Below are 272,054 nucleotides of genomic sequence, written 5' to 3' on the forward strand. Positions count from 1 at the left end.
TTTATTTCAGCTTTATACAAGTACATAGTGAAACAGGACAACATTCCTCCAGGACTAACAACAAAAAACACAAGTGCAAACAAGAAATAAATAAAGACCCAGAATAAACTCAGATGGAAATGTAATATATGACATATATACCCCTATATCAATAGTGCTTTTTCCAAATGTTACCTGTAAGGTGACCATACCATATATGAAATACCCATAATAAAATGTGTGTGTACATACGTATATTAAATATATCTATTGGATTAATTGTTATATGGTATTATATGTTGTATCCATATATGTTAGCATAAATATTTAATTTATATATGCAAATTTATTAACATAACATATACAGTGTATCACAAAAGTGAGTACACCCCTCACATTTCTGCAGATATTTAAGTATATCTTTTCATGGGACAACACTGACAAAATGACACTTTGACACAATGAAAAGTAGTCTGTGTGCAGCTTATATAACAGTGTAAATTTATTCTTCCCTCAAAATAACTCAATATACAGCCATTAATGTCTAAACCACCGGCAACAAAAGTGAGTACACCCCTAAGAGACTACACCCCTAAATGTCCAAATTGAGCACTGCTTGTCATTTTCCCTCCAAAATGTCATGTGATTTGTTAGTGTTACTAGGTCTCAGGTGTGCATAGGGAGCAGGTGTGTTCAATTTAGTAGTACAGCTCTCACACTCTCTCATACTGGTCACTGAAAGCTCCAACATGGCACCTCATGGCAAAGAACTCTCTGAGGATCTTAAAAGACGAATTGTTGCGCTACATGAAGATGGCCAAGGCTACAAGAAGATTGCCAACACCCTGAAACTGAGCTGCAGCACAGTGGCCAAGATCATCCAGCGTTTTAAAAGAGCAGGGTCCACTCAGAACAGACCTCGCGTTGGTCGTCCAAAGAAGCTGAGTGCACGTGCTCAGCGTCACATCCAACTGCTGTCTTTGAAAGATAGGCGCAGGAGTGCTGTCAGCATTGCTGCAGAGATTGAAAAGGCGGGGGGTCAGCCTGTCAGTGCTCAGACCATACGCCGCACACTACATCAAATTGGTCTGCATGGCTGTCACCCCAGAAGGAAGCCTCTTCTGAAGTCTCTACACAAGAAAGCCCGCAAACAGTTTGCTGAAGACATGTCAACAAAGGACATGGATTACTGGAACCATGTCCTATGGTCTGATGAGACCAAGATTAATTTGTTTGGTTCAGATGGTCTCAAGCATGTGTGGCGGCAATCAGGTGAGGAGTACAAAGATAAGTGTGTCATGCCTACAGTCAAGCATGGTGGTGGGAATGCCATGGTCTGGGGCTGCATGAGTGCAGCAGGTGTTGGGGAGTTACATTTCATTGAGGGACACATGAACTCCAATATGTACTGTGAAATACTGAAGCAGAGCATGATCCCCTCCCTCCGGAAACTGGGTCGCAGGGCAGTGTTCCAGCATGATAATGACCCCAAACACACCTCTAAGACGACCACTGCTTTATTGAAGAGGCTGAGGGTAAAGGTGATGGACTGGCCAAGCATGTCTCCAGACCTAAACCCAATAGAACATCTTTGGGGCATCCTCAAGCGGAAGGTGGAGGAGCGCAAAGTCTCGAATATCCGCCAGCTCCGTGATGTCGTCATGGAGGAGTGGAAAAGCATTCCAGTGGCAACCTGTGAAGCTCTGGTAAACTCCATGCCCAGGAGAGTTAAGGCAGTTCTGGGAAATAATGGTGGCCACACAAAATATTGACACTTCAGGAACTTTCACTAAGGGGTGTACTCACTTTTGTTGCCGGTGGTTTAGACATTAATGGCTGTATATTGAGTTATTTTGAGGGAAGAATAAATTTACACTGTTATATAAGCTGCACACAGACTACTTTTCATTGTGTCAAAGTGTCATTTTGTCAGTGTTGTCCCATGAAAAGATATACTTAAATATCTGCAGAAATGTGAGGGGTGTACTCACTTTTGTGATACACTGTACATATAAAAGGCTGAGTGCCAACATATGATTTTTCTTATTTTCAGGCATTCATGAAATTTGTACTTGTACAGGACCAAAACACTAGTATGGTGTTGGCCTGTACATGGTACTGAGTAAACGTAAGGTAAAGAACAAAAAAAATATATAAGCAACATTTTAGGATTGGTACAGCAGCAAATACTTTAAAGTGATGCAAGTGATAATTAGCAGTGGTAGCCTAGTGGTTAAGGTACTGGTCCAGTAATCAGAAGGTTGCCAGTTCAAGCCTCACCACTGTCAGGTTGCCACTGTTGGGCCCTTGAGCAAGACCCTTAACCCTCAATTGCTTAGATTGTATACTGTCACAGTACTATAAGTCGCTTTGGATAAAAGCATCTGCTAAATGCTGAAAATATAATGTAAATGTAAATAATTAGTCACTGAGGTAATTAATTTAAAGAGTAATTATTATTATTATTATTATTATTATTATTATATTTAGCACGATCAACAGCATTTTACACATGATATTAACCAAACTGTACAGTAGCTGAATCCTGTAAAAAATAGACAGTCAGGACACAGAGGAAAGGTGGAATCAAAAAGTAAAAGCAATAAACAGATGAGGTCAAACATATATACAACCCCAAATCAGAATAAGTAAAAAAAAATTGCAGTGTTACTTGCATTTACATTGACTTTTATTTCGATTTATGTTTTGTCTGTTCAACTGTTCAATTTTATTTGTTCATAAACATCCATTCCTGCAATTCAGGTCTGCAACACATTCCAAAAATAGGGATGTGGGCCATTTAAGGCTAGTATTGATTTTAAACATGTAATTGTAATCATGTTTTGTTTTATTTGCATTTTCCATACTGTTCCAACTTCTTTTCTAATTTGGGGTTGTACAATCATAAGGCTAAAGGACGTGTTCAAGGGAGCAGTTATGCTAGAACAAGAAAAGATTCTTCCTCAAAATGTTGCCATAAAGTTAAAAGCGTATTATTTTATTTCTAAACTTTCTTAGGAATGGGTGTGGTTGAAATGCCTGAACTTATTAATTAAGATACTTTTGGCCAAAAATTGTGTTATATATAATTTTTGGATGTTAAGGACTTTTGAAGCTTTTTGAACCTTTTGTTTGCTGTGAGCTTTGTAAAATTTGACAATTTTCAAAAAAAGATTTTTGTCCTACTAACAAATTAAAGTCAATTCTTCATATTAACCTTGCTCTTTCTTTAAGAAACAATCACTATAGCAGTGTAGAGCCAAGTGCCTATTTTTAAAATGTATTAAAACGTTCCCATCAAAACATCATAAAATGTAAACAATTTCTGTAACTTATAGCAGCCACAATTCTGAAAACACCTTCAAAGCTATTTTTGGTACATTTAAATAAGGTTTTGTGAAATTCAACCGTTTATTTTCCTCTGAATTCTCCAGTATTATTACTTTCATGGCAGTTTTCCTTACTGCATTTCTTTTGTGCAAACCCTCAATACTACTAACAATTAAACTCAAAACTGAAAGTGACCCCCCACTGACCAGATATTTGTGTGGCTGACCATTCTCAGCATTACAATGGCAACAATATTGTTTGTTATAAAAGAAATCAAAAAGTGTCCACTAATAGGAAAAGCTGTAATAACCTGTAAAAAATAAAATAGCTCTAGGACTCTAATGGTTCACCTAAAATATTTGCTAACAGGGCATGTGTTCCTAATTAGGACAATATTAAGTTTAAACAGTATCTAAAATCCCAAAAACACTACTATACCTGTGAGAAAATACTGTAAAAATAAAAGGTGTACAACACAAGTACTATTAAAAAGGTACAAAAATGGTCCGGATTTACTAAAATGACTAAATATTAATTCTTAATTTTTTTTAAAGGTGCATTTCTGATTCCTTACTTCACAACACTGGTGTTTGCCGGGATTCCTCTGTTCCTGCTGGAGACTGCTCTGGGACAGTACACATCAGTGGGAGGACTGGGAGTGTGGAAACTTGTGCCTATGATGAAAGGTACAGAACACACACACACACACACACACACACACACACACACACACATACACACATTATATACTGCTTTAATATGATCCAGCTAAAGGCCAAAAATCAAAAGTTAAAAGTTATTAACTGTGGCTTAGAAACTGAGACCATCATTGTTTTAATATGTGAAATAATATTAATAATAAAAATAAATGTACAAAACTCACACAATAGACATTCAACAGAAAGAATTACACTACGTATAAATCAGCATTTCAGTTTATTTAACATTGTGAGGCTCACAATATACAAGTACATATGTTCTAAATACCCAAATTACCTAAACAACTAACATATTTGGTCTCAGTTAAGGTTACTGTTTATGACACAACAATGTGAAAAACACTAGACAATAACAAACAAATAAATAAATATATTAATGTCATGGTAGCAATAAGAAAAGCACTGGTAACCAGTATAACTCCATCTCTGTGTTTGCTGTGTAAGGTGTGGGCTTGGCTGCTGCAGTTTTGTCCTTTTGGCTGAACATTTATTACATTGTCATCATCGCCTGGGCACTGTACTACCTCTTCAACTCCTTCAGATCAGTAAGTGTCACATCTGCATTCTATTAAATACACTCAGACACACTACATCGTATCGAATCTCAGCTCTGCCATACAGCTGGGCTGAGCGGCCACATGAACAACATTTGGCCTGTTGTTTATATAGGGGTGGGGTAGTAGTAAGCCGGATAGGGTCTCCTCATAACTGATGCAACTACGACCTCTGCTGGCTGATTGATGGCGTCTGCACAGGAAGGAGTACATTGATCAGTGTGTGTCTCTCCGTACACAGGACTGATAAGAATTAGCACTGGCCTAGTGCAGGTGAAAAGATGCTGCTGCCCACATCGGAGGGGGTTAACTTTGTTCTCCTTAATTCAGAGCGGGGATCGGCATTGGTGGAGAGGATTCGTGATGCAATTGGGCAATTGGACGTGCTAAAAGTCAGGAGGCTCGGTCTGCTAACCAGGGTCCTTGCACAGCATTTGCAGTCCCCACCCACTTAGTCCGGGCAATTCCCCAACCAGCAGACAAGGTAGCCAATTTGTGTCTGATGGTTGGGGAATTTGTGCCCTCTAGATGGCGCCCAGCCGAACGGTAGCAGAGCCAAACGGTGTGCTAGAGACTTGCTAGCAGCTTGCAAAAACAGATATCGATGTTGAATTAGGTCATAAATTGACATTTTATTGTTCACAGTTTATGATTAATATGAAAATATCACTGAAAATTATCATTTCACAAGGTTTTGTAGCTACATGCTTAAAGTGTGGTGGACAGTATTATAATCACCTTAATTTAATTCTGAATGCAACAGTGGAAGAATTAAAAAAACTGATGAACATTTGCTAAAGTTATGAGTAATGAGGTTTTTTTGACGGTGTATAACACATGAAACCATTAAGAAAAACATCTCTCTTCTGCTACCATGTTCTGTCCTATGAGACGTTTCTCTCTTTATGAAGCTCGATGTCCTGCTGCTGCTATTCTGTACTGAATCATTTCCACAGTTCCAGCTTCCATTGTTAAATTCATAAAGTCCTCTCCCTCTGAGTTTCTCACATTCTCTCTCCTGAGCTCATCGTCCCGGCTTTTTGATCTCGTCTCTGCACCAGAGCGCTGGAGAAATGATCGCCGCCTGGTCTTTTTTTCTTCTTTTTTTGTGTGGAGTGGAGCGCTTTGTGAGGGTTTCCTGTGTCATGGGAATTAAACTTGTTTTTATGCAGGGTAAAACAGAGGCAGATAAAAAACGTGTCTACATTAATTTGACTCAAGTGTGTTTGGTGGTGTCATTTTTTGTCTTTTGGGTTTTGTAAGGGAGGGAAGGGGGCATTTGCGTTTTTTCTCAAACGTATCTAAAAAGTTCACATAGACTTTAAGGCCAAAAGTATTTGGACATCTTTCCAGAAGATCTCAAAGTTTTTTTTCTCCAGAAGTCTTCTGTTTAGTAAAATTAAAAAGGCTCCAGTTTGGTTATCTGGGCTTTTGGTTGTCATTTGCTGTTAATAATTTATCTAAGCAGGCCAAAACTGCACAACTTTGACATCGTCTTCATCAGTGGTAAAATGTGTGGTGTGCAGCGGTAAAACACACTAGTACACCAGAGCTGACATCTCGAACTCATCAGTTAGAAACTCAGCTCTGCCATCCGGCTGGGCTGGGCGGCTACATGAACAACGATTGGCTGTTGTTCATACAGGGTGGGAAAAAGCCAGATAGGGACTCTCTCATGGCCGATGCAAGTACGACCTCTGCTGGCTGAATGATGGCGCCTGCACAGAGACGGGGAAAGACTGCATTGATCAGGGTGTGGCTTTCCGTACACAAAGCTGATCCACTTATGTACTCGCCTAGATGGGTGAAAAGATGCAGTCGGCTGCTGCACACGTGTTGGAGGGAGGGCGTATGTTAGTTTCATTCTCCTCAATCAGAGCGGGGATCGGCATCAGTGGATAAAGGAAGCATAATACAATCTGGCAAATGAACCCTAAAGTCGGGAGAAAAAGAAAGGAAAAAAATAATAATAATGTTCCCTAATAATTAGGGATTCCTCAGTGTTGTTGTAATTGTAACCTCTGCTGGCGGGTCGATGGTTCCTGCACAGAGATTGTAAATTTATTTTATTAATTTATTTTATTAAGTCAATATTAGGTTTGTTAATTAATTCAGCAATATCCTACACTCTATAACAAATATATACAGTATTTTAAAGATTTGAATTCCTTTCTATAAACATACGGTCTATACTTACTGCCCAGTATACACATTATGTTTAACAGGAGCAGCCCAGTATATCAGTATAAGTCAGCAGGACTGGGATTAGAAACCAGTGAGTGTAGTCACCAGTCACTATTAATCTGTCCTTTTTTAACAACTCCACCCTCCTCTTCTTCTCTGAAGGATTTGCCCTGGCAGAGTTGTGATAACGACTGGAACACTGAGAGCTGTTTCTCCAACTACAGCCTGACTGACACCACCAACCTGACCAGCGCTGTCAGTGAATTCTGGGAGTAAGTAACATCTTCTCAGTTCTAGTGTAGAAGCACTACTATATTATTATTATTTTTCTGGCTCCTGTATATATATAAGGGTTGCCTATAAAAATAATAAGTATAATAATAAGTATACTAATAAGTTTAATAATAAGTAATAATAATAATAAGTATAATAATAATGTAATATGTGTGCTGGGGTTCAAATCTCAGCTGTGTTATCGGCTGGTCGGATGCCCGCATAGACATGATTGTCTGTCTGAGGGGGGAATGGCCTAAACAGCCTAGCCATTGAGATGTACACTTGTCAGTGTGCTCTCAGTGCCAGTCTCAAGCCCTGAATGAAATAGGAGTGTTGCATCAGGAAGGGGATCCAGCGTAAGTCAAGTCAAGTCAATTTTATTTATATAGCGCTTTTTACAATAGCCATTGTCTCAAAGCAACTTTACAAAATCCAGGACCAACAGATACAAAAACCCCTGTTGAGCAAGCCGAGGGCGACTGTGGCAAGGAAAAACTCCCTGAAAATCACAGGAAGAAACCTTGAGAGGAACCAGACTCAGCAGGGCCCATCCTTCTTGGGTGGTCTGGAGGATACTTTAAATAAGTTGGATTTACACAAATCATACAAACACAGAATAAAATGAACTAAAAGTTATAACTGGCAATAAATAAAGAAATAAATAATAATAGAGTTATTATTCGGTCTAGTCTTTAATAAAGTCTGTAGTTAGTTCTTGTCATTCTTGGTGCAATTACTCCAGACCCGTCACATCTGGCAGGAGCAGCAATATTGGCACTGCAGTCTCGACTTTAATCCTTAACCTCGGCGGGTAAACAGGTTTCCATCAGAATGCCCTTGGGGTAAAACAATAGAGAATGTAGTTAATAATGTACAATGCTAGTTGAGTAAAACAGTTTTACAGAGAGTTTTAGACTCCGGCAGCCCTAATTATTACAGCATAACTAAAAGGGAGAGCGAGCAGGTAACAAGATCATGAAGGCTTTCACAGGACATCAGCGCCCACGTCCCCTACCCAAACCAGAGTGATCGGACAGGAGAGGCAGAACGACAGCAACCCAACATCCCTGATCACCACAAGTTTCTATGACCAAGAACCCCCAAGCTCTGCGCCTTTGTCTATACTAATCAAAAGCCTGAGAAAATAAATATGTTTTCAGTCTAGACTTAAACATTGAGACTGTGTCCAAATCCCTAACAAAGGCAGGAAGATTATTCCAGAGTTGTACCGTAACAACTGGGCCAAGTCTGGTATGTGGACCAGATCCACTGTGTCGAGCTCTAAAGAAGCAGCCATTTAGACTGAGTCACATGCATTGCTATAGGAATGAAGAGTCTCTATACAAATCTCAGAAAGTGAATCAACATTTTTGAGACGTTCAGCATGTTATTTGGAGCGTTTCTCCACAACATGGCTGAAAGTATTTGGACATCTGACCAAGAGCTTGTTGGACGACATATTTCAAAAAAACAAATAGTATTAAAATACTGTTATGTGATCTTCTGAAAGGTGTTCTCTAAAGACGTCTGTGGGAATTTTTGTATATTTAGTCAAAAGAACAATCAAATGGTTGGTCACCAATATTGGTCAAAAATAAACTTAATCGATGTTCCAGTTCATTCCAAACCAAGATTTTCTTCATGTCTTTATAGAGCTTGTTTTATAAAAACAGAATGTCCTTTATATATTTGATTTGTTACACCTGTTAGCAAATGTTGTGTCTAAAACACGTCAATACTTTTGTATTGAAGACAACCGTGTAGAAGTGAACAGTCTAAATTACTGTATGTATATTTTTGAAAATAATAATTCAGAAAATAACAATTGCAAATCTTAGGAGTCATGGCATGTAGTACATGTGCTTTAGCTACAAAGATCACACTTTTCCCTCTATTTATTACCTGTGATGAGAAGAACAGGCTTTTCTGGGATCAGTGAGTCGATACCTGTGTGTGTTTATTTTTTTAGAAGGAACATGCACCAGTTAAGCAGCGGGTTGGACGAGCCTGGTGAGCTGCGCTGGCCTCTCGCTGGGACTCTCGCTCTGGCATGGGTCCTCGTCTACTTTTCCATTTGGAAGGGGGTGGAGTGGACTGGAAAGGTGTGGATTACAAATGTCCTTGTTCTGTCTTCCAGAAAATCTAGTGTTCTATCTACATAGGTGCATTTTATGTCATCCCGAGAAGAAGGCTGTCTGAATTCTTAGATCCTTTAAAATGCTGCTTACTAAGGTGCCTTAATTCTAAGTGATAATCTGACTGAATAACGAGGGAGCGTCCGATGCTTCCCTAGTGGTGAAGGCAATCCCAGCATTCAGTGCTGCCTCAACTTATTGGTTTGAATGGCCTGAGGCTAACTGTGCTAGCTTAGTAAGCTAAAACTACAGTGGTGTAATCGCTGTCTAAGTAGTGCGTCTAAATAACCTGCCTGATAAGTTTGATGTTTTATTAGAATCCTCTCTACTGAGGCAGCTGCCCAGGTTGGCAGTAGGCAGCAAGGCAGCTCAGTTTCTCATCAGTTTCTTGTTTTCTTCTCTCATGCTTTTTTATTTACAGATTGTAATGCTGCTTATAAATAATATAATTAATCTAGGGACGATGCAGCACCCTGATATGAGAGAAATCATTCTCTTACCTCCCTGCTGTTTCAGGATAATTACATCCTGATACAACACGTGGATGAAATGATTTGTCCACTGACCCACTATAGTGATGAGCGCTGGCAATTAATCTCAAATCTCATTAACCTACAAGATACAAACCTTGTTTCTTCAGTAATCACAAATCTCTCTCATCCGAGCTTCTGATTCACTCTGATTATCTCCCCATCTCTTCCTCAGGTGGTGTATTTTTCAGCCACGTACCCATACTTCATGCTCTTCATCCTGTTTTTCCGAGGCATCAGTCTCCCAGGAGCTAAAGATGGCATCCTCTTCTACATCACTCCTGACTTTAACAAGCTCGTGAAGTCTGAGGTAGTGTTTGTGAGCTGGATGGTTCATTTGTTCACTAGATTAATGTGGGACTCGATGGTGAGGGATGTGAAATGTACCTGCAGGCATTCTGTCAAAATGAAATGCAACAACAACAGAGCTAATGAGGACGTACATGCCACGTGGCATGCTGATGATAGGATTTAATCAAATTAAGATTAGCGGTAGGTAGTGTCACCCCACAGCAAGAAGGCCATGGGTTTGATTCCCAGGTGGAGCGATCTGGGCACTCTTTGTGTGGAGTTTGCATGTTCTCCCTGAGTCTGTGAGGGTTTTCTCTGGTGCTCCTTTCCTTCCACAGTCTGAAGACATGCAGTCAGGTTAATTGGAGCTACTTAAATGACTAAAGTGTTTGTGTGTGTCCTGAAATGGACTGGCCTGTCCAGGGTGACCCTGAATCGGATGAAGAGGTGGTGAAACAGAAAAACAGATAATGAATCAATTAATCAATTAATCAATGAATGATAGGGCTGCCACTAACGACTATTTTTCTATCAATTAATCTATAGACTATTTTACCAATTAATCGATTAATCTAAACGATAAATTTTTCTCCAAGAAATGTAATTCAGAATCTCATTTAAGCTTCTTTTATTTTAACAACAAACTGTATGGCATAATAATCTGGCACAAAACTAAATGTAAACAGGGTTTATGTCCATATTATCAAATTCTCAAGTGCTAAGCAAAGAGCTTAAACTTATAGCAGAAATAAAATAGTTAGATGTAGCCATGTCTCATTAAGTCCAACATACAGTAACAACAGAATAAGCCCAGATTCTAACCTACACATTCACTCAAAACTTACTTCACATTCTAAGCGATGCAAACAAAGTGGTAAGCATTACGGTGCATTCACATGAGAAACTTTTTGCGCTTTAAACGCTGTGGCAACCGCAAAAAGAAATACAGTATTCCAAGATCTCCACGATTAAGAAGCTTAATGAAACAATATAGACGTGCAACATGGCGCTAGTGCTGCTGTGGTACCATTAAAGCTTTGCACAGTGTACAAACCACATTTTTGTTTTGTGCCAGTTTTAAGTATTCCCAAACTTTTGATGATTTGGGTCTTGGAAAACTTTGAGCTTTTCTTTGAAAGCTCTCTACAATCGGCCTCTGACTGCTGCAGGCAGCATTTTTTAAAACTGCGCTTAATGCCGCCAACCAGTGACTGGACCAAATACGACTTAGGTCATGTACGCAGCAAGTAGTGCTGAGGGAAATCATATGAATGGTTATATGAATGGAAACATTGTAGAAATTATGAGGATCATTTCTAAACAGTTTTAAAAACAATGCATCGACTTAAAATATTGACGTCGACGCATTTTTAGTGTTCATGTCATCGACTAGGTCGACCAATTGCGGCAGCCCTAATGAATGACTCAGTTGAGTGAGTTGAATTAAATAACCAAACATTTGTTGAGAAGCTTATTTAAAGCCATCTAAGCTGAATTTTGTTCATTTGAGCTACAATCAGGGGCCAAAAGTCTGAGATCACTAATGAAAATGCTTTTTTATTTCATTTCATTTATCAACTGCTTTATCCTGGTCAGGGTCTCCACTCGGAAACAAGGGTGAGGGAGGGATAACCTCCACAGGGTGTCAATTCATTGCAGGGCTTTGGTCAACCATCTTCCCCACCCCTCCCAGAGACACAGCCAAACATTTCTGTGTAAATGCCCAGCCGGCCGAGAGTACCGCTAAATTACAAATCTGGACTGTACACAAAACGGCTTTGTCACCTGACCGCCTGCTTATAATTATAACAAATTATACAGTTTTTTAAATTAAAACTAAAAATGTTTTATTAAAAATCAATATAATCAGCAAAACAATGTGACTACAGGTGCTGGTCATAAAATTAGAGTATCACGAAAAAGTTGATTTATTTCAGTAATTCCATTCAAAAAGTGAAACTTGTATATTATATTCATTCATTACACACAGACTGATATATTTCAAATGTTTATTTCTTTTAATGTTGATGATTCCTGGCCAATTAAGAACAGGGATGCCATGGTCCTTAAACCAGGTACTGGTAGCTTTGGCACTGTGTGCAGGTGCCAAGTCCTGTTGGAAAATGAAATCTGCATCTCCATAAAGTTGATCAGGAGCAGGAAGCATGAAGTGCTCTAAAACTTCCTGGTAGACGGCTGCGTTGACCTTGGACCTCAGAAAACACAGTGGACCAACACCAGCAGATGACATGGCACTCCAAACCATCACTGACTGTGGAAACTTTACACTGGACCTCAAACAACGTGGATTCATCAGAGAACATAACTTTGGACCACTCAGCAGCCTTTTTGTCTTTAGCCCAGGCGAGACGCTTCTGACGCTGTCTCTTGTTCAAGAGTGGCTTGACACAAGGAATGCGACAGCTGAAACCCATGTCTTGCATACGTCTGTGCGTGGTGGCTCTTGATGCACTGACTCCAGCTGCAGTCCACTCTTTGTGAATCTCCCCCACATTTTTGAATGGATTTTGTTTCACAATCCTCTCCAGGGTGCGGTTATCCCTATTGCTTGTACACTTTTTTCTACCACATCTTTTCCTTCCCTTCGCCTCTCTATTAATGTGCTTGGACACAGAGCTCTGTGAACAGCCAGCCTCTTTAGCAATGACCTTTTGTGTCTTGCCCTCCTTGTGCAAGGTGTCGATGGTCGTCTTTTGGACAACTGTCAAGTCAGCAGTCTTCCCCATGATTGTGTAGCCTACAGAACTAGACTGAGAGACCATTTAAAGGCCTTTGCAGGTGTTTTGAGTTAATTAGCTGATTAGAGTGTGGCACCAGGTGTCTTCAATATTGTACCTTGTCACAATATTCTAATTTTCTGAGATACTGAATTTGGGGTTTTCATTAGTTGTCAGTTATAATCATCAACATTAAAAGAGATAAACATTTGAAATATATCAGTCTGTGTGTTATGAATGAATATAATATACAAGTTTCACTTTTTGAATGGAATTACTGAAATAAATCAACTTTTTCATGATATTCTAATTTTATGACCAGCACCTGTAAAGTTGAAATTCGTGTATTATATAAAGATTAAACCTTTCATTTTTAAACTGTTACGCTGATTTTATACACTGCACTATATGGCCAAAAGTATTTGGACACCTGATGGTTTGACTAGGTAGTTTGGTATAGCGGTACCGGTCTGTGGGTCATTTATTGCCGGGCCGCACAGAAAGAATAAATAATTAGAGATCGCTACAAGAGCAATTCAATATCCAATACTCCTCTGGTGTTATTGTCTTCAATCACCACTAGGTGGGAGCAGCGTCTCGTTGCATCGAAAAAAGCTCAGTGATCCCACTGATTTTCAATTCTATAGTTATTCTATTTTAAATCATTTCGCCCCTTTAAAACCGGTCGGTGCTGCAAAAAAAGTTGGGGACCGCTGCTATAAAACACCTTTTAATCTAATTAATCTGAACATCAATTGTAAACCAGAACCTGACATCACAATGTTTTGACTAAACAGGCACAAATTTGACTAAACAGGCTGTTACAGTTCCCATGGTTTTGACATAGGATGCTCACAGGCTCATGGTCAGGTGTCCATATATAATACAGGTGTATAATACATTATTAATAGTAACTTCCTCACTGTGTTTAGGTGTGGCTGGATGCTGCCACTCAGATCTTCTTTTCGTATGGACTGGGTTTGGGTTCTCTGATTGCTCTGGGCAGCTACAATCCCTTCAACAACAACGTCTACAGGTAGTTTAAATATCTCAGAAAAGTAGAATCATGAATGTTGGAATATGGACACCACATTCTGAGATCGGCTGAACAAAACATCAGCTAAATCTAATTTTATTGCGTGAAGATCAGGTCTGATCAGGGAATGAAGCTTTATTTTTTCTCATGTTGTAGAGATGCTATTATTGTGTGCTGCATTAACTCCTTCACCAGCATGTTCGCTGGCTTCGTCATCTTCTCCATCGTTGGTTTTATGTCCTACATCACCAAGAAACCCATCCAGGAGCTGGCGGCCTCAGGTACCACGATCATCATTCTGTCTTTAATTTTCTCTTACAGAAATGAGTCCATCAGCATTTTTTATTGATGGGTGTCTGTCAAGTTAAAATATTTAAACATTGTGTAATGAAGACATGACCATGATTCTGGCAGGTTATGCCAAGTTCACACTACACGACTGATCGGCGATAGGGGGTTTCACACTACACCATCTATCACCAACTGGAATCGCAGGCGAGCTTCTCTGGTCTCCCAAACTACGTTTTGTCATAAAAACAAACGCGAGAAGTGACGAAAGGTTTAACGATACCACGTCCAAAAATGCACGTCAACAAGTAGCGAGTGATCAAAGTTTGTGCGCTGATGTGCAGCGTAAAATCAAAGAGGAAAAATAAATGAATCTGAGTGGATTTGGCTATGTGACCAGCATGGATTGTTTTTTCTGTAGTGAGTTGGAGGTTAATAGATATTTTTTGCAATGCACTGTTGGTGTTATGTTTTGTAGAGAACGATAAGGTCAGAAATACTGTAAAACTTTATTGTGTGTCGATGTATTCTGAAATAAACTATATTATGCCCCTGTCCCACCTTTTAACAACTTCTCCCCCTGGCTTTTCGACATAGCACTCATTGCCAGTCGGGCAACTCAGATATTTGACAAGCTGAATATCTCTCTTCGGTTGCCGAGCGCTCACACATAGCAATTGAGAGCCGAGTTTCGATCGCCAAGCGAACGGCGAGTTGCTCCCGAGCCGGCAAATCTAGCGGCGACCAGTCGGCGAGTGAAAATCAGGGCAAAAATCGTGTAGTGTGAACTAGGCATAAGTTAAGGATCAAAAGAGAAGTAAAGCCATCTAGTAGTCATTAATAATAAAAATTGAAATTAATAATTGGGACTAGTGTGTAGAGCTTTGGGCTATCCACTGAAAGGTTGAGAGTTCGAATCCCAGCTCTGCCATGCAGTCACTGTTGGGCCCTTGAGCAAGGCCCTTAACCCTGTCTGCTCCAGGGGAACCGTACAATGACTGACCCTGCGTTCTGACCCCAGCTTTCACATAAGCTCGGATATGTGAAGAAAGAATGTCGTTGTACTGTACATGTGTATATGTATAAATGACAAATAAAGGCATTCTATTGTGCAGTAGGCAGCACTGTTGCCTAACAGCAAAGGCCTTGGGTTCTATTCCCCAGCCCAGAGTCCAGGATGGAATTTGCATGTTCTTTTTGTGTGGAGTTTGCACGTTCTCCCTGTGTCCATGAGGGTTTCCTCTGAGTGCTCTAGTTTCCTCTAGAAATCTAAAGACATGCAGTCAGGTCAACTGGAGCCACTACAAACTAGTGTGTGTGTGTGTGTGTGTGTGTGTGTGTGTCTGCATTGTGATGGCCTGGTGACCTGTCTGGGGTGTTTCTTGCCTTTAGCCCAATGAATCAGACCCACTGGAACCCTGACCAGGATACAGCTGTGGTAAAACATACAATAAATAAATGAATGAATGAAGGAATCTGCTGGGTCAAACCACACATACGGCAACTTAATATATTAATGTAACTCTGAGGTATGACTTAATTCCTAGTGATTACTGACTATAGCTGGTTGCTTCTCTGTGCCCACAGAAATGGTGCCAGTTTAACTGTATTCATTAAAAAGTACATGGAACAGAGGTCGCTCAGGTGGCGCAGCGGTAAAAACACATGCTGGAACACCAGAGCTGGGATCTCAAAAACATCTTATCGAATCTCAGCTCTGCCTGCCGGCTGGGCTGAGCAGCCACACGAACACTGATTGGCCTGTTGTTCAGACAGGGGTGGGATTAAGCCGGATAGGGACTCTCTTATAACTAATGCAATTACGACCTCTGCTGGCTGATTGATGGCGCCTGCACAGAGATGAGGAAAGAGTGCTGTCAGGGTGTGTCTCTCCGTACACAGTGCTGAGTTGCACTGCACTCGTCAAAGTGTAGGTGACAAGATGCATATGGCATGCTGCCCACGTGTCGGAGGGGGCGTGGGTTAGCTTCGTTCTCCTCAATTAGAGCGGGGATCGACATTGGAGGAGAGGAAGCATGATGCAATCGGGCAATTGGACGCCCTAAAAAGGGAGAAAAAGGGGAGAAATTGCATTTAAAAATGCATTTAAAAAAGTACATGGAACAGTGGTCTCTTGGAAAAAAATTTAAACTGTCACCTTAAGCTGCGAGAGCCAGTAACCACAGCTGCTGGAACATAAAGGACACTGTTTAGAGTCAAGAGGGTTTACACTGACATGTATACAGACCGTGATGCTCCAGCAGCTTATAATTCACAGCAGAATTTAACATTAACAGATCAATTGTGGACACATTTTGCTGACAGCGTAAGGTGACATTTTTATTATGTTACACACATCATAAGCTTAAAAGAAAAAAAATGAAGTCAGACTTTATCGAGCTTTTATTCACCGTACCCTTTATGTGATTTGACTGTGGATGTGATATTTATTATGCAGGTCCAGGTCTGGCATTTCTGGCTTATCCTCAGGCTGTCACTCAGCTACCCATGTCATCCCTGTGGGCAGTTCTCTTCTTCTCCATGCTGCTGATGCTCGGACTGGACAGTCAGGTACAGACACACACTGAAACACACCGATACACAAATGTTTGTTGACTGTCGTAGACAGTGGAAGTATTCAAACCCCTTGGATTTTTATGCTCTTGCTTTGGCTATAATTAGTAGGGCTGGCACCGATCCAATACTCTTGGCTCAAATTACTGGATCAGAAGGAAAAAAACATGTAATCCAATCCGATACTGTTGCTTAATGTAAATAACACAATGTAAATAACACAATGTAAATAACACAATGTAAATAAGGCCATTATTTGTGTGTAAAGCAAATAACACACGAAGATACAGTACGTTCCAACAGCTGTAACAAGGTGCATCTTGATGACATCAATAACATGTGCCACTGATCTACAACTCATCTGCAACAGCCATTCAGAGATTAAAACACACTGATCTACTTGACTTTTAGCATTTTAAAAAATCATCTACTACTGCCACATCTAAATACACAGTTTAAACACAATAAAAATCGCTTTATAAATGATAAATCACTCACCTGAGATAAAGGAAACCTATCTTGTCCCGGCTTGGAGATCTCTCACATCCTCAACGATTAATGCATTAGTGTTATGAAATAAAACAAACTACACCATTTCCCGTTTAGTCACAGACGTCCTCTTCAAAATCCAACAGGGTTTAATCATCTAAAAACGTGACAGAACTTTATTGGAAAATCTCAACTCTGTGTCAATTCTAATTGGTCCATCACGTTTGATTGACATCCACATCTTCCAGTTATAATGAACTACTGTATATGTTTACTAAAATACACACACACACATAACATCACAAACCGTGAAAAACACATTGAAGATTATTATTGATTAATATTCTAATAAAATAAAATGTTGTTGAAAAAATGTATTGAAATTTGTTGAAAATATGCATTTTGCCTGTGTGTCCAGACTTTACGGACACCCTATAGAGCATTCACGGCTGCTACATAAGATAAACAAAGCAGCACAAGGGAGTCTGGGATATGTAGTCAGTAATAGATTGTAGTACTGTAGTAAATGTAGCATGTCACTACCCACCTCAAAATTGTATTCACTAGTTTTTTACATGTTATAAATCTCTTATGACATATTTCTATGTGTTTTATTATTATTATTATGATTCTTTCTACAGTTCTGTACGGTGGAAGGATTCATCACAGCTCTGACAGACGAGTACCCCACCATATTAAGGAAGAGAAAGAAAGTTTTCATCCTTGTGGTCTGCATCGTGTCTTTTATTATCGGCTTGTCCAACATTACACAGGTAAAGTACAAGTGGATATTATTTACACCTTTGATCTTGGGTTCAGTCCTGTTAGACGTTATAATTCTAAGTGTAATTATGTTTCTTTAGGGAGGTTTGTACGTGTTTAAGCTGTTCGATTATTACTCAGCCAGTGGGATGTGCCTCCTCTTCCTCGTCTTCTTTGAGACCGTTGCTATCTCCTGGATTTATGGTGGATATATACTAACACATTATTACATTTACATTTTCGACATTTAGCAGACACTTTTATCCAAAGCGACCTACAGTTCTGTGACAGTATATTGTTTAAGCAATTGAGGGTTAAGGGCCTTGCTCAAGAGCCCAACAGTGACAACCTGACAGTAGTGGGGCTTGAACCAGTGACCTTTTGATTACTAGTCCAGTATCTTAACCGCTAGGCTACAACTGCCCTTACAGTATGCATTCTAAGCAATTGAGGGTTAAGGGCCTTCCTCAAGGGCCCAGCAGTGGCAACCTGGCAGAGGTGGGGTTTGAACCAGCAATCCTCTGATTACTAGTCCAGTACCTTAACCGCTAGGCTACAACTCTTCTTATTATTGTTGTTGTTGTTCTTCTTCTTCTTATTATTATTATTATTGGTAATAGTAGTAGTATTAGTAGTAGCATTAATATTAGTAGTAGTAGCATTAGTAGTAGTAATAGTATTGATAGTAGTAGTAGTAGTAGTAGTAATAGACGTATTGATAGTATTAATATAATTAATAGTAGTAGTATTAGTGATATTAAAAATAGTAGTAGCAGTAGTATTAGTATTGATAGTAGTGGTACTACTAGTAGTAGTAATAGTATTAGTAGTAGTAGTAGTAGTAGTAATAATATTAGTAGTCTTGAATTAGTCAATGAATAAAATAAGTTTTACCTTCAGATTTCATGTTACCAGTGATAATGGTAAAATTAACCGACTGGCTAACACAGCATACATCATGTGCTCACGTGGTGCAGTGGTAAAGTATGCTAGGCTACTACTGCTGAGATGTGGGATTTGGGGTTCAAATCTCTGTTGGCCTGTCGGGCGTCTGCATGAACATGAGAGGGGTTTGATGGCCAAAACAGCCTAGCCATTGGGAGGCGCACTTGGCAGTGCACTCTTGGAGCTGGTACCAAGTCCAGATAGAAATAGGAGGGTTGTGTCGGGAGAGGCATTCGAGGTAAAAACTGTGCCAAGTCTGGTATGTAGACCAGATCCTCTGTATTGACTCCTATACCCCTAAAATACAGAAGCAGTGTAAAGAAAAAGAAAATTATGGTTGGGGTGTTTATGGGTGAGCCTCTACCATTTATGTTGGCTAATAGCTTGTTTGAATAACCAATAAAAAACATGCAGAGATTATTTACTGCATTTTAAATTTTAGTGTGATATAAAACATCAATTTGCATCAACTCTTGTATTTAGTGATCACAAATGTGTCAAGGTTAAGATAATTTATGATGAATAAAAACTTTAATTTAAGAGAACTTGTCTGTCGAATGTTTGTAAACATTCTGATCGCTCTGTTTACCCTGCAGGTGCAGAGAAGTTTTATAAAAACATTGAGGAGATGATCGGATACCAACCGTGTGGCTGGTGGAAACTCTGCTGGCTTTACTTCACCCCCTCAATCTGTCTGGTATGAAAACTCAGCATCAGTGCATAAAATACATTTACGGCATTTAGCAGACGCTTTTATCCAAGGCAACTTACAGTACTGTGACAGTATATTATCTAAGCAATTGAGGGTTAAGGGCCTTGCTCAAGGGCCCAACATTAGCAACCTGAGAGTGGTGGGGCTTGAACCAGTGACCTTTTGATTACTAGTCCAGTACCTTAACCGCTAAGCTACAACTGCCCAATCAGACATGTACTGGAGGCTACAGCTGTGCAAACTAAGAAACAGTATGTGGCTCAAGTATGTGGACATTCTTTTTAACTCATAGATTTAACGCATTTAAGAAACACCAATCGCTTGCAGGTGCAATAAACCAAATATGCATCCATTCAATCTGTACATGAATGATACTGAGAGCACAGTGACGTTCAGTGTGGTGTTGTTATAGGATGCCACCTTTTAAATGAGAATTTACACAGATCAGCCATAACATTAAAACCACCTTGTTTCTACACTCACTGTCCATTTTATCAGCTCCACTTACCATATAGGAGCACTTTGTAGTTCTACAGTAATCGCAAGGTCACTGGTTCAAGACCCACTACTGCCAGGTTGTTACTGTTTTGGCCCTTACTACTCCTCCCACCCTCACCGTTTCCAACCAAAATATAAAAGTGCAGAAACTTTTTGAAGATCCCTGGTAGTATATTTAGTAAAGGAAATAAACATGTGTAAATGACACAAGCTAACACTGGGTGTTCTGTATGTAGGGCGTTTTTACCTTCAGCGCTATTGAGATGACCCCTCTGACCCTGGGTAAGTATGTGTTCCCAGTATGGGGTCAGGGCATCGGCTGGCTCATGGCTTTCTCCTCCATGGTTCTTATTCCTGGATACATTATCTACATGTTCTTCAGTCTGAAGGGGGGCTTTTACCAGGTAAGAATTTAATATCTGATCCGTTGATAATCATACAGGAACTCATACAGGAACTCAGACCTTCCATCTGTCCCCTACAGCGCTGGCACAAAATGACAAAACCCGCGGAGGACCAAGGGGAGGACCAGCACTCCACACAGAATCACTTCCACCACACAGGAATGATGAATGAAGCTTCTGTTTGATGCCACTTCTGAGAGCACACTACAAAAATGCATCCTGGCCAGCAGTCTGGATAACATCTACACTACATTACCAAACATATGTGGACATCCCTTCAATTTCAGCTATTTCAGTCAAGATTTCGTGACTGCAGTGTGGCTCTATTGAAGAATGCCACTTTTTCAACAAGTCAGTTTGTTAGATTTCTGTAAAAGTGATGTTACTGTGACATGGAAACGTTCAGAAGCATCAAGTTATTCACAAGACCTTATAACTCAAAGAATGGAGCATCTGAAATCTAAAAAAGGTCTGTTCTTTACCGCCAACTACCTCTGGATGAAGTGTCAGCACGATAAATGTTTAAGAACTGCTGCATACAGGCTGAAGATCATAACATGAAAAGGCAACTGTCATCAAAACCACACCACCATTGGACTTTGGAGAAGCTGGAATATTTTTTTATTTTTTTATTTAGTTAGTTAGTTAATTTAATTTATTTAATTGTGCTTATATATTTAATTTTATTTATTTAATTGTGTTTATACATTTAATTTTATTTATTTAATTGTGTTTATATATTTAATTTTATTTATTTATTTCTTTGGAGATGGATTCATCCTCATCACTTCTGACAGAAATCTGGGCGTGGCTCTCAGAGAACATTACATTTATGTTTTCAGCATTTAGCAGACGCCTTTATCCAAAGCGACTTACAGTATACAATCTGAGCAATTGAGGGTTAAGGGCCTTCCTCAAGGGCCCAACAGCAGCAACCTGGCAGTGGTGAGGCTTGAACCAGCAACCTTTTGATTACTAGTCCAGTACCCTAACCACCTGGCTACAGCTTGCCCAACATTACATAGATGTAGCTTTAAAAAAAAAATGAAAAAAGAAATGTACCTTTTTGCCATTTAATTACATGTTTGTCAATAATATGTTAATTAATACTAATAAATCTAACTTTTATTTTAATTGTTAAGCAGTATGTCAATGTAAATAAAATGTTTTACAGTTTTGTACAGGCTAATGATTTTAGCACAAACCCGGAGTCAAAACTGATGCAGTGCAAAATCTAAAACACGATCCACATATCAGATCCCGAGTCCTGATTATAGTATCACATTAGTACTTTTTTTTTTTTTAATCATTTAAACCTAGAACTGTCACATAAATGCAGTTAAGCAGAATACTAATGGCATTCACATTCATAACTAATATTAGCATCTTAGCATTTAATGGAACATGAGACTCAGCTAAATAACCTCGTCCCTGTAAACATATACAAACAATAATTTAGCCATGTAAAACGGAACATGGAACACCTGTAAACCTGTTCGAACTCAGGTCTTCAGTTTTCATGAAATTTCATAGTTATTTTTTGAGTAAATTGTTCTTAATTACAGTTATAATTATTTTATTTCTTAAACTGAGTATGCAGTCATGCTTAAAATAGGAATCAGAGCAATGTATATATCTGACCACCTCCTGTAGTCCATCTGTTTCTCTGCATGCTTTGTTAGTCCCCTTTCACCTTGTTCTTCAATGGTCAGGACTCTCCCAGGACCACCACAGAGCAGGTATTATTTGGGTGGAGGATTATTCTCAGCACTGCAGTGACACTGACATGGTGGTGGTGTGTTAGTGTGTGTTGTGCTGGTATGAGTGGATGCTGATGGAGTTTTTAAACACCTCACTGTCGCTGCTGGACTGAGAATAGTCCACCAACCAAAAACATCCAGCCAACAGCACCCCGTGGGCAGCGTCCTGTGACCACTAATGAAGGTCTAAAAGATGACCGACTCAAACAGCAGCAATAGATGAGCGATCTTCTCTGACTTTACATCTACAAGGTGGACCAACTACGTAGGAGTGTCTACGGTATTTAGGAATTCCAGCAGCGCTGCTGTGTCTGATCCACTCATACCAGCTCAACACACACTAACACACCACCACCATGTCAGTGTCACTGCAGTGCTGAGAATAATCCACCACCCGAATAATACCTGCTCTGTAGTGGTCCTGTGGGGGTCCTGACCATTGAAGAACAGCATGAAAGGGGGCTAACAAAGCATGTAGAGAAACAGATGGACTAGTCAGTAATTATACAGTAGAACTACAAAGTGCTTCTATATGGTAAGTGGAGCTGATAAAATGGACAGTGAGTGTAGAAACAAGGACCCCCTTAGCATTTACTATTTTACAAGGACATGTACTTTACTTGAGACCACAAATCAAATGAAGAATGAAATATCCCCTTCATGAAGGACAGAGGTCCATTAGGTAGCTTATCTCATTTATTTCAGTGAAGCAGATTGTGAGGTGATGGGTAGGGTGGATGGGAAAAAAGGGGGTTCGCTGCATTTTGCTTTCCAATCAACAATCCAAGGCTCGGTAAATCAACCCCGACATCAAAGAGATTCAGTCACCCATGATTCCTCTACCATACATAGAAATGAACCATGGGAGCACGAGACTGGTAAAGAGTTTCAAACACCAGCAGTCTAATTATAAACCCATCAGTCATTATTCTGATAAGAAAATGTGAAGCTTGGACAGACGCCTGTGTGTGACGTGCTGATGGTGCCCGTGATTAAAACGCTTCCAGAGAGGGTCGACGATGACCTGCTGAAGATAAGGACAAATCACTGAGTGTTAACATTTACCAGATTCTCACAGCATTAACACCTCATCCAGACTCAGAATATCACACTTACATACAGAGCAAAGCAAAATGTCATCTCTAATTTTTACCTCCAATTTTATCCCTCAAACAAATCAGACAAACATTCAAGTGTTTGGTGCCAACAATGAATAATGTATGGTTTGTTAAGTTTGTTAAGTCTAACATCATCATTTAAGCTGCAGTCAGCCTAGAATCTGGTAGATTAACAATATATAGGCAATATTTCAACATTGCGGATTGCTTTAGCCATTTACATTTTCAGCACTCTGAAGACGCTTTTATCCAAAGCGACTTACAATTATGACTGAACACAATTTTTTTTGAGCAATTGAGGGTTAAGTACCTTGCTCAGGGGCCCAACAGCAACCTTCTGATTACTAGTCCAGTACGTTAATCACTGAGCTACCACTGCCATTGACTGTTAGAAAGCTTGCTAAACTATTTTTCTTCCTAATTACTAAGTTTAGGCACACACCGATTGGTAACAGGTGTATAAAACCAACAGTATAAAATGATATGCTTTTATCTTGATGACAGCACTTTGGGAAGGGGAGAGTGGCACTTTTTTGTTCCAGCATGAGGTCCATAAAAATTACAGTAAATTGCTGGAAGCCCTGAACTTGACCCCACTAAAAACCTTTGGGATTTATTGTATATCGGACCTCGCAAATGCACTTCTGATTAAATGGAACAATTTTTCGTTATAGTCATACCCATAGCTACCCATAGCTTTTAACCAATAAAGCATCAGGTCCAACTTTCTGTATTAAATCTCAGCTCTGCTACTGGTCAGCTGGTGTCTCCTAGCAGGCACAATTGCCAGTGCCTGCAGAAGACAAAACTGGCCACTAGTCCTTTGGGTGGAAAAAGACGGGACTATAAAGGGGATGGGGTCTTTGACATTGTGTAAGGACTTTGATTAGTAGCCTGAGGAGCCTGTACAGAAATGGAGGAAGATCAGTGTCTGACTCTCCATGCGCAAGACTGGCCTCACACATGAATCTAACAAAGTACGGGTAAATAAAAAGGGTCGGTGAACTGTGCATGTGTGGGAGGGAGCGTTTGTCAGGCAAATATACCCTCCTCAGATGCAATTAAAGGATAGCAGCACTCACTCACTGTCTTAACCGCTTATTCAGTTATGGTCGAGGTGGGGTGCTGGAGCCTATCCCAGCTTTTCAATGGGCGCAAGGCACACAGTAACACCCTGGACGGGGCGCCAGTCCATCGCAGGGCAGACACACACATACACACACCCATTCACCTACGGGGCAATTCAGTGTCTCCAATTAACTTGACTGCATGTTTTTGGACTGTGGGAGGAAACCGGAGCTCCCGGAGGAAACCCACGCAGGCACAGGGAGAGCACGGGGAGCAAACTCCGCACAGAAATGACCCGGACCGCCCTGCCTGGGGAACGAATACAGGACATTCTTGCTGTGAGGCGACAGTGCTACCCACCAAGCCACCATACCGCCCTCCCCAGCAGCAGAAAGACAAAATTATTGTAATTATTATTTTTGAATTTAGGTAATAGGTGCCTTAACATATCCCAAAGTAAGCACATGGTAGCCTGGGCTGATGTGCATTAGGTGAGAGTAGCTAGTGGGTTACAGCTGACCATTCACTTTAAAAGAAAGTGGGAAAAAATATCTGCACAGGTCTTAAATTGGGGCTTTAATACTTTTAAATCTAAAAAAATGAAAATCTAACCACTGACCCTTCAGAGGTCAGTGCTGCAAAGCATGTCTGATATGGTTTCATAAAGCCAATTCATAGTTCAGGGTTTTATTGGCAAAGTTGATTCAAATAAAGTCTATTCAGTTCAGATTCGGATGGCACAGTATGCTAGTATGACTGCAGCTTTACACTAAAGAAATCCATCAATCTAACAATGAAACAATAGTATACATGTCCATTAGGTGACTGTTTAATAGAATTAGTGACCACTTAATAAAATGCACTGATGAGAGTCTGTATTTCTGTATTTCCGTTACATAAACAAAGTTCTGCTGTTTCATTTGGATCACAGAGTGCCAGGCAGATCTTCGGGTCTCCAAAACTGGAAGCTGGCGTTAAAAAAGTCATCTTTTAAACTTCCCAGGATGCTACATAAACTTATAATTAAAGAGTCTGAAGACGGTTCGTATGCATTTCAGAGTTCCTGAGCAAGAGAGCGAAAGCTAAAGCAAATGGTTCTGTGTTCTGTATTAGTTTGTCGCTGGTGACTGGATGGTCACGATGTGTCATTTGAAACTGTTTGTGCTGGTTAGATGACAACAAATAACTAAACACAGGGAACATGGCATTTCTAAAAATGTTGAGCGGTTACAAGGTCATGTGTTTGTATGAACACAAGGTCACCCACACACACAGGCAAGAACTGAAGAAAATTACTGCAGGTTAAAAGGTTTGATTTTTTTTGGCACATCATTTTTTCTTTTCTTGTTTTTTACATCATTCATCAGTTCAGTGCTTGTACATACACACAAAACATACAAGAAGGTCATAAAGGACTAAAATATACATACTGTATGAGAACAAACTCAAGAGACTAAAATGTTTTTTGATTATATTCTTCATTTCTTTTTCCGTCTGGCTTGAAAAATACCAGAAATCCGTTCAAGTTATGATCAATAAATGATTAATAGAAATGGTCACAGTTCAAAGTGACCAGAAAATTTGTTAAAACTACATTATTTTTCAAAATATGCAGGACTCAAGTAAATCTTATAACTAGCTGTAAAGTTGATAAAGTAAATACTTCATTTTTTCCCCTTATCTTAAATATATGCATTTGGATATATTTGCCTTCTTATTTAATTTTTAAATACATTGTCAGGTATGTTTACATATATACACAGGTCAGCGGTAAGCATGTGGAAATAAATGATTTATATGTATTTATATATGCTCTATATATGTTCCTTTAATTCTACACTATACTGCGAGATCCACTGTGGGTTCTGTGGAGGGTTAAACGAGGATCAGGTGGGATGTACTGATGAGGATGGTTGTAGGGTGGAGGAGGTGGAGGCAGCGGGGGCTGTGACCCGTCCTTTTCCTGCTGGGATGCGTCCCCGTCAGGCGAAGCGACACGGTGGGTGGGACCAAGAAGGGCCTCGACACGCCCGTGACCGCCTTTGTCCAACACGATGACCTTGACGATCTGCTGGCACTGGATGAGCGTGTCGGGCCGCTGGTGGTGGTATGAGGCGGCGGGGCTGGCACACGGCGACTGGCAGAGCTCCACTCGCTGGTTGAGAAGGGCGGCTCTCTCAGGGGTTGACACTGCACTGAGCTGGTACGTCTGAAGCCTGTTGTGAATTGACACCTAGTTTAGAAAACAGCCAGAGACAGCGTCAAATGTTATAAGACTGCCCTTCTTCTACAGCCGGTAGCCCTCTGGTGAAAAACACATCACAACAGGCATGCGTGAGGGGCAGGACTCCTTAAAGAGGAACAGGGAGTGCAGGTCGGACGTAGGGGTGTGGGGGTGTTTTGGTCTACTTGTGGCAAAAGGGTGGTGGTTAAGAGGACACCGAGGGCCCACGTGTCACCCTTGTCAACCAATTTAACAACAGAGGCGTGTGCAACAGAGGTTTATCTACATGGTGGGGTGAGGGATGGGTAAAAAAAGGAGGTCAAACATCAGGAAGGGACAAGTGAAGGGAACATCTAAACACTTCAGAAAAACGACCGCCCTTCCCACTCCCAGCTAAACTCTGATTGGTCTTCTGCTTATTCTTCTGTGTTCACCCTACCAATTAACAAAGCGACAGGCATCCGTTACTCTCCTGTCTGGAATCAGGTGCTACACACAACCATGATTCAATCGTGAACAGGAAGCAACACAAACAGAATGACTCAATTTTATGCAATTTAGGCAAGACGCAAAATTCCACTGATTGGCTACGGCAGCTAAAATAGATCAATTATTTAACCTGTGTTTCTAATGCACCCCCCAACTCAAGCCTCTTGTTAAGTTTTGCTTCACATTTCGTTTTGATATAGTGTGCATGGAAATGTAAAACATACACCGATCAGCCATAACATTAAAACCACCTCCTTGTTTCTACACTCACTGTCCATTTTATCAGCTCCACTTACCATATAGAAGCACTTTGTAGTTCTACAATTACTGACTGTAGTCCATCTGTTTTTCTGCCTGCTTTGTTAGCCAAGTTTCATGCTGTTCTTCAATGGTCAGGACCCCCACAGGACCACTACGGAGCAGGTATTATTTAGGTGGTGGATGAATCTAAGCTCTGCAGTGACACTGACATGGTGGTGGTGTGTTAGTGTGTGTTGTGCTGGTATGAGTGGATAAGACACAGCAGCGCTGCTGGAGTTTTTAAACACCTCACTGTCACTGCTGGACTGAGAATAGTCCACCAACCAAAAATATCCAGCCCCGTGGGCAGCGCCCTGTGACCACTGATGAAGGTCTAGAAGATGAACTCAAACAGCATAGATGATGATAGATGAGCGATCGTCTCTGACTTTACATCTACAAGGTGGACCAACTAGGTAGGAGTGTCTAATAAAGTGGACAGTGAGTGGACACGGTATTTAAAAACTCCAGCAGCGATGCTGTGTCTGATCCACTCACACCAGCACAACACACACTAACACACCACCACCATGTCAGTGTCACAGCAGTGCTGAGAATGATCCACCATCTACATAATACCTGCTCTGTAGTGGTTTTGTGGGGGTCCTGATCATTGAAGAACAGCATGTTATGGCTGATATAATAATAATTATATAATTGTATAATTGCCCCCAATTTTCCTCCCAATCTAGTCAAATCCAATTACCTGATTTGTATATTTGCATCTAATATGGCAGACCTTCACTTCTCATCTAGGAGAGCCGCAACTGTCCCACGCCCCCTTTTTCACCCACATGAGGCGGGTTCGTATGGGGATTTGTATTGGCCACGAACAATCCTCTATCTAAATGTGCAGGCGTCATCGATTAGCCAGCAGGGGCCGTAATTGCAGCAGTTATGAGGAAACCCTACACTCCTCCCCTTTCTTCGTACAAGCCAATCATTGTCTGTGTAGCCGCCTGGCTGGCCTTTAGCAGAGCTGAGATATGACCTTGTGATCTGAAGATATCAGCACTGGTGGGCAGCACATCATCAGTAGACTATTAATTTTGGCCACAAGCCTTTCCTGGTTAGTATACATCCCCAAATAAAAATAACAAAGACTTTTCCATGTCCAACACAGAAAAACTTCAGCATATTAGTGACTCGCTGCCTGCTGTCGTGAGCATATGGAGGGACTCTGTAATATTGAGTAGGTTGGTTTGCCTCCCAGCAAAGTAATTAAAACCTACGCAGGAGACTTGGGCAGGAGAACTTTTGCAGTGAATTGTTTAAGTTATAAATTTAAGCTGAAACTTGCTTTAGGTAATGTACAACAATGGATACAATCTAGCACTGGAAATGTTTTATATTATGACATGGTGTCCCACATGGCTCAGCTCTGGGTCTTTGGCCATTCATTTCCTAATCTAGCACTAGAAACTTTTTACATTATGATCTAATGTCCAACAAGGCTCAGCTCTGGGTTCACTGCCATTTATTCCCTAATCTAGCTCTAGAAACTTTTTTACATTATGATCTGGTGTCCCACAGGGCTCAACTCTGGGTTCACTGCCATTAATTTCCTATTTCCTAATCTAGCACTATAAACTTTTTACATTATGACATGATGTCCCACAGGGCTTAACTCTGGGTCCACTGCCATTAATTCCTTAATCTAGCATTGGAAACTTTGTACATTATGCTATGGTGTCCCACACGGCTCAACTATGTGTCCACTGCCCTTCATTCCTTAATCTAGCACTATAAACTTTTTACATTATGACATGGTGTCGCACAAGGCTCAACTCTGGGTCCATGGTCATTAATTCTCTAGTCTAGCACTGGAAACTTTTACATCATAACATGGTGTCCCACTAGGCTCAACTATGTGTCCACTGCCATGCATTCCTTAATCTAGCACTAGAAACTTTTTACATTATGACATAGTGTCCCATAAGGCTCAACTGTGGGTCCACAGCTATTTATTCCTTAATCTAGCACTAGAAAAGTTTTACATTATATGGTGTGCCACAAGGTTCAATTCTGGGTCCACTGCCATTCATTTGCTAATCTAGCACTATAAACTTTTTACATTATGACATGATGTCCCACAGGGCTTAACCCTGGGTCCACTGCCAATAATTCCTTAATCTAGCACTAGAAACTTTTTACATGACCTGATCTCCCATAAGGCTAAATTCTTTATCCACTGCCATTTATTTTGAATCTAGCACTAGAAACATTTTACAATATGACATGGTGTCCCACAAGGCTCAGTTCTGGGTCCACTGCCATTCATTCCCTAATCTAGCACTAGAAACTTAAATTATGTTCTAATTTCCAACAAGGCTCAACTCTTGGTTCACTGCTACTCATTTCCTAATTTAGCACTAGAAACTTCTTACATTATTACATGGTGTCCCACAAGGCTCAACTCTGGGTCCACTGCCATTAACTTTTTTACATTATGACATGGTGTCCCACAAAACTCAACTCTGGGTCCACTGCTATTCATTAATTAATATAGTACTAGAAAAGCTTTACATTAAATGGTGTATTACAAGGCTCAATTCTGGGTCCACTGTCATGCATTCCTTACTGTAGCACCAGAAAAGTTTTACATTATATGATGTGCCACAAGGCCAACTCTGGGTCCACTGCCATTCATTCCCTAATCTAGCACTAGAAACTTTTTACATTATGATATGGTGTCCCACAAGGCTCAAGTCTGTGTCCACTGCTATTCATTCCTTAATCTAGCACTAGAAAAGTTTTACATTATGGTGTCCCACAGGGCTCAACTCTGGGTCCACTGTCATTCATTCTCTAATCTAGCACTAGAAACTTTTTACATTATATGGTGTGCCACAAGGCTCAACCCTGGGTCCACTGCAATTCATTCCATAATCGATTATCATTACTATTATAAGAAATAAATAATACAATTAAAAAATGTTGTCTATACCATTCCATCATAAAATTCATCAACTCATGATGGTTGGTTACTGTTCAAATAATCTGGACAGCTTAAATTGCATAGCTACTATCTGTCCAATAACAGCACTATGTTTTGCTACAGTTTGCCTTAAAATAATTTCACTGCCATCCGACCAAATGGGATTTTTAAATTTTTTACTCAGGTCACACAGCAGGCTACAAACTCAATTATTTCACGAGCAGCTATCTATCCCTCCTCTCTCCCGCTGTTTTGGCAGCAATCATAAGAAGGGATGAATCCTATTTTACTGACAATATATAGTTAGCTCACAGAACAGAGCCCGAATATAACATATCACCTTCAAATAAAAGTCAAGCCCAGACTTGTTTTATTAAGAATAGAAAAAAACATTGAATTTAAAAACATTAAATTCATAAAATCTTCATCACCTGACTCACTGTATGGAACTCTGGTAGTGCTAATGTTATAGCTCGTCATTACTTTTTATCTAACAGGGCGGGTCACTCTGTGGGGCTGGTTGTGCCTCTTAACTCAATGCATAACTCAAATCATGACATGCATGATTGGTTAAGACAGACAGACAGCAGAGTGACTGACCATGTACCATTTTGTCCAGAGGGCAGAAAGGATGAGGACGCGGGTGCAGAGTATATTCGTGATTAAACTGTGAGAATTTGTTCCCATTCAGTCAGTCAAAGAGTCTTTGTGAGGTCACACATTGATGTTAAATATTTTGTTTTGTTTTTATTAGGATTTTAACGTTATGTTTTTACACTTTTGGTTACATTCATGACAGGAAACAGTAGTTTATCTTCACACAAGGTTCTTCAGTTCACAAGGTTATGTCGAACACAGTCATGGACAATTTTGTATCTCCAATTCACCTCACTTGCATGTCTTTGGACTGTGGGAGGAAACCGGAGCACCCGGAGTAAACCCACGCAGGCACGGGGAGAACATGCAAACTCCACACAGAAAGGACCCAGACCGCCCCACCTGGGGATCGAACCCAGGACCTTCTTGCTGTGAGGCGACAGTGCTACCCACTTAGCCACCGTGCCGCCCGATGTTAAATATAAAGGACTGACTCACAAAGTTCCAATTCATCCCAAAAGTGTTCAGATGGATTAATGTCACGACTCTGTGCAGGCCACTAAAGTTTCTCAATACCAAACTTGTCAAACCATATCTTTATAGACAGTAATCATTAAAGAGGGATGTCCATATGCTTTTGACCATATAGTGTACATTCTCTGGACTGCCTTTACTTAAATAAATAATGCACCATGCTGTTACACTGAAGTTGACAGACACAATGATGTTGTTGGTCCAGTTTTTTTGTACCACCCCCCACCACCTGAAGCCAGCTGCTTCTCTTCACCTACACCAGGTGAGTTCATATGGGGATCCGTATTGCGCATGGAGAGTCACGCACCAATCTCCAACATCCTACTCTCTGTGCAGGCCCAATTGATCAGCCAGCGAAGGTCATAATTGCAGTAGTTATGAGGAAACCTTCTTGTCCTCCCTCCCTCGGACCAGCCAATCACTGTCTGTGTCCACAAACACTTGGTCAAAGATGGATGGAATGTCTTTATTTTTCATACTTCCATAGACATGCGTACAGTACGATGCAACTATTAAATGTTTTTGTACAGTACTCCTGGAGCTGAGAGGGTTAAGGGCCTTGTTCAAGGGCAAATTAGTGGCTGCATGGCAGGGTCAGGATTCAAACCCACAACCTTCCAATTGGTTTCCCAAATAATTAATTACACTAATTAATATATAAAATCTGACAGAAAAACAAAAATATCCAAATTCATTAGACACACACCACTCTCTCGGATTTTCTTTTTCTGGTTTACAGAGCATGGTTTTTAGGGCATTTACTCATTGAGGTTATGAAAAAAATATATATAACTAACATTATATTGTATAACATTATATTTTAATTGCTTGTGGTGCTTTCTTAATGTTATTGTAATTCCATGATAATGTTAATGTGTTCCAGCTATTCACAATCACCACAGCTTATAAAGATTTATTTTTTCAAGAACAATAAACTTGAGCATATAATTTAAAGTTGGATTAAAGAGATCAAGCTTGTTTTGGGGAAGCTCTCTGTCCATGATCATCTTCTGTGAGAAGATCTGAAATATATTTCAGACATTAGAAAACAGAATCTGCCATCAGGCCTGAATTAGTGTTACATTATCAATGTCAGGTTCTATTAATTCTGTATTTATAAGACACTAAAGTAAGAAACAGAATGACAGGGAGCAGGGTTATAGGGAAAAAAAAATCCACAACAGGTGGTGTAGTGAAATGCTTTCTTGTACAATCATGCACCAAAATGCTTTATTGTGCTTATACCATAACTTGCTAACAAGAAAACTCTGCTTGTCTTATTGTACAGTTTGTCTTATTTACTATTTGCAATACAACAGTAGTACTTAAAGTAGTTTTAATTATATGGCAGCAGCGGATCCAATACCAAAAGGTCTAGTTTATGGCTTACTTTTTACATTAAAACACATATTAATAATAATAATAATAAATTCAGTAACGCAGCAGTGTGGGTGACACACATAGTTGTTCCTCACCTTCAGTTACAGTCAGTATAAATTTGTTCATATCTTTATGCACAACAAGGTTTTCTTTTGCAAATTATGTATAACGTCAATGATAATTCCCATAGTTGAGTAAATTTTGAAGTTCTAGCATGTTGCCCTGCCTGGCATTTCCAGTTTGTGCCAGATCCACCACAAGCCTGAACAGGATAAAGTGGTTATTAAAAATGAATTGTACAATAATGAGTCACCTGTAACAGGGTCCAGGTAACAACATGTAGCTACATTTAACTACCACTTAACTCATTTATCCCTGGACAGTTTCAATCGCCAAACAAGGTCTAATTTGACTAGGTTAGCATACAGATTAAAAGTTCTGACCCAAGGCATTAATATATTTATTTTATTTTCTTAATTTGAATTTTAATGTCGTCTTGCATTAAGATATACCCAGACTTAAATAACTCGATACATAAATGAAAGTGAACACACCTGGGAGGGCATTGGTCATTTTAGTGACTGTGAGCGTCTTATTGCAGTACATAAATTACTTATCTAATATAAGAGGACATTGTTTAATTGAGGTCAGGTAATTTGAGGTCAGGTAATCTGAATATTAGTGGATTTTACTCCATTATTTGTATAAATGTTGTGTTTAGTGTAAGGATAGAGGGGTTTGAATAATCACCACCAAGCTGATTCTGTACCAAAAATCTTTACGGCAGCTCGGAAAAGAAAACAAAGGAGCTAAAGGGTTAAAGACAAAAAAACGAAAGTGATTAAATCGAATCGGTTCATCAACCGAGTCTGCCGGCGAAGTCAAACACTAATTAAATAAAGGGAAACGATAGCTCTAAGTTGATTCCACAACCGAACCCTACAAACCAGAATTTAGGTTCACCAGAATATTGTAATTGATCGCAGATCGATAGTTATCCATCTGTTGAAGGGTTTTAGGAAACGATCCATTGAATCATTAGCGCTAGATTCAGTTTACAGATCCGATAGTGCGTCCAAGCAAAAGTAAAACAAGCTTTCCTAAAGTAGAGAATTCTTTTTTTTTTAAATTAACTTCTAATTAGGGAGGTACACAACACCGACCATTAACCTTACCGTCTGAGTCTTACAAGAGCAAAAACTCAGCACCACTCGACCCTGCCCACACCTTTTTATAACACTGAGATGATTGAGATCAGGTGAGGCTTATTAGTTCTAATGAGTGCTGCAGCAACTGGGAAATGTGGGTTTCTTTATGCTTACTGGTGGAAGCAGAAATAAGTGGAAAAAAATATATAAAAAAATAATAAAATAAATAAAAATAAGGAAAATGTGCATAATCGATAATCGATATTATTATTATTATTATTATTATTAGTAGTAGTAGCAGTATTATGTTGTAAATTTGCTTTTTTGCTGTCTAAATGCTGGAAATGTAAACGTAAATGCTTTTTGTCCATATAAAAAGTTAAATTTTTGCTAAATTATAATGTAATAATTCTAGAACAAACCCCATTGGCAAAAAGTTGGGACACTAGGTAGAATGCAAATCAAAATAGAGATCAGGTACTGCATTAAAATCTGACATACTTCTGTAAAACAAACTATGCTGTCAACTAGACATTTTTTTTACAGACATCTCTATTTTTCAAGCTAGACAGTACCAATCCTGCCCAACAGTGTGAGTACAGGTGCTAGACTGGCCTGCCTGTACTTTAGACTTGTTTCCTTAAAAAGGAATGTTAATACAGCACAACAGAAGACAAAAATGACCCTGAACTACTAAGCAGCTGGCGAGCTTAACCAAGCCAAAAAAAATACTTTCACAACTGCAACACTTGGCGTTCTAATAATTACAGAATGTAGTTAGAGAGAAGGTGATCTAACACAAAGGTAAACATGTGCCTGTCCCAGCTTTTTCTGTCACAGTCATAAATATTAAATCTGAATTATTACACTATAAATCAGCAATAATGCAACTTATTTATATAGACAAAAAGCAAATGTACAACATAATAATAAAATAATCATCATCATCATCATCATCATCATTTATTGGCCAAGTATGTGGATACACACAAGGAATTTGGTTCCAGCTGATGGTATCTCTCTGGTATGAATCCAGTATACAAGCAATGTACAAGTTGCAAACAATGCACAAGAACATTAAACATTAAACACAAAAACATACAAACTATAAGACTATATACAGGCAATATATAGAAAATGTATGGACCTGTGCATGTGTTGTCTTTGTACTTTGTAAATTGCTAATTATTGATGTTTGTTTTTCTCAATTGTCCTATTTTATTATTATGTTTTTATTGTGGTGTTTTTACTATAACATTACTCTGTGTGAATCATCCAGCCTGCTTTTCACTGACCCTGGCTCCTGGTTACACCGTGTTCTGACATTGTTCTGACACCGTGTCCCTCTGGGGAAGTTTGGCATTTACGAATCATACAGTTCACACCGTCACTTTGATCATTTCAGAGAAGAAGTGCAGGGCTAAAGATAAGTAAATACCAGCACACACCTGCAGTGACCCATGATCATTTTACATAAGCAGTTTTATAATGTAATGCTAAATACACTGATCAGCCATAACATTAAAACCACCTCCTTGTTTCTACACTCACTGTCCATTTGATCAGCTCCACTTACCATATAGATGCACTTTGTAGTTCTACAATTACTGACTGTAATCCATCTGTTACTATACATACTGTTTTAACCTGGTCAGGACCCCCACAGGACCACCACAGAGCAGGTATTATTTAGGTGGTGGATGATTCTCAGCACTGCAGTGACACTGACATGGTGGTGGTGTGTTAGTGTGTGTTGTGCTGGTATGAGTGAATCAGATGCAGCAGCACTGCTGGAGTTTTTAAATACCATGTCCACTCACTGTCCACTCTATTAGACACTCCTACCTAGTTGGTCCACCTTGTAGATGTAAAGTCAGAGATGATCACTCATCTATTGCTGCTGTTTGAGTCGATCATCTTCTAGACCTTCATCAGTGGTAACAGGACGCTGCCCACGGGGCGCTGTTGGCTGGATATTTTTGGTTGGTGGACTATTCTCATTCCAGCAGTGACAGTGAGGTGTTTAAAAACTCCATTAGCATTGCTGTGTCTTATCTGCTCATACCAGCACAACACACACTAACACACCACCACCATGTCAGCGTCACTGCAGTGCTGAGAATGATCCACCACCTAAATAGTACTTGCTCTGTGGTGGTCCTGACCAGGTTAAAACAGTATGTAGAGTAATTGATGGACTACAGTCAGTAATTGTAGAACTACAAAGTCTACCATGTCAGTGTCACTGCAGTGCTGAGAATGATCCACCACCTAAATAATACCTGCTCTATAGTGGTCCTGTGGGGGTCCTGACCATTGAAGAACAGCATGAAAGGGGGCTAACAAAGCATGCAGAGAAACAGATGGACTACAGTCAGTAATTTTAGAACTACAAAGTGCTTCTATATGGTAAGTGGAGCTTATAAAATGAACAGTAAGTGCAGAAACAAGGAGGTGGTTTTAATGTTAAGGCAGATCGGTGTATACAGAGAAATCAGAAGTTAGACCCAGAAGACAACTTTCTGCACATTTGATTGTGTTGTGGGTTTGATTTAGAATAGATATAACTGCCATTTTAACATCTCCAAACACTCACTCTACTTAATCAAAAGAATTAAAAAGTGCCATGTCTTATTTGCAAAAAGTATTTAGACCCTTTCTTTGTAGAACTCTTATATCCAGGTCTAATATAAACTGTTATGTTTACTGTAATGATTGTGATGACCTGAAATGAATCCAGATCGAAAGCTTATGGGTCAGATATCTGCATACTTTTGCAAAAAAATCTGATAATATTTCTGAAAAGCTGGGTTAAGTCTTTTTTAACCCAGTGTGTGAGTATGTGTGTGATCCACATGAACAGTTTATCTCATGCTAATTCCTTTTATCACTGGACCCTACCCGAAGAGCAGCCCTATTAATCAAAGCCACTGTGCCAGTATATTTACATTCACACAGTGTTGCAGTGACACACGCACACACACAGTCTGAGCTAAGGTCATGCGCTAAATGCACAGCCCTCTGGGTAATGTCATTTGAATGGATGAGGGATGTTTAATATCACACAGACGCTGCAGAGGGGATTGTGACTGCTCATATTAGTGTTAGTGCTAGCATGAATGCTATTATAATGCAAGAGAGAGAGTATCAAACCTGAACAGATACGCCATCTATCCTTTTCTCTTTTACTGTTTTCCTTTCTAATTTGCAATCCTGTCTACAACAGTGGCATTCATAACCAGTAATCCTATTTGCATTTATTGTCTGGTGTAAAATGTGAGAACAGAAACAGTAATCTAACTTATATATATACAAACCACACTTATATAAATATTTACCTTTTTTATAGTGATAACAGGACACAGACTCAGATTGCACCATAAGCCTAAATACACTAAATACATACACCGATCAGGCATAACATTATGACCACCTTCCTAATATTGTGTTGGTCTCCCTTTTGCAGCCTCATACGTGACAATCTGTGCTGCACTGTGTATTCTGACATCTTTCTATCTGAACCAGCATTAACAGTAGCTCGTCTTTTGGATCGGACCACACGGGCCAGCCTTTGCTCCCCACGTGCATCAATGAGCCTTGGTCGCCCATGACCCTGTCGCCGGTTTACCACTATTCCTTCCTGGGACCACTTTTGATAGATACTGACCACTACAGACCGGGAACACCCCACAAGAGCTGCAGTTTTGGCGATTCTTTGACCCGTCGTGTAGCCATCACAATTTGGCCCTTGTCAAACTCGCTCAAATCTCTAAGTTTTATAGAGAGTTAATTTTTATTTCTAACACATAAACATTAAGGGACAGTGGTAGCCTAGTGGGTAGAGCTTTGGGCTATCAAACGGAAGATTAGTGGTTCAAATCCAGGCTCTGCTATGCAGCCACTGTTGGGTCCTTGAGCAAGGCCCTTACCCCTTTCTGCTCCAGGAGCGCCGTACGATGGCTGACCCTTCCAAAAAACAAGCTGGGCTATGCAAAGAAAGAATTTAATTGTACTGTACACCTGTATATGACAAATGAAGTACATCTTCTTTAATCTTCATCTTAAACTTTGAGGATAAAATGTTTACTTGCTGCCGGCTTGGTTTAACAGCACATAGAGGGAACAAGAACATTCTAAGTACCCAGATAAACCATTTTTGAAGTGGGACACCATATGGCTTTGCAGATTACACTAATGTGTTTAAAAGAAGTCCACACAATAGGGTGTTTCCGAAACCCAGGCCCTCTACCCACTGCGCCTAACGCTATCCACACTTTCCTATCAGAACCCATTCTGAAAACAACGTGCTAACCTGCTAAACCATTTTACACACAGCCTCCGTACTCTCAATTGGATTGTAGCACTGAGTTTGTATGAGTTTGACCTCCGTTGGACCGCTGTTGACTTTGGCCCGGGACAGTGGATGGTCTGATGGCTTCCACTTTTACAACACCAGCTGACGCTGAGTGCATGGCTGCTGTGCTCTAGCTAGTAAACACAATATACTATTTACTAAGTGTGTACGCTGTCCTGTATGCTAGGAGACGCACAGTGCAGGGACTTACCTGCGAGGACAACCGTTACTTACCTCCACAGCATTTCCACCCGGCGTCGCCTCCACTTCAGCCTTGCCTGAGAAGAAAAAAAAATTATTATGAAGACGAGTGTGACGAGGCATCACGTTTCAGCAATGCTGAGGATGAGCGGTGGTTACAGGTCACTGATGCATATTATAGAACTTTGAGGGTTCTTCAAAAAGTTTCCGCACTTTTTTTTAACTGTATTTACTCCAGCATTGTAACAACGTTTTAATGCCACCAGCAAAAATGTTTTTGGTTAAGCGTGTAGCCACAGATGCAGCACTGCTTTCACATCATAGTCACATGAAAATCTTAAAGCTTCTTTAAGCGTCCAAAAAGATGGAAATCAGATGGAGCTAAATCCGGACAATAAGCGTCTCTCAGTATCTCAGACACGACGATTACTACTCCTCCCACCCTCACCGTTTCCAACCAAAATATAAAAATGCGTAAACCTTTTAAAGATCCCTCATAATAATGATAGTAAATATACAATGATCAGGCATAACATTAAAACCACCTTCTTGTTTCTACACTTACTGTCCTTTTTATCAGCTCCACTTACCATATAGAAGCACTTTGTAGTTCTACAATGACTGACTGTAGTCCATCTGTTTCTCTACATACTTTTTTAGCCTGCTTTCACCCTGTTTTTCAATGATTAGGACGCCCACAGGACCACCACAGAGCAGGTATTATTTAGATGTTGGATCATTCTCAGCACTGCAGTGACACTGACATGGTGGTGGTGTGTTAGTGTGTGTTGTGCTGGTATGAGTGGATCAGACACAGCAGCACTGCTGGAGTTTTTAAATACCGTGTCCACTCACTGTCCCCTCTATTACTCACTCCTACCTAGTTGGTCCACCTTATAGATGTAAAGTCAGAGACGATCGCTCATCTATTGCTGCTGTTTGAGTTGGTCATCTTGTAGACCTTCATCAGTGGTCATAGGACGCTGCCCACAGGGCGCTGTTGGCTGGATATTTTTGGTTGGTGGACTATTCTCAGTCCAGCAGTGACAGTGAGGTGTTTAAAAACTCTATCAACATTGCTGTGTCTGATCCACTCATACCAGCACAACACACACTAACACACCACCACCATGTAAGTGTCACTGCAGTGCTGAGAATGATCCACCACCCAAATAATACCTGCTCTGTGGTGGTCCTGGGAGGGTCCTGACCATTGAAGAACAACAGGAAATGGGGCTAACAAAGCATGCAGAGAAACAGATGGACTACAGTCAGTAATTGTAGGTGTTTTTAATGTTATGGCTGATCGGTGTATAGACCTGTTTTCTGCCAGGTTTACAGGACAGTAGTGAAACCTGCTATGTTATATGGCTCGGGCAAATTTGTACTTTTTGTATCACCTATATATTTGGTCATATCCGATTAAATCTCCTGTACTGCTGCAGACCCTGACTGAGGAGGCCCCTACCTAACACGCGCCCCCTTTGACACTTGTGTAGTACCCAACCTCTTCTTTTTATCAGCACAAAGCAGGTTCACACAGGGATCAGTATTGCATACAGAGAGTCATGCACTGCTCTCCATTATTCACCGTCTGTGTGCAGATGCCATCGACCACCCAGCAGGGGTCATAATTGCAGCAGCAGTGAGGAATCCCTTTGGCCTGCCCTCCCTTAGACACAGGCAATCTTGTCTGTGTAGGCACCCTGCTAGCCGATAGCAGAGCTGAGATTCAAACTCGAGAGCTCAGATCTCAGCAGTAGTGGGCCTGCATGTTTCACCACTGTGCCACCCGAGCGCTTGTAGCTCTCTAAAAGCATTTTGACACAGAACTCTACCTGTACCTGTTCAGGGCTTGACAGTTGAAGGGCCTTCTTCTTTTAGTTTTCAGCTTAAATGATGCTTTCACAAATATTTATCATTTTGTGACGTTGAGTTGCATCAGGTTTGACGTGAAAAGACGTGGGTTTATTTTCATCTGTTTGAATCTGACAATCTTAAATTCATGTGTTCACCCTCATTTTGTGTGTGTGTGTGTGTGTGTTGATGTGTGCGTGTGTGGGTGGTACTGGGTACCCGATGGTGAACTTTGTCTTCCCCGGAGTTCCAACTGGGTGCCATTGTTCTTAGATGAGTGAGCTTTGGCTCCCTGCTGCTTCTCCAACTCCCCTGCATACAAAAATGAGAAAAAAAAAAAACTTTTAAATGTATTCCTAACCACTTCAAACTCAATGCTCAACTCTACTATTTTATTTATTGTACTGTATATTCCTAACCAGTTTGCACTGCAGACATCAAAATCCTGATTTCTTCTCTCTTTAGTATCTATAGTATCTAAAGCTTTTACTTTCCAAACTTAGTTCCAAACTCCCATCCAGGTAAAACTCTTTTTTTCTCCTAAAACCCAAGATTAAGTCTGTATCTGAATAGATCCCAGGGAACAAAACCAAAGTTTTGGAGTATGCTAGTCTTTTGATCTGCCATGGCATTTACCCTAAAGGGTCTTTAAAGTTGGAGGGACGCTTAATGTGGCTCTTTTAAAATAACACAAAGTGTTCAGGTCTACAGCTCTACAGTTCACACTACACGACTTGATCTCTTGTAATCGGGAGTCTTTTAAGTCATTGTGATTTTTACACTACACGACTGATCGGCAATAGGGGGTCACACGCTACACCATCTATCACCAGGAGGAATCTCAGACGAGTCTGTTTGGTCTCTTAAACTACGTCACAAAAAGGAGTTTGATGATACCATGTGTGAGACAAGTTTTAGATAAGATCAGGTTTTCTATCACCCTGTATCTTTCATTTTCATTGGCTGGATCTTGACACAGCACTCACTGCGCGTTACAACCTGATAGCAACACCTTTCACACTACAGGATTTTGAGTCGCTGACAGGTCCAGATATTTAGTATGCTAGATATTTTTCTCGAGTCTGCAAACGATCGGCGAGATCGAAATTTATATTACATATTACATTTTTATTCTATTTATTTAATTACATAGTGTGTACAACATTACTTGTGTACTTTAATACTTTGTACTTTAATACTTGTCTACTCTAAAACTTTTTGCTTTAATGTATCTTGAGCTGCTGTACTAACATCCATCCATCTGTCCATCTAAAACATTGGGGTTTATTTGTTTATCTATTAAGACTGTCAAAGGTATGCAGACACCTTTCCTAGATATTAAATTTAGGTGTTTTACCATACTCACCGCTAACAGATGTATTAAACAATTATATAAAATAAACTATACATATTTAATGTATATGACAACAGTTTAGGGAGGGTCTTTTTTGTTCCTATTCATGTGAATCTGTAGACAAAGCAAGCTCAATTTTTTAATGCATTTTCTCCCCATTTTCCTCTCGATTTAGTGCACTCAATTTGTCTTCCGCCTCTGAGGGATACCCGATTGCATCCGAGGAGACCACATCGCTGTACAAGCCTCTTCCGACACGTGCACAGCCCTCCTCTTCTTGCCCAGGCATCTCTTCCGCCAATCAGGGTCCTTACACAGTGTATGAAAATCCCACCCACACATAGTCCGGCCCCCACCCTGCAGATACGGTGGCCAATTAGTATCTGCTGCAGGCACTGCCAATTGTGCCCGCCAGATGGCGCCCAGCCGACTGGTGGCAATGACGAGTTTCGAACTGAGGACTGCTAGCGGAATATCCCGCTGCCAAGCTCAATTTGTTTGAATGAGTTTGTAACATTTATTTACATTTACATTTTCAGACACTTTAAAGCGACTTACAGTACTGTGACAGTATACAGTCTGAGCAATTTAGGGTTAAGGACCTTCCTCAAGGGTCCAACAGTAGCAACCTGGCAGTGGTGCGGCTTGAATCAGCGACCTTTTGATTACTAGTCCAGTACCTTAATCACTAGGATACACCTGCCCCTACATTTAAACAATGTAAGTCAATGCTGAGAGAGAGTTAGAGAGAGTGTTGTAGAGGGTGCAGAAGTGTAGTAAAGCAACTCTGTTTTACTGGCCATGGTTTTAGAATGAAATATTAAGCAAGCTCATCTTCAGATGTCCAAATACTTTTAGTCATGCAGAGTATGAAGAATTAGCTATCTAGTGGATTGTGACATCAGTAAGGATTGATTCTGAACAGTTCACGCTCTCCTCCATTCTTCATCTATTCAAACGTTCTCCCTCTGGTCTTCTCAACCAGTTGGTCTCTTTCTATTCCTCACTCATAGTCTTGATTCGCTGTTTTCCTCTTTTTAGAGGCACTTTAAAGGCCGACTGTAGTGCAGCCAATGAAATAAATAAATGCAACATCAAAACATCAAAGTATCTCCCAGACGGTAAACACGAGTGCACACCAGGACACCAGACATGTTCACAGAGTAAACAAAGAGCCAGAAACTAACAACAACTTAAAAATAACCAATTAAATAACCACTTAAACTCTTTATTTCTAATATTTCACTTTTAAATTGCATTTGGGCTTTTTTTTGCTTGAATGCAGAATCAGGTCAAAACAATTTAGTAATGAAATGTACCTCCTCGACGCTACACATAATTGACAGAGAACAAGAAGAGCTAAGGGTAGACCTCAAAGAGCTCATCAAATATGAATCAAAGAGAAAAAACCTGTGAGGAATGAAAATGAGGAAGAAAACAAATTGGATGGCTGAAGATAAAGAGAAGAGGCCAAAATCAAGAGGGAGTGAGATCTGTTAAGGGAACTGAACCATGAATTCCAGTGAGTTGCAGAGAAGTACGAAGACCATCTGTAAAAACATCTGTAAAAACATTTATTTTATTTTATTAGGATTTTGGGGGTGTGGCCCTCCGTACACAGTGCCCGTCAGTGTATGAACTTGACTCGTGGGGGTGAAAAATGAAGTCTTTACTGACTGTACGTGCCGGAGGGGGCGTATGTCAGTTGAGAGGCGTCCTCAGTCAGCGGTGAGGGGTCGAATCAGTATAGAGGACGCAATCAGGGTAATTGGACTCAACTAGATTGGTGTGTTGGGGGATAAAAGTTGGAAAAATAGACAATTCAAAAAATATATATATAATATTTAAACACGGTTATGGACAATTTTGTATCTCCAATTCACCTCACTTGCACGTCTTTGGACTGTGGGAGGAAACCGGAGCTCCCGGAGGAAACCTACACAGACACAGGGAGAACATGCAAACTCCACACAGAAAGGACCTGGACCATTCTACCTGGGAATCAAACCCATCAAACCCTTCTTGGTGATATAAACAGTCCTACTTACATTCAATACGGATCTGCTCCATTTCAGACACTTCAGCGATGGACTCCTTTAGATCCTCCACAAACTTCAGCAGCTCCTCTGAGCTTTGAGCACAGAAATTCAACACCTGCTTCTTATCCGAGCCAGAGACGGGAGATACGATGGTTATGGCATGAGGATAATCTGATCAGGAGAATAAAAATATACATTAAAATGTAAAGATATTAAAGATAATAATAATAATAATAATAATAATAATAATAATACAAAATCAACAACAACAATAATAATATCATATTATTATTATTATTATTATTATTATTATTACGCCAATACTACTAGTACTACTACTACTACTACTAATAATAATAATAAAAAACAAACAACAACTACAATAATAATAATAAACAACAACAATAATAATAATAATTACAAATAAACAACAATAATAATATCATTTTATTATTATTATTATTACTATTATATATTTTTATTTTTATTATTATTATTATTATTATTATTATTATTATTATTATTATTATTACGCCAGTACTACTACTACTACTACTACTACTACTACAAATAATAATAATAATAATAATAATAATAATAATAATAATAAATAAGCAACAACAATAATAATAATAAACAACAATAATAATAATAAAAAATAAACAACAACAATATCATTTTATTATTATTATTATTATTATATATTTTTATTATTATTATTATTATTATTATTATTATTATTATTATTATTATTATGCCAGTAATACTACTACTACTACTACTACTAATAATAATAATAATAAATAAACAACAACAACAATAATAATAATAATAATAATAATAATAAACAATAATAATAATAATAATAAATAAACAACAACAACAATACTAATATCATTTTATTATTATTATTATTATTATTAATAAAACACTTTTAAATACTTTTACATTTACTTAGTGATATAACAAGCAGACATTCTTACATTCATTCTCGAACAGGTGGAACTGCATACCCAGCAAACCCATGGCTTTACAGAATGTGTAGGCTGCTGAGCTCTTCTTCTTTGGACAAAGCTTTAATATCTGAGGGTCAACACAAGAACAGGACAGACATCAGACGACTAAGAGAGACAAAGAAACATAAACTGTACGATCTGCAGAGCCGAACCGTGTGTGTGTATACACACTTATTCACACATCTTTTAGCTATATATATTCTTATATATGCAGTATATGTACGTACATATACAGTATATACATATACTGCATATATAAAAATATCCATACCTAAGCATATCTGAGAATATCGTAGAATGTTGTATCTATATACAGAATGTTGCAAAATGAATTAAATGGGATGTCCAACAAGCTCATTATCAGGTGTCCAAATACTTTTGTCCATGTAGTGTGATCGGAAAATAATTATGGGTTAATGTATCTCTGGGTGCTCACAGGCAGTGTGGTGAGTACCAAATGACAGTCGTCTGAAGATGGACCAACTACAAACCGCTGGCCAGCCAAAGCTCATCAAAGATAAGACCAAGACTTTGGTGTCTGGTACAGACCAACAGAAGAACTACTGTGGCTAAAATTGCTTATTATTTTAATAATGGTCATAAGTTGAACACTTTTGTGTATAGGGCTGCATAGTCAAAGACCACCTAAAGTGTTCATGCTAACTCCTGTCAACTGCACTGGAACTGGAAGTCAGAGCAATGAAAGAAGTTCAACCGGTCCTACAAACTGTAGGACTTTTCTTTGATAATTTAGATGGCTGGGCATGAGAGGAGATGGCACCAGGATTCCCAGTATGCCTAGATGCTTGTAATGTCCTGGTACCAGACACCACAGGACTCCTTCCAATGTCTTGTAGAGTTCATTTTTGGTGGATAAGATCTGTTTTGACAATGTATTAGACGGTTAATTTAGCTCATGGGTGTGTATTAAACACTGTAGCTTTTTAATGTCCAAAATGATGAACAAAAACAACACTTATCATGTGACTGCACATCCTTTATAGAACTCAAAAGACAGGAAATGTGTTGGCAGTGTGTGGGGGCGTGAGACAGTAAACACCGGGTACAGCGGGCGAAGGAGAGATGAGTCTCCGCTCTGCTTAGTGAAACTCCCACAGGTCTCCTCAGTGAGTCTGAATATTAAAACTATACATCACTCTGACACCGACGTCCAGCAGCACTGAGCCTCTTTACAGAAGAATAATGATCACTACCCACATGTCACACAGCGCCCAATTAATACCCGAAATCCTGAGCAAGCTGAATTCTGAGCACCCATCAACAAACTGACATAACAAACAGCTACATCACCAGAGCTGTCTGAGGATCCGAAAACTAAAGTACCCAAGGAACTTAATACAGGCCTGCTGTTCCAGTACAAAAAGCCACTGTCTCACCATAAAAATGCACTGTCCCAGTACAAAAGGCACTGTTCCAGTACATAAAACCACTGTCCCAGTACAAAAAAAACACTGTTCCAGTGCAATAATCCACTGTTCCATTACAAAAAGCCACTGTTCCAGTACAAAAAAAACAGTGTCATTATAAAAATGCACTGTCCCATTACAAAAAGCCGCTGTCCCAGTACTAAACAACACTAATCTGGTAAAAAAGCCAATGTCCCAGTACAAAAAGGCACTGTCCCAGTACAAAAAGCCACTGCTCCAGTACAAAAAGGCACTGCTCCAGTACATAAAGCCACTGTTCCAGTACATAAAGCCAATGTCCCAGTACAAAAAGTCACTGTCCCATTACAAAAAGCCACTGTTCCAGTACAGAAATGCACTGTTCCAGTACAAAGACACACTGTTCCATTACAGAAAGCCACTGTCCTATTACAAAAAACACTGTCCCATTACAAAAAAGCCACTGCCCCAGTATAAAAATCTGGTCCCATTACAAAAAAGCCACTGTGCCATTACAAAAAGCCAATGTCCCAGTACAAAAAGCCACAAGCCACTTTCCCAGTACAAAAAGTCACTGTCCCATTACAAAAATCAATGTTCCAGTACAAAAAGCTACTGTTCCATTAAAAAAATCCACTGTACAAAAAGCCACTGTCCCAATACAAAAAGGCACTGTCCCTGTACAAAATGCTACTGTTCCATTACAGAAAGGCACTGTTCCATTAGAAAAAGCTACTTTCCCAGTATGAAAAGGCACTGTTCCAGTACAAAAAGATACTGTCCCAGTACAAAAAGTCACTGTCCCATTACAAAAATCAATGTTCCAGTACAAAAAGCCACTGTTCCATTAAAAAAATCCACTCTACAAAAAGCCACTGTCCCAGTACAAAAAGGCACTGTCCCTGTACAAAATTCCACTGTTCCATTACAGAAAGGCACTGTCCCTGTACAAAATGCTACTGTTCCATTACAGAAAGGCACTGTTCCATTAGAAAAAGCTACTTTCCCAGTATGAAAAGGCACTGTTCCAGTACAAAAAGATACTGTCCCAGTACAAAAAGCCACTGTCCCATGACAAAAAGCCAATGTTCCATTACAAAAGGCCAGTGTTCCAGTACAAAAACACACTGTCCCATTACAAAACAGGGTGAAAGCATGTTAAAAAAGTATGCAGAGAAACAGATGGACTACAGTCAGTAATTGTAGAACCACAAAGTGCTTCTATATGGTAAGTGGAGCTTATAAAATGGACAGTGAGTGCAGAAACAAGGAGGTGGTTTTAATGTTATGGCTGATCAGTGTATATATACAGTAGTGTAGTGTATGTATTATGTCTGGAGGAAGTCTAGTCATTTAAACAGTCAAGTCGAGTGCTGACCTCAGGCTGTTATAGGTGAGTGACTCTATATTAATGCCCATGGTTTTGGAATGGGACGTCCAACAAGCTTATGGTTAGTGTCCACATTCTTTTGTCACTTAGTGCATTTCTCAAGATTTACAACCTACATTTAAGATCTGAAATAAACGTTTTTCTACGGATTTGGGTGATTATGACTGAAATCTATGAAACTGATGGGAAAAAATGGTCTGTTTTCATATTTTTCACTCCCACAGAAAGATTAAAATTGGAACCTATAATTATGAGGATGGTTTGTTAGTCAGGTCTGATAACCCCGGAGTCACGCTAATAGCTGTTTAATTATAATAGATGTTTAATCTGTGTTTAATTTCACGAGCCATTCAGTGTGACTCTGAACAAATTAACGACTTATCTGGTGCGAGGTAGAGGCGCTGACCTCAAACTTTTGTTCCCACAGTGCCTGATAGCTCTGTGAGATTGTGAGGAAGCCCAACATGAAGTACAGCTCTAACAAAAACAAGCGCCTCCAAAATGGCATGTCGTGGGTGGGGAAAAGTGATAACGCGGGCAACAATGAGAAAGAATGAAAAGGCTGATAATTACTAGGTTTGATGCTCAAAAGGACATTTAACATTTACTTTAAAAATAACTCAATAAATAAATAATGAAGGCACTGTAGGGATGCTAGAAGTCGTACATTGCCCACGATGCTGCTGTGTTTTTGTGTTTTTGACTCCGTGTACTGCAGGTTCTTACCACGATGAGGTCGTTAAATAGGAAGACTTCTCTCTGGTGAGCAGCTTGTTTTTGTGCCTTGTTGATGTCGGTCACTTCGAACAGGCGACTACAGCACACCAGTCTCCTGTGAGGGACTGACAGGACCTGAGGACGGAAAGGACACAACAGGACATCACAGTTTGTTATGAGTTTAAGATATTTGGGAGTCACAGGATGAAACTTCCCACACTTTCCAGGGTGTCCCATACCAGCCTACAACCTCAGGACATCTTAAAATGGGGAGGGAGGTGTTAGCTGGCATGGTGGCAGGTTGTGCCGCCTTAGTTCAATTGTATTAGCTACGAGAAAACTGTATCATAATCGCTGTCTAAGTAGAGCATTTAAATCAGTGGTCCCCAACCACCGGGTGTTATTGTCTCCAATCACCACTAGGTGGGAACAGTGTCTCGTTGCATCGAATAAAGCTCAGGATTCACACTGATTTTCCATCCTATAGTTATTCTATTTTAAATCCTCCCACCCCCGCCTGTCTGTGAAATTATATCTTAGATGAAACCGGTCCGTGCTGCAAAAAAAGGTTGGAGACTGCTGATCTAAATAATCTGCCTTATAGGTTCGATGTCTTATTACAATCCTCTCTACTTAGGCAGCTGACTAGGAAGGCAGTAGGCAGCAAGGAAGCTCACTAGGTTTTCAAACAGACCCACTGGCATCAGGTAGTCCAACAGAAGAGCTACTGTGGCTCAAATTGCTGATTATTTTGATAATAGTGATGAGATAGATGTGTCACCCCACATAAACACCTCTGTGCATGAAGCTGCATATTCACAGGCCAGTCCAAATGACCATGCTAACTCCTGTCGACTGCACTGAAACTAGACGTCAAAGCAATGAAAGAAGGTCGACCGGTCCCACAAAATGTTTTTCTATGATAATTTTGAAGGCTGGGCATTAGAGGAGATCCACAGTAGGACGATCCACATCAATACATACAGAAATTGAAGGAGATGCTTGTAATGTAAGCCGCTGTGAGAAATAATCAAACATTAGCTACATTTACGTAGCTGGCTAAATTAAGCGAAGCCTATTTTTTTATTCTTGTATTCTTGTATTGTGATTGTACGAATCCGGTCACAACAAATCTCAAAGTAAAAAGCTGTGGTCAGCTGACAACCTGTAGCTGTAAATGATGCACTAATGAAGTTCACCTTGCTCCTGTGCACCTAGTAAAGTCCATGAAGACATGATTTGATTAGTTTGTTGTGAGGAAACTTTTTTTTTTAGGTTAGATTAGATTAAATGCAACTTTATTGTCATTGTGCAGAGTACAAATACAGAGCCAATAAACGTAACTTTTGTTACCGGTCGTCTGGGCGCCCCCTAGCAGGCACAACTGGCAGTGCCTTCAGCAGACAAAACTGGCCGCTAGTCTGCTGGGTGAGAAAAGACTGGACTAAAAAAATGGGTCTGGGTTTTTAACGCTGTGTAAGGACCCTAGTTAGTAGCCCAAAGCAACTGTACAGAAGTGGAGGAACACAGAGATCAGTGTGTGACTCTCCGTGTGCAAGACTGGTCTCAAGTGTGAATCCACCAAAGTATGGGCAAAAAAAAGGGGTTGGTGGTCTGTGCATGTGTCGGAGGTAGTGTGTATCAGTGAAGGGCAGTTGCAGCCTAGTGGTTTAGGTAGTGGACTAGTAATCAGAAGGTTGCTGGTTTAAGCCTCACCACTGCCAGGTTGCTGCTTTTGGACCCTTGAGCAAGGCCCTTAACTCTCAATTACTCAAACTGTATACTGTCACAGTACTGTAAGTCACTTGGATAAAGGCGTCTGCTAAATAGCAATAAAATTGATCTTTTTTGTCTTTCAACGCTGATAATCTACTCTTACTCTCATACTACAACTTAAGACGGCATGTTGAAATACAGAAATTCAACAGAAAATGATTTTGTTTGTCAGTTTGGATGTTAATAAAGCAGAATTGCAGCGACTGTAAGACTGAATCAAACTAAATGACTTCAGCTATCAGAGGTGGCTCTCAGTCTGGCACTTATTGCTGCAGAAATATAGCAGGACTGCAAATGAAAGTGCATCTCTTTGTGTGTTCCTCAGACCCATGCATCAAATAAATTAATAAATGAAATAAATTTCATGTTATTTTTAGATGCAAGACATCCAGTTTATTAAACGTCCAAAGGAACGTTTGTAATTATGGGAATGGATGCCAGAAGGGTATTGTCCTGCCAAAACCTAAACAGGGGCAGGACGTTATGTCATGCCAAAAATGTATCAGATAGTAACAGAAAAAGGTTTAGATGATTTAAATCATCTTAAATTTGACATAGCGCACCAGCTGCTTGTCTCATTTCATCATCCTGTGGCTTCTGATATTTACAAACCCACAGTGCATTGAGGCCACCATTTGTTCAGTCGATTAAGTGTACTCAGTGTACTTACAGTCTAATTGTGTTTGTTGTGTTGGGTTTGTACTTCACCAAACCAATGCCACGATTAATGATACAAGAACCTGCCGAATCATGAGTAACTAATCCTGCAAAGAATATCCCAGCACCCAACAAACCCATGTATATACACTATATTGCCAAAAGTATTCACTCACCCATCCAAATAATTAAATTCAGGTGTTCCAATCACTTCCATGGCCACAGCTGTATAAAACCAAGCACCTAGGCATGCAGACTGCTTCTACACATATTAGTGAAAGAATGGGTCACTCTCAGGAGCTCAGTGAATTCCAGCGTGGTACAGTGATAGGATGCCACCTGTGCAACAAGTCCAGTCGTGAAATTTCCTCCCTACTAAATATTCCACAGTCAACTGTCAGTGGTATTATAACAGAGTGGAAGCGATTGGGAACGACAGCAACTCAGCCACAAAGTGGTAGGCCACGTAAAATGACAGAGCGGGGTCAGTGGATGCTGAGGTGCATAGTGCGCAGAGGTCGCCAACTTCCTGCAGAGTCAATCACTACAGACTTCCATACTTCATGTGGCCTTCAGATTAGCTCAAGAACAGTGTGTAGAGCTTCATGGAATGGGTTTCCATGGCCGAGCAGCTGCATCCAAGCCTTACATCACAGAGTGCAATGCAAAGCGTCTGATGCAGTGGTGTAAAGCACACCGCCACTGGACTCTAGAGCAATGGAGACGTGTTCTCTTGAGTGACGAATCACACTTCTCCGTCTGGCAATCCGATGGACGAGTCTGGGTTTGGCGGTTACTTGTCTGACTGCATTGTGCCAAGTGTGGTTATGGTTAATTATGGTGTGGGATTGTTTTTCAGGAGTTGGGCTCAGCCCCTTAGTTCCAGTGAGACTGCGAGCCAGGCCTTCTCGTCCAACATCAGTGTCTGACCTCACAAATGTGCTTCTGGAAAAATGGTCAAAAATTCCCATAAACACACTCCTAAACCTTGTGGAAAGCCTTCCCAAAAGAGTTTAAGCTGTTATAGCTGCAAAGGGTGGGCCGACATCATATTAAACCCTATGGATTAAGTTCACTTTAGTTCATATGCGTGTGAAGGCAGACAAGCAAATACTTTTGGCAAAATAGTATATATATACACACTGAGCCCCACCAGCTCATGAGACCATATGAACACTGGTACTTTAACTGAACTAGAACTCTAATTTGATTGATTTTAACTCAACTCCATACTTGATTACAGTGGTACCTTGTAACTCAATGTCTCCTAAACTCAAAATCTTTGAAACTCGACGCCCTACATCGAGAAATTTGTACGCTTAAACCCAACATGTTCAGTTTCTTTTTTAATAAAATTAAAAATAATAATTTGTTCAGCGCTCGGTTTGAGCGGTGCAGTGAAACGTCAAAGTGCGCATATGAGACGAATCTGCATTTGTGTGGAATAACCATCAGATTCACTCTGAAAGCTCCACGTGTATCTGTGATTATCTGGATTTTTCTCACTGTTTCATTTTTAAACTTGTGTTATATCTTGGGGTGCTGAGAAATTGTAAGAATCAGCGTTTTGTTAAAAAGCAGTGCAAAAGCTATTGTTTCTCATGTGAATGTGCCTTTACTGAACAGAATATGGTATTCCAAAACTGAGCATCTCCGCAATTAGTATAAGGAAACAATAAAGAAAAAGCTTAAGCGCAGGTTTTATTGTATTTTTTATTGATTTTAACTGTTTTCAATTGTATTTCAGTGTTTTAATATTATATTTGTGTTATTTTCAGTGTATAAGTGTCAAAAACAACCCCATTATTTTACATTAGCCTAAAATATATGCAGTTCCACAGAACCATGGAACATATTAACAGGTTTCACATACATCCATAAAGGAAAAAATACCTTAAAACTCAACACCTTTTAAACTCAAAGCCACTCCCAGAACCAACTGACGTTGAGTTTCAAGGTACCGCTGTACTAAAATACTTGAACACTTAAACAACCAAGGGGCTCAGCTCTCTATTTGCACACATACACTATAAACAGCACTACACTACAGTATATACCATACTAAATATTTGCACATTTTGACATTAGTTGCACAACACTATGAAGGGTATTACACTATATACAGTGAGACATATCCTGACATTGCACTAAATACAATGTTATTTGCACATCCTACACTGTCTGTCTGTCTGTCTGTCTGTCTGTCTGTCTGTCTGTCTGTCTATCTATCTATCTATCTAATCTTTCTGTCTAAATATATACAGTGTATCACAAAAGTGAGTACACCCCTCACATTTCTGCAAATATTTCATTATATCTTTTCATGGGACAACACTATAGACATGAAACTTGGATATAACTTAGAGTAGTCAGTGTACAGCTTGCATAGCAGTGTAGATTTACTGTCTTCTGAAAATAACTCAACACACAGCCATTAATGTCTAAATAGCTGGCAACATAAGTGAGTACACCCCACAGTGAACATGTCCAAATTGTGCCCAAATGTGTCGTTGTCCCTCCCTGGTGTCATGTGTCAAGGTCCCAGGTGTGAATGGGGAGCAGGGCTGTTAAATTTGGTGTTTTGGGTACAATTCTCTCATACTGGCCACTGGATATTCAACATGGCACCTCATGGCAAAGAACTCTCTGAGGATGTGAGAAATAGAATTGTTGCTCTCCACAAAGATGGCCTGGGCTATAAGAAGATTGCTAACACCCTGAAACTGAGCTACAGCATGGTGGCCAAGGTCATACAGTGGTTTTCCAGGACCGGTTCCACTCGGAACAGGCTTCGCCAGGGTCGACCAAAAAAGTTGAGTCCACGTGTTCGGCGTCATATCCAGAGGTTGGCTTTAAAAAATAGACACATGAGTGCTGCCAGCATTGCTGCAGAGGTTGAAGACGTGGGAGGTCAGCCTGTCAGTGCTCAGACCATACGCCGCACACTGCATCAACTCGGTCTGCATGGTCGTCATCCCAGAAGGAAGCTGACGCACAAGAAAGCCTGCAAACAGTTTGCTGAAGACAAGCAGTCCAAGAACATGGATTACTGGAATGCCCTGTGGTCTGACGAGACCAAGATAAACTTGTTTGGCTCAGATGGTGTCCAGCATGTGTGGCGGCGCCCTGGTGAGAAGTACCAAGACAACTGTATCTTGCCTACAGTCAAACATGGTGGTGGTAGCATCATGGTCTTGGGCTGCATGAGTGTTGCTGGCACTGGGGAGCTGCAGTTCATTGAGGGAAACATGAATTCCAACATGTACTGTGACATTCTGAAACAGAGCATGATCCCCTCCCTTCGAAAACTGGGCCTCATGGCAGTTTTCCAACAGGATAACGACCCCAAACACAACCTCCAAGATGACAACTGCCTTGCTGAGGAAGCTGAAGGTAAAGGTGATGGACTAAACCCAATTGAGCACCTGTGGCGCATCCTCAAGTGGAAGGTGGAGGAGTTCAAGGTGTCTAACATCCACCAGCTCCGTGATGTCATCATGGAGGAGTGGAAGAGGATTCCAGTAGCAACCTGTGCAGCTCTGGTGAATTCCATGCCCAGGAGGGTTAAGGCAGTGCTGGATAATAATGGTGGTCACACAAAATATTGACACTTTGGGCACAATTTGGACATGTTCACTGTGGGGTGTACTCACTTATGTTGCCAGCCATTTAGACATTAATGGCTGTGTGTTGAGTTATTTTCAGAAGACAGTAAATCTACACTGCTATACAAGTTGTACACTGACTACTCTAAGTTATATCCAAGTTTCATGTCTATAGTGTTGTCCCATGAAAAGATATAATGAAATATTTGCAGAAATGTGAGGGGTGTACTCACTTTTGTGATACACTGTATATATATATATATATATATATATATATACAGTATATATATATATATATATATACGTATATATGTGTGTGTGTGTGTGTGTGTGTGTTCTCTAGGCTTGGAGGCATCTGGGATGGACCATCACACAGTGGAAACATGTATTGTGACCAGACAAATCAGTATTCCAGATTTTTTTTTGAAAGAAATGGGCACTGTGTGCTCCATACCAGAAATAAAATACTGTCTGGAAACTTCTCAGTCCCCACATGACTAAAAAGTGTAACTATAAATAAAGCTGATGTAACACAGTGGTAAACGTGCCTTTGTCCCAACTTTTTGAGTGGACTGCAGGCATAGATTTTATATATTTTTTTTTTCTTCATTTACAAAATACAATTAGGTTTGTCAGTGTAAAGATTAGAAAATTTTCTCTCTATTTTCGTCAGTCAAATAGGTTCAAGAGAGGTAAGAAATTAGATTGCCTCATCATTTTCAGAAATAGGGTTTGTACTTACTGCCAAGTTCCTTTTCTAAAACTCTAGTTTTTAAGTTGGAAAAGAGGGTGCAGCTTGATTCATTCTCATCCCTGTTAGGGTGGCAGCTGGTTCAGTTCCACCCAGGTGCAAGACAGGAATACCCTGGGCAGGGTGCCAATCTATTTCAGGGCTTCAGTCACCCCAACTTAAGACATAACCGATCATGTCTGTGTAGATGCTTGGCAGGCTGGCACCACTGAAAGTCAAACCTGGAACCCAGCAATGATGGGAATGGACCACTGTGCTACTGGAACACCTTTGTGAAGGACTATGATACAATATTCCAAATCAACAAAACTGCACGAAGACTGCTTGCAGGAGTGCTGCTTGTAATGGCCGGGATGTATTGATGAGATGATGTAATGATCACTGTAATGTAATGGTTGGAGCAAAAGTAGGACAAACCAAGTTGGATGGCTTCACACCAATGGGGCATGTGCTAGCCTGTCTTCTACTGGACAGATCTACTGTGAGATCAAAAGTACATGGTCAGTCATAAAAGTCCTCAGAGCTTTGTGCCACTGAAGTTCATTACGGAACCCTTTCTGCTGGAAACCACTCCAGCCTGAGGTGTGTCTTAATACCCCGTCCATTAATATTACAATAAAAATAAAGACAAAACACACACTTGCCAAATTTTAACACCCACCTTTATAGATCATGGTTGTCCTCTACATCAGGGCTCTGACAGAGTTTTACACCCATAAACAAACTTTTACTGTGACAGTCCGTCTACAGGGTATAAAACAGACCAGCCCTCCTGTCATGTGATCTGTCATGGTGTCAGTGTGTGTATGTAAATCACAAGATTCACAAGCACACTTCACTGAATCTGTGTTGAGTCAATGACAGCACTTGTTTATCATTAGCAGTGTAATAATATAGCACACAATAACACTATTTAAATGAAAGATCACCCCGTCTTCTGTCATTCTTCCAAACTGGACGAGTCCATCGGTCCATAGCAGAGATAAGGACAGTGGGGACAGTGGTAACCTAGTGAGTAGAGCTTTCGGCTATAAATTGGAAGGCTGTCAGTTCGAATCCAGGCTCCTCTATGCAGCCACTATAGCTTTCAAAACAAGCTGGAATATATGGAAAAGAAATGTCATTGCACTGTACATGTATATATGTACACCGATCAGCCATAACACTAAAACCACCTCCTTGTTTCTACACTCACTGTCCATTTTATCAGCTCCACTTACCATATAGAAGCACTTTGTAGTTCTACAATTACTGACTGTAGTCCATCTGTTTCTCTGCATGCTTTGTTAGCCCTCTTTTCATGCTGTTCTTCAATGGTCAGGACCCCCACAGGACCACCACAGAGCGGGTATTATTTAGGTGGTGGATCATTCTCAGCACTGCAGTGACACTGACATGGTGGTGGTGTGTTAGTGTGTGTTGTGCTGGTATGAGTGGATCAGACACAGCAGCGCTGTTGGAGTTTTTAAACACCTCACTGTAACTGCTGGACTGGGAATAGTCCACCAACCAAAAATATCCAGCCAACAGCTCCCCGTGGGCAGCGTCCTGTGGTCACTGATGAAGGTCTAGAAGATGACCAACTCAAACAGCAGCAATAGATAAGCGATCGTCTCTGACTTCACATCTACAAGGTGGACCAACTAAATAGGAGTGTCTAATAGAGTGGACAGTGAGTGGACACGGTATTTAAAAACTCCAGCAGCGCTGCTGTGTCTGATCCACTCATACCAGCACAACACACACTAACACACCACCACCATGTCAGTGTCACTGCAGTGCTGAGAATGATCCACCACCTAAATAATACCTACTATGTGGTGGTCCTGGGAGAGTCCTGACCATTGAAAAATAGAGTGAAAGGGGGCTAACAAAGCATTCAGAGAAACAGATGGACTGCAGTCAGTAATTGTAGAACTACAAAGTGCTTCTATATGGTAAGTGAAGCTGATAAAATGTAGTTTAAGAGATGAAAGGGCGCATAAAGAACAGGACTTAAATTTATACATACTGTTATGTATACATATACTGTTATCCTTAATTTCCTTTAATTTATAATAAAGATTTTTATTAAATAAAGATTAATAAAGTATCTATCTATCTATCTATCTATCTATCTATCTATCTATCTATCCATCCATCCATCCATCCATCCATCCATCCATCCATCCATCCATCCATCCATCCATCCATCCATCCATCCATCCATTTATAGCACTTCAATAATTATATTTCCATTTTTTGATTTAAAATATCATCTCTCCATTCGTCTTTCTATTTATCTATTGGGATTTTAAGGTGATGTTTTACACCAGTGGTTCTCAACCTGGGGACCTGTTGCATTTAATTAAAAAGAACCACACATGATGGGACAGGAAAATCTATACACTATTGCCATATACATATTTGATTTCCTTTGAGGTCAACGGATGGTGATTCAGATTTATGTAGATCATAAAACACTTAATCATTATCCGTGTTAAGGGGATCTCAGAAATAAATTTTGACACAGAGGGTCTAATAGAAAAAAAAGGAAATCAAACCCCGGACCTTCTTGCTGTGAGGCTGCAGTGCTACCCACCGAACCATTACATGGTGTACTTTACAATCCTAAATTGACGTTTGACTTTAAATGAACCTCATTTGTAGGATCTGCTGGTATGAAGCTGGACTCACCGTCTTCATTCCCACGATGCTTTGTTCCACTTTGGTGACGTAGGTGACGTGGTCTTCGTTTGAGCGGAGCTCTCGCTGCTGAATTCGCTCATAAATGCCAACCACCATGTCACGAGGGATGTCGGCTCCATCGTCCACTCCTGCACAGAACACACACGGTAAAGATTACAGTACAGAACAAACAGTAGATAAATGAAGGTTAAACCAACAGCTCTGCACAGCTTAACCTAATCCACCTGCAGTCCTGAGCATTCACTTATACAGTTACAAAATTCTCAAGTCCACTGTACCCTTAACTTATACAATACTTTCTATTGATTGTTTCTATTGTTTCTTATGATTGTTTCTATTGGTTGATTGATTAAAGGAAAGGGAAAGAGGAAAGTGTAGGAAAAAAGGAAGGAAAGGGAAAAAAAGGAAGATAACAGTAACAGGAAGGAAGGAAGGTAGGAAGTAAGGAAGGAGGGAGGAAGTAAAGAAAAAAGGAAGGAAGAAAGGGGAAGGAAGGATGGAAAGGGTAGGAAGAAAGATAACAGTAACAGGAAGGAAGGAAGGAAGGAAGGAAGGAAGGAAGGAAGGAAGGAAGGAAGGAAGGAAGGAAGGAAGGAAGGAAGGAAGGAAGGAAGGAAGGAAGGAAGGAAGGAAGGAAGGAAGGAAGGAAGGAAGGAAGGGAAGATAACAGTAACAGGAAGGAAGGAAGGAAGGAAGGAAGGAAGGAAGGAAGGAAGGAAGGAGGGAGGGAGGGAGGGAGGGAGGGAGGGAGGGAGGGAAGGAAGGAAGGAAGGAGGGAGGGAGGGAGGGAGGGAGGGAGGGAAGGAAGGAAGGAAGGAAGGAAGGAAGGAAGGAAGGAAGGAAGGAAGGAAGGAAGGAAGGAGGGAGGGAGGGAGGGAGGGAGGGAGGGAGGGAGGGAGGGAAGGAAGGAGGGAGGGAGGGAGGGAGGGAGGGAGGGAGGGAAGGAGGGAGGGAGGGAGGGAGGGAAGGAAGGAAGGAAGGAAGGAAGGAAGGAAGGAAGGAAGGAAGGAAGGAAGGGAAGATAACAGTAACAGGAAGGAAGAAAGGTGGGAAGGAAGGAGGGAGGGAGGGAGGGAGGGAAGGAAGGAAAGGGAAGGAATGAAAAGGAAGGAAGGAAGAAAACAGTAACAGGAAGGAAGGGAGGGAGGGAGGGATGGAGGGGGAGGAAGGGAAAAAAGGAAGGAAGGAAGGAAGAAAAGAAAGAAAAGAAAGAAAGAAAATAAAAAAGAAAGAAAAGAAAGAAAGAAAGAAAAGAAAGAAAGAAAGTAAATAAAAAAGAGAAAATAAATATAGAAAGAAAATAAAGAAAGAAAGAAAGACAGAAAATAAAAAAGAAAGAAAATAAAGAAAGAAAGAAAATAATTTAAGAAAGAAAGAAAATAAAGAAGGAAGGCTTTGTTAAAGCGCTGACCTTCCAAAAGAAATGATGTGTCAAAACCTGAATCGAGTGTTTCATGCCAAAATAAAAAGCAGATTTATAAATAAATGACGTCCCTGCTCGTCTTTTCCATGTATTTGGTTCTAACGTGTGTTCTGTTCTGAGACCAGTATTTACAGTATGTGTTTTGCACAGCGCAGGCTGATGTAAATAAAGTAAACACAGCATCTTCTAGAAGACACAGTCATTAGCTGTGAACACATGTTTGTATTCAGGCAACTATGAGTAAACCCCCTCAGGCCTGTGCCCATAAACACCCAGGTACGCTAAATGTATTCTGCTAAGAGCCAGATGCTGCAGCGTCTCCAGTTTTTCTTCTCATTAATGAGAGTTTGGAGAGAGAAGTTTACAGTTTACAGGCCACTGGGATTCAGTCGGAGCTAATAGTGCTAGCATTGACAGGATTTGTGGAATCATTTTAGACAACAGTGATCATTATACTGACTTATTTTCTACCATAATCTTATTTACAGTGCTACAATGACTACCAAACCAATTAAAATTTCCTTTTTTTTAAGCTTTTTTAGCTGATTCAATGTATGGAACCATATTTACTTATTTATTGATAAATTTTTAATCAGTACACTATTAGAGTTTGACAGCTCTCAGTCCCATCTTTCAATGCTTATTGCTAAAGTTCACGCTGACTGTAGGGCAGCACTACTAAATAATACTAAATAATAATGACACATTTACAACTGGATAAGTGGGTAGCACTGTCACCTCACAGCAAGAAGGTCCTGGGTTCGATCACCACGTGGGTTGGTCCGAGTCCTTTCTGTGTGGAGTTTGCATGTTCTCCCCGTGTCTGCGTGGGTTTCCTCCAAGTGTTCTGGTTTCCTCCCACAGTACAAAGACGTGCAAGTGAGGTGAACTGGAGATACAAAATTGTCCATGAGTGTGTTTGACATTAAACTTGAACTGATGAATCTTGTGTAAGCAGTGTGCCAAGACTTTTTTGCCCACATTTTGCTACATAAAAATGGTACATTATTTCCAATAGAGTGGGTAGCACGTTGCCTCACAGTGAAAAGGTCCAGGGTTTGATTTCCAGGTGGAGCAATTTGGGTCCTTTCTGTGTAGAGTTCTATGTGGAGTGACTGTGTGGGTTTCCTTCTGGTGTTCTGGTTTCCTCCCACAGTCCAAAGACATGCAGTCAGGTTAATTGGAAATACCATATGAGTGAGTGAGTGTGTGTGTGTGTGTGTGTGTGTGTGTGTGTGTGAATGTCCCTGAGATGGTCTGGCGACCAGTCTATAGTGTTTCCTGCCTTTCGCCCAGTGAATCAAACCCATTGAGAGCCTAAATAGGATAAAGCAGCAGTAAAACAGACAAGAAATGTATGAATTATTTATGATTCATTTCCTTTAAGGTTTTTTCTTTATTAACATTAAGCTATATATATTTTATATTATAAAGCTATATAATTATATAAAGCTAAACTTTAAGCCAACAATTTGCCAAAATTGTCTGAACTATCTCAAATAAAACAACTTCAATTGAAACATTTCTGGCAGAATATATTTGGCCCCTTTAAATCAAATAATATTTTTAAAAAAACTGTTTTGTGTCCCTTTTATTAATTAAAAATTTTGGCTGTCGTTTAAAAGCATTAAAATGTGTTTCATTATTACTTTTTTTATTTTCTATTTTTCCCCCAATTTTCTCCCCTAATCTAGTCGTGTCCAATTACCCCGATTGCATCCTCCACTGATTCAACCCTCCACCACTGACTGAGGACGCTTCTCAACTGACACACGCCCCCTCCGACACGTGCTCAGTACAGACTGCATTTTTCACCTGCACGAGTCGAGGTCATGTATCAGCATTATTCCTAAGCCCTGTGCAGATACCTTCAATCAGCCAGCAGGGGTCGTAATTGCACCAGTTATGAGGACCCATGATCCAACTTGTCCCTAACCTCACAAACAACAGTCAATCGTTGTTCATGCCGGATGGCAGAGCTGAGATTCGATACGAAGTATTTAAAATCCCAGCTCTGGTGTGCTAGCGTATTTTACGTATGTAAGGGCAATTTAAGTTCTCTAATTAACCTGACCACATGTTTTTGGACTGTGGGAGAAAACTGGAGCTCCCAAAGAAAAACCAACACAAGGGGAAGACATGCAAACCACAAAGAAAGTAAAACTCCATGCTCCACCTGGAAAACGAACCCAGGACCTTACTGCTGTGAGGTGACAGTGCTACCCACCGAGCCATCGTGCCACTCATTATGAATTATATTACACCTAAGCTACTGTAAACTGTGTGTCTGTTCAAAAACCTAGTGAGCTGCCTTGCTGTCTGCTGCCTACATATGCAGCTGCCTCGGTAGAGAGGATTCTAATAAAACATAGACTTATAAGTTAGGTTATTCGGACGTGCTACTTAGAGATTACAGAGATCGGCTTTCACTTATTAAAGAGAAAAGTTGTGCCGCACTGAATGCTGGGATTGCCTTCAGCACTGGAGAAGCATCAGATGCTCCCTCGTTATTTAGTCAAAATACTGGTCAAATTTAAGGTACCTTACTAGGCATCATTTTAAGGCATCTAAGAATTCGAACAGACTTCTTCTCGGGAGTGTAGGATGACGTAAAATGGGTTTACGTAGAGAGATCACTAGGTTTTCGAACACACCCATAGTCTTATATTTATTCTTATCTTCTACTCATTAAATTGGATTCATTTATAATGTTACCTTCTGCATTTGTTCCACGTCTGTTTCCCGATTCTGTAAAGCTGAACTACAGTTAGGTACAGTTTGTCCTGGTGGAGACTGTCATGAATAAAGGACACAGTCTGCATTCGGCTGTACAGAGTACAGAGGCTAATTTTGTACCCTAAATATGTCCCGACTGACAATATTCAGGGCAACAAGAATCCTCTTTAATCCATTTTTATGAGAACTATGGCTTTTAATAAGCGTCATTAAGCTGATAAGCATTTGGCGTGTTCTTACTAGCATGTGGCTTTCATTTCAAACGTTAAGATTGAGGCTCTTTTCGGGAGGACACTGGCATATGGACGAAACAAATGAGTGTGATTATTCAGGCTGAAACGTTTGCTCGCAGGAACTTCAGTTTGGCTATTAACAGTAACGATGTATGAGGGCAAACGGCTCATTACTCGTGTAATGTTACACGCAGTTTTCTGTAATGAGTATTTAGCTTCTCCAAAGCCGAATTATCGCAAGGTCATCTACTGCTGTCAGTTAATATTATAAGTGTGTGAATAAGCATTATTCTGTCTCTAATACAACCGGAACCCACCGGAAATGACATGAAGATCCAAATAAAGTCTGTTTTACCACCGCTTTATCCTATTTAGGGTCACGGTGGGTCCAATCCACTGGGTGAAAGGTAAAAAATACACACCCCGGACAGGTCGCCAGTCCAACACAGGGCAAACACACACACACATTCACACATACACCGACCAGGCATAACATTATGAGCACTGACAGGTGAAGTGAATAACACTGATTATCTCTTCATTACGGCACCTGTTAGTGGGTGGGATATATTAAGCAGCAAGTGAACATTTTATCCTCAAAGTTGATGTTAGAAGCAGGAAAAATGAACAAGCGTGAGGATCTGAGCGAGTTTGACAAGTGCCAATTTGTGATGGCTAGATGACTGGGTCAGAGCATCTCTAAAACCGCAGCTCTTGTGGGGTGTTCCCGGTCTGCAGTGGTCAGTATCTATCAAAAGTGCTCCAAGGAAGGAAAAGTGGTAAACCGGCGATAGGGTCATGGGCCAAGGCTCACTGATGCACGTGGGGAGCGAAGGCTGGCCCGTGTGGTCCGATCCAACAAACGAGCTACTGTAGCTCAAATTGCTGAAGAAGTTAATGCTGGTTCTGATAGAAAGGTGTTAGAATACACAGTGCAGCACAGTTTGTAGCGTATGGGGCTGCAAAAGGGGGACCAGCACAATATTAGGAAGGTGGTCATAATGTTATGCCTGATCCGTGTACAAACACACACACACACACACACACACACACACACACTCATACCTATGAGGACTTTTTTAAAGTTATCCAGTTAACCTGACATGTCTTAGGACAGTGAAAGGAAGGAAACCCACGCAGACACAGGGAGAACATGCAAACTCCACACAGAAAGGACCCGGGCTGCTCCACCTGGGAATCGAACCCAGGACCTTCTTGCTGTGAGGTGACAGTGCTACCCACCGAGCCAAAGCATGAAAAAGATCACTCAAGTTCTGATTTGAACAGAAAGAAAAAGTGAAGGAGAAAAAGCAAAAGTTAAGCTGGGTTTATATTTTTTATTAAGCTGGGTTTATATGTTGGGCCCTTGGGCAAGGCCCTTAACAATTAATCGCTTAGATTGCATTTAGTCACTCACTCACTCACTCACCCATATGCCCATTTCTGAGAGATAAAAACAGTGTACATGGAAAAGGCTCCACACAGACAGAAAATAGAGGTGGGAATCAATTTTAGGTCCCCAGAAACCTTGTGCTATGAAACACACATACACACACACACACACACACACACACACACATACACACACTCACATCTGATGCAACACACACAAATCAAAAGTTTCAGAAGAAGTTTTTAAGCCATTCTGGGAAACATTTCTGGTTTCATGTCTGTTATTTTTACATATTTTTTTCAGGTCTTTTTTGTCCTTTGTTTCATCTAAAGCTCAAAATATGTAAAAGTAAATGATGCATAAAATTATTAAAAATAAACATATTTACAATTAGGGCTGTTGTTAATTGCGTTAATTAACACGATTAACGCGTTAAAATTTTAACGCAATTACAAAAATTAATTGAGAATAAAATTGTTATTATAAAACGGATAGTTCCGGTCCTAAAATCTGATTGGCTGAGCCGCGTTCGAAGCCGTTGTAAAATCCCCGATAAACGCACACCTAGGACCACCTCACACCTCAAAGTTAATGTTATTTTCGCCCTCATGTTGCCTAGCACCACTGTTAATCGAACTATTTTGCGTCGCGGAAGAATGCTTTATTGTAAGTTTATACACGATAAATACATTTATGAATTAAACATTGTTGTATTTATTATATTTTTTGTTGACCGCCGTTTTATAAAAGCAATAAGCCACTCGAGACCGTGCATTACTGTTATGATTTTAGCACGGGGAAAGAAGTTTTAGGCACTCCGCTTCGCGTCGTGCCAAAAACGTCATCCCCGTGCTAAAGTCACAGTAATGCACGGCCTCTCGTGGCTTATTGCTTTAATCAAACGATTTTTATTGTGCTGTGTTTGTGCCACTTTAAACATTCGTCACTGTGGTAATTTGCACTGCATGAACACAGCAACATTGTGTTTGTACTGTATAACAATAACACCGGTCTTTTTCTAGTTTGTGGTCATGAGTTACAAATTACTCGAGCTGCTGCTGCTACATATTGCTAAATATAGGGTGTTTTGTTTTCAAAAAGCGTGAGACATCATCACTAGACAAGATTACAGTTATTAATTGACGCTTAAATATAATATTTGGTCAAAGCACCTTTGTCTCGAGCGTCTGCGCACACAGATACACGTTACAGGCTAAATGAGCTCAGACTCAGTCTAACTTTATTTCCAATTCATTTGGATGGAAAGCTCATGAACTGTACACGTCGTGGGAACATTACAAACACTGGTGTTAAATGGATCACAATGGACTGTAGGCGCTTTTACATAGTTAACGATGTGGGTCTACATGACGATATACTTGTTGCATCTAGATTTGGTTCATATTACTACCCTGAGTGCCTGTTTTCAGTGGCAGGGTTATAAACAGAAGAAGATCCTCACTTTTGCCAGATAAAGTGAACAGACTTGTCAGTTTAAATAACTGGCTGAAAGATGGGTAGCTGTTAACAGCTCTATATAGGCATTGGCTGGCTTTCAAAAAATAATTTAGATTTAATAATTTTATCATAATTTTATTAAAAAATTTTTATTGGTAAACATTTTCTTGCAATAAAAATGTGCATAACTGTTCAAATCTTGCTTAGTTATTTTTGCAGTCGATTAATCACAATTGATTTGGTTCTTTAATCGCAATTAATCTTGATTAAAATGTTTAATCATTTGACAGCCCTACTTATTTACTTAATACTTAATACAATATATTAACAAGTAATAAAACATTCCTTTAAAATACAGTGGTATACTGTATATGTCAGTTCATTTTGGGAGTTTAAAAGGCGTTGAGTTTTAAGGTATTTTTACCCATAAGGATGTATGAGAAATCTGTTAATGCGTGGAACTGTAAATATTTTAGGCTTATGTAAAATAATGAGTTTTTTTTTTGACACTTATAAACTGAAAATAACACAAATATAACATAAAACACTTGATAATCAGTTAAAAATCAATAAAACTACAATGAAACCTGCATTTTCCTTATGTTTCTTAATCATAAAGATACTTAATCTTGGAATACTGTATTCCTTAGTAAATTCAGTAATTCACATGAGAAATTAACAATAAGTGTTTTTTTAATGCATATTCTCCCCATTTTCCTCCCAATTTAGCACAGCCAATTTGTGTTCTGCTGCTGAGGGATACTTAATTGCATCCGAGGAGAGCACGTCGCTGTACACGCCTGTTCCGACACGTGCACAGCCCTCCTCACCCACACATAGTCCGGCCCCCACCCTGCAGATATGATGGCCAATTAATATCTGCTGCAAGCACTGCCAATTATAATGGAAACGCAATATATAATGGAAACACAGAGTTTCGAACCTAGGAGTTCAGAAACTCGGTGCTGGTGTGGTGGCGGAATATCCCGCTGCGCCACCTGAGCACCAACGATAATTGTTTTGACTCCGAAAAGCTGACTCTCACAATTCCTCAGCACCCCGAGCTGTAACACAAGTTTAAAAGTAAAACAGTGAGGAAAATTCTGATAAACACAGATACATGTGGAGCCTTCAGAGTAGATTTCATGGTTATTCCACACAAAAAATTCAGATTTGTCTCATATTCGCACTTTGATGAGGTTTTACTTAAGCTGAATGCTGAACAAAGCGGCTGTTCATTGTTCATTTGAAATTAAATAATAAAAAAAGTTACGTTTTAGGTAAACATTGAGTTTAAGGGTACAAAGTGTGTTGAGTTTCAAAGATTTTCAGTTTAGGGGACGTCGAGTTACAAGGTACCACTGTATATCTTGATTCTTTACTCAAATAGACTAAATATAGCATGAAATCTGAACAACTTATGATTAAGGGCCTTGCTCAAGGGCCCAACAGAGATGGCTTGGCAGTGGTGGGGCTTGAATCCTTGATCTTATGTATCAATAGTCCAGCAACTCAACTGCTGAGCCAGAACTGAAATAAGCCCATTCAGTTTATTTATTGTTTTTTAATCACCTCTCTAACTGGTATGCCTTCCATCACCATTAAATCACCAACTGGTAAAATATTGTCAAAGAATGGTGTTTCATCCATTTAGTACAGTTCCTAAGAGATCCTGTAAAGCTGTTCTACATGTTTGTGGAAGTTCAACACCATTTTAAACCACATTTGTCACCAGTCTGTAATTCACCAGACTCATTATTACTGGAATGAATCTTTGGGTAAATCAATAGATTAGAAAAAAAAAACAGATTCCTCACTGACAGCGTCCAGAGACCAGAATCAAAACCAGCTCTGTGCAATCCTCATTAAGTTACCATGCCTTAAATATCTATTTATTGATGTCTTGTTTTCATAATTTTATTTGCAGACTCGTTTAGTCAGCCGAAGCTTGACCGATACCCCAGTGACAGAGGAGTAATAACAAAACAAAATGTAACAGAACAGTCCGGATGGGGGAGAATCAGGGGAAATAGAGTGAAAGCCCAATCATGCAGAATACAGTAATCAGTTTGAGACAGCGGTATTGATTTTCCACTTGAATCTAATTGTTAGGAGCAGCTGAAGTGAATCTATTAAGCACTCATGCTGTTGTTTCAGCCCTATCATTGATTCTTATAAAGGCCAAGCAGTAACACACGAGAACTTTCACTGACAGATCATGCATGACTTCATTCATCAGTCCTGTCCTGATCCGGCCAAATAAATATTAATAACCTCAATCAGCTCTGTTTCCACATATAGTACATGGACACAATTGTGTGGACACAGCTACTGTTTATTAAATTCAATTGTTTCAGTCACCAACACAACCCCAAATCAGAAAAAGTTGGGACAGTATGGAAAATGCAAATAAAATAAAAATGCAGTGTTGGAACGGGGGCAATTTAGGGCTATTAATAAGGTGAAAAAACTAAATAATGATGTGATTTCAAACAGGTGATGTCAACAGGTGATTGTAATCATGGTTTGGTACAAAAGCAGCATCCAGGAAAGGCCGAGTCTCTGATGAGCAAAGATGATCAGATGATCTCCAGTTTATCAACAAATGTGTGAGAAAATGATTGAAATGTTTAAAAACAATGAACCTCAAAGAAAGATTGGAATGGATTAGCATATTTCTCCCTCTACAGTGCATAATATCATTAAACCATTCAAGGAATCAGGAGGAATTTCAGTGCGTAAAGGCCAAGGACGCAAGCTTAAGCTGAACGCCCGTGATCTTTGATCCCTCAGACGGCACTGCATCAAGAACCGCCACTCAACAATAGCTGATATAACCACATGGGTGAGGGATTAGTTTATCAAACCTTTATCAAGCTCTACAATACAGAGTTACATGCACAAATACCACTTAAAACTTTAATGTGCAAAAAAGAAGCCTTATGTTAACCATGTCCAGAAGCGGCGTCAACTTCTCTGGGCTCTGAGGCATCTGGGATGGACCATCACACAGTGGAAACGTGAATTGTGGTCAGATGAATCAGCATTCCAGGTCTTTATTGGAAAAAATGGACGCCGTGTGATCCAGACCAAAGACGAAAAGGACCATCCAGACTGTTATCAGCAACAGGTCCAAAAGCCAGGGTCTGTCATGGTATGGGGCTGTGTCAGTGCCCTTAGCAAAGGTCATTTACACTTCTGTGATGGCAGCATTAATGCAGAAAAGTACATTGAGATCTTAGAGCAACATATGCTGCCTTCAAGACGTCATCTTTTCCAGGGACGTTCAGCATTTTTCATCAAGACAATGCAAAACCACCTGCTGCACACATTACAAAGGCATGGCTGCGGAAGAAGAGGGTACGGGTACTGGACAGACCTGCCTGCAGTCCTGACCTGTCCCCAATAGAGAATTTTGAAACAAAAAATGCGACAACGACGACCCCGTACTGTTGCTCATCTTAAGACGTGTTTGCAGGAAGAACGAGACAAAATAAAAGCTGAAACACTAAATCACTTGGTCTCCTCGGTGCCAAAATGTCTTTTAAGTGTGGTGAAAAGGAACAGCAACATTACAAAGTGGTAAATGCTTTACTGTCCCAACTTTTTTTTGGAATGTGTTGCAGGCCTGAAATGCAGGAATGGATGTTTATTAATAAATGAAATTTAGTTGAGCAGATATAACATGAAATATCTCAGGTTCATCCTGTCTGACATCAAATAAAAGTCAAAGTAAATGTAAGAAACTCTGTGTTTTTTTTTTTATTATTTGCATTTTCCATACTGTCCCAACTTTTTCTGATTTGGGGTTGTACAAGGGAGAGTCTCCGCATTTTTATATTTCAGTTGTATTGATGAGGGTGGGAGGAGGAGTAATCGGTCGTGTCTAAGAGACTGAGAGACGCTTATAATCCAGATTTAGCTCCATCTGATTTCCACCTTTTTGGATGCTCAAAGAAGCTTTAAGGGGAAGAAGGTTTTCATGTGATGATGATGATGTAAAAGCAGCGCTGCATCAGTGGCTACGAGCTCAACCGACATTTTTTGCTGACGGCATTAAAAAGTTGGTACGACGCTGGAAAAATTAATCAGAAGGTGAAGATGTATAAAAAAAGTGATGTTATTTGTTTTTGAAATTCTTAATAAATAGAGTTTTAAAAGTGTGGAAACTTTTTGAAGAACATTATTTGTTTACTCTACTTAACAGTCTGATGAAAATCTTCATTTACGTGCACGCTACAAGGACTCCAAAATGAGGTGCATATGTAGAGCACCGCTTAGTATACATGTTACCATGACAACAAGCATCATGTGAGGCCAGTCAGAGTAAAAGGAGCAGCAGGGTTTACATTTACGTTACCTGGGTTTTCAGTTAGTGTGTTTTTATTGCTTAAAAATATGCCGAACTCAGAAAACATTTACTTATTTACTTATTAGCAAAGGGGCAATAGAAAGATCTCATGTCCTGCAACACTCCAAAGCACATGAGCTGGATGCCAAGCCCACCGCAGATGACCTGACACCTCTGGATGAAAGTGTGCAGTAAAGGCTGGTGGGAGAGACCCATACTGAAGGAATGCACAGATTATGAGTGGAAGCAAAATTTCCGTATGACACGGCAGTCATTCATGAAATGCACATGCGCAGAATGTACTTCAACTTTGCGATTAAGTATATGATCAGATACAGGTGTTTACATGGCTATTATTATCTATTTAACAGATTATTTAAGGCAGGGGTAGGCAAACCTTTTGGATCAAGGGCAACACTGGATTTAAAAATTTGACTGACAGGCTGGGCCAGTAGCAGATGGGGGGGGGGGGGGGGGACTGCAGAAATGGATGTTTATTAATAAATGAAATTAAGTTGAGCAGATAAAACATGAGATATCTCAGGTACATCCTGTCTGACATCAAATAAAAGTCAAAGTATATGTAAAAAAACTCTTTGGGGTTTGGGGTTGCACAAGGGATCTTCAAAAAGTTTCCGCAACAAGTAAACATTACCCACCTTATTCAATTTCAGAGGGCTTTAGCAAAGGTCGGTAGTGTTTGGAGTGCATTATCCAGTGGAATCAACTGAAATGCACGATATTGCACGAAAAGGTGAAACTAATGCGGTATTTAGGACAGTTCTGTAAATACTTGACGGACCAGGTTAAACAACCCGTGGCCTGGCCTGTGGCCTGTGCCCCGTAGTTTGCCCACAACTGATCTAAAGGATTACCCACCTTGTTCGATCGGATATAAATTGTATTCGAGTTGGCCTCAATCAGACTAGTCTATTCTTATTGATGTGTATAAATGGACGTGTTCTATTCTGACTGAGCTGTTAGTTGGATTATTAACAGATTACCATGCTGCATGTAAATGTGGCATGTGTCTTACCTCACAAATCATGTGGAGAGCAACTAATTATGCAAGGAAATCCTAATAATAATGATAATGGTTGGGAATGGATTGTCCAACAACCAAATGGTGAGATGTCCATATACATTAACCATATGGTGTTACAATCTTGAAATTAAACTATATACATTGTCAGTAACACATTTCTGTCAGTAGAACATTTTAGGAACGGTGTAATATCAGTATTTACAGAGATGTTTGTGAGTTATTTTATTGAAAACAACTTAGATCTGTTTGGAAAAGCCAAAGACGTGATCGTCTATACATGTCAAGACTTGTCAGAGACATATTTGTGATAGCCTTACGAGGATTTCCATTATTTTGACATCTGCTCCTTTCTATGATTGAATGATGCTGTTCTTTACATATTTTAGCTCTTTTATATGATGGGCTTTGTAAAAATACAGTCAAGTTTGCTGTGTTAAAAATATGTACACAGCACTACCAATCATCCATTAGGTTATACACTATATGGCTGAAAGTGCTGGGGCACTCTTTTAATTTTTGGATTGATTAATTGGTCTGTATAATACAGACACTATGTATAATAGTATCGCATTTTGTATTTAAGGTAAAAAAAACTCAAAATACTCAGAGGTAACCAATGTAAAAACAGAGAACATGCCAAACTGCTCACAGGCAGTGACTGGAGGTGAGGATTGAGCACAAACATGTAACGGATCGAGTTGCACCGAATGGAGGAAGAATCAGTTATTAATTTAAACCTAATGAATAGACACAGTTCTCCATTTCCTACCTCTCAGATTTCGAATGAAGTCCTCGAGCATCATCTTGCGGTCGGGTTTGATGTTGGGGCTGTACATATCTGTGTTGAGGAGGATGATGGCGAAGGCCAGGATGAAGATTGTATCCGGGTTGTGGAACTGCTGCACCACATCTGGATTGCACATGCAGTAGCGCTGACTGAAACAAAGAACCAGGAATATGATTTTAAAATATGATTCAACCTTTTATTTTTGTATAAAACTCTAGTACGTTCTGTATTTTTACTTCATCCTTCATATGTACGTACACATATGCATTTTCACTTTGTATTTGTACATACGTACATCATATAGATGAAAGTATTGAGACAGTATGGGGACACCCTTTTTAATTTTTTAATTCTTGGTTTCAGCCACCACAAGTGCTAACAGGTGTAATAAATCAATGATATCAATGCAATTATATGCTTCTAATTTAGCAGCAACAGTTTAAGGAAGGCCCTCTCCTGCTCCAGCATGACTGTTCCCCTGTGAACAAAGCAAGCTCTATAAAGACATGAAGAAACAGGATGTCCAGCAAGTTCAGCTGTCCAGCATGTTGAAGTGTCCAAAAATATTTGTCTACATAGTGTGTGGGGCGGCACGTTGGCTCAGAGGGTAGCACAGTCGCCTCACAGCAAGAAGGTCCTGGGTTCGATCCCCAGGTGGGGCGGTCCCGGTCCTTCCTGTGTGGAGTTTGCATGCTCGTGTGGGTTTCCTCCGGGTACTCTGGTTTCCTCCCACAGTCCAAAGACATGCAAGTGAGGTGACTTGGAGATATAAAATTGTCCACGACTGTGTTCGATATAACCTTGAGAACTGATGAACCCTGGGTAATGAATAACTAACGTTCCTGTCATGAATGTAACCAAAAAGTGTGAAACATGACATTAAAATCCTAACAAACAAACAAACATAGTCTGTGTACATGTCAAAAGACATGATGTACACAAATGTAAAGTGACCATACAGTCTGCACTAAAAGCATACTAACAAAAACACAAACGACTGATTACTGGCAACACCGCAGTAGATAATAAAAATAATGCAGAGAAATAATAAATGAAGAGCTATATAAATAAATGCATAAAACTGTAGATGTACTATCTATTATTAATGTCCACGATGAATACCCTGCATAAGACTGGACTTTAATATAAAGCAATAAAATAAAAAGTACCGCCTTTACTAAAAGTACCAGGTAGAAGAATTCACACAGCAGAACGGCAGATATAAAATCAGAGGGATTCATGAGCTTATAGTTCTGCTCATGTTGAGTGGAAATAAAACACATCACTCAACTCTTCATATACAAAATTATTCAGCTTTTCTTCATCACTTAAGAACATATTATATATATAATTTTCTGCTACTTTAATTGTGTTGTGGATTAAAAAAGTCATAAAACAAGTTTATTTAATCATAATAATAACCAGTTTGTATAGTTCTAAATTCTTTATTGCACAATGTATTCAAACTAGGGATGTCCCGATCCGATCTCACAGATCGGGATCGGGGCCGATCAAGGCATTTTTAACTGATCGGAAATCGGCTTTACTAATGCCGATCATAACCCGATCTTTTGTTTTACATCAGCATGTCCGCTGTCCAACAGTGAAGTGTAATGTCTGCAATGTGAGCGTTTCACGAGGCGGTAGGAGCTGTCTTCATTACTGTACAATTTTACTGTTTATATGGTGTGTGAGTCGAGGATCACTCCGGTTTACAAAACAATAACTTTTAATCCGAGTATGAAAACTTCAGGACCATAACATACAGCTTTTACGAGTTTACGTGTTACAAGACTGAACGACATCGCAGTATCAAGCACTCTGATTGGCTTAGTTATGTAACCGAGCGTCGTAGCGATGCACTCGCTTAATAAAGAAATAAAATACACGGTATATTCACAAATTGTCGGGAGCAAAACACTTTATTAACTTATTCTGTTCCGAATAGCGGACAGCCAGAGCCGAGCACGCTATCCCATGCACTATGGAAGCCCCAAAGGGTCAAAACACACTCACTTTGCGTAGACCCGTCCATCAAACCATTGTCACAATACAAGCACTTTAAGAACTGGCTTTCCTTCATAACAAAAGAGTGACTTTCCATTTTATTTTGGTATTCAGGTTTTACTGTAATGCTGTTAAGTAACTTATTTGTTTTTTTATATTCAAGTTAAGCTGCTACACCACTTGTGAGTGGAGATTTTTGTTCATTTTTAGTGTATCACTGCATTAAACAGAATTATGTTCTTTGAATCTAAAGTTCAAAGTGAAACTGTAATTATCTCACTTCATTTTTACTACAATGCTGCACTAGGTTTGTTTACTTTTATTTTGTGAAAGAACATTAAGCAATAGCTTGGATGCAGGCAATTTTTTTCCTACAACACTGCAGAGCTATTCAGTTGTTAAACATATACATTGGATTAATTTGAATAACTATAATGTACTTGAAGTGTGCACTGTGTGAACAGTATTATCTAGTTCTTATCTAGACAATATCTAGAAAAGTATCGGTTTGAGAATCGGTATCGGATCGGGATCAAAATTAATGATCGGGATCGGGATCGGGAACAAAAAAACGTGATCGGGACATCCCTAATTCAAACCCTTTAGGTGCCTCCTGTTTGCTTTAATAGATAGATAGATAGATAGATGGATGGATGGATGGATGGATGGATGGATGGATGGATGGATGGATGGATGGATGGATGGATAGATAGATAGATAGATAGATAGATAGATAGATAGATAGATAGATAGATAGATAGATAGATGGACGGACGGACGGACGGATGGACAGACAGATAGGCAAAGACAGTCAGATAGATAGACAGACAGAGAGATAGATAGATAGATAGATAGATAGATAGATAGATAGATAGATAGATAGATAGATAGACAGACAGACGGACGGACGGACGGACGGACGGACGGACGGACAGACATATAGACAAAGACAGTCAGATAGATAGACAGACAGAGAGACAGATAGATAGATAGATAGATAGATAGATAGATAGATAGATAGATAGATAGACACAGACAAGACAGACAGACAGATAGGTAGACACAGACAGACAGACAGACAGATAGATAGATAGATATATAGACAGACAGACAGATAGATAGACAGATAGAAAGACAGACAGATAAATAGATATATAGACAGACAGACAGACAGACAGACAGACAGATAGATAGATGGATGGATGGATGGATGGATGGACGGACAGACAGACAGACAGACAGACAGACAGACAGATAGACAAAGACAGTCAGATAGATAGATAGATAGATAGATAGATAGATAGATAGATAGATAGACACAGACAAGACAGACAGACAGATAGATAGACAGATAGAAAGACAGACAGATAGACAGACAGACAGACAGACAGACAGACAGACAGACAGACAGACAGACAGACAGACAGATAGATAGATAGATAGATAGATAGATAGATAGATAGATAGATAGATACTGACTGAGCTCAACCCTGCTTAGTTTCTGAGATCGGACAAGATCAGGCGTTCTCATTTACAAGCTCTGCAATGGATTGTTGCTCTGTCTAGTGTTTTCCTCCTTTGAATCAAGTGTTTCCCAGTGAAAACAGACCAGCCGTGACCCCGACTAGGATATAATAACTGGTGAAAATAAAATAAAGGTGGAAAATCAGAGGATCTGTCTGTAAATCACCACAATCAATTGTATATCAGGGTAAGGATATAAAATAATAGTTTAGGCATTTTGAGTGTTTCCAGGCCAAAGTGGCCTTTAATCATTTTAAGATGAAAGAAAAGAAATGAAAGAAATGAAAGCTTGAGGGTTAAAACCATATTACAAATTAAAGGGAAGCCTCAGTTAGGAAGCTTTATGGTCTTCACACCACATCACGTACTGAAATTGTCCTTAAGTTGACACCTAGACCCTGGGGTCCTTGAATAAAACCAGCTTCACTAACCTTTGGTGACAAAACCTAGGCAGCATGGATTTGAAATGGACAGGACAGGAGGTGATCCCTCATTTAGCCTCTCCTCCTTGGTTACTGTAGAGGACACGACCAGGCCGGCGGCACCGCCCAGACTTCAGAGCCTCCAAAGTCTCCAAAGTGGTGTACTAGAGCATTAGACCACCCGAGTGCCCTAAATTGGCTACTCTAAATTGCCCCTAGATGTTTGCGTTGCTTCAGTGTGTATTCCTTTCATGTTTGTAGTGTTTCCCAGGTGGCACCAGACCCACCGTGACTCTGATCGGAATGAAGTCGATGAATGAACACGCTGACTTGCTTTTAATGCACAACGCACAACAAAAAGCATCTTATAAATGAAGAATGCGAGGTTACGGTGGAATGACACTTTCATGGTGAAGAATTTCTTTAGGATTCTCTTCTGTGCTAAAGTGCTGTTGAATTTTTGATGAATCACTCAGCACTTTCAGGTAGGTGCACCTCCATCCAACCAACCCCATAAGGCCAGAATCTGTTCATCTGGATCACTGGAGTTTACACTTCTTTTTCTCTTTCCTTTTTGCATCATCTCAGTTTGGATATACTCAATTCCCTATGCCAGTGTATTACTTCACTGCTCATGTCAACACCTCAACCAGACAGTAGGAGTCACAGGGTCTGTCCGAAAACTTAGTAATCTCTTTACATAGACACATTTTACGTCACCCTACACTCCCAAGAAGAGGGCATGTCTAAATCCTTAGATACATTAAAATGCTGCCGTATGAGGTGCCTTTATTCTGAGTGATAATCTGACTGAATAACGAGGGAGCATCTGATGCTTCCTTAGTGGTGAAGGCAGTCCCAGCATTCAGTGCGGCACTACTTTTTTCACAAAAATGGCAAATATGGCGGACGAATGCAGAGCAACCAACAAAGTTGGTTAAATTTGAGTACTGTAAATTTTTATTGATTTTTAATTTGTATAAAGGTGCACAAGTGTCGTTTATTAGTAAATTCAGGCTCGTCAGGGACAGTTTAACTCTTATCGGTACACAGAGGAAGATGTTAGCTGGCATGCTAGTGGGCTCTGCCGCCTCAACCTGTTGGTCTGAATGGCCTGAGGCTAACTGTGTTAGCTTATGACTAGTTCACACTACATAATTTTTGCCCTGATTTTCACTCTCCGACTGGTCGGCGCTAGATTTGCCGGCTCGGGAGCAACTCGGTGTTCACTCGGCGATCGAAACTCGGCTCTTAACCGCTATGTGTGAACTACTCAACAACTCGATCCGAGCGGCTTGCCGGCCGAAGAGAGATATCTAGCATGTCAAATATCTGGATCTGAGTCGCCCAACTGGCAATGAGCGCTATGTCGAACAGCCAATGAGAACGCAAGATACGGGGTGAGGGGAACCGCAGAGGTGGGAAAGGAGCATAATATAGTTTATATCAGAATACATCGGCACAATCAAGTTTTACAGTATTTCTGACCTTATTGTTCTCTACAAAACATAACACCAACGCTTCATTGCAAAAATATTTATTAACATCCAACTCACTACAGAACAATCCATGCTGGCCACATAGCCAAATCCACTCAGATTCATTTATTTTTCTCTTTGATTTTACGCTGCACATCAGCGCACAAACTTTGATCGCTCGCTACTTGTTGATGTGCATTTTTGGACGTGGTATCGTTAAACCCCTCGTCATTTCTCGCGTTTGTTTTCGTGACAAAACGTAGTTTGGGAGACCAGAGAAGCTCGCCTGCGATTCCAGTTGGTGATAGATGGTGTAGTGTGAAACCCCCTATTGCCGATCAGTCGTGTAGTGTGAAAGCCACACCGACTTGAAAGACTCACGATTAGACAAAGAGACAAAGAGATCCAGTTGTGTAGTGTGAACTGTACAGCGACCTGATGACTTGGAAAGTCGTGTAGTGTGAACATGGCATTAGTAAGCTAAAACTGAGGTGATGTTATCGCCGTAATCTCTGTCTAAGTAGTGTGTCCAAATAATTTGCCTTTTAGGTTCGATGTCTTATTAGAATCCTCTCTACTGAGGCAGCTGTCCAGGTAGGCAGTAGGCAGCAAGGCAGCTCACAAGATTTTCAGACAGACCCATTGTTGCGTTTCCTTCCCTTTCCTTTTCCTTTCCTTTGTGCACACACACACACACACACACACACACCACATTTTAGGACGTGAATATTATGTGCACAGCTCTTATACAGATGTTGGATTATATTCCGTACGAGTCTGATGATCTAACCTGTTCGGATCTGTGACTCATTCATCAGTCGATGGTTTGCACAGCGCTGATCTCTGCTTTCATGCTAATGAGGAATATGAAGAGTTGGCGTTCACGCGAACTCATTTATTCACTCATTCATTACGCGAGCAGCTGCTTTAAGCCGTGTGTGTGTTTTTTCAGATCAGTTTATTTATCTCTCTCTGCTCAGCTGATCATCTTTTTAAGGGAGGTTTTTGGCTAAGCGGTGAAGATGGCAGTGGGGGCGGCGGGCACAGACAGACGGGGTTATGTTATGCAATCATGGTTATTTATAAACCGGCCCGAAGCACACACCCAGAGACATGCACTACAGCCTCGGTTATGTCACCGTGGATTCTGAAATGGCCATTAACCACTGAAGGAGTCAAATATAATCATTTTTATTTAGTGGCATCCACATGAGAAAATAAATAATTTGAACTTTTATTCAAGTGATTAAGACCAAGAGTAAAATGTAGTGGTCATGCAGAAATGCTCCTTGTTGGCATTTTTTCCCAATTTTCCCATATCCAATTACAAATGCATTTTGCTTCCTCTACTGCTGCATACCCAGGAGTGTCGTGAATAACACAAGCCCTCTCGGACACGTGTGCAGTAGCTGAACGCTTTTTTTCACCTGCACATTCATTTGGGTTCATATGGAGATCCGTATCACACACAGAGAGTCACGCACAATCTTCATTATTCCCTGTACCTGTGCAGGTGTCACTGACCAGCCAGCAGCAGTTATGAATCTCCTTTGGCATTCCACCCTTCGGACGAGCCAATCAATATCTGTGTAGGTGCCCCCCACAATGCTCTTTTGACTAAATATGGACAATTATTATTATTATTATTACTATTATTGTTATAACAGGAGACCAAGGAGGGCTGGACCTAATGCTCATCCCCTCTTGCATGTGTGTAGTAGCCAACCACTTCTTTTTACCTGCCAGAGATGGGTTCACACTGCGATCAGTGATCTTGGGATCTGTATCGTGTAAGGAGAGTCACATACTGCTCTCCATTATTTATTATTCACCCTATCTGTGCAGGCACGTTTAACCAGCCAGCAGAGGGTGCATTCGCAGCAGTAATGAGGAAACACCTTTGACCTTTGAATTATTTATTGTTTTATAATTATTTATTTATTTATTTATTTATTTTGGGGGGGGGGGGGGGGGGTATAGCTAATAATATATGACCCATCATGTGACATATTTAATTAATAAATGTGAATATACACCAATGAGGCATAACACTATGACCACTGACAGGTGAAGTGAATAACACTGATTATCTCTTCATCACGGCACCTGTTAGTGGGTGGGATACATTCGGCAGCAGGTGAACATTTTATCCTCAACGTTGATGTTAGAAGCAGGAAAAATGGACGAGCGTGAGGATTTGAGCGAGTTTGACAAGGGCCAAATTATGATGGCTAGACGACTGGGTCAGAGCATCTCCAAAGCTGCAGCTCTTGTGGGGTGTTCCAGGTCTGCAGTGGTCAGTATCTATTAAAAGTGGTCCAAGGAAGGAACAGTGGTAAACTGGCGACAGGATCATGGGTGCCCAAGGCTCATTGATGGACAGGCTGGCCTGTGTGGACCGATGCAACAGATGAGCTACTGTAGCTCAAATTGCTGAAGAAGTTAATGCTGGTTCTAATAGAAAGGTGTCAGAGTACACAGTGCAGCACAGTTGCAGGGCTGTTTTGGCAGCAATATTAGGACATATTAGGTCATAATGTTATGTCTGATCGGTGTAAATATACATAGAGCAACTTAAACTATTGTTTTCATGGTCAAAAGTTAAATAATGTTGTTTAACTTGTTGATAACTTATTGATTGATGCTTGATTGACCACAGCTTTCAACATCTCTGTAAATATACAGTAAACAGGGTTAGTTTGAATGCATCTAAGTAAGTACATAATACAGCAGCCTCTTTACAACGGTCAGTAAGAAAACCCAGGCAGTCACTTCATGCTGGAAGAAAATTAAGACATCCAGATAAATAAATATGTTTTAAGGACAATCTAAGCAGTTTGCAATCCAAGATGTAAACATAAATAAGTGTGTGTGTTTTTTTTATTTTTATCTATTTGTATAAAATTTAATGAAATTTTAAAGCTGTTTTTATAGCAGCTGGATCAGGTGGTGACCACTGCTGTTTCACACTTCTGTTCTTATCTTGGCAGTGCATATGGAGGCGACAGGGGTACTGAGTGTGACAGGGTCGCAGAACTGTGTGTGTGTGAGTGTGACGGGGTCGCAGAACTGTGTGTGTGAGTGTATGTGTGTCTGTGTGGTCTCACCTGAACGCTTCGATAAGTCGCTCCACCTTTTGTGCCTCTCCCTGTACGCGAATGTGAGCCTGAAACTTCCTCAGAGCTTCGTCCAGCTCCATCCCCGAGAAGTCCATCTCATCCACCACACAACTACAACACAAAAGAGAGAATGATCAGGACAAGAAACAAAAAAGCATTTTTAGCATTTGGAGCTGTACCAATGCCACTTTCTGTCTAAATCATAAAAAAGACAAGTGGGGCGGCCAGGTCGCGCAGCGGGATAATCCGCTAGCACACCAGTGCTGGGGTTCTGATCTCCGAGTTCAAACCTAGAAAATACCGGTCGGCTGGACGCCCCCTAGCGGGCGTAATTGGCAGTGCCTGCAGCAGACAAAATTGGCCGCTAAAGTCTGTCGGTTGGGTAAAAGACCAGACTGAAAGGGGACGGGGTCTTCAAAGCTGTGCAAGGACCCTGGTTAGTAGCCCGAGGCACAAGTACAGAAAGTAGAGAGGCATGGAGATCAGTGTGTCGCTCTCTGTGTGCGAATACTGGCCTCACCGAATTCACAGAATGTGTGGGCAAATAAGAAGCGGTCGGTGGACTGTGCCCACTTCAGAGGAAGCGTGAGGCTGGCAAAAATACCCTCCTCGAACACAACCGGAGTCTCCAGCAGTGGAAGATGAATTGACTACGCTAAATTGGAAGAAAAGGGGAGAACATGCATAAATAGTATAGAAAAAAAGACAAATGACCTGCATACACACATGAACATCTGAAGGTATACTGTATTGTATGCAGAAATTATACCAAACATCTGACTTGTAACCCAAGAAATGTCTTTGCCTTAGCCAATATCGCTGAAGGAAGCACGCATACATGTGGACGCTGCTGTACTGTATACAAAGGGTCTGTCTGAAAACCTAGTGACCTTTCTACATAAACACATTTACGTCATCCTACACTCCCAAGAAGAAGGCATGTCTAAATCCTTAGATACATTAAAATGATCCTACTGAGGCACCTTAATTCTGAGCACTAATCTGACTGAATAGCGAGGGAGCATCCGATGCTTCCTTAGTGGTGAAGGCAATCCCAGCATTTAGTGCGGCAAGTTCTTTTTAAATGTAAATAAATGATTGATTTTTTATTTGTATAAAGGTGCACAAGTGTGATTTATTTGTAAATTCAGGCTCGTCAGTGACAGTTTAACAATTTTTGGTACATGGTACAGGGAGATGTTAGTTGGCGTGCTAGCAGGTTGTGCCACCTCAGCCCATTGGTTTAAATGGCCTGAGGCTAACTGTGTTAGCTTAGTAAGTGAAAACTGTGGTGACGTAATCGCCGTGAATTGCTGTCTAAGCAGTGCGTTTAAATAATCTGCCTTATAAGTTTGATGTCTTATTAGAATCCTCTCTACTGAGGCAGCTGCCCAAGTAGGCAGTAGGCAACAAGGCAGCTCACTAGGTTTTCAGACAGACCCATAGTCGGAAAGTTGGCCATGGTGAGGTAGGTATACTTTAGGCATAGACAGACAGGTGGGCACTGCACTGATTCTGCTGCCAGCCTTCAAAAAGATGTCCAAAGTGTCCTCTTTAAACAAATAAGTCTTCTTTTGAACAAGGCAATGCCATGTAGTACTTCCTTGCATACAGTTTGTGGAGTCATCTCTTTGGCTTTAGGATGTAAAACTCCTTTCCAAATGCAAGCTGCTGCCAAAAACCTAGAAAGCAAGTCAATATGCAGAGCTAGAAAGATGATCAGAAAGGGCAAGTTGTAACCTAGTGGTTAAGGTACTGTACTAGTAATCCAAAGGTTGCTGGTTCTAGCCCCACCACTGCCAGGTTGTTGCTGTTGGGTCCCTGAGCAAGGCCCTTAACCCTCAATTGCTCAGACTGTATACTGTAATGTAAGTCGCTTTGGATAAAGGCGTCTGCTAAATGCCGAAAATGTAAATGTAAATAATCATGGTGGCACTGGCTACCATCTGCTTCAACTCTTATATCCAAAGTGACTTGGATTATCACTGAATACAATTTGAGCAATTGAGAATAAGGGCCTTGTTTAGGGTCCCAACAGTGGCAACTTGGTGATGGTGGGGCTTGAACCGGCAACCTTATGATTGCTTTTTCAGTACAGCAAACAACTGCTTCTTCTAAAAAGATCTAAAACTCTTTCCCCCTTTGGTACTATATTGGTTGCTTTTTATCCAAAGCAATTAAGGGTCAAGGGCCTTGCTGAAGGGCCCAACGGTGACAACCTGGCAGTAATGGGGCTTGAACCAGCGACCTTTTGATTACCAGTCCATTCCCCCTTACCGCTGAGCAAACACTGCCTCCTCTAAAATGAACTGAAACTACCCCCCCCCCTTTGGCACTTTATCGGTTGCTTAAGCCTCTAAAACTCCTGTTGATCAGAATAAAATATACGCCTTCAAAATCTTTCTTCCTGAGCAACTCCTTTTAGCTTAGTTAGGGGTGTAAAACTCCTCCCGACCAAACTGCCCCCTGCATAAACCCTAAAAAAGCAGAGGGAATATCCTGTAGATTTGGATTCTCGTACTTTAAGCTCCACAACAGGCAATAATTAAAAGGAATTATGAACAGCTCTAACCGGTGCTGCACACACACACACACACACACACACACACCTCTTTCACCCTGAGCATTTCCATCCTCATCATTTCATCATGATAGTCTATTCCTCCATGACTCTCAATTTCAGAAAATCCATCTGCTGGGCTTTCATCCCCTCACTGGGCATGGAGTGCGAATAAGAGTGTGTCGTCACCATCACCTCCACTCAGATCACACCGAGAGCCCTGAATAGCTGAGCGCTGCTCCTCTGGGTAAAGCTAAAAAGCATATCAGTGTAGCCAGATGGCACTTTACCCAGCGGAGCAAAACCACAACACACTTAGATTATCCTGAAAATCTTAAGCTTGTGGTCTCTGCAGTAGTCCGAGGTACTCGATTCACCAGGAGGTTTTTAAATGTAAAGCAAGGCCAGAGGAACGAATAAAACCTTTCATTAAAGTCACATCCGGTCTTTTTTGGATTCTTTTCTCCAGCATAAAGACCAATCAGGCAGCCATCATTTACATTTACAGCATTTAGCAGCTACTCATCCAGAGCAACATACACAAATGATCATGTTATTTATTTATTTGTTTATTTTAGGATTTTAACGTCATGTTTTGCACACTTTGGTTCAATATCAAATACAGTCATGGACAATTTTGTGTCTCCAATTCACCTCACTTGCAAGTCTTTGGACTGTGGGAGGAAACCGGAGCTCCCGGAGGAAATCCACACAGACACAGGGAGAACATGGAAACTCCACACAGAATGGACTCGGACCGCCCACCTGGGGATCGAACCAAGGTGACAGTGCTATCCACCGAGCCACCGTGCCGCCCCAACTGCTCATGTAGTTTGAAAAATGGGTCATCGATAGTTTTTTAAACATACACACACACACTTTCTTTTGTTTGACTCTTTTCTACTTTTTCTGTTTTCGATCTACGTATCTGTCCTGCTGCTCCCTCCAAACCTCCAGAGCTTTGAGACTTTTCTCTCCTTCAAAAAGTTTCCGCACTTTTTAAAACTCTATTTATTAAGAATTTCAAAAACCAGTTACATCACTTTTCTACATCATCACCTTCTGATGCATTCCTCCAGCGTCGTACCAACTTTTTAATGCCATCAGCAAAAAATGTTTTTGGTTGAGCTCGTAGCCACTGATGCAGCGCTGCTTTCACATCATCATCACATGAAAATCTTCTTCCCCTTTGAAGCTTCTCTGAGCGTCCAAAAAGGTGGAAATCAGATGGCGCTAAATCCGGACTATAAGCATCTCCTAGTCTCTCAGACAACCAATTACAGATATTTTTGAAAGTCTTGTGAGAAACCTTCTACGTTATATCTGAAAAGATCACATAAAGCTCATTGTATTAAAATACCATGTGATTTTTAAATGGGATGTACAGAAGGTTACAGTATATTTGTATATACAGTGGGAAGGGAAGACTGAGAACACTCGTGAACATGCTTTTATCCAAGAAGATCAAGAGTGCTGACTGACATGGACTTTCCTTCTTTTTTTTAACACTGGAAGAGACTCAGCTGTCCGTACAACCAGGAGAAATACATTTCATCACCTGAGTGCAAATACAAAATGGTTTCATTCTTGTATTTTTTGTCTAGAGCAGTGGTCCCCAACCGGTCTGTGGGTCATTTATTACCGGGCCGCACAGAAATAATTTTTGTTTTATTGACAATCACACTCTGAAAGATGTTATTTTGAAAGAACGGATTCTCTTTTAATAACATCCGTCTGTTCCTCTTGACAAGTTTGACACGTACCTATTTTAGTCACGTGATACCAAATATCCACACGCTGGCTAAAATTAGCAAAAAAAAAACTCAGGGTTCCCACTGATTTTCCATCACTGGTGAGTAGTATTGCTATGATTGTGTTTTTTTATTATACTCGTCGTATCATTTTATTTTTAATCCTCCCGCCCCCGCCAGTCCATGAAATTATATCTTATATGAAACTGGTCTGTGGTGCAAAAAAGGTTGGGGATCGCTGGTCTGAAGGAATAAATTAAGCTAAATCAAGTTGACTTGTGACTACAATGGTACGAGGCAAGAATGTGGTTTAAATAGTGCTTTAAGGGAACAGTGAGGTAATATGGGAAACGCGGTGATAGCAAGGTCGACTGAAGAACCTGACGTGACTAAATTCTAAATCAGATACAGGGATCTGATGGTGGACAAAGAAAACCTGTCAGAAGAGAGTAGCAGTAAACCAGTTTTAGGGGGACAGACTGAACAAGCACCGGTGTGGCTTTAATGGAACAATGGTTGAATCCTTTGATGTTTTAAAGATGGAAGGATCTGCAACATGAGCCAAGAATGATGACTGGGAAAACCACTCCAGAGTTTCTCAAATTCTCAGAGGACGTAAAAACTCCAGGGTTACTGCAAGACCATTTTACATTCCATATTAATCCTCATGATTGCCAGCAAATAGTTGGAAGAGTTTGGACACTGGTAGACTACTGGGTAGAGCTTTGGGCTAACATTTAGAAGGTTATGGGTTTGGTTTCTGGCTCTGCCATGCAGCCAGCATTGAGCTCTTAAACAAGGTCCTTAACCCTCTTAGCTCTGGAGACACTATACAATGTCTGACCCTGCATTCTGACCTGGGGTGGGGTGTGTAGATATGTATATAATGATATATATATAAGACAAATAAAGGTGTTCCTTGATTAGTATTTTGATTTATAATTAAAATGAGTAACTTTGCAGCTGTATTGGTTATTGGCTGTATTGGGGCCACGTATTCCTTGGGTAAATGATGCACGTGTGCCCAACCATCCACTGGATTCAAAACAGGATTCATCAAGTCAGTCAATCTTCTTTTACTGCTCTGATATCCAGGTCCAATTTTAGCATGATGGTGGACAGGAGTTTCAACTTCACAGCCCAATACACAAGTTAAGAGATAAAGAGAAACTGTGTGTTGTGACACATTTCTTCATCACTAGCAATAAAATTACTTGCAGTTTATGCCACATTAGTCCTTCTGTTGTTTCATACCAGATGCCTTAATGTCTTTGTGCACTCAGTGGAATCAATGGGTCTTGACTGCCCATCATCCTGCCGGCGGCTTTTGGTTTGTCCCACCTAGGATGACTCTCAGTGGGTGCTATTTATGGCTACCTGTGAGCACTCCTTACTGTTTCGGAGATACTTTAACCCAGACATCTGGCTAAAATTATTTGGCCCTTATTAAACTCACTCAGGTCTTTAGGCTGTGCAAATCTGCTGCATTCAACATGTGAACTATGAGTTACAACCATCAGTGTAACTTTTTCTGCCTGTGCCGTCCACAAATGTTATGAAATTTGCATTGGCATGCATATTGGGGGTGGGGGGGGGGGGGGTATTGTTTTTACCCATTACTTTACATTACAAGTATGTGTAGATTTTATACTTATATTTGCAAGTATAGAGAGCCTGGACTACACCCTTGTATACCTACCCTGACTATATTAATCCCCCAAAAACCTGTGCATTTGCAGAAACCACCCACATGCCTTCACAAGGACAGAGAGAGAGAGAGGGAGAGAGAGAGAGAGAGAGAGAGAGAGAGAGAGAGGATGTATGAGTAGTGTATCATTCACTGTGTGTGGGTATGCAGGGGCTCAGCTGCTGCTGCAGAAGATCTCATTAAAAGGTGCCACCGCTCTCTGAAACCACGGAGAAGAAAACAAGCCCAAATGAACATCTCCAGGTCACAGAGGCATTATTCTCTATTGACTGCCTGTTGCATTCCATTTTTATTCAACAACAACAAACACACATACACACACACACACACACACACAAACACACTTTTCCTTCCGTTTGACTCTTTTCCACTGTTTCTGTTCTGTATCTGTCCTGCTGCTTCCCCCAAACCTCCAGGGCTTTGAGACTTTTCTCTGAACTAAAGATACATATACTGTATATAAGGAAGGCCCTTTCCTGTTCCAGCATGACTGAGCCCCTGTGCACAAAACAAGCTCTATAAATACATAAAGAAAAGCTCAGTTTAAAGAAACTCCAGTGTCCTGCACAGAGTCCTGACCTCAGCCCCACTGAACAGCTCTGGAATTAACTGGAACATCAACTGAGACTTTCTTGACCAACATCAGTACCCAGCCATACAAATACTCTTTTGACTAAAAAGTATTGTATTAAGTATAGCTAAAAGATCACATAAAGGTTGCTCTATTTAAATACAATTTGATTTAAAAATAGGATGTACAACAAGATCACAGTACATTCACAACATTAAAACCACCTCCTTGTTTCTACACTCACTGTCCATTTTATCAGCTCCACTTACCATATAGAAGCACTTTGTAGTTCTACAATTACTGACTGTAGTCCAGTTGTTTCTCTACATACTTTTTTTAGCCTGCTTTGATGATTCCCAGCACTGCAGGGAAACTGACATGGTGGTGGTGTGTTAGTGTGTAATGTGCTGGTATGAGTGGATCAGACACAGCAGCGCTGCTGGAGTTTTTAAATACAGTGTTCACTCACTGTCCACTCTATTAATCACTCCTACCTAGTTGGTCCACCTTGTAGATGTAAAGTCAGAGACGATCGCTCATCAATTGCTGCTGTTTGAGTTGATCATCTTTTAGACCTTCATCAGTGGTCACAGGACGCTGCCAACGGGGCGCTGTTGGCTGGATATTTTTGGTTGGTGGACTATTCTCAGTCCAGCAGTGACAGTGAGGTATTTAAAAACACCATCAGCGCTGCTGTGTCTAATCCACTCATACCAGCACAACACACACTAACACACCACCACCATGTCAGTGTCACTGCAGTGCTGAGAATGATCCACCACCCAAATAATACCTGCTCTGTGGTGGTCCTGTGGGGGTCCTGACCATTGAAGAACAGGGTGAAAGGGGGCTAACAAAGCATGCAGAGAAACAGATGGACTACAGTCAGTAATTGTAGAACTACAAAGTGCTTCTATATGGTAAGTGGAGCTGATAAAATGGACAGTGAGTGTAGAAACAAGGAGGTGGTTTTAATGTTATGGCTGATCGGTGTATGTATACACAGCAGAAGGGGAGGTCTGAGACCACATGTGAAAACACATTTATTCTAATACATTGTTTTTCTTCCACTGCAAAACCTTAAAGCACTACTTTAAGATCCAAGAAGATCATGAGTGCTGACTGGTAGCGCTTTTCCACCAAAAGAACTATGGTTCTTGAACTGGTTGTGTTGGGGTTTCTTTGAACTATGGTGTTTTTTAGAGGCCTGCGTTTTCACCAGTTTTTGGGAACCAAGCCTGCGTCATCAACGATGGGCGCTGCGCCAAAAAAGTAGTAGTAGTAACACCAGTAGTTACATGATGGCGGAGCGCGTAGTTTACCTGTGAGCATTTGTGCTGTTGTTTTTAATGCAAAGAGCATCAGTCTAGCTATTGGTGATAAGAAGACGTAGACGGCGACTTCGTTCCTCGTGTTTGTCGCCATTGTTGCTTTTTTTTGTGCATTCACATGAGAAGCGTTTTGTGCTTCGCTCTCACCGCGGCCCTCGGCGCAAATAGCAAAACATCACTAAAGTTCCATGTCAGGAACATCCATTTGTGTGAAATAACAATCAAACCCAGTCTAAAATACAATACATGTATCTGTGTTTAGCTGGATTTACTTCACATGTGGTTGTTATGCAGCTCGGGGTGCTGAGAATCGGAGTCGAAAAAGCTTAACGTAAAAAAGCGTACCGTGGCTGAATGAACTAAAAGTACTACATAAGAACACTAAACTTCTCTCCCTTATTACTGGTTATAAGAGCTCTGTACTGCCCAAATTCCTCACTCGTTGTTTTAGTAAAGCAAGCCACGTTAAGCTTTATTTTTCATGTTAAGCGTTGTTCGTACGCCATATCACACAGTTCATCTATTTTGAGATGCTTTGAAAATATCAGCGGCAAACTGGCTCAAAATTCAATCAGGTGAACTTTAAAAGATGGAAGTGCAGTGTCAAGCTCCATAGAAAACAACCCAGCAGCGCTTTAGCAGCTTCTCATGTGAAAGCACCCAAACCTCTACACAAAAACAAGTATTCTGTGGTGCCAGATTAGAACGCTAGTTCGCTGTCTGGAACCTCTTAATTTTCAGTGGAAACACGTGGAACCGGTTCAAAATCGAATTAGTGAACCGGAACCCTTCCACGTCAGTGGAAAAGGGGTAGAAGTGGACTTATCTTTACAGTCACCTAAACTAAACTTCAGCAATAATTTGTGGAGGCACTTAAAGAGAGATAAAGCAGAGCATTTAGTGACATCACAAAATGTTCTTTGGAATATTATGAAATTATCTTGGCATAACATCATCATCAGAAGTCCATGCAAGCTTAAGTGCATGCTGTTGTTACATTAACAGAGGGAACATACCAAATACCAAGAAGTGAACATACACCAATCAGCCATAATATTAAAACCACCTTCTTGTTTCTACACTCACTGTCCATTTTATCAGCTCCACTTACCATATAGAAGCACTTTGTAGTTCTACAATTACTGACTGTAGTCCATCTGTTTCTCTGCATGCTTTGTTAGCACCCATTCATGCTGTTCTTCAATGGTCAGGACCCCCACAGGACCACTACAGAGCAGGTATTATTTGGGTGGTGGATAATTCTCAGCACAACAATGACACTGACATGGTGGTGGTGTGTTAGTAAGTGTTGTGCTGGTATGAGTGGATAAGACACATCAGCGCTGATGGAGTTTTTAAACACCTCACTGTCACTGTTGGACTGAGAATAGTCCACCAACCAAAAATATCCAGCCAACGGCGCCCTGTGGGCAGCATCCTGTGACCACTGATGAAGGTCTAGAAGATGACCAACTCAAACAGCAGCAATTGATGATTGAAACATATGGACTACAGTCAGTAATTGTAGAACTACAAAGTGCTTCTATATGGTAAGTAGAGCTGATAAAATGGACAGTGAGTGCAGAAACAAAGAGGTGGTTTTAATGTTGTGGCTGATCAGTGTATACTGTATATAAACCATCGCTGCATTACTACTTACTCCAGAACGTCTTTGTTGAAAGGCTTCTTGCTGTTGCCGAGGAACTCTCCAATCATTTGACGGCTGAGGCCCTTCCTCTGCAGCAGGAAGTGGGCCACACCTATGGGCGTGTCAGGGATGAAACCACGAGAGATGAGGAACTGCAGGCCTTTATCTGGATTTCTGTTCAGGAGAGAAAGAGACAAGGTAAAAAATACAGCATAAGTGTGTGTGGTATGTTGATGGCAATTGCAGTTAGGTTGTGATTCTATTTACAGTCTCTTCTATAAATCCAGCTGTGGGTCCTTTTTTTGAATAAAGTGCCCTGCTGACCCTCCTCTTCCCTGCTTTGGTGTGTTTTGGGAGGTAAAATAAAAGGCAGTATAAATCATCTGCTTAAAAGTGAAGCACGTGCAGGCAGTAATGGAGGGACGAGAGCACCAGTGGAAGACTTTTGGGAGATGAAAGCACAGCAGGGTTTCGGTGGAGGATACTTCACAAACGGTACCTAAAAGCACTGGGGACGAATCAGTGGAAAATCATACATGGGACAATAGCAACAAACATGCACGTTTGCTTTAAACTGGAGGCACATTTTACTATCAGTCTGTTTATTCTAGGATCACTTAGCACTTTCACAAATTGGTTTATACGCTGTTAGGTACATTTTCTGTTTGGTCAAGCTGAGTTGGCAGAGGCTTTACTGACCCTGAATCCATGTGTATATATTTAATTTCAGCATGTCTGAAAGTCACATTAGAATATTTTAAGCTGGTAAATGACCTATTGACCCTGCGAAAAATGGTGCCCTTCATTAATGCTTGCAGGGGCTGTAGTTTAAAGCCTCCCAAAACTCATCTAAGATGGAAAAGTCAGCAAGGCTCTTTCCTCAATAAATAAATAAATAAGTGAAAAAATAAATAAATGAATGCATAAAAAAATACATTAATTGATAAATACATTAATACATTAATTAATTAATAAATTAAGAAAATTAATAATTAATAAAATACATTTTAAATAAATAAATACATAAATACATAAATAAATACATAAATAAATACATAAATAAATACATAAATAAATAAATTAATAAATACATACATACATAAATACATAAATAAATACATTAATTGATAAAATAAATTAATTAATAAATTAATAAATTCATTAATACATTATTTAATACATTAATTAATTAATACATTAGGAATATTAATAATTAATACAATACATTTTAAATAAATAAAAATTAAAATACATTTAAAATAAATTAATTAATTACTAAATTCAAATAAAATCTGCATGTAATCAGAATTTTTCTCTGTATAAAATTAGGACATGTGTGTGTGTGGGGGGGGGGGGGGGTGTACAAGGGTAAATATGCAATTAAGCATCTTAAAAATGTTATGTTATCTGTAACAAGCCCACCTTCTAAAGAGATTGGCTACAGAGCTCGGTTACAGATTCATTTCTGCCTGCCTTGCCAAAAACAGCCAGCAGATGGGCCATGGAGGCACAGATCCACTTTACTGGCAGTCACCTGCGCTGCTATCTCAGCGGAGACCAAGAGTGAGAGCTATAAGAACTCTGTGTTTTTAATTGTTACTCTGTTTGTGTCATTTTTACCACCCACTTTCACTCTCTCTCCCCTTTTCTCTTTCTCTCTTTCTTCTGTTCTGATAGCTGTTTTGCTTCTGTTACGAATAAATATTATGAAATAAAAGAAGCAAGCTGAACTTTAGGGATTTATGGCTTCATTTGAATGTTGTCTCCCTTTTTAAAAAAATAGAAGCCGTATCCAATATGGAGCTCTAGTTCAGGCGAGTGAGACGAGGCAGAAGTGCTACATCATGGCTGGAAGTCATGCGCTGAGAAGCAGAAGAAATGGGACATGACAGGACTGAAGACTGAATTTAGTGTGTACTGAATAGCAAAATAAAAGCCAGAAAATGGGGTGTTTCAGGCATGGTTATTTGTTTTGCTTCACTACATTACATGTGTTCTACTTTTTAGAATAAATGGCAATAGTACTAATAAATAAACTAGAAAAAAGGCTAAATATTTTAGAATGTATCTAATAATGTATCTAATATACAGGTAATAATTATACCATGACTCAAATATGATCATCACAGGTTTCTACTGCTGTATAAATGTTAAAGGGTTTGAAGCTCATTCCAGAAACACGGACACGGCGGCTCATTGGTAGCACTGTCGCCTCACAGCAAGAAGGTCCTGGGTTCGATCCCCAGGTGAGGCGGTCCGGGTCCTTTCTGTGTGGAGTTTGCATGTTCTCCCTGTGTCTGTGTGGGTTTCCTCCGAGAGCTCTGGTTTCCTCCCACAGTCCAAAGACGTGCAAGTGAGGTGAATTGGAGATACTAAATTGTCCATGACTGTGTTTGACATTAAACTTGTGAACTGATGAATCTTGTGTAATGAGTAACTACCGTTTCTGTCATAAATGTAACCAAAGGAATAAAACATGACGGTAAAATCCTAATAAATAAATTCCAGAAACACAAGACCCACGATGGGAATGAAGCCAGGACTGGGTGCCAGTCTGTCTCTCGTAGATTGGCAGGCATTCTGGCTTCCTCGCTTCGCTGATTTCGCTGATCTGTGCATGTTTGTCACACTAATTCATTTAATTACACACTCGTGAGCAAAACGTTAGGACCACCCACCAAATATGTGCATGGCAGAGGCACAGGGGCAGGATGGAACAAATAAAATAAAAAAGCAGAAAAATAAAATCTAATTAGGGTCACGAAAGGGCTTGCTGGAGCCTATCCCAGCTTTTCAATGGGCGCAAGGCACACAGTAACACCCTGGACGGGGCGCAAGTCCATCGCAGGGCAGACACACATACACACACCCATTTACCTACAGGGCAATTCAGTGTCTTTAATTAACCTGACTGCATGTTTTGGACTGTGGGAGAAAACCGGAGCTCCCGGAGGAAATCCACACAGACACGGGGAGAACATGCAAACTCCTCACAGAAAGGACCCGGACCACCCGCCTGGGGATCGAACCCAGGACCTTCTTGCTGTGAGGTGACAGTGCTACCCACCGATCCCCCGTGCCGCCCTGTATTTAACATGTCCAATGTCATTCATTACAGGCTCGCTCCAATGTGATGCCTGCAAAACAAAAAAGGTTTAGACAGGCCTTTTAGTTCCAAATAATTTGTTTTAAAATTACTGTTATTCAGACCAACTAAAACCGTCTTTTTGAAGCTGAATATTCTGCTTTTTTTGGCTATGCAAGTCTTCTGCTGTGCAAATAGACAGGCTGTGTTGTTATATTTGTACTTTATAATTTACCTCAAGTTTTCAGTAAAAAACATGTTCGGACTGCAGGCAGTTCAGTCTGGCACCTGCACTTTCAGATTTTGCAGCTATGCAAGTGTAACACGTGCAGACTGTGGCTTTCTGTTGTCATGTTAAAATAAAAATGAGCTCCCCAAAAAAGACCTCATCTAGACCAGGGTTTTTCAAACCCTTTTTTTTTTAAATCAACCCACATTTTGTCCATTATTTGTCAAGTAATGCATCTTACTCTCTCTGTGGTTTACAAGATGTAACATGAAGCCTCCACATGGGGACATTCATGTACAAGTTATTGTAATTCATTATTATGAATTGCGACCCAGGGTTTGAAAAACTGTGATCTAGAAGGAAGCATATATATACTGTATATATGGGACAGTTGGGACAGTATGGAAAATGCAAATGAAATAATAACACAGTGTTCCATATATTTACTTATTTACTTTGACTTTTATTTGATTGCAGACAGTTTGAACCCAAGATATTTCATGAGCGGATAAAACATGAAATATCTCAGGTTCATCCTGTCTGCAATCAAATAAAAGTCAAAGTAAATGTAAGAAACTTTTTCTGATTTGGGGTTGTAGATAGATTAAAATTTTTATTTACAAATTACTGCTTTTATTTGAATTCCACATGCTGTCCACACAGGGTTAGGGTTAGGGTTTGTATTTGAGTTTTAGTCTTCTCTATCCTCGCTCTGAACCTAACACACCCTCTCTGTCTCTGTGCAACTGGCTCCTTAATTAGTTATTAAAAAGCAGAGCGCTGGGTCGCCCTGTTGACTCGGCTAATCCCAGACTGAATGTGCGAGTGCCGTCTCAGGCCACAGAACACACCTGATTTAAATTCAGTCCACAACAGGTAGAGCTATCACAGCGAAGAAATAAAATATTGGAACTAATGAGAGTCTCAGTCACTCTCTGCTAAATATCAGCAGGCATTGATTAAAATGTGCTTCTCTTATCTCAGCGTGCGGGAAGTAATAAAAGTTAAACTTAGATAAAGTTTTACATCGAGGAAAAACAAATATTAAACTTATTTTGCACTTCGATGCAAACAAACACTACAAAGTTACACACATTTATTAACTTTTAACTTAAAAGTGTATATTTATAAGCATTAATAGTATTATGTGGGTGGCTTAGTGGGTAGCACTGTCCAAGTCCATTCTGTGCGGAGTTTGCATGTTCTCCCCCTGTCTGTGTGGGTGTCCTCCGGGAGCTCTGGTTTCCTCCCACAGTCCAAAGACGTTCAGTCAGGTTAATTGGAGATACAAAATTGCCCTAGGTGTATGTCCTGTGATCGACTGGCAACCTGTCCAGGGTGTTTCCAGCCTATCACCCAGTCAGGTGTACCCACTGTAACTCTGAATAGGATAAAGTGGTGGTAAAACAAACAGTGAATGAATGAACAGTGAACAGTGAATGAACAAATGAATTCACCACCGCTTTTTGCTGATCTGGTTGATAACACACTCCAAACAGAACATCAATCCACCACTAAGCCTCGGACATCATCCCCCTCAAACATAGCCTATCATGTCTGTATGTAGACGCTCTACTGGCCAACAGCAACACCCACAAGCCTGTATACATGTACACATTGCATAAAATGAATTAAGTTCTAGATATTAAATATTAGTGCAGCTAAAATACATTAATAAATTGCACCTGGTTGCATTTTTAAAGACACCGGGCAGGTTGCCAGTCCAGCACAGGGCAAACATACACACACATTCATAGCTAGGGCAATTTTGTATCTCCAATTGGCTTTGGACTGTGGGAGGAAACCCAAGCAGACAAGGGGAGAACATGCAAACTCCAAAAAAAAAAAAAAAAAAAAAATATATATATATATTTTTTTTTATTATCATCATTATTATTATTATTATTATTATTATCATTATTATTATTATTATTATTGTTGTTGTTATCATTATTATTATTATTATATTATTATTATAATAATAATAATTATTATTATTATTATCATCATCATCATTATTATTATTATTATTATTATTATTATTATTATGATCATCATCATTATTATTATAATTATTATAATTATTATTATTATAGTTATTATTATTATTAATTATTATTATTATTATTATTATTATTATTATTAATAATAATATTTTTGCACTGGAGTACAGTAAGGTCCAGGTCTGCACATGGAGTCAAACATCTACAGCTGAGATTAAGAGTTTACTGGGTCCCAAAATGGTTGGAGTTTTGTGGTCTACACAGTTGTTTTTCACTGTAACTGACTGATTGTACTAAAAAAAAGTCTAAAAAAGTTAAATAAATAAATTAATAATAGATTTTATACTATGCTTGTATTTATTCAGATTGTCTAAAGTCTAAGATTAGGTCAGATATATATACAGCAACCTGAATGATTAATCTGATGTAGAGTTCAGTGGCATGAACTCATTACTCATTAGTGATAATGACTGACTACAGCACGTCTGATTTTTAATCAACCCAAGTGCTGCCACATCACCCCACCGCTGCTCTCCCTTCACTGGCTTCCTCTAGCTGCCCACGTTTCGTTTAGAACAATGATGCTTAACTCCAAAGCTAAAAGTGGACCAGCCTTGACCTACAGGATATTAGAGCTCTGATCAAACCCTCTTCTGTACCAAGTAGTCTTGAAGCCACAAGTCTGGCTTCTCCTAAACCAGCGTTAGAACTTAATAAAGACAGACATCAGGGCTCTTCTCTGTATTAACCCCCCGGTGATGGAATCAACTCCTGTCTGTTCAGACTGCTGAGTCTCTTACTGTCTTTAAAAGCTGAAAACAGAGCCACTTCTTAGGTACTTAGATAGAAACCAACCATCCATCAGTCTGTCCATCCATCCATCCATCCTTATCCGTCCATCCATTTGTCCATTTATCTGTCCGTCCATTCATCTGTCAGTCCATCCATCTGTCAGTCCATCCGTCCCTCTGTCAGTCCATCCACTCATCCAGCCACCCATCTGTTCGTCCATCCGTCCAACCATCTATCTATCCATCCTTATCCGTCCATCCATTTGTCCATCTATCTGTCCATCCGTCCATCTGTCAGTCCACCCATCTGTCAGTCCATTCGTCAGTCCATCCGTCCATCCTCTATCCATCCATCCACGCATCTGTTCGTCCGTCCGTCCAACCATCCATCCATCTTTATCCGTCCATCCATTTGTCCATCTATCTGTCCATCTGTCTGTCTGTCAGTCCATCTGTCCGTCTGTCAGTCCATCTGTCCGTCCATCCATCCATCCACCCATTCGTCCGTCCATCCATCCACCAGTTCGTCCGTCCGTCCAACCATCTATCCATCCTTACCCGTCCATCCATTTGTCCATCTATCTGTCCATCCGTCCGTCTGTCAGTCCATCCATCTGTCCATCCGTCCATCCATCTGTCAGTCCATCCGTCCGTCTGTCAGTCCATCCATCTGTCAGTCCATCCGTTCGTCTGTCAGTCCATCCATCTGTCAGTCCATCCATCCGTCCTCTATCAATCCATCTACCCATCCATCCATCCACCCGTTCGTCCGTCCGTCTATCCACCCGTTTGTCCGTCCAACCATCCATCCATTTGTCCATTTATCCATTTGTCCGTCCGTCCATCTGTCCAGCCAACCATCCATCCACCCATTCGTCCATCTATCAATTTGTCCGTCTGTCTGTCCACCCGTCCGTCCATCCATCCATCCACCCACCACCCACCCACCCATCCCATTTGTTTCATCTAAAAACTTATCCCAACTTACAGTATGTCTTATAAAATAGGCTTACAGACTCAAAAGTACTGGAGGAAGGGAATGACCTCCCCCCCTTCCCCAAATATTCCAATATGTTCAACCCCCCCAACCCTACCCCACCCTAATATACTGATGTAAAAATTATAAATACACATATTCCACTCAATAGCTCAGTGTAATGTTGAGATCCATCTGTGTTTCAATCAATAGTTCATATGGCAGGAATGTTTTAGAATGCCCCCCCCCCCCAAACACCAGTAGATTTGCCTCCCCCCATGTTCAATTCATGACTACGTCTCATAATCTGTTTGACGTGGTTACTGACAGATAAAGGAATGTGTGGTCAGCAACCTTAATATAAAATAAAACTAAAAATGTAGTAAATAATAAAAATAGCAGGATGTTCAGCAGCCCAAAGGCGTAATAGGAGTCATCTGTCTGTGACATAATCAGCTGTGACGAGAGCAGAGTGTACTTGCCCGCCATATGCAGCGTAATTCTTACCTGGGGCACAATAAGTCATCCTGCCCTGAGAAGACCCCCTAATTCTGTTGCCTGTTACCGCCAGCACTGGGAGCAGACATTACATGTAGGAACAGCACGTTTTGGATCCAGAAAAAGTCCAGAAATGGAGTCAGTAGGTGGAGCAGAAAAAATCAACATGGCACAGAGGGAAATAAGGCCACCGGGAGAGGGGCAAAGTGCCATGTCATCTCCAAACTTTCAGCCGTGCTCCACTGATATTCGTTTTAACAGCAAGTGGGAAAACATTTTTAATTACCCAGCCAAGCTGCCAAGATTATTGGCTGACTTTAACGGAATAACTAATGAGAAATCGAATGCTGAAAGCCTTTCCCGCTGACCTCAGGTCAGGCTCGAGTTGATGGAGAGGAGAGGATCAGGAGAGTGACAGCGCTAACCAAATGTCCTATACGATGGAAAACTGCAGCGTTTTACATACCGCCATTTCTGCTGATTCACTGCCAGTGAACGGTGTGATGCTTAATAGTGTAAATGATTGTAATAATTTGAGACGACATGGTTTCACTACTGCTAGACTGCTTTATAAGGAGCTTTTGTAATACATATCTGGCAACCCTGATCATACTGGCACTCACACTTCTGATCATGACTGTTCTGTGGACTCAACAAAGAACACGATCTCGTTATTGTTCATTCCTGCATCCTACACCAATAAAACATTTATCCCAAGTACAGGCCAGTGATTAATACTTATTTCCTTAACTTGTACCCACGTTATGTACTAACTTTACTTTAGTTAATTTACCTTCTTTGCTTTACTTGACCTTTTTTGCTTTGCTTTACTTACTTTACTTGTTTTGCTTAACTTTACTTACTTTGCTTAACTTTACTTGCTTTGCTTTTCTTACTTTACTTGTATTTTTATTTGTGTTGCTTTGCTTTACTTTACTTACTTTGTTTTGATTAACATTGCTTTGCTTGCTTTACTTTACTTACTTTGCTTGTATTTTACTTGCATTCTTTGCTTTACTTACTTTGTTTTGATTAATTCTGTTTTTCTTTTTCTTGCTTTACTTTACTTACTTTGATTGTATTTTACTTTTGTTGCTTTGCTTACTTTACTCTGTTTATTTTGCTTTGCTTTTATTTTACTTGTGTTCTTTTCTTTACTTACTTTGTTTTGATTAACATTGCTTTGCTTTACTTTACTCTGTTTATTTTGCTTTCCTTTACTTACTTTACTTTGTTTATTTTGCTTTACTTACTTGCTTTGCTTTACTTACTTTATCTTGTTTATTTTGCTGTGCTTTACTTACTTTGCTTTACTATGCTTTAATGTACTTGCTTTGCTTTTATTTTACTTGTGTTGCTTTGCTTTACTTATTTTACTTGCTTTACTTACTTTGCTTTACTTTGCTTTAATTTACTTGCTTTGTTTTACTTTACTTGCTTTACTCTGTTTATTTTACTTGCTTTGCTTTATTTTGCTTTAATTTACTTGCTTTGTTTTACTTTACTTGCTTTACTCTGCTTACTTTACTTGGCTTTACTCTACTTACTTTACTTGCTTTGCTTTACTTTACTTACTTTGCTTTACTTTTTTGCTTTGCTTTACTTACTTTACTTGCCATGCTTTATTTACTTTGCTTTGCTTTACTTTACATTCTTTGCTTTACTTACTTTGTTTTGATTAACTTTTCTTGACTTAATTTACTTGCTTTGTTTTACTTACTATACTTTGCTTTACTTACTTACTTTACTTGTATTTTACTCGTGTTGCTTTGCTTTACTTACTTTACTTTGCTTTATTTATTTTGCTTTTCTTTATTCGCTTTGCTTTACTTACTTTACTTTTTTGCTATTCTTTACTTATTTTGCTTTACATTACTTACTTTGCTTTACCTTACTTGATTTCTTTACTTACTTTACTTTACTTTACTTACTAGGCTTTACTTTACTTACTTTACTTACTAGGCTTTACTTTACTTACTTTGCTTTACATTACTTACTTTGCTTTACTTACTTTGCTTTACTCTGCCTGCCTCACACCATTAACTGTGAAATTTACAGCTAACATGAAATTTCCCTTTGTGTGACTGTTCAAAAATAGCTGTGTCCCAAACCACACATTAGTGTACTAAATAAAAAATACAATTTGTACACACAAGTAATTCTATTGCTTCTATTTTTGCATATTGTTATAGTAAAGTAGCTGTATTGTGAATCTCATGGACAAACATAAAGCTAATGCTAGACACTTCCGCTAAGCTGTAACGAGCCGACTGTAGAAGCAGGTTCCTATTTCTTGCTGATTGCTATCGGTTTATGTAATTTTGCATTGAAAAAGCTTTTCTCACTTTAGCTTGGAGGCGTCTCTCTATATATTTATAAACTATAACAGATTTTTACTGCTGGTCTGCTAATTTGCTAATAACATGCTTGTTCATGTTTGTGTATCTATGGCGTATTATTCTAATATTTGTAAGGCGATTAGCTTAACTGCGTTCTTGTGCAGGGTTACGTTTCTTAAGTGTGAACCCACCTAATCTTTAATCCTTCACTAATACAAAACTGAACTTGAACATTTCAGAAATGTAACTCTGTACATATTTTATAATTTATACAATTAATTAAGAATATAAACTATAAAAAAGCAGAGATGACGACTTTGTCTGTGCATGCTGGATTTTCTCCTTTAATAAATGAATCAGAGGCACAGACGCACGGTCTGTAGCTAATCTTCATTAATACGGGAGCAGATAGAGACGTGGGAGGAGACGAGTCGTGTTTGGATAAAAGCAGATCTATTTATAGAAGCTTAGCCGAAGCCAAAGTGACAAGCATCGGAGACAGGCGGGGTATTAGCCACAGCTGGGGGTGAGAGTCAGTGTGTATGTGATAAAGTCAGAGAGAAAAAAGGGAAAAAATAAAATCATTTAATTTGTTAGTACAGGAACTTAATGTTTATACAAATTAACACTGACACACAAAAGAGACTGAATGTGCACATCTTTATGTGTGCCTGTGTTTGTTTTACATCAGCCAGTGATTCTGAAAGAGAGTCGTAATACATAGTCATAGAGTCAAACTGAGAGTCTTATGAGAGTCATAGTATGAGTGTCATACTAGAGTCTTACTATGGCACTCATACTGAGTCATACTATAAGGGTCACACTATGAGAGTAATTAATGAGTCATACTTAAAGTGTCATACTAAGAGTCACACTATGAGAGTCATACTAGAGAGTCATAGTAGAGAGTCATACTATTAGAGTGTCACTCTGAGTGTCATACTGAGTCATAACAAGAGGGTCACCCTTTGAAGTAATATTAGGCACTCGTACTTAAAGAGTCAAACTAAGAGAGTCACACTATGAGAGTCATACTATAAGTCACACTAAGAGTCATACTATAAAACTCATACTATAAGAGTACAACTACAAAAGTTATATTATGGGGAATCATACTATAAAAGTCATACTGAGTCATGCTATAAACGTCATACTTAAAGAGTCGTACTAAGAGTCACACTATGAGAGTAATATTAGGGACTTACTTAAAGAGTCACACTAAAAGAGTTTTTCTGAGAGTCATACTAGAGTCATTATAAGAGTCAAACTAGAGAGTCATATTACTGAGAGTCGTACTATGAAAGTCGTACTAGCGAGTCATACTAGAGAGTAATACTATGAGAGTCGTACTAGAGAGTCATACTAAGAGTCAAATGATAGTCATTAAGCTTAATGATGTGGGTTTAATTAACTCAGTTAGTGGTGAGTTGCTCCTCAATGCAAAATTCAAAAAATACTATAAGAGTCATACTAGAGAGTCATACCAGAAAGTCATACTATGGGAGTCACTCTATGAGAGTCATATGGGGTCTTACTACGAGAGCCATACTGAGAGTCATACTGAGTCATAATATGAGAGTCATACTATGAAAGTAATATTAGAGAGTCATACTTAAAGAGTCATAGTAAAAGTCATGCTATGAGAGTCAAACTATAAAAGTCATATTATAGGAGTCATACTGCGAATCATCTTATGGGGTCATACTGAGAGTCATACTATGAGAGTCACTTCAATACACATACTAAGAGTCATATTATGAGAGTCATACTACAGAGTTATATTACTGAGAGTCATACTATGAGAGTCATACTAGAGAGTCATCATGAGAGTCATACTATTAGAGTCATACAAGAAAGTCATGTTATTGAGAGTCATACTAGAGAGTCATATGAGAGTCATTAAGCTTATTAATGTGGGTTTAATTAACCCAGTTAGTGGTGAGTTGCTCCTCAATGCAAAAATTACACAAAAATACTCATACTTATACTAGAGAGTCATACTGAGAGTAATACAATGAGTCATGTTACTGAGAGTCATATTAAGAGTCATACTAGAGAGTCATGTTACTGAGTCATACTATGAGAGTAATACTGAGTCATACTAGAGTCATATTAACAAGAGTCTTACCAAAGAATCATACTACAGTCATATTACTGAGAGTCATACTATGAGAGTCATACAAGAGAGTCATCATACTATAAGAGTCATACTGAGAGTCATGTTACTGAGAGTTATAAGTCATACTATAAGAGTCATTCTATAGGAGTCATACTTAAAGTGTCACACTAAAAGAGTTATACTGAGTCATACTATGAGTCATATAATGAGAGTCAAACTATGAGAGTCACAATGAGAGTCATACTATGAGAGTCATTATAAGAGTCAAACCATAGAGTCATATTACTGAGAGTTATACTATGAAAGTCGTACTAGAGAGTCATTCTACAAGAGTCATACTGAGAGTCATGTTACTAAGAGTCATACTATAAGAGTCATACTGAGAGTTATACTGAGAGTAATACTGAGAGTCATACTAGAGTCATACTAAAGAGTCATACAAGAGAGTCATCATACTATAAGAGTCATACTGAGAGTCATATAATGAGAGTCATATAATGAGAGTCACTCTATAAGAGTAATACTGAGAGTCATACTGAGAGTAATACTGAGAGTCATATACGTTTACAAAATGAACAGGGTCCAAACTTTAGAAATTGAAAATGAGAAAAATGAAGGGTACTCACACATTGAAAAGGTTGAGGCCGATGCGGTAGAGTCGTTTGCGTATGACGTCTGTGGAAAGTGTAGGTGATTTACAGCTGGCAGGGTTCTCGCAGTGGTACCGGGGCAGGCTAAGCATCATAGTCTGCAGCGCCTCTTTGGATGAAGCTTCTGAGGCTGAACGGGCCGACGTCGACGTGCTGCTGCTGCTCATCTGCTCCGAACTGTTGTCGGCCGGGTCCGACAGTTGTCGCTTGGCCTCCAGAACCTCCACGGTAGGGGCCACCGAAGTCCCTCCCACCTCCACCAGAGGTACAGCGTCTTCTACAGTCTCCCTTGAGGACACACCGTCCGGACCTGGATCTGGTGTCTCCTCCAGGGCAGGAGGTGGTAGATCTTCTTCAAGTTCCTCATCGCATGGTGGTGGCGCTGGAAAATCCCCATCTGGTATTTCCCCGGGATCTGATTCTGGAGGTGGAGGGACTACATCTAGTGGAGGTTGGAGCTGTTCTTGGTCTTTAACTGCTTCCACAGGAGACTTTATTAAGCTTTCGGTCACTGTGACCCCCTGCTGAACACAGTTACCAAGGGACACTGATGTGGAAGACTCCATGACAGAGGAGGACATGCGGAAGTTTTGGCTGTCAATCTGCACCGTCACATCCCGAAAAGCCATCATCAATTTACTGGCATTTAAAGAGATGCTCTCAGAGTCATTCCCCTGGATTGTTGAACCTTGGGTGGTGGTCGGATCCAGGGTGGCACTTTCGCCAACAGTTAATGCCACGGCAGGCTTGCCACCTGCGCTGGTGAAGGCGTCAGTGCTAAACTGGTAGGTGCCTCCTTCCTGCAACGAGCACATGGTCTTCATGCTCCAGCTGCTCAGGGCATCGTCGATGGACTTGGCTAGTGACTGCACCTGTTCATTAAAGGAGTCTTCCAGGTTGGTGATGGTGCCACCCACAGTGGTGGGTAGAGACGGGGACCGGACCAGGGGGATGCCTGCCACAGAGCAGCCTTCGGCCAGCGCCCGCTCGGCCGAGAAGCCCTCTGTGTTCTGCACACGCACTTTGCGCAGAGAGATTCGTCGGGGCAGTCGACTTTCCAGCAAGGAGTTGCGGATTTTCTCGAAGTTCTTGCTGAGCTGGTACTGGCGGAAGGCTGTCTGTATCTTGCAGGCGGCGCGGCGTGAAATGAGGTGGCCGCCATACTTGTGCTCTAACATTTCGATCTGCAGGGAGACAAAGAAAGAAAAAGACAGGAGAGGTCAGGCAGGGTGTTGTCCAGGCATATCTGAGCAACTGTAGGCATGATAAGGTCAATGAGCAGCAAAGAAGAAATGAAATCGATGAGCAGGACGGAGCAGAATCGACCCGAGTACCGTGACATGCCGGTGATTAGAAAGAGTCCAACAAGCTACAAGTAATCTGGACTGTTTGAACTTTCTGACTTCTAATGGTTCATTAATGCAAATATTTTATACACAAACTAAGATGGAGTGGTTTGTGGGCACCAGAGGGTATCACAGAGGCAGGGTCAGTTCTGCAGAACATATACTATACTTCCAAAAGTATTCACTCGTCTGTCTTCACACGCATATGAACTTGAGTGACTACCATTCTTAATCCATAGGGTTTAATATGATGTCGGCCCACCCTTTGCAGCTATAACAGCTTCAACTTTTCTGGGAAGGCTTTTCACAAGGTTTAGGAGTGTGTTCATGGGAATTCTTGACCATTCTTCCAGAAGCACCTTTGTGAGGTCAGACACTGATGTTGGACGAGAAGGCCTGGCCTGCAGTCTCGCGACAAAACCGCTTTTGTGCCGGCTGTGCCGTCGTTTCCTATGGACTGTGGTGGTGCTGCTTAGCTTGCCGATGCGCTTCACGTGATTGAAATTTGACCCAGTTTGCTGCTGACCTTTTCAAAGTGTCTCCAATGAGACAAACTGTTTGATAAGATGCAGTAAAAGCGCCTCAGGCGTACGAACAACGCTGAACGTGAACAAAACGTAACGTGACTTATTGCATTAAAACAACGAGCGAGGAATTTCATTAGTGGAGAACTTATGAGCAGTAATAATTAAGAGAAGTTTTTTAGACTCGGAAAAACGGATTCTCACAATTTCTCAGAACCTCGAGCTGTAACACAAGTTTAAAAGTGAAAGAGGAGGAAAATCCAGATGAACACAGATACATGTGGAGCTTTCAGAGTGAATTTGATGGTTATAACGTTTGATAACGTGTTACCACACCACTCAAGCCGAGCACTGAGCAAAGCGGCAGTGTGCACAGAGGCTCGTGGTGAGCAAAGCGCAATAAGCTTTTCATGTGAATGCGCCCTAAGACTGCAAAAGACCCACAACCTGGTACAACTTTTGATTTAGTGAATAAAGTCATGTACACGGTTTACATGGCATAAAATAGGATAAAAGCCATCATCAGTTTTCTGGCATTCATAGAGATGTTCTCAAAGTCACCCTTCTGGATTGTTGCAATTTAGATGAAATGAAAATGGAAAACATGTTTTATTTCACAAAATTATTGAGTGGTCAGATTTCTTTTAGCCTTAATGATTATAGTAACAATCTCACAGTTATAGTGATGCAGGCCGGATGTAAACAACCCACAACCTGGTGCAACCTTTTATTTAGAGGATAAAGCCATGTACACGGTTTTTAATGGACACTGATGTGAAATACTTGCTTGACAGAGGAAGACATGAGGACATTTTGGCTGTCAGTCTGCACAGTCACATTCCAAAAAGCCATCATCAATTCACTGCCATTTACTGAGATGTTCTCAGAGTCGTTCTTCTGGATTGTTGCACTGGATTAAATAAAAATAGAAAATAAAATCTTTTTGGAAAAAAGAGATTCTTCTGGCCTTAATGGTAATTCTAATGATCTCACAATCAAATCACATTCATCGTCATACACAGTACAACTGGCAGTGAAATGCTTTTGTGACTGCTCGGCCACATTAGTAATTAGACAGAATTGGACAAAATATTACTTCACAAAAGAAATGGTTGATTAAAATGTAAAGATGTAAAAAAATAAAAATAAAAAATAAAAATAAAATAGAAATTTAAATTACACTTAGAAAAATAGAAGCAATTTGAAGCAGAAAAGGGAAACAAATGTGCAAAATGAGTAAAATGAGAGATAAGTTGTGTAAGAACTGAACATAATACTGAACATAAGAATGTATATACCTACACACACACATATTCATACTGATAGAGCCTAGATGCAAACAACCCAAACCCAGTACAGCTTCCAAAAATATTACTACAGAACAGAATATTGTTTTTTAAAATTAGAAAATTAGAAAATGTAAAATTAAAATAAAAATGTTAATTATACTCAATTATAGCAAAGAAAAAAACGGTAGCACAACAGAGCTGGGATTTCGAATACATCATACATTGCTAATCTCAGCTCTGCCATCCGGCTGGGCGGCTGCATGAACAATGTTTGGCTGTTGTTCATCACATAAACCGATCAACCATAACATTCAAACCACCTCCTTGTTTCTACACTCACTGTCCATTTTGTCAGCTCCACTTACCATATAGAAGCACTTTGTAGTTCTACAGTTACTGACTGTAGTCCATCTGTTTCTCTGCATGCTTTGTTAGCCCCCATTCATGCTGTTCTTCAATGGTCAGGACTCTCCCAGGACCACTATAGAGCAGGTATTATTTAGGTGGTGGATTATTCTCAGCACTGCAGTGACACTGACATGGTGGTGGTGTGTTAGTGTGTATTGATGGAGTCTGATGGAGTTTTTAAACACCTTACTGTCACTGCTGGACTGAGAATAGTCCACCAACCAAAGATATCCAGCCAAAACCGCCCCTTGGGCAGCGTCCTGTGACCACTGATGAACGTCTTGAAGTTGACCAACTCAAACAGCAGCAATAGATGAGCGATCGTCTCTGACTTTACATCTACAAGGTGGACCAACTAGGTAGGAGTGTCAGTGTAATACAGTGGACAGTGAGTGGACACGGTATTTAAAAACTCCAGCAGCGCTACTGTGTCTGATCCACTCATACCAGCACAACACACACTAACACACCACCACCATGTCAGTGTCACTGCAGTGCTGAGAATGATCCACCACCTAAATAATACCTACTCTGTAGTGGTCCCCTGGGGGTCCTGACCATTGAAGAACAGAGTGAAAGCAGGTTAAATAGATATGTAGAGAAATAGATAGCCTACAGTCAGTAATTGTAGAACTACAAAGTGCTTCTATATGGTAAGTGGAGCTGATAAAATGGACAGTGAGTGTAGAAACAAGGAGGTGGTTTTAATGTTATGGCTGATCGGTGTCACACTGATGCAGCCCAGATGCAAACAACCCAACCTAATCCCGGTACTGCTCCTCAAGCTGATGTTTGAGAACCTTTGAATTCAAGAATAATTCTATGTAAGATCAGAGCTCAGAGATGTGTTCATTACTGGTCCAGAACCCAGAAAACCAGACCTGTCAGTCTTACTTCAGGTACAGATTGTTATATTTTAAACGTCAACACAGGAAAAACATTGAACTGGACAAATCACAGTAAAGCTAACTAGGTAAGATAATAACAGCCACTCTTCTGAGAAGGCTTCTTTCAAGACTTTGACTTATGTCTGTGGGAATTTGTTCCCATTCAGTCAAAAGAGCATTTGTATAGTCGGGCACTGATCAAGCCTCAGTTGATGTTCCTGGTGATTCCGAAGCTGTTCAGTAGGGCTGAGATCAGGACTGGAGTTTCTTTAAACAAAACTTATTTTGGCCAAGCTAAGCAATCCCTTAGACACTGAAAGATAGTGATCGGCTTGTAGCACTACACAACATTTATAAGACGACATGTTTTATTAAACATTTACGCAGCATTTTTGCATCTAACCAACAGTCCCCGGCTATCAATCATCATGAAGCCCAAACTGAAGCTGAAGGAAGAAATAATAACCACAGTATGAGGCATAAGTGTGAGGAAGACCTGCAGTCTGGGCATCCAACAGGCAATCAATCTTGCCCGCAAACAAAAAGCTCTATTCCTCCACGTGAACAATCTTGCAGTGAGTGTTTTTGGCTGCAGCTCAGAAAAATAAATGAAACCGTCCGTCCGCCACCTCCAGAAATGATTGCTTTCACATCGCCACACTGATACACAGATACAGCATGACAGCGAGAGAGAAAGAGTCTGACGCCAATTCTGCTCGCCCGATGCTTTGTTAAGCACAAATGACAGAGCACGGCACATTATATGTCATTTAAACGCTCAGATGCTTCGTGACATTAAGGTCATATTTGACAGTCATCTTCTTTAATAAGTCCTCTCTTCTACTGAGTCATTACTAGAAGACGAGCATTAAAATAAAAGCTTTTTTAAGCATACAACATTAAAACCACCTCCTTGTTTCTACACTCACTGTCCATTTTATCAGCTACACTTACCATATAGAAGCACTTTGTAGTTCTACAATTACTGACTGTAGTCCATCTTACATTCATGACATACTGGTTACACAAGATTCATCAGTTCACAAGTTTGATGTCAAACACGGTCATGAACAATTCTGTATCTCCAATTCACCTCACTTGCACGTCTTTGGACTGTGGGAGGAAACCCATACAGACACATGCAAACTCCACACAGAAAGGACCCGGACCGCTCCACCCGGGGATGGAATCCAGTACTTTCTTGCTGTGAGGTGACAGTGCTACCTACTGAGCCATCGTGCCACCTTGAAAAGGGGTTGTAGAGCTACAATTATACTAATTATAAATCAGCACACGTGCCACCAATGCACTGATTATTAAGTATTATTTTACTAAAACTGATTGATTGTACTGGCCTCTGCTCCAGTAAAAGCTCCAAACAGTGCAGGAATGCAGTGTCATCTCTGCAGTGCACATTTCAGCTGAGATGCAGTAAGAAAGATGAGGAACGCTACACGTCTGGGGAATATTAAGCTCTGTGTGACTGACTTTGTGCTATAAGCATCTTGCATTGTGCGCATTATCCCTCCTGACTGGCACAACCCGCCCTGAATATTCATCAGCTTTATCAAAAAGTTTCTTCATCTCGGATTCAGCGTGCCGAGATAAAAAAACTCACAAAGAATTGTACCTGATACGTGTTCCTGAGAAAAGACCTGAAATTAGGTAAATTATAATGAAAGAAAATTGCTCTGGGAGTAAAAGAGGGAAACGTCAATAATAACCTGGGGTTGTTTATACAATCCATGCTTTAGTCATATATAAATGCCGGTGTGAATGTACAGAGGTACAGAGATGGTCTAAACATTAGATATGGTCTCTGAAATAAAGAAGGTGTTGTTTACATTGAATAATTTGCTTTTTCAGCCTCTGTGGGAGCCCAGTGGCAAATCGGTTATTATACGACAGTTCTTACTTGTCATTTTCCAATTAAATAACACTGATCAGCCATAACATTAAAACCACTTCCTTGTTTCTATACTCACTGTCAATTTTATCAGCTCCACTTACCATATAGAAGCATCTGTAGTTCTATAATTACTGACTGTAGTCCATCTGTTTCTGTACATACTTTTTTAAACCTTCTTTTACTCATGGTCAGGACTCTCCCAGGACCACCACAGAGCAGGTATTATTTAGGTGGTGGATGATTCTCAGCACTGCAGTGACACTGACATGGTGGTGGTGTGTTAGTGTGTGTTGTGCTGGTATGAGTGGATCAGACACAGCATTGCTGCTGGAGTTTTTAAATACCGTGTCCCCTCACTGTCCTCTCTGTAAAGTCAGAGACGATCGCTGATCTATTGCTGCTGTTTGAGTTGGTCATCTTATAAACCTTCGTCAGTGGTCACAGGAAGCTGCCCACGGTGCGCTGTTGTCTGGATATTTTTGGTTGGTGGACGATTCTCAGTCCAGCAGTGACAGTGAGATGTTTAAAAACTCCAGCAGCGCTGCTGTGTCTTATCCACTCATACCAGCACAACACACACTAACACACCACCACCATGTCAGTGTCACTGCAGTGCTGAGAATGATCCACCACCCAAATAATACCTGCTCTGTGGTGGTCCTCTGGGGGTCCTGACCATTGAAGAACAGCATGAAAGGGGGCTAACAAAGCCCTGATGAATGAAAAAGGGTGGGCTTTAAAAATAGTGGACTTTCTTTTTCCATGATTGTATAACCTTACTGGAATAAACTGGTTTTCTGGCACTCGCACATCCATCGATGGTGCTTGACATTAATCCTTCATTTGCATTGATGTGTATGCCATGTATATTTATGAGGCGAGCAGCATGAGACAGGATAATCAAAGGTCTCATTGCAAGGCTACATGGAATTTTATTAGCATAAACAGGTAATCATGCCGAAGCAGCGAGGTTACAGCTATCGATGGAGGTATCAGAATGCAGCCTCCCTAAGGCCGTGTCTGGGGGTAGGAAAGCTAGATTCACAGCACGTCCGTGTACACACAGGAACAAGCTCTGTTTACTCCCAAAGTCTGGGGGGATCCACCAAAATAGGACCATGTTTGACATGTTCATGTTTGAAAAAAGGTGGCGCAGTGATACAAAGCCTGAACGAAGTATTTGTTTATTTAACACTCATCAATATTTAGATAATACTTTATTTAAGCGTCTTTGAGTATCTTGAAAAGCGCTATATAAATAAAATGTATTATTATTATTATTATTTGGATCACGTAAGCAATGCAAACAGAGACCGTTACTGAAAAAGACGGTACACATATTACATATCGTAGCTATCCGATGAAAAACACGTATCTCCACTTTTCACTTTTTTACATGTGTTGAAAAATCCATTTCCATTGGCTGCTAGACCTGTCCATCAAAACTGCGTAACTCCTCCTCCTTCCTCTCCGGTACTGTTTGAGAAATGCGTAATGTTTCATCTATACAGTTTATTCAGGTTATTCAATTGCATGGTTGTAAACATGTTTTATATTTGTACACGTAAGTCCATTTTACATATGAAACCAACGGACTGACAACCTGATAAAGATTTATTTTTATTTCTGTGCTTAATTGTATTTAAATGTTGACATCTGTGGTTTGTTTGTGGTTTAAAAAACTTTTTGCTTTTTCCTGAAAAGTTGAGTTTTTGGAGATACGTGTTTTTCATCGGACAACAAAGATATGTTAAAATTAGGGCTGTTGTTAATTGCGTTAATGCGATTACTGTGTAAAAATTTGAATCGCGATTAAAAAAGTTAATTAACTATGTTTTATTGCGCTTTGTTTGTGCCACTTAAAACATACGTCACTGTGGTAATTTGCGCTGCTTTAACACAGCAACATTGTGTTTATACTGTATAGCCATATGGTCTCTGGAATAAAGGAGGTGTTGTTTACATTGAATAATTTGCTTTTTCAGCCTCTATGGGAGCCCAGTGGCAAATCGGTTATTATAGACAGGGCACGTCCTGATGGACGGCTCTGTGACCAGCACGACAGTTCTTACTTGTCGTTTTCCAATTAAATATATATATATATGTATATATATATATATATATATATACAGTGTATCACAAAAGTGAGTACACCCCTCACATTTCTGCAAATATTTCATTATATCTTTTCATGGGACAACACTATAGACATGAAACTTGGATATAACTTAGAGTAGTCAGTGTACAGCTTGTATAGCAGTGTAGATTTACTGTCTTCTGAAAATAACTCAACACACAGCCATTAATGTCTAAATAGCTGGCAACATAAGTGAGTACACCCCACAGTGAACATGTCCAAATTGTGCCCAAATGTGTCGTTGTCCCTCCCTGGTGTCATGTGTCAAGGTCCCAGGTGTAAATGGGGAGCAGGGCTGTTAAATTTGGTGTTTTGGGTACAATTCTCTCATACTGGCCACTGGATATTCAACATGGCACCTCATGGCAAAGAACTCTCTGAGGATGTGAGAAATAGAATTGTTGCTCTCCACAAAGATGGCCTGGGCTATAAGAAGATTGCTAACACCCTGAAACTGAGCTACAGCATGGTGGCCAAGGTCATACAGCGGTTTTCCAGGACAGGTTCCACTCGGAACAGGCTTCACCAGGGTCGACCAAAGAAGTTGAGTCCACGTGTTCGGCGTCATATCCAGAGGTTGGCTTTAAAAAATAGACACATGAGTGCTGCCAGCATTGCTGCAGAGGTTGAAGACGTGGGAGGTCAGCCTGTCAGTGCTCAGACCATACGCCGCACACTGCATCAACTCAGTCTGCATGGTCGTCATCCCAGAAGGAAGCTGACGCACAAGAAAGCCCGCAAACAGTTTGCTGAAGACAAGCAGTCCAAGAACATGGATTACTGGAATGCCCTGTGGTCTGACGAGACCAAGATAAACTTGTTTGGCTCAGATGGTGTCCAGCATGTGTGGCAGCGCCCTGGTGAGAAGTACCAAGACAACTATATCTTGCCTACAGTCAAGCATGGTGGTGGTAGCATCATGGTCTTGGGCTGCATGAGTGTTGCTGGCACTGGGGAGCTGCAGTTCATTGAGGGAAACATGAATTCCAACATGTACTGTGACATTCTGAAACAGAGCATGATTCCCTCCCTTCGAAAACTGGGCCTCATGGCAGTTTTCCAACAGGATAACGACCCCAAACACAACCTCCAAGATGACAACTGGCTTGCTGAGGAAGCTGAAGGTAAAGGTGATGGACTAAACCCAATTGAGCACCTGTGGCGCATCCTCAAGTGGAAGGTGGAGGAGTTCAAGGTGTCTAACATCCACCAGCTCCGTGATGTCATCATGGAGGGGTGGAAGAGGATTCCAGTAGCAACCTGTGCAGCTCTGGTGAATTCCATGCCCAGGAGGGTTAAGGCAGTGCTGGATAATAATGGTGGTCACACAAAATATTGACACTTTGGGCACAATTTGGACATGTTCACTGTGGGGTGTACTCACTTATGTTGCCAGCTATTTAGACATTAATGGCTGTGTGTTGAGTTATTTTCAGAAGACAGTAAATCTACACTGCTATACAAGCTGTACACTGACTACTCTAAGTTATATCCAAGTTTCATTTCTATAGTGTTGTCCCATGAAAAGATATAATAAAATATTTGCAGAAATGTGAGGGGTGTACTCACTTTTGTGATACACTGTATATATATATATATATATATATATATATATATATATATATACAGTGTATCACAAAAGTGAGTACACCCCTCACATTTCTGCAAATATTTTATTATATCTTTTCATGGGACAACACTATAGACATGAAACTTGGATATAACTTAGAGTAGTCAGTGTACAACTTGTATAGCAGTGTAGATTTACTGTCTTCTTAAAATAACTCAACACACAGCCATTAATGTCTAAATGGCTGGCAACATAAGTGAGTACACCCCACAGTGAACATGTCCAAATTGTGCCCAAAGTGTCAATATTTTGTGTGACCACCATTATTATCCAGCACTGCCTTAACCCTCCTGGGCATGGAATTCACCAGAGCTGCACAGGTTGCTACTGGAATCCTCTTCCACTCCTCCATGATGACATCACGGAGCTGGTGGATGTTAGACACCTTGAACTCCTCCACCTTCCACTTGAGGATGCGCCACAGGTGCTCAATTGGGTTTAGTCCATCACCTTTACCTTCAGCTTCCTCAGCAAGGCAGTTGTCATCTTGGAGGTTGTGTTTGGGGTCGTTATCCTGTTGGAAAACTGCCATGAGGCCCAGTTTTCGAAGGGAGGGGATCATGCTCTGTTTCAGAATGTCACAGTACATGTTGGAATTCATGTTTCCCTCAATGAACTGCAGCTCCCCAGTGCCAGCAACACTCATGCAGCCCAAGACCATGATGCTACCACCACCATGCTTGACTGTAGGCAAGATACAGTTGTCTTGGTACTTCTCACCAGGGCGCCGCCACACATGCTGGACACCATCTGAGCCAAACAAGTTTATCTTGGTCTCGTCAGACCACAGGGCATTCCAGTAATCCATGTTCTTGGACTGCTTGTCTTCAGCAAACTGTTTGCGGGCTTTCTTGTGCGTCAGCTTCCTTCTGGGATGACGACCATGTAGACCGAGTTGATGCAGTGTGCGGCGTATGGTCTGAGCACTGACAGGCTGACCTCCCACATCTTCAACCTCTGCAGCAATGCTGGCAGCACTCATGTGTCTATTTTTTAAAGCCAACCTCTGGATATGACGCCGAACACGTGGACTCAACTTCTTTGGTCGACCCTGGCGAAGCCTGTTCCGAGTGGAACCTGTCCTGGAAAACCGCTGTATGACCTTGGCCACCATGCTGTAGCTCAGTTTCAGGGTGTTAGCAATCTTCTTATAGCCCAGGCCATCTTTGTGGAGAGCAACAATTCTATTTCTCACATCCTCAGAGAGTTCTTTGCCATGAGGTGCCATGTTGAATATCCAGTGGCCAGTATGAGAGAATTGTACCCAAAACACCAAATTTAACAGCCCTGCTCCCCATTTACACCTGGGACCTTGACACATGACACCAGGGAGGGACAACGACACATTTGGGCACAATTTGGACATGTTCACTGTGGGGTGTACTCAATTATGTTGCCAGCTATTTAGACATTAATGGCTGTGTGTCGAGTTATTTTCAGAAGACAGTAAATCTACACTGCTATACAAGCTGTACACTGACTACTCTAAGTTATATCCAAGTTTCATGTCTATAGTGTTGTCCCATGAAAAGATATAATAAAATATTTGCAGAAATGTGAGGGGTGTACTCACTTTTGTGATACACTGTATATACTGATCAGTCATAACATTAAAACCACCTCCTTGTTTCTATATTCACTGTCAATTTTATTAGCTCCACTTACTATATAGAAGCACTTTGTAACCTGTAATAACTCTGTATAGCCATAACTACGGTCTTTTCCAGTTTGCGGTCATTAGAAATTACTCGAGCTGCTGCTGCTACATATTGTGAAATGTAGGGTATTTTAAACAATAATTTTTGTTTTCAAAAAGCGTGAGAAATAATCACTAGACAAAATTACAATTATTAATTGACGCTTTAATATCAGCTTTTGTCAAAGCACGCCTTTGTCTCGTCAGGCATCTGAGCGCACGGATACACATTACAGGCAAAATGAGCTCAGACTCAGTCTAACTTTATTTCAGAGGAATTTAGATGGAAAGCTCATGAACTGTACACGGAACATTACAAACACTGGTGTTAAATGGATCACAATTGACTGTAGACGCTTTAACAAAGTTAACGATGTGGGTCTACATGACGTTATACGTGTTGCATCTAGAAATGGTTCATATTCGTACCCTGAGCGCCTGTTTTCAGTGGCAGGGTTACGAACAGGTAAAGATCCTCACTTTTGCCAGATAATGTGAACAGACTTGTCATTTTAAATAACTGGCTGAAAGATGGGAAGCTGTTAACAGCTCTATATAGGTATTGGCTGGCTTTCTAAAAATAATTTAGATTTAATAATTTTATCATAATTTTATTCGAGGTTCTAGATCTCAGGAATGTTTTAATGCTTTAAATTTTTCCTTATGTAAAGCACTTTAAATTGCCACTGTGTTTGAAAGGTGCCACACAAATAAGCTTGCCTTGCTTTGCCTTATTTTTTTATTGAAAAACATTTTCTTGCAATAAAAATGTGCATAACTTCAAATTTTGGTTAATTATTTTTGCAGTCAATTTATCGCGATTAATAGCGATTAAAAATGTTAATCACGTGACAGCCCTAGTTAAAATAAGTAAAAATATCAGGGTGTCCATAAACTTTTGGTGACTTGTCCTTCCCCTTTGGCCTCTGTGTTTCAACAGAGGTGCTAATTTCAACAATATCTAACCACAGCACCAGTTTCAACAGGTTTTATCCCCCCTCAGAATGTTAACAACCCCAACACCTCTAACTATTAACTTGGTTCTGGGCTCTGCTTGTAAATAATTCTCTTTGTGCTCTACAGTTGGAATTCCACTAAGCTTAGACATAAGCTTAGATTCTCATGTACACATCAGTTATATAAGCTCAATTCTTCATACAATAAAACGGAAGCTTACTCTGACTGTGTGTGTGTGATGAGTCTGAGAGTTTCTTCTCTCCGAATCAGCAAATGACACTAGTAACGCTTTCCACCAAAAGAACCCTGGTTCTTGAACCAGTTCTGTTCGGGTTTCTTCGAACCTTGGTGTTTTTTAGAGAACCGACACACGTTTAAACCAGTTTTTGAGAACCAAGCTTGTGTCATCAACGGTGAGCGTTGGCAACAAAAGTAAAGAGTAGTAACATGATGGTGGAGAATGTAGATCACATGCGAGCATTTGTGCTGTTGTTACAGATGTTCGTTTTTATGCAAAAAGCATCAATCAACTATTGGTGATAAGACAACGTAAATGGCGACTCGGTTCCTTGTGTTTGTCACCATTGTTGCTTTTCTTTAGTGCGTTCATGTGAGAAGTATTTTGCGCTATGCTCTCACTGCAACCCTCAGCGCAAATAGCCTCTCTGCTCAGCGCTCGGCTTGAACGATAAAACATCACAAAAGTTCCGCGACACGAACATACATTTATGTGAAAAAAACACCCAATCCACTCTAAAATACAATATACAGTGTATCACAAAAGTGAGTACACCCCTCACATTTCTGCAGATATTTAAGTATATCTTTTCATGGGACAACACTGACAAAATGACACTTTGACACAATGAAAAGTAGTCTGTGTGCAGCTTATATAACAGTGTAAATTTATTCTTCCCTCAAAATAACTCAATATACAGCCATTAATGTCTAAACCACCGGCAACAAAAGTGAGTACACCCCTAAGAGACTACACCCCTAAATGTCCAAATTGAGCACTGCTTGTCATTTTCCCTCCAAAATGTCATGTGATTTGTTAGTGTTACTAGGTCTCAGGTGTGCATAGGGAGCAGGTGTGTTCAATTTAGTAGTACAGCTCTCACACTCTCTCATACTGGTCACTGAAAGTTCCAACATGGCACCTCATGGCAAAGAACTCTCTGAGGATCTTAAAAGACGAATTGTTGCGCTACATGAAGATGGCCAAGGCTACAAGAAGATTGCCAACACCCTGAAACTGAGCTGCAGAACAGTGGCCAAGATCATCCAGCGTTTTTAAAGAGCAGGGTCCACTCAGAAAAGACCTCGCGTTGGTCGTCCAAAGAAGCTGAGTGCATGTGCTCAGCGTCACATCCAACTGCTGTCTTTGAAAGATAGGCGCAGGAGTGCTGTCAGCATTGCTGCAGAGATTGAAAAGGTGGGGGGTCAGCCTGTCAGTGCTCAGACCATACGCCGCACACTACATCAAATTGGTCTGCATGGCTGTCACCCCAGAAGGAAGCCTCTTCTGAAGTCTCTACACAAGAAAGCCCGCAAACAGTTTGCTGAAGACATGTCAACAAAGGACATGGATTACTGGAACCATGTCCTATGGTCTGATGAGACCAAGATTAATTTGTTTGGTTCAGATGGTCTCAAGCATGTGTGGCGGCAATCAGGTGAGGAGTACAAAGATAAGTGTGTCATGCCTACAGTCAAGCATGGTGGTGGGAATGCCATGGTCTGGGGCTGCATGAGTGCAGCAGGTGTTGGGGAGTTACATTTCATTGAGGGACACATGAACTCCAATATGTACTGTGAAATACTGAAGCAGAACATGATCCCCTCCCTGGGTGAACTGGGTCGCAGGGCAGTGTTCCAGCATGATAATGACCCCAAACACACCTCTAAGACGACCACTGCTTTATTGAAGAGGCTGAGGGTAAAGGTGATGGACTGGCCAAGCATGTCTCCAGACCTAAACCCAATAGAACATCTTTGGGGCATCCTCAAGCGGAAGGTGGAGGAGCGCAAAGTCTCGAATATCCGCCAGCTCCGTGATGTCGTCATGGAAGAGTGGAAAAGCATTCCAGTGGCAACCTGTGAAGCTCTGGTAAACTCCATGCCCAGGAGAGTTAAGGCAGTTCTGGGAAATAATGGTGGCCACACAAAATATTGACACTTCAGGAACTTTCACTAAGGGGTGTACTCACTTTTGTTGCCGGTGGTTTAGACATTAATGGCTGTATATTGAGTTATTTTGAGGGAAGAATAAATTTACACTGTTATATAAGCTGCACACAGACTACTTTTCATTGTGTCAAAGTGTCATTTTGTCAGTGTTGTCCCATGAAAAGATATACTTAAATATCTGCAGAAATGTGAGGGGTGTACTCACTTTTGTGATACACTGTACATGTATCTGTGTTTAGCTGGATTTACTTTACGTGTGGTGGTTCTGCAGCTCGGGGTTCTGAGAATCCGCTTTTCAGGAAAGTTGAAAAAGCTTAACGTAAAAAACGCGTAACATGGCTGAATGTACTAAAAGTATGACATAAAAACACTACATTTCTCTCTGTTATTACTGGTTATAAGTGTCTCTGTACTGCCCAAATTCATCGCTTGTTGTTTTAGTACAATAAGCCACGTTAAGCTTTATTTTTTGCATCGAGCGTTTTTTGTACTGTCTGGGTCACTTTTACCACATCATATAACACAGTTCATATCATTTCAAAATATCAGCGAATATCAGCGGCAAACTGGCTCAAAATTTAATCAGGTGAACTTTAAAAGATGGAAGTGCAGCGTCAAGCTCCATACGAGACACCAGCACAGCGGTTTTACAGCTTCTCATGTGAAAACACTCAAACTTCTACACTTGGACACATCCACAGATGACGTCACAGTTCGCACTGAAAAACCAAGTATTCTGTGGCGCCAGCTTTGAACGCTAGTTCGCTGTCTGGAACCTCTTGTCTTCAGTGGAAACATGCGGAACCGGTGCAAAATCAAATTTGCAAACCGGAACCGTTCCATGTCGGTGGAAAAGGGGTATAAGTAGAAGATCTGAGCACTGAGCAAGATTTCTTTAAGATCTCTTGATGGCCTAACAACTTATTCATACAAACTCAAAAAGCCAATTTAGAGGAGCCCAGTGGCACAGCTGGTAAAGTGGATGCCACACCGATGACCAAAGTTTGAATCCCTTCTCTGGTTAATATCCCAAAATTATTATTATTATTTGTTGATGCATGCTCAATAATCCAGGTACACAAATCCACAAAGTTGAATCAGTTCATCTGGACACAAGTTTGTTGTAGAGATATGTTTCGTCACTCAATCCGAATGACTTCTTCAGACTGAAGAAGTCATTCGGATTGAGTGACGAAACGTATCTCTACAACAAACTTGTGTCCAAATGAACTGATTCAACTTTGTGTATTATTATTATTATTATTATTATTATGATTAAGTGCAGTCAAGTCAATTCCAACTTCTGGCCACCATACAGATAGCAGTACTTAAGGTTTAACTCCCATCATCCATTGGAGCACAAACTAGGAGTCATCAGGACACTGCACCACCAGGCGAACAGCATCCCTACAGACACTACGGCCAAGGATAGAGAGAAATCTCAGGTCAAGAAGGCTATCCCAACTGGGCATTCGTAAAAGCAGGAAAAATGCCCAAACATAGCTCCAGTGGATCAAAGGAGAAGGACAACTGCGGTCTAAGCGCAAGCCAGTGGTACAAACACGCTACGCCAGAAATTAGTTCACCCTAAGGACTGGGTCCCTTGACACAAACAGAGTAACGTAGTGTATGCTGTTAGGTGACGGGAGAATTGCCAGGAACTGTACATTGGAGAAAATAAACAGCCACTGGCGAAACGGATGGCACAACATAGAAGATCGACCTCCTCATGCCAGGACTCTGCGGTTTACACTCATCTGCAAGCCAGCGGCCGCTCAATTAATGACGAAGATGTGCAGATCCTTGACAAGGAGGAATGCTGGTTTGAACGGGGAGTCAAAGAGGCCATCTTTGTGAAGAGGGATCGACCATCCCTGAACCGAGAGTACATCTCTCACCATCTTACAACGCCGTGATAGGAGCTATATCCCAATCATATGTGAAAGGCACACGTGGTTATTGTAATTAATGGTCATTGAGAATTTCATATGGACCTGATCACCGGTTTCATTGTTATGCAAATTGTCTGAATATATGGTTGGAGTATTCACCACCAGCTCAGACTGAAGAAGTCACTTGGATGAGTGATGAAACGTTTCTCTACAACAAACTTGTGTCCAGATGAACTGGTTCAACTTTGTGGATTTGTGTACCTGGATGATTGAACAAGCATTAAGACATACAGATAGCGTTTCTACAGGACATCCTAATTCTCTTTCAGCCTTCAGGCTTTTTAATGGCTCGTTCATTATTCCTCTAATTGTATCGATCCATTTTGTTGCTGGTGTCCTTTTGCTCTTCTACCTTCAAATCTTCCAAACATAATTGTCTTTCCTAATGTTTCCTCTCATAATGTGTCTCATTCAGAAGCTTCAGTCAGGTTATCCGGTTGACTTTCAGTGAGAGCTTACGTTTGATTTAATTGTTGTTTGATTTATGTTTTGTTTCTTTTTACTGTCCAGCTTTATTATTGAGTATTGAGGTGGAGGTGATGTACTGATTACTTGTTTCATGCAGTTTAATTGATGTCATTGCCACCATTGTACTCATTCACCTCTTGCTGCTGCCCAGTATGTGTGGCGGGTTTAGTCTGGCACCTCTGCTGAGACCTTTCTGCCATGGGAGACCCTAACGGGATATATAAAGTGCTAATTTGGCTGCTGTACATGTTTTTCTATGTCAAAGTGAATAACTGAAATGTACTGATAATTAACTGATAATTGCTATTTTTATTTATGCATTTTCACCCTTTTCTCCCAGTTTAGCAGAGCCAATTTGTCTTTCAATGCTGGAGACCGTGAACCTGTCTGAAGTATTTGTTCATTTAACATTCATCAATATTCAGTTAATGCTTGATTTTGATCACGCTAGCAATGCATACAGAGACCACATATTCACGTATTCACCTATGTTAGGTAAAATATCAAGGTGTCCATAAACTTTTGGTGATGTTTTCCTCTGGCTTCTGTGTCACAACAGAGGTGCTCATGTCAGCAACAGCTAACCACAGCACCAGTTTCAACAGGTTTTATCCCCTCTCCGAATGTTAACAACCCCAACACCCCTAACTATTAACTTGGTTCTGGGCTCTGCTTGTAAATAATTCTCTTTGTGCTCTACCATTATAATTCCACTAAGCTTAGACATAGGCTTACACTTTCACGTACACCTCAGCTATATAAGCTCAATTCTTCATACCCGTCTGAGGATATTTTCCTCACAAACGCTCCCTCTAATGTGTGCACAGTCCACCAACCCTTTGCAGTCGCTCGTACTTCTTCCTCCACTTCTTCGGCGTCTCGGACTACTAATCAGGGTCCTTACACAGCATGAGAGAACCTACCCTTTTTTAGTCCAGTCTTTTTCCACCCAGCAGACTATTGATCAGTTTTGTCTGCTGCTGGCACTGCCAATTGTGCCCACTAGAGGCCTCCCAGCCGACCAGTAGCAGAGCTGAGGTTCAAAAAAAGGGCAGTTGTAGCCTAGCAGGTAAGATACTGGACTAGTAAGCAGAAGGTTGCTGGTTTAAACCCCACCACTGCCAGGTTGCCACTGCTGGGCCCTTGAGCAAGACTTTGGATAAATACATCTGCTAAATGCCGAAAATGTAAATGCAAATTCGGGGAGTTCCGAATGACAGTGCTGGTGTGCTAGTGGAATATCTTGCTGATACACCTCAGTGCCCTAGCTAGGTGATAAGTAATTGGTTAATTGTGTAACTGTGACCCTGACAAGGATGTGAAGTAAATAACCAATCATTCAATCAGACTTTACAAGTGCCACCCCACTTCTTAATCCACACAGCAAATAACAGCTTTATACTGTCGGCACTATGGCACCACCGCTAATCCTGCAGGGTCCAGGGGACCTGGGTTCTAACCTCACTTCAACTCTGGTAACTGACTGAGTTTTTCCTGTGTCCATCCTGATTATTTACTTCAGACATTCCAAAACATGCAGAAGGTGAAAAGGATCCTGTAAAATGCATCTCCAGTGGAACCTCAATTTAACGGACGTCCATTTAACGGATTTCGGATTTGCAAAACCGAGTGTCTGGTCCGATTGTTAAAAATTCCTGTGAGAAGCATACCAAGACCAGTAGTTCAGTAAATGTCCACTAGCCAGCGCACGTCTCTCTGTTTACATGAACCATATTTTGTCTTTATTTTGTCAGGTGGCTCGCTTTGTTCTCGCCTCTCTGTGTTTTATGCTTCATTTTTGCAAGTTCTAGTGCTTAGTTATGCACCAGCGCTGCTCCAGTAGCCACCAGCAGTGCTTCAGACTCAGAATAATAGAAACTCTGAGTCTGCACTATAGGATCATGGCAAAAAAACATCTCCTCCACCACACAAGGTAAATGAAATTTCTCCCCAGTAGTACAGTACACCAATTTTAATATTTATTTACAGGTTTTACATGACATATGTACATATCTATTCATGTTGTTTATTTGACTGTTTATCATATGTGCATGTTTAGCACTTTTGTGGATCTTCCCCCTGCAAAAAAAAACTCACTGTTTCGGACAATCGCAACTTACGGACAAGTGCTCCCCCTTTTAGTCCCTTAAATCGAGGTTCCACTGTATATGTAAATGATACTGCTGATGTCCTGACGCCCTGTCCGGAGTACATTCCAGCCTTGCGCCCTCGGTTTGGGTTTTGGGGTAGGCTACTGACCCACTTTCACCCTGTTCAGGATAAAGTGGTTACTGCAGATGAAAGATGATTACAAATGATTGGACCTTTGGATGTCATTAATTCCTCATTAGATTTCCCAGGGTAGGGTGTGGGAATAAAGGAGAACAGTAACAGAAATCTAAAACTAATTACACTAATTATAGTTCAGTGGAGAGATTCCTAAAGGTCCCGGAGGTTTCTAATGACAGTGGTCAAAGCAAATGTATGACCATCCTGATTTAGAACCATTTAAAGACTGTTTAGTAACCTTCAGCATCTCAGCTGTGTTACTATTGACCAATGACAGTGTTTGATAAAGCATGCAAGAAGCAGGAAGGCAGAAGGGAATAAGGAAGTGTGTGTTTTATCAGCTTATTTGGATTGTTTTTCCTCTCACATATACACCGATCAGCCATAACATTAAAACCACCTCCTTGTTTCTACACTCACTGTCTATTTTATCAGCTCCACTTACCATATAGAAGCACTTTGTAGTTCTACGATTACTGATTGTAGTCCACCTGTTATTTTACATACTTTGTTAGCCCCCTTTCAAGCTGTTCTTCAATGGTCAGGACCCCCACAGGACCACCACAAAGCAGGTATTGTTTAGGAGGTGGGTCATTCTCAGCCCTGCTGTGACACTGACATGGTGGTGGTGTGTTAATGTGTGTTGTGCTGGTGTGAGTGGATCAGACACAGCAGCGCTGCTGGAGTTTTTAAACATCTCACTGTCCCTGCTGGACTGAGAACCAATAATATATCCAGCCAACACTGCCCCGTGGGCAGCGTCCTGTGACCACTGATGAAGATCTCAAAGATGACCAACTCAAACAGCAGCAATAGATGAGCGATCGTCTCTGACTTTACATCTACAAGGTGGACTAACTAGGTAGGAGTGTCTAATAGAGTGGACAGTGAGTGGAAACTCCAGCAGTGCTGCTGTGTCTGATCCACTCATATCAGCACAACACACACTAACACACCACCACTATGTCAGTGTCACTGCAGTACTGAGAATGATCCACCACCTAAATAATACCTGCTCTGTGGTGGTCCTGTGGGGGTCCTGACCATTGAAGAACAGCATGAAAGGGGGCTAACAAAGCATGCAGAGAAACAGATGGACTACAGTCAGAACTACAGTTGTAGAACTACAAAGTGCTTTTATATGGTAAGTGGAGCTGATAAAATGGACAGGAGGTGGTTTGATTGTTATGGCTGATCAGTGTATTTGCCTGCTCCACGCCCCTTCCGACACGTGCACAGTCCCTCAACCCCTTCTTTTTACATTGCCAATGAAGTGATGTTTAGATTCAACATGTCTGGCAGTAATAAAAGCATTTGTGTAGTTACATTTGATTAACTAGTAGCAAAATGAAATCAAAGAAGCGGTTGGCTACTGCACACATGCTGGAAGAGGCGTGTGTTAGTCACAGTTACCCTTTGTCAGGTGTGGAGGTCTGCAGCAGTAGAGGTGACATGTAATTTGGTAATTGGATATGACTACATTGGGAGAAAATTAGGGGGAAATGCATTAAAAATATTAATTAAAATTAAGATATCCATTTTAATGTAATTAATCGAGCAGTGGTAACTAAGCGGTTAAAGTAAAGCCAGTAATCGGAGGGCTTTTTGTTCAAGCCCCACATCTGCCAGGTTGCCAATGTTGAGCCTTGAGCAAGGCCCTTAACCCTCAGGATCCTGCATTGTAATGGTCACATCTGTAAGTCGCTCTGGAAAAAAAGCTTCCGTTAAATGCCGTAAATGTAAGATATCGATGCGCTCACCGGCTTCACACGTGTCCACGAAGGTGTTTGCTAGGTGTGTGCAAAGATGGTTCAAACAAACAACATCCCCAAAGTGCATAGGGGAATTAAAAATAAAAAAAGCCAATTACTAAAAGTAATCATCCCTTGACAGCAAAGAATGCAAAGCAATTATAACTTTTCCAAACAAACATCTGATGAGCAACTGAATGCAGCATAAAACTACTAGGGTGCATCCTGGAGACTTAGCAAGGACAACAGTCTTACGAAGCCTAATGAGACCTAATGACATAAATTATGACACACAGATGAGGACAATTATCAGACGGAGTCTAGAGGGTGGAGACCGAACCCGTATGAGGAAAACATGAACCAGAATAAATAGATTCTTTATCACTTTTAGACACTCGAGTTCTTTTATAACTACATTATCACCCGGCAAATGAAGTGCTGCTGAATCCAATGTCACTGTCGTCAGCTCGCACTACAGATGGTCCGAAGTACGGAAATACACTGGTAGGACATGCTGTTTGATTGAGAAGATAAAATCAGCCCCGCGGCCCCTGAGGAAATCTCCGACATGCTTGAGACGGCAAGCGCTGCGGAGAAAATCATTTCGATTCTAAGCATGAGTGGCGCGAGCAATGGAACGAGGCTTAAATGTGGTCAATAATACTCATACTTGTTCAAACAGCAATCTAACAGCACACAGCTCAGATCACAGCGAGAAAATAAAATGATTTATTTAATCTAAATGAACATCAAAAATATACTATATGGCCAAAAGTTTGTGGACAGTCCTCTGAAATTGTTAAGCTCAGGTGTTTCAGCTACACATATTGCTTACAGGTGTATAAAAACACTCACTCACTCACTTTCTTAACCGCGTATCCAATCAGGGTTGCGGAGGGGTGCTGGAACCCATCCCAGCTTTTCAATGGGCGCAAGGCACACAGTAACACCCTGGACATGGCGCCAGTCCATTGCAGGGCAGACACACACACACACACACACACCCATTCACCTATAGGGCAATTCAGTGTCTCTATTAATTAACCTGACTGCATGTTTTTGGACTGTGGGAGGAAACCGGAGCTCCCCGAGAAAACCCACACAGACACAGGGAGAACATGCAAACTCCACACAGAAAGGACCCGGACCGCCCCACCTCGGGTCGAACCCAGGACCTTCTTGCTGAGGGGCGACAGTGCTACCCACCAAGCCACCATGTCACCCATGTATAAAATCTATTATATAAAATATATAAATCATATGCTTCCAATGTTGTAGCACCAGTTTAGACAGTGCTTCCCTGTTCCAGCATGACTGCACAAAATAAGGTCCATAAAGAAAATGTTTAGTGGGTTTGCAGTGGAAAAAATCCATGTCAGTTCATCTAAAACTCAATCCCAGCAAGACAGAGCTGTTACTTATTCCTACAGATCAATCTCCAACCCAGGACCTAGTCATCTCTCTTGATGACTCCCAAATCAGAACATCTGACCAACTGTCCTTCTCCTTTCATGCAGCCAACATGACAAAATCGTGCCGGTTCCCCCTCTACAACATCAAGAAGATTCATCCATTTCTTTCTACAGAAGCTACTCAGATTATTGTCCAGTCACTTGCAATCTCACAGTTGGACTACTGCAACTCCCTCCTGGCAGGTGCCCCCAGGTTCAGTATTAAACCCCTGCAACTCCAAAATGCAGCTGATCGCCTGGTTTTCAACTAACCCAAACACTGCCACATCACCCCACTGCTGCGTTCTCTTCACTGGCTTCCTGTAGCTGCCCGCATTCAGTTTAAAACACTGATGCTCGCCTACTAAGCCAAAAATGGACCAGCCCCGAGCTACCTTCGGGGTCTAATAAAACCCCGCTCTGTACCGCTCAGCCACTAGTCTAGCTCAACTTGATCCTCCACCCAAGACGAGCATCACGGCTCTTCTCTGTACTGGCACCCAAGTGGTGGAACAAGCTTTCCTCATCTGTCAGAACATCTACGGTTCTGTCATCAGGAGAGAATCTTTTTTTCTTCTGCCTAATCTAATGTGACCAGTACAACTATTCTGCAATGACCTGTTAATGACCGGAGCAATATTACAGTATGTTGATTCATACTTGATCCAAAAAGGCAGAATCAGTTGCAGTCTGTTGTCTTAAGACTTTATACAAATAAACTCACTGATTTGGGTATGGATCTATCCTTGGAGATCACATACACCCATACATGCTGATTGTCTTCCCTGGAGCAGATGGGATCTTCCAGCAAGACAATCCAACATGTCACACGACTAGAAATGTTTGACATTGGTCGGAAAGCATGACCAAGACTTCCAAGTACTACCCTGGCCCCCTAATTCCCCAGACTTGAACTAAATTGAGCATCTGTGGGACCTTGATAGTATTCTAAAATTTTATTTATTTATTTATTTTACTTTATCTTGGCTACATATACAGTACCAGTCAAAAGTTTGGACACACTTTCTCATTCCTGTGGTTTTTCTTGATTTTTTTATTTTATTTTCTACATTGTAGATTAATACTAAAGACATCCAAACTATGAAGGAACACATATGGAATTATGTAGTGAACAAAAACGTGTTAAACAAACCAGAATATGTTTTATATTTTAGATTCTTCAAAGTAGCCATCTTTTGCTTTAATGACAGATTTGCACACTCTTTGAAATTTTCTCAACCAGCTTTATTAGGTTTCCACCTGGAATGGTTTTCAATGAATGTTTGTGCCTTGTCTAGAGTGAATTTCTGGAATTTGTTGCTTTTTTAATGTGTTTGAGACCATCAGTTGGGTTGTGCAGAGGTAGAGTTGGTAAAATATAAAACATATTCTGGTTTGTTTAACACTTTTTGGTTCACTACATAATTCTTCATAGTTTAGATGTCTTCAGTATTAATCTTCAATGTAGAAAATATAAATAATCAAGAAAAAACATTGAAGAGAAGGTGTGTCCAAACTTTTGACTGGTGTGTCCAAACTTTTGACTGGTACTGTACATTACAGTAGTACCAACACTTCACTACCATTTAAACCTAGTCAGGAATGTTGCAACGACTGCAGTACCAAATTGTGCTTGCGTTAGTGTATAAATACACAGTCGAGTCACATTATTATGAGCACCAGCTAATATCCAGAGTGACAGCAACTAGACAGACTGGGAGTGCCTCAATAAGGTCCTGGTAGGTTGGCATGGGGGAGGATCCATAGAGCAAACACGACGATTAAGATCCCACAGATGCTCGACTGGGTTCAAGTCTGGGGAATTAGGGGGGCAGGGTAGTACTTAGAAGTCTTGGTCATGCTCTTCCAACCAATGTCGGACATTTCTAGCCGTGTGACATGTCGCATTGTCTCGCTGAAAGATCCCATCCACCCCTTTACCCACATTTATGAGCAGACAGCCTATCACACACCTTATATACCCACCAAGCCAGCTCACAAAACGCTATACGCTGCTATCGAAAGTGGTCATAATAATGTGTATAATAAATTTGGATTTTTTAAATTGGTATGTTGAGCATTACACACCAACACATTTTAATCTGGGACCTGTTCCCACTACTGAAAACATCTCTGACTAATCTGAAGGCTCCCATTATGCCAAACTACCAACCTCTGCTGTGAATCAATAAATAAATATATGCATAAGTTTAATCAGCAAATTGAAAGTTCTACATATTAAGACCTCATTATTAAAAACACCAGCATATGTTCAGATTAGATCTAGAGAGGGGGAGAGAGAACCAAACCAACAGAAGTGATCATGATCAGGAAGGATATTTTGATGCAGATGGATGGAAATGAGGAAGATGAGGGTGGATCGGCCAACCTGAAGAAATCAGATTTACTCTAACCACTGTGGGGTCCTGAGACATCAAAACAAGCCTTCAAAAACCAAGAAAGCCTCAAATGCACGCACTCGGGCATTCAGCACCATCCTCCAAAAAGCAAAACGGCAAACCACTCACACCGCATACAAACTGCAATCCTCATAGCACCTTGTGCCCTACCTGCTTGTTTTTGAGGTCAAGTGAGAGCTCGTAGTCAGAAGAGGCGGCATGGCTGCAGGCCCCGTTCCTGTGCACCCTCAAGGGTGAGGAGGCGGTATGGTGCAGACTGGGTCTCCGGCCACCTCCCGCACCTCCACTCCTTCCTCCAGATTCCTCTTCCTCCGTTTCTCTCTTTCCTTTGTCCTCCTGCTCGTTTTTCTCATCTTTCTCCTCTTGCTGGGCTTCTGTTGTCGGTTCCTCTTCCGGATTTGTATCCTTTTGCTCTTGCTCTTTAACTTCCGCTTCGACCACCACTGGTTTTGGAGTCACTGGCTCCACATCATCTTCTCCGCCCCCCCCTCCTCCGTCGGCCGGCGGAGTCGACACCCCTCCTTCTGTAGGTGGAGAAGGGACCTCAGGAGAGACCGGAGGGGGATCTTCATTGCTGAAAGGAGAAAATGCAGAGTCAACCTCGTCCTCCAGCTCAGTTGGCACTGGGGAGCCCTTATTTCTCTGGTTCGTTCCTTTTATTTTTTTGAGGAAGAGGACAAAGAGAGACGAGGGCACCCTGGCATCCAGTGCAAGACATGACGGCCACACTTACCCCACAAGTGGAACGACGTAGGAGGGACACACAGTGACTCGTGACATACACACACAGACAACAAGACACGGCCATGCAGCTCTGGGTGTGTTAGGCAGCAGGTGTGTGTGTGTGTGTGTGTGTGTGTGTGTGTGTGCTGGAGCTGATGAGTGTATGAGTGTGACCCAGAACGCTGATGTTTTCACTTCGTCTGACTGAAGCCATCCAGCTGGGAGGAGAGTGTAAGCCTCTTTGTGTACTCTGGGGGGATGTACATGACAGCAGGAGAGCGTTTTTTTCCTAGCGGTTTGCTGATATTAGTGTGGGAGAATGGGAATCGCATATGACATTAGAGAAGCTTCCTTGTCTCTCTCTCACCCCTCTGTCTTCCTCATTTTCTCTAGCTCTCCCTGTATTCATACCCTGTTTTGAAATGTAATTTCAATTGAAGATCGCTTTACAGGAAAAACTAGATCATACACAATACTGAGGAACCTTTTAAAGAAGTACTTGCAGTTGGAAGAGTGGGTAGAATGAGAGGGAAATGAGAGATTCTCACAGTGATGTGGAAAAAAACAGTGGACAAGAAGTTGATTCAAGACAGTACAAAAGAAAACGAGTAAGAGTATGGGAGGAGGAGTAAAGAAGGATCTTTAAAAAGTTTCCACACTTTTATATTTTGGTTGGAAGCGGTGAGGGTGGGAGGAGTAGTAATCGGTCGTGTCTGAGAGACTGAGAGATGCTTATAGTTCGGATTTAGCTCCATCTGATTTCCCCTTTTTGGACGCTCAAAGAAGCTTTAAGGGGAAGAAGATTTTCATGTGATGATGATGTGATCAGTGTTTTAAACTGAATGTGTGCAGCTACAGGAAGCCAGTGAAGAGAATGCAGCAGTGGGGTGATGTGGCAGTGTTTAGGTCTAGTTTTAAAAAAAATGGACCAGCCCCAAGCTACCATCAAGGTCTAATTAAACCCCGCTCTGTACCACGCAACCTCTGAGCCACTAGTCTCGTTCGACTTGATCCTCCACCCAGAACTCAAGGAAGACGAGCATCAAATCTCTTCTCTGTACAAGCACCCAAGTTGTGGAACGAGCTTCCCTTGTCTGTCCGAACTTCTGAGTCTCTGTCTTTAAAAAACGATTAAAAACCTTCATCACCTCTTTACTAAGCACTTAAGCTGACTTGTACTTACTTACTAATGCTCTTATTCATTTCTTGAAAAGAAAAAAAAACACTAACAGAGTTTTAGCTGATTTGTGTTTATGGACTTTTATCTACTTAAATCAGAGTAAGGTAATGTTCACTATGGAAGTACTTCTGTAAGTCGCTCTGAATAGGAGCGTCTGCTAAATGCCAAAAATATATATGCCATTTTTTGCTAATGGCATTAAAAACTTGGTACGACGCTGGAAAAATGTATCAGAGAGTGACTGTGTAGAAAAGTGATGTCATTTGTTTTTGAAATTCTTAATAAACAGAGTTAAAAAAAGTGAGTAAACTTTTTGAAGAACCCTTGTACTATGATCCTACTTCTGCCAGTGATGAAGAGGATGGTTATAAGGATGACAGTAATAATGATGATGATAATATTGAGAATAAGCATAATGATGGTGGTGGAAACAAGAACAAGAAGAAGTAGAAAGAAAGTCTAAAACTAATACTTCAAGAAAGATGATTTTAAAACCAGATAGTAGCAGAATTGGGGAAAAAAAGAAAAGAAATTGATGATAAATGACAACAACGATTTAAGCAACATTTTTAAGTGCATAGAAAAACAAACTGAGGATGAAGAAAGATCCACAGTAGCAGGAAACGAAAACGAGATGTAATGGAAAAGGGAAAAGAAGGGAAAAGAAGGATTAAATTAACAATGATGGCGTGGCGCTCGGGTGGCGCAGAGGTAAATCCAGGGTTCGAATACCCAGCAGTGTGAATCGCTATCTGCCATCTACATAGAAACATGATTGGTTGTAGCTGAAGACATGATGGCTGAGGCCCGGCAACGTATTGCTGTCCTGTCTAAGGTGTGTTACTACATTGTGCCCAGTGATTTCAAGCAAAGTGACGATCCACAGCGGTGATAAAACATGAAAATAAAATAACAAAATGGTGGTGGTGGAGAAATAAGAAGAAAAGGTAAATAAATAAGTAAAAATAATAATAATAATTAAATGAAACATGGAAGAATTACAGAAAGAGAACCAGAGAATAGAAGAAAAATAAAAGGAAGAGGAAGAGGTGTTAAAAGAATAGCAATAAGTATAACGATGGTGGTGGAAACAAGAAGGAACAAGAAGAAGTAGAATAAGAAGATAGACTTTGAGAAGAAAAGACTAAAACTAATACTTTAAGAAAGATAATTTTGAAACTAGATAGTAGCAGAAGTGGGAAAAAAAGAAAAAAGAAATTGATGATAAACGACAATGACAATTTTGAAGCAACATTTTTTAGAAACAAGCTGAGGATGAAGAAAGATTATCTACAGTAGCAGGGAAAGAAAACTGGATGTAATGGAAAAGAGGAAATAAAGATGACAATCAGGATTACATTAAGGATGATGGTGGTGTTTAGGTGGCACAGAGGTAAATTGAGCTGGCCTACTACTGCTAGTATCCAGGGTTCAAATCCCTAGCAGTCTGAATCGCTATCAGCCGTCTACATACAAACATGACTGGTCGTGTCTGAAGACGGGATGGCCGAGGCCCAGCGATGGATTGGCGTCCTGTCTAAGGTGTGTTACTGCATTGCGCCCAGTTTGATCATGGTAGGAGTTTGCATGTTCTCCCCGTGTCTGTGTGGGTTTCCTCCGGGAGCTCCGGTTTCCTCCCACAGTCAAAAGACATACAAGTGAGGTTAAGTGGAGATACAAAATTGTCCATGACTGTGTTCGATATTAAACTTGTGAACTGATGAATCTTGTGTAATGAGTAACTACCGTTCCTGTCATGAATTTAATCAAAGTGTGTAAAACATGACGTTAAAATCCTAATAAATGAATAAGTAATGTTTGTAATGTTTAAATTTCTATAAAAATTCACATCTTTGTCATCACTGTCTGGACTCTTAGCAGCAGTTAACACCATGTAACGCCAAACATTACAGACCAAATAATGGCAGGTTTAAGAGCAATATATTAGTTTAACACATCAGATTTATCAACCTGACCCGGGGACCTAACATTTGCACTGACACCCCGGTTAATATTGGACCTTATTAAGCATCGGCCGTAAAACCCTGATTTACTGGACTGACTGATTTTGATGGACTGTTGCTCACGGTTAAGGATCTGTGAGAGATCTGTGGATTAATCTTACTGACACATTGTAGTTCCTCCAGTTTATGGACTTTCGTTCTACCCAGAGTGCAGCGTGGATGAATCGTTATGTATTGATCAGAGCTTTGCTTTCATCAGCTATTGCACACTCAACCTACACAAAGTGAAGTCCCTGGTTTGAAGGCCGATGCAGAGGTTTCTAAACTTCAGTTCTAAAGTTTTTTAGATGCTTTTGAAATGATCAATATGTGTCCCTACCCCTTTAAAGCAAACACTACTTGTGATAAAACTCTAAAGCTTTATTGTAGAAGTGGAATGAAAGAAAGATTCATATAGACAAAACAAACTTTGTTGAAGTTGAAAGGTTGTACTACTGCATTCATAAGTAAACTTTCTGGCTGCTGGAACTCTTTTGTTTCAGTAAAAACATAGCTAAAAACATTGAAACGTTGAAAACCTTAAGTGTACATCAGTTGTTTCCTTTAAGAATTTGCATTTTAATCGGCCGTCTGAGCTGGAAACCGAAATTCTGTTCCTATTTAAAACAAACATGAAACAGAAATTTCACTTCTACTAAACATGATAACCCTCTATTATTGTAAAGAAAGGATACCTATCTGCAAAGACGTTCGTACAACCCCAAATCAGAAAAAGTTGGGACAGTATGGAAAATACAAAATGAAAATCAGGTCTTTTTTGGACGAAAACGGACACAGTGTGCTCCGGACCAAAGACGAAAAGGACCAACCAGACTGTTATCAGCAACAAGTCCTAAAGCCAGGGTCTGTCATGGTATGGGGCTGTGTCAGTGCCCTTAGCAAAGGTCATTTACACTTCTGTGATGGCAGCATTATTGTAGAAAAGTACATTGAGATCTTAGAGTAACATATTCTGCCTTCAAGACGCCGAATTTTCCAGGGACGTCCAGCATTTTTCAACAAGACGATGCAAAACCACCTGCTGCACACATTACAAAGGCATGGCTGTGGAAGAAGAGGGTACGGGTACTGGACTGGCCTGCCTGCAGTCCTGACCTGTCCCTAATAGAGAATGTGTGGAGAATTTTAAAACAAAAAATGTGACAACGACGACCACGTACTGTTGTACATCTTAAGACAAGTTTGCAGGAAGAACAAGACAAAATAAAAGCTGAAACACTAAATCACTTGGTCTCCTCGGTGCCAAAACGTCTTTTAAGTGTGGTGAAAAGGAACGGCAACATTACAAAGTGGTAAATGCTTTACTGTCCCAACTTTTTTTGGAATGTGTTGCAGGGCTGAAATGCAGGAAGTGATGTTTATTAATAAATGAAATGACGTAGAGCAGATAAAACATGGTTCTCAGGTTCATCCTGTCTGACATCAAATAAAAGTCAAAGCAAATGTAAGACACTTTTTCTGATTTGGGGTTGTGCATTTGAAAGGAGCTCTGTTCATTGCTCCGCATTTGTCTGCCATATTTGTATTTTTTTGTAAGAAAAGTTGTAGTAGAAGCATTTTAAGGAGTATAAGAATTTAGACATGGCCTCATCTCGGGAGGGTAGGATGATGTCAAATGTGTCTATGTATTAAGATCACTCTGTTTTCAGACAGACCCAGTGTGGTAATACAATGGCATCCTGGATTTCCTTGGGACTCTGGGACACACAGAATAGGAAGCTTATAGTTAGTTAACATTGCAGGATGACCTAAGCAACCTTTCCACCCCAGAGAGGTTTAATCACTGTGAAAAAGGCACTTCTGAATGAAATTGGATCAGTAATAAAGGTCTGAGCCACAGCCGTATCTCATTTCTCCACTCATTCCTCTCCACACCTCACCGGAGGGGCACAAGATAAACGTCAAGAGATATAAATCTGGGCCTTTTCCGAGAGAGCCGGCGAGGTAAGTCCGAAGTCAATAAAGATGAAATCTGGACATTATGTTGAGCGTATGCAACTTGTCACTCACTTAGTACTTCTCCATGAGGACAGAGTGAAAGACTGCAGGTGAAAATATGGAATCAGAACCAGTTGAACTTAAATCTTTACTATTTCTGCACATGAACCCTCACCAATGGTTTACCAGGCTATTAACCACAGTGATCTGTCAGCAGATTGCTTTACAGAGGAGTGTCTTTAGGTGCATGTTCAGAAATATGAGGGAGTCTGAGTTCATATGGTAAAATAGCTGAGAACCCAGGGGGCGCACTAGCCACCACTATTGTTAACAGTCAGGTTTGAGTCTTAGGGAGGGAGAAAGGAGACTCAAGGCTGTGGGGAGGAAAGGCTGAATGGGGTATAGCCTTCAGGCTATGGTCCTCCCTATGTCCTTCATTTGGCTAATTATTATTGACTACCACTGGTGACTCTCTGGATCCATAGAAATAAGGCTAGTTTGACTGCACTCATTAAAAAGTATACACCGATCAGCCATAACATTAAAACCACCTCCTTGTTTCTACACTCAGCTCCACTTACCATATAGAAGCACTTTGTAGTTCTACAATTACTGACTATATTCCATATGTTTCTCTGCATGCTTTGATAGCCCCCTTTCATGCTGTTCTTCAATGGTCAGGACCCCCACAGGACCACCACAGAGCAGGTATTATTTAGGTGGTGGATCATACTCAGCACTGCAGTGACACTGACATGGTGGTGGTGTGTTAGTGTGTGTTGTGCTGGTATGAGTGGATCAGACACAGCAGCACTGATGGAGTTTTTAAACACCTTACTGTCACTGCTGGACTGAGAATAGTCCACCAACCAAAAATATCCAGCCAACAGCGCCTCGTGGGCAGCATCCTGTGAACACTGATGAAGGTCTAGAACAGGGGTCGGCAACCCGCGGCTCCGGAGCCGTATGCGGCTCATTCATCCTTATACTGCGGCTTTGCGTGGCTTGAGAAAATAAATTATAAGTACAGTCGAACTTCGATCCTTGGACTTATACCAAACAGGTTGTATACCAAACGAAAATCCTATTGTTATTGGCATATTATAAGTTGATGGGGTTGTATAAAATAATTTATAAAACGGATGGTTCCGGTCCTAAAATCTGATTGGCTGAGCTGCGTTTAAAGCCGCTGTAAAATCCCCGATATAGGCGCACCTGTCACCACCTCACATCGTTCCATATTACTACGCCACTGAAAAGACAAAGTACAAACTTGGTTGAACACTATTTTAACTCATGTACTATACATGGAAATGTCCAGATTATTATAAACAGTAATCTTAATCATTAAGCGGGTGTTTCGTCCAAGAAATAGTGTAATAGTTTGTGAATGTTATGTTCGCCCTCATGTTGCCTAGCAACACGGCACGCCGTTAATGGGACTACAGTACCTGTAGTACAGTACCTGAAAATTCACAGAGAGTTATAGCGCATTATAGCTATAGATTATAGCGCGGGTTGTTCACTGAATGGTAAATTTTTCACATCCAAACAGGACGTATACCAAGTTGGACTTACTCCAAAGCAGACGTATACCGAGGTTCCACTGCACTTGTTTATACAAAGCGTAAAGGTAAAAAACATACAGCGTTATCTTCATTTTAGATGTCAAAAAGTATTTGCGGCTCCCAGTGTTTTCTTTTCCGTGGAAACCGGGTCCAAATGGCTCTTTGGGTGTTAAAGATTGCCGACCCCTGGTCTAGAAGATGACCAACTTAAACAGCAGCAATAGATGAATGGTCGTCTCTGACTTTACATCTACAAGGTGGACCAACTAGGTAGGAGTGTCTAATAGAGTGGACAGTGAGTGGACACGGTATTTAAAAACTCCAGGAGCGCTGCTGAGTCTGATCCACACACTAACACACCACCACCATGTCAGTGTCACTGCAGTGCTGAGAATGATCCACCACCTAAATAACACCTGCTCTGTAGTGGTCCTGTCCATTGAAGAACAGGGTGAAAGCAGGCTAAAAAAGTATGTAGAGAAACAGATGGACTACAGTCAGTAATTGTAGAACTACAAAGTGCTTCTATATGGTAAGTGGAGCTGATAAAATGAACAGTGAGTGTAGAAACAAGGAGGTGATTTTAATGTTATGGCTGATTGGTGTATGGAACAGTGGTCTATTGCCAAGGTTTGGGAAAATAAAAACCCAGTGTCACTTTTTGTTGATGTATGTAGGGCAGTTGGAGCCTAGTGGTTAAGGAATTGGACTAGTATTTAAAAGGACACAGGTTTAAGCCTCACCACTGCCAGGTTGTCACTGTTGCACCCTTGAGCAAGGTCCTTAACCATCAACTGCTTAGACAATATACTGTCACAGTATTGTAAGTCGCTTTGGAGTAAATCTATTGGACGGTGAGGTCAGAAGTAGTCCAAGTAATCCAGAAGTCCTTGCTTTATTTCCTTTTGCCCATGTAAGAGGCAGCAGGCTCTAGTAAAGCTTTAATGTCCTGTTTTGTTGCAGAATCTATGGTGATGTATCAAGTCCAGAAGACTGTGTCAGTGAGCTACTCTCAGCTAGTTCTACACAGCTCATATATTATCAGAATGGAGCAGCATGTTTGGGAAAATGTAGTAAGTAAAGCTCACAGAGACTAGAGATTATTGAGCATTACTTTGATTGGTAGAGGAAATGTGCCAGTTATGCTCTCTTGGACTCCATTAGGACCCTAGGATTGCTGTGGCCTTATCAGGATTTAAATTGCCATACCCTGATTCATTTCTATTCAGCACTGTCAGAGTCTTGCAGAGATTTGTACCACACAAGGAAAGCCGCGCTATAAAGAAACACCCGTCACTAATACAGGCAGTTTGACCAGACATTGAAGCTCTAGTAGCCTAATCTGGCACCTTGCTTAGCCATTCTGGATGAGCCGTACACAGGTGACAGGGCAAATGTCAATCCGTGCAATCTGCAGCTGCAATCTGCACTTAATGAGGGCAGTGGTAGCTCAGAGGTCAGAGCTCTGGGCTATTAATGGCAAGGTTGTGGGATCCACCAAGAAGCCACTACTGGGCCCTTGAGCAAAGCCATTAACCCTTCTAGCTACAGGGCGCCATATAATAGCTGACCCCGTGCTCTGACCCCAGCAACCTAACAAGCTGGGATATGCAGAAAAAGATGTACATGTATGACAAAGTTTGCTAACAAGGGTGTGCATATGGATGCAGGACTGCGTGGGTGTGCATATGGTTGCAGGACTGCATCGGTGTGTATATATGGCTGCAGGACTGCATGGGTGTGCATATGGCTGCAGAACTGCGTGAATGTGCACACGGCTGCAAGACTGTGTGGGTGTGCATGTGGTTGCAGGACTTCGCGGGTGTGCATATGGCTGCAGGACTGCGTTGGTGTGCATATGGCTGCTGGACTGCATCAGTGTGCATATGGTTGCAGAATTCAGTGTGCATGTGGCTGAAGGACTGCGTCAATGTGCAAATGGCTGCAAGATTGTGTCGGTGTGCATATGGCTGCAGGATTGTGTGGGTGTGCACGTGGCTGCAGGATTATGTGGGTGTGCATATGGCTGCAGGACTGCGTGGGTGTGCATATGGATGCAGGACTGTGTGGGTGTGCATATTGCTGCAGGACTGTGTGGGTGTGCATATGGATGCAGGACTAAGTGAGTGTGCATATGGCTGCAGGACTACGTGTGTGTGCATATGACTGCAGGATTGTGTGGGTGTGCATATGGCTGCAGGACTGTGTGGGTGTGCATATGGCTGCAGGACTGCGTGGGTATGCATATGGCTGCAGAACTGTGTGGGTGTGCATATTGCTGCTGGACTGTGGGTGTGCATATGGCTGCAGGATTGCATCGGTGTGCATATGGCTGCAGGAATGCATGAGTGTGCTTGTGGCTGCAGGGCTGCGTGGGTGTGCACGTGGCTGCAGGATTATGTGGGTGTGCATATGGCTGCAGGACTGCGTGGGTGTGCATATGGATGCAGGACTGTGTGGGTGTGCATATTGCTGCAGGACTGTGTGGGTGTGCATATGGATGCAGGAATGAGTGGGTGTGCACATGGCTGCAGGACTGTGTCGGTGTGCATATGGATGCAGGAATGAGTGGGTGTGCACATGGCTGCAGGACTGTGTCGGTGTGCATATGGATGCAAGAATGAGTGGGTGTGCATATGGTTGCAGGACTAAATGGGTGTGCATATGGCTGCAGGACTGTGTGGGTGTGCATATGGATGCAGGACTGTGTGTGTGTGTGTGCATATGACTGCACCACTGCATCGTGTGCATATGGCTGCAGGACTGCATGGGTGTGCACATGGCTGCAGAACTGTGTGAGTGTGCACATGGCTGCAGGACTGTGTGGGTGTGCATATGGCTACAGGACTGTGTGGGTGTGCATGTGGCTGCAGGACTGTGTGGGTGTGCATATGGCTACAGGACTGTGTGGGTGTGCATGTGGCTGCAGGACTGCGTGGGTGTGCAAATGGCTACAGGACTGCGTGGGTGTGCATAAGGCTGCAGGACTGTGTGGGTGTGCATGTGGCTGCAGGACTGTGTGGATGTGCATATGGCTGCAGGGCTGTGTCAGTGTGCATATGGCTGCAGGACAGCGTGGGTGTGCATATGGCTGCAGGACAGCGTGGGTGTGCATATGGCTGCAGGACTGTGTCTGTGTACATATGGCTGCAGGACTGCATCGAGCCGCAGAGTTCTCCACTGCAGCAGATCAGCAGCTCTAGTCTCACGCTGCTCAGAGAAATGCTGATACACATAAAATGCACCACTGTTCTGTACCACTGCAATGCAACACCGAGCTCCAGGGCTGCTTGAAAAATCATAGAGATCCAATATTGCAGTAAAAGCGAGCAGAAACGCTGATTGAATTAACAGCATTTGAGCTGGAACACCACAGCGGTGAGCTGGCGTATCAGATCTCTTCTTTATTCATCAAGAATCAACGAGTCCACTTGTCCTCTTAGATTAAATCGGCAAATCAAAGCAAAGTTACTGATCACCACATTAATATGACTGAGCGTGTCTGTTCGGAGAGTGTGCCATGTCAATCCTGTTCAATAAGTACTATGTAGTTTGGGATGCAGCACCCAGAAGAAACACACCCTGAATAACACATACACATTCACTTACTCACACCTAGTGCCATCTGAACACCAAGTTGGGCGGCACAGTGGCTCTGTGGGTAGCACAACAAGAAGGTCCTGGGTCATTTCTGTGTAGTTTGCATGTTCTTCCCATGTCTGTGTGGGTTTCCTCCCACAGTCCAAAGACATGCAAGTGAGTAAATTCACTCACTCACTCACTCACTCACTCACTTTGTTAACCGCTTATCCAATTAGGGTCGCGGGGTGCTGGAGCCTATCCCAGCTTTTCAATGGGCGCAAGGCACACAGTCACACCCTGGATGGAACGCCAGTCAATCGCAGGGCAGACACACATACACACACACACATACACACCCATTCACCTATAGGGCAATTCAGTGTCTCCAGTTTACCTGACTGCATGTTTTTGGACTGGGGGGGAAACCGGAGCTCCCGGAGGAAACCCACACAGACACGGGGAGAACATGCAAACTCCACACAGAAAGGACCCGGACCGTTCCGCCTGGGGATCGAATCCAGGACCTTGTTGCTGTGAGGCGACAGTGCTACCCACCGAGCCACCGTGCCGCCCCTTAAGGTGAATCAATACAAAAGTAATTACTGACTTTAGTTTAGGGAAGGTCCTTTTCTGTTCATGACTGAGCCCCTGTGTACAAAGCAAGATCTATCTCCAGTGTCCTGCACAGATCCCTGACCTCAGCCCCACTAAACAGCTCTGGATAGAACTGAAACTGTACCTTAATTGAGGCTTTCTTGACCAACAGCAGGGCACAAATTCCCACAGACATACTCTGAAGTCTTGTGAGAAGCCTTCTGAGATGAGTGGCTGTTGTTATAGCTGAAAAGATCACACAGAGGTCACTCTATATTAATACCATTCCAACAAGCTCATGGTCAGGTGTCCAAAAACTTTAGTCCATATGGTGTAGCTAGTTAGGTCTGTAGTGATACCCAGTCTGCTGGGGATTCAAACCCTGGATACCAGCGGTAGTGGGTTGGCATCTAGTGTAATACAATTATAAATTCAGTGTGTGTGTGTGTGTGTGTGTGTGTGTGTGTGGAACTAATACCCCACACGTTTCTGATCCCCTCATATAAAGACAGAGCGATCCCAGTCCACCCACAGTAGGGGTGAAACACTAATCACAGTTGTGCTCTCGGCCCCCATCGCCCCCGACTAAATGACTGTTATTAATGAATTTGATATCCTGCATCTATACTACCGCACGCAGATAAACACCAGAACAGAACAGCCCGGCTCGCCCACTGAACAATCCCACAATGCCCTGTGTCCGACAGGCTTTTTGAGAAGTGTGACAGTTTAAACCCTCTGTGCTATTATATCTGCTCCCTTGTGGGCCTCCAGCAGCTTCTTGTTGTTCCGGATCCTCTCTATTGTCTGCTTGCTTTGTTCTATGCTTATATTTAAGCGAGTCACTCAGAAACGTTTCCAGCTACAGTATAAAACCGCTGGCACTCAGTTTTACACGCCAAATTCATTACAGTGGATCTGGATTATTAACTCAAAGCTTAACATCTTTAGCAGATTGAAATGTGATAGAAGTCACTTCTATACAGACTCACTAGATCTAAAACGATTCAGGATTGGTGGAAAGACTGCTAGCAATCTCAGGTACGCTGACAACATCGTATCATTGGTCATGTCACCATAAGCGTTTTGACTTGGCTTGAACGGTGTGATTGAACATTTACATTTATTTACATTTTTGGCATTTAGCAGACACCTTTATCCAAAGCAGCTTACAGTACAGTTACAGTATACAGTCTGGGCAACTGAGGGTTAAGGGTCTTGCTCAAGGGCCTGGCAGTGGTGGGGCTTGAACCAGTAACTTTCTGATTACTAGTCCAGTACCTTAACCACTAGGCTACGGCTTGCCCATCAAAGTGTGAATATGAGACGAATCTGCATTTGTGTGGAATAACCACCAAATTCACTCTGAAAGCTTCACATGTATCTGTGTTCATCTGGATTTTCCTCCTGTTTCACTTTTAAACGTGTGTTACAGCTAGGGCTGCTGATAAATTGTAAGAATCAAATCAGCTTTTATCACTAACAAGCTTATTGTTAAAAAAAGCTTGATGTGACAATGTATTAAAAGAACGACACAGAAACACTAAACCTCTCTTAATTATTACTGCTCATAAGTGTCTCCACTAATGAAATTCCTCGCTCGATGTTTTAGTACAATAAGTCACATTAAGCTTTGTTCACAATAAGCATTGTTCGTACAGCTTGATTAACTTTTACCGCGTCATTTCAAACAGTTCGTCTCATAGGCTGCTCAGGTGGCGCAGCGGTAAAACACGCTAGAACACCAGAACTGGGATCTCAAATACATCGTATCGAGTCTCAGCTCTGCCTGCCGACTGGGCTGAGCGGCCACATAAACAACGATTGTCCTGTTGTTCAGATAGGGGTGGGATATTATGCTGGATTGATGGTGCCTGCACAGAGATGGGAAAAGAGTGCTGTCAGGGTGTCTCTCCGATACACAGTGCTGATCTGCATTGCACTTATCAAAGTGTAGATGACAAACTGCATACAGCTGCTGCCCATGTGTCGGAGGGAGCGTGGGTTAACTTTGTTCTCCTCAATCAGAGCGGGTATCGGCATTGGTGGAGAGGAAGTCGGGAGAAAAAGGGGAGAAAATGCATAAACAAAATATACTCATTGAAGGCGCTTTGAAAAGGTCAGCGGCAAACTAGAATTGTTATGATTGTGTACAACCCTGAGTAACGTTATGAATAGCTTTGTGGAGAACGACAGAATTTGTTTCTCTCATTTTAAAATTGTTGTAACTGTGCTGATGTGATGTCATGCATCACGTGACGTTGGTAAGATTACGAACGTAGTACGTCTGAGGTTGTGTGAAAATTGCACACTTGTGTACTGAACAAGCGTACTGCTTTACCGGCCGAGCAGTGCGCACTGCCTCCAATCTAGTATGCACTGTTTAAGCATGCGATTTCGGACACAGCCCTGGAGATTATGGTAGAGCAGAGATGGGGACTTGAGTTTGAGTCGCACATAAGTCGCACACACAGCGACTTCAGACTCGTTTTAAATGACTCGGACTCGTGACTCGCAAAAAATGACTTGTGGACAACAAAAGTCAGCTACATTAGTTACGTGTGACAATTATATATATACAGTATATGATCCGACATCATTCTGATCGTGTCATTTTCTGCTCTCTAATAACTCTCCGGCCATCTTAACCCGCAACACAATGGGTAAATGTACCATACGCCGCACACTGCATCAACTCGGTCTGCATTGTCGTCATCCCAGAAGGAAGCTGACGCACAAGAAAGCCCGCAAACAGTTTGCTGAAGACAAGCAGTCCAAGAACATGGATTACTGGAATGCCCTGTGGTCTGACGAGACCAAGATAAACTTGTTTGGCTCAGATGGTGTCCAGCATGTGTGGCGGCGCCCTGGTGAGAAGTACCAAGACAACTGTATCTTGCCTACAGTCAAGCATGGTGGTGGTAGCATCATGGTCTTGGGCTGCATGAGTGTTGCTGGCACTGGGGAGCTGCAGTTCATTGAGGGAAACATGAATTCCAACATGTCTTGTGACATTCTGAAACAGAGCATGATCCCCTCCCTTCGAAAACTGGGCCTCATGGCAGTTTTCCAACAGGATAACGACCCCAAACACAACCTCCAAGATGACAACTGCCTTGCTGAGGAAGCTGAAGGTAAAGGTGATGGACTAAACCCAATTGAGCACCTGTGGCGCATCCTCAAGTGGAAGGTGGAGGAGTTCAAGGTGTCTAACATCCACCAGCTCCGTGATGTCATCATGGAGGAGTGGAAGAGGATTCCAGTAGCAACCTGTGCAGCTCTGGTGAATTCCATGCCCAGGAGGGTTAAGGCAGTGCTGGATAATAATGGTGGTCACACAAAATATTGACACTTTGGGCACAATTTGGACATGTTCACTGTGGGGTGTACTCACTTATGTTGCCAGTCATTTAGACATTAATGGCTGTGTGTTGAGTTATTTTCAGAAGACAGTAAATCTACACTGCTATACAAGCTGTACACTGACTACTCTAAGTTATATCCAAGTATTATTTCTATAGTGTTGTCCCATGAAAAGATATAATAAAATATTTGCAGAAATGTGAGGGGTGTACTCACTTTTGTGATACACTGTATATGATCCGACATCATTCTGATCGTGTCATTTTCTGCTCTCTAATAACTCTCCGGCCATCTTAACCCGCAACACAATGGGTAAATGTTCCTGCCAGCTTCCGGCGTAGTGATGCTCCCTACTTCCTCTGTTGAATATGAATCTCACTTAAAATGGTGGAATACCCTACGTAGTGTACTTCACAGTAACAGATAATGTGAATGGAACACTCCTACAGAATTGGCGCTAATGGTTGGAAGAACCGTTTTCTGAACCAATCACACCTTCTGATTTTAATTATTAGTAAGAAATGCTGTTATTTGTATTTATTTACTTTGCAGCGTCACACAGATGAGTGTCAATGAAACGCTTGATTGGCTTTCTAACGAGTTCGTGTTTTACTTCACAACCAGGAAAAGTTTGGAGGTTTTTAATTATAAGCACATTTACAAAATAACAGATTATATTCCTAATGGGACACATGGTTCTAAATTTAATAGCATCTGGAAGAACATAAGCTAAGGTAAGCAGTATTATGGATTTTTTGCTGTTTTGGGGATTTTGGCTGCTGTGCCGTGATTTGCAAGGCACCAAGTAAAACAGCAAAATACAGTCGCTAATCTGTTGTTGTTTTTATCTGAACTTACATATTATTTGTTTATTTCTATGCTACATTTCCAATATATGTTTTGTGTATATTATATTGACTCGAGACTTGACTCGGACTCTAGCCTAATGACTCGTGACTCGACTCTGACTCGTATTTTGTGACTTGTGAACATCTCTGTGGTAGAGGGTAGAAGATTGGATCGAGTCAACTTCTTTTATTTGGGACATAAGAATATCAAATACTGCAGAATGTTCTTGTGAAGTGAAGTCAAGAATGAAAACGGGCAATACAGTGATGGTTGAACTGACAAAGATATGGAACAACAAGCTAACCAGCACTATCACCAAGCTACGATTGATGAAAGCTTTGGTCTTGCCAGAAGCTGCATATGGATGGATGTGAAGCCTGGACACTGAAGAAAGAGAATAAACACGCATTCACGGTTTTGAGAACAAGTGCATCAGAAAACTGCGGAATATTCAATAGCGGAAAATGATCACCACTGAGTAAGTGTACAAGATGGCCAGAACAGAAAAGAACCCACTGAACCACATTAAATCCTGCAAGTTATGTTACTTTGGGCGTGTGATGAAGCTCCCACATGATAACTCTGAAGGCTGTGTTATGACTGGACTTGTAGATGGACTCAGAAGACGAGGAACACCAACATGAATTGCATTATCAAGACTAGTCTGCTACAAGCGACACAACACAGCACATTGGAGAAAGCTGACCCATCTGTGCAGCCAACCATCACAAAGCCATGACAGCGTACTGAGATGACACGACATGACATGAGATCTAAAATGTGCAGAGTGATGTGAGGCAGCGTGTCAACAGACTAACAAAACAGAAGAGACTTTTCGAAGGTTTCAGAACCACACACAAACGTACGCAAAGCGCACAAAAGACATTCAGAAACACTCCTGGAAAGCCGACACCCTACAACAATGCTCGTTTCCTCTGGAGCTCTTTTAATGTTGCTCATAATTAGGAATTAAAATGCATTTCTGAGCAGCGGCAAAAAAAAAAGACCTCTCGTGCATCCCAAATTATTCAATCTTTCAAAGTCCAGACACACGTCCTCCGTCCTGAGCCAATAATGAAAAATTTATTAATAAGTCCTTGGATCAAATAAAGCAGGACGGAGGGAGGAGTGTCAACAATGCCTTGTGTAATATTAGATGGCAGGGTATATGCTGTTCACTAATGCTTACAGGTGGAATCAGAAACACCCCCCAACAACCTTAAAATTTATTAAGGTGACGTGTATAGAATTAAAATTAGGGCAGCTATAGCCTAGCAGTTAAGGTACTGGACTAGTAATCACAAGATCGCTTGTTCAAACCCCACCACTGCCGGGTTGCCACTGTTGAGCCCTTGAGTAAGGGCGCTTAAGCCCAATTGTAAGTCTGTAAGTCATACTGTAAGTCACTTTGGATAAAACCGTCTGCTAAATGCTGAAAATGTAAAATAAAATACTGTGGCATCGGCGAGAAGGAAAGAAACCTATCAACTTTCGATGGTACTATAGGCGCCTACCATGGTGACCACGGGTAACGGGGAATCAGGGTTCGATTCCAGAGAGGGAGACTGAGAAATGGCTACCACATCCATGGAAGGCAGCAGGTGCGCAAATTACCCATTCCCGACACGGGGAGGTAGTGACGAAAAATAACGATACAGGTCTCTTTCGAGGCCCTGTAATCGGAATGAGCGTATCCTAAACCCATGGGTGAGGACCCATTGGAGGGCAAGTCTGGTGACAGCAGCCGCGTGAATTCCATCTCCAATAGGTTATATATGAAAGTTGCTGCAGTTAAAAAGCTTGTAGTTGGATCTCGGGAGTGGGCTGGTTGTTTACTTTGAAAAAATTTGTGTGTTTAAAGCGGGCCGCTTCTTGCCTAAATACATTTCTGATCTTCAAACTGTAGGAGGCAGCGCTCTTTTATTCAGTTGCTTCTGAAGAAGAGGCTAGATCTGAATACACAGACCACTGCCACTATGCTTAAACAAGTGAACACAATGGACAAGTCAGTAAATGCAACACACCTAACGAAAAACGATAACATATAAATTATACAACTGGTTACAAAAGATTCATCGGTTCACAAGTGTAATGTCAAACACACTCACTCACTTTCTTAACCGCTTCTCCAATTAGGGTCGCAGGGGTGTGGGAGCCTATCCTATCCTATTTTCAGTGGGCACAAGGCACACAGTAACACCCTGAACAGGGCGCCAGTCCATCACAGGGCAGACACACATTCACACACCCATTCACCTATAGGACAATTCAGTGTCTCCAATTAACCTGACTGCATGTTTTTGGACTGTGGGAGGAAACCGGAGCTCCCGGAGGAAACCCACGCAGACACGGAGAACATGCAAACTCCGCACAGAAGGGACCCAACCGCTCTGCCTGGGGATCGAACCCAGGACCTTCTTGCTGTGAGGCGACAGTGTTACCCACCGAGCCACCGTGTCGCCACAACTACATTTTAATGTCTGTTGTTTTTAAATAGCCGTGTCAAACACAGTCATGGACAATTTTGTATCAATTCACCTCACTTGCACGTCTTTGTACTGTCTGACAAAACAGGTAATTTTTTTATGTTTTTATCCTCCTGTTTTTATGGTCCTTGAATTACATCTGACTCTCTGGACAAATTTCCATGTAATTATGCTAACAGACAGCTTGTACACATAATTTTGGGACCTGAAGCTGCTTCAAATTGGTTCCAAGTAACATCCCTGATGTGTAAAAACCTACAATCTGCTTACTGCGATTTGTCCACAGCTGGGTAGATGTTCTCAATGTGATGTTTGGGGTTTAGTCCACAAAGTGCAGTAAAACTAGCCCTATGTAACTCCCTCCTGGCAGGTACTCCCATGTTCAAACCCATGAAACTGATTTGAAATGCAGCTGCCCGTCTGGTTTTCAACCAACCTAAATACTTCAACCCACATCACCCCACTGCTACGTTTCTCTTCACTGGCTTCCTGGAGCTCCCTGCATTTAGTTCAAAACACTGTTGCTTGCCTACAAAGCCAAAGCTACCTTAGAGAATTCACCACACCCCACTCTGTACCACACAACCATCTTGATCCTCCACCCAGAACTCAAGGAAAACAGGCATCAAGGCTTTTGTCTGTACCAGCACCCAAATGGTGGAATGAACTTGCCCTGTCTGGTTGAACATCTGAGTCTCTCACTGTTTCAAAAAAACAATTAAAGACCTCCATCAGCTCTTTACTAAGCATTAAGCTGAGAACCAACATGCACTTACTAACCAGGGCAATTGTAGCGGCCCATGTTAGTGGGTGGGATATTTTAGGCAGCAAGTGAAAAATGGGCGAGCATAAGGATTTGAGCGAGTTTAACAAGGGCCAAATTGTGATGGCTAGACGACTGGGTCAGAGCATCTCCAAAACTGCAGCTCTTGTGGGGTGTTCCCGGTCTGCAGTGGTCAGTATCTATCAAAAGTGGTCCAAGGAAGGAACAGTGGTAAACCAGTGACAGGGTCATGGGCAACCAAGGTTCATTGATGCACGTGGGGAGTGAAGGCTGGCCCGTGTGGTCCGATCCAATAGGCGAGCTACTGTAGCTCAAATTGCTGAAGAAGTTAATGCTGGTTCTGATAGAAAGGTGTTAGAATACACAGAGCATCACAGTTTGTAGCGTATGGGGCAGCAAAAGGGGGACCAACACAATATTACGAAGGTGTTCATAATGTTATGCCTGATCGGTGTATAATGTGTTCTAACAAGTTTTTTAGCAGATTTGTATGCCTGGACTGTTTTCTATTTAAACTAGAGTAGAGAGAAGTTTACTGTGGAAGCTCTTCTATAAGTCACTCTGCATAAAAGTGTCTGAATACTAAAAAATGTAAATGTTAATGTATATGAATGAACCCAAGTAACCCCCTGCTGCCAAAATCACTGAAATGCCAAACGAGATTTCAAGTGTATGTAAACTTTCAACCCTAACTGTAAACGATGGTGCTTAATGATTTTAAAGTTTGTGTTTAAGTTGCACAGCAGCAATGCAGTTGACACAAATGACTGCAGTGACAAAAAGCTGCAGGCGTATAACAAGCTGAAACCCGCACGGCTGGAAATAGTTCAACTTGGCCGGCGTTACGCAGTGAAATATTTGCTTTTTTGGCATGACTTGTCCCAATCTGGCACCCAGTGGAGAGCGTCGGTGCCAGAGCAGGTGTGCACCAGACAGGCTGCTACAATAGAGATTAATTCTTACTTAAAAGTGTTTGTAAAGCTTCACAAAAATGTCGCCGCTGCTGCCGCGTGCCAGCTCCCGGCCCACGGATTCAAAAAGATTATTGTGCTGAAGGATTACTTCTGGAATATGAGCAATAAAAATAAAAATGGGATAAAAGCACTTGAGTTGCTGACTGCCACATCAAACCGATCAAATCAAATCAAATATGTATGTCGCATTTTAAAAATCCTCTCTACTCTGCAGTTGTGGTTTACAATGGGAGGGCAATCAGTGAGATGGCAAAAGAGTGAGGTGACTAAAATAGCCAGGATTTAAAGATGTATGTGTGATCGTCACGCATCAAATGCCTGAAAGCACCATTAAATGAAGCAAACGCAAGAGCACCATGCTTATATACTACAACATAAAGTATCATTAGCATTTTTACCACTTCTTCTACTGCTGCCATCTGCCACTCTCTTTAAAATAGAATCAAACAGAACGCCTGTATTTGTCATATATACATCTACAAGTGTAAAGTACAATGCAATGCTGTTCTGCATATTCTAGGTTGTTTGTACGGCACCCCGGAGCTGTACAGTGACAACATAGCAGAGCCGGGATTCAAACCAACACTCTTCCAATTGATAGCGCAAAGCTCTACCCACTAGGCTACCACCCAAAAAAATTGTGTCTGGGTGATGTCATTGAACAGTTTGACTTACCACGCTAACAGGCGGATGTTTGTATAAATGATCTTGGGACCTGATTGATTAGAAATGGTTAAATCATAAATATAAAAAGCTAAGCCTTAAATATACATGTTTCAGAATTAGGCTTACCATTTGATTCAGTTCGCTAGAGAGGGGTTTTGATGCAGAGTTGTGCTTTCAGCAACATGTTTTACCTCCTGTATATAAACTTATAGTCATGTTATACCGCAACCTGCAGTTTATATTGTACAAATAATGAGTAATTGTACTTTACACCTAACCAACATGCTATGTGGTGATTTTTATTCACAAGAACGTGATTTCTGACTGCATCCCAGTTTGAATGACATGTGTAACTACATAGTAACTACATAGCGTGTAACTATACCACTGGGAGTGTTTATTTATTTTATTTATTTATTAGGATTTCAACATCATGTTTTACACACTGGTTACATTCATAACAGGAACGGTAGTTACTGGTTACACAAGATTCATCAGCTCAAGTCTTTTAATGTGAAACCCACGCAGACACAGAGAGAACATACAAACTCCACACAGAAAGGACCTGTACCGCCCCACCTGGGGATCGAACCCAGGACCTTCTTGCTGTGAAGCGACAGTGCTACCCACCGAGCCAACGTGCCGCCCCTATTGGGAGGGCACTAATTATACATGCAGTGTATAGACATAGACAAGTATTGGTACAACCCTTTTGATTTTTGAATCAAACAGCTGCTAACAGGTGTACTAACCCAAATATATGAATGAAATTCTATGCTTTTAACTTTGCAGCAACAGTTTAGGGAAGGTCCTCTCATTTTCCAGGCTGTGCACAAAGCAAGCTCTATAAAGACATGACGAAACTCTAGTGACCTGCACAGAGCCTTGACCTCAGACCCACTGAACAGCTCTGGAAAGAACCGGAACATCAACTACTACTAATAATAATAATAATAAAAATGACATTTTTGATGGCACAGCAGGTAGTGTTAGTACCACTGTCTATAAAGTATAGATGGGTTTCCACTCTGTGTTCCTGCCTTGCACCCTGTATTTGCTGTGGTGCCAGACTCACAGCAACCTTGATCAGAATTAAGTGGTTGCTAAAAATGAGTAATTGATGTAACTGAACAATATGCATAATTAAAAACCATAACAGACATTATGGCCAGATGTGTTGGACAATGGTTCAGGTACTCGATTAGCTGCCACTGTTGGGCCCTTGAGTAGGACCCTCAGATGTTTGCATTGTATTTGGTCGCTCTGGATTCCTGTTAAATGCTGTGAATGTAACGTTTTTGGCTTTTCCTTTTCCGTTCTATTCATTTATACATAATAAACAGCAGGGACAGTCCGCGTCAGTCCAACCCAAACATGAGAAGCTGTTATGAAATAGATGTCAGACTAGATTCTGTCCAAGCTTTCATGGTGGAGGGAACAGAATCAGATCTGTGTGTAAAAGCATTGAGAGATCTGAGGAACGAGCTGAGAAAAGGCGTCATGACACTCATGTCTTTTTGCCTGGAGTCCAATCTCTCACATACACAGCACATCAGAGATCAAACACTACGAGATGCACATGCTCAGTAAGATTACAAACTCTTCCTAAAGGCTCTATAGAATCTGCTTAAATTCTTTCTTAATTCCATTTTTACTTATTTATTTAGATTATGTTATATTTTATTTTTTAGTTAAATTTAAAAAATTTAAAAATTATATCTAGGCTACTCAGGGAGGATAGGGGTCCCTTTTTTCTCTACTTGTTTAACAAGGGTTTTTAATCCTGGAATCTGTAAAGTTGTTTTAAGACAATGTCCACTGTAAAAAGCTTTACTCATAAAATTGAATTGGCTTCATATTAATATTTTATATAAAAACAAACAAACCAACAAAAAAAGCTTAACGATCAATATTTAATATATGTTTGTATTTTATTTATTTTACTGTGCATTACTTCAATACTGGGGGGGGGTCATTATTTGGACTATTATTTTTATTCCATATTTAAATGGGTTGCTCACCTGATCTGGCACCTTCCTGACACAACCCTCCTATTTCTATACAGGCATTGAGACACACTGACAAGTGCAATTCTCAATGGCCATACTTTTCTTCCATTCCTCACCTCCTACACTCATGCATAGCCAATCATGTCTGTGTTAATGTCTGACTGGCCAACAGCGCTGCTTAGATTTGATCCTGTTTTGAAAATTGCTGTTCTTTTTAGAAAGTTGGGTCAGTCCATGACTGTTGTCCATCTTTTTTATGTATAAGCCGCAACTGGGAAAAACATTTTTCATATCAACAATAACTGCAGAGTAATTCTTGAACTGTGGTTGAATAGTTGTGATGACGACTTAATGCTGGGATTTGAACGCCCTACATTACTGTGCCTGCGTGTGTGTCATTTATATGGACTCATTTATTCATTATTTTTGTGTGTTTTTATCTTTCTGCTGCTCCCATATTTTACCAGTTTTGGCACCAGTTTTTACACCAAATATCATTCCTGACGCAACCCTTCTATTTCTATACATGCATGGGACTGGCATTGAGACACACTGACAAGTGTGCCACCCAACGGCTATACTGTTTTTCCATTCCTCACCTCCTACACCCAATCATAGTCAATCATGTCTGTGTAGATGCCTGACTGGCCAACAGCGCCCTGATAAGTTGCATCTGTTATTTTAAGTCAACGGTCACTGCGACTGTCAACAATAACTTTGTTTACTTTTCTGGAACTTGCATATAGAACCATATACACTGCCTAGCCAAAAAAAATGTCACCACCTGGATTTAACTAAGCAAATAGGTAAGAGCCTCCCATTGGATAATTACTGCATGGGTGATAATGTTTCAGCTGGCAACGTTATTTAACCCTAACTGATGCAGTGAGTAGCTTCTCATTTGTTAAACAACCATGTGGAAAGACACATCCTGTGGTCGTGGAAAAGATGTTAATCTGTTTCAGAAGGGTCAGATTATTGGCATGCATCAAGCGGAGAAAACATCTAAGGAGAAGCTGAAACTACTAAAATCTGGTTAAGAACTGTCCAGCGTATTATTAAAAAGTGGAAGGACAGTGGGGAAACATCTTCGAGGAAGGAATGTGGTCGGAAAAAATTGGCGATCACTTAAAAGTTTGGTGAAATCAAATGGTAGAAAAACTCCAGTAGAACTCAGGGATGTTTAATAGTGAAAGTAAGAGCATTTCCACACGCACAATGCAAAGGGAACTCAAGGGATTGAACAGCTAAACAGCTGTGTAGCTTTAAGAAAACCACTTGTCAGTGAGGCTAACTGGCAAAAACTGCTTCAATTTGCTAGGGGTTGCTGCAGTTGGTCAGGTCTAGGTTCAGCAACGTTATGTGCCCAAAGAATGAGGTCAGAATATACTGAATATACTGAACAACCAGGTTATTCCATCAATGGATTTTTTCTTCCCTGATGGCACGGGCATATTCCAAGATGACAATGCCAGGATTCATCGGGCTCAAATTGTGAAAGAGTGGTTCAGGGAGCATGAGACATCATTTTCACACATGGATTGGCCACCACAGAGTCCAGACCTGAACCCCATTGAGAATCTTTGGGATGTGGTGGAGAAGACTTTGTGCAGTGGTCCAAATCTCCCATCATCAATACAAGAAACATTAATGCAACTCTGGACAGAAATAAATGTTGTGACATTGCAGAAGCTTGTGGAAACGATGCCACAGTGAATGCGTGCTGTAATCAAAGCTAAAGGCGGTCCAACCAAATATTAGAGTGTGTGACCTTTTTTTGGCCAGGCAGTGTACATATATATATATAAGTGGTTTAGTTCAGTTGTATGTATCAGCAATGTATTTATTGCCGTGCTTGTGTGTGTGTGTGTTTTTATCAATAAGTTTTAGATGAACAAACAAAACATCAAATTAGAGCTTTGCTGACCGAGTAAGACGAGATTAGAAGTTCTGGGTGAGTTTTTGCTTCAGTAATATTTTAATTAGCTTATTTCACTTGCTAATCCTCACAGATTTAGTGCGCTGGTGCTTCGCTGTAATGTGCACACGTGCGTACAGAGGCTGTGTTTCAAATCACTGTGCTTTCTCTCTGTAAACTCTGTGAGAATTGAAATTCTAACCTTTCTAACAAGGTCGCCTGAATCTGCAAATTCTGCTCACGTCCTTATTTAGTTAGAACGTCAAATGTTGTCTTTTAAATCTATCATTTCTTTATGTTTTCTGCATCCACATTCTTATGAATTATACACTAAATAACCAAAAGTATTTGGACACCTTACATCCCATGTTAAAAACAAAAATGTTAAAACAGAGTGACCTCTACATGATCATCTATAACAGCAGCCACTTGTCTGAGAAGTCTTCTCACAAAACTTTGAAGTTTTGGCTGTGGGAATTTGTGCCCATTCAGTAAAAAGAGTATTTGTATGGCTGGGCACTGATGTTGCTCAAGTAAGCCTCAGTTGATGTTCCAGTTCATTTCAAATCTGTTTAGTGGTGCTGAGGTCAGGGCTCTGTGCAGGCCACTAGAGCTGGAATGCAAAAGGACCTTCCCTAAACTGTTACTGCAAAGTGGGAAGCATATCATATCCTTATAGAACTGATTTATTACAACTGTTTGCAATAGTTCTGTCTGAAACACATAAATTCTCTCACTCACTCACTTTCTTAACTGCTTATCCAATTAGGGTCGTGGGGGGTGGTGCTGGAGCCTATCCCGGCTTTTCAATGGGCGCAAGGCACACAGTAACACCCTGGATGGGGCACCAGTCCATCGCAGGGCAGACACACATACACACACCCATTCACTTATAGGGCAATTCAGTGTCCCCAATTAACCTGACTGCATGTTTTTGGACTGTGGGAGGAAACCGGAGCTCCCGGAGGAAACCCACGCCTTTCTGCACAAAAAGGACACGGACCGCCCGTCTGGGGATCGAACCCAGGACCTTCTTGCTGTGAGGCGACAGTGCTACCTACTGAGCCACCGTGCCCCCGCATGAATTCAATAATTAGAAGTGGTGTCCCAATACTTTTGTCCATGTAGAGTATGTGGCCCAATGTCTTATTATCATGTCAGTAATGCTGAGAATCCCACACTTCCAAACAAGTTATACAAAAATAGAATTTAACTGTATCATCATTAGATTATTATATAGTAGGTGTAGCTCATCAAGTGGTCCATGTATGTACATACAAGGTAGGTGTACCTAATAAAGAGCTCAGTATAAATGACAGCTAGTAAAACTCTCACACATGCTCACTCAGTAAAGAGTAACTTATTTAGTCAGTCAAACTCTGACACTTCTTGGCTGCCAATTTCAGCAGAGTGATGGAAACACATCTATTCGCTCTGAAGATCATCACCAACTTGATTAAAGACGCATCAGGTAAATCAAGCCAACCTAATCGAGAAGGGTACAAGTGGCCACCTTTACCTCTGAGAGGCGAAACAGTACTCTCACTTTCTACCGGTGCACATCAGCCCCAGGAGACAGCTGTGAAAGGACTTATCGACTGGCTCTGTTCTTGCTCTTTGCCTTCACCAGGAGTAATCCTGTGGCAGGCCATTAGAGGAAAGAAAAATGAGGGGCAGATGGAAAAAGAATACACCAAGCAAAGCTAGCAAGACTATCTTACAAAAAAAAGAAGGTCTAATCAGGCCTGTTGTCTCTACAACAAACTTGTGTCCAGATGAACTGATTCAACTTTGTGGATCATACTATGAGACTATGCAAATAAAATAGCAGTATACAAGGTGTAGCCAAAGTCACCAGTTAACCAAGTGAATAAGAGGTTTAACCTAATTAACCTAACCTATTTACAAAAAATGCTGTTCTATTTAGAAAGTTTGGGCAATCTATTTAGACTGTCGTCTATTGAGCCCTAATACAATACAACTGGGAAAAAAATGTTTTTCAGGTCAAGGGTCATTGGCACGATCAATAATAACTTTGAATCTAGAACCAGCTTTATTTCTGGTACTTGTTGACATCTCTGCAGTCAGTAATGCTGAGACTTCATTTCTCAAGATGTTGCATTAAGATTGCACAGAAGGCTTCATTTGTTTTAATTCAACTGGGAAAATCTGGTAAATTGCAAAAGAACCAACGTTTGTTTTATAAACCTTATGTTGAGTGTGCGGTAGCAATATTTTGCATCACATTGGGTCTGGCTGAATATCTAATTAGCTGCCTAGCTGCCCACTGCCTACCTGGGCAGCAAGACATTCTAATGGACATCAAACTTTAGAAGGCAGATTATTGGGAGGCTCTGGTTATAAGAAAACATTAGTATGGCATCGTCATACTAATTAGTTATTAATATGACGATGATGATGATGATGATGATGATTATCACTGTTATATTATTATTATTATAATGAGTAGTGGGTACACGTAAGCTCTTTCTCCCATTTTATAAGGTGGACATACAACAAAAAGGTACCCCTTTATTTTTCCTGTTGGAAGAACTTAAATAAACAGGAAGTGTAAGTCTAAGTATTCAAGTAAATCTATTTTTATTTGTTTTATTACAAAATTGTCTGTGGTCCAGTGTTTGCATATTTTTTACCCCATCCAGCCTTCAACAAGAAAAATTCGGACACCCCTGCCTTAAATGCTTGCTCTGCAACACAGTCAGCACTGTAGGCTTATGTGACAATGCTAATAAATGTTTAAATGCACAGGGTGGCATCAGTGCCGGATGCCACTAATGAATGGCACACTAATTCAAACTCTCAACCTTTCAGTTGATAGCCCAAAGCTCTAACCACTACGCTACCACTGTCCATGTAGTAAATAAATAAATAAATAAATAAATAAATAAATAAATAAATAAATAAATAAATATAAATATTTTAAAAATGTACTTTGATGATGTGACTGTCTCCAACTTATTTGAATGCTAACAATGCTGCATGAACAATTAAAAGCTGTAAACCCAAGACCAGATAAGGGGTGCAAGAGTGTGTAATAAATGTGCTACCAAATTACTGCCACATCATTCTGGATTCTGGTTTGAATCACTTTACTTTAGTTAAGGTCATGACTAACTGCTCAGGTTCTCGGATGGTGTAAGTAACATCTTGCACTATCAGCCAAACAGCAGTTCATTTGTGAAAAGGCCACCGCTGATTTACTGACACTTGCTCTTGATTATAGCCGCGAACGCGAAGCCAGGACGTCGAAATGGTGAAAGGATGTGTGTCGTTTAACAAGCTAATGTATAGAAGTGAGAACATCTGCTCCATCTCGTCTGCCTCATCCTGTTTCTATGACAACGGCACAGCAGAAATTCAAGGTCACATCGGTGGACGGAGGTATCGCAAAGTGATGGAGAGAACAAGAGACGGTCTGTCAATGACAAAAACGAGAGAGAGAGAGGAAGAAAAGAGTTTCAAGGTGAAGCACGTGTAGAGTCAGACGCCTGTGTATAAAAGTATGTGCACCTCTTCTATATACAGCGGTACCTTGTAACTCAACGTCCCCTAAACTCAAAATCTTTGAAACTTGATGCCCTTTGTCGAGAAACTCAACGTTTTCCTTAAATTTGATGTGTGTAGGGTCGCTCAGGTGGCGCAGCGGTAAAAACACAAGCTGGAACCAGAGCTGGGATCTCAAATACATCGTATCGAATCTCAGCTCTGCCTGCCGGCTAAGGCTGAGCGGCCACATGAACAACAATTGGCCTGTTGTTCAGATATGGGCGGGACTAAGCCGGATGGGGTCTCTCTCTCATGACTGGTGCAATTACGACCTCTGCTGACTGATTGATGGCGCCTGCAGATGAGAAAAGAGTGCTCTCAGGGTGTGTCTCTCCGTACACAGTGCTGAGCTGCACTGCACTCGTCAAAGTGTAGGTGATAAGATGCATACGGCATGCTGCCCACGTGTCGGAGGGGGCGTGGGTTAGCTTCGTTCTTCTCAATCAGAGCAGGGATCGGCATTGTTGGAGAGGAAGCATGACGCAATCTGGCAGTTGGACATGCTAAAAGGGAGAAAAAAGGAAGAAAATGCCTAAATATAATAAAAATAAATAAATAAAAATTGACGTGTGTGCGACTGCCACTTGGTTCAGCACTCGGCTTGAACGGTGGGGTAAAACGTCATCAAAGTGCGATTATTTACATTTACATTTTCTGCATTTAGCAGACGCTCTTATCCAGAGCGACTTACAGAAGTGCTTCCATAGTAAACATTTCATTTCTCAAGTTTTAGTAAACAACAGTCAAAGAACACAAATCTGCTAAAACCTGTTAGAACCAGTGTTTTTTTTTTTTTTGGGGGGGTTTTTTGGAAATGGAAAAATGTTTTTACTAAATAAGTACAAGTCAGCTTAAGTGTTTAGTGAAAAGGTGGCTTTTTAATCATTTTTTAAAGACAGCAAGAGACTCAGATGTTCGGACAGACAGAGGAAGTTCATTCCACCACTTGGGTGCTAGAACAGAGAAGAGCCTTGATGCTTGTCTTCCTTTAGTCCTGGGTGGAGGCTCAAGTCGAGCGAGACTAGTGGCTCGGAGGTTGCGTGGTACAGAGCGGGGTTTGATTAGACCACGAAGGTAGCTTGGGGTCCATTTTTGGCTTTGTAGGCGAGCGTCAGTGTTTTAAACTGAATGCGTGCAGCTACAAGAAGCCAGTGAAGAGAATGCAGCAGTGGGGTGATGTGGCAGTGTTTAGGTTGGTTAAAAACCAGGCGAGCAGCTGCATTTTGAATGAGCTGCAAGGGTTTAATAGTGGACATAGGAGCACCTGCCAGGAGGGAGCTGCAGTAGTCCAACCGTGAGATTACAAGTGATTGGACCAGAATCTGGGTAGCTTCCCTGGAGAGAAATGGTCGAATCTTCCTGATGTTGTACAGGAGGAACCGACACCCTCTTGTCATGTTGGCTATATGAGGAGAGAAGGTCAGCTGGTTATCCAGGACAGCACCAAGACTTCTTACCTTATCAGATGGTCTGATCTGGGAGTCATCAAGAGAAAAGACTAGGTCCTGGGTTGGGGACTGATCTCCAGGAATGAGCAACATCTCTGTCTATCTGATTTTCCTTGCTGCTTCACTTTTAAACTTGTGTTAGAGCTCGAGGTTCTAAGAAATTGTGAGAATCAACTTTTATGAGAGTCTAAAACGCTTATTGTTAAAAACCTTAATGTGGTTTAATGTATTAAAAGAACGACACAGAAACACTAAACCTCTTCTAATTATTACTGCTCATAAGTTCTCTCCACTAATTAAATTCCTCACTCGTTGTCTTAGTACAATAAGTCACGTTAAGCTTTGTGCACTGCCACACTCCGTAGGATATAACAGCACAGCAGCGCAAAAGCTATTGTGCTGCTTCTCATGTGAATGCTCCAAGACCAAGCATCTTCACGATTAAGAAGCATAAGGAAACAATAAAGAAGTAAAGATAAAGTGCAGGATTTGTTGTACATAACTGTTTTTTAATTGTATTTCAGTGTTTTTATATTATAGTTGCGTTATTTTCAGTGTATAAGTGTCAAAAACAACCCCATTATTTTACATGAGCCTAAAATACAGTATATGCAGTTCCACAGGACCATGGAACGCATTAACAGGTTTCCCAAACATCCTTATGGGAAAAAATACCTTAAAACTCAACGTCTTTTACACTCAACGCCACTCCCAGAACAAATTGATGTTGAGTTTCAAGGTGCCACTGTATTCAGTTTTAGTCAAACCTATTGCTAGCAGGTGAATAAAACCTTTTATATTTTAGTGAGCACTCTAGCTCGATGGCATGGATGACTTGTGCCACACTTGCAAGACCCAGTGGGCGCATTTACCCAGGATGCACCATGCCAATTGTTGTAGGTTGCTGTAAATGGTTGCACAAATGTAAAGATAGACATGTTAATGTTATAAAAGGTTGCATTTGTGTGGATTATTTTAACAACTGATCCAAGTTGTGTTGTGTTTTGTGTCCACCAGTTCTATAGAAGAGCAGAAAAATGATTCCTGTTACCTCATTTTCACCCATGTCAACAGCACAATATACACTGATCAGTCATAACATTAAAACCACCTCCTTGTTTCTACACTCACTGTCCATTTTATCAGCTCCACTTACCATATAGAAGCACTTTGTAGTTCTACAATTACTGACTGTAGTCCATCTGTTTCTCTGCATGCTTTGTTAGCCCCCTTTCATGCTGTTCTTCAATGGTCAGGACCCTCACAGAACCACTACAGAGTAGGTATTACTTGGGTGGTGGGTCATTCTCAGCACTGCAGTGACACTGACATGGTGGTGGTGTGTTGTGCTGGTATGAGTGGATCAGACACAGCAGTGCTGCTGGAGTTTTTAAACACCTCACTGTCATTGCTGGACTGAGAGTAGTCCACCAACCAAAAACATCCAGCCAACAGCGCCCCGTGGGCAGCGTTCTGTGACCACTGATGAAGGTCTAGATCATGATCATGATTATGGCTGATCAGTATATATATAAACTATATGCTTTAAACTTTGTGGCAACACTTTGGGGAAGGATCTGTCTCAGGCAAGGTCCATATAGAAATGGATTGATGAGTGTTGTGAAGATACCCTCACAGAGCCCTAACTTTAACCCATCTGAACACCTATGGGATGAAATGGAATTCTGACTGTGAGCCAGGCATTAAGGCACACAAGTTCCCACAAACTCACTCCGAATTCTTGTAAAAAGGCCTCTATAGAAGTGTGTGTGTGTGACGGGGATCATTTCATATTAATGTCCATGATATTGGAATGTGATGTCCAATAAGTCCATGGTCAGGTGTCCACATAGCTTGGGTGCAAGGTGGAAATACACCCTGGGCAAGATGCCAGTCTATCAAAGGGCAACACACACACACACACACACACACCTACTTAAAACTAGAAATGGATTTTGCAAAGTCATTATACTTTCTGTATAATTTTAAAGTGAAATGAAACCAGAGGACCCAGAAGAACCCACATGAAGATCATACAGAGCTCCTCACGCACGGTGACCAAAAGCAAGGATCAAACCCCGGGGCGAGTCCCCGGGGCACGTTATCAGCTGGAGTACAGTGTCAGGTGGCTCACTAAGCATTTAAATGGATATTCACAGCAGGTGGTGCATAACATTTATATACAGAGCGCTACATTTTGAGCTTCATTCATTCATTTGTTTATGTTTTAAACCAGCTGTATCTGTTTCTTTGATTCATTTATTTTAAAAAATAAACACTTAATTCTGATTAAGGCACAGTGGCATAGCGGGTAGCCTCACAGCAAAAAGGGCTGGGTGAACAGTTTCCATTCTGTGTGGAGTTTGCATGTTCTGCCTGTGTCCTTGTGGGTTTTCTGCAGGTGCTCCGGTTTCCTCTCACAAATCCAAAAACATGCAGTCAGATAAATTAGATCTACTAAAACCTAAACCTAAGTGTGTGTGGGTGTGAGTATTGTCTGCTTTGTGAAGTACTAGTGATCTGTCCGGAGTGTTTCCTGCCTTTCACCCAATGAATCAGATCCACCGTGACCCTGACCAGGACAAAACGTTGCTAAAACAGAATGAATAAATGATTCAATTCTGATTAAGAGCTGGATACACAGAAATTCTGGATGCAGGAGAAGAGAATCACCTGAGCAGAGTGTCAATGCACTACAATCCACCCACTCATTCACCCACATACCTAAACCTAGGGCCAATTAAGAGTATCGAAATGTGTTACAAACACAGATCAAACGGCCCTAGCCACATCTGGGTAAAATAAATGGCAAAACATCGCTAAATATAAAAATATATCTATTTTTTGTCAAATATATAGTATAGATACACAGATCAGGCATAACATTATTACCACCTTCCTAACTGACTGGTCTGCAGCTATGCGGCTCCATACGCAACAAACTGTTCTGCACTGTGTATTCTGACACCTTTCTATCAGAACCAGCATTAACTTCTTCAGCAATTTGAGCTACAGTAGCTCGTCTGTTGGATCGGACCACACGGGCCAGCCTTCCCTCCCTACGTGCATCAATGAGCCTTGGCCGCCCATGACCCTGTCGCCGGTTTACCACTGTTCCTTCCTTGGACCACTTTTAGTCGCCGGTTTACCACTGTTCCTTCCTTGGACCACTTTTAATAGATACTGACCACTGCAGACCTGGAATACCCTACAAGAGCTGCAGTTTTGGAGATGCTCTGACCCAGTCGTCTAGCCATCACAATTTGGCCTTCATCAAACTCGCTCAAATCCTCACGCTCGTCCATTTTTCCTGCTTCTAACATCAACGTTGATCTCTGTGTGGAGTTTGCATGTTCTCCTTGTGTCTGTGTGGGTTTCCTCCGGGTGCTCTGGTTTCCTCTCACAGTCCAAAGACGTGCAAGTGAGGTGAACTGGAAATACAAAATTGTCCATGACTGTGTTTGAGATTAAACTTAAATAAATTAATAATAATAATAATAATAATAATAATAATAATAAGGGAGTTGACACTCTTTGCAGCTGTAACAGGATACATAGTCATTTGAAGCAGTTTGTTGAAATTAGTGCAAAATTGCATTTGTGAGATCTGGCACAGATCGACATTGGCAACTGGCAGCCCAATTCATACCAAAGCTGGTCTGTAAGCTGAGGTTATAGTTCTGTGCAGGCCAAGCTTATTAAATCATGTCTTTATGACCACAGCCTTCTGGTCATTAAGTATGTGCTGAAATAAACAATAAATATGGAAAATAAAGGACCAACCACAACATTAAGCAGGTGGAAAACGTGTTTGGGCAACCACTGAGCATAAAGCTTTTCAGCACACCAATTAAAGATGGGTTCTAATTCTTAATGTAGCTCAGTTATACCACCAGACAACAAAACAGAGGATTAATTAAGGTGGTTAAATGAGTGTTAAAAATGTTCTGCGTTTGTTTATCTGGCTTGCTGAAGCTCAGTTATAGTTAATAACAGTTCTGTGCAGCTGTTATGGTGACAGCAGCTGAGCAAATAAACTTTACAATTACCTGCAAACAGCCAGTTTATATTTATTTAAAATTAAATTGGCTGTTGGTGCCAAAGCAGAATATTTTGATGCTCCTGTTGTTTTAAATTAAGTCACAATTTAATTTCACTGTACAGAATACACTATAGGGCGGCACGGTGGTTCGGTGGGTAGCACTGTCGCCTCACAGCAAGAAGGTCCTGGGTTCAATCCCCGGGCGGGGCGGTCCGGGTCGTTTCTGTGTGGTTTGCATGTTCTCCCCGTGTCTGTGTGGGTTTCCTCCGGGTGCTCCGGTTTCCTCACACAGTCCAAAAACATGCAGTCAGGTTAATTGGAGACACTGAATTGCCCTATAGGTGAATGGGTGTGTGTATGTGTATGTGTATGTGTGTCTGCCCTGCCATGGACTGGCACCCCGTCCGGGGTGTTACTGTGTGCCTTGCGCCCATTGAAAAGCTGGGACTTTGAAGTATGTCTGTAGGAATTTGTGCCCATTCAGTCAAAAGAGCATTTGTATGGCTGGGCACTGATGTTGGTCAGTAAAGCCACAGTTGATGCTCCAGTTCATTCCAAAGCTGCTCTGGTCAGGACTGTAGTTTCTTTAAAATTTAAACATATAGTGTAGTTACTAAATAACCACAAAGTACACCATACACCATGACCAAAAGTATTTGGACAGCTGACCATGAGCTTGTTGGACGTCCAATTTTAAAAACAAATGCCGGTTCAAGCCCTACCACTGCCAGGTTGCCACTGTTGGGCCCTTGAGCAAGGCCCTTAACCCTCAATTGGTTAGATTGTAAACTGTTAAGTCGCTTTGTGCCCAATCAGTCAAAAGAGCATTTGTATGGCTGGATACTGATGTTGGTTTAGAAAGCTTCATTCCAGAGCTGTTCAGTGAGGCTGAGGTCAGGACTGGAGTTTCTTTAAACCAAGCATTTCTTCATGTCTTTATAAAGCCTGGTACTGTGAACCTGAAATGAACCTTCCCTTAACTGTTGCTGCAAACTTTAGCAATTGCAAAAACACTGTTGTTGTGTTCTGTCTGAAACAGATGAAGTCAGTAATTATAAGGGTTGTCCAAATATTTTTGGCCATTAAATGTAGTGGTACAGCTACTTCACTCAGGTGAATTTGTGTCCTTTAGAGTAAAATACCAGGTCAGGTTTGTTTGTTTTATTAGGATTTTAACGTCATGTTTTACATGTTTTAATTACATTCATGACAGGAACGGTAGTTACTCATCACACAAGGTTCATCACTTCTCAAGGTTATACTGGACACAGTCGTGGACAATTTAGTGTCACCAATTCACCTCACTTGCATGTCTTTGGACTGTGGGAGGAAACCGGAGCACCCGGAGAAAACCCACGCAGACACGGGGAGAACATGCAAACTCCACACAGAAAGGACCCGGACCGCTCCACCTGGTGATCAAACCCAGGATCTTCTTGCTGTGAGGCGACAGTGCTACCCACTTAGCCACCCTACCGCCCCTACCAGGTCCGGTACTGATACTGCACGAGAGGGCCGAGCTCAAATTTGCTTTGTTATAAAATCAGAAGCGTAATTTTTAATTGATGAGTGGTTCTGATTTCATTAATTAATATTTTGGTGAAAAGGGAGTGTGATTTATCTTTCAAGTATTCAATCTTATTATCCATACAAATTTATTCTCAGCATCTTCCCATTCTTGTTAAGAGATCACTGTTTTATGTACTTTTAATATGTCCAGTTCAACTAGCACTATATACACACTGCTATAATAATAAGGGTTTGCATTCTCTGTTTTAAATTCTGCATATTTGTCACTTTATTCTAAAAATGCAGCTGAACATCCAAAAAAAAAACTGCAGGCCTTGCTTACCTCAAAAATAGCAGCTTTTATGATTACACCAAAAATGGCACCCGTGGGCGTGTTACAAGGCAAGAGCCACTGCTAAGCAAGAAGGAAATAAAGACCTGTGTGACATTTGCCAAAAACAACTGCACAGCCCTTGATGGCACTTTTGGGATGATGTTTTGTGGGCTGGTGGGTCAAATGCTGGACATACATCCACCTCTAAATACTGATAAGAAACAACATGAAGGTTTGGGAGTTGCTGAGTCAGATTCCTAAATTTAAACACCATTAAGATGCTGGTAAAAGGGCATTTATGCTCAGAAGCAAGTGGCCCAAGATTCTTTCACTGATCTCCAGTTATCTGAAGTGTTTGATTGCGGTTTTTGTTGCTAAATGTCTACACTTATAGACTGCTGTGTGTACAGTTTGACCCAGTATATTTTTAAAAGTATGTGCTTTAATTAGTCAGTCACAGAGAAAGAGTCAAAGTGTCAGAAATGATTGAAATCCCATGACTTTCGGAACATAATAAGTCCTTATTAAGTGTATGTAAAGTTATATTTGCTACTCATGTATATACAGTATAATAAATGATAATCATGCACTTAATTACTAGTGCACCAGCACTGGGATTCCAAACTCTGGTCGCCCCATAGCAGGCACAATTGGCCACTAGAAGGCACTCAGGTGGCGCAGCGGTAAAACACGCTAGCACACCAGAGATGACATCTCGAACTCATCTCTGCTACTGAATCTCAGCTCTGCTACCGACAGGCTGGGCGCCTACAACGATTACCTTGTTGTTCAGGGTGGGTGCTGGAAGGGCCTCTGCTGGCTGATTAATGGCGTCCACACAGAGACGAGGGATAATGTGTTGATCAGAGTGTGTCTCTCTGTACACAAAGCTGATCTACATATGAACAGTCGGCTAGTGCACATGTGTCGGGGGGGGCGTGTGTCAGTCACGGCTCTCCTCAGTCAGAGTGGAGGTCAACATCAGTAGAGAGGAAGCGTAATGCTATCTGGCAAAAGAATACGACTAGATTGGGAGGCAAAATGGGAGAAAAATGCAACAACAAAAAAATGGCCACTAGTCTCCTGGGTGAGAAAAGATCGGACTTAAAAAGGATGCTGTGTAGGGACCATAGTTAGTAGCCCGAGAAGCCTGTTTAGAAGTGGAGGAACGTGGAAATCAGAGTGGGAATCCACCAAAGTACGGTTGATGGACTGCCCACGCATCAAAGGCAGCGTGTGTCCGGTGAATATACCCCTATCAGAAGCAATCGGGGTCTCCAGCAGCAGGAGAAAATGGATGAATAAAATAGAAAAAATGATTAGATTACTTATTACGTGTCCATACTTTTAACTAGCACTGTAGATTCCAGTGATTGGCAAGTGTTGCTCAGATCAACAGGGCAGCCAGAAACATAATCCCTGTCACCCAGCTCTCATGAACTCCTGCCAACAGATTGTGGTGTTCTGTGTAAGGGTTTCAATTTCATTTAAATACATTTATCTAATGCACTAACTTCCATAAAATATGCTTATAAGATAGATGTACAACTTATAGTGAGTTGTACTGAGGATAAAAATCAGGTGGACCTTGCTCTCCATTTGGAGCAAAAGTAAAGCATTTACCCAAGTACTGAGAGAATGGACGTTTGATAGAAAAGAACAATTAGTTAGTGTGAGCTTCTACAGTAGCCTAGAATTTCATGACTGGAAATTCAATAAACCATTACTGACCCCTTATAAAAGGAAAACTGTTTGTAGAATTGTAAAAATGCTGTAGCTGGCTTGCTGTACCTCAGATAAAGCATGTGCTAGCCCTTTTTTTTAATATATAATTTGTTTATGCATTTTCTCTCTATTTCTTCCGACCCCGTCTAACACGTGGGCAAGCTAACGCACGCCCCTTGTCACTTACACTTTGACGAGTGCAATGCGGATCAGCACTGTGTATGGAGAGACACACCCCGATCAGCGCATTCTTTCCCCATCGCTGTGCAAGCGGCATCAATCAGCCAGCAGAGGTCGTAGTTGCATCAGTCATGAGCGAGAGAGTCCCTATCCGACTTAATATCCCACCCCTATATGAACAACAGGCCAATCGTTGTTCATGTGGCTGCTCAGCCCAGTCGGCAGGCAGAGCTGAGACTCAATACAACGTATTCGTGATCTCAGCTCTGGGTTTACCTGAGCAGCCGTGCTAGCCCTTTCTGATATAGTAGGTGGGTGCTGACATGACAGAATTTAGATTAGAAATAAGCAATAGATGGAGATAAAGATTAAATAGTTATTTGGTTTGTTTTAGCCTCCCCTATTGTTCCACCCGGAGAACAATCTAAGTTCATTTTACTGAGACCCACCAGAGAGAAAAAACTTAACAACAACAATCAACTGACCAACAAGACACAGTAGCCTCAGGGAAAAACAAAGCCACATGTACCACACACACTGGACAGATGAAAATGAAGAATAAGCAAAAGAAGAAAAGTGCTGACAAAGTACGTCAAGAGTAAAAGAAAACAAACCAGTAAAAATGCTGATGCCTTATCGGAGAGGAAAGTAGCAACACTAAGTGAGGAGTGAGAACTGAGAACTCCGACCACATCTGCATCTGTCAGAATGTAAATCTGCACCCATTAACTCTGCATAAAAATCCATCCTCACTAAAGAGCAGGAAAATTTTAAGATGCCCAATTATCTGCTCAGGCAGCCAGTTCATTATTTCAATCTGTGCTGTAATTTGCATATGACACCTCACCGGGGTGTCGAAAATTGGGAAATTGTGCTTAAATGAGAAGAATCAGAAAGAGACGCAGTCATGCTGCTCAGTGAGCCGCAGCTTCTAACAGACAACCGTGGTGAACCCATCCTGACCCCAAATCCAAATGCTATTGAGTTTTACACAACCCACAAACAAAAAAGAAACAATGTACTGAAATTATGCAACATGCAAAAGCACTGCAGAGAAGAAAATTGCACCGAAAATCACAAACTGGACTGCAAAACTTAAAAAAGCTTGTTTATTCTTTTTGCTGGTTATAAATTTTAGTTTAAATTACACCAATCAGCCATAACATTAAAACCACCTCCGTGTTTCTACACTCACTGTCCATTTTATCAGCTCCACTTACCATATAGAAGCACTTTGTAGTTCTACAATTACTGACTGTAGTCCATCTGTTTCTCTGCATGCTTTGTTAGCCCCCTTTCATGCTGTTCTTCAATGGTCAGGACCCCCACAGGACCACCACAGAGCAGGTATTATTTGGGTGGTGAATCATTCTTAGTACTGCAGTGACACTGACATGGTGGTGGTGTGTTAGTGTGTGTTGTGCTGGTATGAGTGGATCAGACACAGCAATGCTGATGGAGTTTTGAAACACCTCACTGTCACTGCTAGACTGAGAATAGTCCACCAACCAAAAATATCCAGCCAACAGCGCCCCGTGGGCAGTGTCCTGCGACCACTGATGAAGGTCTAGAAGATGACCAACTCAAACAGCAGCAATAGATGAGTGATCGTCTCTGACTTTACATCTACAAGGTGGACCAACTAGGTAGGAGTGTCTAATAGAGTGGACAGTGAGTGGACACGGTATTTAGGAATCCCAGCAGCGCTGCTGTGTCTGATCCACTCATACCAGCACAACACACACTAACACACCACCACCATGTCAGTGTTACTGCAGTGCTGAGAATGATCCACCACCTAAATAAAACCTGCTCTGTGGTGCTCCTGTGGGGGTCCTGACCATTGAGGGACAGGGTGAAAGCAGGTTAAAAAGGTATGTAGAGAAACAGATGGACTACAGTCAGTAATTGTAGAACTACAAAGTGCTTCTATATGGTAAGTGGAGCTGATAAAATGGACAGTGAGTGTAGAAACGAGGAGGTGGTTTTAATGTTATGGCTGATCGGTGTAAATGTGCATGTATGATGTGTGTTAATCCTATTCATTAAAATTATTCTCCAGACCACCCAAGGAAGATGGGGGTACCTGCTGAGCCTGGTTCCTCTCAAGGTTTCCTCCTGTATGTTAAAGGAAGATTTTTCTTGCCACTGTCACCATTGGTTTGCTCAACAGGGGTTTTTGGTCTGTCAGTCCTGGATTCTGTAAAGTTGCTTTGAGACAATGTATAAGGTAAAAAGGCACTATATAAATAAATTTGATTTGACTTCACTTGAAATTCTGCAATGGATTTATATTTTAATTGAAACTATTGATAAAATGCTGCATGTCCAAAACCTTATTTATTTCAACCATTTTTGTCCCAGTCAGCTAACTGTTAGTAATAAAATGTTAAATAGCGCACCACACCGGCTCAGAGAACAGAATTATTGAGTAGTAAAGCAAGTACAAATTAGGTTTTCTTAATGTTACGGTCTAAACTGCTTCTGGAAGAAACATTTGCACCAGAACTGCTTGTCGGACACTTTGTTTTGGGTCACCATTACCAAGTAATCACATACAAGCCCAAATTCAATCACATTACCACAGGCTTAGTAGCTTCCTGCTCCTGTAGCTCCTTTTTATTGTCCTTGTGATTAATAACAATTATTGGATAAGGATTACAGTGGAACCGGTGTGTTTGGCTATTTTTAATATTGTGAAATGTTGTTTATATAAAGCCAGATTTAGATCATTGATCATTATTCACTATCAAAACTATTTACACTTTTAAAAATGATTTCAGTAACTTTGATAAATGTTGATCAACTTTCAAAATTCTTTTACTGTTGGACACAACGACAAGGTCATTTTACTTATTTAAAATATTGGTTACCAAGATGAACCTACACCAATGGTTTGCTAACAATGCAAATCCAATCTTTAACAACAAGGGATGGGCCTGAAACATTCTTACCTCACCATCCTGGATTCAGCCACACCCACTGCTAACAGGTGCAATAAATTAGGTGTATTTTTTCATAGACAAACATTAAAACGTCATGCCTTCCCAAACCTTCTCAAAAGGTCTGTCAATTTCTGACAAAAAACTTCATAATTCAACATAATGCAATAACAGCTCAAGTACGATTAATCAGGAGCTTATTAATAAATTGGGTTTGCATGGGAGAGCAGCTGCACAGAAACTTAAAATCATTACGTAAAATGCCAAGCGTTGGCTAGAATTGTGTGAGGCAGACTGCCTTTTAACTGTGGAGTAACTAACCATGCTTTACCATCTGGCAGTGTTGGCTGAATGATTCCTACATTCCAGTGAAAGAATTTCCTGTTAGAGAATTTGGAACTTGACTGGCCTGCAAGGAGCCCTGACCTTCACCTCAGCTGTTCACCCAAAGCCAGTATCTTAGCTCAGTTTGGCTGAAAAATATGGCGGTTGGCTTTGGGTTTGGATTTGATGGTAAACAAACTTTTTGATAGAGTGAAATGTAATAATTTAAACAACAATAAATATCTGATAACTTTATCTTGCACAGTATGTAACTTGATAGGCGAATAAGCTATAAAAACATCCCATAGTTAAGAAATGATGTGAATTTAATTTGACAAAGTAGCAGTTAGGTACTGGAATAGTAATTATAAGGCTGCCGGTTTAATTAAGCCCCACCATCACCAAGTTGCAACTGTTGGGCCTCTAAGCAAGACCCCTAAACCCTCAAATGCTTAAACTGTATTTAATGCTAATTGTAAGTCGCTTTGGATAATAGTGCAAAATGCTGCAAATGTAAATGGAATGTAAAACCACACAATTAAACGTGACAATATAATTTCACATCAGGTATTCAGCCATCAGATTTGTGTTCAGTCCGTGTACCTTTGGTCATTTGTTTTTCACTTCAAATCCCAAAGTTGAAAAACAAGAAAACGGTCCATTTTTCGTTTCAAAAAACAATATTGAAAAATAGGAAAACGGGCCGTTTTTCGTTTCAAAAAACAATATTGAAAAATAGGAAAACGGGGCGTTTTTCGTTTCAAAAAACAATATTGAAAAATAGGAAAACGGGGCGTTATTCGTTTTTCATTTCAAGATCAAAAAACAAATAACAAACAAACAGAAATTGAAAAACTGATCTTATTTAAATTTTCTGAAATCAACATCTTTCTATCAGTTCAACCGGAAATAAACGTGCAAGTGTAAACATCCAAAAATTTATAAAATTGCATGAACTAACTTTGCAGTAAACAAGGAGCAACAACAATTAAATATATTTCATTATATAAGTTATTTTGTTAATTTTTAGTTAAAGCTGTTTCTTAAACACTATATCTCATCTGAGATAATAAACTAACGGAGCGTCTAAAAAGTGCATGAAGAGGAACGCATTCAAATGCATTAAATGTTGTAATAGTTACACAGTGACGTGTACGATTAGTTATGCCTGGATTACAGAATTGAGTTCTATACGGTAAAAAAAATATTAATGTACATTTTGTGACGACAGTGAGACATTACAAAACAACGTAATTTTTTTCTTAGAATAGCCCTTTTATATAGAAAAAATAGTTCTTGTGTGAATTACAAGGGCAGGAAAAAGTACGGCAGACACAAAAGTCAGAACAGGGGACGCGGCGTAACGTTATTATCACTTTTTGCTCCGTCTTCTCAACACTTGTGCTTCCGGTTGAACTATAAAAAAATGTTGATTTCAGAAAATTAAAATAGGATCCGTTTTTTTATGTCTGCTGATTGTTATTTGATTTTTGCTTTTGAAATGAAAAATGAAAAACGACTTGTTTTCTTGTTTTTCAGTTTTGGTTTTTGAAGTGAAAAACGAATAACCAAAGGTGCACGGACCGTGTTTTCGCAACTGATGCAGAGTGTTTATTGTTCCCTGAACAAAGATCACAGATTGGAAAGTGTTAGTGAATCACAGACATTGGCTGCGTCCAAAATCGCATATTTAAACAGTACATTCTAAATTTGAGGCAGTATGCACTGCTCAGCCGGTAAAGCAGTTTCAGCTCTTTCAGTACGCAAGTGTGCAGTATGCACGCAAACTCGGACGTACTACATCTCACGTGATGCATGACGTCTCATCATCACAGTTATAAACATTTTAAAATCAGACAAAATTAATTCTGTTGTTCTCCACAAAGTTACTCATAACGTTATTCAGGGTCGTACTAAATCATAACATTTTAAATTTTTGTCCTACACCGCTTTCCGCCATCTTTCTTCTTTGCTACGAACGCCTTTGCAGCACTAGTTGAATTATGGGATAGATTATTGGACTGCAGTGTGCTGTGTTTGCATACTCAAAAACAGCTGCCCAGGCAGTAGGTCATCCAAGTACTTACCGTACTGTTTAATAACTACTACGTATTCAGACACACTACCTGCTCTTGCGTATTTCTTTTGCATACTGTGCAGTATAGAAGTATGTGATTTCGGACGCAGCTATTGTTTAGTTGGATCTAAAAGTTCCTCTGTTATTGACAACCACAAGTCTGTCTTATTTCTGAATTACAAACCTCCCAACATTACAGTTACATTTATAAAAATGAATGTATTCACAAACAAGGCAGATTCAAACCCTGCTGTTCACCTTTACCAGTGGAATGTCCTTGGTTTCGCAGATCACTGTTTTAACTCCCCTCTTGCCATGTTGATGCAGAAACATGCAGCTAAAGCTAGCCTTTGGGTGTTTGCTGAAGTGTGTCACGTTAAGTGCTTGTGTCAGGAAAGTGTGAACAGTACACAGCAAAACAAACACAACAACGAAACATCGATGTCAACACACACACACACACACACACACTCACCATCATGCATAAAGCACCACGTACACCGTACAGCTAGTAATAAACAATGTTTCAGACTGATTGATCAGCGAGACACTCATGTGAAATGAATGCTGTATGCATGATTATTCAGCAGTAATGACAGACGGCATGAAGAGCACTAAACCCCAGCTTTACATGAACCTCGTGGTGTTAATGTCTGGAATAAAAATGGCAGGTTTGTGAAAGCTCTGAGTAAATGATGCTGAGAGGAACAGAAGGACAATTCAGTCGCATACGTGACAATAAATAACAGTGAGCCAGCTTGATTTCCAGTTAGCCAAAAATAAAATAATATAAAACAACTACACCCACTTACTGACATTTTTGCCTGTTTAGTTTCGGTTAACAGCTTTTAGTCTATATAAGGAACTCACATTTCTTTTAATCTGCAATTACAAACCAAAATAGCACGGAAATGCTACCCAGCTCATGCAATTCACATGACGTGGAACATTAGCTAGCTCTTAGGCTACATCACAGGATCTTTATTTAAACTCACACCATTATTACCATTAGCATCTGCTAGCTGAGCTGTTCCTTATAGTACTTACTCACTATAGTACTTATTCTCTTTTGGCATTTGCTGGTTTCACATGTGTAAACTGAAGCTAAGCAAATTAAACATTAATTAACACACAAATATCACATGTATACTGTACCGAAAACACTCCCACAGTTATATATGGTTCAAAAAGGTACAATGATATACACCGATCAGCCATAACATTAAAACCACTTCCTTGTTTCTACACTCACTGTTCATTTTATCAGCTCCACTTACCATATAGAAGCACCTTGTAGTTCTACAATTACTGACTGTAGTCTATGCTGTTCCTTAATGGCCAGGACTCCACAGGACCACCACAGAGCAGGTATTATTTAGGTGGTGGATCATTCTCAGCACTGCAGTGACACTGACATGGTGGTGGTGTGTTAGTGTGTGTTGTGCTGGTATGAGTGGATCAGACACAGCAGCGCTGCTGGAGTTTTTAAATACCATGTCCACTCACTGTCCACTCTATTAGACCCTCCTACCTAGTTGGTCCACCTTGTAGATGTGCTGTTTGAGTCATTTTCTAGACCTTCATCAGTGGTCACAGGACGCTGCCCACGGGGCGCTGTTGGCTGGATGTTTTTGGTTGGTGGACTATTCTCAGTCCAGCAGTGACAGTGAGGTGTTTAAAAACTCCAGCAGCGCTGCTGTGCCAGCTCCACTCATACCAGCACAACACACACTAACGCACCACCACCATGTCAGTGCCACTGCAGTGCTGAGAATCATCCACCACCCAAATAATACCTGCTCTGTGGTGGTCGAAAAACAGGGCGAAAGCAGGTAGAAAAGCATGCAGAGAAACAGATGGACTACAGTCAGTAATTGTAGAACTACAAAGTGCTTCTATATAGTAAGTGGAGCTGATAAAATGGACAGTGAGTGTAGAAACAAGAAGGTGGTTTTAATGTTATGGCTGATCGGTGTACTTGCTTGTGTAAAAATATAAATCCTAAAGTTACAAAATAAGAACATTTGAAAGCACCAAAATAATAACAAAAAAATATCCATTTTAGTATTTTGGTTTCTAGTAAAATGAAAAAGTCTTTTGGAATCAACATTTCTTTTAAACAAGAAGCATAAAGCATCTCTTTAAAACATGACATGTCACTAAGCTTTACATCAAGCCACACATGCTGTATTGATTTAAAAAATAGTATAACATAGTAAGCGTAGCAGTAATGTAGAGGGGCGTAATGTAGACGCCCCAGTAATCAGCCCTCCCTCCCTCAGACATAACCAATCATGTGTGTAGGCACCCGCTCGGCATAGCATGGCAAACGAACAGTGGTGTGTTTGCTCTGGGATCATTACAATTGTAAGCATATGCTAGCTGTTACTTATTCTAATTATGTATTGTGTATTATATCACCTCTTGTCTTTCACATGGGTACTGAATAAAGATTCAGGGAAATTATGTCATATGTTGTATGCATAATAATAATTTACAGGCCATAATAAGGGGCCTGATGTGTCTGATGTTGTATTGCAAAATAATAAAACATAAAAATAAAAAAAACTAGTAAATAAAATCCAGCTGTACTGGGAGTTTTACAGGCAACAATGACAGAAATGATAATGGCCGGACAGCTTTGTGATACTGTGAGAAACAGATGGACATTTTACTCAAAAGCAGCAAAAAAAATGTTGGTTTTTTAATTAAAAAAAATTAAACACTAGAAACCAGTGACACAGAATGCCGTGAGCTTTGCTTCAAGTGGTTCAGACTGATAAACACGTTAAATAAAAAGCTTGCTTGTTACATACATATTCATTCACTGTTATCATTAATTTAGTTTAGCATTAATACATTTGCTAGTCGCGCATGTGTACACCTCAGCTGAGGTGAAGAAAATTCCTGTTAATGAATGTGAATGAATAAGCAGTGATAAGACTTTGTCTCAGATATAGGACTGTCTAACAAAAAACTTCACAAGCAGTGTCACAGAATGCAGTTATCTGTAGGGTAATTTCAGTCAGAAGTAAGAAAACGAGTACAGTGGTACCTTGAAGTTCAACGTCAAGGTATTTTTTCCCATAAGGATGTATAGGAAACCTGTTAATGTGTTCAATGGTCCCGTGGAACTGCATATATTTTAGCTAATGTAAAATAATAAGGTTTTTCTTGACATTTATACACTGAAAATAACCCAAATATAATCTAAAAACACTGAAATACAATTTTACTTCTTTATTGTTTCCTTTATGCTTCTTAATCGTGGCGATGCTTGTATAATGTATTCCCTTCAGTACCGGCGCATTCACATAAGAAGCAGCAAAATAGCTTTAGCGCTGCTGTGCTGTTATTTCCTATGAAGTGTGGCGGTGGTGCACAAAGCTTAACGTGACCTATTGTACTAAAACAACGAGTGAGGAATTTCATTAGTGGAGAGAACTTATGAGCAGTAATAATTAAGAGAGGTTTAGTGTTTCTGTGTCGTTCTTTCAATACATTAAGCCACAGTAAGCTTAGACTCTCTTGAAAAATCTGATTCTGATTCTCACAATTTCTCAGAACCTCAAGCTGTAACACAAGTTTAAAAGTGAAACAGTGAGGAAAATCCAGATGAACACAGATACATGTGGAGCTTTCAGAGTGAATCTGATGGTTATTCCACACAAATGCAGATTCGTCTCATACTGGCACTTTGACGTCTTACTGCACCATTCAAGCCAAGCACTGGACAAAGCGGCTGTCACACAAACGTATGTACGAGTTTAAAGGTACAAATTTCTCGACAAAGTTTCAAAGACATTAAGTTTAGGGGACGTCGAATTACAAGGTACCACTGTATTACTTTATTTTCAAGGTGAACCACTTATGTTTACCTCAGGCATTTAACTGCTCAGATTCAGTTTGGTGTTTTTACTTAAAAAATAGCGAGCGCAGTGAGGAGGTACAAAACAGCACATTTATCGTATTAAATTATAGCTTTTAGGCTACAATATGAAGTTGAATGTGCATTTTAAATGCCTGTGTTCCCATTTCCTTTTTAAATTGAGGACCTTGGAGATCTTACAACAAATGTGTACCTCCAGAATGGTTCTGTGTATCGATAAGTAGCTCAAAATTAACTGCAGCCAGTCACGATAATATTCATTATAGAGATCAGGCTCGCTACACTCTGACCATTATGTTCGTTAGCATCTGCTAGCTTCTTTCTGTAATGGCTCTTTAATGTGCATGCTGTAATCCCTTTGTTTTTTAAACGTTTGTTTGTTTGGTATCCATGGCTCAGCTAAGACTAGAGGATTTTCATGCCAAATGTTGGATGTATGACAATTAATTAGGAGCAAACTGTGATATTTCTGATATGGCACTGCATAATGAAAAGCACAATGAAACCCAGCTGCACCCGGAGCACTTCTGACAGTAATGAGAACTAAAATAACCAGACTTTAAAAAGCACTGAGCTTCTAACAATACAAACTGCATTTCCTGAAAAGTTGGGACATTTTGTAAAAAAAAATGAAACAAGAATCTGTGATTTGTTTTCTTTGAATAACACTAAAACAAAAGTACACAGAGAATGTTTTTGTAAATGTAAACAAATCTAGAATTGGAACACATTCAAAAAAGTAGGTACAGAGGCGTGTTTACCCCTGTGTTCCATCACTTTTCCTAATAATGAGACTTTTTAATGGTTTGGGAACTAACTTACTCACTTTTCAATGGGTGCAAGGCACACAGTAACACCCTGGACTGGGCGCCAATCCATCGCAGGGCAGACACACAGACAATGTCTATTGTAAAAAGCGCTATACTGTATAAATAAAGTTGACTTGACTTGACACACACTCATACATACACACATTCACCTATAGGGCAATTCAGTGTCTCCAATAAACCTGACTGCATGTTTTTGTACTGTGGGAGGAAACCGGAGCTCCCGGAGGAAACCCACGCAGACATAGGGAAAACATGCAAACCACACAGAAAGGACCTGGACTGCCCCACCTGGGAATTAAACCCAGGACCTTCTTACTGTGAGGCGACAGTGCTACCCAACAAACCATCATGCCGCCCTCAATAGTGTGTGGTCAGCATTGTCTAGTTCTTTTTTTTTCATTATGCATCATACATTTTCTTTTTTTTATTTTCATAAAATACTATACTATAAAGGTTCTAATGAATTAACAAATCACAGATGTTATTGTATTGTTCTAAACTGTCCAAACTTTTCTGGAAATTGTGTTTTTATAGGAAATTACACATAATAAATAAATAAGCAACTACACACGCTTAAGTTTCTAAATAGCCAGAAAGTAAATGCTAGAAAGCAGCAACACACAGACTGCCATCAGCTTTGTTTGAAGTGGTTTAAGCCAGTTTGGGTGAGTTTAAACCGGTTTTAGCCAGTCTGAACAAGCTTCAGCTTATCTGACACAGATTCAGCCAGTTGTGGAATAGATTTAACAATATATACAAGGCCACTCAGGTGGCGCAGCGGTAAAAAACACACGCTGGAACCAGAGCTGGGATCTCAAATACATCGTATCGAATCTCAGCTCTGCCGGCCGACTAAGGCTGAGCGGCCACATGAACAACGATTGTCCTGTTGTTCAGATATGGGCGGGACTAAGCCGGATGGGGTCTCTCTCTCATGACTGGTGCAATTACGACCTCTGCTGGCTGATTGATGGCGCCTGCACAGAGATGAGAAAATAGTGCTGTCAGGTTGTGTCTCTCCATACACAACACTAAGCTGCACTGCACTCGTCAAAGTGTAGGTGATAAGATGCATACGGCATACTGCACGTGTCGGGGGGGCGTGGATTAGCTTCGTTCTCCTCAATCCGAGCGGGAATCGGCATTGGCGGAGAGGAACCGTGATGAAATCGGGCAATTGGACGTACTAAAAAGGGAGAAAAAGGGGAGAAAATGCATAAAGAAAAAAAATATATATATATACAGTGTATCACAAAAGTGAGTACACCCCTCACATTTCTGCAGATATTTAAGTATATCTTTTCATGGGACAACACTGACAAAATGACACTTTGACACAATGAAAAGTAGTCTGTGTGCAGCTTATATAACAGTGTAAATTTATTCTTCCCTCAAAATAACTCAATATACAGCCATTAATGTCTAAACCACCGGCAACAAAAGTGAGTACACCCCTTAGTGAAAGTTCCTGAAGTGTCAATATTTTGTGTGGCCACCATTATTTCCCAGAACTGCCTTAACTTTCCTGGGCATGGAGTTTACCAGAGCTTCACAGGTTGCCACTGGAATGCTTTTCCACTCCTCCATGACGACATCACGGAGCTGGCGGATATTCGAGACTTTGCGCTCCTCCACCTTCCGCTTAAGGATGCCCCAAAGATGTTCTATTGGGTTTAGGTCTGGAGACATGCTTGGCCAGTCCATCACATTTACCCTCAGCCTCTTCAATAAAGCAGTGGTCGTCTTAGAGGTGTGTTTGGGGTCATTATCATGCTGGAACACTGCCCTGCGACCCAGTTTCCGGAGGGAGGGGATCATGCTCTGCTTCAGTATTTCACAGTACATATTGGAGTTCATGTGTCCCTCAATGAAATGTAACTCCCCAACACCTGCTGCACTCATGCAGCCCCAGACCATGGCATTCCCACCACCATGCTTGACTGTAGGCATGACACTTATCTTTGTACTCCTCACCTGATTGCCACCACACATGCTTGAGACCATCTGAACCAAACAAATTAATCTTGGTCTCATCAGACCATAGGACATGGTTCCAGTAATCCATGTCCTTTGTTGACATGTCTTCAGCAAACTGTTTGCGGGCTTTCTTGTGTAGAGACTTCAGAAGAGGCTTCCTTCTGGGGTGACAGCCATGCAGACCAATTTGATGTAGTGTGCGGCGTATGGTCTGAGCACTGACAGGCTGACCCCCCAACTTTTCAATCTCTGCAGCAATGCTGACAGCACTTCTGCGCCTGTCTTTCAAAGACAGCAGTTGGATGTGACGCTGAGCACGTGCACTCAGCTTCTTTGGATGACCAACACGAGGTCTGTTCTGAGTGGACCCTGCTCTTTTAAAACACTGGATGATCTTGGCCACTGTGCTGCAGCTCAGTTTCAGGGTGTTGGCAATCTTCTTGTAGCCTTGGCCATCTTCATGTAGCGCAACAATTCGTCTTTTAAGATCCTCAGAGAGTTCTTTGCCATGAGGTGCCATGTTGGAACTTTCAGTGACCAGTATGAGAGAGTGTGAGAGCTGTACTACTAAATTGAACACACCTGCTCCCTATGCACACTTGAGACCTAGTAACACTAACAAATCACATGAAATTTTGGAGGGAAAATGACAAGCAGTGCTCAATTTGGACATTTAGGGGTGTAGTCTCTTAGGGGTGTACTCACTTTTGTTGCCAGTGGTTTAGACATTAATGGCTGTATATTGAGTTATTTTGAGGGAAGAATAAATTTACACTGTTATATAAGCTGCACACAGACTACTTTTCATTGTGTGAAAGTGTCATTTTGTCAGTGTTGTCCCATGAAAAGATATACTTAAATATCTGCAGAAATGTGAGGGGTGTACTCACTTTTGTGATACACTGTATATACAGGTCCTTCTCAAAAAATTAGCATATTGTGATAAAGTTCATTATTTTCCATAATGTAATGATAAAAATTAAACTTTCATATATTTTAGATTCATTGCACACCAACTGAAATATTTCAGGTCTTTTATTGTTTTAAATCTCAAAAAATTAGCATATCATGAAAAGGTTCTCTAAACGAGCTATTAACCTAATCATCTAAATCAACGAATTAACTCTAAACACCTGCAAAAGATTCCTGAGGCTTTTAAAAACTCCCAGCCTGGTTCATTACTCAAAACTGCAATCATGGGTAAGACTGCCGACCTGACTGCTGTCCAGAAGGCCATCATTGACACCCTCAAGCAAGAGGGTAAGACACAGAAAGAAATTTCTGAACGAATAGGCTGTTCCCAGAGTGCTGTATCAAGGCACCTCAGTGGGAAGTCTGTGGGAAGGAAAAAGTGTGGCAGAAAACGCTGCACAACGAGAAGAGGTGACCGGACCCTGAGGAAGATTGTGGAGAAGGGCCGATTCCAGACCTTGGGGGACCTGCGGAAGCAGTGGACTGAGTCTGGAGTAGAAACATCCAGAGCCACCGTGCACAGGCGTGTGCAGGAAATGGGCTACAGGTGCCGCATTCCCCAGGTCAAGCCACTTTTGAACCAGAAACAGCGGCAGAAGCGCCTGACCTGGGCTACAGAGAAGCAGCACTGGACTGTTGCTCAGTGGTCCAAAGTACTGTTTTCAGATTAAAGCAAATTTTGCATGTCATTCAAGGTGCCAGAGTCTGGAGGAAGACTGGGGAGAAGGAAATGCCAAAATGCCTGAAGTCCAGTGTCAAGTACCCACAGTCAGTGATGGTCTGGGGTGCCATGTCAGCTGCTGGTGTTGGTCCACTGTGTTTTATCAAGGGCAGGGTCAATGCAGCTAGCTATCAGGAGATTTTGGAGCACTTCATGCTTCCATCTGCTGAAAAGCTTTATGGAGATGAAGATTTCATTTTTCAGCACGACCTGGCACCTGCTCACAGTGCCAAAACCACTGGTGAATGGTTTACTGACCATGGTATTACTGTGCTCAATTGGCCTGCCAACTCTCCTGACCTGAACCCCATAGAGAATCTGTGGGATATTGTGAAGAGAAAGTTGAGAGACACAAGACCCAACACTCTGGATGAGCTTAAGGCCGCTATCGAAGCATCCTGGGCCTCCATAACACCTCAGCAGTGCCACAGGCTGATTGCCTCCATGCCACGCCGCATTGAAGCAGTCATTTCTGCAAAAGGATTCCCGACCAAGTATTGAGTGCATAACTGAACATAATTATTTGAAGGTTGACTTTTTTTGTATTAAAAACACTTTTCTTTTATTGGTCGGATGAAATATGCTAATTTTTTGAGATAGGAATTTTGGGTTTTCATGAGCTGTATGCCAAAATCATCAGTATTAAAACAATAAAAGACCTGAAATATTTCAGTTGGTGTGCAATGAATCTAAAATATATGAAAGTTTAATTTTTATCATTACATTATGGAAAATAATGAACTTTATCACAATATGCTAATTTTTTTAGAAGAACCTGTATATATATATTTTTTTTTCTTTTTTTTTTTTCTTTATGCATTTTCTCCCCTTTTTTTCCCTTTTAAGTACGTCTAATTGCCCGATTGCTATATATATATATATATACAGTATATAATTTGTGATGTGAAGCAACAGTCCCACCCACCGAGCCACCATGCCTCCCCCTTAAAAGGTACATAAAAATGAAATAAACTTATACATGAACGCCATCTTGTAGAGGCTTTACGTTGCATCTTGTAAACCACAGTGGGACCAGATTGCCACAATTTTTAAATAATTAAGTTTATTACATTTGTGTTTTGTTTTGATGCATTGTTTGTGTTGCCTGGGTGGCGGTAAAAATCATGGACAAAATGTGGGTCGCTTGAAAAAACCCTGGCCTAGAGTAACATCTAAATTCCCTACAGTCATGCTTCAAAATCTAGTGAAAAGCTTTTGCAGAGGTCTGGGTGTTGCTGTACAGTCAAAGATAGAGCTACTCAATGTTTATGCCCATATTTTAAAATGATCTGTGTAACAAATACAGTGGTGCCTTGTAACTTGACATCCCCTAAACTCGAAATCTTTGAAACTTAATGCCCTTCATGGAGAAATTTGCATCTCCACTTCAAGCATCTCCACAATTAAGAAGCATAAGGAAACAATAAAGGATTAAAGGTAAAGTGCAGGTTTTGTTGTATTTTTATATTAATTTTTAACTTTTAAAAATTGTTTTCAATTGTATTTCAGTGTTTTTATATTATATTTGTGTTGTTTTCAGTGTAGCCTCAAATATATGCAGTTCCACAAGACCATGGAACGCATTAACAGGTTTCCCAAACCCAAATCCCAAATACCTTAAAACAACGTCTTTCAAGGTATCACTGTACATGAATGTGAGGCATGTGGTGCACATACTTTTTGGTGATGATGTAAATAAAAAATGGACTGGCTCTCCAGTGCAGTGACCTTACAAATTACCACAACCAATCAGATAGTGAAAAGTTTCAAACCTAAGGCATCTGGCAGCGTGAGTGTCAGAATCATTTCCTTTCTTATTTTTCCCCTCGGTGTATAATATCAGTCCTCACACACTATGTGCTGTCTAAGTAGGTATAAAATTTTAATGAGTTCCCATTACCAGTGCTAACTGTGCCCAGTCGCTGGGCTTGCTTCCACCGCTGCACCATTATACTTCTCCAACCATGTCTCTCAAAGAAGTGGAGCTTGATTTGCATGATGATACACCAGTCCAAGCCAAAGATATTACTGATGTGATTTTATTCCTCTCTTTACACTCTACAGGAAATTATTTAGTAACTGAAAGCTTCTGCGGTGCTAAGGGTGTAATTCAGAGGCTGTTTCTTAGCCGTCCACTACGGTCAAACTGCTGTTTATTGTGACCAGCACCACGGGGGGTGCAACGGCCAACAATACCCATCCGTCTTTGCTGTTTGTTTCTGGTCGGACTATTTTTTTGTATTTAATTCTTCGACAAACTGCAGTCCTTATAAGCTTCTAGCATCCACAACAAACATCCCAAATCCTTTTTTAATCACTATTGATGTTTCTTCCCTCTCGGTGCAAACTGCAAAGTTGTACAGCTGTGAGAGATTTAAAATGAGAAGTAAAAGTCTGTGTGTGTTTGTGGGAAATTTGCTAGCGATTATTTTGATGAACAACAAAAATTTAAAGAATGATTAACATTTTCTGCAAGTCATTAGTCATTATGATTGACAGCATGTTTGTTTCAACAGCTGAAATGAAATGTTCATGTACACTTTGCAGTCTTAGCATTTCATCTGGGTATTACCTGTGGGGGGCGGGGGGGTGTAGTGGTTGGATTGGCAAAGATATTTTATGGAATTGGTCGCACCATGGCAATGTGTATGGGGTAGGGGTTTAAATATTTGACAAATGCATCAATAACCCAGCAACTACACCGATCAGCCATAACATTAAAACCACCTCCTTCTTTCTGCACTCACTGTCCATTTTATCAGCTCCACTTACCATATAGAAGCACTTTGTAGTTCTACAATTACTGACTGTAGTCCATCTGTTTCTCTACATGCTTTGTTAGCCCCCTTTCACCCTGTTCTTCAATGGTCAGGACCCCCAAAGGACCCCCACAGAGCAGGTATTATTTATGTGGTTGATTATTCTTAGCACTGCAGTGACACTGACATGGTGGTGGTGTGTTAGTGTGTGTTGTGCTGGTATGAGTGGATCAGACACAGCAATGCTGCTGAAGTTTTTAAACACCTCACTGTCACTGATGGACTGAGAATAGTCCACCAACCAAAAATATCCAGCCAACAGCGCCCCGTGGGCAGCGTCCTGTGACCACTGATGAAGGTCTAGAAGATGACCAACTCAAACAGCAGCAACAGATGAGCGATCGTCTCTGACTTTACATCTACAAGGTGGACCAACTGGCTAGGAGTGTCTAATAGAGTGGACAGTGACTGGACACGGTATTTAAGAACTCCATCAGCGCTGCTGTGTCTGATCCACTCATACCAGCACAACACACACTAACACACCACCACCATGTCAGTGTCACTGCAGTGCTGAGAATGATCCACCACCTAAATAATACCTGCTCTGTAGTGGTCCTGGGAGAGTCCTGACCATTAAAGAACAGCATGAAAGGGGGCTAACAAAGCATGCAGAGAAACAGATGAACTACAGTCAGTAATTGTAGAACTACAAAGTGCTTCTATATGGTAAGTGGAGCTGATAAAATGGACAGTGAGTGTAGAAACAAGGAGGTGGTTTTAATGTTATGGCTGATTAGTGTATTTTCCTAAATGTTACATTAACTAGTTAAGCTTGGATTTGGACATATCGGACTGGTGTTTTTTAGACAGAAGGCCTGCGAGAGGTGGATTGAAGGATGGGTGGATGAAGAAAGCAGGCAGGACAGTGAACTGCGTGATAAACAAGCATGAGTGGCTAACAACCACTTCAAGACAGACAGAATCAGGGCAGTTGTGTTGTTACCTGGCATATCCATAAAACAAAAAAGGCAGTGGGCAGCAGTGAGTGAGGAGGCAGGCAGCAGCTCTTACCTGGGAACGCAGGCCTTGGAGTCGGCCTCGGGGGCGTCCGGACCGTCCGGAGCGTCGGGCGCGGGACAGCAGAACTGGTGCAGCACTGTCTGGTTCCTGCCAGAGAAAAACAACGTGTTCAGGATGGTGCTGAAATAATGTGTCAGAAAAAAAACGGCTGCACTGTAGAGATGCTACTGAGTAGGCGGGCATAAGTGTGTGACATATTGGTAATGACTAATATTTGGCTGTGGCCAGGAGGCTCTAACATTAGGGACAGACACAGCAGATGGGCAACATCTGCTAGGAGATAGAGACGGTAAGAAAGAGAGAGAGCATCCAACCCACAGCTTGCTATTCCTGTGATGAAGCAGGCATATTCAGAGCCAAAAATGAAAGTACATCATGTCAAAACCTGTTTTCATCTGAATGTCCAGTTCCAGTACATTTACACTGCAGAAACATGACAATTTCAGCCACATTCAACCTCGAATTTGTGCAATATTACTGAATACATACCAGAATACAACGTGGATTAGACCCCATACTAATCTGATTACCTGTTTTTACCACACCTATTGATTAAAGCTGTATAAAATCAACCATGTAAAAGAAATGGGACACTTCAAGTGTTGTGTCGACAATTTGTTAAAGAGCCTCTTCTGTCCTGTGTGTAGCAGGTGCAGCAGTGTTGCTGGGATTTTAAAATACTGTTTAAAGGTACTGGCCTTCTTATAAAGAACACATACCCTGGCTGTACTAGAGCTGCTGTCTTTCTTCACCTTTTATCAGTCGACAGTTTCTAATCACATAACACTGTTGGTTTTATATTTTGTCAGTAGTTAAATACCAACAAAATGCATTTCTCTAGTAACTGTAGCTTATAATAATCAATCAATGAATGCACCAGATAGACGTACCTAATAAAGTGCTCAGTGAGTCTATATTAATGTGAGCCAACTTTGTAGCGTTAGTTTGTGGCCACACATCATATTCAAACATGTCTAGATACAGTAAATACAGTATATACAGTGGGGTCAAAAAGTATTTAGTCAGCCACTGATTGTGCAAGTTCTCCTACTTAGAAAGATGAGAGAGGTCTGTAATTTTCAACTTCAACTATGAGAGAAAAAAGGAGAAAAAAATCCAGGAAATCACATTGTAGGATTTTTAAAGAATTCATTCGTAAATTATGGTGGAAAATAAGTATTTGGTCACCCACAAACAAGCAAGATTTCTGGCTCTCACAGACCTGTAACTTCTTCTTTAAGAAGCTCTTCTGTCCTCCACTCGTTACCTGTATTAATGGCACCTGTTTGACCTCGTTATCTGTATAAAAGACACCTGTCCACAGCCTCAAACAGTCAGACTCCAAACTCAACCATGGCCAAGACCAAAGAGCTGTCGAAGGACACCAGGAAGAAAATTGTAGACCTGCACCAGGCTGGAAAGAGTGAATCTACAATAGGCAAGCAGGTTGGTGTGAATAAATCAACTGTGGGAGCAATTGTAAGAAAATGGAAGACATACAAGACCACTGATAATCTCCCTTGGGGTCAAGATCTCATCTCGTGGGGTCAAAATGATCATGAGAACGGTGAGCAAAAATCCCAGAACTACACAGAGGGACCTAATGAATGACCTGCAGAGAGCTGGGACCAAAGTACAAAGGCTACCATCAGTAACACACTACGCCGAGAGGGACTCAAATCCTGCAGTGCCAGGCGTGTCCCCCTGCTTAAGCCAGTCCATGTCCAGGCCCGTCTGAAGTTTGCCAGAGAGCATATGGATGATCCAGAAGAGGATTGGGAGAATATCATGTGGTCAGATGAAACCAAAATGGAACTTTTTGGTAAAAACTCAACTCGTCGTGTTTGGAGGAAGAAGAAGAACCCAAGAACACCATACCTACTGTGAAGCATGGGGGTGGAAACATCATGCTTTGCATGTCTGATCCACTCATACCAGCACAACCACCATGTCAGTGTTACTGCAGTGCTGAGAATGATCCACCACCTAAATAATACCTACTCTGTGGTGGTTCTGGGAGAGTCCTGACCATTGAAGAACAGCATGAAAGGGGGCTAACAAAGCATGCAGAGAAACAGATGGACTATAGTCAGTAATTGTAGAACTACAAAGTGCTTCTATATGGTAAGTGGAGCTGATAAAGTGGACAGTGAGTGTAGAAAAAAGGAGGTGGTTTTAATGTTATGGCTGATCAGTGTATATAAAGCATATAAAGAAGTGTAGCAGTATTGCACACTTCTTTACAGGTGTATGTAAACTTTTAGCCTTCAGCGTATCCCAGAAAGGAAGAACCATGACTGATATAAGCCAGAGCTGGCGTTTCCACACGGGAGTCTCCAGTGAGCGTACATAATGCCAATGTGAAGCAGACAATACCCAATTAATCACTGGTGTAAATGACTTTCCTAATTGTTGTTTCCTCAACAGCCGTGACCCGAGACAGCTTTTTAAATAAGCCGTGCAGACACCATCCGAAAGGGAAGCCCATTACTGGATCAGCAAGGGAACTGGCGTTGACTTATCTCTGCCTCGTGTGAGTTTAAAAAAGAATCAGCCTAAAATAAACAAGTGAATGTGACACGGTCATCGATCAGTGAATGAACAAAAGCTCTCCACACACAGCTGATTAACCCAATCGAAATCTGAAGGACCTTGAAAACACACCAATATCACATTAGCATTTCCATTTGCATGTAGGCAGGCAGGTTAAGGTTCCGCACTTTCAAACTTTTTGCAAATCGATTCGTCCGGTCATTTACTATTTAGAAAAGGTTTCGCTCGGCTCTCTGTCATAAAGGGGTGACATTTGGACAGCAGTCCTGAGGGACAGAAGAGTGCAGGAGTAGAAATCCACCAGGACTGCCAGGTCATGATTATAATGACTCATTAGATATTTAGCATTTATGCCATTATATTAATTGCATATTTTAATGCTAGGCTTGTGCCTAATAGTCCAAATGACTTTTTAAATTTAGGTCAAGGTTCTGTGCCATTTAAATCCAGGAAATGGGTGCTGAGCAGTGCCCTCAACTGCTCTCGGCTGCATTATAGATTAGCAAATTATTCCGTATCGGAGTCTGGATTGAATTTAGATTTACTTTTAGAGGAACTGCCTAGCTAACTTCCAAGACAAACCTTTTTCTTACACTATATTGCTAAAAGTATTCACTCACCCATCCAAATAATTGAATTCAGGTGTTCCAATCACTTCCATGGCCACAGGTGTGTAAAACCAAGCACCTAGGCATGCAGACTGCTTCTACAAACATTAGTGAAAGAACGAGTCGCTCTCAGGAGCTCAGTGAATTCAAGAGTGGTACCGTGATAGGATGCCACCTGTGCAACAAGTCCAGTCGTGAAATTTCCTCCCTACTAAATATTCCACAGTCGACTGTCAGTGGTATTAAGACAAAGTTGAGCAGCTGCATCCAAGCCTTACATCACCAAGCGCAATGCAAAGGTTTGGCGGTTGCCAGGAGAACGGTACTTGTCTGACTGTATTGTGCCGAGTGTAAAGTTTGGTGGAGGGGGGATTATGGTGTGGGGGTGTTTTTCAGGAGTTGGGCTCGGCCCCTTAGTTCCAGTGAAAGGAACTCTTAATGCTTCAGCATACCAAGAGATTTTGGACAATTTCATGCTCTCAGCTTTGTGGGAACAGTTTGGGGATGGCCCCTTCCTGTTCCAACATGACTGCGCACCAGTGCATAAAGCAAGGTCCATAAAGACGTGGATGAGCGAGTTTGGTGTGGAAGAACTTGACTGGCCTGCACAGAGTCCTGACCTCAACCTGAGAGAACACCTTTGGGATGAATTAGAGTGGAGACTGTGAGCCAGGCCTTCTCGTTCAACATCAGCGTCTGACCTCACAAATGCGCTTCTGGAAGAATGCTCAAAAATTCCCATAAACACACTCCTAAACCTTGTGGAAAGCCTTCCCAAAAGAGTTGAAGCTGTTATAGCTGCAAAGGGTGGGCCAACATCATATTAAACCCTATGGATTAAGAATGGGAGTCACTCAAGTTCATATGTGTGTGAAGGCAGACGAGCAAATACGTTTGGCAATATAGTGTATATATGTGTCCACAATGCTTGAATCAGCTTGAATCCACAATAAGCTAGTGCTTTATGAGGCTACACAAAAGGTCTGTCTGAATACCTAGTGAGCTGCCTTGCAGCCTACTGCCTACCTGATCAGCTGCCTCAGTAGAGACAATTCTAATAAGACCTCAAACTTATAAGGCAGATTATTTAGACACACTATTTAGACAGCGACTATGTCACCACAGTCAAACCAATGAAACATTCAAACCACAACCCGCTAGCATGCCAGCTAACGTCTCCCTCCATTTTTCATTTTCCTCATTTCATTGAGGGGCCCCTCAGGGAACGGTTTTGGCACCTTTCCTTTTCACCCTGTACACGGCTGACTTCATGTACAGCTCACCAAACTGTCACCTGACTCAGCGACTCACCTGACTAATGAGCAGGACAGCGAGTACAGAGAACGATTCAGGACTTTGTGGACTGGTGTCTGCAGAACCACCTCCAGATAAACGTGGGGAAGACCAAAGAGCTGGTGGTGGATTTCCGTAGGTGCAGACAACCCCTGCTATCAAAGAACATCCAGGGAATGGACATTGAGCGAGTGGACTCTTATAAGTACCTGGGTGTTCACCTGGACTGGTCTGTTAACACTACTGCACTGCACTTTATAATAAAGGTCAGAGCAGACTCTACCTACATATGACACTGAGGTCAGTTGGAGTGCGGGGGGCACTCCTGAGGACTTTCTTTGACAGTGGTGGCATCAGCCATCTTTTATGGAGTGGTATGCTGGGGCAGCAGCATCTCTACGGCAGACAAGAAGAGACTAAACAAGCTCATTAAGAGGGCCGTTTCTGTCCTGGGAAGACCCATAGACCCAGTGCAGGTGGTGGGAGACAGGAGGATGTTAGCCAAGCTGGCATCCATGCTGGAGAATGACTCCCACCCCATGCATGAGACTCTGCCAGCACTGTTCCTGGCAGATCATGTACACACACACACTTAAAACTGTACACACTTACAGGAAGTATCGTTTTCTTAATGGCGCAAAACAATGTGCAAAATTTAAGAGTTCATGTGCATGTAATTAAACTGTCCCTGACGAGCCTGAATTTGCAAATAAACGACACTTGTGCACCTTTATACAGATTAAAAAATCTGTTAGAATTTATTTACATTTAAAAAGAACTTCGGTCATTGTTCTGCATTTGTCCACCATATTTGTAATCTTTGGCAACAAAAGTTGTGCCGCACTGAATGCTGGGATTGCCTTCACTTCTAAGGAAGGATCCCAGCATTCAGTACGGCACAGCTTTTCTCACAAAAAATTACAAATATGTGGACGAATGTGAAGAATACATGTTAGCTGGCATGTAAGCGAGTTGTGTCGCCTCAGCCCATTGGTTTGAATAGCCTGAGGCTAACTGTGTTAGCTTAGTAATTAAAAACTGAGGTGACGTAATCACCGTAATCTCTGTCTAAGTAGTGTGTCTAAAAAATCTGCCTTATGAGTTGATGTCTCATTAGAATCCTCTCAACTGGCGCCCAGGTGGCGCAGCGGGATATTCCGCCGAGATTCTGAACTCCTCGGTTCAGAAACTTACCAAACTTGAAATTTGTAAGGCTTTCAATTGTTCAATAAAAAGCATTCACTCTACCAACCAAGCACAAACAATGGCAATGTAACGCATGGCCAAATGTCCCAGAAAGCACAACTAAGCACAATTATTATTATTATTGTTATTATTGTTTTTGTTGTTTTTATTATTATTATTATTATTATTATTGTTATTATTATTATTATTATTATTATTATTATTATTGTTATTATTATTATTATTATTGTTATTATTATTATTATTATTGTTGTTGTTGTTATTGTTATTATTATTACTATTATTGTTATTATTATTATTGTTGTTGTTATTGTTATTATTGTTATTATTATAATTATTGTTATTGTTATTGTTATTATTATTGTTATTATTAATTATTATTATTGTTATTATTATTATTGTTGTTATTTTTATTATTTTTATTATTATTATTGTTATTATTATTATTTTATTATTATTATTGTTATTATTGTTATTATTATTGTTGTTGTTATTTTTATTATTGTTATTATTATTATTATTATTGTTATTATTGTTTTTGTTGTTGTTATTATTATTGTTATTATTATTATTATTATTATTATTATCATTATTACTATTATTGTTATTATTATTATTGTTGTTGTTATTATTATTATTGTTATTATTATTGTTGTTATTGTTATTGTTATTGTTATTAATTATTATTGTTGTTATTATTATTATTATAGTTATTTTTATTATTTTTATTATTGTTATTATTATTATTGTTATTATTATTATTATTATTATTATTATTATTATTGTGCCGTCGAGTCAGACTTATGGCAACCATATGGGTAGAGGTTCCTACAATATCCTTGGTCTGTTCGAAAATCTAGTGATCTCTCTACATAGATGTATTTTATTTCTTAAAATGCTGCCTACTGAGGTGCCTAATTTTGAAGCTGTAATCAGTCTAGGTAGAGCATCTGAATAATCTGCCTTATGAGTTCGATGTTTTATTAGAATCCTCTCTACTGAGGCAGCTGCCCACATACACTATATTGCCAAAAGTATTCACTCACCCATCCAAATAATTGAATTCAGGTGTTCCAATCACTTCCATGGCCACAGGTGTATAAAACCAAGCACCTAGGCATGCAGACTGCTTCTACAAAGATTAGTGAAAGAATGGGTCACTCTCAGGAGCTCAGTGAATTCCAGCGTGGTACAGTGATAGGATGCCACCTGTGCAACAAGTCCAGTCGTGAAATTTCCTCACTACTAAATATTCCACAGTCAACTGTCAGGGGTATTATAACAGAGTGGAAGCGATTGGGAATGACAGCAACTCAGCCACGAAGTGGTAGCCACTTAAAATGACAGAGCGGGTCAGTGGATGCTGAGGTGCATAGTGCACAGAGGTCGCCAACTTCCTGCAGAGTCAATCACTACAGACTTCCATACTTCATGTAGCCTTCAGATTAGCTCAAGAACAGTGTGTAGAGCTTCATGGAATGGGCTTCCATGGCCGAGCAGCTGCATCCAAGCCTTACATCACCAAGCGAAATGCAAAGCATCGGATGCAGTGATGTAAAGCACGCCGTCACTGGACTCTAGAGCAGTGGAGACGTGTTCTCTGGAGTGACGAATCACACTTCTCTGTCTGGCCCCTTAGTTCCAGTGAAAGGAACTCTTAATGCTTCAGCATACCGAGAGATTTTGGACAATTTTATGCTCCCAACTTTGTGGGAACAGTTTGGGGATGGCCCCTTCCTGTTCCAACATGACTGCGCACCAGTGCACAAAGCAAGGTCCATAAAGACGTGGATGAGCGAGTTTGGTGTGGAAGAACTTGACTGGCCTGCACAGAGTCCTGACCTCAACCCGATAGAACACCCTTGGGATGAATTAGAGCGGAGACTGTGAGCCAGGCCTTCTCGTCCAACATCAGCGTCTGACCTCACAAACGCGCTTCTGGAAGAATGCTCAAAAATTCCCATAGACACACTCCTAAACCTTGTGGAAAGCCTTCCAAGAAGAGTTGAAGCTGTTATAGCTGCAAAGGGTGGGCCGACATCCTATCAAACCCTATGGATTAAGAATGGGACGTCACTCAAGTTCATATGCGTGTGAAGGCTGACGAGCGAATACTTTTGGCAGTGTAGTGTATCAAAAGTTATTGAATTTTTTCCAACAATATTGAATCCTTGATCATTTTTCTCCAGTCCTGCTTCTCTCGTTCTACGTCCAGCATGAGGCTGAACAATAATAGTCTTGAACAAAGTCTTGTCTAACTCCTTCGCTGTTGTGAAACCAGTCTGTCCTTTTTCTGTCATGTCTGTGGGTTGCTGATCAGTGAAGAGATTCTTCATTAATGTGATGAGATGCTCCAGTATTCACATCCTCCCAGGATTCTGTTTGTTCAACACAGTTTAAAGCTTTGCTGTAATCACTGAAGTACATGTTGACTTTCCTCTTGAATTCCTTGGTGTTTTCAATAATCCAGCATACATCTGTGATAATATCTCTTGTTCCTTTGCATTTCTGAATTCTGTTTACACATCTGGCAGTTCTCTTTTAGTGTACAGCTCTAGTCTGCAATAAATAATCTTCAGGATAATATACCTGGTGTGTGATATGAGGGAGATTAATTTCTCCTTCTTACAAAAACTGACCTTTTTGATTTCTTTTTTGACTAAAAGAATGCAAATTCCCACAAACTTGTTACAAAATCCGGTGCAGTTTGTTCTTTTTAAAAATTTTTGTGGGATTTTAACCATGTCCTGTTTTTTCCCCCTAACTTTTAAAACATGTCAATCAACTAGTCCATTATTCACTTTAAAACTGTGGGTGGATGCTATGGTGGAAAGGCTTTCTCATTTTCTAATTTTCCTTTTGGTGCAGTGTTTCCGGTAGGTTCTGGTCGAACCGCAACACTTATAAATACAGTAGTGTTCAAAATAATAGCAGTCCAACACCATAACCTGATAAATCACTGTTTTTAGTAGAAGTGATATTTCTACATAGCAAAAAATTGACTTGAAAGTGTAGTAGAGTAATGAAAACAAAACAAACCCAACAATTAGGACATGCATGCTGTTCATTCTGAGTAATCGAAGCATTGATTGAAAGGGGGTTGTTCAAAATAATAGCAGTGAGGAGTTCAACTGGTGAAGTCATTCATTCTGCAGAAGAACGGGTGTCAGTTTTGGCCCTTATTTAAGGTAGGATGGTGGCAAATGTTGCACAGGTTGGTCATAGCGCATTTCCTTCTGAAATACTGGGGAAAATGAGTTGTTCCAGACATTGTTCTGATGAACAGCGTACTTTAATTAAAAAGTTGATTGTAGAGAGAAAAAATATACAGAGAAGTGCAGCAAATTATAGCCTGCTCAGCTAAAATGATCTCAAATGCCTTGAAGTGACAACCAAAACCTGAAAGATACGGAAGGAAGCGTGGAACTACTGTTCAATTGGATCGAAGATTAGCCAAAATAGCAAATACTCAGCCAATGATCACCTCCAGAAAGATTAAGGAACATCTAAATTTACCAGTGAGTACAGAAGATGATTAAGTGAAGCCAATTTACCAGCAAGAACTCCTTGCAAAGTCCCGTTGTTAAGAAACAGACGTTTCCTGAATGGGTTAACATTTGCCAAGGAACACATTGACTGGTCCAAAGAGAAATGGCTCAACATTTTGTGGACTGGTGAAAGCAAAATTGTTCTATTTGGGTCTAGTGGCCGTAGACAGTATGTCAGACGACCCCCAAGCACTGCATTTTCAGCCCAAAGTTCACTGTGAAGTCAGTAAAGCATGGTGGTACAAAATGATGATATGGGGATGTTTATCATACCATGGTGTTACGCCTATTTATCACATATGAGGGATCATGGATCAATTTAAATATATCAGAATACTTGAGGAGATCATGTTGCCCTATGTTGAAGAAGAAATGTCCTTAAAATGGGTGTTTCAACATGACAATGACCCAAAACATCTTGGTTACAGACAAACAAGATTGAGGTAATAGAGTGACCAGCCCAATCTCCTGACTTCAATCCCATAGAGAACTTGTGGGCTGAAATCTGAAACATGTTTTTTTGAGGCAAAACCCAAAATTGCAGAAGAACTGTGGAACGTAGTCTAATCATCCTGGACTGGAATACCTGTTCAGAGGTGCCAGAAGTTGGTTGACTCCATGCAACACAGATCTCGGAAACAATTGTTCTGCCACTAAATATTAGTTCAGTAATTTAAAGTAAAGTGAAACCTCAAACATTTTTTCATGTTATAGATACATTTTTTGAGTTTTTAAAGAAAAATGCTGCACTGCTATTATTTTGAACAGCCTAATATTCATTTTTCTTAATTTTCTGTAAAGGATTGACACAAACTGACTAAATTTTGTTAATGTTTTGATTTAGAATTGAAAGTGTAGTATTTTCAGTCCATTTGCATTTATGGAAATAAAAGTTATTATAATGATTTTGTGCTTTATTCGCTTTTTTAAAATCACTGCTATTTTTTTGAACACCACTGTATAAAGCGTAGTGTTGGGCAGTATGGCATTATATTCGGTATTGGGTCTTTAATTCCTCATTCCGTACGGTTTTTTAAAATACCGCCATACCGTAGCATAGTTAATACAACATCTGTAGGCTTCAGTAGGCAGCAAATCATATGATATTGTTCGCCGCTAAAAGCGCTATGGAGCGCTGTGCAGATTAGATACAGCTCACGAAAACAGATGGAGGATGAAGAGAGGAAGACCTAATATGCATTAGAATAATCTGCCAAAGAAATGAGGCATGTCGGCAGTTTAGAACAGACTAAAACACTATATACTGTATGGTTTGTCGAGCCCCGACTGTTACAAACAACGACATTACAAACGCAGTAACAATCCACATATGTAAGGACACGATTACTCTATAGACAGTCGAGAAAGAAGCTTTCAGAGCAATAATTAAAACACTGGATTCCAGGTCTGTCTGACAGGGTAAAAATACTTCAGGTCAGTTTCTAAACCAACGTTATAAGTGAACTGTAAGCAAAGATATTTAAAGTCGTCCACTTTTCTACTACAGTCCAGTGGTCAAACTGTACAGTGGAGTTTGCAAACGTCTTTTTATTTGTTAAAGGGAGAGCTAACGGTAATTGTACAATACTTAAATAATAAATAAACAATAAAAATGTTATTTATTGCACCTGTTTCACGTGTACTGATTCCATCATAGTCATTTTGTGGGGCCAAGCAAACCTTATAGTCCTCAAAACCTTTATTATATACATGGTGAAATTAAAGCTTTTTATATTTTATGTACTTATGACAGTAGAATCAGCCACAGACATATAAAAAGTTCCAGTCATACAAAATAAAACATACCGAGATATACCGTGAAACCATCAGAATCTTAAAAAAAATACTGTAATACAAATTTTTGGTCATACCTCCCAGCCCTAATAAAGCGGTTCATAAATATACATAAATGAATGAATTTCATGTTGGACCACATTACTATAATAAAAGTCCATTACAGACATACACTGATCAGCCATAACATTAAAACCACCTCCTTGTTTCTACACTCACTGTCCATTTTATCACCATTTAGAGAAACAGCTGGACTACAGTCAGTAATTGTAGAACTACAAAGTGCTTCTATATGGTAAGTGGAGCTGATAAAATGGACAGTGAGCGTAGAAACAAGGAGGTGGTTTTAATATTATGGCTGATTGGTGTACATTGACACACATGAGCACATGATTAATTTAATCTAAAGCTTAGCCAATCATCTGATGAGACAAATTATCAACCATAGCATGATTAACTCTGTGCTTTAAATCACCCGTGTCCCCAAGTACCAGAAGACTGTATACCATCAATACACATCCTGAAGGCTCTCATTTCAACCCAAGGATATCAAATCTGCATGACGTTAGCGTTGTGCGTGCTTTCAATTTACATAACTCGATTTGTTCTGTATAAACATGTTACTGTAGAACATCACACCACATTAAATGATCATTTGTGATGTCATGGATGGATTTATTTCTGTGCAGCGGGGTGGCACAGCTGGTGGAATGAAAGCCTCATAGCAATGTGGGTTTTGGGCATCTGGGTTTGATCTTTGCCACCTGTCACTGTCTGTAGGGAATTCCACATGTTCTCTCTATGTTTGCTGGTTATTCTGGTTTTCATCCAACTCCTCTAAACATGCTGACCAATGTCCCTTGGACTTATTGTCCCTAGTGTCACAACTCCTTAGTGTTTTAAGTTCTGAGTAAGTTGAGGTTTGAGAGTGTGTGTGTGTGTGTGTGTGTGTGTGTGTATGTGCTTTTTATGTTGTAATGAATGAATAAATAAACTCATTAACTGCTGATTGTTAATGCATACACCGATCAGCCATACCATTAAAACCACCTCCTGGTTTCTACACTCACTGTCCATTTTATTAGCTCCACTTACCATATAGAAGCATCTGTAGTTCAACAATTACTGACTGTCGTCCATCTATTTCTCTACATACTTTTTTAACCTGCTTTTACCCTGTTCTTCAATGGTCAGCACTCCCACAGGACCACCATAGAGCAGGTATTATTTGGGTGGTGGATGATTTGATTCTCAGCACTGCAGTGACACTGACATGGTGGTGGTGTGTTAGATGTCCACTCACTGTCCGTGTCCACTCACTGTCCACTCTATTAGACACTCCTACCTAGTTGGTCCACGTTGTAGATGTAAAGTCAGAGACGATCGCTCATCTGTTGCTGCTGTTTGTGGTTACAGGACGTTGCCCACTGGTTGCTATTGGCTGGATATTTTTGGTTGGTGGACTATTCTCAGTCTAGCAGTGACAGTGAGGTGTCAGCATTGCTGTGTCTTATCTACTCATACCAGCACAACACACACTAACACACCACCACCATGTCAGTGTCACTGCAGTGCTGAGAATCATCCACCACCCAAATAATACCTGCTCTGTGGTGGTCCTGGGAGAGTCCTGACCATTGAAGAACAGGGTGAAAGCAGGCCCACAAAGCATTTAGAGAATCAGATGGAATACAGTCAGTAATTGTAATTGAGCTTCTGTATGGTAAGTGGAGCTGATAAAATGGACAGTGAATGTAGAAACAAGGAGGTGGTCATAATGTTATGCCCGATAGGTGTACATCTTAAAGATAATTGCATTTTAATGCAGATTTGTAAAATCAGACCGATTCGTCTGCATCAGTGGGTTATTATGTATAAACGGACTCTAATTTACACCCTGGGTGGCATTTTTCTGTTCCACACCCTGATGGATTCTGCTCTTCAGTCTTCATTGTGAGCTCTGTAATTGTTTTTGGTCTTTTTACAGTGAAAGAAAAAACACTAATTAGACTTTAAATTAATGACTTAAGGGAAGACGCAAAGGTACCCTCTGTCTTCCTCTGAAGAGCTCAGGTGTGAACGTCCACTCTGAATAAAATGAGGAAGAGATGCGACTAATGTTTTAACACTCATCCGCTACGGCGATCAGGTTGATGAAATAACAAATGCAGACAGACCTGACATAACAAAAAACTGTAAAGGCTCATAACTAAGCCCTACCTAATTCACAACTGTGAAATGAGCTGTTTAATGTGTAATTTGCAATTTGCCTTGAAATTCAAAATATAAGGTTTGTGTTTAGTGACTTAACATTTTTCATTTGTGTAGTGCAGACCTGGGCATTGTACGGCCCGGGGTCCCCAACCGGACCGCATGAGGTCAGTGGCAATTAAAAATCATACGTAAATAAATGTACATCACACATGCCATATAACAGGATTGTTTTTATTTTGAAGGGAGCGCTATTTCTTTACGTGTGCGCGACGAGTGTATCCAGCTTCACCGTAATGTGTCGGCGAACAGAACTGAGCGCGACTGACAGAGACGATAGAGTTTTTAACAAGACATGAACTTCAAAAGTCAGGTGTAAAGCTGTTTAAGGATCACAATTTAAATCTAGAATGATGCAGTGTCACATCTGAAGCTTCGCTAACTAAACTGCAAACCAACGCAGACTTTTTTTATAAAGTTTTATACATCCAGGACTGGAGCAGTTAAGATCAGCTTTGTGATATCCAAAAAGCAACAGCACTTTGTGTAAAGTTAATGCACATTTTGTTCACATTTGTTTTCAAGAAAGTTGATTAAATAGTAAAATAATGTTGATTTGTTTGTACTCTGCCTGCTTTTCATTTTCTGATTGTAACATCTACTCTTAACAGTAACAGCTTATCAGAACTGTAAAATTTAGGCAATAAAAATAAATTTTATTAATATTGAGCAGAAGGGTTGACCCTATTGGTCCGGCCCTCCACAACAGTAACAGTTTCTTATGTGGCCCCTTGGAAAATTTAATTGCCCACCCCTGGTGTAGTGTATGAGATATGAGGCGTCCTAGCAATCATAAGGCAATTTCTGTGCTGTAGTGTGCTGACAATGTTTGATGTGTGTGTTTACGTATTGAGAGCATTTTGTCTCTTTGTGGTTTCCATAATCAATGTAAAACTGTGCTTCTCTACACACATGATCATCTCTGTGCTGCACCTAAAAAAAAAAAAACAAGCCAGTAAAGTATTTTACTCCTGATAGTTTGTCTATGTACAGTTTATTTCTTACTTATAAACTCTAAAGAAGCTCAGTTCCATTAGCAATTGGTTAGACAAAATGTCCAAGATGTCAAAGTTTAAAGCAGCTAAAAACACGACTCAGGTAACTGAGTTTGGAAAACTCCTAAACGATTATGTAGATGCAGAGGGGAGGGGGGTGTCAAAATATTGAAATCATTCAGTTCATGAGTGTAACTTAATGACTGCAGTGAAATGTGACCATTTTCTTAAAAAATCCGGGAAATCTGTGATCTTTTCAAATTAAGCAAAATTTCCCGTGAATTTAGTAGGGCCCTAAGCATAACGTTTTCTGGATTAAAAATGCAGCGTGAGTAAAGCTTTAATAATTGCTAAAAAATTAACATTAAAAATACTTAATTAAAAAGTAAACAGTGGTCAAATCTGGCTGTCGGACAGCTGGGCGTCTACACTGGCATGATTGGTTGTGTCTGGGGGAGAGGCTGAAGCCCTGCGATGAATTATGTCTAGGGTATTTCTACCTCACACCCTGACTAAGATAATCAATCACTCACTCACTTTCTTAACCGCTTATCCAATTAGGGTCGCGGGGGGGTGCTGAAGCCTATCCCAGCTTTTCAATGGGCACAAGGCACACAGTAACACCCTGGACGGGGCGTCAGTCCATCGCAAAGCAGACACACATACACGCACACACACATTCACCTATAGGGCAATTCAGTGTCTCCAATTAACCTGACTGCATGTTTTTGGACTGTGGGAGGAAACCGGAGCTCCCGGAGGAAATCCACACAGACAAAGGGAGAACATGCAAACTCCGCACAGAAAGGACCCGGACCCCTCCACCTGGCGATCAAACCCAGGACCTTCTTGCTGTGAGGTGACAGTGCTACCCACTTAGCCACCGTGCTGCCCGATAATTAATCAGTTGATCAAAATAAAAAGGTAAATATCTAAATATTTGAACATTATTATCATATTAAATCCATAAGTCCAAGATTAGTCTAACATGTTCTAAATTATACTGTCTTTTTTTTTTTTTATCAAGGGTAAACCAGAAGTCAGACTTACAAATACAAAATGATTGTAACAGCTATCAGCATTTGTAGCCTACTGGCAGTTGTAGCCTAGTGGTTAAAGTACTAGACTAGACTAGTAAGCAGAAGGTTGCTGGTTCAAACCCCACCATTGCCAGGTTGCCACTGTTGGGCCCTTGCGCAAGGCCCTTAACACTGAATTGCTTAGACTGTATACTGTAAGTCACTTTCAAAAATCTAAATGCAACATTTTTGTTTATTCCTTATTACTTCATCAAAAATGTATGGGCAGCACAGTAACCCAACTGGGTTTTATTCTTGCCCACGAGGGCTTCCTCTGCTTATTTGTTTACTTCCATTCTTCCACTCCACTCTTCATCTTTTGCTCATGAACAATTGAATACTACAGAACTGTTAATCATCGGGGCACTTGTACATCTTCAAATTACCTATTTAACTTATATAATGACTCACAACACTGCATACACTGGTCTTTCACATTAATTTTTTATTTCTTATTTATGTATTTTTCTATAGTTTTTATATTGCACAGAACTCTGCACCTTTAACCCATAATGTGTATTACACATGCTAATGTTTACAGGTGTGAATGTGTGTGTGTTAGAGAGAGAGTATATCAAGTCAAGTCAAGTCAACTTTATTTATATAGCGCTTTTTACAATAGACATTGTCTCAAAGCAACTTTACAAAATCCAGGACCAACAGATACAAAAACCCCTGTTGAGCAAGCCGAGGGCGACTGTGGCAAGGAAAAACTCCCTGAAAATTACAGGAAGAAACCTTGAGAGGAACCAGACTCAGCAGGGCCCATCCTTCTTGGGTGGTCTGGAGGATACTTTAAATAAATACACGATTTACACAGAGCATACAAACACAGAATTAAATGATCTAAAAGTTATAACTGGTAATAAATAGATAAATAGATAAATAATAATAGAGTTGTTCTTGGCTCTAGTCTTCAATAAATTCTGTAGTGATTTCTTGTCATTCTTAATGCAATTACTCCAGACCCGTCACATCCGGCAGGAGCAGCATAGTTGTCACGGCAGTCTCGACTTTAATCCTTAACCTCGGCGGGTAAACAGGTTTCCATCAGAATGCCTTTGGAGTAAAACAACAGAGAATGTAGTTAATAATGTACAATGCTAGTTGACTAAAACAGTTTTACAGAGAGTTTTAATTATTACAGCATAACTAAAAGGGAAAGCGAGCAGGTAACAAGGTCATGAAGGCTTTCACAGGACATCAGCGCCCACCTCTCCTACCCAAACCAATTTTGATTGGACAAGAGAGGCAGAACGACAGCAACCCAACATCCCTGATCACCACAAGTTTCTATGATCAAGAACCCCCAAGCTCTGCGCCTTTGTCTATACTAATCAAAAGCCTGAGTAAATAAATATGTTTTCAGTCTAGACTTAAACATTGAGACTGTGTCCGAATCCCGAACAGAGGCAGGAAGATTATTCCAGAGTTGTGAAGCTTTGTAAGAAAATGCTCTTCCACCAGCTGTGGTCTTTTTAATTTTAGGAACTATAAGTAACCCTGCATCTTGTGAACGAAGTGGACGCGCTGGGCTGTAGTGATTAATAAGTTCACTCAGATACTGTGGAGCCAGACCATGTAGCGCTTTATAGGTTAGTAAAAGTATTTTGTAATCAATGCAGAATTTAACTGGCAGCCAGTGAAGAGATGATAGAACAGGACTAATATGATCAAATTTTTTAGTTCTAGTTAGCACTCGAGCTGCTGCATTTTGAACTAACTGGAGTTTGTTTATGGATCTACCAGAGCATCCAGTTAGAAGAGCATTACAATAATCTAACCGAGAAGTTATAAACGCATGGATCAGTTTTTCGGCGTCATTAACAGATAGTATATTTCTTATTTTAGAGATATTATGCAAATGATAGAAAGCAACTCTAGTAATATTATTAACGTGTGTATCAAAGGAAAGATCTGAATCTATTGTGACACCCAAGTTTTTTACATCTGGGCTGGGAGTAACAGAGAACGTGTTTAGGTTTAGCACCAGGTTAGACAACTTGTCTCTTGCAGCTTTAGAGCCAACAAGTAAAACCTCAGTTTTATCCGAATTAAGTAAAAGAAAATTACACGACATCCAGTTTTTTATGTTGTTTACACAATCTTCTATCTTACTGATTGTGTCAGTATCATTTGGTTTGGCTGATATATACAGCTGTGTGTCATCTGCATAGCAGTGAAATTTTATGCCATGTTTATGAATAATTTCTCCTAGTGGAAGCATATAGAGTGTAAATAATAGCGGTCCAAGTACCGACCCCTGTGGAACACCACACTTGACTTTTGTAGTTTCCGAGCATTTATTATTTACATAAACAAATTGCGAGCGGTCAGTCAGATATGATTGAAACCAAGAGAGTGCGAGTCCTTTAACACCTACTGTATTTTCTAGCCTCTCCAGTAAAATGTTATGATCGACCGTATCAAACGCTGCGCTAAAGTCTAATAGAACAAGAAAAGAGACACGTCCATTATCAGAAGACATTAACAACTCGTTAACTACTCTAATTAATGCGGTTTCAGTACTATGATTGGGTCTAAATCCTGACTGAAATTTTTCATGAATACAATTTTCATTCAAATAAGAACATAATTGTTTGGAAACGACTTTTTCTAATATTTTAGAGACAAAAGGAAGGTTTGAAATTGGGCTATAATTAGCTAGAACATGTGGATCAAGATTAGGTTTTTTTAATCAGGGGTTTAATAACGGCACTTTTAAACAATTTAGGTACGTACCCAAGGCTAAGGGATGCATTGATTAATGTAAGCAGGGGCTCTACAATAGCTGGGAGTAAATCTTTAAGTAAACGAGTTGGAACAGGATCGAGTATACACGATGATTTAATCAACACAGTTAGTTCATTTTGGGAGATTGGATTAAAGGAATTTAGTTGGATTAACTCGTTACTATTATCACCAATGCTGCTCGGAGTGAGTCCATACTTAACATTGGCAAGTGACACACTCTGACTCTGAAGTCGTATTTTTTCTATCTTGTCATTAAAGAATTTAAAAAAATCATCGCTGGTACAGTCGGGTGGTATATTAGATTCAGTTTCATTGACGTTTTTAGTTAATTTGGACACTAGAAAAGGAATCTAGGATTGTTTTTATTTTTCTCTATTAGGGACGAATAATATAAAGATTTAGCTTTTATAAGTGCATGTTTATACTCAGTTAGAGCATCTTTCCAGGCAATCTTATACACTTCCAGTGTAGTGTGACGCCACTTGCGTTCTAATTTCCGTGCTGCTTGTTTAAGTGCGCATGTGTGGTCATTGTACCAAGGAGCAAGTTTTTTCTCCCTAATCAGTTTAGTTTTGAGTGGGGCTACGTTATCTAAGGTTGTGCGCAGTACGGTCTCTAGGTTTTGAGTTGCCTGATCTAGTTCTTTAGGTTCTGATGCTGATATATTTGGTAATTCTGGTAGGCAGTTTATGAACGCTGCTGCAGTTGCAGATGTAATAGTGCGCTTATATTTAAAACGATGTGGTTGCTGTATATTATTGGACAGGGACACTTCATAAATTAGTAGGGAGTGATCAGAAATTAAGTCATTCTGTGGTACAATTTCCAGGTTGTCTATGTTTATACCATAAGTAAGTATTAAATCTAAGGTATGTTTACAGCGGTGAGTGGGTCCTGTTACATTTTGGGTGATGCCTAAGGATTCTAAAATAGAATCAAACGCAATTTTGAGTGGATTACACTTATCCTCATAATGAATATTAAAGTCACCAACAATTAAAGCTTTTTTAGTTGATAAGACTAATTTAGAAAGAAAATCGGCAAATTCATTAAGAAATTCTGAGTAAGGACCAGGGGGTCGATAAACAGTAACCAGCTTAAACATACTAGTTTTATCAGATGAACATTTATTGGGGGTGGTAAAGCCTGTCACCTATGCTGCAAGAAATGCGAGCAGCACCCTCCCACGTGGGGTGGACACCATCCCGCTTCAAAAGACCAGGCCTTCCCTCAAAGGTGGACCAGTTATCTACAAAATCAATGCAGTTTTCTGAGCACCATTTAGACATCCAGCGGCTCAGCGACAACAACCTGCTGTAGGTTTCGCCACTGGGTCGAATCGGTAAGGGGCCAGAGCACACTACTGCCTCAGACATCGACCTAGCTAACTCACACACCTCTATAACATTACTCTTAGTAACCTCAGACTGCCGTAAACAAACATCATTAGTGCCGTCGTGGATAACAATCTTCGAAAATCTACGATTAGCATTAGCCAGCACTTTCAGATTTGCTCTGATGTCATTATAATAGAGAAATGTACTTAGCTTTAGAAGATGAGTTGAAGTTGATGTTTAAGTTGGATTCACCGGCGCTTCTGCTGGTAGTCACAGAAAAACGGCTTTAATTCCGGACGAAACAGGCGATGATGAGCTGGAATATAAAAACCAACAACCAAACAACACAAACTCGCTTCATTCGGACAAACCGGCTGTAATTCTAAAGGAAAACGGTGTTTATGCGCTGGTGTACAAAACAAATAAACAGAACGCGCTTCCTACAGACAGAAAACGGTTATAACTCCCCACAAAACAGAGGTGTTGTAGCGCTTAAATACAGAAACATCCAAACACAAACGTGCTTCGTGCGGACAGAAAGTGGTTTTAATTCTGGATGAATAAAATGTTTATTCACTGAATTACAAAACAAACTAAAACCGGCTTCGTTCAGATGCCGGTAGCAGAAGTTTTCACAAGCACGAATTTGCGTTAGTAAACACAAGTGAAAACACAAGTGCTTTTTTACGATAGACAAAATAACACTCTATATCAACATGCGCAAAAGATTAACGTTTAAAACATACGTATATAAAAAGTTATTTAGCTAATGGCTACAAACAAACAACTAGGCTACAGTCTCAGCGTTATTATTATTTATTATTATATATATACTGTATATGTGTGTGTGTATATAAGACTGTCCTTATTGTCCTTATATATGTGTGTATATATATACAGTGTATCACAAAAGTAAGTAAACCCCTCACATTTCTGCAAATATTTCATTATATCTTTTCATGGGACAACACTATAGACATGAAACTTGGATATAACTTAGAGTAGTCAGTGTACAGCTTGTATAGCAGTGTAGATTTACTGTCTTCTGAAAATAACTCAACACACAGCCATTAATGTCTAAATAGCTGGCAACATAAGTGAGTACACCCCACAGTGAACATGTCCAAATTGTGCCCAAATGTGTCGTTGTCCCTCCCTGGTGTCATGTGTCAAGGTCCCAGGTGTAAATGGGGAGCAGGGCTGTTAAATTTGGTGTTTTGGGTACAATTCTCTCATACTGGCCACTGGATATTCAACATGGCACCTCATGGCAAAGAACTCTCTGAGGATGTGAGAAATAGAATTGTTGCTCTCCACAAAGATGGCCTGGGCTATAAGAAGATTGCTAACACCCTGAAACTGAGCTACAGCATGGTGGCCAAGGTCATACAGCGGTTTTCCAGGACAGGTTCCACTCGGAACAGGCTTCGCCAGGGTCGACCAAAGAAGTTGAGTCCACGTGTTCGGCGTCATATCCAGAGGTTGGCTTTAAAAAATAGACACATGAGTGCTGCCAGCATTGCTGCAGAGGTTGAAGACGTGGGAGGTCAGCCTGTCAGTGCTCAGACCATACACCGCACACTGCATCAACTCGGTCTGCATGGTCGTCATCCCAGAAGGAAGCTGACGCACAAGAAAGCCCGCAAACAGTTTGCTGAAGACAAGCAGTCCAAGAACATGGATTACTGGAATGCCCTGTGGTCTGACGAGACCAAGATAAACTTGTATGGCTCAGATGGTGTCCAGCATGTGTGGCGGCGCCCTGGTGAGAAGTACCAAGACAACTGTATCTTGCCTACAGTCAAGCATGGTGGTGGTAGCATCATGGTCTTGGGCTGCATGAGTGTTGCTGGCACTGGGGAGCTGCAGTTCATTGAGGGAAACATGAATTCCAACATGTACTGTGACATTCTGAAACAGAGCATGATCCCCTCCCTTCGAAAACTGGATAACGACCCCAAACACAACCTCCAAGATGACAACTGCCTTGCTGATGAAGCTGAAGGTAAAGGTGATGGACTAAACCCAATTGAGCACCTGTGGCGCATCCTCAAGTGGAAGGTGGAGGAGTTCAAGGTGTCTAACATCCACCAGCGCCGTGATGTCATCATGGAGGAGTGGAAGAGGATTCCAGTAGCAACCTGTGCAGCTCTGGTGAATTCCATGCCCAGGAGGGTTAAGGCAGTGCTGGATAATAATGGTGGTCACACAAAATATTGACACTTTGGGCACAATTTGGACATGTTCACTGTGGGGTGTACTCACTTATGTTGCCAGCTATTTAGACATTAATGGCTGTGTGTTGAGTTATTTTCAGAAGACAGTAAATCTACACTGCTATACAAGTTGTACACTGACTACTCTAAGTTATATCCAAGTTTCATGTCTATAGTGTTGTCCCATGAAAAGATATAATAAAATATTTGCAGAAATGTGAGGGGTGTACTCACTTTTGTGATACACTGTATGTGTGTGTATATAAGACTGTCCTTATTGTATTTATTGTGCACTGCTAGCATCTGTGTAAGTCAAATTCATTGTATGTGTGAGCATACTTGGCCAATAAAGCTTGATTCTGATTCAGAAAAGTGTGTGTTGCCCTGCAGTAAACTGGTATCCTGTCCAGGATGTAATCCCTGCCTCACACCCTGTGTTTCCGGCTTGCCCCAGACTCATTGTAAGTCTGACCAGGATAAAGAGGTCAGTGAAAATGAGCAGTGGTACAAGTGGTACAGAAACAGTATCTGTTCTCCTCTACCATGGTCTATAAAAACACAGCTCTCAGCTACATGAAGTAATGTTCCATCTTTTAGCCTATTATTATTATTATTACAATGATATTAATAATACTAATAAAACAATAATAACAATAATAATAATAATAACAATAATAATAACAATAATGTAACAACAACAATAATAATAATAATGATATTATTATTATTATTATTATTACTAATACAAAATAATAACAATAATAATAATATTATTAATAATAATAATACTAATAATAATGATAATGATAATAATAAAATGATAATATTAATATTATTAAGAATCATAATAATAAATAATAATAAAAATAACAATAATAATAATAATATCATCATCTGCTTTTACACTGACTGGTTAATGTTTTTAGTCAGTGTAGTTGCAGAAGAATATCTAATTAATTAAGAATATATCTCATTTTAGATGCAAAAATAAATAAATAAAAACATTTTAAAAATAAATCAATGTTGTTCTATGAACTAAGCTGCAAAGTCGCTCTTTATCTACATTCTTTTGGTAGGGAAAATAAAATAAAAAGATACTTTTATTCTCATCAGTCAGGGCCGCCGGTGTCATAGACTTCTTTAGATTTAATTCATCATTTTCTGATCCTGGCTGTGATGAGGTCAGTACTTTCTGTGTGTCTGTCTGATGAGGTCATGGCTGGCTGCACTGTTAAATATCAGACTGACCGGCTCATTCAGAACCAGGGTTGATGTTGTGGATAAGCGGGAGCACAGAGAAACATGGTCACACTGTCTCATTATCTCAAGTTCTGCAGTGATTAATACCTCACTGAAAAAAACACTAAAATCATTCAGTACAGGTCCAGAGCTGAGATTCATCCTGATCTTATTTATTCAATATATTACCTTTTTAGGCACTGATTTATTTCTATATGAGGTATTAACAACAGGAAAGGTTTTAGATCTTAACCCCAAAATCTAAAGAACGTACACCGACAAGGCATAACATTATGACCACTGACAGGTGAAGTGAATAACACTGATTATCTCTTCATCACAGCACCTGTTAGTGGGTGGGATATATTAGGCAGCAAGTGAACATTTTATTTTCAAAGCTGATGTTAGAAGCAGGAAAAATGAACAAGCTCAAGAATCTGAGCGAGTTTGACAAGAGCCAAATTGTGATGGCTAGACGACTGGGTCAGAGCATCTCCAAAACTGCAGCTCTTGTGGGGTGTTCCCGGTCTGCAGTGGTCAGTATCTATCAAAAGTGGTCCAAGGAAGGAACAGTGGTAATCCGGCGACAGGGTCATGGGCGGCCAAGGCTCACTGATGCATGTGGGGAGCAAAGGCTGGCCTGTGTGGTCCGATCCAACAGACGTTCTGATAGAAAGGTGTCAGACTCCATGCCTTGACAGGTCAGGACTGTTTTGGCAGCAAAAGGGAGACCAACACAATATTAGGAAGGTGGTCATGGAATGTTATGCCTGATCAGTGTATGTATAAAGGGTGTGGCACTCTAAACATAAGCAACTACTTATGTACAATGTTCGAAAGGTGCAGCGGTAGGTCACTGAGTATCACTGAGATCAGGGGCGTAACTACTGGGGGGGCAGGGGGGCAGGTGCACTGGGGCCCATGGTGAGAGGGGGCCCTCCACGACATGAACTCAACCCCCCACCACACTGCCCCCCATTGGCTGCACTCGTCAGGTTGTTATATTAATATATTACAATATTTTTGTTGAGTAAAATATTAAAATAAATAAATATTCTTATATTCTTATTTTTTATATTCTTATTTTTTATTTTCTTTATGTATATATACAGGGGTTGGACAAAATAACTGAAACACTTGGTTTTAGACCACAATAATTTATTAGTATGGTGTAGGGCCTCCTTTTGCGGCCAATACAGCGTCAATTCGTCTTGGAAATGACATATACAAGTCCTGCACAGTGGTCAGAGGGATTTTAAGCCATTCTTCTTGCAGGATAGTGGCCAGGTCACTACGTGATGCTGGTGGAGGAAAACGTTTCCTGACTCGCTTCTCCAAAACACCCCAAAGTGGCTCAATAATATTTAGATCTGGTGACTGTGCAGGCCATGGGAGATGTTCAACTTCACTTTCATGTTCATCAAACCAATCTTTCACCAGTCTTGCTGTGTGTATTGGTGCATTGTCATCCTGATACACGGCACCGCCTTCAGGATACAATGTTTGAACCATTGGATGCACATGGTCCTCCAGAATGGTTCGGTAGTCCTTGGCAGTGACGCGCCCATCTAGCACAAGTATTGGGCCAAGGGAATGCCATGATATGGCAGCCCAAACCATCACTGATCCACCCCCATGCTTCACTCTGGGCATGCAACAGTCTGGGTGGTACGCTTCTTTGGGGCTTCTCCACACCGTAACTCTCCCGGATGTGGGGAAAACAGTAAAGGTGGACTCATCAGAGAACAATACATGTTTCACATTGTCCACAGCCCAAGATTTGCGCTCCTTGCACCATTGAAACCGACGTTTGGCATTGGCACGAGTGACCAAAGGTTTGGCTATAGCAGCCCGGCCGTGTATATCGACCCTGTGGAGCTCCCGATGGACAGTTCTGGTGGAAACAGGAGAGTTGAGGTGCACATTTAATTCTGCCGTGATTTGGGCAGCCGTGGTTTTATGTTTTTTGGATACAATCCGGGTTAGCACCCGAACATCCCTTTCAGACAGCTTCCTCTTGCGTCCACAGTTAATCCTGTTGGATGTGGTTTGTCCTTCTTGGTGGTATGCTGACATTACCCTGGATACCGTGGCTCTTGATACATCACAAAGACTTGCTGTCTTGGTCACAGATGCGCCAGCAAGACGTGCACCAACAATTTGTCCTCTTTTGAACTCTGGTATGTCACCCATAATGTTGTGTGCATTGCAATATTATGAGCAAAACTGTGCTGCTCTTACCCTGCTAATTGAACCTTCACACTCTGCTCTTACTGGTGCAATGTGCAATTAATGAAGATTGGCCACCAGACTGGTCCAATTTAGCCATGAAACCTCCCACACTAAAATGACAGGTGTTTCAGTTATTTTGTCCAACCCCTGTATATATATATATATATATTTAGATTTTAAATCTTACTTGTATTTACATTTGTCCTAATTCTTTTTTTTTTATTCTTTATTTACCTCATTGTAATGTCATTGTGTGATGTTCTTTGTCATAATTGTTATTGCTGCTGCGACACCACAATTTCCCTTCGGGAATTAATAAAGTACTCAATCAATCAATCATCAATCAATTCACTTCACTTGCACTTCTTTGGACTGTGGGAGGAAACCAGAGCTCCTGGAGGAAACCCACACAGACACGGGAAGAACATGCAAACTCAACAAAGAAAGGACCTGGACCGCTTCATCTGGGGATCGAACCCAAAACCTTCTTGCTTGAACACACAAGGTAAAGGTTTAAATTCTAACTTTCTTTAGCAATTATAGCGCGTCTCCAAACAGCCAAAATTACAAGAAAAAGTGCTTCCACCATAAAGAAAAGCGTCTCCCTGCTTTTGAGCTGCCACAGCATTAAGAAGCGAGTGAGAGCACAGGGAGTGAGGTGAAGTGCACAAGGCCAGCACTTACACTGCAAAGTGCTGGAGTTCCACTTCTACCGGGGTGAATGCATTAAGAATGCATTAAAACACAAAGCCACGTCCACGGGATTCGGTGAGAACAGCAGTAAACTGAGCTCCTCCAATCCCACAGGAATAATAATAAAAAAAAAACAACATTCTGTATCAAATACTCAGAGATTTTTTGAAAGGTTATTGCCGTCACGAGCAGCTCTGATCGTCTTCCACACAGAACATCTATATCAATTGAGACTGAAAGGAAGAGAGAGAAGCTGGAGATACGGCGAGGAAAAATGAGACCGGCATTCACCGAGAGAACACGCTGATCGTGCATAAAGTCTTTATAACAAATACCATTTTATACGCATGTCTTCAAACCTATTCTGTCTTACTGCTGGATTTACAATCACTAAAGACCTTCAAAAAGCCTGCAGTGTCCATTATTTATTAAAACCTTAGTTAGTTTTTATCTGTCCATTAAACAAGAGGGTGCGTTCAAACCCAAAGCCGGCACATATAGGCACTAATAATTTATTTATAAAGCCTGCAGTGTACTCAATATATATATATATAGTCACTGTGCCGCCCCAATTTGTGTTTGTCAATTAACAAAAAATAAAACAGAACAGCTGTAAGGATGGATGGATGGATACATTTTTAACACCAGCAACTGAACTCGCTAAAAGTGAATTTATGTGGAGAATATAAAGTAGCTCAATCAAATATTAATAACACCATACTGTAGGTTTTACTAAGCATGATGAGTGAACTGATTAAGCATACTGACCCGTGGTCATGTGTCAAAAAGAAGATTCTGTTACTCAGTTCAGTACAGGAAATGAAGAAAAGGCTAATCACAGCTATCATCTCTCATCCAACTGCCCAATCCAGCACCTACAATCTATCTGTGTATTTATCCTGTACACATCTATTATACTTACAATTCAATACAGTACAATGAGGCAAACAATGAAGCTATTGGTGGCCCAAGACTACTGCACATTAGCACAGATAGACAGACAGATGGACAAATAAATAGTTAAATAAAAAGACAGACAGATGGAAGGACGAATAGATAGACAGACAGACAGATGGAGGGATGGATAGCTAGATAGACAGAGAGACAAATAGAGAGATAGATAGACAGACAGACAGATATATGGAAGGATGGATAGATAGACAGATAGAAATACAGACAGACAAATAGATAGATAGATAGATAGATAGATAGATAGATAGATAGATAGATAGATAGATAGATAGATAGATAGATGGAAGGACAGATAGATAGACAGATAGACAGAGACAGACAGACAAAGAAAGATAGATAGAAACAGATAGATAGACAGACAGATAGATACAGACAGAAAGACAGACAGACAGATACAGATAGACAGATAAAGAAATATACAGACAGATAAAGAAATAGACAGACAGACAGACAGACAGACAGACAGACAGACAGAGAAATAGACAAACAGATAGATAGATAGATAGATAGATAGATAGATAGATAGATAGATAGATAGATAGATAGATAGATAGATAGATAGATAGATCAGGGCTCTAGACTAACGTTTTGCACTGGTTGCACTGGTGCACCTAACTTTTTTTCTTAGGTGCACCAGCACAAAAGTTAGGTGCACCCAAATTTTCGACCGCATCGCATTTAACACCGCAGTTTTACAGGTTCACTTTTTTTTTTTTTTTTTTAATCACTGTCCATACAGGCAATATTGACTTGGAAATAACTAACAATCTGGTCAACATGGCCTCGTCTGATGATCTGTTTTCTGCTGCCTGACAATGAAGGGCAGTGGGGAGAGGGGACACTTGGGCAGTGCATTTATCGCGGCATGTAATGTGTTTTATAGATGCATTGGGCTTTTTCAGCCTTTCAATTCGAAATGTATTAGAACCAGTCACAAATACACTATTGCCGGCCACTGTCTTCTTTACAGTTAATTATAGTATTACAGACTAATTATAGCACACTTATAAAAATTATAAAAATAATAGAGTAAATGTGTATGTATGTGTGTATATCTATTTATATGTGTGTGTATATTTAAAATTATATGTATATGTTTGTGTGTGTGTTAGAGTGTAATCTTAAATGCAGTGCATTATATTATCGGCTTTACTGAATCTTTTACACAGATTCCCAAAATCGCTTGCGGTGCACTCACTGCGTATTTTGACTACATGTATTGTAATATATTTTGGTCTTTTAGTTATTTTTATATTTTACTTAACGAAAATATTGTCGTGTTTTTACTTTCACTATCGCCGCACTTTACCGCTAGCATTAGCCCCTTGCTACTGTAGAGGGTCGGCTCACCTAGCCGCTGTCCGGTGGGGATGCTGCGGGTCTTTTGCTGTGCGGTGGTGGAGGTGTGGGAATAAAGGCACACGACAGGGTAGAGTCACTTTAACTGTTTAGTCAGGACTTAAGTGAGCGTTACAGCACTTTACACCGCCGAGCTCCAGAACCCGAACTTCCATTCTGGGGACATCCGGCGAGTCTCATATACAAAACTAAACTTACGTCCGAACGTCCGAACGCACGTGTATAAACCTGGTGCTGCATTCTGATTGGCTGAGCTGAATGTCGCTCACATATCACCGCTACAATATTGTCCCGCCCTTCACTATCTCTGATTGGTTTAGACCATGATATTGGCCTAATGTGTGTCTGTTGTTTTTTTTTTCCCTCGGACGCCTGGTCGCACCGGTGCGACCTGAGATTTTTTTTAGTCGCACCATTGAGAAATTAGGTCGCATGTGCGACCAAATTGGTCGCACTCTAGAGCCCTGTAGATAGATAGATAGATATTTTTTTTTTTTTTGATTTTTTAAAAAAGAAACTTTTATTCAATAAAATAAACAATCACATTAAATTCTTTCAGTGAGACATTTCATTAAAATACCCTATAAGCACTTAACTCCATGGGCTGGTGAGGATTAGCTCCCCCTCCTCCACACTACAGAGAATATCATTATGGCACCACTCCATCTCAAAACCTTTAACATTGCCCATAGCTCTGTAGAAGCCAAACTCAAGAGTGATCCTTGACTTCACCAGAGCCAAGAACAACGGTACGACCTGCCAACCAGATTTGTTCTCTATTTTATTTCTTCTGGATTTATAGATTGCTAATTTTGCCTCACCAACTATAAAATTTAGCAGTTGCCATTTGATACGATCTTTCTGACCATAACCAGCACCGTAGATAAAAGCTCCAGGGTTAAAAGCCACCCCACACTTCAGAAATAAAAAGCTCACTGTGTTGAAGAGGGAGTTAAGCCTTGAACATTCTAAAAAACAGTGAAAAACTGTTTCTCTAAGCCCACAAAATGGACATGTGTCGCTGACCTCCGGATTGATAATGGAAACAAACGCATTAACAGCTAAAACCCCATGTAAAATTCTCCACTGGAGATCACCAGACCTCTTTGCAAGAGGTGGTTTGTACAGTACTCTCCATACAGGCCGCCTGTCCATCTCCACCCCCAACTTGTCCCTCCACACCGTGTCAGGCCGACCATTCAACACTACTTTATTAAAAACTTTTACACAACATTTGTAAAAAACCTGGCCTGACATAGTGTGGAAGTCCAAGTCTTGAAGGTTCGAGATCTCCAACAATGGACCTGAAACATTGTCCAACTTAGGTGTAACAGCAGTCTTCGGAAAAGGGTCTCGTTTGTCAGGCACTACGCTCCCATTTCTATAGTTGTGTAGCATTGACAGTTCTTCTACTGAAAGTTTTTCCTTCCAGGCATCAACAATAGTTTTGGTGTGTCGTATGGATCTCTGCCCTAACACAGCCGTCACAGCCTGGATATCCTCCAAGCCCGGTCCTGCATTGTCCACCAGGTCCTGTAATTTTACCATCCTTGAGGCACATAGCCTCTGATTGAGGCCCGGTATACCGTTGCTTGACACATCCAGACGAGCCCCTTTAATCAAGGGCTCTTCCAGCAACCAGTGGAGTGAGTTGTTTTCCAGCCTTTGAGTCCTAAAAAATCCCCATATTTTAAAAAGTCCACGATAAAAAATGGGTAATCCATTTAAGTGTAATTGCTTGTAGTCCATAAAAAATAGTGCATTGTCCAGACCCAGTCGATCAACTGTATGTAAAATTGTGTTAGCCACCTCTCTCCACACTAAGTCTGCAGGACCTGTCAAGAATTTCTGCAGAAATTGTAGACGAAAAGCAGCCATTCTGCTAGCAAGATGCACCAGGCCTTGCCCCCCTTCCTGCCTTGGTAGGAATAGCACACCTTGTGGTACCCAGTGCAAACGATCCCAAAAAAAATCCACCAAAATTGCTTGCAGCCGGGACAGCAGGCCAACAGGAGGGTCCACACAGGATAGTCTATGCCAAAGTGCTGAAGCAACCAAATTATTAGTAACGAGCACTCTCCCTCTAAAAGACATTTGACTATGTATCCACTTCCACCTTGCTAATCGGCCTTTCATTTTTTCTACTACACCATCCCAGTTTGCCTGCTGTGAACCTTCATCCCCAAGGAAAACTCCCAGGTACTTTATCCCCCCTCTTTTCCAAGCCATATCAGCTGGTAGCAAAGGCAGCCCCATTGCCCACTGCCCCACTGCCAGTGCCTCGCTCTTTGCCCAGTTTACCTTTGCTGCTGATAGAGCCCCAAAATCTTGAACAATAGAAACTACACTATCAATGTCTTTCTGCCCCCTCACCATTACCATTACGTCATCAGCATATGCTGATATTCGGTGATGAATGTGTTTCTCATGGTCCAAAACAACACCATCAATTGTGGAGCGAAGCTTGCTCAGCAGTGGTTCAATGGCAATGGAGTAGAGCATACCAGACAATGCACAGCCTTGCCGTATACCCCGAAGAGCCTTGAATGGAGCACTCAATCCACCATTAATTTTTAAAACACTTTCAATGTCATGGTACAATACCTTTATCATGCTAATGAAAGATGGCCGTAAACCTAATGTTTCAAGAGTCAGCCATAGGTATTGATGCTCAACTCTATCGAAGGCCTTCTCCTGGTCAATCGAAATGAGACCAAAGTCAAGCCCCTGAGACCTGGAAATCTCCAGAACATCTCTAACCAAGCAAACATTATCCCTGATGGACCTGCCAGGCACACAGTATGTCTGGTCCTGGTGAATGACCTGCCCCATCACTTCCCTTAGTCTGTTAGCCAGGGTTTTAGAGAAGATCTTGAGATCCGTGCACAGAAGACTTACTGGCCTCCAGTTCTTAATGTCCTGCAGGTTACCCTTTTTAGGAAGCAGGGTGATGACAGCCCTCCTACAGCTCAAAGGCAGGGAACCATCAGCCAGACTCTCATTTAGTACGGCTAGCAAATCAGCACCCAGCTCCGTCCAAAAAGTCTTGAAAAACTCCACTGGAAGGCCATCTATGCCTGGGGCAGTGCCACCCTCCATGCTCTGTAAAGCAGCATAGAGCTCTTGCCTACCAAGCGGCCTTTCCAGTATCTCACTGGAGCGTTCTGAGACCCTCTGCAACCCTGCATAGAAACCATCAGCCAGTTCTCCATTTTCCCTGTAATCACTTCTGTACAGTTCAGCATAGAACCGTACAGCCCGCTTACGGATCTCTGTTGGCTCTGTCAGTTCCTGCCCGTCTTCAGAGCGCAGAGAGTGAATGAAATGGCTTTGACCATTTCTCCTTTCCAGACTAAAGAAAAACTTGGATGGGGCATCCATTTGTGTCAGGCTCTGAAAACGAGAGCGGACCAGAGCCCCCTGTGCCTTGACGTCCAACAGGTCTCTAAGAGCAGAAGTTTTAGATTTAAGAACTCCGACTTGACTTTGGTCTCTATTGGAGTCCATCTGTCGTTGTATGTCTACAATGTCTTTTTCCAAGTCTTTCATAGACTGAGTAATGTACCTTGAAACATTGAAGGTGTATTGTTGGCATAGTTGCTTTATTTGTACTTTTCCATAATCCCACCACTCTCGTAGGTCATGAAAACATTGTTTTTGCAATTTAAAACTATTCCAAAAAACAATAAAAGCTTTTTTAAAATTCGTATCGCACAGTAGTGAAGTATTAAAATGCCAATAAGCACTCTTGGGTTTAAGATTTGCAATAAAGATGGAGCATAATACCATGCAGTGATCTGAAAAACCCACAGGAGTAATCACACAACTTCTAACAGTATTAAGATGGTGCTTAAAACAATAAAAACGATCCAGCCTGGCCATTGTCACAAAACCCTCTCTTGCATGTGTCCATGTATATTGTCTAGTGTTCCGATTTAGAGCCCTCCAAACATCACACAAGCTGTGAGTCTTCAGGGACTCACGAAGAGCACGCTGGGATGCAGCATGAGGTTCAGAATGATTCCTATCTAGAGTGTCATCCTCCGTGCAGTTAAAATCACCCCCCATAAACAGAAATTCCTCAGAGCTGCACTTCTGCAGCGCTGTACTGACTGTGTTAAGAAAAACAACCCTTTCAACCCCAGTTGTGGGAGCATAAATGTTAACAAAAACAACCTTAAAAAGCTCAAACTGAGCACGCACCACCATACACCTCCCCTCCATCACCTGCTCAACCTCATAAGCAATTGGCAAAAAGTGCTTCGCAAATAAGATCCCTACTCCACCTCTAGTTGAGCTCATATTGCTCAAAAGAACCTCCCCTTCAAACTCTTTTTTCCAATCTACTTCATTAGCCCCGTCACTGTGTGTCTCCTGAATAAGCATAATGTCAATCTTTTTCTGCCTGATGAGCTCATAAAGCAGTGCTCTTTTCTGTATGTCCCGTGCCCCATTCAGATTCAAAGAGCCCACCCTTATCCTACTCATAAAAAATAAAAAGTTTGCACAACACAAGCAGTAACACAATAAGAGGCAGAAAAAAACTATGAGGTTTCAAATCCAGTGTCATTTTGAAGTTCAAGTTTCAGTTTTAACACAATTTTCTTTAGTCTATAAATTTCTTGTGCAGTAAACTGACATTCACCCTCACTTCTCATAAAAGTTTGTACTGAGTCAATAAAATGTTTGCGATCAGGAAAATATTCTTCCACCACGACACCTTTCATGTTCTTAGTTTTATGAAGAAAAAACCTAATTTTTTCAAAAGCATATGCACTCCTCCTACTCCGTTGACTTTTCATATCTAACAGATCACTGTCTGAGTCATCAAGGGTGCCAGAGCCAGAACCGGGGTTCTCTTTGTCCTTCTCGCTCTGTGCCTTCCCTTTTTGCCCACGAGCTCTAGCCCTCATTTTCCTTTTTCCCAATGGTATTCTGAAAACAGGGTCCTCCGCCAATGTATTTGTCTCCATTCCCTCCCCTTCCACAATCAGTTGAGCAGTATCGATAGCATCTAGTCCTGCCCCAGCTTCAGTAATGTTCTTAATCTGAAACCCAGAACACTCCTGCTCCATATGTACATTACTGTTCACAGGACTGTCTTCAGCAACAGACTCAACTGCTCCCCCCTCATCCCCATCCTGAGTCTGTACGTTTGAGGTTACATCACTTTTGCAACTATCAACCCTGGTACCTATCTCACTGCCCCCTACTCCACTAGGCCCAGCTCGCCTCAGCCCCCTCCACTGTTTCAGGGTCAGTCTCAGGCCCGGGCCCATCAGCAGTGCCGGGCATACCACCACCCTCAGACGCAGGGCCAGAGGCATGTAAGGTGCCTTCATCTGCCTCTGAGGGACAAGAACGCCTTAAGTGCCCCTCTTGTCCACACCCAAAACATTTCATTGTGTCTGAAGTAGCAAAAACCACATACTCAAAAGCATCAATCCTGAACTTAAATGCCACATTCAGCTCATCAATACCGCTTTTTAAAACCATGAAAATTTGGCGTCTAAAACAGATGACATGCTTCAACAGGGGAGATTTGGCACCAAGAGGGATTTTTCTCATTTGAGAAACGATCTGACCATAACGTGCTAACTCTGCAGTCAACACTTCATCTTTAATGAAAGGTGGGACATTGGACAGTGTAACTTTTTTTGCAGGACGTATGAGGGGCACTACAGGTGTAAATGTACCCTGAATAACAACCCCATTCTGAACCATGGTGTTAGCCTTGTCAGTGCTATCCAAAAAGATAACCACAGCCCTGTTCATCCTAGAGGCAGAAATAATACTGTCATACCCAACAACCTCCCCCACAGCCAAGCTGCACTCCTCCACTGTACATTTAACCCCGGGAGCGATTTTAATTCCGTGTTTACGGGAAAGTTGTTCAAACCGAACTTTCTCCGTCGCCGCCATGGCAACCGGCAATAAGCCGGCAGCCGCAACAACCGGCGTTACACACGCTACACGCGCGCAACTCGCGCTCACAACAACTACACCGTTCCCTGTTCGTGACACAATTTCTATTGATTATACCCAGCAAAGATAGAAAAGATAGAAAAAAGAAGAAACTCACTCACCCGGCAAACAGCCAAGCACGCTCGCTCACACACCGCTCACCCGCTTACACACTCACTTCCGCTCACGCGACAGAGAGAGAGAGAGAGAGAGAGAGAGAGAGAGAGAGAGAGAGAGAGAGAGAGAGAGAGACAGACAGACAGACAGACAGACAGACAGACAGAGAAATACATAGACAGACAGACTGATAGAGAAATACATAGACAGACAGACAAACAGACAGATAGTTAAAAATATAGACCAACAGACAGACAGACAAATAGATATAGAAATAAATAGACAGACAGATAGATTGATTGATTGATGGAAAAATAAGCTGACTTTTGTTTAGTTCTCATGCCCAGTGTAAATTTTACACAGAAATGCACATCTGTGTTTTCTGAAGGATACAATCAAAGTCCATGTGAACTCGACTACCTTACACCTGAAGTAGCCAGTTTACCAGCTCTTATGTATTTAGAAAATGGAAAAAAAAACTCACACAGACACAAAGAGAACAGTGTAAAACTCCAGCAAACCAGAACCGACCGAATGCAGCAATCGAACCAAGTTCCCCTGGTTCGACTACCATCTGTACCACCATATTGGTTTTAACAACAGTTTCCTACAATTTAATTAGTGTGTTTGGCATAATGAATCTGAAGTGCAGGTGAAACAGCATCAAGGAAAAACAATACAGTTACATTATGCTAATAAATTAGCTCCAGGTGGTGAATGGATTTTTGCATCAGTGCTAAGTGTGTGTTTGTGTGTGTGTGTGTTTGTGTGTGTTTAGTAAATTTGTCCAGCTAACTGACATCCTCTGGTATCCTGAAGGATCGCCCGTGTAATGAAAAGCATGAGGTGAAATTTCTGCTTAAATCACATGGACAGGAGGCCCTGTAGTTATAGTACTAATGTGCTCTTCAGTCTTCCCTCTGTTTGAGAGGAGAACATTGTAAATGATTTTACGGGGCACTCTGTAAGATTTACGACCCTCTCTGCCTCGAAGTTGCACCACAAAATTGACTTTTAGTTTTACTTGTACTTCTGTTAGTGGGAAATAAAAAACGTACATGATTTTAACCAGAAACTGTTTGGAGTAACAGGAACTCATAAATCACCATGAGATAATCACGACAGTCAGATAGATCAGCACATGATGCAGTGATATACATAACATTGAAACCACCTCCTTGTTTCTACACTCACTGTCCATTTTATCAGCTCCACTTACCATACAATTACTGACTGTAGTCCATCTGTTTCTCTGCATGCTTTGTTAGCCCCCTTTCACCCTGTTCTTCAATGGTCAGGAGCCACACAGTACCACCACAGAGCAGGTATTATTTAGGTGGTAGATGATTCTCAGCACTGCAATGACACTGACATGGTGGTGGTGTGTTAGTGTGTGTTGTGCTGGTATGAGTGGATCAAACACAGCAGTGCTGATGGAGTTTTTAAACACCTCACTGTCACTGTTGGACTGAGAATAGTCCACCAACTTAAAATCTCCAGCCAACACCACCCCATGGGCAGCGTCCTGGGACCACTGATGAAGGTCCAGGAGATGACCAACTCAAACAGCAGCAATAGATGAGCGATCGTCTCTGACTTTACATCTACAAGGTGGACCAACTAGGTAGAAGTGTCTAATAGAGTGGGCAGTGAGTGGGCACGGTATTTAAAAACTCCAGCAGCGCTGCTGTGTCTGATCCACTCATACCAGCACAACACACACTAACACACCACCACCATGTCAGTGTCACTGCAGTGCTGGGAATGTTCCACCACCTAAATAATACCTGCTCTATAGTGGTCCTGTGGGGGTCCTGACCATTGAAGGACAGGGTGAAAGCAGGCTAAAAGGTATGCAGAGAAACAGATGGACTACAGTCAGTAATTGTAGAACTACAAAGTGCTTCTATATCAGTGGAGCTGATGAAAAATGGACAGTGAGTGTAGAAACAAAGAGGTGGTTTTATTGTTATGGCTAATTATATATACTGTATATATATATATACTGTATATAACAATGTATTTTATTGGTCCTATTGTATACTTACCTATACCTAATATATTGTATATATTTATATGTATAACAATATCTTTATTTCTACATTTATACTTATATATCTGTATATATTGTTAATAAGAACATATACACTACTGATCCTATTATTATTATTAATATTATTATTATGCCAGTTTCACAATTTGCTGTGAGGCAACAGCGCTACCCACTGTGCCACCGTGCCGCCCTATTTTTAGCACTTAGCAGATGCTTTTATCCAAAGTGAATAACAAACAGACTGATTATAATTTGAGCAATCAAGGATCAAGGGCCTTGCTCAGGAGAGCTACTGTGGCAATTTGGCTGTGGTGGGGATTGAACCAGCAACCTTCTATTTACTAGTCCAGTACCTTAAACTACTGTGCTACCAATTTAGTTCCCCTGGTTATAGAAAATAATCCTACATTTAAAAACACACTGCTCAGTATTTCTGTGCTGGAGAAACTGCTGGTGTCTCATAAAACAACCCACACTGAACGTAAACCGTGTCTCAAGAGTCTTATTAAAGTGCAAAAGCACGGAAATACTTTATAACTGTTGTTTATAGTCAGAGCATGTGGCAGCACCGCAAATTAGAAACCGGATGCCAAATCCGGAGCAGTAACATTTCGTCCTGACGGTGTTTGAAATAATGTTGTTGGGCCAAAATATTTCCCACAGTGGCAGACATGCAGGGGTATTACAACAGAAACAACAAATACAAAATAGCTAGATTGTGATGTATGAATTTAAAGCAAAATGAGGCAACTAACAGAGTTACAATGTGGCCAAATAGTAGGTGCGTAAACTGCACGTACATCAGTCACAAAAAGTGATAAGAATTTCAGATTTTAAAAGCAACAGTCTCAAAACAGACAAAAGAAGAACAGTTGTCACAAGTGGACACCCATTCACATTTTCTTTTTTTTTTCTATTTTATTTATGCATTTTTTCCCATTTTCTCCCAATTAAGTAAATTTCTCTTTCATTGCTGAGGGAAACCTGATTGTAGTTGAGGTGGTTATATTGCTGCTCATGCCTCCTCCGACCCACGTGCAGCCCTTAGCAGAACCCTTTTTCACCCATGCATTCTGCACAGGTGCCTCTCTATCTGCTAATCAGGGTCTTTACACAGCGTTTTAAAAACCCCACCCACATAGTCCGGTCGTCCCGCCCTAGCAGAATCGCATCTGCTGCAGGCACTGCCAATTATGCCTGAGTTTTAAACCGAGGAGTTCAGAATCTCAGCGCTGGTGTGCTAGCAGAATATCTCGCTGCGCCACCTGGACGCCTCTCATATTTTTTGAAAGGTGGGCATGCAAGCAAAGCAAAAGTAAGAAGTGATTCTATTGTTCTTTGCCTTTCACCCATAATACTTGCTGTCAGCTGTTGAGAATATGTAGAGATTTCAATTGGTATGCTCAACATCTGTTGATTGCATATTCCCAAAATCAGGTCCCTATAGAAACTGATACCAGTTGTAGCCTAGTGGTAAAGGTACTGGACCAGTGAACAGAGGGTTTCTGGTTCAAGCCCCACCACTGCCAGGTTGCTGCTGTTGGGCCCTTGAGCAAGGCCCTTAACCCTCACTTGCTCAAACTGTATACTGTAACTGCAATGTAAGTCGCTTTGGATAAAGGCGTCTGCTAAATGCTGAAAATGTAAAATGTAAATATACCATCACTGAGAGTGCAATTGTGAAGTAGATCTGCACATTTCTAAACCTTCAAAGCTGCTGTATGATCCTCTGTTCAGTACTTGTATGACAATCTTTCAAGAAAGATTTAAGGCTGAACAACAGCTCCTTCAGTGTTTCCATGTTTTCATTCTTAGTTTCATATAAACTGCAAAATAAATGTTTCCATTATTTTGTTCATCCGTGTGGGAGAGTTTTTATATTGCCACAGCACAGCCGGTGAAGCTGATTCAGAAAAGCTGTTGCTATGAGCGCTCGTGCAGCTACATCCACAACCTGACAACATCCTGGAGCACGTATGTGACCTTTATAAATTACCTGAGGAACCAGTACATGTTTGAATGACAGAAAATGGCAGATAAAGAGACGGGGGGTAAGATAGTGGGGAAAGGAAAAAAATCAAGGGGGTTTATAAATCAGTAGAAGCTGGGCGAAAAGAGGGAAATGGAAAGGTGACCTGTGCTGGATGCAGTGGATGGATTTGCCGTTGGTCTTGTTCAAATACGTAACATCATCTGACATTTTTCAGAAAACACCCAGAAAACACCCTGTGCTAGTAAAGAATGACCATATATAGTATGTTTGTCCAGCACATCCCACAGATGCTCAATTGGATTGAGATCTGGGGAATTTGGAGGCCAAGTCAACACCTCAAACTCGTTGTTGTGCTCCTCAAACCATTCCTGAAGCATTTTTGCTTTGTGGCAGGGCGCATCATCCTGCTGAAAGAGGCCACAGCCATCAGGGAATACTGTTTCCATAAAAGAGTGTACATACTCTGTAACAATGCTTAGGTAAGTGGTACGTGTCAAAGTCACATCCACATGGATGGCAGGACCCAAGGTTTCCCAGCAGAACATTGCCCAAAGCATCACACTGCCTCTGCCGGCTTGCCTTCTTCCCATAGTGCATCCTGGTGCCATGTGTTCCCCAGGTAAGCGGCACACACTGTCCAACTTAATTGGAATTATAAACAAATGTAGAGTTTTATGCCTATGATACAAAATAATTGGTTGTGTATATCACTGTAACATCACCTTTCTTATAAATTAGAGGTGTTTCTTGTGGTGGAGGGTGGGGCTGGTTCTCTCTTTATACCCCCACCTAGTTTCCAATCACCCATGCATTTCACAATCCTCTGTCGCATTGCCCTCAGACTGACTCACACACTTAGCTTCTTATTGACCGGCCAGGAGTGGGAGCTCACACAACTTTATTGCGTATGGAGAGCCACGCTAACCTCCACCCAAGTCTCCCCACCGCTCAGACGGTGCGTCAGCCAGTGACGGGGATGACAGTATGCAGCCTCCTAAAGACAAATTGTGTCATTGGATGCGCAGCCAGGTCAGAGGCACAACGGCGGTGTCCTAGCGCAGTGGTCCCCAACCACCGGGCCCATTTATTACCAGGCCACACCGAAAGAATGAATAATCAGAGAAAACACTGCTTCCATTTCCAACATCCTATCTTTGTGAAGTGGGATTTTCTGCAGTGACGACAACCGAAACAAAGTTACAGAGTAGACTGGACATAAGAAACACACTTAGGGTGTTATTGTCTCCTATAACCCCTAGGTGGGAGAGTCTCGTTGCAGTAAAAAAGCTCAGGGTTCCCACTGATTTTCCATCATTGGTGAGTAGTATTGTGATGCACTTAGTGTTTTTTATTATTCTTGTCGTATATTTTTATTTTTTTTTAAGTTCCCCCACCCCTGCTGGTCCGTGAAATTATATCTGATATGAAACCGGTCCGTGGTGCCGCTGTCCTCGCGCATTAGACCTCTGTTGAACCCAATCATCATGTTAATTACAGGAAAACGTGAACCTTCATGTTACACAGGTTGAAAAAAACATCTTCTGTTTAATACAGTTCAGTACTATTTACACACTTTTTAAACATTTCATAGCTACTAGGGATGTCCCGATCATGTTTTTTTGTTCCCGATCATTAATTTTGATCCCGATCCGATACCGAGTCTCAAACCGATACTTGTATTTTCTAGATATAGATAATACTGTTCACACAGTGCACACTTCAAGTACATTACAGTTATTCAAATTAATCCAATGTATATGTTTAACAACTGAATAGCTCTGCAGTGCTGTAAAAAAGAAATTGCCTGCATCCAAGCTATTGCTTAATGTTCTTTTATTTTTACAAAATGAAAGTAAACAAACTTAGTGCAGCATTGTAGTAGTAAAACTAGAACACTCAAAATGAAGTGAAGGTTCTTCTCTGCCATGTTCCTCTTCTCATCATATAATAATAAACTCGCTGTATTTGGCTGAGTGTTTATTTTTTAGGTGCCGTATCAAATTGGTAGTAATTGTAGATCGTTTGGTTAAATGATATCTAGTTTGTTTCTTATGAGCCACCGTACTTGTATGCGTGTTGTAACTGTAACAAACTTTTCTGTGGTTGTATTGTGACAATGGTTTGATGGATGTTTCTATGCGAAGTGAGTGTGTTTTGACCCTTTGGAGCTTCCATAGTGCATGGAATAGCGTGCTTGGCTAACGCGATGACTCTAGCTGTCCGCTATTCGGTACCGTAACAGAAGAAGTTAATAAAGTGTTTTGCTCCCGACAATTTGTGAATATAGCGTGTATTTATTTCTTTATTAAGCGAGTGCATCACTACGATGCTCGGTTACATAACTAAGCCAATCAGAGTGCTTGATACTGAGATGTCGTTCAGTCTTGTAACACGTAAACTCGTAAAAGCTGTATGTTATGGTCCTGAAGTTTTCATACTCGAATTAAAAGTTGTTGTTTTGTAAACCGGAGTGATCCTTGACTCACACACCATATAAATAGTAAAATTCTACAGTAATGAACGCATCTCTGCTACTACCGCCTCGTGAAACGCTCACCTTGCAGACATTACACTTCACTGTTGGACTTGTTTCACTTTCCAATTAAAAAAATGCCTTGATCGGCCCCAATTCCGATCTTTGAGATCGGATCGGGACATCCCTAATAGCTACAAATGTCAATCCTAAGTAAAAGATCACAGACATGGATAAAAAGCACCATACAAGAGAGTTGCTTAACACCCCAGAGGTCTGGCCCTAAAAACTTAGAATTAAAGCTTCAAAAACTAGAATTTATGGCAAAACCCCTGCACTAATCTTAACCCATGGACAGTGCCCAGGGGCGAAAAACCTAGACCCCTGAGTGATGGAAAAAGGTGATATGATAACTTCTACCATGTTTACATTTGGATTGGTCTGTGTTCAAAGGATGCCAAATGATGCCTTTATCCCACAATGCCTGCTGTTGTTTGGTTGGTACAATGAAGAATCCATAACGGTGTGGGCAGCATGGTGGACATTATTAGGCCCACTAATTGCTTTAATAGAATGCCTTTATTTGGCATATATACAGTACATATACATGTAAAAAAGTACAACGCAATTCTTTTTTCACATATCCAAGCTAATTTGGAAGCTGGGGTCAGAGCACAGGGTCAGCAATTGTATGGCACCCCTGAAGCAGAGAAGGTTAAAGGTCTTGCTCAACGACCTAACAGTGACTGTGTGGCAGAGCTAAGATTCGAACCCTCAGCCTTTCGATTGATATTCCATAGCTCAACCCACTAGGATACCACTGTCCCATGTTGTTACATGTTGGTATGTTAACCAACAAATAAGAAGCAACACCATATGACTATGTGCACCTTGTGGTTCAAACAGCTCTTCTGATATCTTCAGCTCACATATTTGAGATAATAATGCGCTTTTTATCATGATGAACAGCAGGATGAGGTCAAGTGCCTTTCATGGTCTCCCCAATCACCAAATTAAAAGATAATTAAAGTATTAAAGTAAGTAGATCTCCACCTCCTTAAACTATCTAATAACTCTCTTGTTTGCCATTCTGGAGGCAAAGGTTAGTCCTATAGGTAAATATACCGTCACAAGTTTTCATTATTTTGTACGACTTTAAGGCTCTAATTAGCATCTAATCTAAAAACGTCTTGTTCGATGCATTAGTCATGGTGCTACGGTGCTAACAGACATAAAATTGTACATGTTTTAATTATTAAACATTGTGCATGACAAAGCCAGAGAGTGCAGACAGGACCCTCGCTGTGAGATGATTACACTCAGTGTCAGCTCACTCAAAACTCAACTCTTATCCGGCACGAATTAATTAAACATGAATATATTTCATCTCCAGTCGAGAAATCACCAGTCAAACATCAAAAAAAATAAAATAATGATGAAATGAAATACAATACATTTTATGGCCAAAGAACCAGCAGTGTGATGACACTGAAAAGTAATGGCCAAACGTACGCATATCGGCTGCCAGAATGGCCAGTAAGGACAAAGAAATACACAGATCCAGCATCTTCATCAACCTTTTCTGATGACGAGTCCGAAAATAAACATGATGTGGTGATTAGATGTGAATTATTATGTTCATGTGTATCCGTCACACTTGTTGCTTACAGGTAAAACCTGCTACACTTTATGTATCCTGCACAATCTCTTATTTTCTATAAGAGTAAAGGTTGTAAACAATGCAAAAATTAAGAGATTCCATAGTAATGCCATGATTGTAGTGATCTACAGAGGTGATCTATGTATCTTCTACATACTTTTGCTAGTTTCTGAATAACTACCCTTTCCTATATAGAGACGAGGTCAAAAAAAAAAGAGCGTTTGCCACGGTAGTCTTGGGATTTCAATGATTTTATTTATAGTTCTTTATGTTACTTAATCTGGGACTTGCATGTGAATCTATTGGGAAAATAATAAAATGGTCTGCTGTGTCAAAAACATGCACACAACACCCAATACAGTGGTACCTTGTAACTCGACATCTCCTAAACTCCAAATCTTTGAAACTCGTTCCCCATTGTTGGGAAATTTGTACCCTTATACTTGACGTTTCCCTTGAACTCGATGTTTGTGCAACTGCCATTTTGTTCAGCGCTCGGCTTGAGCGGTGCGGTAAAACGTCATTAAAGTGCGAATATGAGACGAATCTGCATTTGTGTGGAATAACCATCAAATCCAGTCTGAAAGCTACACGTGTATCTGTGTTTATCTGGATTTTCCTCCTGTTTCATTTTTAAACTTGTGTTACAGCTCGAGTTTCTGAGAAATTGTGAGAATCAGCTTTTCCAAGAGTCTAAAACAATTATCGTTAAAAAAAAAAAAAGCTTAATGTGGTTTAATGTATTAAAAGAAAGAGACAGGAGCACTAAACTTCTCTTAATTATTACTGCTCATAAGTTCTCTCCACTAATTAAGAAGCATAAGGAAACAATAAAGAAGTAAAGCTAAAGTGCAGGTTTTATTGGATTTTTATTGATTTTTAACTGTTTTTTATTTATATTTCAGTGTTTTTATATAATATTTGTGTTATTTTCAGTGTATAAGTGTCAAAAACAACCCCATTATTTTACATGAGCCTAAAATATATGCAGTTCTACGGGACCATGGACGCATTAACAGGTTTCCCAGACATCCTTATGGGAAAAAACACCTTAAAACTCAACACCTTTAAAACTCAACCCCACTCCCAGAACCAACTGATGCTGAGTTTCAAGGTACACCTGAAAATATACATGAATCTAATAAAATAAAAAGAATAATAGAAGCATGAAAATTAAATAAATAAAAACAATCTGTTAAAAAAATCTACATACATTTTTCCAAATATTTCTGTAGCTTTAATAATAAAAATGGAAACTGTGCAGTGCAAGTCCAGCAGCGCTGAATCTTCCGCTGTGATTTAATTGCTGGTGACAGGTCCGCTCGCCAAGGACGAGATCCCAGCGCACTCCCATGCATCTGAATGCCGCTCAGAGGACATGCAGTGCATGAGCGGTCCTCCAGATAATTGCAAACGTGATGTTGCAACTCTCGAGATTAATAAACACACTATAAAGTGTTATCTGAGCTGAGTCACACGTAATGCCAAGCCTCTCCAAATCCAGCCTCGGGCCCTTCATCTTTCACTCTCATTAAACCATTGTGCTGAGTGTCACGTACATTTGTACAGTCACAATGGCTCTTAGGATTCATTGCTCTCTCCATCCTACCTACTTTCCTCATCCCCCTTTTCCCTGTCTCCCTCACTCCTGCACCCCCCAAATCACTTTCACTCCCTCCCACCTTTCCATACAGAGCAGCAAGGCCGAGCAGCAGGATTTATTATTCACCTCTGCACGCTCACCTTTCCTCACAGCATGACATGAAATGAAATCACTTTCTTTTTTAATTGGTTTATCCTAACGAATTCACGCTGACTCCTTTTAAATGTTTGAACTGAATCTACATTAACTAACATTTTCATTTACATTTTCAGCATTTAGCAGACGCTTTTATCCAAAGCGACTTACAGTCTAAGCAATTGAGGTTTAAGGTCCTTGCTCAAGGGCCCAACAGTGGCAACCTGGCAGTGGTGGGGTTTGAACCAGCGACCTTCTGCTTACTAGTCCAGTACCTTAACCGCTAGGCTACAACTGCCAGTAACAAATCAAAGGTGACTGAAGACTTGATCCTCTTTATTGTACAACTATTTAATAATATATCCATCTAACCAGTCATCTATAATATCATCCATCCACTCATATAATCAACCGTCAATACATCCATCCACCTATCTAACAAATCATCTACAAATCCATCCATTCATCTATAAATCCATCCATCCACCCACCTAACCAACTAACTATAAATCCATCCATATATAGATCCATCCATCCATCTAACCAGTCATCTATAAACCCATCCACCCACCTAACCAGCCATCTATAAAATTCATTCATCTATCTAACCAGCCATCTATAAAATTCATCCACCCACCCATCAAACCAACCACCTATGTCTATCCATCCATCTAACCAGTCATCTAAAAACCCATCCATCCAATAATCCATCTAACCAACCATCTATGAATCCATCCATCCATCTAACCAACTGTCTATAAATCCATTCATCCACCCATCTAACCAACCGACTATAAATCCATTCATCCATCCATCTAACCAACCGTCTATAAATCCATTCATCCACCCATCCAACTGTCTATAAATCCATTCATCCATCCATCTAACCAACCATCTATAAATCCATTCATCCACCCATCCAACTGTCTATGAATCCATTCATCCATCCACCCATATAACCAACCATCTTTAAGTCCATCCATCCAACCGTCTATAAATCCATTCATCCATCCATTTAACCAACGTCTATAAATCCATTCATCCATCCAACAAGTCACTTATAAATCCATCCACCCACCTAACCAACTGTTTATAAATTCATTCATCCATCTAACCAGCCATCTATAAAATTCATCCACCCACCCATCAAACCAACCATCTATAAATCCATCCATCCATTCATCCATCCATTCATCCATCTAACCAGTCATCTATAAATCCATCCATCCATTAATCCATCTAACCAGTCATCTATAAATCCATCCACCCATCCACCTAACCAGTCATCTATACATCCATTCACCCATCCTTTCATTCATTCATCCATCCACCCATCTAACCAGTTATCCAAAAACCCATCCATCCATTCATCCATCTAACCAGTCATCTGTACATCCATCTAACCAGCCATCTATACATCCATCCACCCATTCATTCATCCATCCATTTACCCATCTAACCAGCCATTTACAAATTTATCCACCCATCTATAAATCCATTTTTAAATCCATTTATCCATTTAACCAGCCATCTGTAAATCCACCCATCTATAAATCCATCCACGCATTTAACCATCCATCTCTTTTTTCATGTAATTTTAACATTAACTGTGTATTATGTTATTAATCGATTCAGAGAATCTGGAGCCAGCTCTGTAGGTAAAGACAAAGACGGAAAACCAGTACTGAACGCCAGTGACCTTTAATCTCTCTGTAATAAGAATCAACATGCTTCTGTAATAATATGCATGTTAAAACAAGGCAATACAAGACTTGTCTTTAAGAACAACAAGAGACAGCATTGACTTTGTTGGCCTAAAGCTTATCTGAGATGGACTCAAAAGCCAACAACAGACATTGCTACTTTGTGTCGGTCTATCGTTGAAAATGTTTTTGAAAATAATGCATGTTTAGCTCTCCAGACCATAGAGGGGAAAAATCCTGATTATTACCAGTGCAAAGCTTAAACACCAGCATCCATCATGGTTTAGGAGTGCATTAGTGTCAATGACAGAGGTAACTTCTGTAACATCTGTAAAGGTATCATTAATGCTGAGGGGTTTAGTACATACACATGATAAATCATCCATCCAGTCATTCATTTATTATGTTCGGGCACGTGAGCTGATGTGTGTATGAGTATGTTCCAGTTTATATTACAGGCTGATGAGACGCAGGAGATCCATAGATGCTGTGCATAAAATAGAAAAGTAAAGAAGCAATCTCAAAGCTCTCTGTGCAATATGGGATATTCAGGATTCTGCAGCATGCAAGCTCAAGCAAGTCACCCTGTCATAACCAGCCAGACGTGCTCAGCATCCTTATAGAGCAGATACTGATCATCCTCATCCACTGAGAGGGAATCCCTTTTAAACAGTTTAGCTAAAATAAAGAACGTCTATGTTGTATTTATATATATATATATATATATATATATATATATATATTTATATATATATATATATGTATATACATATATATACACCGACTAGGCATAACATTATGACCACTGACAGGTGAAGTGAATAACACTGATTATCTCTTTATCACGGCACCTGTTAGTGGGGGGATATATTAGGCAGCAAGTGAACATTTTATCATCAAAGTTGATGTTAGAAGCAGGAAAAATGAACAAGTGAGAATCATGTGAGGACTACGTTAGGATTTGAGCGAGTTTGACAAGAGCCAAACTGTGACGACTGAGTCAAAGAATCTCCAAAACAGCAGCTCTTGTGGGGTGTTCCCGGTCTGCAATGGTCAGTATCTATCAAAAGTGGTCCAAGGAAGGTAAACAGACAAAAACGGCAAAAATGCTTCAGGAATGGTTTGAGGAGCACAACAACGAGTTTGAGGAGTTGACTTGGCCTCCAAATTCCCCATCTGTGGGATGTGCTGGACAAACAAGTTAGATCCATGGAGGTCCCACCAACAACTTACAGGAGTTAAAGGATCTGCTGCTAACATATTGGTGTCATATACCACAGCACACCTTCAGGGGTCTAGTGGAGTCCATGCCTCGACGGGCAGCAAAAGGGGGACCAACACAATATTAGGAAGGTGGTCATAATGTTATGCCTGTTCAGTGTATATACAGACGGCATTAAAGGACACTTGTGGTATTCAACTTAAAGGTTGAGAAACCCTGATTTACACACTTAGATGAACATGCAGGTTTTTTAAGTCAGCACAGTCAGCTTTCTGATCCCTTGTCCATTTGTGGTCCTGTGTTTTCTGGCAAGACTGAAATGAATGACCACAAATGTGTGGTGTGTGGTGAACGAGTAGTTAAAAAACCTGTCAGTGCACAGAATCTGATGTTACCCAAACATTAAAATTCTATACGAACCAAAATATATAAACACTTGACCATTAGCCTGTTGGACAACTCAATTCAAAACCATGGGCTTTACTATGGAGTCCGCCTTTCCACAACGTCTTTTTACAAGATTTTGTGGGAATTTGTGCCCGTTTAGTCAAGAAAATATTTGTAAAATCAGGGATTGATGTTAGATAAAAAAACCTGACTTCCAATCAGTGCTAAATTAATCCCAGTGGGGTTAAAGTCAGAGATTCATACAGCCAACGGGAGTTTCTTCACACCAAACAATGACTTTATATTCCAGCATGACTTATAATAATTATGGTCATAGTTAGAAGTGTGTGATTTATTGTATATAATTAATTTTCTACACCTGTTAACAATGGGTGTGACTGGAAAACATGAACCTGATTATTAAAAAAGGTGGCCACATACTTTTGTTCATAAGTATAAGCTGCACCATCATGCGCCTCCCAATTACAGGAGCGTAGTTGCATGCCACATCTTTTCATGCCCAGAATGGAGTCACAGAGAGAGCTATGTTTTGTTTGGGTGGACATGCTAAGTGCTTCAGATCATCCACTGTTAATCTATATCAGTGGTCCCCAACCACCGGGCCGCGGACTGGTGCTGGTCCGTGGGTCATTTATTAAATAATTAGAGATCGCTAGAAAAGCAGCATTCACTGCTTCTATTTTGGGTGATATTGTCTCATATCACCCCTAGGTGGGAGCAGCGCCTCGTTGCAGCAAAATTTGTGAGCAATATTATTAAAACCACCTGCGCCCATTAGTCCGTGAAATTATATCTTATATGAAACCAGCAGATTTAGATGCCTTGACCGGATAGCAGAGGCAGCAGTGAATTTTCAACCATTTTCCCTCTCGTACAGGCACAGCCAATCATGCCTGTGTGGGCACCTGGCCTGTTTGATAGCACACTTGAGATACAGACTTGATTCTCAGCCGTGGGTTAGCGCTTAGGCTGATGTGCCACTTAAGTGCCGATTATGCACTGTTAATTACAATTTAAACTTCATATGAACCCCAGTGCAATGTCCGCTGGGTAGCACCTTCAATCATCCAGGTGGCATTTTTCTTCATTTAATCAAAGACGTGTTTCTGATTGGTTTGGAGGAACTGTTCCAACTGTACGTACAGTAAATCAGTTAGGAGTCATTTCTTCTACAGAACACTTCAATAGTCACAGATAAATATGTGAGCGTTCGCAGTCTGTGAAATATGGAACATCTCTCATACTAAAGATGTGCCAGCTGGCAGTAAATACAGTATGCAGCGCGTGACCACAACATCTGGCACTGTCTCTAAAACCCGTCAAAGCTCCTGAATCACACACTCATGATAACCTGCGTTTCCACGCGTGGGTGATAAAAAATAAATATTAAAATTTTAATATATTAATGGAGCAAAGCTGCTGACTCACCTCACTTCTACTGTGAGAGACATGAAGGCTTGACTGACCGTTACAGTGAACGAGCTGAATGATAATAAATATACTGCACTGTCACTTTTGCTAACCAGCGCATAAACCGAGACATGCACTGAATGTCTGTAGATAAACAGTTCATATACACCGATCAGCCATAACATTAAAACCACCTCCTTGTTTCTACACTCACTGTCCACTTTATCAGCTCCACTTACCATACAGAAGCACTTTATAGTTCTACAATTACTGACTGTAGTCCATCTGTTTCTCCGCATGCTTTGTTGGCCCCCTTTCATGTTGTTCTTCAATGGTCAGGACTCTCCCAGGACCACCACAGAGCAGGTATTATTTAGGTGATGGATCATTCTCAGCACTGCAGTGACACTGACATGGTGGTGGTGTGTTAATGTGTGTTGTGCTGGTATGAGTGGATCAGACACAGCAGCGCTGTGAGTTTTTAAACCCCTCACTGTCACGACTGAACTGAGAAAAGTCCACCAACCAAATATATCCAGCCAACAGCGCCCCGTGGGCAGCGTCCTGTGACCACTGATGACTCAAACAGCAGCAATAGATGAGCGATCGTCTCTGACTTTACATCTACAAGGTGGACCAACTAGATAGGAGTGTCTAATAGAGTGGACAGTGACTGGACACGGTATTTAAAAACTCCAGCAGTGCTTCTGTGTCTGATCCACTCATACCAGCACAACAAACACTAACACACCACCACCATGTCAGTGTCACTGCAGTGCTGAGAATGATCCACCACCTAAATAATACCTGCTCTATAGTGGTTCTGTGGGGGTCCTGACCATTGAAGAACAGGGTGAAAGCAGGTTAAAAAAAGCATGTAGAGAAACAGATGGACTACAGTCAGTGATTGTAGAGCTACAAGGTGCTTCTATATGGTAAGTGGAGATAATAAAATGGACAGTGAGTGTAGAAAAAAGAAGGTGGTTTTAATGTTATGGCTGATTGGTGTATACTAACACATACACACTCACACTTGTGTCAGTCAGTCATTCTCGTCTAGCTTTTTATCTATAAACACTTACTGAACAGGATGCTGTTGGCTTCATATTTTTGGCCAGAGCATTATTCTCCTCTCAACACTAACTGTTTATAAGCTTAACAACACTACTGTGTCTAATACAGTCATACCGATACACACCAAGACACACTAACATGTTACTGCAATGGTCAACCACATGACCATACCAATCCCTGTGATGGATTAGCCCTCTGTTCAGAGTATTCCTGCCTTGTGCCTAGTGTTTCACGTTGAAACTAGACCTGATGAGACTCTGACCAGGATAAAGTGGTTAATGAAAATGAAAAAGAGTTGTGTTTATATCTCAGCCCTTGTTCTATTAAAATATACAGTTTAAAAAACTGCTCTCATTTATTTATGGGATGCGGAGGATTTTAGCTGAATCACCCGTTGTGGTGAGCACATGCCTCATGTAAAATTAACATCTAGTGTTAAATAAATACAGAACAATGACTACACTAGAAGAGCGTAAGGTTTATGGTGGTTCAGTACTGGGTTATTAATGTTCCTCTCCTCAGCATGTCAGTGACGTCAATATTTAAACTCTCTAAAATGTGATGAGAAAAATAAGCCCTTTAAAGCTGTGCTAGAATTAGCTGCTGCTTTACAATCACACTTTAGTGAAATTGGAAGCAGCTAAAACTGCTATTTTATTAGAATTATTTATCTTTTAAAAAGATCATTTGTAAACGTATGTGTTTAATTTTACATTAGCTTAGCATCAGTTGTGGATACATTTTGGTCAATAGTGTTACTGTCTAAGGTCAATAGTGTTACTGTCAATTTTGTGGGACAGCAATAAAAAATATGATAATTATTATTAATATATAATAAAAAGTAGAAAAAGGAACATTGTTGAAATATTGTTATTCTCTTTAATTTCATACTTATTATTATTATTATTATTACTACTACTACTACTACTACTACTACTAATAATAATAATAATAATAATAATAGCAGTCATGTTGTACTATTATTATTATACTTATTATTATTACTAATAATAATAATAGCAGACATGTACTATTATTATTAATATTATTATTATTACTACTACTACTAATAATAATAATAGCAGACATGTTGTACTATTATTATTATTACTATTATGATTATGATTATTATTATTATTACTACTACTAATAATAATAATAATAGCAGACATGTACTATTATTATTATTATTATTACTACTACTACTACTATTAATAATAATAATAAGTACAGACATGCTGTACTATTATTATTATTATTATTACTACTACTACTACTATTAATAATAATAATAGCAGACATGTAGTATTATAATTATTATTATTATTATTACTACTACTACTACTATTAATAATAATAATAAGTACAGACATGTACTATTATAATTATTATTATTATTATTACTACTACTACTATTAATAATAATAATAAGTACAGACATGCTGTACTATTATTATTATTATTATTACTACTACTACTACTATTAATAATAATAATAGCAGACATGTAGTATTATAATAATAATTATTATTATTATTACTACTACTACTACTACTAATAATAATAATAATAATAATAATAGCAGACATGCTGTACTATTATGATTATTATTATGATTATTATTATGATTATTATTATTATTACTACTAATAATAATAATAGCAGACATGTTGTACTATTATTATTATTATAATTATTATGATTATTATTATTATTACTACTAATAATAATAGCAGACATGCTGTACTATTATTATTATCATTATTATTATTTTTATTATTATTATTATTACTACTACTAATAATAATAATAATAATAGCAGACATGTACTATTATTATTATTACTACTACTACTACTACTAATAATAATAATAATAATAATAATAATAATAATAGCAGACATGTACTATTATAATTATTATTATTATTATTATTACTACTACTACTACTACTACTACTACTACTACTACTACTACTAATAATAATAATAATAATAATAATAATAATAATAATAATAATAATAGCAGACATGTACTATTATTATTATTATTATTATTATTAATTATTTTTATTATGGTGGCGCTGTGACTCAGTGGATAGCACTGTCGTCTCACAGCAAGAAGGTCCTGGGTTTAATTCCCAGGTGGAGGAATAGTCCTTTCTGTGTGGAGTTTGCATGTTCACTCTGTGTCTGCGTGGGTTTTCCTCCGGGAGCTCCAGTTTCCTCCCACAACACAAAGACGTGCAACTGAGGTGAATTGGAGATACAAAATTGTCCATTACTGTGTTTGATATTAAAAACTTAAACTAATAAATCTTGTGTAACCAGTAACTGCCTGTATATTTCGGTACGTATATCCAAAGTATCTAAAACATGACGTCAATAAATATTATTATTATTCACTAGTATTAGTAATATTGCTAGCATGTTAAAGCAGCTGAGTCAGTGGTGATCACCTTCCTTATTGCCACCCGCCCCACAGAAAGGCTAATTTCATGTCCTAGTGCAAGTACGTAAGTCAAAGTGCAATAAATGCTATGGATCAGTGCCCTGCCTGTAGTGTGGACAACCCTTCTGCCCAATGTTTACACCACAGACCTGACCAGAATAATGTATTTCTTATTATTATTAGTAGTAGTAGTAGTAGTAGTAGTAGTAGTAGTATTGCAAAAGACAAACTTTTTATTTCATCATCCTCAGTAGCTGTTTAATTCTGATCAGAGTCGTGGTGCATTAGGTGCCACACAAAAACACGGCGCAAACTAAAACTAAAACCTGGACATTCCATGGCATCAAACACTCACTCTATCAAAAATGTGCAATTTAAAGTAGACAACCCACCTCTTCAGATTTAAAAAATGCTTATTCTTATGGGGGGACCAACAGTGCTTATCCCTCTTGGTTCATGTGAGCTATCCCTCAAGGTTAAATTACAAACATGGATGGAGGACCTTGCAGTTTTCCAGACTTTGCTCTCACATGCAAATAAACAGTATATATACAGTCAGTGTATTCTAGACAAAACCAAAACCAGCAAACTTTTTTTATAAATATTGGAAATATTGGAAGTTTTTGAAACACTAGAGCTATCACATGATAAACTGATTAACATGTGATGGATTTACATTTCACATTTACATATCTACAGTACTGCATTATTATTATGTTTTTAAAGTGTAAATGCTCACAAAGGCAGATGAGAATTGAACCCTGTGTGTTAATTCAGTCATATTGATGTACCATTTATCATAGATCACAACTTAATGCATAAATATTGATGTACCATTTATCAAAATGAAGCCCAATTTAAATCCTGTCAGACATATTACAATACAGATAATAGTCTATATCAGAGATGAATAAACAAACATATAGATCTGGTCATTTTAGTGGCTTTTGCACTCACTCTGGTTTCCTGGCGAGTCCGGTGGAGCGGCAGAGGGTTGCGGGCGGCTGCGGCACCAGTGATCTGCAGCGCGGGCTCCTGGCTCGGTCCTCCCGCTCCTCCGGTGGAGACCCGGCGTTGTTGGCTTGAGCAGCCGGTACCAGCTGCAGCTGGCGCGGCGGAGAAGGATGATGATGGTGTTGGTGGTGGTGGTGATGGACCGGTGGAGTTGGATGATGCTGCGATGCTTGACTCGGAGTCACGGCCGCCGGAGGATGTGGCCCGGCCGGCGGAGCAGGGCTGGTGTTCCGCGGTGGTGCAGGAGGAGGATGCTGGTGCTGATGCTGAGGTTCTCTCAGAAGCCGGTTTTCTCCGATCAGGTCTTGCACCTTCCTCTCCAGATCGTCGATTCTCTGCCTCTGCGTTTGGATGAGACTCTGCTGGTTTTGCACGATGGTGGTCAGCTCTTTGAGGTACAGCACGGCTTTCATGGGGTTGTCCAGAAGACTCTCCATCGCTAACAATTCGCCACGGGTTTGGGTATTGAAATAAGCGCAGAGGAAAAGCCTGAGAAACAGCCAGGACTCTCTCTGTGAGCGCCGTGCTGGAGCTGGGTACGGATGCGGATGGTGCTGATGCAGGGGATCAGTAGCTAGCTGAGCTCCAGTAGGAGGATGTGGAGGAGGAGGAACAGGAGGAGCTATAGTAGGATAAGGAGGAGTTTGTTCAGATCTGTGGCCAACTACAGAACAACGTGTGGGCTTTCAACATTTAACCCCATCCACTATATTATTTTTATTGCCAGCAATATATAAAAAAAACATGTTGCCATACTTTTGAACACAGCCCAAGCCCTAAAGACAAAAAGAGCTTACAATTAACACCTACAGTCTACAATTAACACAGGTTAACCGCTGCAATGTTAAAGATCTACACGCTTTGCATAAGCTTTATCATTAGCATGTAGAACGGTTGACTCAATATGGAAAGCCAATGAGTCCATAATACATGCATGGTCGTTTTTTTCACCAATCAAGCCATTATTATGGGTGGCATGGTGGCTCGGTGGGTAGCACTGTCACCTCACAGGATTTAATTCCAGTGGCGGCTCCTGCCAAATCTCTCAGGGGGGGGGGCAATTGTTGCGATGATGGCCAAGGTACAGTGGCCGAGAAGTGCAAAACAAATTAACATTATAGAAAACAAAATTACAAAAAAAACTAAAACAAATTTACAACAAAAACAAAAAAAATTTACAACAAAAACAAATTTACAAAAAAAACAAAAAAAATTGACAACAAAAACAAATTGACAACAAAAACAAAAAAAAATTACAACAAAAACAAATTGACAACAAAAACAAATTGACAACAAAAACAAAAACAAATTTACAACAAAAACAAAAACAAATTTACAACAAAAACAAATTTACAACAAAAACAAATTTACAACAAAAAAAAAAAAAAATTTACAACAAAAACAAAAACAAATTTACAACAAAAACAAATTTACAACAAATTTACAAGAGGTGAAACACTTTTACCAATGCCGAAACAAATTTACAACAAAAACAAATTGACAACAAAAACAAAAAAAAATTACAACAAAAACAAATTGACAACAAAAACAAATTTACAACAAAAACAAATTTACAACAAAAACAAAAACAAATTTACAACAAAAACAAATTTACAACAAATTTACAAGAGGTGAAACACTTTTACCAATGCCGAAACAAATTTACAAACGGCTTATCAGACGGAAAGCGTAGGTACAATACACAGGAAGTGCTTGTTGCTTACCTGTTGTCAATCAAACTGTTTCGTGGGGTAAAGTGAATGGAGTTTGTGATGTTAACGCTAAACAATGTTTTGTCCATTTTGTGGAAATCATTTTATCCAGTTGGCCGCTTTTGTTTTTCTTGTGGGAAGTTCTTAGATTGTTTAAAAGTGCAGACGTTTAGACGTCGCCTGTGCATCTCTATCTACCGTCGGCTCTTCTAAAAATCTAAGGAATTCCCACAAGAAAACCAAAAGTGGGCCAACTGGCTGAAATAATTTCCACAAAAATGACAAAACATTGTTTAGTAGGGATGGGACATTTGATACCGAGGCTTCGAAGCTTGTTTCAGTTTTGTAACACTCGCTGAGTCGACTCTATCTGTCGGAGCTTGTATTAAACCACCAGGAATGTGCAGGACTGATTCAAAGCTTTGGTGCTGTAGCATGTCTTTTATCTCACTGCCTATTTAAGAGACAGTCAAACCCCTGATCACTCTCCGAGTCTCAGAGAATTGTACATGACAAATTTTAACGCAATGCTTTATTAAAGTAAAGATAATTATTTGCAGATGAAAACAAATATTTGGTGATCTATTAAGCCTGCAATACATTCTTAAATCAATCAGGTGTCACCCTGCTCTAATGTCCACTTTCAAATGCTTCAGTGCTTTAAATCATTTTCAGCACAATAAGGAAAAAGCTTCAGAAGCTTTAATGAGGCTTCATCTGCCCATCACCATTGTTTAGCGTTACCGTCACAAACTCCATTCACTTTACCCCCGCGAAACAGTTTGATTGACAACAGGTAAGCAACAAGCACTTCCTGTGTATTGTACCTACGCTTTCCGTCTGATCAGCCGTTTGTAAATTTGTTTCGGCATTGGTAAAAGTGTTTCACCTCTTGTAAATTTGATTTTGTTTTTGTTGTAATTTTGTTTTTGTTGTAAATTTGTTTTTGTTGTAAATGTTTTCTAAAATGTTCATTTGTTTTGCACTTCTCGGCCACCGTACCAAGGTGACCCGTTCAATGGGTAAATGAAAGCTTAAATAATTAACATCTTAAGCATCTGTCAGTTCTTTGAACATGGAGAGAGACCAGCTTTACCATTAATCATAAAATTAAGTAAAGCCTTCACACTAACAATTTAATTCAGTCTTCATCAGATAGTAGACGTAAGTGCTAGCTCTCCCAGAACCCATACAGATTGTATTGCAGTGCCTGCAGTTCGAAAAAAAAGTGCCTTAATATGAGAGTCTATCAGAGCAATCCGGGGCGATTTTCAGTCTGACTGAAATCGCCCAAAAGGGGCGGTACTGTACGGAACACAACTCGACGCTGATTGGACTACGATATTCAGAGGCAAGACATACTGTCCAGAACAGTCACAGCTAGTTTAACACTGATTGAATGTGATGGAAAAATTTCTTGCCCTTCGCCCTTTGGTGGTGCATCGCCCTAAGGAACCACCCTCAGTCCAAAGACGTGCAGTCAGGGTAATTGAAGTGTGAATGTGTGTGTTTGCCCTGTGATGGACTGGTGACCTGTCCAGGCTGTTTCCTACCTTTTGCCCAATGAATTGGACCCACTGGGACCCTAAATAGGATAAATTGGTGGTAAAACAGACAGTGAAGACATGAACAAATGAATGATTATTATTATTATTATAAAATATCAAGTCAATTCTGACTTCTGCCAGCCATATGGATAGTGTTTCTCCAGAACATCCTGTCCTTTGTTTGGGTATTTAGGCTTCAAAATAGTCCGTTCATTATTATTTTAAATCTATTCATCCATCAGCTTGTTGCTGCCCGTCCTTTACTTTTTTACTTTAACTCCAGAAAGAGAAAGAATAAAGAATTGAAAAAAAATAAATCAATTTATTTGAAGTTACCAAGAAGCCACCTAGTCCGAGATTAACACATACTGTGTGGAATTTATTTAGATGTCAAAGTAATTGTGCAATCCTAAAATTTACTGTTAATTATATATTTTTGTTCATAAAAATGAGTTCCATGTCAAAAATTATTTTGTGTTAAACTGAATTGGATTGGTTTGGGGCGGCATGGTGGCCACGTCACCCATGCAGGATATAAAGCAGTCTCGGGAATATCTAATGAAAAAAAGAACCAAAAGGTCAAACCACGAAAAGCATTCATGAGAAGGAAGAACTAAAATTTACTCTGAGCTCAAGTCAGTTCAACTCATAAATCCAACTTCTGGCTTTTAAACTGAGTGGAAATGTTTATAATATGCAAATAAATTCACATCTGATCTAAAATGTATAGTTAATATTTACAGCTTATAGAAAAATAAGCACTTAACCACATTTCTTGTGTAATAACAATCCAATGCATTCATGCATTGTCTGTTTTACCACCGCTTTATCCTGGTCAGGGTTGTGGTGGGTCCAATTCATTGGGTGAAAGGCAGGAAACACCCTGTACAGGTTACCAGTTCATTACAGGGCATACACACACATGCTCACACCTCAAGAATAGTAGTAGTACATAAATGAAAGTACTAGTTCTCAGTTTATGGAGGCCATAGAAAAGGTACATAAATGAAAGTACTAGTTCTCAGTTTATGGAGGCCATAGCTATGTCACCAACTTTGTGCAGAGTCAGTTGATGAACTCCTGGATCATTTTAAAGTGAAAATATTGACTGTCATGGATGTTGTTGCCCAAGTAAAAGTCATGAAAATGTTGAGCAAACAGAAAGCACCATGGTGAAACACAATGATGGTAATAGCTCTAAAAAGAGAATGCAGGAGAGCTGAACGTAAGTGAGGAAAACTAAACTTCAAATCCACTATGATCTCTATAAGCAAAGCCTTTGTAGTTATGCAGGGCTAGACAGCTGCACTTCTCTAAAATCATTAACAGGAACATCAACAACACCTGCTCTCTATTCAACGTGGTTGACAAGCTTACAAATCCTCCAAAATAGATCACCTCAGAACTCTGGTCCACAGAGAAATGTAATGAATTTGCTCATTTCTTCTGTGAACTATTAGACTGACCATCAACGCCACTCAAACGATGAAACCATGCTGTCCCTACAGACACCTAGAAATAACATGCCTATTATGTCACAATTTAATACATTAGACCAAAACACTCTGGAGAAAACAGTTCGGCATCTTAAATCATCAACATGCTGTCTCGATATGCTGCCATCTGAATTTTTTTAAAACTGTTTTTTAACTCTGTAAAAACTGATTTGCAACAAATAGTTAATGGCTCACTAGTATCAGGCGTTTTCCCAAAGTCACTGAAAACAGCTGCCATTAAGCCACTCCTAAAAAAGAGAACTCTGGATGCGTCTGTGTTGAACAACTACAGGCCGGTCTCAAAACAGCCCTGACCCATCAAGGCATGGAGTCTGACACCTTTTTATCAGAACCAGCATTAACTTCAACAGCAGTTTAAGCTACAGTAGCTCGTCTGTTGGATCGGACCACACGGGCCAGCCTTCGTTCCCCACGTGCATCAATGAGACTTGGCTGCCCATGACCCTGTCGCCGGTTTACCACTGTTCCTTCCTTGGACACTTTTGATAGATACTGACCACTGCAAAACGGGAACACCCCACAAGAGCTGCAGTTTTGGAGATGCTCTGACCCAGCCGTCTAGCCATCACAGTTTGGCCCTAGGTAAACTCGCTCAAATCCTCACGCTTGTTCATTTTTCCTGCTTCTGACATCAACTTTGAGGATAAAATGTTCCATTGCTGCCTAATATATCCCACCCACTAACAGGTGCCGTGATGAAGAGATAATCAGTGTTATTCACTTCACCTGACAGTGGTCATAATGTTATGCCTGGCCGGGTTAAGCCCCACATACTTTAAGTTGCCACTGAACCCTCAATTGCTCAAATTGTGTTGCTGCCTGCACAGTGAGATGAAGCATGTCAGTATCCCTGGACTAAAGCAAAAATAAACACATGTTTTATCCTTGATTTTTGACCTGAATGTAAGGGTAAGGGTGTTTAGTTTCCCTGAAATGCATGTATGGGAAAATGTGCTATTATGTGTAACTTTAATGATCAGTGATTCTCTTTAATGCTAAAATCTCTGAATAAGTTTCTCTTCTGTTTGACAACTCCTTGTTAGGAATCAGGAAATCCTAAATCCTCCTCGTCTCTATAGCGACGGTGTAGCTTTTATTCTTATCACTGCGCTCCACGATGAAAGAAAAGGAAATGAGGAACCAGAGGTTAGATAAAGAACGCATAGAACTGATGAATAACAGTGTGCGTGAGCTAGGAAACTATACAATACTGTTAATTAGCAAAAAAAGTACCAGTCTGGGAGAAATGCTTTTTTGTCTGGGGTGTAAAAAACAAATATAGGCACTATTAGGAACACGTACCCTGTTAGTGTACACGGAAATGTAACATATGACATATATGACCCTATATCAATAATGCTTTTTTCACGTTACATGTAAGGTGATATATTATTATAACATACGTGTAACCTCTGGATATGTGTAATATATGTAGATATAAGTTTATAACATATATGAAATACCCATAATATAATGTGTGTACGTACATATATTAAATATATCTATGGGATTCATTTTATATGGTATTACACTGTATGTTGTATCCATACATGTTTGCATATACACCGATCAACCATAACATTAAAACCACCTCCTTGTTTCTACACTCACTGTCTATTTTATCAGCTCCACTTACCATATAGAAGCACTTTGTAGTTCTACAAAAATACTGACTGAAGTCCATCTGTTTCTCTGCATGCTTTGTTAGCCCCCTTTCATGCTGTTCTTCAATGGTCAGGACTCTCCCACGACCACCACAGAGCGGGTATTATTTGGGTGGTGGATCATTCTCAGCACTGCAGTAACACCGACATGGTGGTGGTGTGTTAGTGTGTGTTGTGCTGGTATGAGTGGATAAGACACAGCAGCGCTGATGGAGTTTTAAAAACACCTCACTGTCACTGCTGGACTGAGAATAGTCCACCAACCTAAAATCTCCAGCCAACAGCGCCCTGTGGGCAGCAACCTGTGACCACTGATAAAGATCTAGAAGATGACCAACTCAAACAGCAGCAATAGATGAGCAATTGTCTCTAGATCTACAAGATGAACCAACTAGGTAGGAGTGTCTAATAGAGTGGACAGTGAGTGGACACTGATGTGTCTGATCCACTCATACCAGCACAACACACACTAACACACCACCACCATGTCAGTGTCACTGCAGTGCAGAGAATGATCCACCACCTAAATAGTACCTGCTCTGTGGTGGTCCAGCGGGGGTCCTGACCATTGAAGAACAGGGTGAAAGCAGGTTAAAAAAGTATGTAGAGAAACAGATGGACTACAGTCAGTAATTGTAGAACTACAAAGTGCTTCTATATGGTAAGTGGAGCTGATAAAATGGACAGTGAGTGTAGAAACAAGAATTTGGTTTTAATGTTATGGCTGATCGGTGTATGTCATATATAGTTTGCACAAATCTGGGCATATATTTTATATATGACAGTTTTATTTGCGTATGGGTTTTTTTAACATGCACAAAAAGTGTTAATTTATAATCTTGTAGGATGCATTAGGTTTTTATGTTTGGCTGAAGCATTATTCGTCTCCCAGTATTAACAGTGAAGTGTTACAAAATACCAACAGCATCTGACACACTCATATCAGAACAACACACACTTCCATACCACCACATCAGCGTCATCGCAGTGCTTAGAATGATCCACCTTCTAAATAACAGAGGCAGTTGGGGTCCCTTTCAACTGAAAACCACTTACAGGGGGTGTACAAGTGTACAGTACAACATATGGGCTTCAGTCAGTAATTGTACCCACAAAATCCATCTGTAAGATAGGTGTAGCTTATAAAACAAGCAATGAATCGTACATACAAGATAAAGCGCTTGATGAGTGAATAACGTACAATGAGAAATCCTGCGTTTATGCTGTTAAAGAAGTTGTACCGAGTCACATTTAAATATTGTAATTAAATACTTTGATAGTAGCAGTATATCCAAAACACTATGCTAACAACATTGTACATCATTTAGGGAGTTTTAGCCTATGCAGATTTAATTGTATTCAGAAACAGTGAAGATATGACCTTATTCAGCTGGCTGAATAAACCCCATAATGCATTGCTCTAGATTTGTGTCTTTGTCTGATGTCACACCCTCCCTACAACCTACAAGTCCTGCATGCTGCTCTTCATCCAATAAACTGCATTGTTTGTACACACATACTTACATACTTATTGGGTTCACAAAATGCTGTCGAGTTTGAATGCATGTGTTTGAAACTCAAACTCTTTGCCTCCATCATGTGACCAGTTTGAGAATTACCGTAATACCAGTGGCGTAACTAGGAGTTGATGGGCCCCAGTGCAAAAAACTATTTTGGGCCCCCTCAACAAATGTCATATATACAGTATATTTGATGTATCTGTATATATAAATGCTATATCAGAATGAATTAAAGGTACTCACTCACTTTTAATTTTTTACTTAACGAAAATATTGTAATATAATAGTAACGACCTGGCGAGTGCAGCCCATGGGAGGGGAGGTGCGGTGGGGGGTTTAGTTCATGGGCCCCATGGGTCCCAGTGATAAATTGATATAATTGAGTGGCAAAAATGAGCTTGGATGACGAACACACACTGGGAGTGTGTAGACAAAATTCCAGAATCTATTGAATGCACTATTTATATTTACTTAGTAAAACTTAAGTTTGGTAGGTAGAGAAGTCTCAATAGTTAATCAGCTGATGTTTCCTGGATTTACATTAGTATTGCATGTGATATGTAAGTGTTAAGCCAGGCTAAATACAATGAAAGCCAATGGGGATTAAGAGCCTTGCTCAGGGACACAACAGTGACCATTTGGCAGCAACAGGGATTAAACCAGCAACCTTCTGATCACTACTGCAGTAAGCCAAATTTAAACCAGCAACCTAAGAAAGACTTATTCACATCTACAGCCTTCTGATCTACCAACTGAGCTATTAAAGTAGCACAAACACACTTAAGAGTGCATGAGCAAACGTCCTTACCTGTCAAAAGCAACAACCACAGACACCCTGCTGGACCAAGTACACTGTTTAGTTACAAAGAAATAGATCCTGTCACTAATTATCAGCTGATACTGCTGATTGGCTGACAAAAATATCTCCTGTGCAGCCAATAGCAGTCACACGACTTCCACCTGCAGTTCCTGGGAATGTGAGAGAAAAGATTAGCATGTTATTAACATGCAGGTCAAGACATACAGACATGCTGCATTTGCAGAAGAAATTGCATCTACACGCTTCCAACCACAATACTCTTGTGAAAATGTATGCACACACAGAATCCCATTTCTACTTCATATCAATTTGTTTGGCTGCTTTTTTGATTTTATTTGAGTTAAAAACAACACTGATCAGCCATAACATTAAAACCACCTCCTTGTTTCTACACTCACTGTTTATTTTATCAGCTCCACTTACCATATAGAAGCACTTTGTAGTTCTACAATTACTGACTGTAGTCTATCTGTTTCTCTGCATGCTTTGTTAGCCCCCTTTCATGCTGTTCTTCAATGGTCAGGACCCCCACAGGACCACCACAGAGCAGGTATTATTTAGGTGGTGGATCATTCCCAGCACTGCAGTGACACTGACATGGTGGTGGTGTGTTAGTGTGTGTTGTGCTGGTATGAGTGGATCAGACACAGCAGAGTTTTTAAATACCGTGTCCACTCACTGTCCACTCTATTAGACACTCCTACCTAGTCGGTCCACCTTGTAGATGTAAAGTCAGAGACGATCGCTCATCTATTGCTGCTGTTTGAGTTGGTCATCTTCTAGACCTTCATCAGTGGTCACAGGACGCTGCCCACGGGGTGCTGTTGGCTGGATATATTTTTGGTTGGTGGACTATTCTCAGTCTAGCAGTGACAGTGAGGTGTTTAAAAACTCAATCAGCGCGGCTGTGTCTGATCCACTCATGCCAGCACAACACACACTAACACACCACCACCATGTCAGTGTCACTGCAGTGCTGAGAATAACCCACAACTTAGATAATACCTACTTTGTAGTGGTCCTGTGGGGGTCCTGACCATTGAAAAACAACATGAAAGGGGCTAACAAAGCATGCAGAGAAACAGATGGACTACAGTCAGTAATTGTAGAACTACAAAGTGCTTCTATATGGTAAGTGGAGCTGATAAAATGGACAGTGAGTGTAGAAACAAGGAGGTGGTTTTAATGTTATGGCTGATCGGTGTATATTTAACTGTGTAATTTATTAATCATTCTATTAAATAATACTATTAAATAACACAGAGCATTCTCATCATATGCACTAAATGGTCAACAGTTTTAATTAGGTCACATGAAAGAGAACCTCACAATGTTTAAATTGCTGAAGGTAAAGCTGTAGTATAAGTGATTCATTCACTGACTCACCTAATTACATACTAATTATAGGTGGCTTGAATGTCTTACTCTTATTATCTGAATATTCTTGACATGGTCAAATCATGTGTTAGAAATACCAATAAACCGGTCATTAAATGTCAACTCAAATGTATCTGTCTGGTGCTTTATACAAAGGAAACTGTATCTTAAGGCAACTTTACATTTCTCTTACTAGCAAATAAAAAAAGACTAAAAGGGACCCAAATGGATTGTGGGACTGGATCAATTAATTTAAGATTAAGTAAACAAAAATTTTAAATTCGAGCTGAATGCTGAATTTCTGGTTTGGGCTCTTAAGTGCTTATTAACTTAAATGTATGGCAATTACATAAACAACGTCTTCATATGGAAAATCTAGGAATGCTGTTCAGCTGGCTTAGGTGCATCAAATAACACTTTAATGACGACCAGCCATACTTAAATATGCTTATAGATTTATTTTTTAAGATATTTTGATCATAATGAACAACTGATAGATAGATAGATAGATAGATAGATAGATAGATAGATAGATAGATAGATAGATAGATAGATAGACAGACAGACAGACAGACAGACAGACAGACAGACAGACAGACAGAAAGACACATAGACAGAAAGACACATAGATAGATAGATGGACGGACGGACGGACGGACGAACAGACAGACAGATCGATAGAATGATCAGTGAATAGATAGACAGACAGACAGACAGGTAGGTAGGTACATTGATTGAAAGTTAGATGGATGGATAGATGGATGGATGGACGGTGGGTAGCACTGTCGCCTCACAGCAAGAAGGGCCTGGGTTCGATCCCCAGGTGGGGCGTTCCGGGTCCTTTCTGTGTGGAGTTTGCATGTTCTCCCCATGTCTGTGTGGGTTTCCTTCAGGTGCTCCGGAGTCCAAAGACGTGCAAGTGAAGTGAATTAGAGACACTAAATTGTCCAAAACTGTGTTTGATATTAAACTTGTGAACTGATGAATCTTGTGTGATGAGTAACTACCGTTCCTGTCATGAATGTAACCAAAGTGTAAACCATGACGTTAAAATCCTAATAAACGAACAAACAAATTCCAACAACCAAGTCTTGCTTGATGTTACGCAACAGAATGACATCAGAATAACATACAGATCTATCAGTGTGTACAAGGTCAACAGGGTTTGAACTTTTGTTTGAATCATTTCTTAATTATTTTAATTACTTTAATGATGCGGTTCTATTATATATAATTACCTATAGAATGTTAGTAATAATTAACATTGATAGTAACAACTGCAACTGCATCCATAATACAGAAGGTGTGTGATGTGTGAAAAGTGTTTGACTTTATGGATCTGAACCTAACATTTAATTGAACGGCTCATTTTTGTAATTAACTCTTTGTATCTTTGATTTAGAATCGGTGTGCTGAAGGTGTGGCTGACAGGAACGTGCTCTCGAAAATGAAATCATGCAGCATTTAACATCTGGATCATCAATGCTGCTTCTGCTGCGTCCTAAATTTACTGCATTACTTTGGATGAGATGGAACAGAAGTTGGAATATTTCAGAAATTTGTCCAGTGGCAAAGCGTTTAGAGTGTTATTTATATTATCGTTATCTATGATGGCTGTTATGTTCTTCACAGTTTATCATGGTGGCAGAGGGAATGCTTCTAATTATGGTGAGTACAGTTTTATATATTTCCAATCATTAACAGCTAAAATTGAAGTTTCCATACACTTCTAAAGAACACGTTTGTCATGGCAGTCTCGAGTTTTGAATGATTTCTGTGAGTATTTTTATGTGTGAACAAATCTTTTAAAAGATAACTGCATGTACAGAAAACTCAGACTGTTCATTTTGTGGTGTTGACATTAATATGTATTTAACTGTCTGGTGCAGCCTCCTAATTTTTACTGTAATTTTACTGTAATTATATATCCAAAAAGGTTGGTATGGCTTCAAATAATTAATTCATGTATGTTCCTGATGACAGTACCTAATAAAGTGCTTGGTGAGAGTATTGCATTACAATAATTACTGAGAAGATTACGCTTTTCTTAAACTTAATAAAAATAAAAAATAAAAAAAACTTAAGACTATGACCAAGCAAAATCATGCAATTTTGTTTAGTTTTCATCAACTGCTTTATCTTGGTCAGGGTCATGGGGGATCCATTGTGCACAAGGTAGAAATTATGATAGACCACAACTGGTGCCCATATAAATAAGGCTAGTTTGACTGCTCTTAGTAAAAGTACAGTAAACAGTGATGTCTGAAAAATACACCTTATTCTAAGAGAAAATCTGTCTAAATGGCAGATGTGGTTCAATCACCATAATTGTATTTATTTATTTATTTATTTATTTATTTATTTTAACATCATGTTTTACACTTTGGTTAATCATGACAGAAACGGTAGTTACTCATTACACAAGATTCATCAATTCACAGGTTTAATGTCAAACACAGTCATGAACTGCATGTTTTTGGACTGTGGGAGGAGACCGGAGCTCCTGAGGGAAACCCAGACACAAGGAGAACATGCAAACTCCACACAGAAAGAACCCTGAAACTCCCCCTGGGAATTGAACCCAGGACCTTCTTGCTGTGAGATGACAGTGCTATCATGATAATAAAGATTTTCAATGAATTACAACAGTGGTTAACCTGGGGGGCCATGGTCCACTAGGGGGCATCAGTGAGCACAAAGGGGTGTCCTGTTGCATTTTGTATATGTACAGATAAATCAACAGGATATTGGCATACAGGAGCTCTCTTGTGATGTCCTATCAATCGATTGTCTCTACCTATAGCCAGTGAGGGTCTTTAAGGTGGGTGAATCAAATATTTGTCCATTCTCAAAAGCTCAAGTCAACAGACGGGGACTAGGAACGATTCCAATTCAGTTGTTGATCCTGCTGAAGTAGACCCAAGTAAGAAAGCTCCCACCGCCACACAAGCTCTGCAGGCAGTAGCAGTAAACTAATGTACATTAAAAATAAATAAACAAGCAGAAAGTCATAAAGTCTATCTAATAAATTAATATCCTTTAAAAGTTTTTGCCTCTGCTCTACATATGCTGGGATCAGCTTTCTGGGTCATCTACTTGGATCACTGTGATCCAAATAGATCACAATAACCCAACAACACCGGGTTGAGCACACAGCATCAACATTACAGAGAAAAGCAGGCGTGCTGACAAATGAGCTAGCAAGTGTGAGAGGAAGAAACTGTGATGTATAGAAGAACTTCCACCCGAAGCGAATTAACGCTTACAAGGTCCATTACATTGACATTTTCGGCATTTAGCAGACGCTTTTTATCCAAAGCTTACAGTACTGTGTAAGCAATTGAGGGTTAAGGGCCTTGCTCAAGGGCACAACAGTGGCAGCCTGGCAGTGGTGGGGCTTGAACCAGCGACCTTTTGGTTACTAGTCTTGTATCTTAACCACCAGGCTACAACTGCCCCCAGATGATTTTCAGTCAAGAGAAACTGACACATCAATCAAATGCATCTCTGTGCTCCCTCAGTCAGCCAAAATGGCAATGCAGAGGGACAATTTAGAGACTGTGGCCTTGCAATGTCTGTATAACGTATTCCTTAACCTTAAAAACCTAAGAGTAATAAAACCATACAACCATGTATCACCTAAAATCACAAGATAGCACAGAATACAGCAACACTGTAGTGTTGATAGAAATACACAGAAAATATTTGTACATTAAAGATATCACTATCTAATCACTCACTCACTTTCTTAACCGCTTATCCCCCCGTGCTGGAGCTTATCCCAGCTTTTCAATGGGTGCAAGGCACACAGTAACACCCTGGGCACCAGTCCATCGCAGGGCAGACACACATACACACACCCATTCACCTATAGGGCAATTCAGTGTCTCCAATTAACCTGACTGCATATTTTCGGACTGTGGGAGGAAACTCACGCAGACATGGGGAGAACATACAAACTCCCCACCTGGGGACCGAACCCAGGACCTTCTCGCTGTGAGGTGACAGTGCTACCCACTTAGCCATAGTGTTTTACCACTTAAAAGTAAGATTGTTTCTGACACAATGCCGTAATCACAATATATATTGATTTTGATATGCTTAAAATGCCCCCCCCCCCCCCCCCCCACACACACACACCAATATAATAATGGAAAGATTAGCAATAAACACATTCCACTTACTAGCTTTGTGTAATGTTAGGATCAGTCAGTGTTCCAATCAATACGGCAGGAATGTCCCCCACCACACACACACACACACAATCCCATTATGTTACATTAGATTAGATTCGGTGTCCCCAATGTATTGTTCAATTTATGGCTACATCCTTGTTTTAACACCAACGGTTTCATACTCTAGATATTACAATATTAAAACCATTAAAAATAAAACAGATTTGCTGGTTTGTAATTCCAGTAGTTTGCATAATATTGTTCTGATTGTACCTATACAAGGTCACACAACTTTTTTATTTATGTATTTTAGTTACTGAACGTGAGAGGGAGTGTCTTACTGAGAAAACATCACAGCTGTGATTTAATCTCAGCTAATTACAGTGTTTGTGTGCTGTGATGATGTTTGTGATAACTTTGAGTGCTCTACTGCGCTTATACAACCATTTGCAGTAGAGAGTAACAAAAAACAACAACATAATCATCATCTCATTTTACATCTCTTTATATATCTCTTTAATATATACAATTTCTTCTACCAGAAATGTATTTCCACAAAGTCTTGTTTGTTGATACGCAACAGAAAGACGTCAGAATAACAAACAGATCTATCAGTGTGTAAAATGTCAACATGGTTTTAACTTTTGTTCCTTAATTGTTCTAATTACTTTAATAATAGGGTTCTATTACATATAATAGAACTTGCTGAAAAATGCATGAACGTCCCTAGAAATGATGATGTCTTAAAGGCAGCACATGTTGCTCTAAGACCTCAATGTACTTTTCTGCATTAATGCTGCCATCACAGAAGTGTAAATGACCTTTGCCAGGAGCACTAATGGAGCACAGCCCCATACCATGACAGACCCTGGCTTTTGGACTTGTTTCTGATAACAGTCTGGATGGTCCTTTTTATCTTTGGTCTGGAGCACACGGCGTCCATTTATTCCAAAAAAGGGAACCTGGAATGCTGATTCATCTGACCACAATACACGTTTCCACTGTGTGATGGTCCATCTTAGATGCCTCCGAGCCCAGAGAAGTCGACGCCACTTCTGGAAATGGTTAACATAAGGCTTCTTTTTTGTACAGTAAAGTTTTAAGTATCATTTGTGCATGTAACTCTGTATTGTAGAGTTTGCCAAAGTAATCCCTCACCCATGTGGTTATATCAGCTATTGCTGAGTGGCGGTTCTTGATGCAGTGCCGTCTGAGGGAACAAAGCTCACGGGCGTTCAGCTTAAGCTTGCGTCCTTGGCCTTTACGCACTAAAATTCCTCCCTTAAATCATTTAATGATATTATGCACTGTAGCGGGAGAAATATGCAAATCCCTTTCAATCTTACTTTGAGGTACATTGTTTTTAAACATTTCAATCATTTTCTCACACATTTGTTGATAAACTGGATCCTCTGATCATCTTTGCTCATCAAAGACTCAGCCTGTCCTGAATGCTTCTTTTGTACAATCACCTGTTGACATCACCTGTTTGGAATCACATCATTATTTAGTTTTTTCACCTTATTTCTAGCCCTAAATCACCCCCGTCCCAACTTTTTTTGGAATGTGTTGGTGGCTTGAAATGCAGGAATGGATGTTTATATCGCTCCCGTGATCATATTACACCTGTTCTCCAAAAACTTCATTGGCTTCCCGTTGCTCAACGCATTCAATTCAAAATTCTTCTATTCACTCACAAAGCTCTCCATAATCAGGCCCCATCCTACCTCACCGACCTGCTCCATCATCACATTCCCTCCCGTAGCCTTCGCTCTTCTGAGGCTAACCTACTGTCCATACCCTCTAGGACCAAGCACCGGACCTGGGGTGACAGGGCCTTTTCCATAGCTGCTCCATCTTTATGGAATGCTCTCCCCAAACACCTACGAGATTGTCCTGACCTGTCCAAATTCAAGTCACTTCTCAAAACTCATCTATTCAAAATGGCATTTAACTTGTAACAACACGAAATAAATGCTTTTATTTTTGCTATTCTTTTTAATAGTTTTTATACTTAGATCACGACAGAAATGTGAAGTCCTAGATCCTAAAACTTGTAAAGTTTTCAGTTTCCTGATTGCATGTGAATCTGTCCTGTTTCTGTCTAATTTTAAGAAATTGTTCTATATTTGTTGTTCTCTCTCATAATTTAGCTAATTTTTAATGAACTGTCTTATGCTGCTCTCTTTGTTTTTATCTTAATTATTCTTGATGTTGATGTACTATTTTGATTTTGTACTATGATTTGTATGGTGTATGTACGTATTTGTTTTGATTATTTGTCTTATGTAAAGCGTCTTTGAGTATCTTGAAAAGCGCTATATAAATAAAATGTATTATTATTATTATTATTTATTAACAAATGAAATGAAGTTGAGCAGATAAAACATGAAATATCTCAGGTTTAAACTGTCTGCAATCAAATAAAACTCAAAGTAAATGTAAGGAACACTGTGTTTTTATTTATTTATTTATTTATTATTTTAAAATTATATTATTAAAAGTAAATGTCATCATCTGTATTATTTGTTTGTATCATCTGTTTGCTTTCAGATTTCTGGGTTAAAGGATCCAATCACAGATTTTCCAAGTGGAAGGTACGATCAGAGAAACGTTTCACATTATAGTATAATTCCATTCAACTTTCCAGAGATAACATCTGTTAAAGTGTGTATACATTTTTTTGGTCCCAATCTCTACTAACTATATTATATGGTATATTTTTCTATGATTTTCAGATGTACCAAAAAGATAACCAGCCAGTATGGAACCCTGAGGTGCTTCTCTAATTATTTTATACATATTTGATGCAGATTGCTGATTATAAATGTTATATTCCTCTCATTTCTCTGTGATTTTTTATTTGATTTTATGAGCAGTTTCTGGGTGAAGTGAATGTGCATGTTTTTGAGGACTGGTGTGGAGAAACTGTTGATCAGTTAAGAAAAGACCAGCTGTTCCCTCTGTTTCCCCACGTAAGTGATCTTTAAATGTGCTTACATACATTTAGTGCTGTGAAAGAAGTATTCACCCCTCATTTGATTTCTTCTATTTCTGTTAATGTGTCACTTTTAAATGATTTAGATTTTCTAACTAATTTGAATATAAGATAAAGACAACACCAGTGAACACAAAATGCAGCTTTAGATCTGCAATTATTGAAGATACAGATTTATTGCCGCTCAGGTGGCACAGCAGAAAAAACACACCCTAGAACACTAGATCTGGGATCTCGAATACATTGTATCGAGTCTCAACTCTGCCTGCCGGCTGGGCTGAGCAGCCACATGAACAACGATTGGCCTGTTGTTCATATAGGGGTGGGGTAGTAGTAAGTCGGATATGGTCACCTCGTAACTGATGCAACTATGGCCTCTGCTGGCCTAATGATAGTGCCTGCACAGGGGCGCGGAAGGAGTACGTTGATCAGGGTGTGTCTCTCCGTACACAGGGCTGATCCCCATTAGCACTCGCCTAGTGCAGGTGACAAGATGCATACGGCTGCTGCCCACGTGTCAGAAGGGTCGTGGGTTAGCTTCATTCTCCTCGATCAGAGCCGGGGTTGGCATTGGTGGAGAGGAACCATGATGCAATCGGGCAAATGGACGCGCTAAAGTCGGGAGAAAAAGGGAGAAAAATGCATAAAAAAAGATACAGATTTATTCAACCTAAAACACCCATATGGAAAAAGTAACTGTCCCCCTAAATCTAATATCTGGTTTTGCCACCCTCATCAGTAACAACTGCAATCAAACCCTTGTGATAACTTTGAGAGGTTTTTGACCTGTTTTGCAGCTTTATTTTACTCAAGTTTGGAAGAAGAAGAAGAAGAAGCATGGAAAATGCAAATAAAAAAAACACATTTACATTTACTTTTATTTGGTTGCAGACAGGATGAACCTGAAATATTTCATGTTTTATCTGGTCAACTTCATTTCATTTATTAATAAACATCCATTCCTGCATTTCAGACCTGCAACACATTCCAAAAAAGTTGGGACAGTAAAGCATTTACCACTTTGTAATGCCGTCATTCCTTTTCACCACACTTAAAAGATGTTTTGGCACCGAGGAGACCAAGTGATTTAGTGTTTCAGCTTTTGTCTCATTCTTCCTACAAACACGTCTTAAGATGTGCAACAGTACGGGGTCGTCATTGTCACATTTTTTCGTTTTAAAATTCTCTATTGGGGACAGGTCATGATGGCAGCATTAATGCAGAAAAGTACATTGAGATCTTGTAACTTCGTATTTTAGTGCTTGACAAAGGTTTGCCAAAGTAATCGAAAATCACAGGCGTTCAGCTTAAGCTTGCTCCCTTGGCCTTTACACACTGAAATTCCTTCCGATTCTTTGAATTGTTTAATGATATTATGCACTGTAGAGGGAGAAATGTGCAAATCCCTTCCAATCTTTCTTTGAGGTTCATTGTTTGTAAACATTTCAATAATATTATCACACATTTGTTAATAAACTGGAGATCATCTGATCATCTTTGCTCATCCTCAGCCTTTCCTGGATGCTGCTTTTGTACCAAATCATGATTACAATCACCTGTTGACGTCACCTGTTTGGAATCACATCATTATTTATTTTTTTCACCTCATTACTAGCCCTAAATTGCCCCCGTCCCAACTTTTTTTGGAATGTGTTGCAGACCTGAAATGCAGGAATGGAGGTTTTATTAAATGTAAGGAACACTAAATTTTTTATTTGCATTTTACATAATGTCCCAACTTTTTCTGATTTGAGGTTGTAGATGCAAAAAAGTTGTTTTGTCTTATGGTGTCCATGGTTTTGAAATTTGATATCCAGCAAGCTCATGATCAGGTGTCCACGTACATACTCTTAAAGGTGTTCTTTGTGTATCCGCTATACAACTTATATTATGTGTCACCATGATTTTAGTCTCGAACCACAATAAACCGGCTTGCTGTTTATCCGAAATGGGAAAACTACGGACTGAGAATCTTTGGATACCTTCACCCTGGAGAAAATGGTGAGAACTGCACTGTGAGTCCAGATTATAGGTGTAAATGTTTAATAATAATGTCCGTATGTCTCTAAATCAAAGCAATGTTTTAATATTTTCTTGATTTTTAACAGGAGAATACATTTTTGCTATCTCCTCTGATGGTAATTCAGAGTTCTGGCTGAGTGAGAACGAAAGCCCGGAGGGACTCAAACTTCTAGCCTTCATTGGCAAGGTAAAATGTACTGACCCGTGTGAATGAATACATTAAAGGCTGATTGCTTTTGCACCACAATGTTTCCTTTCAATATTTTGTTAGCATGTGTAGTATTCTATCTCATTTTCACTGCACACCGTTTCTCAGACCGGAACAGAATGGACAGCACCAGGAGAATATGAGAAATTTGCATCCCAGACAACTCAGCCTGTACAGTACGTCACATTCTTCGTATGTTTCAAACCAGAACTAACTGTTATTAACGTTTTAACATTAATATTCTTGTGAATTTCTTTAGTGACAATGTTCAGAACATTAGGTTGATTGCATTGTATTAACGTGTTAATGTGAATGATTTAAAAACGTCTCTTGTTTTAGCCTAGAAAGACGTGAGCAGTATTACTTTGAAATCATCTACAAACAAAGTAAAGGAATGGATCACATGGAAGTTGCAGTAAGTACTTTTATGTATATTGCTGATATACACCGATCAGGCATAACATTATGACCATGAATATATGTAGCAAATTCAAATTTTTTCCCTTTTGAATTTTCTTGGCCTTTAGTGAGCGGTGCGGTGACTAAGTGGGTAGCACTGTCACCTCACCTCAAGGCGGTCCGGGTCCTTTCTGTGTGGAGTTTGCATGTTCTCCCTGTGTCTGTGTGGGTTTCCTCTGGGAGCTCCGATTTCCTCCCACAGTCCAAAGACGTGCAAGTGAGGTGAACTGGAGATACAAAATTGTCCATGACTGTAATTAATATTAGACTTGAACTGATGAATCTTGTGTAACCAATAACCTACCTGTTCTGTCATGAATGTAACCAAAGTGTGTAAAACATGACGTTAAAATCCTAATAAATAAATAAATAAATAATTCTTGGCCTTTAGTTCTCATTTATTTTTAGTGTTTTATTCAATTCATTACAGAAATAAAAGACTAACAAATCTAACGATCTGCATGAATATTTTTTAGTGGCGTCTGAATTCTGAGGACAGCAGTTTTGAGGTGATTACAGCAGCGTATCTGTCTCTCTATATAGGTAAGATTTAGCACAGCGCTGAAGCTTTCTGTTACTGTGGTTACTCAGCTTACTTTTTCTGTTTGCGAAGTCTCATTTTAACATGTGTGTTAAACAGATTAAAGCCAAACATGAACTTACACGTGGAACGTTATAGTAGCAGAAAGTAATATTGCTATTTACTTTGCCATGGCCTTCTAATCCTCATTAATAAAATGACTGGATACTTTTGGTAAAGTGGTACGGAAGTTCAATGGTTTCTTACATCTCATATTAGTTGGTGGATCAGCTACTTTAAATTTCCCCTTAGTGTGAATTTAATGTTCTACCTACCATGATACGGGATCCTGTCCAGAATGTGTTCTGTAGTCAGTGTTTCTGGCATAGCCAGGGACCTTAGCCAGGTTAAATGATTAATAAAGATTAAAAAATAAACATGACTGCCAATATAATACATTTACATTATTTTCTTTGTGTAGATGATTCTTCCTCAATGGAAATGGACACTGACACAATCTCCCAAACTTTAGCCACTCAGTTTTTAAGTCCTGACCCTTTTTTAAAGCCTGAAGTGGACATGGTTAACGAAGACCCTCGAGATGTTATCTACAAAAGTGAGTGCTTTATTACTTAAGCAAAATAACATCTAAAGATGGAATTATATAATTAGGTTGTATTTAGTCAGAATATGATATTTGAAATCAAAAAATGGAAATGTAATTACTAAATATAATTATTGAAGTGCTATAAATTTCCATTTCCAAACTCTGTCTTGACATTTGTATTTTTTATATGCAAAAAAAGTCAAAAATCCAAAATTATTGATAAAAATGTACATTACATTAGAAAGAATGCAAAGGCATTTCAACAACTGACTTTTCCTATGAGCCAAAACATTTGGCCGATGCGCTAAATATGCAGTAAAAACACTCACTTACTCACTCACTCTCTTAACCGCTATCCAGTCAGGGTCTTGGGGGGGGGGGGGGGGGGGGGGGGGGAGCCTATCCCAGCTTTTCAATGAGCGCAAGGCACACAGTAACACCCTGGACGGGGCGCCAGTCCATCGCAGGGCAGACACACATACACACACACACACACACAACTGTAGGGCAATTCAGTGTCTCCAATTAACCTGACTGCACATCTTTGGACTGTGGGAGGAAACTGGAGCTCCTGGAGTAAACCCACACAGACACGGGGAGAACATGCAAACTCCACACAGAAAGGACCCGGACCGCCCTGCCTGGGGATCGAACCCAGGACCTTCTTGCTGTAAGGCAACAGTGCTACCCACTTCGCCACTGTGCCGCCTGCAGTCAAAACAGCCTGGGGTATCTGGCAAAAGATAAATTCTGTAGTGGTAAAGATTTTTGTCTTATTTTAGATCTGACCCCCTTTCCATTTTTCTCTCTCACCAGTACCACTGCTGAATGATTCTGAGCTGCAAGATGTGGTTCCCAGCTGTGCTTACAGACCCATTTATATATTTGATAATGCAACCATTGTGAGATATGAAGGCATAAATCATGTAAGTATGATTATAATTTAAATTGGGTGAAAAAGTAGTGTAAGAAAATGTTTGCAAACTTTCGGCGACTTTTGATAATCACCAAAAATAGTACGTACAATCAGAAATTCATATGAATAATGAAATAAAATAAATGAAATAAAATAAAACTAAACACAAGTGTATCTAACAAAATTAGCATGACAGCCTCTGTTCTAATTGTAATTGTGACGGTAGTTATATACAATACTATATGGCCAAAATGACGATTACTGAAGGTGATCACTGACCATCATAATTATTGAGTTCAGAGGTTTCAGACACACCTATTAAAAACTGGTGACAGTTTTTAAAAAGCTATTTCCTGCTCCGGCATGACTACACAAAATGTGGCTAATCACTAACTATGAATAAAAAGTCAAAACCTAAAGTCTTTTATTTACACTCAGACTCTTTGCTGTGGCACTCTATGTGGTCAGGTTCATCCTGCCAACTTGAAGTATCCCTGAGATGTGTCTAGAGCTCAACTGGAGTCCACATGATGCAATTTAAATTGATTGGACATAGTTTAGAAAGGCACAAACCTGGGTCTATAAGAGCGCACAATTTACACTGCAATGGCTGGACAAAAAACAACCCATGAAATTCAGGGGCTGTTACCAAGGCAGTGGTAGCTTAGTGGTTACGGTACTGGACTTGTAATCATAAGGTTGCCGGTTCAAGTCTCACCATCATCAAGTTGCCACCATTGGGCCCCTGAGCAAACCCCTTAACCCTCAATTGCTCAAATTGTATTTGGTGTTAATTGTAAGTCGTGCTTGATAAAAATAAACTAAAACTAAACGCTGTAAATGTAATGAGGTTACATGAAACTGTCTGTGCATCTCTATAATTGAATTGTGGAAAGATATAGATCTTTTGCAATGATGCAAAACAATATACTTTAAGTGTTTCTCAATAATTAGCCTAGTGGTTGTTTCTCAAGCAGTAGCCTAGTGGTTAAGGTACTGGACTAGTAACCAGAAAGTCGCTGGTTCAAGCCCCACCACTGCCAGGTTGCTGCTGTTGGGCCCTTGAGCAAGGCCCTTAACCCTCAATTGCTCACACTGTATACTGTAATGTAAGTCGCTTTGGATAAAAGCGTCTGCTAAATGCTGAAAATGTAAATGTAAATAATTCTATAGGATATTCTGTAAGAAGCTTGTCAAACTGGGCATCTGGGCAAGAAGAGAATTGGTCATGAAGCTAAGAAAGAACCCAATCATCCCTCTGAAAGAGCTCAAAAACCCTCAGCAGAGAGCTGGATGTAAAACCATCTTGGCAACACTCCATAAATTGGGCCTTCATGGCGGAGTAGCAAGACATAAACAAATGTGGAATAAAATTAATGTGGCAATTCATAAAGGATTCAACATGAGGGAAACGATTCTCTAGTCTGATAAGAATAAAACGTATCTCTTTGGACAGAACAGCAAGCTCTATGACTGACAAAAACAGGCATTGTACATCATCTGTCTGATACTATTCCTCCTACGGTGAAACAGGGGGGCAATTTGAGGGACTGATTAATACAGCTAAATACTTAAACATTCTTGAAGAATTAGCGGCCCAGACAAAGTTCAGTTCTGAGTTGAAACTCTATTAAACATAAGTGAAGAGAACTGTAGCAGTTTATAGACACTCAGCATTCAATCTGATGGCGCTTGAGAGGATCTGACCAAACTGCCCAAATCCAGGTATGCAAAGCCTGTAGATCTGGGGCCTACAATGTATTAAATAAAGGGTGTGAATACTTTTTTAATGAAAATTCCGTTTTTTAAACACTCCTCAGAGGTTTGGATGTTTAAAATAACAAAGCAATGCAGTTTTCTCAGATCGTGAGTAATGCAAACAAAATTCACTTTCTTTACCGCTTATCCACTCAGGATCATGGGGGGTGCTGGAGCCTATCCCAGCTTTTCAATGGGCGCAAGGCACACAGTAACACCCTGGACGGGGCGTTACTGCACACACACACACACACACACACACACACACACATACACACACCCACTCACCTATAGGGCATATTCAGTGTCTCCAATTAACCTGACTGCATGGTTTTGGACTGTGGGAGGAAACCCACGCAGACACAGGGAGAACATGCAAACTCCACACAGAAAGGACCTGGACCGCCCCGCCTGGGGATCGAACCCAGGACCTGCTTGCTGTGAGGCGTCAGTGCTACCCACCGAGCCACCGTGCACGCCCACCAAACGAAATTCAGAAAAAAAACATTGAAACAACATCAGTAATTACTGTAATAACCCCATTTTTAATCACATATTTCATGACTTTATGCCACTCCTGGCCCAAAACTTCAAGCAGCTTGACTTGTTTATTACATTGCACTGGTCATCAACAAGTACATGTCTTAAGATTGGGCTGGCCATTAGAGAGTCTTAATCTGGGGGTCACCCATTCACACATGGCTCTGGGTCATGAAACATTGCCCTGCTGAAAAAGAAAACAACCCAGGTTGGACAGAATAAATCAGGACTCCAGTCCTCTGTTGTTTGCAAACATTAGCCTGGCACTCCTATTGATGCAAGGGTGTCATGGATTACCACTTTGTGCCAGACTTCATAAAGAATGTTCAATGTTCACCATGAGATTGCAAATAATTTACGTATTTCACCATCTTCTATAATAAATCTGAGAAATCTCAGTAAAGTATAGACACCTAATAATCTCAAGTGTTCTTATCTGATCTGAGTTTGTGTTCTTTAAAGGTTCGTTACTCTACAATATACCCCAATGATCACACAAGACTATCAGATGAAGACATGCAGGGACAGCTTTGCTTTTACAAAAATGATGAAAGGTATTGTATAACTTGACTATTCTACTAGTATAAAAATATATGCCATATATCTAAATACACTGTGTGGCCAAAAGTATGTGGACACCCTGTCTAATTAAAAAGATTAGGTGCTTCAGTCAAAAGCCTTATTAAAACTCCTTTATTGTCATATGCAGAGAAGTACAATGACATTCTTAGTTGTATGTTGTCTCCTTAACTCTATCATGGCAAGCGTGTCATATTTGATACATACGTTTTAGAGACCTCTACATCTTCATTATGCATATTGTTTTCCTGAAAAACCTGATGAGTACAATTAGACACATGTCTTGTGTAAGGGGTTAAAAAATTGTACTGTACATTTTTTTTTTTTTTTATTAAAAAATTATACATTAAAACCGGATGTATCAAATATGATACAAAACAAAACTTATATATGCAAACTTTTTTTGTATTGTCTGTATTTCACAGAAGGTTAAATAAACTCCAGTTTTAAAAAATTAGAATTTTCTGGCAATTTCTGCTGGTTTAGGCTTTACAGGGTTAAAACCCTAAAACATCTGCAGCCCATAACAGTGAAAGTAAATAGAACAGGGTTAGTACAGAAGTGAGAACTGACCAGTACTTTGAAAAAGAACAGACAGGAAACTGTCAGAACCTGCCGGCTCAGCTATTCATAAATAAAACTCCTATTTTGTGGAAAATTGTGGAAAGCTCTTCTAGAAGTGTAAAGACTGTCATAGCTGCAAATGGGGGTGGGGTCTACGTTTTAGAATGACATGTCCAATAACCTCATGGGTCTCATACTTTTGGTCAAACAGTTTACATGCTGTGTGCTTATTGCAAGCTTTGATGTTTACTTTTTAAGAGGTGGATTTGATTCATATCTGAAGATTGAAGGTGAACCTGAAGGAAAAACTAAAGTCATCGAAGGTAATTTGTTTATATCATTATTGATCATCTGAAGCCTGTGAGTTCCTGTAATGTTGATGTTAATCAGATTCATTTCTAACACCGAAACCTTGTTCTGAATCAGGAGAGGAACCGAAAAAGAATCCAAAATGGAATCAGGTCTTTAATGTGAACCCTGTGGACTTCAATTCAAAGCAGAACGATTTCTGTGTGAACACCTGTAAAAAAGCTGGAAACATTATAATGCAGAAGAAAGACGCCATGATTATAGTCGATGCCTTCATGAGACACCTGCAATCTAAACCCAACAAGTAAAAACTCCCTTATTATTTATTTCTACACATCGTTAATGTACTGGCTGTGGCTAACTTACAGCAGAACTGACCCTGAATTCTCATGTACGTGCAGTGATTTGGTCCTGAAGCGGGTGCTGAATGTGGAAAAGAAGTATAATGATACTGAAGGCACTCGCTACCTGATAGAGCTGGAGATGGAGAATCGGGAGGGGAAGAGTGTTCTGATGTCCAAGTACCTTTACAGTGGAGCGATGAAGAATGGGGATCCACTTGTACTTTGCAATGCAAAAGGCTTCGCTTGGAACCCAGAAGTAACAGTACATGTTATTTTAGCAGGTAAAAATCTCTTTTTCACATGAAATCAGTTTACGGCAACTCCTAAAACATGCATGCAAATAATTTACAAGTCTGTACAGAGTAAAGAATAATATTTCGTAAATAATTTTAAATAGCACATACATACTCTATATGGCCAAATTTATGCAAATATCTGATCGTGAGTTTGTATAAAAGCATATTCTAGCGCCCAGGTGACGCAGCGGGATTTTCCGCCAGCACACCAGCACCCAGATTCTGAACTCCTCGGTTCGAAACTCGGCGTTGCCTCCGGTCGGCTGAACTCCATCTGGCGGGCATAATTGGCAGTGCCTGCAGCAGATACTAATTGGCCTCCGTATCTGCTAGGATGGGACAACCGGACTATGTGTGGGTGGGATCTTCATACACTGTGTAAAGACCCTGATTGGTGGAAGAGACGCCTGTGCAGAGTGCAGGGGCGAGAAGAGGAAGGCTGTGCACAAGTTGGCAGAGGCGTGCACAGCAACTTGCTCTCCTCGGATGCAATCGGGTATCCCTTAGCAGTGGAAGACAAACAGACTGCGCTAAATCAGGAGGAAAATGGGAAGAAAATGCATTTGAAAAAATGGGCATTAAAATGAAGTTGTTCAGACCGCTACCCACCCACTCCAGCCACAATTTCAGATAAAACAGACTTTACTCATTAAGGAAGGCTTTCCACAAAATACTGGAGCGTGTCTTTGCCAGTTTTAGTCAAAAGCCAGTCCTTAGATTTCCTCTACACCACACTGGTCCAGTAATGTTTTGTGGTCCTCACTTTGTGAACAAAAGCACAGTCATGCTGGAACACAACGTTTCCTCCCTCAAACCTTTGCCACAGAGTAGCAAGCATATACAGTGGTACCTTGTAACTTGACATCCCCTAAACTCAAAAACTTTGAAACTCGATGAAATTTGTTGAGAAATTTGTACCCTTAAACTTGATGTGTGTGCGACTGCTGCTTGACATGTATCTCCACATGTATCTGTGTTTAACTGGATTTTCCTCCTGTTTCACTTTTAAACTTGTTATAGCTCGGGGTTCTGAGAAATTGTGAGAATCAGCTTCTCCCAGAGTCTAAAACGCTTATCGTTAAAAAAAAAAGCTTAATGTGACTTAATGTATTAAAAGAACAACACAGGAACACTAAACTTCTCTTAATTATTACTGCTCATAAGTTCTCTCAACTAAAATTCCTTGCTTGTTGTTTTACTACAATATGTCATGTGCACCGCCGCCACACTCCATAGGAAATAAGGGCACAGCAGCTCAAAAGCGGTTATGCCGCTTTTCATGTGAATGAGCCTTTACTGAACAGAATACAGTATTCCAAGATCAAGCATCTCCACGATTAGGAAGCATAAGGAAACAATAAAGAAGTAAAGATAAAGTGCAGGTTTTATTGTATTAAACTGTTTTTAATTGTATTTCAGTGTTTTTATATTATATTTGTGTTATTTCCAGTGTATAAGTGTCAAAAACAACCCCATTATTTTACATTAGACTAAAATATATGCAGTTCCACGGGACCATGGAACATATTAACAGGTTTCCCAAACATCCTTATGGAATGTAGAAACTCGACACCACTCCCAGAACCAATTGACGTTGAGTTTCAAGACACCGCTGTAAATTATTTTACATAATTGATTTTACTATCTGTTAGCAATAAGTGTTGCTAAAAAACCCAAACTCAATAATAAGCAAATGTGTTCACATACTTCTGAACACATAGTGTAAATAACATCCTTAAATCAGCCCAACCATAGGATATTTCATAAAATCTAAACGTATGTGTCCTCCAACAGTGAAAAACCAGGGGAGATGGGTCAAGTACTTTATTAAAGAGCTGGAGAACGTATACAAAGTCACCGGAGACAAAAACTTTAACATCATCATTGTGGACTTCAACAGCCATGACATCAATATAGAGAAGGAACTGAAAATTGCAAAGCTACCCAGGTACAACTGTTATGCACTGGATAAATGAAATGCACTTTTTTAAAACTCTATTTATTAGGAATTTCAAAATCAAATCACATCCCTTTTCTACAACCTCACCCTCTGATGCATTTTTCCAGCGTCGTACAAACTTTTTAATGCCATCAGCAAATAATGTTTTTGGTTGAGCACGTACCACTGATGCAGCGCTGCTTTCACATCATCATCACATGAAAATCTTCGTCCTCTTAAAGCTTCTTTGAGCGTCCGCTCAGGTGGCGCAGCAGTAAAAACACACGCTGGAACCAGAGCTGGGATCTCGAATACATTGTATTGAATCTCAGCTCTGCCTGCCTGCTAGGCTGAGCGGCCACATGAACAACGATTCGCCTGTTGTTCAGATGGGCGGGACTAAGCCGGATGGGATCTCTCTCTCTCATGACTGGTGCAATTATGACCTCTGCTGGCTGATTGATGGCGCCTGCACAGAGATGAGTAAAGAGTGCTGTCAGGGTGTGTCTCTCAGTACACAGTGCTGAGCTGCACTGCACTCGTCAAAGTGTAGGTGATAAGATGCATAGGGGCGTGGGTTAGCTTTGTTCTCCTCAATCAGAGCGGGGATCGGCATTGGTGGAGAGGAAGCATGATGCAATCGGGCAATTGGACGCCCTAAAAAAGGAGAAAAAGGGGAGAAAATGCATAAACAAAATATAAATATATATTTATAAAAAAAAGCTTCTTTGAGCATCCAAAAAGGTGGAAATCACATGGTGCTAGATGGTGCTTCTCAGTCTCTCAGACAACACTGATTACTACTCCTCCCACCCTCACTGTGTCCAACCAAAATATAAAAGTGCAGAAACTTTTTGAAGATCCCTTTTAATAAAAAGTATCTGATGAAAAGAGACATTACTATGAGATTTGTGTTCAGTATATGTTTGTGTGTATATATATGTTCATATTTCTGGAACTATCCACAGCTACCAGTTTAAGAAACTGGATGGACGTTTTGCCAAAGCACAAGGAATTCAAGTTGGAGTGGATCTTGTTAGGGTACATACACCAAGTTTTAATTTTTAGTTGAATTTGTTTCTTACATTTACTGACTTTTATTTGATTGCAGACAGGATGAATCTGAGACATTTCATGTTTTATCTGCTCAACTTTATTTCATTTATTAATAAACATTCCTGCATTTCAGGCCTGCAACACATTCCAAAAAAATTGGGACAGTAAAGCATTTACCACTTTGTAATGTTACCGTTCCTTTTCACCACACTTAAAAGACGTTTTGGCACTGAGGAGACCAAGTGATTTAGTGTTTCAGCTTTTATTTTGTCTCGTTCTTAAGATGTACAACAGTACGGGTCGTCGTTGTCTCATTACCCGTTTCAAAATTCTCCACAGATTCTCTATTGGGGACAGGTCAGGACTGCAGGCAGGCCAGTCCAGTACCCGTACCCTCTTCTTCCTCAGCCATGCCTTTGTAATGTGTGCAGCAGGTGGTTTTGCATCGTCTTGTTGAAAAATGCTGGATGTCCCTGGAAAAGATGACGTCTTGAAGGCAGCACACGTTGCTCTAAGATCTCAATGTACTTTTCTGCATTAATGCTGCCATCACAGAAGTGTAAATGACCTTTGCCAAGGGCACTGACAGTTTGGAATCACATCATTATTTAGTTTTTTCACGTCATTACTACCCCTGAATTGCCCCATTCCATTTATTTTTTTTTTGAATGTGTTGCAGGCCTGAAATGCAGGAATGGATGTTTATTAATAAATGAAATTAAGTTGAGCAGATAAAACATGAAATATCTCAGGTTCATCCTCTCTGCAAACAAATAAAAGTCAAAGTAAATGTAAGAAACTCTGTGTTTTTTATTTTATTTGCATTTTCCATACTGTCCCAACTTTTTCTGATTTGGCGTTGTAGTTTCAATGAATCATCAGATTTAAGTAACTGGTTATATTTTTTTTTCTCTTATTCAATTTCCATTCCCAGGATGACAACAGTATTTTGTTCATGGTTGACCTTCACATCCACTTTCCTCCAGTCTTAATACAGAATGTACGTAAACACTGCGTGCAGGGAAAAATGGTGTTTGCTCCTGTTGTGATGAGACTGGATTGTGGAGCGACGCTCGAAGCACCTAAAGGTAACTGGGCAAGCATCAGACAGAGGAGGTATCAATGCAAATAATCAAAAGTGGCTTTATTATAGGATGCAGCACAAATAGACGTCTGATGATAGCTCAGTGGTTAAGGTACTGAACTAGTAAACAGAAGGTTGCCGGTTCAAGCCCCACCACCACCAAGTTGCCACTGTTGGGTCCCTGAGCAAGACCCTTAACCCTCAATTGCTCATCGTGTTCCACTCATTGTGTAAGTCGCTTTGGATAAAAGCGTCTGCTGTAAATGATGATTTTTCTTCTGTTTAGCTTGAACCTATTAATGCTCATAGATTTAGTCTCCACAAACTTTCACCTATATAGTTTATCTTGCTACATAAAGCTTGCTGCGTGGCTTGTGGCTTGCTTGTGCCCATTTAGTCAAAAGCCAGTCCTTAGATTTTCTCAACACCAAACTGGTCCAGAAATGTTTTATGGTTCTATCTTCTGCACAAAAGCACAGTGATGATTGCCACAGGGTTACACAACTTTTGCCACAAAGAAGAAAGCATTTAAATTATTTTGCATATTTGATTTTACTCTGGGCGGCACAGTGGCTCAGTGGGTAGCACTGTCGCCTCACAGCAATAAGGTCCTGGGTTCGATTCCCAGGAGGGGCGGTCCGGGTCCTTTCTGTGTGGATGTTTGCATGGAGTTTGCTTGTTCTCATGTTACTAATCTAACTTTTGAATTTTGACAAAGGTTTTTGGGAAACTGATGGTTATGGTCTGGTGGGAATCTACAAATCAGACATGGACCGTATTGGAGGAATGAACACAGCAGAATTTACAGACAAGTGGGGAGGAGAAGACTGGGAGTTGCTGGACAGGTACTGATTGTCATCAGTGTTTAAAAATCCAGCATTTTAAAATGTCAGATGTAAATCAAATGTTCAGGGGATCTTAATGTGCAGTTCTAATAGGCAGTTGTAATGCAAATGTAAGGTCCTTGACCTTTAGGACCATAAGATGTTGTCCTCACATCAAACAACCACATTTACGGCATTTAGCAGCCACTTTTATTCAAAGCAACTTACAGTACTGTAACAGTATATCGTTTAAGCAACTGAGAGTTAAGGGCCTTGCTCAAGGGCCCAACAGTGACAACCTGGCAGTGGTAAGGCTTGAACCAGTGACCTTGTAATTACTATTTTAGGACCCTAACCACTAGGCTACAGCTTGCCTACAATGATAAAACCACAGACAGGTGATGTGATATCATTGATTGTCTTGTTATAGGGGCATCTGTCAAAGTGTGGAAAATATTAGACATCAGACAAATAGTCACTTCTTAAAATTAACGTCTTAAAAGCAGAAATATTGGGCAAGTGTTAGGATCTGAGTGACATCAACATGGACCAAATTGCAATGGCTAGACGACTTGGTCAGAGCATCTCCGAAATGGCAGGTCTTGTGGAGTACTGCACATATCTAGCAAAAATAGTCCAGAAAAAAAATACCAGTGACCCAGCAACAGGGTCATGAATGTTCAAAACTCACTGATGCGTGTGAGGACTGAAGTCTAGCCCATCTGATCCAATCCCATTGTAGAGCTACAGTCAATGCTGGCTGAGGCTGCATAGCTGTAAAATGGTCAGGCTGGCCATGCTGACCCCTGCCCTCTTGCAAACGTGCCAAAAAGTACACACATGAGCATCATTACTGGACTTTGAAGCAATAAAAAGATAATGTGATGTGCTGGAAAAACACTTCTTCTTGGCTACTCTTTTGAACAAGCATAAATGCCCAAATGATTTCATTGATGTGAAGGTCAGGGCTCTGTGCAGGACACTCAGTTATTAGGTACTCATATTTTTGGCCTCATATACTTGTGTGTATGAACCTTAAACTTTAGTTCTAGTCATTTTGTGTATGTTTTGTATGCTATCTTATAGTGGCCCTTCCTCTACCATTAATCCCTTTTATATCCAATTCAGGATTATACTGAACAAGCTGGAGGTTGAACGACTGAACATCAGGAATTTTGCACATTTCTACCATTCGAAACGGGGCATGTGGAACAAGACGTAAAGTTCAGACAGTGGATTCTTCTGCTCTGACAGATACCACGTAGAAATTCAATATAGAGTTTGTAGACACATTATTTATACTTTGCTTTTTTTGGCATCTTAGCAAAAATTTTAATACTGTAAAAAACAGATCAGGCCTTCAACTTAGCCACTGATGATTTATGAGAGATTGCTAACATCAAGCAAAGCTATTATCCAGTAATCAAATGGTGCGTCCTCTACTACACACACATCTTGTGATTCAGCACATAATGAATCAAAACTGATATTTATTACTTACAAATTAAGATGCTGTATAATCGCTGCTCAATCTCATTACGTCACTCCGTCACATTTTCACAATTGTCTATTTTCAATATATATTTATATACATATTTTTTTTATTATATATAGCAATATATATTTTTTAATATATATTTTTTAATCATTTAATATTTAATAGTCAATATTTAACTTTCATTTAAAATTCTGGCCCTTCCATTTATATTCTTATAATTTGTGTAAAGAAGGTGAATGGAAACCCACATACTGTTCAAGTCAGGTTAGCAGTTACAGTTCATCTTTGTTTATACCCAACATTCAATCATTCATGTATTGTTTGTAATGGCTCGTCCTGGTTTCAGCTTTTAATCAGGTGTGTTTAATGTTTTGCATGTATGTATGTACTGTATGTATGTATAAAAATATTTATGTAATTATAACTATGTCTTTGAATGATTCTTAATAAATTATGTTTGTACTTTGAATGTGAAAAGGCAATTTACTGTTGCATAGACCCCGCTCCAACGTCAGTACAAAAACTCACTCACTCACTCACTCACTCACTCACTTTCTTAACCGCTTATCCAATTAGTGTCGTGGGGGGGCACACAGTAATACCCTGGACGGGGTGCCAGTCCATCGCAGGGCAGACACACACACACACACATTAACCTGACTGCATGGTTTTGGACTGTGGGAGGAAACCGGAGCTCCCAGAGGAAACACATGCAGACACACAAAGAACATGCAAACTCCACACAGAAAGGACACGGACCACCCTGCCTGGGGATCGAACCCAGGACCTTCTTGCTGTGAGGCGACAGTGCTACCCACCAAGCCACCGTGCCACCGTGCCACCCCAGTACCAAAACACTTTACTGAAATTTGCAGATCGCATGATAAACAGCAAATTAATAATTACGACTTTTAGACTCTTTATTTGGACCACTTTTTTCATTTGCGTAATTAACCAGTCAACCAGTTTTGTGACCACAGTGCAATGAACACAATTACAGATAATAACCTTTACATTTAACACAAAAATTTGACTTTAACTGAATAATGGCTGTTAGGACCCAGGTGGCCTAGTTTCATTATGTTAGAACCTGCTGTATTTTTAACCCAGTACATGTTGTCATATCACACAGTAAATGTGTAAAAACTGTCGTGATATGTCCAGTTTTATCTCTATGATTGTTAAACTTTAGTGGTCAGCACAGAAACCAGGCATTGATTCCATGCTAGGCCTTCTCATTTGAGAGTTATTTGAGAATTATTATTTGTGTTATCAGAGCCTCACAAGCACTCTTTTCACTAAATGAGTACAACTTCCTACAGACATACTCCTTTCCCAGAAGACTGGATGCAGCTGTAAGCACAAAAAGGGGGTGCAAAATTTATGCTCAGGGTTTTGGATTGGGATCGTGAAAAAGATCATGGTTGGGTGTGCACATAATTTACCTAAACTCAGAGATGAGGATTTTGCAGTGCAGGTTAGTCAAGGTAAGAGAAGGATAATTGCATGTGTATAGTTCTCAGTAATTACTTTGTTAAGATACTTATATGTAATTTGAGAGTTATTCTCTTCAAGTAATTGAATACAACAGCACCTCATTTATGTACATTTAATTTAAAAAAATACAAGTCGTACTGACATAAAAATGTATTTTACTCTATTTCCTTACATTTCAAAGACTTCAGGGGCCACTGCTCTCTCTATCTACAGCTATAACAGCCTCCACTCTTCTGGAAATCTAATCCACAGTATTTTGACAAATGGTATTTATAAGGTCGGGCATTGATGTTGGAGAAGCACTGACTGGCTTGTTAAAATTTTGTTAAAAAAGAAAAATCAGAAGCATATCATTTGTTTTCTCAATTCATTTTATCCACCTGTTAGCAAAATGTTTTAAATTTGGCCATATAGTTTATTTAAATATGTGTTTTGTATGTGGTTATTTAAAAAAAAAAGAACAATTTGATTAAACCCAACTTATATGTATAATCAATTATTTATGTAATAACTAAATAGGGGAACTTTTTTATACTGAAGAAGGATAAAAGTAGACCCTGATTGTCTTATTTCACGGTCACTAAGCTAAATAAAAAAAAATTCTATCTTAAAATATCTGAAATACTTCAGGTTTAGCTAAAATTCATTCAGATTTCAATAACTGGATAGGCTGACCACATGGCCATGGTGGTGTTTAACTGTATTTTTCTTTAATTCTTTTGAACCACAAGGTGCTTTCGGTGACTTTTGAGGAGATAACGATTTCTAAATGTAATATATATGTGTATATGTGGTGTTAGAATGATTTTATGTACCCTACACCTTACAGGGGTCAAAAAAGATTGCACCATTAAAATCTGTATATGATTGTGTCTGTCACAGAAGCACAACTGGTAAAATGAGTTCTGAAAATTTGTTTTCAATAGTTTCCTTACGTCGTTGTCTCTGAGAAGTTTCACATGCCATGTCTGTTTAAGTTTTGTTAGGGTCAATATGTGTGTTCCCTTTTAATAGATTAAAGGATTACCCAGAATGCACTTTTGTCTTGCGTCCAGTGTTCTAGGCTCCCAAACTCCCAAGGTTCAAATCATAATATATTACATCTTTCACCAGAGGTTATCCTGCATCAGACGAGACCCAAGACTCAACGTGACAAGTGTTTATTGTGTTTGATGTTAAAGGTTTATTACTATAACACCACATTAAATTATCCATTCATTCATTCATTGTCTCTTTTACCATATTATATTTTACCATACGTCATCATATTCAGGGTTGCAATGGGTACAATTCACTGGGTAAAAGGTAGGAAACACCCTGGACAGGTCACCAGTCCATCACACACACACATACCTTTTAGTAGCACCAATTAACCTGACTGCATGTCTCTGTACTGTTGGAGAAAAACTGTGAGAGCTCTTAGAGGAAACCCACACAGACACAGGGAGAACATGCAAACTCTTCACCACTCCACCTGTGGATTGAAGCCAAGACCTTATTGCTGTGAGACGATAGTATTACCCACTGAGCCATCACAAAAAAAATTAAAGCAACTGGATGCATATAATTTATTTAAGTGGCTGATTTTTTACACCTGCAGTAGGTGTAGCTGAAACACCTGAAATCAGTAATTAAGAGGAGTGTCCACATATTTTTGTGTATCGTGGTTAAAGTAGTCTAAAGAAATTAAGCTTTATTAAATACATGGTAGTTATTATAACTTGGTGTTGTTTAAATGAAACACTGACAGCACCTAGAGAGGGTGTGAGTTTCATTTCCTGCAGCTTTGCCTATATTAAAGCAGCCGTGCTTCTTAATTACACAGATTTAACGACAGGGTAGAGCAAAGTGTAATTCAAGTCCCGCCTAATTAGTCTATGAAAAGGTAT

The 272,054-nt window shown here is 40.4% G+C and overlaps 3 protein-coding genes across 3 annotated transcripts in view; 2 read left to right on the forward strand and 1 right to left on the reverse strand.

The window, feature by feature from the left end:
- Positions 1–20,456, forward strand: part of slc6a1l (solute carrier family 6 member 1, like) — a 21,454-nt gene extending 998 nt beyond the window's left edge. Inside the window, exons 2-13 of the mRNA XM_062996480.1 lie at positions 3,864–3,995; positions 4,473–4,573; positions 6,929–7,038; positions 9,012–9,144; positions 9,883–10,017; positions 13,669–13,772; positions 13,929–14,053; positions 16,519–16,631; positions 17,765–17,896; positions 17,987–18,089; positions 19,427–19,527; positions 20,277–20,456. Coding sequence (XP_062852550.1) covers positions 3,864–3,995; positions 4,473–4,573; positions 6,929–7,038; positions 9,012–9,144; positions 9,883–10,017; positions 13,669–13,772; positions 13,929–14,053; positions 16,519–16,631; positions 17,765–17,896; positions 17,987–18,089; positions 19,427–19,527; positions 20,277–20,456 — 1,469 coding nt within the window. The remainder of the gene's footprint in view (positions 1–3,863; positions 3,996–4,472; positions 4,574–6,928; positions 7,039–9,011; positions 9,145–9,882; positions 10,018–13,668; positions 13,773–13,928; positions 14,054–16,518; positions 16,632–17,764; positions 17,897–17,986; positions 18,090–19,426; positions 19,528–20,276) is intronic.
- A 5,646-nt stretch (positions 20,457–26,102) lies between these two features.
- On the reverse strand, positions 26,103–236,289 carry iqsec3a (IQ motif and Sec7 domain ArfGEF 3a). The gene is made up of 14 exons (XM_062996481.1): positions 235,759–236,289; positions 182,379–182,474; positions 127,501–127,924; positions 102,023–103,230; positions 89,369–89,530; positions 79,776–79,898; positions 71,220–71,386; positions 57,800–57,939; positions 48,344–48,469; positions 44,789–44,888; positions 43,815–43,976; positions 40,632–40,724; positions 38,589–38,632; positions 26,103–26,606 (listed from the first exon to the last, which is right to left on the reverse strand). Exons 1-14 carry the CDS (start codon positions 236,250–236,252, stop codon positions 26,568–26,570), a joined length of 3,378 nt encoding a protein of 1,125 aa, XP_062852551.1. The 5' UTR covers positions 236,253–236,289; the 3' UTR covers positions 26,103–26,567.
- A 16,728-nt stretch (positions 236,290–253,017) lies between these two features.
- LOC134328867 (beta-1,4-N-acetylgalactosaminyltransferase 3-like) lies at positions 253,018–268,392 on the forward strand (the record flags this gene model as incomplete). The annotated part of the gene is made up of 17 exons (XM_063010136.1): positions 253,018–253,122; positions 255,056–255,146; positions 255,254–255,354; positions 255,484–255,551; positions 255,715–255,790; positions 256,311–256,377; positions 256,836–256,970; positions 257,778–257,887; positions 260,638–260,729; positions 261,577–261,641; positions 261,745–261,931; positions 262,029–262,252; positions 264,062–264,215; positions 265,175–265,247; positions 266,197–266,350; positions 267,065–267,191; positions 268,299–268,392. Coding segments are annotated over 17 exons (1,923 nt in total), but the record flags the coding sequence as incomplete, so codon positions are not given.
- Between the last annotated feature and the right edge of the window lie 3,662 nt (positions 268,393–272,054).

Source organism: Trichomycterus rosablanca, chromosome 1 (assembly GCF_030014385.1).
Source record: "Trichomycterus rosablanca isolate fTriRos1 chromosome 1, fTriRos1.hap1, whole genome shotgun sequence".
NCBI lineage: Eukaryota > Metazoa > Chordata > Actinopteri > Siluriformes > Trichomycteridae > Trichomycterus > Trichomycterus rosablanca.

Coding starts and splice junctions, on each gene's coding strand:
- iqsec3a (XM_062996481.1), bottom strand. CDS start 236,252: ATGGAGAGTCTTCTGGACAACCCCATGAAAGCCGTGCTGTACCTCAAA. Junction 44,889..48,343: donor TATTTAACGACCTCATCGTG/GTAAGAACCTGC, acceptor GTTGACCCTCAG/ATATTAAAGCTTTGTCCAAA. Junction 43,977..44,788: donor CCACCTGTTCGAGAATGAAT/GTAAGAATGTCT, acceptor TCTCCTGATCAG/ATTATCCTCATGCCATAACC.